Source organism: Thalassophryne amazonica, chromosome 13, assembly GCF_902500255.1.
Source record: "Thalassophryne amazonica chromosome 13, fThaAma1.1, whole genome shotgun sequence".
Classification (NCBI taxonomy): domain Eukaryota; kingdom Metazoa; phylum Chordata; class Actinopteri; order Batrachoidiformes; family Batrachoididae; genus Thalassophryne; species Thalassophryne amazonica.
Window position 1 is genome coordinate 43168908 of NC_047115.1, and position 222455 is coordinate 43391362.

General features: G+C 42.6%; 3 protein-coding genes and 1 long non-coding RNA gene across 7 annotated transcripts; 2 read left to right on the forward strand and 2 right to left on the reverse strand.

The window, feature by feature from the left end:
- Nucleotides 1–2322: 2322 nt before the first annotated feature.
- LOC117523880 (urokinase-type plasminogen activator-like) lies at nt 2323–13631 on the forward strand. The gene is made up of 11 exons (XM_034185500.1): nt 2323–2423; nt 2833–2933; nt 3037–3097; nt 3175–3325; nt 5900–5982; nt 6067–6114; nt 6203–6383; nt 7806–7951; nt 8046–8186; nt 8272–8420; nt 13393–13631. Exons 2-11 carry the CDS (start codon nt 2886–2888, stop codon nt 13585–13587), a joined length of 1203 nt encoding a protein of 400 aa, XP_034041391.1. The 5' UTR covers nt 2323–2423; nt 2833–2885; the 3' UTR covers nt 13588–13631.
- Nucleotides 13632–55424: 41793 nt separating this feature from the next.
- LOC117523261 (vinculin-like) lies at nt 55425–182780 on the forward strand. Of its 4 annotated transcripts, XM_034184724.1 has the most exons (24): nt 55425–55941; nt 127568–127638; nt 132673–132823; nt 136465–136573; nt 137186–137308; nt 141594–141754; nt 142040–142042; nt 148594–148684; nt 148775–148922; nt 149002–149155; nt 150316–150491; nt 154821–155011; nt 157519–157545; nt 157960–158159; nt 158267–158395; nt 160289–160438; nt 160555–160663; nt 163955–164257; nt 164383–164507; nt 168031–168216; nt 169141–169320; nt 180646–180849; nt 180932–181036; nt 181945–182780. In XM_034184724.1, the coding sequence occupies exons 1-24, from the start codon at nt 55774–55776 to the stop codon at nt 182089–182091; spliced, it is 3411 nt and encodes a 1136-aa protein (XP_034040615.1). In that variant the 5' UTR covers nt 55425–55773; the 3' UTR covers nt 182092–182780. The 4 variants fall into 4 exon arrangements, with proteins under 4 accessions (XP_034040615.1, XP_034040616.1, XP_034040617.1 ...); XM_034184725.1 differs by lacking the exon at nt 142040–142042 and having other exon boundaries at nt 55774–55941; XM_034184726.1 differs by lacking the exon at nt 157519–157545 and having other exon boundaries at nt 55774–55941; nt 181945–182091.
- Nucleotides 182781–183120: 340 nt separating this feature from the next.
- Nucleotides 183121–186557, reverse strand: LOC117523262. The gene is made up of 3 exons (XR_004564456.1): nt 186546–186557; nt 185678–185684; nt 183121–183369 (listed from the first exon to the last, which is right to left on the reverse strand). It is a non-coding gene; the product is annotated as an uncharacterized LOC117523262 (long non-coding RNA).
- A 905-nt stretch (nt 186558–187462) lies between these two features.
- LOC117523719 (AP-3 complex subunit mu-1-like) lies at nt 187463–199195 on the reverse strand. Its single transcript, XM_034185314.1, has 9 exons — nt 199139–199195; nt 198570–198847; nt 195558–195729; nt 195296–195433; nt 195026–195111; nt 194802–194935; nt 192021–192228; nt 190627–190771; nt 187463–189118 (listed from the first exon to the last, which is right to left on the reverse strand). Exons 2-9 carry the CDS (start codon nt 198840–198842, stop codon nt 189018–189020), a joined length of 1257 nt encoding a protein of 418 aa, XP_034041205.1. The 5' UTR covers nt 198843–198847; nt 199139–199195; the 3' UTR covers nt 187463–189017.
- Nucleotides 199196–222455: the final 23260 nt, after the last annotated feature.

The window sequence follows — 222455 nt, forward strand, 5'->3', positions numbered from 1 at the left end:
TGTTTTGGCGTTCAGTCAGTTCACAATCCTTCACATATTAATTCTGTTATGTGTCTTATGACTCCTTCCAGTTTGACATTTTCTTAGAACGCGCTGGGAAGGAGAAGCAGAGAAGAATCTTAAGAATTCATCGAGAAGCTGTAACCACTTGTGTTCCTCTCTGCTCGTTCTTTATAGTGTCATTTATATTTAAAGTTGCTCAAAATAATCTGTCAAGTTATCTGTCCATTACACTCCGAAGTCAGTTTTGCCCTTGAGAGCACAACCAGCAGCCAGGCAGATAGTGAGGAGGAGGGTTTGAATCTGGTATGTGATTAAAAGGAATTCAAGATCAGTGTAAAACATTTTACAAAACCATTCATTTGTTCATTCATTTTCTATACATGCTTACTCCAGTTAAGCATCACGGAGGGATTGGAGCCGTGAGAGGCAAGGTACACCCTGGACAGAACGCCAGTCTAGCGTAGGGCCATTTTACAAACCAGACTTAAAGTTTTGTATTTTTTCAATAGTTTTTACCGTCATTTCATTAAAAATTCTTGTTTTCAATTCAATTTCATTCTAGTTTAACACTGTAATGTGTGTGTGTGTGTTTGTGTGTGTGAGAGAGAGAGAGAGAGAGAGACACTTGGTTGTGTGTGCTGGACGCACGCACTTACTGGGGGTGTCATGGGGCACCCCCCCACCACCCATGTGATCGCCTTCACAGAGGCGATCACATGCCTGTATTTGGACGTGTTATTACTGACAGTTATTGTTGGAGAACCTTCAGTTGAGAAATTCCAGATTATTTCATGTGGTTTTGAACAATGCTTTGAGGAAGTTGTGTCACTCATCGCATTATTATTCAAAGATGTGCCACTTATGAAATGTGATGTTTGCTCAAACACACTCAACTGGTAACCATTTAGGCTCATATATGGATCTGATAATAATAATAATAATGAAACTGTGGGCAGGAGCAGGTCCAGCAGCACGTACAGTGTAAGTGGTGCACGTGGTTTCCTCACCGCAAACAAGTGTTTGTTTTCACAAATCGTGTTTTATTCTGTCCTGTTTTTACATGCATTTTTATTACTGAGACACTTATGTTGTCACGCGTAGCAGTGAACCTGAGGTTTTTACTTTAGTTTTTGGTTGTAAATGCAGCATTTGGATTCAAATTTGGCAGCACGGTGCCTTAGTGTTAGCACTGTTGTCTCACAGCAAGAAGGTCATGGGATCGTTTCTCACATGTGGCCCTTCTGTATGGAGTCTGCATGTTCTCCCTGTGTTTGTGTGGGTTCTCTCCAGGTGCTCCGGCTTTCTCCCACATCCAAACACATGCAGGTTAGAGGGACTGGAAGCTTAACAAAAAGATTCAAAAAATTGTCCGTAGGTGTGAATATAGTTGTTTGTCTCCATGTGGCCCTGTGACAGACTGGTGTCCTGTCCAGGGTGCAACCCGCCTCACACCCTATGACTGCTGGGATAGGCTCCAGCCCCCTGAAACCCTTAATTGGAGTAAGCAGGTATAACCAATGGATGGATGGATTCAGACTTTTTAAATGTAATTTGCTGTTGATAAAGAAAAAGAAAAGGTCTCTGAAACTTGACATTATTATGATGTTTTGTAAATTTACAAACCAGTTTTCCTAAGCTTTGGTAAAAGCCTCCTCATGTACCCGGTAAAAGGCAGTGAGTGACTGAATGAGTTCAACCCCTCCACTTTTTTTAACACAATAACTCAAAAGCCATAAATGCTATCATCTTGTAAATCTCCAGATTAAGAGCACATGTATAATAAAGATAAACTCTTTACACATTGGTTAATTTTGATGCACCAGATCAATATGAAAACAAGCTTTTTTCTTCTTTTTTTTTTTTTGCTCATGTAATAAAATATATCTGCCTCCTACTGGAGCTGTCTGTGGATGGAATAATCTCATCATCACATAAATGATGGAAATAAGTAGTAGGTGTGATTGAGGTTACGTGTTGCTTTGCTTATTTAAACAAAATAAACCAGCAAACACAAAAAAAACCTCAAGACACTAGTTATAAATATTATTTATTGATGGATGTATGGGTTCATCTACCCCCGCATGCTGTTGTCATCAACATACACATGACCAATTTTGGATATATATATATTTGAACTGCGGTTGAAGAGATCGGAAGTGTTTGTCATATGTGTGTCACACAGGACATGACAAATTCTTTTGTCAGTGTTGATTGGCTGCACAGAAACCTGTAATGCATTCATCTCCTCTCCTAAAGCCCTCCCACTCATTGCTTCTGTGTTTTATATAGGAAGCAATGCAGACAGACTGAGCGCTGCAACACCGGCACAGCTAAAAATTGAGATCAGAGGTCAGCAAGAGGAGATGAAAGATTAAAAACATCAACCATCTGCATCAGGATTCCAAGTGTTCACAACAAAGGTAAGGAACAAGATATCCCAAAGTGTGGCATTCATGATAAATACGTGTTTATGACTACAACTTATATGCAGGGTTAAAGAAAATATTGAGTATGAATACAACTGGTGATAAAAAAAAATCTGATACTCATATTAATTTGATGTCATTCTGTACTGAAAAATGAACATAATATTCATTAATGATCATTTTTATATTTACATGATGCAAATCAAAGGGAATATTAAGAAGTGCGCATGCTATGCAGTAATCAACAAGGCCAAGCTGATAGTGCACTCACTGTGCATAACACACAGTGACTGCTAAATCCACAACAAATCACAGATGTAATAAAGACAAAAGAAAGAATGTGTTTGCTCATTTGTCACCCAGTATTGTTATGTTCCATTTCTGCTTTGTTTTCCTATTTCAGTTCGTCTTTACATAAAAATATCCCAGTAAGAAGAAGTGAAACCAGAAGTGGAGATGGACCTGTATGTTGTTCTCATCATTGCAGGATTCTGTATTGATGCGGTAAGCAGCAATCAGATGAAGCACCTTTGGATTTTGTGGTCAGAACTTACAGCGTAGACAGAAATGATTATGTCTTGATCTGCTCTCTCTGTGCCCTTTTCAGGCTTTTCCTCTCAAATCATCCAAGAGAAGATTTTTATTAAAACACTGGGGAGATCACAGAGGTAATTCAACTCCATGTTCTGTATGTGAATGTCTACTGCTGGTCACCAAACCCATTGATGGGTTCTTGTCTTGACAGTACAACTGACACAGGAGTGTCTGTCTGGGGATGGGAGCAATTACAGGGGATCGGTTTCAGAGTCGGTGCGAGGCCGTAGGTGTCTCTACTGGAACAAGTTTACAAATCCCTGGGGAAATTCAGAGGGAATTGGCAAGCATAATAACTGCAGGTACAGTTTGTTGTTTTGTTAATTCAATTATTTATACAAGTACAAATCACACACCCCCACCCAAAAAACAAACAAACAAACAAAAAAAACATTACACGTGACTAGGTGGGTTTTTTTTTTAATAAAAAGAAACTTTAAGCAGACCAGACTCAGTGGGGTGACCATCAGTTTTGGTCATACAAAATAAAACAAAACAAAACAAAGAAAAACAAGAAAACCAAAAGAACTCAATAAAAAAACAGAAAATACTTTAATGTAGATATGAACATGGATACAAATTTATTTAAATGAATTAAAAGTCAAGCATAACTGCATATATCATAAGAAAACAGGGTTCTTAAAACATGGCAGTGTAAAAAGTAGATTGGTGAGGTGGAGTACCAAGCGACCCAGGCCAGTTCTGAAGGGCTTTCAAACTTCAGTGAGTCAGGTTGAAGACTCTGCACTTACAAAAGCTGTTATTCTCGATGTTTACCCGCACTCACATTTACCACTGAGTGGAAAACCCCTGTGATGGTGAGAAGAAGCCAGTATTGGTCATGAGGCTCACTGGTGCCAGTGATAAAACATGAAGTGGATGAGTCTCTACAACTCCCCTTGGATAGGATTTTGGTCTGGTGCAGGATACTTCCCCAGCCAAGCCCAGTGCCCATTTTACAGCTGGGTGAACTGGGACAAAGGGGATAAAATGTCTTAGTAGAAGAAGGTTTATTGGTCCAATTAGACTCAAACGGATGTATTATGTAATCAACTAAACACCCTGTTTAGAAAAAGCAAAAAAATCTGTACTATCACAACTGCACATCACCATCCTGACTGTGAGGTTTGGTGGTTGCAGTGTTATGCTGCAGGGATGCTTCTCTTAGTGCAGCAGATAAATGTATATATCATAAGAATATTTCCTTTTGTGATACAAGCACCAAATTTGACACAGTGGTACATCTTGGTCTATGTTTTGCAAAAAAAAAAGAAAAAAAAAAAAAGTCATGAGCCACTTCAGTTTTCAATATGGCAGCCATTTTTCAAGATGGTGCCCAGAAATTTGTATTCATACTCTCACAAGCACCACTAACTTAGCTTATGGCAAGCTAAAAGTGGACACTCTCATTTTGGCTGAACAACTATACAGTTTTTGTATATTCTGTGTTAGTACGCACCTGCGTGCTTGATGAATTGCGCAAAAAGTAGTTCCCAAACAATGCTGTTTTTGCGATGACAGTGCGTTTTCATGGGTAACAAAACATAAGGAGTATATTTGGCACAGTAACTTGTGTATCTCGTGTGTTTTTATGCCTAAATGATCGTAAGTCAATACTTACACTCATCCAGCAGCATCTTCTTATGTCGGCAAATTCAGCACTGGGTCAGGCGGAAGGAGTCCGGCGAGCGATCCCACAATGACAAAATAGCAGAGATGTCGCTGAGCAGGGTGATATGTTTTTTCATCATATATTTGCACAATCTTGGTTCATTTCAGTGTTGTACCTATTAAATATTGTACTGTGGACTAGGGGGGGACCTGAAATTAGGCATAAAGTTTCATGTTTTTTAGATGGATTGTATGTTTTTAATAAATGTGCATGCATGCACTGCAGAACACTTGATAGTGTTTGGGGTGTAAGGGTTTAGTAGTAGAGGTAGTATTTCTGCTTTTAAAGTCAGCCAAGTCCTTTGGATCAAGACGCGTCCCCACTGCTTACGTATGGGTTCAAGTAGTTGCTTGTGCGTGGCCGTGGCCACACCCCAGTAAACTGCATTGGCTTACGGGCTAAACTAGGTAAGGGTAGCGATGGAATTTGCTTTACTCCCATATCAGTGCATGAAGACTGGAAACGTCCAGAATGGACTGTTGAACAGATGAAACAGACGTCACCATTAGTAAGTCCCGTCAGCTCCTCCCTTGTTTTCACTGGGGGTCGCCACTTGATTTGGTAGAAGAGCCATTCTCGACGCAACTCCATATTACATGGAGAAACGAGCAGGGGTGGGGTTTGAACCGGGAACCTTTCGCACTGAAACCAAGCGCACTAACCACTTGGTCACCACCCCAAAATGAAAAATTAAAATTTCACATGCCTGTTTTTTTTTTTTTTTTTTTTTTTTTTTTTTAAAGAAAAGGCCTTCTCAGAAGTATTTATATCAATGTGGCGCTTGTATCATCAACTGAATGATTCTTACACCTATCTGTTGCATCATCTATACTGCAGCCCCTTGAAGGTTTTAAGGCTTAATGCATGCAGCAAAATACAGAGAAATCCAAAGAAAACAACTGACACACTAAACAAGAACAATGCAGTTTGTGAGATTTAAACTCATACTCGACTCTGCCCCAACCCCAGCTTGAAAGGTTTTGCAACAAAGTGACAGAATAGTTGCAGCTTCCAGTTGTCCAGCATGGATACAAACAGACTAAAAGCTGGAAATTCTACCAAATACACACATCATAAATAGTAAAGGGACAAACCCATATGCAGTTAACATTTTCAGTTTAGATCTGAATTTGCTTTTAAAAAGTCAACAGTGGTGGAGTATAAGTAACATTCTGTACTGATGATCGTTGTATGTGCATACTAGGAATCCTGACCAGAATTTAATGCCTTGGTGTCGTGTCCGAAGAGGAAGAAAGATTGTGAGAGAATTCTGTGATATCCCAAAATGTAAGTCTAACCAACACATTTTCCAGGCCTGCATAAAATTGCCAGTGGACAACCTTCTTACATGAATTCTGTTTTGCATTACAGGTCCAACATCGGCACCAAAACCTCCAGTATCTCCAGCTGTGGACACAGGTAAGTTGTGTTGTCAGATCTTTACCTAATACCTGCTTTGTGACTCCCCTCTTCAGCATTCAGTTCTTTGACTTGTGTGTCCCCGCAGAGCTGACATGTGGGGAGACATCTGAGAGAAAGATGAATAAAATCGTGGGTGGTTCTTTTGCACCTATACATTCACACCCATGGGTGGCAGCTATCTTTCATCGGCAGGATGGTTTTCTCTGTGGCGGCTCTCTCATTGCACCGTGTTGGGTTCTTACAGCGGCACACTGCTTTGCTTACAGGTGAGACCATCCAAAATCCCCACTTCGATTTTCATGATTTGTTTGTACACATTGAAAGCTGTAATTGAGGAGTTTTTACGAGTAGAAATTGAGTATACCGTAGCCCTTATAACCATGTATTCATTAGTATGTAATTACCTCCAACAATGAATCGATGTGTTTTCATGCACTTATAATGAATGAGTCCTTCATATCTACATAAGATTGGGCCCCCTCATGGAGGCCACCATGTTGCTATGTTGATACAGTAGCCCAAAAGGGACATACTTACCATATTTTCTGTAGAAAAAGTTGCATTTATGTGGAAGGTGTGACTTGTACTCCAGTGTGACTTATATCCAGTGAAATCACACATTTGTTATTAATAATAGTAATTATAATGGCTTTGGCAGGACTTTGCCAGGAATCAAAGTACTAAACAAAATAAAGTATAATAATAAAAGAATAAATGCCAAAACTAAGAAGTACACTACAACAATGCATAAAAACCCCAAAGTAAAGACTTGATTAAAAATAAAGAAAAAAGGTGCTAGTTGCACTGTGATTTATATTTGGGCATTTCCCTCTTCAAAGGCATTTTTTTAACAGGTGCAACTTTTTTCCGTTGCATCTTCTACTCCGGAAGATACAGGGTGTATAATGTTTTGCATTTTGAAGTGTGGCCAAAATACTCTGGCTAAAAAAAAAAGGAAATAGAGGAATCTGTGGTTGTTCCTCACTGGGTTCCTACACTGTTTGAAGTCCAAGACAAATTTTCCCCTTGGGGACAATAAAGCGTATCGTATCGTATTGTATCGTATTTATTGGCTGCTAGTGCAATTAAGTTCAGTTAAATTCAATTCAGGTTATTGCACCAAATCATAAAATAAGTCAACCCAAGGCACTTCACAAGGGTAAGGTCTGACCTTACCAAACCCCCCTAAGCAAGCACTTGGGCAACAGTGGTGAGGAAAAACTCCCTTGGACAATTCTGAGGAAGAGACTTCAATCAGACCAGACTCAGAGGGGTGTCCCACTGCTTTGGCCATACAAACAATAACAAAAATCAGGTGAGCAAAATACAATAGAGACTTGTCAAATAGGCAAACAAAAATAAACATCCACAAGAAAGTCCTCGAGATAGAGTCCAGCAAGCAGAGAGACCCACAGTTCAAACTCTCAGCATCCAGCAACCTCAGTACAGTTAGTGCAGGCCAACAAGTTTAAGAACCCTTATTTTTGTGAAATGTAGGATCATACTTATTGCTTATCGCAAGAGAAGGTAAGGTAGCATGAATTCCTATCACCAAAGATGCCAGATCATGTAAGGCAACAATATAGTGACCAGCAGCAGTTTAATGCAACCTACAATCTCACCACTAGATGACTCTAAATCCTACACACTGTAGCTTTAAGCATGTGCTTTTTTTCCTGTTCTTCCAGTGAGTTTTCAACCACAAAGGATTTGACTGTGTACCTGGGAAAGAAGGCCATCAACGAAACAGACATCAGCACAGAACAAAAGTTCACTGTAGAAAAACTGATCAACCATCAAACATTCAGCGAGGACAGTTTCAACAACGACATAGGTGTGTGCACACTCGTGATTGTGCATATGTGTGTGAGACAGATGGATACACGTCTTGACTACTACTTGACAGCTGTGTTGTTTCTGCATTTCAGCACTGCTGAAAATAAAAAGCAAACACGGTAGATGTGCCGTGAAGTCTCCATCTGTTCGGACAGTTTGTCTCCCTCCACTTCACACGAAGCTTCCTGCGGGATTGCAGTGCAGCATCGCAGGATTTGGCAAGGAGAGACTAGGTGCGTCCTGCAGGAACTCTAAGCAATACCCCCACAAGCTGTTCTAATCATCCCTTCTAATGATTTTTATGTGTGGTGTCTGCAGGAGCGCTACATTTCTCACAGTACTTGAAACAGGCAAAGGTGGTGCTCCTCTCCCAGACTGTCTGTCAGCGAGAGCAGCACTATGGAAACCGCATCACTGAGAACATGTTCTGTGCTGGTAGCCCTGACTACAGCACTGATGCTTGCAAGGTGAGGAAACAAGCCAGTCTGTATTAATATAATGTGTGCTTAGCTTTAGTTCTAGTTCAGCATAATTCTTTTTTGGGTTTTTTTTTGGTCAGTTTTTTTGCAGTGAAATTTTCATACAGTATTCACACCTGACTTCATGCACATTATATGGTGCAACATATCTGTACAAAGTGTAAATTTTCATATAAAGTAGGGGGTGTAATTTTTCGTACTTGTTATTTTTTGACCAATTCTACCAATGTACTGTTCATAATTACATCATGGTACCTCATGCAGAGTAGACGTTGCAACTTAAATGCTGCTATGACCTTTGTATAAAAATTCCAAATTAAAGAGGGGAGTTTAATTATACCCCATCATCATGGCAACACATGAACAACAAAACTCGATTTGGACCAAACTTGGTGGAATAATTGAGGGTTATCTGAGGAAAAAATGATTTGACTTTCAGTAAAAATGTTGTGAAAGTGTAGTGACACGGACCCACAACAGGGGGCGTAAATGAACGGACAATAGAAGGAGTTAAATTTGAACACTTTACTGTTGTGAATGCCACAACCACACACAGCAGATTATAGAATAAATACAAAGTCAATGGATAACAGTGTCGTGTGGGCAGGCTCGACGATAGAAGATGTCCGTCTAGAGAAGAACCGGAACCACACGATTTCCTCCGCCACCGAACCCGAAGGATACTGGAGCCGCCAGGTCCCGAGTCCCTCAGGTGGCCACCGTCTCCGCGTGTCGGATCTGGTACTGCTGGCGAAGAGCAAAGACAGTCAAGTGTGGGTGTGTGTACACCCAGTAACAACAACGGTGGGAATTCCACCTCTAACACACACTCGTGCAGCGTCTGTCTATTCACTTAACTGGCGGAAAGCAGAGCGAAGCAGTTGCGGTCCACGCCGGTCCTCTGGGGAGACAGCTGCAACAATGTATCTACTGGAATCAATATCGGAATATTCAGGCTGAGAGTATTACCTCCGTAGAAGAACGATATCTCGGCGACGTGGTGGAGGTGTCATCCTGCTTTTATCCGGGGTGAAGTGCAGATGATCGGTGACAGCTGTCACAGTTGATGAGTGACAGCTGTCACCTCGGCTGTTCCTGTGAGGCGGCAGCGCCCTCTCGTGCCTGAAGCCTGCACTTCAGGCAGGGCGCCCTCTGGTGGTGGGCCAGCAGTACCTCCTCTTCTGGCGGCCCACACAACAGGACCCCCCCCTCAACGGGCGCCTCCTGGCGCCCGACCAGGCTTGTCCGGGTGGCGACGGTAGAAATCGGCCAGGAGGGCCGGGTCCAGGATGAAGCTCCTCTTCACCCAGGAGCGTTCTTCGGGTCCATACCCCTCCCAGTCCACCAAATACTGGAAACCCTGGCCCATTCGACGGACGTCCAGGAGCCGGCGCACTGTCCAAGCTGGCTCCCTGTCGATGATACGGGCAGGAGGCGGCGCCGGACCGGGTGTACAGAGGGGTGAGGTGTGATGTGGTTTCAATCTTCAAACGTGGAATACTGGATGGATCCGCAGTGAGGCCGGGAGTTGGAGCCTCACTGCGGCGGGACTGAGGACCTTGAGGATCTTGAAGGGCCCTATGTACCGGTCCTTCAGTTTGGGGGAATCCATCTGGAGGGGAATGTCCCTTGTGGATAGCCACACCTCCTGCCCGGGCCGATATGCGGGGGCCGGGGACCGTCGACGGTCTGCATGGGTCTTTGCCCTCGTCCGGGCCCTCAACAAGGCCGAACGGGCGGTGCGCCACACCCGACGGCATCTCCGCAGGTGGGCCTGGACCGAGGGTACACCGACCTCTCCCTCCACCACAGGAAACAAAGGGGGCTGGTACCCCAGACACACCTCGAACAGGAAGAGGCCGGTGGCAGAGGACACTTGGCTGTTATGCGCATACTCGATCCAGGCCAGGTGTTCACTCCAAGCCGTCAGGTGTGCGGATGTGGTACATCGCAGGGCCTGCTCCAGCTCTTGGTTAGCCCGTTCAGCCTGTCCGTTGGTCTGAGGGTGATACCCAGACGAGAGGCTCACGGTGGCCCCCAGCTCCCGGCAGAAACTTCTCCAAACCTGCGAGGAAAACTGGGGACCACGATCTGAGACGATGTCTGTTGGTTTCCCATGCAGACGTACGACATGGTGGACCAGGAGATCCGCTGTCTCCTGGGCCGACGGGAGCTTCGGGAGGGCCACGAAGTGGGCCACCTTAGAGAACCGGTCCACTATCGTGAGGATGGTGGTGTGCCCCCGGGACGGCGGGAGGCCCGTGACGAAATCCAGACCGATGTGGGACCAGGGGCGATGAGGCACAGGAAGCGGTTGAAGGAGTCCCTGTGCCTTTTGGTGGTCCGCCTTGCCCCTGGCGCAGGTGGTGCAGGCCTGGATGTAAGCCCGGACGTCAGCCTCCAGGGACGCCCACCAGAAGCGCTGCCGGACCACTGCCACGGTCCTACGCACCCCTGGGTGGCAGGAGAGCTTGGACCCGTGACAGAAGTCCAGGACGGCAGCCCTGGCTTCTGGTGGGACGTATAGTCTGTTCTTTGGCCCTGTTCCGGGATCCGGGCTCCGTGCCAGGGCCTCCCGGACGGTCTTCTCCACGTCCCAGGTAAGGGTGGCCACGATAGTGGACTCCGGTACGATGGGTTCCGGTGGATCCGACAGCTCGGTTATCTGATCCAACCGAGCCGTAAAGGCGGTGAGGATGTGCTGCAACTCACCAATCACGCCTCCTGCAGACGCCTGTGCACCCTGCTCTCCCATTGGCCGTTCAATCGCTGGGTGACGCCCCTCGGAGTCCATGACGCTGGCCGAGATATCCTGTTGTGAAAGTGTAGTGACACGGACCCACAACAGGGGGCGTAAATGAACGGACAATAGAAGGAGTTATATTTGAACACTTTACTGTTGTGAATGCCACAACCACACACAGCAGATTATAGAATAAATACAAAGTCAATGGATAAAGGTGTCGTGTGGGCAGGCTCGACGATAGGAGACGTCCGTCTAGAGAAGAACCGGAACCACACGATTTCCTCCGCCACCGAACCCGAAGGATACTGGTGCCGCCAGGTCCCGAGTCCCTCAGGTGGCCATCATCTCCGTGTGTCGGATCTGGTACTGCTGGCGAAGAGCAAAGACAGTCAAGTGTGGGTGTGTGTGCACCCAGTAACAACAACGGTGGGAATTCCACCTCCACCTCTAACACACACTCGTGCAGCGTCTGTCTATTCATTTAACTGGCGGAAAGCAGAGCGAAGCAGTCGCGGTCCACGCCGGTCCTCCGGGGAGACAGCTGCAACAATGTATCTACTGGAATCAATATCGGAATATTCAGGCTGAGAGTATTACCTCCGTAGAAGAACGATATCTCGGCGACGTGGTGGAGGTGTCATCCTGCTTTTATCCGGGGTGAAGTGCAGATGATCGGTGACAGCTGTCACAGTTGATGAGTGACAGCTGTCACCTCGGCTGTTCCTGTGAGGCGGCAGCGCCCTCTCTTGCCTGAAGCCCGCACTTCAGGCAGGGCGCCCTCTGGTGGTGGGCCAGCAGTACCTCCTCTTCTGGCGGCCCACACAACAAAAAAATCGGTTCAATGTTAAGGTCACAGTCCAAGGTCAAACTGTCTTCCTGATAAAGAGCATTTTTAGAATATCTACTTTAAAGAACTGGCTCAAGATACATTTATGTTGACTGTTAAAGACTACACTCTAAAAAAATGAACTGCTTTCTCAAGAAAAAGTGATGTAACAATTTGCATATTTTTAAAGTTATTTCAATTTAACTAAAGTTATTTCAAGTTAACTAGAGATGCTTTGTGGCATTAACTCAGTTGAAAGTTGAAATAACTTTAAAAAAAATCATTGCAAATTAGTACATCATTTTTCTTGTTGAGACAGCAGTTCCTTTTTAGGGCATAATATTAAGTGTGTTTTTTAAGTATTTGGAGAAACACACCAGCAGCTGTGTGTGTTTCTCCAGGTGAAACTGGAGTTGCATCAGGAAGGGCATCCGGCATAAAACCTGTGCCAAATACCAATGTAGATCTGGCTGTATCCACTGTGGCGACCCCGAACAATACGGGAGCAGCCAGGACAGTTGTCCCGTGCAGCAGTTGTCCCTGTGTCAGGACAACAACAGGTGTCAAAAATGAAAGTTGCTCAAATAAAGACTTGTGAAATACAGGTGACAAAAACTCTACGCCCTCCAAAAAATACTATTGCTGGAGCACTGAACAGTTCACATGTCATGAATAGGGTTTGTATGAAGTGTCTTTTGGTTTTCTTTATTTTGTTTCTGACAATTTTCTGTCACTGTCATGTTTGCTTGGTGTTTGGTGGAGGGATCTTTCTTGTCTGCTGTCTTGTGTGATGGGTGTTTCCCTGTGATCCTCTCTCCTGCTTGCCACACCCCTTTCCAGATCCTTCCACATACACCTATCCTGCATTTACTGCTAATCACTCCCTCTATTTAAGTCACACCTTTCACCCTGTCTGGTAGTGAGATTGTTGAGCCTTGAGCCACTTTTGAGGACTTATTCTTCTGAGTATTTGCTTCGGATCCTGTTGCTTATCTTGGCCTGCCTACCTGTGTACTGAACCCTGCCCGAACTTTTATTAAACCCTCCTTTACTGACATCTGAATCCAGCATTTGTGTGTCCAGCCACGCTGTTCCAGTAAGCCTGACATCATATTACACAAAAGAAAACTCACATCTGACAATAAAAGACAAAAAGCTACACATTTCCTTACCACTGTGGCCTGTGTGTTTGCTCTAGGGGTTGGTAAGGTTAGAACTTACTTGTGTGAAGTAGTTTTGTTGTGATTTGGTGCTATATAAATTAAATAAATTGAAATTGAATTGAGTTACACATATAATGATGATGAATGGTGGTTGGAGGGGCCCCCTGTGAATTTTTGCGGTGGACCCCAACAGACTCTCCTGACAGCTGTGTCCTCTCCTCACAGGGCGACTCTGGTGGGCCTTTGGTGTGTGAATTTTCTGGAAAGATGTTTCTGTTTGGGGTGGTGAGCTGGGGTGAAGGCTGTGCAATGCAGAATAAACCAGGTGTTTACACACGCGTCACCAACTTCAACAGCTGGATTGCAGAGAAAGCGGGGCTTCATAACTACACAGCAGGAGTCATGTATCCAATAAAATGATGCCCTGGGGTGGTGGTGGTGGTGGGCGGGGATTGGGTCAGTAAGGAAGATTTGGCTGCAATTTTGTCAACTCAATGACAAAACAAACAAGCACATGTTGCCAAGTTTGTATAGAGCAGTAGCCAGTTGGCATTACTGTAAATATAAGTATATTGAAAATACTTTTGTATGACAAAGCCATGTGAATATTGTATTTAAGGTGCAGAATTTTAATCCTTGTCTCATGATTTTTTAAAAATATTTTGGTAATGTTCATACTATAACTGTGAACACAGTTAATCAGATAATTTATTTATTTTTTTCTTATTTTGTAAACATTTCTTCTTGTAGAAGGCTGCCCCTACTGTATATTACTCATCATATAAAATAAAATGTGTTAAATAAATGTACTTCTTTTAAAAAACTTCCAAACACCAAATATTTGTCTTTTTCCGCATGCACATACTTTTAAGCACAAGCATAAGCAACCGCTTGAAGTATTCTGTTCCTGTGTTTATGTCTACATTTCTGAGGTGCAGCATAATTACTGAGCAGCTGCAAAAGGATATGAAAAGGAAAAGAAGAAATTAATTCTACATTGGATTTATTAGCCAGTGAAATGTGTCCTAAACAAAAAAGAAAAGAAAAGAAACTAACAGTACTTGAGTTGTGTGCCTTCAGCTGCTGACCTTTGACCTAAACTCTAGAAGTAAAGCATAAACATTCAAATATGTAAATGTCTGCGTGTATCTTCCTGCCAAACACTAGAGGGCACTGCTGTGTAAAATGATCTGCAGAGAAAATACAAAAAAAAAAAAAAGACAAAAATATTGTCAGTGTTTCTAAATAATGGCAAATATATATTTAAATCACACCTGATATAGTGTTTGAAGACACAGACTCAATCAGGTTATTTTTTTTATTGATGCAAATTTACAGTCTAGAATGGAAACACATGCACAGATATCTATCTATCTACGAGGTCTGTCCATAAAGTATAGGTCCTTTTTATTTTTTTCAAAAACTATATGGATTTCATTCATATGTTTTTACGTCAGACATGCTTGAACCCTCGTGCGCATGCGTGAGTTTTTCCACGCCTGTCGGTGACGTCATTCGCCTGTGAGCACTCCTTGTGGGAGGAGTCGTCCAGCCCCTCGTCAGAATTCCTTTGTCTGAGAAGTTGCTGAGAGACTGGCGCTTTGTTTGATCAAAATTTTTTCTAAACCTGTGAGACACATCGAAGTGGACACGGTTCGAAAAATTAAGCTGGTTTTCAGTGAAAATTTTAACGGCTGATGAGAGATTTTGAGGTGATACTGTCGCTTTAAGGACTTCCCACGGTGCGAGACGTCGCTAAGCGCTCTCAGGCGCCGTCATCAGCCTGTTAAAAGCTGAAAACCTCCACATTTCAGGCTCTATTGATCCAGGACGTCGTGAGAGAACAGAGAAGTTTCAGAAGAAGTCGGTTTCAGCATTTTATCCGGATATTCCACTGTTAAAGGAGATTTTTTTAATGAAAGACGTGCGGACGGGTCCGCGCATCGGGACGCAGCCGACGCGGTGCGGCGGCACAGGAAAAACACCTCCGTGTTGATAACCATTTGTAAAATCCAGGCAGCTTTTGATGGCTTTCAGTGGAGTGAGTATATGAGAAATTGTTTAACAGCTGGACATGTTCCAACTTGTCCTTAAGGCTTCCAACAGAGGTGTTTTTTCCTGTGCCGCCGCACCGCGTCGGCTGCGTCCCGATGCGCGGACCCGTCCGCACGTCTTTCATTAAAAAAAAATCTCCTTTAACAGTGGAATATCCGGATAAAATGCTGAAACCGACTTCTTCTAAAACTTCTCTGTTCTCTCACGACGTCCTGGATCAATAGAGCCTGAAATGTGGAGGTTTTCAGTTTTTAACAGGCTGACGACGGTGCCTGAGAGCGCTGCACGACGTCTCGCTCCGTGGGAAGTCCTTAAAGCGACAGTATCACCTCAAAATCTCTCATCAGCCATTAAAATTTTCCACTGAAAACCAGCTTAATTTTTCGAACCGTGTCCACTTCGATGTGTCTCACAGGTTTAGAAAAAATTTTGATCAAACAAAGCGCCAGTCTCTCAGCAACTTCTCAGACAAAGGAATTCCGACGAGGGGCTGGATGACTCCTCCCACAAGGAGTGCTCACAGGCGAATGACGTCACCGACAGGCGTGGAAAAACTCACGCATGCGCACGAGGGTTCAAGCATGTCTGACGTAAAACATATGAATGAAATCCATATAGTTTTTGAAAAAAATAAAAAAGGACCTATACTTTATGGACAGCCCTCGTATCTATCTATCTGCGTCCATGTACTTAGATACCCAAAATTGTACACTTTTTGCCTCCCAGGACTCACAGCATGGTTCATAGTTATTGTGACATGATGAAGAGATATAAAATAATCTCCTCTTTAATGTTAGTGAAACAAAAAAACGATGAGATATGAAAGCTTGCATCATGTATTATTTCTTTAATCACTACTATGGCCACAGTTTTAATTGACATTTAGCTTTAAAACTGGAATTAGAACTGGAAACTCAGATGTCCACCAAAAGCCCTGTTTTATGATTATTATTATTACTATGATGAATTAGAATGGTAACCCTACAAAAAGCTTTTCCCCCATTGGATTCAAACCTTTATCCAAATTAACACTAAATCCCAGACATTCGTGGATATTATTACGACAGACGTGTTTGAATTTTCACTGTGATTATCAGGACAAACCTGGAACTGAAGATGCCAGTTGATTGAGTCTGCAAAATATCATCAGTACTCATAATTCCATAAACACCACAACATCATCACTCTGAAATTTTTGGTTGCAATAGATAAACATGAGTATGAGTGACCCTCCTATCTTGATGGCATCTTTTCACATGCAAAGAGACATAAAACAAAGGCAGACATCAAATAAAATAAAGGCTTGTGAAGCTTTGTCACTAATTGCAGGGTCTTGGTGGTGACTGAGGTCACTGTTGCTTGTCTTCTCAAAAAGCCATGTCATATTTTTTGAGAAATTAAATTCAATGTTCTAAAAATAAAAGCCACATGTTACAATTTTAAGGGGGGGGGGGGTGTCTTATTTCCACCCATTATTTAATATTCTTATTATAAGATTCTTTTTCTTGTTCCACATTCCATCTTTTCACCCATTAAATGGAAATCTGTCTGGCAGTTTTTGTGTAATCTGATTGGCTGGCTGACTGACAGACAGGCAGGCAGTCAGTAATAAAAACATAACCTCCTTGGCAGAAGTAAATATAAGTTAGATGATGACAGTCTCTCTAAACATGCTGTGAGTGATTCCACTAAACGTGCTGAGTAGACTCTACTGTAATCAGTGACTTGGAAATGTGCACGTGTATCCATCCTCTGACTTGCCTCAAGAAAACCCGGCTGTAGATGTATTGATTTAATTCTTGTATTTAGAATAAATTGGCTCTGTCCCAACTTTTTTTTAGAATGTGTTGCAGGGCTGAAATGCAGGAATGGATGTATACGAGGTCTGTGAGAAAAGAATCCGACCTTTTTATTTTATGCAAAAAATATTTTGATTTGATTCATATGTTTTTACGTCAGCCAAGCTTGAACCTTCGTGCGCATGCGTGAGTTTTTCCACGCCTGTCTGTTGTGTCATTCGCCTGTGGGCAGGCTTTGAGTGAGCACTGGTCCACCCCTCTCATCGTTGTTTCATTGGGCCTCATGTATCAATGTGTGTATGGCGATATTTGAGTGTATATGGGCTGTATGCCAAAACGGCTGCGCTACTTGGCATTTATCAATGTGGTCGTTGGCGTACGCCGCGCTGAAAATATACACCAGGTCGAGAGGTAGCATAAATTATACACCAAAATGAACCAGCGCTGGAATCCACATAAAAATGAAACTGATCAACATGATAAACAGTGCCATTATACAAATCAATGCATATGTTACATAAATAACACTTTCCTGATTATACTACATAATAATCAATACAAATCCGGCTTTTGCGGGATTGCTGGTCTATCGAGCACGATCCGTGGCCACAGCGCTGACTGCAAAGAAAGCGATGCTCGCCTTTTTCTCCAGAGCCTGGAGCCAGAGCAGCGCTGAGCTTAACTTTATGTGGTGTGATCGTTTTAGACTATGAAATTGATCATTACAACTGTAGTGTTGTCATTCCCTTCGCCCGTGCTGCAATCAGGTTTTGTCGTCTCCATTCGTTTGTCACAATAAAATAAATAAAGAAATACATCTTAAGAATAAAGAAATCTGAAAAATTAGGCATGTCTTATTAATTGAGCGAGCAAATATCCACGTCAAGAATTATTGACGTGAAAAGAGAATACAATGGTCCCTCGCTATAACGCGGTTCACCTTTCGCGGCCTCGCCGTTGCACGGAGTTTTTAGTCCAATTTTGCATGCTTTTTTTTTTTTTTTTTACAGTGTTCTGTGTTCTGCGTGTCTGTTTATAAGAATCTTCTCACCCAGAAGAAAAAAGAGCGCCAACAACTACTCATAACTGTGTTTGTCACTCGGAAACAGACACCTGCAGCGAGGTGTGAGTGGAAAAAGACGCGGTGCCAGGACAAAGAGGCGCGATCTGTGAAATACTGGTCAGTCACTATTAATAATTTCTTATGTGTCCAACCTCGTACGTTGATCATTAAAATTAAATTCGTTAGTTCTAAAAGCCATCATAATTATTTATAGGAAAACGTTCTATTTTTATTTCTCAAACAAATGTTTGGGCCTGAAAACAGGTTGGTCTTATTTTTCTAATAAGGTTTGAACTTTGAGAGTGTTTACACACGAGAGAAAAGTGAGAAAATGTTCATGCCTGATTGAGAAAGTGTATAAAGTGGTTTTACAGCTTTGAAACATCTATAATAATTGTAAAAAATAATGCTGACTACGTCGCAGTTTCGCGTATTACGGGCTATTTTTAGAACGAGGGACCACTGTAACACTTTTTTGATTATACTACAAAACGATACGACGGCCGCTTTTGATGCTCTATTGGCACGCGTCGTGATTGATGGAGTTCTTTTTCTTTGCCGTCTTCCTGGCTTCCATGTCGTAAAATGAGGGTGTGTCTGAAGCGGAGTCTGAATATTTATGGGCATGTTTATTATAATTACGATTGTTTTCATCCGCCGCATTTATTAAGGTCACGTCAGGCGTACGCTGGAAATGGGCAGGTGCGCACTGCTTGATACATGTCACAGCAACTTTGGTGTACTTCAAATTTACACCGTAAATTTACGCCACAAGTGCGCAACTTTGATACATGAGGCCCATTGCGAGGAAATGGCGGAATTATTTGGGCTTTTTTTCCCATCAGAATTTTTTCAGAAACTGTTAGAGACAGGCAGCTGGAAACCATTCGAAAAATTTATCTGGCTTTCGGTGAAAATTTTACGGGCTTCACAGAGAATAAGGAGTGTTAGTACAGCTTTAAGGACCCCTTTAAGGACGCTCAGCGCGCCGCGCTCCGAGCTGCAACGACGCGGCACAAGCCACCGGACCATTTCTAAATGGATGGCTCTGTGGATACGAGACCGTCGTGTGCTCTTTCTCTGGTTATCACAAGAGCTGGACATCAGCCATTTTCCGGCAGATTTCACTTTTAACAAGAGATTTTGTCATGGAAAGCCGCGCGGAGGCTTCGCGCATCACGACCGATTCGCTGATGAAGCGAGACAAAGGAACACCTCCGTTTCGGAGTGTTAAAGGACAAGTTGGGACATGCCTATCTCGGCTTTCAGTGCTTACCATTCGAGTGAGTATAAGAGAAATCGTGGAGAGCTGGGCATGTCCCAACTTGTCCTTTAACACTCCGAAACGGAGGTGTTCCTTTGTCTCGCTTCATCAGCGAATCGGTCGTGAGGCACGAAGCCTCCGCGTGGCTTTCCATGACAAAATCTCTTGTTAAAAGTGAAATCTGCCAGAAAATGGCTGATGTCCAGCTCTTGTGATAACCAGAGAAATTGCACACGACAGTCCCGGCTCCACACAGCGATCCATTTAGAAATTATGTGGTGGTTTCTGCCTCTCGATGGTGGCTCAGAGCGCGGTGCGCCGTGCACCATTATGGGCCATCCTTAAAGCTGTAGTAAGACTCCTTATTTTCTGTGAAGCCCGTAAAATTTTCACCGAAATCCAGATAAATTTTTCGAATGATTTGCAGCTGCCTGTCTCTAACAGTTTCTGAAAAAATTCTGATGGAAAAAAAGCCCAAATCATTCCGCCATTTCCTCGCAATGAAACAACGATGAGAGGGGTGGAGCAGTGCTCACTCATAGTCTGCCCACAGGCGAATGACGCAACCGACAGGCGTGGAAAAACTCATGCATGCGCACGAAGGTTCAAGCTTGGCTGACGTAAAAACATATGAATCAAATCCATATATTTTTTGCATAAAATAAAAGGTCGGATACTTTTCTCACAGACCTCGTATTATCAATTGAAATACATTTGACCACACAAAACATGAAATATGAAATATCTTGGGTTCATACTGTCTGCAATGAAACAGAGGTCAAAGTAAATGGGGTTATACATCATTGCAGGGTGCTGGTGTGTGTGCAGGCAAGCAGAGTGTACTTTCAATTATACCTACTGATGTAAGACATGTGAGTGTTGGGACCTTTAACTGTGTGAAAAATGGCCTCTGCTCGCTGTCACTCTCACTGACTCCCACTGGGGTTGCAGGCTGGTCACAATGGGGTCTCCATGGTTGGAAAAAAGATCCCTCTGGATCTCCATCACTCCCCATCAGTCTCCAACAGGTGTGCGAGTTTGAAACTGTTTAAAACACTTGCACAAATTGTGCGACTAGTTAATAAATAAATGGGTCTCTTAATTAGTCTTGATAAAGTCTCAAAGTGATGCTACGGGTCATAATAGACTCTCACTTGACTCTGCATGGGGTTGCATAATTGACTGCGGATGTCAGCATATTTTTCACTCGCACAATTCAGTCGCAATGTAAGTTTGGTGTAAACGCAAATAACAGATCACAATGGAGACCAACCAAGACTTGTGAGAGTTGACAAAATATCATGATCTTGTAGGTCTTATAGGTCTCAGTCTTTTATATTATTATTTTGTCAGTATTATAATTGTGTTAGGGGCCTCTCTGGGCCCCTGTCAATCATGGGCCCCAGAATACTTCTCCTTATTCTCCCCTTTTCAGCACCCCTGAATAAGGTACAAACACTTTTTTGGTGATAGATAACCAGGTCTGCACCCAACCACACCCCATTTTTAGACCAATGCATCCCTATGAGCGCAAGTGTATTGTGAATTGCACATCCTGCAAATGCAGTGTGTAATTATATATAGCCAAATTTAAATGTGAATGTCCATTAAGGTGCCAGGATTGCTTGTGTTGGGATGTGCGCCACTTTGCACCGTGTATAAAGCCTATTGACTGACAGGTCAGGTCATAAACCGCATTAGTGAAGCGTGACAAGATTTTAAATGGCAAACAATCACAGAATTATTACGGTGAATAAATTATCATGTCACAAGAGCGCTAAGCAACAGTTCTCCAATAATGGGAATCCATCAGCCCAAATAAAATCCATAAACAACAGTAAAACAGATGGTCAACGATATAAATTCCAGTCATAGCGTCATTGCTGAAAGCAAACTCAACAACCGCTCTAAGCAACCTGCTGTAATGTCTTTTATCAAAATGTGTTTGGACAAGTCCGCATATACACAGTTTGCAGCAGCAGCCAGTCATAGTTTGTGCTGTTAGTCCTCAATTACTCACACGGCCAGTTTATTTCACGGCTCCTCCACAGCGCCTCAGCCCATATATGGGTTTGAGACGCTCCGAGTGTGAGTCTTACTGCTCTTTTGAGGACAATTCCTAAAGAGGAGCTGTGTGATGAGGAGACCTGGATGTGCTCAATGCGTCTGCACCTTCAGACACACACACAGTGCACAATGTCTCTGAGCTACAGTCTCTTTGGTGGACACTGGGTGTCAAGGGTATAAATACCTTTTATTTGCTGCTGAGGTCTCTGGTTTCTCCAAGACACACATCTAGAACTCCCAAGCACAGACAACGCCACGAGCAGCCCCATACGCAAACTCAGAAAAAAGAAACAAGACAAGAGAAAGAGAAACCATACCGCCGCTGCCAACAAAAGTTATAATAAATCAGCGTTTATGACTATTTTCACCCTCATTGTAAACCCAAGCAGCCCGAATAAACCTGATTGATTCAAAATGAATGAGTAAGTTGAGTTACATCAGCTCATGTTATTTTACTTATTTTGAGGTTTGCTGAGGCTGAGTCAGACGTGTTGGAATCAAACAACAAAAAGAAAATCTCATGAGTTATGTGCATTGCGCAATAAAAATACACTGTTTTAACAATATACAGATGATCGAGCATACAGTTCACAAACTTGAAAGTTGCTGGCTCAAATCCCAAATACTTCTCTATGTCAAAATGTCGTTGAAAAAGATATTAACCTCAATGTCCACAGCCCCCAGCCCCATTGAGGGACAGTGTACTCCCTGAGAGAGCTGCAATTACACTTTAAATACAACTTTTGCACTTAAATTGATAAATTCTCTTAACTGCAATAAGATAATATAGCTGAAATAAAAAAGATATGTAAAGCTGAATTAATTAATTCAAGTTCTAATAATTTATTTAATGAACTTAATAAATTTGAGACAATCTGTTTCATCATTTTGAGTATTGCTATTTTTTCAGATTTATAGTGGTTAAATTGGTCTGTTTATACACCTCTCCAGAGAGATATGTTTTAGTCAAAGACTCCCCATATACGTTGAGGTAAATCATTCTTAAAAAAAAAAAAAAAAAAAAAGGAAATTTGAAACAAAGATGTCTTCACTTTTGAATTGGATGAGTGATGAAGACCAAGAAGTACATTTGCTACAGGATTTTGGATTACTGTCACCTAGTTTGGAGTCTGTGGGCCATATGTGGCACAGATTCCCCTTGTTTTGACCCACCATAGCAACTTATAGGTTCTCTGCATTAATTAAATGCAAAATAGATTATACAGTAGGCATTTATTATTATTATTTTGAAATTTTGCACAACATCACTTGTTTTTGCCCCGTGGTCCTCCATCCAAATTAATTTGTGCCCCCTCAAAGGAAAGTATTTGGGCACCTCTTTCATAGATATCATCTATACCTGCCTGGACAACTAAAAATTTTGATGTTTTTGCAGCAGGAAAATTTTCGAAATCCACAGTGATGGAACTGTGAGACGTTAAGGAAATTAAACATGGAGCCCTTAGCATATTTAACTGCAAAATATAAATCAAACATTTTTTAAATATGGTCTCTTTGGAGCATTTACAATTAAATTAACTTTCCCTCACTTTAATGTACATATACCGCCTGTCCTCTGGGGATCAAATCAGCTGATTGAAATAGATCAACAGTATAAAATTAGATAAAGTGGTGAAGTCAGAATCAGGCTGTCGGTGAGTAACTGGTTGTTTTGGTCTGCTGGAGACTCTCTTCTGCTACACAGATCAGCAAACTGAACCCTTGCTCTTAATTTAGATGTGGAGGCTGGAGACAGGAACTCCTAACGTTTAAGGAACACAGATCTTATGACAGGTGCAATTTTAAAGTTTACGTTGCATCCGGAAAGTATTCACAGCGATCCACTTTTTCTACATATTGCTATGTTACAGCCTTATTCCAAAATGGAGTACATTTTTTCCCCTCAAAATTCTACTCACAACACCCCATACTGACAACATGAAAAAAAAGTTTTGTTTTTGCAAATTTATTAAAAATAAAAAACTAATAAATCACACTCTTTGGTAAGTATTCACAGTCTTTGCTCAGTACTTTGTTGATGCACCTTTGGCAGCAATTACAGCCTCAAGTCTTCTTGAATATGATGCCACAAACTTGGCACACCTATCACTGGGCAGTTTTGTCCATTCCTCTTTGCAGCACCTCTCAAGCTCAATCGGGTTGGATGTGAGCGTTGGTGCCCAGCAATTTTCAGATCTCTCCAGAGATGCTCAATCAGATTCAGGTCTGGGCTCTGGCTGGGCCACTCAAGGACATTCACAGAGTTGTCCTGAAGCCACTCCTTTGATATCTTGGCTGGGTGCTTTGGGTCATTGTCGTGCTGAAAGATGAACTGTCGCCCCAGTCTGAGGTCAAGAGCACTCTGGAGCAGGTTTTCATCCAGGATGTCTCTGTACATTACTGAATTCATCTTTCCCTCAATCCTCACTAGTCTCCCAGTGTCATGGTTTGCACAGACATTGGGCACAGCAGGAGGTAGGAGGCTCAATGCAGACTCACAGACATGAGGTAGGATAAACGCCTTATCGTAATTCAAGCAGTGGGTCGGGTACACAAAAAGGCAGTCAGTGAGGTGAAGGTACAGGCAGGTTGAGGGTGAGATCAGCAGCATGGCAAACAGTTGTACGAAGGCTGAGACAAAAGGGGAGGTCGAGGCAAACAAGCATTGTCGGCAACAAGGAACAATGGCAAGGAACAAAGTACTATGGTGCACGAGCTGGAATGGAGATAGAAACATCAACAAACAAGCAAAGAACACAAAACTCAAAGGGCTTAAATGCACAGAGGATAATTAGGTAGTGATGTGAAACAGGTGTGGTGAGCTAGCAGATGGAGGGCGTGGACAAGCAAAGATGAGAGACACTTTGTGGGGCAAGAGAGTGCAGTGACAAGTGGGTGAGGAGATGACAGAGAAAACGGGGTGTGGCCAACAGAGATAAGGAAGTGCAGGTGCAGGACAAGAGAGTGCAGTGATCAGAGGGAGACTGATACAAATGAAACTGGGTGTGAATACGTGAGAACAGAGATGAGGAATGTAGACAAGGGAGTGCAGTGACAACATGGACATGTGTTATGTGTCGACGCGGGTTGAGGAGCGGACCTGCGTCTGACGGAACCCAGCGCTAAAATAACCAGAAAGCGGTTCCAATAACAAAACAATTTATTTCTTCCACCCTTTGGTGCATAACAATGTGTACAAACTAAAACAGCGTCAGTTTGGTGGAGTGAAGGCTGGCACGCTCTCCAGCGCCTAAAAGGATCGAAGCCCGGCGCTTCTGGACTCACTGTTACCGCCAAACACCCCCCAGGTGGACACGACAAACCGACTCTCTGCGAAGGATAGAAGAGGTGAGGTAAGTCAGCAGTTACAACCAATATCCTTCAAAAGGCACACACCATCAGCAACACATTCAGGTCTGTATTTAAGCTTTATGCAAATGAGCAGCTTCTCACAACAGGTGGAGGATTAGTTGTCCGCACGCCACGGCAGTGAGAAGCGAGCTGCACAATTCTCATCACAATTCAAATATACTGCGTAACAAAATACCAAGTTACTATCAACAAGTAGTCAAACAATTAATCATCTCTGATGTGTGCTGACAGCATGTGTCCCTCACCCTTCCTGCTTCACAGGCACGATGTGTCAAACCCAGGCGCGGTCCTCAGCGTCTCACAAACGAACATCACAAGGTTGAGTTCCTGACAATTCTGCTTGAATCACACATGGCTTAAATGCAGAACGCCATCTAATTATCTGCTTCAGCTGAAAGTCTTTAAGGTTGCATGTGAGCACCATCCACAGGTGCTGCACATAACGTTGATGAGGGTGAAGGACTCTTCAGCCAGCACCTTCTCCACAGACAAATCAGTTTTCATACCACCTGGAGAGCTAAGAAAAGAAAAGAACACCAAAATGTCCAGCCACACCCCCCCAACACACAACAGACATGACTAATAACCATAAACTAACAATATTAAAATATCAAGACTGAGAAGACTAAGGAACAAAGAATACATGGAATCTCAACACGAAGGATTAATGAATAAATAAAAAGACAGAGAGGAACTAATCAAACAAAAGGCTGCATGGAATCTCAACAAAAACAGTTTAATACTTGACCATAAACAGAAAAGAAAGCAACAAGAAAATCAAAAGGTGAAACTAGAATGGAACTGATATGTGGCGAGGATGTAAAACACATAATATAACCAACGGCTGCAATGAAAAACGTGACAAATAAAACTTGTGACAAAAAACAATAATAAACAAAAATCAGACTGTGGATCAAAGACTAAACTAAACCAGAATGTAACTCAATATGTGACAATATTGAGTGGAGAACAGAAACAATAAGTAATGACAAAACCAAAATAAACAGATGACCAAAAAGCAGACAAAAAGAAACCAGTAAAGACAGATTGACAGAAAAGCATAACGATCATGGACTGAGCAAGGGCAAATAGTTCCTGCCCCTGAAAACCATCCCCACAGCATGATGCTGCCACCACCATGCGTCACTGTACGGATGGTGCCCGGTTTCCTCCAAACATGTCACCTGGCTTTCATGCCAAAGAATGGTGGAGACTTTTAAATCAAGACTGAAGACCCACTTTTTTAGACTGTCTTAACATTAATCTAATTTGTTTTAATGTTTTTGCCTTGTCATTTCTTTTTATTCTACTGTGTTTTATCCTTTTATTGTGCCCTTCTTGATTTTAATTTTGATCTTAAATTACTTTGTGTTATGTGAAGCGCCTTGGGGCGACTCTGTCGTGAGATGGCGCTATATAAATTAATCAATTGAAATTGAAAGAATTCAATCTTTGTCTCATCAGACCAGAGAATTTTGTTTCTCATGGTCTGAGAGTCCTTCAGGTGCCTTTTGCAAACTCCAGGTGGGCTTCCATGTGCCTTTTACTAAGGAGTGACTTCCATCTGGCCACTCTACCATACAGGTCTGATTGGTGGATTGCTGCAGAGATGGTTGTCCTTCTAGAATAGGGGTGGGCAACTTGTTCCAAAAAGGGCCAAGAGGGTGCAGGTTTTCTTTGTAGCCACTAATTCAACCAGGTGATTTCACTGATTAATCTCACTTTGAGCAGATGGAATCAGTTAATTACCCACCCCTGTTCTGGAAGGTTCTCCTCTCTCCACAGAGGAATACTGGAGCTCTGACAGAGTGACCATCAGGTTCTTGGTCACCTCCCTGACTAAGGCCCTTCTCCCCCAATCACTCAGTTTAGATGGGCGGCCATCTCTAGGAAAAGTCCTGGTGGATCTGAACTTCTTCCATTTACAGTAGATTTAGGCCACTGTGCTCAATGGGACCTTCAAAGCAGCAGAAATGTTTCTGTACCCTTCCCCAGATTTGTGCCTCCAGACAATCCTGTCTCAGAGGTCTACAGACAATTCCTTTGACTTCATGCTTGGTTTGTGCTCTGACATGCACTATCAACTGTGAGACCTTATATGTGGGCAGGTGTGTGCCTTTCTAAATCATGTCTAGTCAACTGAATTTACCTCAGGAGGACTCCAATTAAGCTGTAGAAACATCTCAAGGATAGTCAGTGGAAACAGGATGCACTTGAGCTCAGTTTTGAGCTTTATGCCAAAGGCTGTGAATACTTTTGTACATTTTTTTAAATAAATTAGCAAAAATGTCAAGAAAGCTTTTTGAAAAGGATTAATAAATTGAATAGTTTTGACTGTGTTGAATGCTTGGTCTCCAAAGTAAAGGTCAAACAGTGCCGGCGTCCACTGGATTCTATTTGGTAGTGTGATAACTAAGTATGACACATGATGCAAACTATTAGTTTTTAAAACCCTGTTATCTCAGCCAATAATATGCACCACTTCTAAGCAACTTTAACTTTTGACCCCTGTACAAACTGAAACCAAATTGACCTTTGTCACCATTCTTGCTGTCTTTACCCCATAACTCCATAACATTTAGTCATATAAACTATACCTTTTTGTAATATTTATGTTCAGATAAATAAAGTGGAAAAGTTTTTAATATGATTGGAGCTTTTTTTTTTTTTTTGACCCCTGTGTAATTCTTCATTGACCCCTACCTGGCTGCCATATTGAAAATTCAAGTGGCCAGTCCATTTTTTTTTTCCCAAAAGAGTAATGTCTAAGGAGTATTTGTGTTGAATTTGGTGCTCGTATTAGTGCAGCAGATAACTGAAACAATTGTGCAAATGGTGATACAAGCACCAAAGTTGGCACAAATATTCCTTAGACATTACTCTTTTGAAGAAACCAACTGGCCACTTGAATTTTCCATAAGCGGCCAGGTAGGGGTCAATTGAAGAATTACACAGGGGTCAAAATTAAAAATGCTCAAATCATTTTGAAAACTACACCACATTATTTGTCTGATCATAAAGATTCCAAAAAGGTATAGTTTGTACTATCTATGACTGAATGATCAGGAGTTATGGGGTAAAAACAGCAAAAATGGTGAAAAAGGTCAGTTTCAGTTTGTACAGGGGTCAAAAGTTAAAGTTCCTTCAATTTTGGTAAAAAGTGATGCAAATTATTGGTTGAGCTAATGGGATTAATAAATGGAATAGTTTTGATTGTGTTGAATGTTTGGTCTCCAAAGTAAAGGTCAAACAAGGTCAACATCCATTGGATTCTATGACATGTGATTTATGGTACCCCGTAACATGATAACTAAGCATGATACATGGTCCAAACTATTCCTTTTTAAAACCCTGTTAACTCAACCAATAATTTCCATAATTTTTTACCAAAATTGGAGCAACTTGACCCCTGTACAACTGAAACTGACCTTGTCACCATTTTTGCTGTTTTTACCCCATAACTCCTGATCATTCAGTCATAGATCATCCAAACTACGGTATGCCTTTTGGACTCTTTACGATCAGACAAATAATGTGGTGTAGTTTTCAAAATGACTTGAGCATTTTTAATTTTGACCCCTGTGTAATTCTTCAATTAACCCCTACCTGGCCGCTTATTGAAAATTCAAGTAGCCAATCGTTTTTTTTTTTTCAAAGAGTAATCTCTAAGGAGTATTTGTTCCAACTTTGGTGCTTGTATCACCGTTTGCATGATTTTGCTCTAAATATTCTCTTAGCTGCTGCACTATATCATTATTGAAGGATTCCTTATCTGCTGCAGTGAATTAATTCTGGAATAATCAATGTGTGAAATAATAAACGATCACATGGGTCCATCTGTGCGCACCTGCTTGTTCTGTCTTGTAATGACAAACAACTCTGTCACTGTCCCTTTTTTCTTTTTTTTGGGGGGGGGGGGGGGGCGGCAATGGCATGCATGACGTCATTTGGGAAGCGCTCTCACTTGCAACGTGCGTGCATGTGCAGGGAAGCGTCAGCGCGCACCAGCACCCGCGCGCTTGGCAGCTGTGTTCCTTGGCTGTGATTGGGCGGGGGGCGGTGATTCCTTCTGTCACGATTTGGGTAGCTCCCACCGGGAGAACACCGCCACCGACCGTCGGTTAGTACCCGGTCCCACCGCGGCGGTCAGCAGCAGGAGAGGCGGCGCGCACCTGGACGGGAGACGCGTCGGGTGTTTGGTCTGCAGGGGCGGGACTGACAGCTCGGGATTCGTCCCTCAGTCCGTGCGGGTGAAGACAGAAGAGGAGATCCAGCAGAGGATCCTGTGCGCTGGAGCTGCCAGCCGCCTTTCTTCTGTCGGGGGCTGCGGTAAAAGTCGATCACAATGCCGGTGTTCCACACCAAGACCATCGAGAGTATCCTGGAGCCGGTGGCCCAGCAGATCTCCCACCTGGTCATCATGCACGAGGAGGGGGAGGTGGACGGCAAAGCCATCCCGGATCTGACGGTACCAGTGGCCGCGGTGCAGGCGGCGGTCAGCAACCTTGTACGGGTGAGTTTGGTGCACCGGTTCGCCATCCAAAAACTTCCAACCGTGGACACGATCGACGGGTTTTTTACCAAACATCAGATGCGAGTCTGCACGAGCAGCTTGATCTCAAGATCAAGATCCACTTCAGCCTGATCTTTGCTCTTATAGAAATATATAAACTGTCACGCACGCACCCACACGCCAGGCTGGCGCTCATGCGTGTTTCATGACCTCCTGCAGTGTTTTGTGCGCACGCAGCAGCGCAGCGGGTCCAACTTTGGTCCCAATGAAAATCAGATGAGCTGGACTCAAAGGAGTTTATGGGGCGGAAGAAACCAGTGTGGGTTGAATTAACATGAGGAGTTTCTTAGCTCCCCACCCCAACACACACACACACACACACAACACACACACACACACCCACACACACACACACCACACACACACACACACACACCACACACACACACACCCACACACACACACACACACAGAAGAAGGAAATGTCATTTTTGTCAAGGTGGTTTCCTTCAACTTTGCAGTGAGACAGTGAAGAACACAGCTGAACAGCTCATTTAAAACATTAATTTTGCAACAGTTTTCATATTGCATATTCATTTTATCATCTTTTCATTATATAGCATTTTTCAGGGTAAAAAACCCTTTCATTTCCTGTTATTCTGTTAATTCTATTCAATATTCATTAACAGTGTAGAAAATAGAGAATACATATTCTGAGACACTTCAAAATCAGTTTATTCAATTTAAAGCAGTTTCTGATTCTTTAAATCTGTTTTAAAATCAGTTCAAAACAACAACAAATACCTGATTTAACCTCCACTACATACTGCAAATATAAACTGTTGAGTTGTGAACAGCTGGGAAACTTTCCACAAAGTTAATTTGCCTAGAAGCATTTTCTATTAACTTGACTTTTCTATTTAAATTTACTTTGGAGTACGTGAGACAGCCCCCCACCCCCCTTTTTTTTTAAAAACCGAACATGTTATATGGTTTAAAGTGTAAAAACTCCAGGCAAACTGTTAGGTAACTACAACTGCTTGCTGGGTTTTCAGCATTATATTATAAAAAAAAAAGAAAAAAGAAAAGTAAGTTATCTGACACTCTTAAAATGAAATGTTTTATTTACTTAATCTAGTTAAATAAATTTGCTCCACAAAGCTTGGTTGTTTAAATGAGAAACATAAGAAACCCATTTTAACAGTTTGTAAAAATATGTTTTTCACATTTCAACAACCAAAAACTGGTTGATATAATTACATTAAGTAAATATAACATTTAAATTAAAGTGCATTTAACGACAGCATGGTGGATTAGTGGTTAGCACTGTTGCCTCACAGCAAAAAGGTCATGGGACTGATTCCCACCTGTGGCCTTTCTGTGTGAAGCTTGCATCTTCTCCCCGTGTGTTCTCTCCAGGTGCTCCGACTTCCTCCCACATCCAAAGACATGCAGGTTAGGTGGACTGGAAACTTTAAATTGTCTGTAGGTGTGCGTGCGCGTGTGAATGTGTTTGTCTGTCTATATGTGGACCTGCATCAGACTGGCGTCCTGTCCAGGGTGTACTCCATATCACGCCTCATGACTGCTGGGATAGGCTCCAGCCCCCTGTGACCCTTAATTGGAGTGAGTGAGTGAGTGAGTAAAGTGCATTTATATTTTGAGCTATTTATGCTGGAACTTATTTATTTGGAAACCTGAGCTGGCTGTACAGTAACACAAGTGCAGGCATTGCAGCCCGCAAGACCCTGCAAGTGTCCGGTGTCAAGGGCTGTGCAAGAACGAGTGGACGTCTGTGTTTACATGCACAGCATGAAGGCAGGAGGCAGTTACAAAATACATACTTTTTAAATTAAGCTCATATTCTTTGTAATATGAACAGAGTATTCACTTGAGTACTGCAGTTAACTTGGGGTGATTATTACAGTTGGGATATAAGTATTTGCACACCATTATTTTCATAATAATTCATTCATTCATTTTCTATACGACACATACTCTGATCAAGGCTCAGTTTAAGTATTTATATGTTACATTAAAGGTGAACCAAACAGTCATCTCTTTGTGTTTGATTCAATGATAAAATGTACAACATACAAAGGTTCCTTTTTTTTTGTAAAGATATTGACTGTGATACATTTGTGTAACTACATTTTGTTTTTAATTAATCGAAAAACAAGAAATGAGCAACAGGACGCCCAGTAAATAATTCTTAATTAGCAGATTTTTTTTCCTTCTGGTTTGTTTGTTTTAATTTTTATGAATTACTTCCTGTGGGGTCATGAGTGAAATACATTTTTGGACTACTACAAGCACAATCCATTATTCCCCCTGATAGCAGTGATATTGTGTTCCGTTCATCACACCATCTCATGAAAGTAATCTAAAAAAAAAAAACCAAACAATAATGATAACAAAATTGCTGCCAAAAATCAAACAAATGAATCATGCCTCAAACCAAATTTTGATCCTTGGTTCACTCTAGTGGACCCTAGTCTGAAGATACATTTCTCTACACAAAAGTCCACCTATTTTTAGACTACCATGGTGCTCTTAACAATCCACTTTGACTCTACCTTGATCCTAATCTCTCACCTTTGTTTCTGATTACTGATGTGATCTTTGTTCCTCATCACTAATGTTTTGAAATTAGGTCCTGATTGATGAACTTTTATCTTGATTGCTTAATTGTGATCTGAAATGCAGACCTTTGATTCTGATCACAGGGGAGGTGATGGTCTAGTGGTTAACCGTTGGGCTTGAGACCAGAGGATCCTTGGTTCAAATCCCAGCCTGACCAGAAAATCACTAAGGGCCTTTGGCAAGGCCGTAATTCCCTAGTTGCTCCTGGTGTGTAGTGAGCGGCCTTGTATGGCAGCAATCTGACATCGGGGAGAATGTGAGGCATTATTGTAAAGCGCTTTGAGCATCTGATGCAGATGGAAAAGTGCTATATAAATGCAGTCCATTTGTGATTACCATATCACAGAGCTTTGATCCCCATTGCTGGTCTTTGATAACGATCCCTCATCCTGATTTGGATCTTCAACTCTGATCTTTGATGCTGATCACTTAGCTTTGATCCGGACCTTTGTCCCTGATTGCACAATTTTGATTCTGCTTATCAATTTTTAACAATGTTCCTGATGTTTCAGCCTGGTCGCTCAACTCCTAATTACTGACCTTAATTGTAATTGTAAGCATTCATCCTCATCATCCTGATTCTTGTCCTTTGAGTGCTGGGATAGGCTCCAGCCTCCTGTGACCCTTGATTGGAGTAAGCAGGTATAGTAAATGAATGATCCTCATCAATTACCTCTGTTCCTGATTACTTATCCTTGTTCCTAAAATGTGATCTTGATTGATGAAATGATTTCCATGATTTCTGTTTACTGATGATTTTTTTAAAAATCCTGTATTCAGGATGAAAGCAATTCACTATGAAAGATCAGCATTAGGATCAAAGTCAGGAACTGGACCTTGATCAAGATCGGGTCAAGTCTAGGAGCGTGCAGTGGTGCTGTGCATCATTTTCTCAACTCTATGCACAGCTCTATGAAACCCCCTGCACCATGGATGGGAATCGCCTGTGTAGACAACTGGATCCAGATTTGCACCAGTGTTTTTTGTTTCTTCTTTGGCCCATGCTCTACCCCCCCCCCACAACACATTTTATTAAAACCAGCTGATTAGATTTGTGCAACAAATAACAAATGCTGGTGACTACATAACCTCCATGAGGGAGGTAATTATTACTTTGAGAAGAGCCGTGGTCATTAGACAGCAGTAAGACATTTTAACAGGATATACAGCAAAGTAGAAAACTAAACTACCACTGTGACATTCTGACTGACCAACAACATTCAGAGTCTGTCACAAAAACATGAAGCTGTGAATGTACACATCAATGGCGATATGGTAAATTTACTGCATATATAGCGCTTTTCCCATCTGAGTCAGAAGCTCAAAGCGCTTTACAATGATACCTCACATTCACCCATTCACACACATTGATGTCAGGGTGCTGCCATGCAAGGTGCTCGACTGCACATTAGGAGCAACTAGAGGATTAAGGACCTTGCCCAAAGGCCTTTATTGATTTGTCTGTTTGGTTAAGCAGTGGGCTTGAGACCAAGGGATCCTCGGTTCAAATCCCTGCCAGACCAGAAAATCACCAAGGGCTCTTGAGCGTAATTTTCCAATCTGGCAGGGATTTGAACAGAGGATCATTTGGTCTCAAGCCCACTACTTAACCACTGGACCATCATCTTCCCCATTTTCACTAAACTTTGTAAACATATACCCCCTTACCCACTTTAGTCCTATTATGCTAAATAATTAATGCACCCATTGTTGTTTTTAGACACTATGTGATTATATCTCCTTCAGTGCTGGTTCGATTTACACAAAATTGCTTGCAACTTTACATTGGTAAATATAAGCATGATACTATTACTACTCAGCAATGACATACCCTTCAAGGAGTATTTCACAATACCCTCAAATTCATATGTTTTTGGTACATGAATACAGGAAAACAGCAAGTATAGTTTTGCTAAATTAGTCATTTTCATGTATGTATGGGTGCCAAAGTGTGTACTCCTTCTGTTCCCTCATACTGCAGAGGCAACATGGTAGCAATACTCTAGTTACTATTACTATTGCATCTATGTCCTTTAACAAAACAGTATTATGAACAATAGCAAGTACTGCTAACACCTGCAGATGTACTGTAACTCTGATGTGCTAAAAGAAAGCCTGTGTTTGTCGACATGCTTTCATCTTATTAAACTGCTGATTTTGGTTTTCCTCTTCCATTGCACTTTCAACAAAAACAAATGTAAATATGGCCCCTTTTGGATGGATACAGTTCATCCAGAAAGTATTCACAGCACTTCACTTTTTCCACAATTTATTATGTTACAGCCTTATTCCAAAATAGAGTAAATTCATTTTTCCCCTCAAAATTCTACTCAGAACACCCCACAATGTGAAAAAAAAATGCAAATTAAAAAATAAATAAATAAATAAAAATAAGAAATCACATGTACAGTGGTATGTAAAAGTTTGGGCACCCCTGATGAGTTCCATGATTTTCCTTTATAAATCATTGGTTGTTTGGATCAGCAATTTCAGTTAAATATATCATATAGTGGACAAACACAGTGATATTTGAGAAGTGAAATTAAGTTTATAGTATTTACAGAAAGTGTGCAATAATTATTTAAACAAAATTAGGCAGGTGCATAAATCTGGGCACCCTTGTCACTTTATTTATTTGAATACATTTAGCACTAATTATTGAAACAGAAAATTGGTTTGGTAAGCTCATTGACCCTTGACCTCCTTACCCAGGTGAATCCAGTCACGAGAAAGGGTATTTAAGGTGGCCATTTACAAATGTTTCTCCTCTTGTATCTCTTCTAATGAGTGGCAACATGGGAGCCTCTAAACAACTCTCAAATGACCTGAAAACAAAGATTGTTTAACATCATGGTTTAGGGGAAGGATACAAAAAGTTATCTGAGATTTCTGCTGTCAGTTTCCACTGTGAGGAACATAGTGAGGAAATGGAAGACCACAGGCACAATACTAGTTAAGGCCCGAAGTGGCAGGCCAAGAAAAAAGCTGATAAGCTGAAGCAAAGGATGGTGAGAACAGTCATAGTCAACCCACAGGCCTGCTCCAAAGACCTACAACATGATCTTGCTGCAGATAGTGTCTCTGTGCATCGTTCATCTATACAGCGCACTTTGCACAAGGAGATGTTGGATGAGAGAGTAATGCAGAGGAAGCCTTTTCTGCATACACACAACAAACAGATTCGCTTGAGGTATGCTAAAGCACATTTGGACAAGCCAGCTTCATTTTGGAATAAGGTGCTGTGGACTGATGAAACTAAAATTGAGTTATTTGGACATAACAAGGGGCGGTATGCATGGCTGAAAAAGAACACAGCATTCCAAGAAAAACACTTGCTACCTACAGTAAAATTTTGACGTGGTTCCATCATGCTGTGTGGCTTTGTGGCCAGTGCAGGTACTGGGATCTTGTTAAAGTTGAGGGTCACATGGATTCCAGTCAATATCAGCAGATTCTTGAGAACAATGTTCATGAATCAGTGACAGAGTTGAAGTTGCACCAGGGCTGGATCTTTCAACAAGACAACGACCCTAAACACTGCTCAAAATCTACTAAGGCAAGAGGAACAAGTACAATGTTCTGGAATGGCCATCTCAGTCCCCAGACCTGAATATTATTGAAAATCTGTGGTGTGATTTTAAGTGGGCTGTTCATGCTCAGAAACCAACAAACCTGAGATGTTTTGTAAAGAAGAATGGTCCAAAATACCTTCAACCAGAATCCAGTCTCTCATTGGAAGCTATAGGAAGCATTTAGAGGCTGTTATTTCTGCAAAAGGAGGCTCTACTAAATACTGATGTATTTTTTTTCTGTTGGGGTGCCCAAATTTATGCACCTGCCTAATTTTGTTTAAAGAATTATTGCACACTTTCTGTAAATCCTATAAATTTTATTTCACTTCTCACATATCACTGTTTGTCTGCTATAGATATATTTAACTGAAATTGCTGATCCAAACAACCAATGATTTATAAAGGAAAATCATGGAAATCATCAGACGTGCCCAAACTTTTACATACCACTGTACATAAGTATTCACACCTTTGCTCAATACTTTGTTGATGTATCTTTGGCAGCAATTACAGCCTCAAGTCTTCTTGAATATGATGCCACAAGCTTGGTGCACCTATCTTTGGGCACTTTTGCCCATTCCTCTTTGCAGCATCTCTCAAGCTCCATCAGGTTGGATGGAGAGCATCAGTGCACAGCCATTTTCCAGATCTCTCAACAGAGATGTCAGTCGGATTCAGATCTGGGCTCTGGCTTGGCCACTCAAGGACATTCACAGAGTTGTCCTGAACACACTCCTTTGATATCTTGACTGCGATGGTACTGGCTAGGTGATGAACAGTGCCTTGTTTCCTCCAAACATAATGCCTGGCATTCACAAAAATGAGTTCAATCTTTTTCTCATCAGAGCAGAGAATTTTGTTTCTCATAGTCTGAATGTCCTTCAGGTTCCTTTGTGGCAAACTCCAGGTGGGCTGTCATGTCCCTTTTACTAAGGAGTGGCTTCCGTCTGGCCACTCTACCATACAGAGCTGATTGGTGGATTGCTGCAGAGATGGTTGTCGTTCTGGAAGGTTCTCCTCTCTCCACAGAGGAATGCTGGAGCTCTGACAGAGTGAATGTAGGGGATTTTCTTTCCCTGGCTGATCCCCTCCCAGTAACATGAACATCAGGTTCTTGGTCACCTCCCTGATTAAGGCCCTTCTCCCCCGATTGCTCAATTTAGATGGGCGACCAACTCTAGGAAGAGTCCTGGTGGATCCAAACTCTTCCATTTACAGATGATGGAGGCCACTCTGCTCATTGGGATCTTCAAAGCAGACGAAATGTTTCTAAAGTCTTCCCCAGATTTGTGTCTCGAGGCAATCCCATCTCGGAGGTCCACAGACATTCCTTTGACTTCATGCTTGGTTTGTGCTCTGACGTGCTGTGAACTGTGGGACCTTATATCTAGACAGGAGTGTGCCTTTCCAAATCATGTCCAGTCAAATGAATTTACCCCAGGTGGACTCCAATTAAGTTGTAGAAACATCTCAAGGATGATCAGTGTAAAGAGGATGCAGCTGAGCTGAATTTTGAGCTTCATGGAAAAGGCTGTGAATACTTATGACAGGGAGCAAAAACATAAAAAAAAAAAAAATAAAATAATAATAATCACATGGTCATTATGGGGTATTGTGTGTAGAATTCTGGGGAAAAATGAATTCCATTCATTTTGGATCAGGCTGTAACATAATACATGTGGAAAAGATGCAGCGCTGTGAATACTGTCTGGATGTACTGTAGTTTTAAAAACAAGATTGACAATAAAATACCTGGTATTCAGCTGAAACAGATTTTTGGTGTAATTTTGTGTATTATATGTTTAGTACAGTATATGAGACTATGACTACGTAGAAAAACAATATCAAAGCATGTGCAAAATTTAGAGTGGAGAAGAAAGCATGAATTTTTAAGTATGCTGAATGTGTACTGAAGCAAGTTTTTACGAAATGAACCACTGGTGTTTTGCCGGTTGTGTGAACTGTATGATTTCAGTGTTGACAGACGCTTGTTAGCAGTTGTTTTAAAAAAAAAGACGATTTAGGCTCAATAAATGTAGTCTAATTGAATGTGTGTTTCCCTGAGTATGCAGCTGTACATCGATAGAATGACACCAGATCAGCAGTAATGATGTGGCCTGCATTGATTTTCTCTCAGTGCTACAGAGGAGACAGCAGTCTGCTCAAATTCTCTCTATTCTTCACACAGTTATTTCGATTCGGATGTCAGGTAAAAAGAAAAAAAAAAAATACACTTAGATGATTTGCAGAAAACATAAATGTCAATCACTACTAGTCATTTCATGATTGAAGACATTTATCAGAAAAAAAAGTACATTTTACCACTTAAAGCCACGCACGAAGGGATACCTTGGTGCTTTGTTGTTTTAATTTGAGAAAAATGTGGTTTGGAATTGTTTTAAATGATTCGACAGCAAAAGACAATGGGACTTATTTACTTTCAGTAAGCTTCAACCTGTTTTAACAGAATCAGAACCGGATCAGAATCAAATTTATTGCCAAGTTAGTTCTGACATATAAGGAATTTCATCTGGCATCACTGGTACATAAACAACAATGAAAAGAAAAGGAAAAAATACTTATGTAAGAAGTAAAGGAGTCAAATAGACAAATAAGCAAAACTGTGTTCACTATCAAATAAATATAACATAGTGGACTGGGGCTGTGCAAAGGCATGCAGATGTACAGTATACCTTTCACTGCAGGGATGATTGATCAGTACTTTGTGGGAGTGGGGGGCGGGGAGGCAAGGTAGATAGGGTCTCTGGCATTATTTATAAGTCTAGCTGCGGACGGAAAGAAGCTGCTTAGTTCTGACTGACCTCAATAGTGCATCAGATAACTGAAACAGTCCTGCAATTGGTGATAGAAGCAACAAATTCGGGACAAATACTCCTTAGACATTACTCTTTTGAAAAAACTGACTGGCCATTTGAATTGTCAATAGGCAGCCAGGGAGGGGTCAATTGAATAATTACATAGGGGTCAAAATTAAAATATGCTCCAATCATATTGAAAACTACACCATATTATTTGTCTGAGCATAAAGATTCCAAAAAGGTATAGTTTGGACTGTTTGTGACTGAATGCTATAGAGTTATGAGATAAATACAACAAGAATGATGACAAAGGTCAATTTCAGTTTGTACAGGGGTCAAAAGTTAAAGTTGCTCCAATTTTGGTAAAACGTGGTGCAAATTATTGGTTGTGCTAATATGATTAATAAATGGAATAGTTTTGAGTTTTGAATGTTTGGTCTGCAAAGTAAAGGTCAAACAATGTCGACGACCATTGGATTCTGTGACTTGTGACATATGTTATCCCGTAACGTGATAACTAAGCATGATACATGGTCCAAACTATTAATTTTTAAAACCCCTATTAACTCAACTTTTACCAAAATTAGAGCAACTTTAACTTTTGACCCCTGTACAAACTGAAATTGACCTTTGTCACCATTCTTGCTATTTTTACCCCATAACTCCAAATCATTCGGTCACAGACAGTCCAAACTATACCTTTTTGGAATCTTTGTGATCAGACAAATAATACGAGGTCTGTCCAAAAAGTATCAGACCTTTTTATTTTTTTCAAAAACCTTATGGATTTGAATCATGTGTGCTTGCATGAGCCAACCTTGAACCTTCATGTGCATGCGTGAGTTTTTCACGCCTGTCGGTTGCGTCATTCGCCTGTGAGCAGGCTATGAGTGAGCACTGGTCCTCCCCCTTCGTTGGATTTTCATTTCGAGGAAAATGTCTGAACGATTGGAGCGGCGCTGAATCAATTTTTTCCAGAAACTGTGAGAGACAGGTGGAAACCATTCGGAAGATTCAAACGGTTTTCGGTGGCTTTTCAGTCGAGTGAGTATCCGAAGAATTGTGTAAGAGCTGGACATGTCACAACATGTCCTGTGAGACTTCCAACTTCCGCACGTCTTTCATTACAAAATCTCCTGTAACAATGGAATGTGCCAAAAAAGTGCTGATGTCCACCTGTTCTGCAATTTCTCTGGTAGTCAGACAACGTCCCAGATCAACACAGCGTTCACTTTGGAAATGATCTGGTCGTTTCAGCATGTCGATGGCCGATCGGAGCGCGGCACACCCTCCGCCATTGTGCGCCGTCTTTAAACCGGTTGTAACGCTCCTTAATCTGTGTGATGCCCATAGGATCGTCACCGAAAGCCGCCTGAATCTTCCGAATGGTTTCCACCTGGCTGTCTCTCACAGTTTCTAGAAAAAATTGATGCAGCAAAGCTCCAAATCGTTCCACCTCACAATGAAAATCCAACGAGAGGGGAGGACCAGTGCTCACACAAAGCCTGCTCACAGGCGAATGATGCAACCGACGGGCGTGAAAAAAATCACGCATGCGCATGAAGGTTCAAGGTTGGCTCATGCAAGCACACGATTCAAATCCATATGGTTTTTGAAAAAATAAAAGGTCTGATACTTTTTGGACAGACCTCGTATAGTACAATTTTCAATATGATTGGAGCATCTTTTCATTTTGACCCCTGTGTAATTCTTCAATTGATCCCTACCTGGCTGCCTACTGAAAATTCAAATGGCCAGTCATTTTTTCTAAGGTGTATTTGTGCTGAATTTGGTGCTTCTTTCACCATTTGCATGATTCCTCTGTAAATATTCTGTTATCTGCTGCACTGCAACTGTCTGCCAGAGGGAGGGTGCCAAAAAGTTTAAGTCTGCGGAGAGGGATTGGCCACTATTCCTTGCTCACCCCAGGGCCCTGGAGGTGTACAGGTCCTGTAGGGATGGCAGATTGCAAATGATCACCTTTTCTGCTGCGTGGATGATATGCTGCAGTCTGCTCCTGTCCTTAGCAGACATATTATATTGTGTTTCTACATCCTTAAACACTATAAACAGCAGGTACTGTGGTTAAATTTGAGATAATGTGGTTTGAAACAGACCTACACAGAGAAAAAGTACTTCTAAGATACATAAAATTGGATTTAAAATAGATAGTAGCAGTTCTGAACAAGATATTCTTAAACAATTATAAACTGGGTTGAACCCAGACATTTGACTTACAACTGTTTTGTCATATTTTAAATGGATCTACATTAAAGATGTTAGGCTTACTTTTATCTTACTTTAAACATATTATAAACAAGGTTAAATCACATCTTGTGTTTCACTCTCTTTAAACATTATACACAAATTAAAAAAATTCTCAAATTGAGTGTTTAAAAAGGATTGCTTTTCTGACCCTTACAAACCATATTGTGGCTTGTTTTGTCAAAATGGGCTCTAAAAAATTGATCAAGTGGCTTAATCTGGATGAGATGTATTTAATACAATATAGTTTTAGTTTATTTGAAAATCTTCTCCACCAAAATTGTCAGACAGGTTTTTTTTTCCAACAGATTGTTCCAAACATGGTTAAGTGACATTATCTCGAGTTTCATTGCCTTCAGACATTCTGAACAAAAACTGTCACAAACTGCACATTATGTGGTAAATCTGATCATCTTCTTTAAAGTGGTTTTTAGGTGTTCCACTTTAAGGCCAGACTGGATTAGTGTGCTTTTACAACACTTTAAATTGGCCTTGAAGGAAAACTAAGTGGAGTGGAATCAAACAGAAGCACCGAGGCTGCAGTCTGAAGGTGATCTTAGACAGATTGATGTTTTAAAAAAATAGGAAGTGTGCTTGAAACATTTGATAAGGCCAATAATCATGCCCACAGCACAAAATTTTAAGGGGGAAAATGGTTTTTGTTACTTTTCCAAAGGGTGTGTAGTTCTCCTTTGTCTTCCAGCTTCCTACTCCCATAATTTCCTTTAATCAATTTATGGTTTAATCTGCATGTGTTTGTAAGATGGATTACTCAATAATTAATGAATCTGTTTTCCATGTGATTATCAGTACATGCATTAAGCATAATGGCCTTAGTCAGTAAGTGAGTATATGAGCGAGTGGGTCTGCGAAATTTACTCCAGTAATAGTCTCTCAGGTCCTGCGAAGGTGCCAGGTGCACGGATAATGGACTTTTGCAGAGTCATAAGCACCACGCAAATGCCTCTAAGCTGTCGCAGTAACTCGAACACAAACTGCGCCACGCTGTTGTTGCTAAATTTTGAACATCTTGAAATTAGCGCCATGCTCAGAGAGGAGCCTCGTTAACTGAAGATAATGCCTCTAAGAGCCACTATAATGCCACGATAGCTCACGAAACAAAAAAAAAACAGGGTGCGTGGCTCCTTCTTCACTCGGTGGGACCGAGGCTTAACTCTATACAAGCTGCTGCATATTCAGCTTTGAAATCTTGGTTCAGATTAACAAACGCAAGGACTACTGAACCTCATTTTCAGGACCACATTGCCATCTTTTAAATATATTGCGCAGTTATTCTTTGCTTTCGCCAAGCAGATAATGTTTTATTTGGCATTTGTATATTTGTTTGTCTGTTGGCAGGATAACTCATAAAGTAATAAATGGATTTTGATGAAATTTGGTAAGCAGATAGATAATGTTCTGGGAAATAAGTGATTTAATTGTGGAGGTGATCCACAATATATTCTGGAACTGAAATCATGAAAAATGTTTGGCAGAGAGCAACATTTAGCTCAAAAAAGTTGTGTGATTATGATAATGAAATTTGGTGGATAAATGGATAATGTCCTAGAAAATGGGGAATTTTATTTTTAATTTGATTCAGAACATATTTTGGATCCAGAATAAGATTTAAGCAATATGTGGCCTTTATAATCTGTATACATTGGTTGGCAATTTTTAAAAAACAAATCAAGTGAAATTTCATTCTATTAAGTCAAGCATGGAGGAAAAACTCATCGTGGCAGCGTTGCATTTTTCCATCCTTTACACAGTAATATATATCATTAAATATTGTGCACATTAATACCAAGTAACCATGAGCTGGCCACACCCGGGAACACCCATCAAGCAACAAACGCCGTCTGCTTGTTGCCCTCATTTGTAGCTCATGTCAATGTCGCATTAGGCTACTGTTGCTTTGGTGAAAAGTTTGAGCCTGACCTAGAATACTAGTAAACTTGGTGAGACTAATTTTGGAGAAATGTCATATTGACTATGAAGCATTTTAAAAGTTTGTGCAGTCAGTGTGACAGCAATAACTGCAATATGTTCAGACTTTTCTTTGTTAAAATGCTTTAGTGGTAAAATCCCGTAAGTGCAAATAGAAGATCCAAGATGTATAGATTAGATTAGATTAGATAGAACTTTATTAATCCCTTGGGAAGACTTCCTCAGAGGAATTGAGGTTCCAGCAGCATTGTATAGCAGCACACAGGGTAAGAAGCACACAGAGTATCAAACGTGAAAGTAAAAAACAATTTACAAATATAAATACCAGAAATACTGTTCACTACTGGTTTACTGGCTACTACTGTTCCCTCCTTCCTGCCCTCTGTCTTCCTGTTACTCCTCTCCTTCTGAGTGAGGAGTTGTACAGTCTGATGGCCTGAGGGACAAAGGAGTTTTTCAGTCAGTTGGTCCTGCATTTGGTAAGGAGCAGTCTGTGGCTGAAGAGGCTCCTCTGGTTGCTGATGACGGTGTGCAGAGGGTGAGTGGCATTGTCCATAATGTCCAGCAGTTTGTCCAGTGTTCTCTTCTCTGCCACCGTCACCAGAGAGTCCAGCTTCATGCTGAAAACAGAGCCAGCCCGCCTGATCACCTTGGCGGAAATCCCAAATACACACAAATGTCAAATGTTAAAGACACACACACGTACACTCTCACACACACACACACACACCACACACACACACACACACACACACACACACACACACACACACACACACACACACACACACACACACACACACACTAAAAAAAAAAGTAGAATTAAATGACTTGTCATTAATGTTGTGACTCTATTTTTCTCCAGTCCTCATTATATTGGCGTTCTGAGTTGTTGATTTGAAGACGTGCCCTGCAAGAACACAGAAGATCACTGTGATAAATAACTCATAACTTGATAAGTCAAATGGTTATTCAGTTCTCATCAGTAATTCCCTTTTTCTGTAAAGTCCTGTGACTGCTTGGAACACAGAGCGCACTCTCCGCCTCTTTCTCTGTTTGCTTAGTCTGTTCAGTTGATTCCTGCAGATGGTGAACAGAAGGCTGGGGTAATGGGCTGCCTCAGGCTCCTTGCTGCTCCTCAGATGATGTGGATGTGCGGCCACAGGGAGGGAAGCACTGAGGACACTGTGACACTGTAAGCGGCCCAAGAAATTATTGCAAAGGATGGTGGGCTCATTACAGAGCCGGCCCAAGCCTTATGGGGCCTTAAGCAGAATTTCATTTGGGGGCCCCCCTACCATCACCTCAGCACCAGATGCCTCATTATTCCATAGGCTACACTGTTATGTGTGTAAAGTACCTACAATCATTAGCATTATTGTAATTATCTTACATCATACAGGTGTCATTCTTGACACCTGTATGTCATTCTTGACATACAGAGTGAGTGATGTATAAGTATGGCTCATTAATTTAACTATTTGAAAGTAACATCAGCAGCAGGAGACTGCATTTATAGTAAACACGTTAAATAGTTTAATTTCTTTCAGATGTGCAATGGTGTGCAAAATGTTCAATATCCAAATACAAAATAGAATCAAATGACAACATTATCTTACAGAAAATAAAGTTGTAATCAAAATTAAATACTTAAAAATAAATACAATACTTAAATCTCCAAAATGAACATAGAAATCCACAACATAACAGCAATGTGTGTGCATAGCAATGCACAACATTGCACTGGGGGCTATTGCTTTAACTTTGGCCTGCAAACGAGAGCTGAGCTACTTTTCCCCACCTTTTGCACCAAATTAATCTGAGGAGTTGATCTGCCCTGCTGTTTAACTCTAAGTTTTTCTTCGTAAGTAAGACTAAAATGGCTTCGCCAAAATCCGGTCCACAACATTCAAATTGTCTGCCATTATGTGCAGAGTGCTTTGTGACGGTGGAGGAGCTCAGCAGCACCCGCTGCTCGGTAGGGACAGAAACTGCGATAGAAGTCGGAGTGATAGAAGTCTGTCTCCAAACACGAGAAGCTACAAAAAAAAAAAAACACCAGAAATAGAAGCTCGATTTGTCGCTAGTCATTTTTAACAAAGAAAACTCAACTCAGAATGAAAATGCTCCCACGGATGTTTACACCAAAAGATCGCTGATTCGCTCATTTCGCTGTCAATCAAAAAGGGATTCAGCCTCAGACAGATCATCCAATCATCATGCAGAAGCTGAGCGTCCGGGCCAGCCGAGGCCAGCCCACTGCCCCATAGACACCCAGACACGCTGTGCGTCCGATGGGCGGGACAAAGTCCAGCATTTATCCAATGACTCGTCTCGTTTCGCTGCATGCTTTGTGTCGCTATTGAAGTCTGTGGACCGTTTAAAGCACTGTGAAGCTGCGGGTTTGAGTGAGAGGAAAGCCGCGTTGTTACCAGTGTTAAGAAGCTGATTCTGAACAAACGTTGAGCGCGTTGTAGCGCATATTTAGTCAATGACATGTACACACAACAGTATATTGATCACTTATTTTTTGACATTTTAGGGAAGCTGAGCTTCACTTGCAGTCTTAGAGCAATCGCCTCTGACTTTAAGACACCTAAAGCACTTTACACTAAACGAAGCATTTCGCAAATAATGACAACAAAAATTGTAATATTGCAAACCTACCTTTGTCTTTTTTTTCTCGTCTTCCAACTTCTTTTTCTTTTCTCCGCTCCAGAGGGATAATTTCTTTTCTGAGACATGACTTGAACTCACTTCATTCCTCACGATTAGTCATCGACCACCTGACCCAAGCGGTGCATCTAAATTTGCCCAACGGTGGCAGCAGCCAACAGGAGGCATCGATTAACCTAGTATAGGTATTTTGTCAAAATGAATTTTTTTTTCGGATGTAATACAATTTCGTTTAAACTATTCAATATATTTTAATTTCATGTATATTTACTTATTTATCACAACGTCTCGGTGCTCTCGGGGCCCCCTCGTGGCGTGGAGGACCTAAGCGACCGCGTAGTTGGCGTATGCGTTGGGCCCGCTCTGGCTCATTATTATAAGAGTCCTTGTTCTATGGTGGCCAAGAGAGGCGACAACATTTCCAAATGAAGACAACACTAGAAAATGCAGAAAACAGTTGCAAATATAAAAGATAAATGCATCAATTCACAAGTATTTGCATAAAAACAAACAAACAAACAAATAAAACAAAACATACAAATATTGTAAATTGAGAAAACGCAAACACCACCAAGGACGCTGGTGTTTGCCACCAAGGATGGAATAAAATCATCGTTTATTTGTCTGTCTGTCTGTATGCAGGATTATGTCAAAACTACTGCATGTATTTTGATGAAATTTGCACCACAGATACATATTAGGGCATGGCAGGGGTGGTGGCTGAGTGGTTAATGCGCTTGGTTTCAGTGCAGAAGGTTCCGGGTTCAAATCCCACCTCTGCCACATTTCTCCATGTAATGTGGAGTTGCGTCAGGAAGGGCATCCAGTGTAAAACCTGTGCCAATTCAACATGTGGATCCACCTTGGATTTGCTGTGGTGACCCCGAGTGCAAACAAGGGAGCAGCCAAAGGGACTTACGGAAGACGCCACTGAATTTTGGAGGTGATCCGAATCCGGATTGGCGGACGTCAGAAATATCAAATTTCTTTGGTTGTTGTGTTATTATATTATTATTATTACAGCAAATATTGCCATAATCCAACGCAGTCGGGATGAAAAGAGGGCGTGGTCTGCAGTGTCAGATTGCATCCAGAGCACATGTAGACGACACAGACTACTGTCAGATGGCCAAAAGGTGCTGCAGAGTGCCCGATCTCCAAATGTCTGGATGGCAAACATGGGACACGCACACGTGTGTGCATGTGTGCGTGGCGTATGTGCGCTCTGCACACACACGTGGGGCTGCAATTATCACTCAGCTGTGTGTGTGTATGCATAACACTGCATGGGCCACTAAGCGTGTGCGTGGGGCACACTGGACAGCTTCACTCCAAAGTTTGCTGGCATTGGGCCATGCAGTCCCTCAGATGGAGGGCCTTCCAGGGAACTTTCTTTTTTCTTGTTACCCACTTCAGGAGCACAACGCAACTATGGACAACACGATGGTTGGATTATCACGTGGAAGTAATGTTTTTCTTGTAACATTTATTTATTGAATATTACTGAATCGCCCACACACGGGGAACCATTAATATGTAGCAGTTTATAGTGAATGAGTAGTTAAACTCCCAAATTTAATTAGATTGGACGAGGCCCAATGTAACGGGTCACCAAAATAATTAATTTAGGGTTTATACCTATTATTTAATTATTACTCGGGGCACCACCTATTTTTTTTTATAACATAGGTACTATAATTTAAACATTACTTTATCAATCTCAAATGAATTAATCCATCTCGATTTAATTTAATCGATCTCTGACCTGAAGTCTGAATTCTCACGATACGGTTGACCAAGAGTTTCCTTCTGTACACAAAATAAACCACAGCAGAAAGTATTTACAATTTATTTACAATTTATACAAGAAATGAACATTTTACTGGCATTTTATGGACAGTGATGAAAAATACTACGGGTCATAATAGACTCTCACTTGACTCTGCATGGGGTTGCATAATTGACTGCGGATGTCAGCATATTTTTCACTCGCACAATTCAGTCGCAATGTAAGTTTGGTGTAAACGCAAATAACAGATCACAATGGAGACCAACCAAGACTTGTGAGAGTTGACAAAATATCATGATCTTGTAGGTCTTATAGGTCTCAGTCTTTTATATTATTATTTTGTCAGTATTATAATTGTGTTAGGGGCCTCTCTGGGCCCCTGTCAATCATGGGCCCCAGAATACTTCTCCTTATTCTCCCCTTTTCAGCACCCCTGAATAAGGTACAAACACTTTTTTGGTGATAGATAACCAGGTCTGCACCCAACCACACCCCATTTTTAGACCAATGCATCCCTATGAGCGCAAGTGTATTGTGAATTGCACATCCTGCAATGCAGTGTGTAATTATATATAGCCAAATTTAAATGTGAATGTCCATTAAGGTGCCAGGATTGCTTGTGTTGGGATGTGCGCCACTTTGCACCGTGTATAAAGCCTATTGACTGACAGGTCAGGTCATAAACCGCATTAGTGAAGCGTGACAAGATTTTAAATGGCAAACAATCACAGAATTATTACGGTGAATAAATTATCATGTCACAAGAGCGCTAAGCAACAGTTCTCCAATAATGGGAATCCATCAGCCCAAATAAAATCCATAAACAACAGTAAAACAGATGGTCAACGATATAAATTCCAGTCATAGCGTCATTGCTGAAAGCAAACTCAACAACCGCTCTAAGCAACCTGCTGTAATGTCTTTTATCAAAATGTGTTTGGACAAGTCCGCATATACACAGTTTGCAGCAGCAGCCAGTCATAGTTTGTGCTGTTAGTCCTCAATTACTCACACGGCCAGTTTATTTCACGGCTCCTCCACAGCGCCTCAGCCCATATATGGGTTTGAGACGCTCCGAGTGTGAGTCTTACTGCTCTTTTGAGGACAATTCCTAAAGAGGAGCTGTGTGATGAGGAGACCTGGATGTGCTCAATGCGTCTGCACCTTCAGACACACACACAGTGCACAATGTCTCTGAGCTACAGTCTCTTTGGTGGACACTGGGTGTCAAGGGTATAAATACCTTTTATTTGCTGCTGAGGTCTCTGGTTTCTCCAAGACACACATCTAGAACTCCCAAGCACAGACAACGCCACGAGCAGCCCCATACGCAAACTCAGAAAAAAGAAACAAGACAAGAGAAAGAGAAACCATACCGCCGCTGCCAACAAAAGTTATAATAATCAGCGTTTATGACTATTTTCACCCTCATTGTAAACCCAAGCAGCCCGAATAAACCTGATTGATTCAAAATGAATGAGTAAGTTGAGTTACATCAGCTCATGTTATTTTACTTATTTTGAGGTTTGCTGAGGCTGAGTCAGACGTGTTGGAATCAAACAACAAAAAGAAAATCTCATGAGTTATGTGCATTGCGCAATAAAAATACACTGTTTTAACAATATACAGATGATCGAGCATACAGTTCACAAACTTGAAAGTTGCTGGCTCAAATCCCAAATACTTCTCTATGTCAAAATGTCGTTGAAAAAGATATTAACCTCAATGTCCACAGCCCCCAGCCCCATTGAGGGACAGTGTACTCCCTGAGAGAGCTGCAATTACACTTTAAATACAACTTTTGCACTTAAATTGATAAATTCTCTTAACTGCAATAATATAGCTGAAATAAAAAAGATATGTAAAGCTGAATTAATTAATTCAAGTTCTAATAATTTATTTAATGAACTTAATAAATTTGAGATAATCTGTTTCATCATTTTGAGTATTGCTATTTTTTCAGATTTATAGTGGTTTAAATTGGTCTGTTTATACACCTCTCCAGAGAGATATGTTTTAGTCAAAGACTCCCCATATACGTTGAGGTAAATCATTCTTAAAAAAAAAAAAAAAAAAAAGGAAATTTGAAACAAAGATGTCTTCACTTTTGAATTGGATGAGTGATGAAGACCAAGAAGTACATTTGCTACAGGATTTTGGATTACTGTCACCTAGTTTGGAGTCTGTGGGCCATATGTGGCACAGATTCCCCTTGTTTTGACCCACCATAGCAACTTATAGGTTCTCTGCATTAATTAAATGCAAATAGATTATACAGTAGGCATTTATTTATTATATTTGAAATTTTGCACAACCATCACTTGTTTTTGCCCCGTGGTCCTCCATCCAAATTAATTTGTGCCCCCTCAAAGGAAGTATTTGGGCACCTCTTTCATAGATATATCTATACCTGCCTGGACAACTAAAAATTTTGATGTTTTTGCAGCAGGAAAATTTTCGAAATCCACAGTGAGGAAACTGTGAGACGTTAAGGAAATTAAACATGGAGCCCTTAGCATATTAACTGCAAAATATAAATCAAACATTTTTTAAATATGGTCTCTTTGGAGCATTTACAATTAATTAACTTTCCCTCACTTTAATGTACATATACCGCCTGTCCTCTGGGGATCAAATCAGCTGATGAAATAGATCAACAGTATAAAATTAGATAAAGTGGTTGAAGTCAGAATCAGGCTGGCGGTGAGGTAACTGGTTGTTTTGGTCTGCTGGAGACTCTCTTCTGCTACACAGATCAGCAAACTGAACCCTTGCTCTTAATTTAGATGTGGAGGCTGGAGACAGGAACTCTAACGTTTAAGGAACACAGATCTTATGACAGGTGCAATTTTAAAGTTTACGTTGCATCCGGAAAGTATCACAGCGATCCACTTTTTCTACATATTGCTATGTTACCAGCCTTATTCCAAAATGGAGTACTTTTTTCCCCTCAAAATTCTACTCACAACACCCCATACTGACAACATGAAAAAAAGTTTTGTTTTTGCAAATTTATTAAAAATAAAAAACTAATAAATCACACTCTTTGGTAAGTATCACAGTCTTTGCTCAGTACTTTGTTGATGCACCTTGGCAGCAATTACAGCCTCAAGTCTTCTGAATATGATGCCACAAACTTGGCCACACCTATCACTGGGCAGTTTTGTCCATTCCTCTTTGCAGCACCTCCTCAAGCTCAATCGGGTTGGATGTGAGCGTTGGTGCCCAGCATTTTCAGATCTCTCCAGAGATGCTCAATCAGATTCAGGTCTGGCTCTGGCTGGGCCACTCAAGGACATTCACAGAGTTGTCCTGAAGCACACTCCTTTGATATCTTGGCTGGGTGCTTGGGTCATTGTCGTGCTGAAAGATGAACTGTCGCCCCAGTCTGAGGTCAAGAGCACTCTGGAGCAGGTTTTTCATCCAGGATGTCTCTGTACATTACTGAATTCATCTTTCCCTCAATCCTCACTAGTCTCCCAGTGTCATGGTTGCACAGACCTTGGGCACAGCAGGAGGTAGGAGGCCTCAATGCAGACTCACAGACATGAGGTAGGAATAAACGCCTTATCGTAATTCAAGCAGTGGGTCGGGTACACAAAAAGGCAGTCAGTGAGGTGAAGGTACAGGCAGGGTTGAGGGTGAGATCAGCAGCATGGCAAACAGTTGTACGAAGGCTGAGACAAAAGGGGAGGTCGAGGCAAACAAGCATTGTCGGCAACAAGGAACAATGGCAAGGAACAAAGTACTATGGTGCACGAGCTGGAATGGAGATAGAAACATCAACAAACAAGCAAAGAACACAAAACTCAAAGGGCTTAAATGCACAGAGGATAATTAGGTAGTGATGTGAAACAGGTGTGGTGAGCTAGCAGATGGAGGGCGTGGACAAGCAAAGATGAGAGACACTTTGTGGGGCAAGAGAGTGCAGTGACAAGTGGGTGAGGAGATGACAGAGAAAACGGGGTGTGGCCAACAGAGATAAGGAAGTGCAGGTGCAGGACAAGAGAGTGCAGTGATCAGAGGGAGACTGATACAAATGAAACTGGGTGTGAATACGTGAGAACAGAGATGAGGAATGTAGACAAGGGAGTGCAGTGACAACATGGACATGTGTTATGTGTCGACGCGGGTTGAGGAGCGGACCTGCGTCTGACGGAACCCAGCGCTAAAATAACCAGAAAGCGGTTCCAATAACAAAACAATTTATTCTTCCACCCTTTGGTGCATAACAATGTGTACAAACTAAAACAGCGTCAGTTTGGTGGAGTGAAGCTGGCACGCTCTCCAGCGCCTAAAAGGATCGAAGCCCGGCGCTTCTGGACTCACTGTTACCGCCAAACACCCCCCAGGTGGACCACGACAAACCGACCTCTCTGCGAAGGATAGAAGAGGTGAGGTAAGTCAGCAGTTACAACCAATATCCTTCAAAAGGCACACACCATCAGCAACACATTCAGGTCTGTATTTAAGCTTTATGCAAATGAGCAGCTTCTCACAACAGGTGGAGGATTAGTTGTCCGCACGCCACGGCAGTGAGAAGCGAGCTGCACAATTCTCATCACAATTCAAATATACTGCGTAACAAAATACCAAGTACTATCAACAAGTAGTCAACAATTACTCATCTCTGATGTGTGCTGACAGCATGTGTCCCTCACCCTTCCTGCTTCACAGGCACGATGTGTCAACCCAGGCGCGGTCCTCAGCGTCTCACAAACGAACATCACAAGGTTGAGTTCCTGACAATTCTGCTTGAATCAACATGGCTTAAATGCAGAACGCCATCTAATTATCTGCTTCAGCTGAAAGTCTTTAAGGTTGCATGTGAGCACCATCCACAGGTGCTGCACAATAACGTTGATGAGGGTGAAGGACTCTTCAGCCAGCACCTTCTCCACAGGACAAATCAGTTTTCATACCACTGGAGAGCTAAGAAAAGAAAAGAACACCAAAATGTCCAGCCACACCCCCCCAACACACAACAGACATGACTAATAACCATAAACTAACAATATTAAATATCAAGACTGAGAAGACTAAGGAACAAGAATACATGGAATCTCAACACGAAGGATTAATGAATAAATAAAAGCAGAGAGGAACTAATCAAACAAAAGGCTGCATGGAATCTCAACAAAAACAGTTTAATACTTGACCATAAACAGAAAAGAAAGCAACAAGAAATCAAAGGTGAAACTAGAATGGAACTGATATGTGGCGAGGATGTAAAACACATAATATAACCAACGGCTGCAATGAAAAACGTGACAAATAAAACTTGTGACAAAAACAATAATAAACAAAAATCGACTGTGGATCAAGACTAAACTAAACCAGAATGTAACTCAATATGTGACAATATTGAGTGGAGAACAGAAACAATAAGTAATGACAAAACCAAAATAACAGATGACCAAAAGCAGACAAAAAGAAACCCGTAAAGACAGATTGACAGAAAAGCATAACGATCAGGACTGAGCCAGGGCAAATAGTTCCTGCCCCTGAAAACCATCCCCACAGCATGATGCTGCCACCACCATGCGTCACTGTACGGATGGTGCCCGGTTTCCTCCAAACATGCTCACCTGGCTTTCATGCCAAAGAATGGTGGAGACTTTTAAATCAAGACTGGAAGACCCACTTTGTTTAGACTGTCTTAACATTAATCTAATTGTTTTAATGTTTTGCTTGTCATTTCTTTTTATTCTACTTCGTGTTTTATCCTTTTATTGTGCCCTTCTTGATTTTAATTTGATCTTAAATTTACTTTGTGTTATGTGAAGCGCTTGGGGCGACTCTGTCGTGAGATTGGCGCTATATAAATTAATCAATTGAAATTGAAAGAATTCAATCTTTTGTCTCATCAGACCAGAGAATTTTGTTTCTCATGGTCTGGAGAGTCCTTCAGGTGCCTTTTGCAAACTCCAGGTGGGCTTCCATGTGCCTTTTACTAAGGAGTGACTTCCATCTGGCCACTCTACCATACAGGTTGATTGGTGGATTGGCTGCAGAGATGGTTGTCCTTCTAGAATAGGGGTGGGGCAACTTGTTCCAAAAAGGGCCAAGAGGGTGCAGGTTTTCTTTGTAGCCACTAATTCAACCAGGTGATTTCACTGATTAATCTCACTTTGAGCAGATGGAATCAGTTAATTACCCACCCCTGTTCTGGAAGGTTCTCCTCTCTCCACAGAGGAAATCTGGAGCTCTGACAGAGTGACCATCAGGTTCTTGGTCACCTCCCTTGACTAAGGCCCTTCTCCCCCAATCACTCAGTTTAGATGGGCGGCCATCTCTAGGAAAAGTCCTGGTGGATCTGAAACTTCTTCCATTTACAGTAGATTTAGGCCCACTGTGCTCAATGGGACCTTCAAAGCAGCAGAAATGTTTCTGTACCCTTCCCCAGATTTGTGCCTCCAGACAATCCTGTCTCAGAGGTCTACAGACAATTCCTTTGACTTCATGCTTGGTTTGTGCTCTGACATGCACTATCAACTGTGAGACTTATATGTGGGCAGGTGTGTGCCTTTCTAAATCATGTCTAGTCACTGAATTACCTCAGGAGGACTCCAATTAAGCTGTAGAAACATCTCAAGGATAGTCAGTGGAAACAGGATGCACTTGAGCTCAGTTTTGAGCTTTATGCCAAAGGCTGTGAATACTTTTGTACATTTTTTTAAATAAATTAGCAAAAATGTCAAGAAAGCTTTTTGAAAAGGATTAATAAATTGAATAGTTTTGACTGTGTTGAATGCTTGGTCTCCAAAGTAAAGGTCAAACAGTGCCGGCGTCCACTGGATTCTATTTGGTAGTGTGATAACTAAGTATGACACATGATGCAAACTATTAGTTTTTAAAACCCTGTTATCTCAGCCAATAATATGCACCACTTCTAAGCAACTTTAACTTTTGACCCCTGTACAAACTGAAACCAAATTGACCTTTGTCACCATTCTTGCTGTCTTTACCCCATAACTCCATAACATTTAGTCATATAAACTATACCTTTTTGTAATATTTATGTTCAGATAAATAAAGTGGAAAAGTTTTTAATATGATTGGAGCTTTTTTTTTTTTTTTGACCCCTGTGTAATTCTTCATTGACCCCTACCTGGCTGCCATATTGAAAATTCAAGTGGCCAGTCCATTTTTTTTTTCCCAAAAGAGTAATGTCTAAGGAGTATTTGTGTTGAATTTGGTGCTCGTATTAGTGCAGCAGATAACTGAAACAATTGTGCAAATGGTGATACAAGCACCAAAGTTGGCACAAATATTCCTTAGACATTACTCTTTTGAAGAAACCAACTGGCCACTTGAATTTTCCATAAGCGGCCAGGTAGGGGTCAATTGAAGAATTACACAGGGGTCAAATTAAAAATGCTCAAATCATTTTGAAAAACTACACCACATTATTTGTCTGATCATAAAGATTCCAAAAAGGTATAGTTTTGTACTATCTATGACTGAATGATCAGGAGTTATGGGTAAAAACAGCAAAAATGGTGAAAAAGGTCAGTTTCAGTTTGTACAGGGGTCAAAAGTTAAAGTTCCTTCAATTTTGGTAAAAAGTGATGCAAATTATTGGTTGAGCTAATGGGATTAATAAATGGAATAGTTTTGATTGTGTTGAATGTTTGGTCTCCAAAGTAAAGGTCAAACAAGGTCAACATCCATTGGATTCTATGACATGTGATTTATGGTACCCCGTAACATGATAACTAAGCATGATACATGGTCCAAACTATTCCTTTTTAAAACCCTGTTAACTCAACCAATAATTTCCATAATTTTTTACCAAAATTGGAGCAACTTGACCCCTGTACAAACTGAAACTGACCTTTGTCACCATTTTTGCTGTTTTTACCCCATAACTCCTGATCATTCAGTCATAGATCATCCAAACTACGGTATGCCTTTTTGGACTCTTTACGATCAGACAAATAATGTGGTGTAGTTTTCAAAATGACTTGAGCATTTTTAATTTTGACCCCTGTGTAATTCTTCAATTAACCCCTACCTGGCCGCTTATTGAAAATTCAAGTAGCCAATCGTTTTTTTTTTTTCAAAAGAGTAATCTCTAAGGAGTATTTGTTCCAACTTTGGTGCTTGTATCACCGTTTGCATGATTTTGCTCTAAATATTCTCTTAGCTGCTGCACTATATCATTATTTGAAGGATTCCTTATCTGCTGCAGTGAATTAATTCTGGAATAATCAAATGTGTGAAATAATAAACGATCACATGGGTCCATCTGTGCGCACCTGCTTGTTCTGTCTTGTAATGACAAACAACTCTGTCACTGTCCCTTTTTTCTTTTTTTTGGGGGGGGGGGGGGGGCGGCAATGGCATGCATGACGTCATTTGGGAAGCGCTCTCACTTGCAACGTGCGTGCATGTGCAGGGAAGCGTCAGCGCGCACCAGCACCCGCGCGCTTGGCAGCTGTGTTCCTTGGCTGTGATTGGGCGGGGGGCGGTGATTCCTTCTGTCACGATTTGGGTAGCTCCCACCGGGAGAACACCGCCACCGACCGTCGGTTAGTACCCGGTCCCACCGCGGCGGTCAGCAGCAGGAGAGGCGGCGCGCACCTGGACGGGAGACGCGTCGGGTGTTTGGTCTGCAGGGGCGGGACTGACAGCTCGGGATTCGTCCCTCAGTCCGTGCGGGTGAAGACAGAAGAGGAGATCCAGCAGAGGATCCTGTGCGCTGGAGCTGCCAGCCGCCTTTCTTCTGTCGGGGGCTGCGGTAAAAGTCGATCACAATGCCGGTGTTCCACACCAAGACCATCGAGAGTATCCTGGAGCCGGTGGCCCAGCAGATCTCCCACCTGGTCATCATGCACGAGGAGGGGGAGGTGGACGGCAAAGCCATCCCGGATCTGACGGTACCAGTGGCCGCGGTGCAGGCGGCGGTCAGCAACCTTGTACGGGTGAGTTTGGTGCCACCGGTTCGCCATCCAAAACTTCCAACCGTGGACACGATCGACGGGTTTTTTACCAAACATCAGATGCGAGTCTGCACGAGCAGCTTGATCTCAAGATCAAGATCCACTTCAGCCTGATCTTTGCTCTTATAGAAATATATAAACTGTCACGCACAGCACCACACGCCAGGCTGGCGCTCATGCGTGTTTCATGACCTCCTGCAGTGTTTTTGTGCGCACGCAGCAGCGCAGCGGTCCAACTTTGGTCCCAATGAAATACAGATGAGCTGGACTCAAAGGAGTTTATGGGCGGAAGAAACCAGTGTGGGTTGAATTAACATAGGAGTTCTTAGCTCCCCACCCCAACACAAACACACACACAACACACCACACACACACACACACACACACACAACACACACACACACACACACACACACACACACACACGACACACACACACACACACACACACACAGAAGAAGGAAATAGTCATTTTTGTCAAGGTGGTTTCCTTCAACTTTGCAGTGAGACAGTGAAGAACACAGCTGAACAGCTCATTTAAAACATTAATTTTTGCAACAGTTTTCATATTGCATATTCATTTTATCATCTTTTCATTATACAGCATTTTTCAGGGTAAAAAACCCTTTCATTTCCTGTTATTCTGTTAATTCTATTCAATATTCATTAACAGTGTAGAAAATAGAGAATACATATTCTGAGACACTTCAAAATCAGTTTATTCAATTAAAGCAGTTTCTGATTCTTTAAATCTGTTTACAATCAGTTTCAAAACAACAACAAATACCTGATTTAACCTCCACTACATACTGCAAATATAAACTGTTGAGTTGTGAACAGCTGGGAAACTTTCCACAAAGTTAATTTGCCTAGAAGCATTTTCTATTAACTTGACTTTTCTATTTAAATTTTACTTTGGAGTACGTGAGACAGCCCCCACCCCCCTTTTTTTTTAAAAAACCGAACATGTTATATGGTTTAAAGTGTAAAAACTCCAGGCAAACTGTTAGGTAACTACAACTGCTTGCTGGGTTTTCAGCATTATATTATAAAAAAAAAAGAAAAAAGAAAAGTAAGTTATCTGACACTCTTAAAATGGAAATGTTTTATTTACTTAATCTAGTTAAATAAATTTGCTCCACAAGCTTGGTTGTTTAAATTAGAAACATAAGAAATCCATTTTAACAGTTTGTAAAAATATTTTTTCACATTTCAACAACCAAAAACTGGTTTGATATAATTACATAAGTAAATATAACATTTAAATTAAGTGCATTTAACGACAGCAGGTGGATTAGTGGTTAGCACGTTGCCTCACAGCAAAAAGGTCATGGGACTGATTCCCACCTGTGCCTTTCTGTGTGAGGCTTGCATCTTCTCCCCGTGTGTTCTCTCCAGGTGCTCCGACTTCCTCCCACATCCAAAGACATGCAGGTTAGGTGGACTGGAAACTTTAAATTGTCTGTAGGTGTGCGTGCGCGTGTGAATGTGTTTGTCTGTCTATATGTGGACCTGCATCAGACTGGCGTCCTGTCCAGGGTGTACTCCATATCACGCCTCATGACTGCTGGATAGGCTCCAGCCCCTGTGACCCTTAATGGGAGTGAGTGAGTGAGTGAGTAAGTGCATTTATATTTTGAGCTATTTATGCTGGAACTTATTTATTTGGAAACCTGAGCTGGCGTGTACAGTACACAAGTGCAGGCATTGCAGCCCGCAAGACCCTGCAAGTGTCCGGTGTCAAGGCTGTGCAAGAACGAGTGGACGTCTGTGTTTACATGCACAGCAGTGAAGGCAGGAGGCAGTTACAAATACATACTTTTTAAATTAAGCTCATATTCTTTGTAATATGAACAGAGTATTCACTTGAGTACTGCAGTTAACTTGGGGTGATTATTACAGTTGGGATATAAGTATTTGCACACCATTATTTTCATAATAATTCATTCATTCATTTTCTATACGCACATACTCTGATCAAGGCTCAGTTTAAGTATTTATATGTTACATTAAAGTGAACCAAACAGTCATCTCTTTGTGTTTGATTCAATGATAAAATGTACAAATCTACAAAGGTTCCTTTTTTTTGTAAAGATATTGACTGTGATACATTTGTGTAATTACATTTTTGTTTTTAATTAATCGAAAAACAAGAAAATGAGCAACAGGACGCCCAGTAAATAATTCTTAATTAGCAGATTTTTTTTCCTTCTGGTTTGTTTGTTTTAATTTTTTATGAATTACTTCCTGTGGGGTCATGAGTGAAATACATTTTTGGACTACTACAGCACAATCCATTATTCCCCTGATAGCAGTGATATTGTGTTCCGTTCATCACACCATCTCATGAAAGTAATCTAAAAAAAAAAACCCAAAACAATAATGATGACAAAATTGCTGCCAAAAATCAAACAAATGAATCATGCCTCAAACCAAATTTTGATCCTTGGTTCACTCTAGTGGACCCTAGTCTGAAGATACATTTCTCTACACAAAAGTCCACCTATTTTAGACTACCATGGTGCTCTTAAACAATCCACTTTGACTCTACCTTGATCCTAATCTCTCACCTTTGTTTCTGATTACTGATGTGATCTTTGTTCCTCATCACTAATGTTTTGAAATTAGGTCCTGATTGATGAACTTTTATCTTGATTGCTTAATTGTGATCTGAAATGCAGACCTTTGATTCTGATCACAGGGGAGGTGATGGTCTAGTGGTTAACCGTTGGGCTTGAGACCAGAGGATCCTTGGTTCAAATCCCAGCCTGACCAGAAAATCACGAAGGGCCTTTGGGCAAGGCCGTAATTCCCTAGTTGCTCCTGGTGTGTAGTGAGCGCCTTGTATGGCAGCAATCTGACATCGGGGAGAATGTGAGGCATTATTGTAAAGCGCTTTGAGCATCTGATGCAGATGGAAAAGTGCTATATAAATGCAGTCCATTTGTGATTTACCATATCACAGAGCTTTGATCCCCATTGCTGGTCTTTGATAACGATCCCTCATCCTTGATTTGGATCTTCAACTCTGATCTTTGATGCTGATCACTTAGCTTTGATCCGGACCTTTGTCCCTGATTGCACAATTTTGATTCTGCTTATCAATTTTTAACAATGTTCCTGATGTTTCAGCCTGGTCGCTCAACTCCTAATTACTGACCTTAATTGTAATTGTAAGCATTCATCCTCATCATCCTGATTCTTGTCCTTTGAGTGCTGGATAGGCTCCAGCCTCCTGTGACCCTTGATTGGAGTAAGCAGGTATAGTAAATGAATGATCCTCATCAATTACCTCTGTTCCTGATTACTTATCCTTGTTCCTAAAATGTGATCTTGATTGATGAAATGATTTCCATGATTTCTGTTTACTGATGATTTTTTTAAAAATCCTGTATTCAGGATGAAAGCAATTCACTATGAAAGATCAGCATTAGGATCAAAGTCAGGAACTGGACCTTGATCAAGATCGGTCAAGTCCTAGGAGCGTGCAGTGGTGCTGTGCATCATTTTCTCAACTCTATGCACAGCTCTATGAAACCCCCTGCACCATGGATGGGAATCGCCTGTGTAGACAACTGGATCCAGATTTGCACCAGTGTTTTTTGTTTCTTCTTTGGCCCATGCTCTACCCCCCCCACAACACATTTTATTAAAACCAGCTGATTAGATTTGTGCAAACAAATAACAAATGCTGGTGACTACATAACCTCCATGAGGGAGGTAATTATTACTTTGAGAAGAGCCGTGGTCATTAGACAGCAGTAAGACATTTTAACAGGATATACAGCAAAGTAGAAAACTAAACTACCACTGTGACATTCTGACTGACCAACAACATTCAGAGTCTGTCACAAAAAAACATGAAGCTGTGAATGTACACATCAATGGCGATATGGTAAATTTACTGCATATATAGCGCTTTTCCCATCTGAGTCAGAAGCTCAAAGCGCTTTACAATGATACCTCACATTCACCCATTCACACACATTGATGTCAGGGTGCTGCCATGCAAGGTGCTCGACTGCACATTAGGAGCAACTAGAGGATAAGGACCTTGCCCAAAGGCCTTTATTGATTTGTCTGTTTGGTTAAGCAGTGGGCTTGAGACCAAGGGATCCTCGGTTCAAATCCCTGCCAGACCAGAAAATCACCAAGGGCTCTTGAGCGTAATTTTCCAATCTGGCAGGGATTTGAACAGAGGATCATTTGGTCTCAAGCCCACTACTTAACCACTGGACCATCATCTTCCCCATTTTCACTAAACTTTGTAAACATATACCCCCTTACCCACTTTAGTCCTATTATGCTAAATAATTAATGCACCCATTGTTGTTTTTAGACACTATGTGATTATATCTCCTTCAGTGCTGGTTCGATTTACACAAAATTGCTTGCAAACTTTACATTGGTAAATATAAGCATGATACTATTACTACTCAGCAATGACATACCCTTCAAGGAGTATTTCACAATACCCTCAAATTCATATGTTTTTGGTACATGAATACAGGAAAACAGCAAGTATAGTTTTGCTAAATTAGTCATTTTCATGTATGTATGGGTGCCAAAGTGTGTACTCCTTCTGTTCCCTCATACTGCAGAGGCAACATGGTAGCAATACTCTAGTTACTATTACTATTGCATCTATGTCCTTTAACAAAACAGTATTATGAACAATAGCAAGTACTGCTAACACCTGCAGATGTACTGTAACTCTGATGTGCTAAAAGAAAGCCTGTGTTTGTCGACATGCTTTCATCTTATTAAACTGCTGATTTTGGTTTTCCTCTTCCATTGCACTTTCAACAAAAACAAATGTAAATATGGCCCCTTTTGGATGGATACAGTTCATCCAGAAAGTATTCACAGCACTTCACTTTTCCACAATTTATTATGTTACAGCCTTATTCCAAAATAGAGTAATTCATTTTTCCCCTCAAAATTCTACTCAGAACACCCACAATGTGAAAAAAAAATGCAAATTAAAAATAAATAAATAAATAAAAATAAGAAATCACATGTACAGTGGTATGTAAAAGTTTGGGCACCCCTGATGAGTTCCATGATTTTCCTTTATAAATCATTGGTTGTTTGGATCAGCAATTTCAGTTAAATATATCATATAGTGGACAAACACAGTGATATTTGAGAAGTGAAATTAAGTTTATAGTATTTACAGAAAGTGTGCAATAATTATTTAAACAAAATTAGGCAGGTGCATAAATCTGGGCACCCTTGTCACTTTATTTATTTGAATACATTTAGCACTAATTATTGAAACAGAAAATTGGTTTGGTAAGCTCATTGACCCTTGACCTCCTTACCCAGGTGAATCCAGTCACGAGAAAGGGTATTTAAGGTGGCCATTTACAAATGTTTCTCCTCTTTGTATCTCTTCTAATGAGTGGCAACATGGGAGCCTCTAAACAACTCTCAAATGACCTGAAAACAAAGATTGTTTAACATCATGGTTTAGGGGAAGGATACAAAAAGTTATCTGAGATTTCTGCTGTCAGTTTCCACTGTGAGGAACATAGTGAGGAAATGGAAGACCACAGGCACAATACTAGTTAAGGCCCGAAGTGGCAGGCCAAGAAAAAAGCTGATAAGCTGAAGCAAAGGATGGTGAGAACAGTCATAGTCAACCCACAGGCCTGCTCCAAAGACCTACAACATGATCTTGCTGCAGATAGTGTCTCTGTGCATCGTTCATCTATACAGCGCACTTTGCACAAGGAGATGTTGGATGAGAGAGTAATGCAGAGGAAGCCTTTTCTGCATACACACAACAAACAGATTCGCTTGAGGTATGCTAAAGCACATTTGGACAAGCCAGCTTCATTTTGGAATAAGGTGCTGTGGACTGATGAAACTAAAATTGAGTTATTTGGACATAACAAGGGGCGGTATGCATGGCTGAAAAAGAACACAGCATTCCAAGAAAAACACTTGCTACCTACAGTAAAATTTTGACGTGGTTCCATCATGCTGTGTGGCTTTGTGGCCAGTGCAGGTACTGGGAATCTTGTTAAAGTTGAGGGTCACATGGATTCCAGTCAATATCAGCAGATTCTTGAGAACAATGTTCATGAATCAGTGACAGAGTTGAAGTTGCACCAGGGCTGGATCTTTCAACAAGACAACGACCCTAAACACTGCTCAAAATCTACTAAGGCAAGAGGAACAAGTACAATGTTCTGGAATGGCCATCTCAGTCCCCAGACCTGAATATTATTGAAAATCTGTGGTGTGATTTTAAGTGGGCTGTTCATGCTCAGAAACCAACAAACCTGAGATGTTTTGTAAAGAAGAATGGTCCAAAATACCTTCAACCAGAATCCAGTCTCTCATTGGAAGCTATAGGAAGCATTTAGAGGCTGTTATTTCTGCAAAAGGAGGCTCTACTAAATACTGATGTATTTTTTTTCTGTTGGGGTGCCCAAATTTATGCACCTGCCTAATTTTGTTTAAAGAATTATTGCACACTTTCTGTAAATCCTATAAATTTTATTTCACTTCTCACATATCACTGTTTGTCTGCTATATGATATATTTAACTGAAATTGCTGATCCAAACAACCAATGATTTATAAAGGAAAATCATGGAAATCATCAGACGTGCCCAAACTTTTACATACCACTGTACATAAGTATTCACACCTTTGCTCAATACTTTGTTGATGTATCTTTGGCAGCAATTACAGCCTCAAGTCTTCTTGAATATGATGCCACAAGCTTGGTGCACCTATCTTTGGGCACTTTTGCCCATTCCTCTTTGCAGCATCTCTCAAGCTCCATCAGGTTGGATGGAGAGCATCAGTGCACAGCCATTTTCAGATCTCTCAACAGAGATGTTCAGTCGGATTCAGATCTGGGCTCTGGCTTGGCCACTCAAGGACATTCACAGAGTTGTCCTGAACACACTCCTTTGATATCTTGACTGCGATGGTACTGGCTAGGTGATGAACAGTGCCTTGTTTCCTCCAAACATAATGCCTGGCATTCACAAAAATGAGTTCAATCTTTTTCTCATCAGAGCAGAGAATTTTGTTTCTCATAGTCTGAATGTCCTTCAGGTTCCTTTGTGGCAAACTCCAGGTGGGCTGTCATGTCCCTTTTACTAAGGAGTGGCTTCCGTCTGGCCACTCTACCATACAGAGCTGATTGGTGGATTGCTGCAGAGATGGTTGTCGTTCTGGAAGGTTCTCCTCTCTCCACAGAGGAATGCTGGAGCTCTGACAGAGTGAATGTAGGGGATTTTCTTTCCTGGCTGATCCCCTCCCAGTAACATGAACATCAGGTTCTTGGTCACCTCCCTGATTAAGGCCCTTCTCCCCCGATTGCTCAATTTAGATGGGCGACCAACTCTAGGAAGAGTCCTGGTGGATCCAAACTTCTTCCATTTACAGATGATGGAGGCCACTCTGCTCATTGGGATCTTCAAAGCAGACGAAATGTTTCTAAAGTCTTCCCCAGATTTGTGTCTCGAGGCAATCCCATCTCGGAGGTCCACAGACAATTCCTTTGACTTCATGCTTGGTTTGTGCTCTGACGTGCTGTGAACTGTGGGACCTTATATCTAGACAGGAGTGTGCCTTTCCAAATCATGTCCAGTCAAATGAATTTACCCCAGGTGGACTCCAATTAAGTTGTAGAAACATCTCAAGGATGATCAGTGTAAAGAGGATGCAGCTGAGCTGAATTTTGAGCTTCATGGAAAAGGCTGTGAATACTTATGACAGGGAGCAAAAACATAAAAAAAATAAAATAAAATAATAATAATCACATGGTCATTATGGGGTATTGTGTGTAGAATTCTGGGGAAAAATGAATTCCATTCATTTTGGAATCAGGCTGTAACATAAATAACATGTGGAAAAGATGCAGCGCTGTGAATACTGTCTGGATGTACTGTAGTTTTAAAAACAAGATTGACAATAAAATACCTGGTATTCAGCTGAAACAGATTTTTGGTGTAATTTTGTGTATTATATGTTTAGGTACAGTATATGAGACTATGACTACGTAGAAAAACAATATCAAAGCATGTGCAAAATTTAGAGTGGAGAAGAAAGCATGAATTTTTAAGTATGCTGAATGTGTACTGAAGCAAGTTTTTACGAAATGAACCACTGGTGTTTTGCCGGTTGTGTGAACTGTATGATTTCAGTGTTGACAGACGCTTGTTAGCAGTTGTTTTAAAAAAAAAGACGATTTAGGCTCAATAAATGTAGTCTAATTGAATGTGTGTTTCCTGAGTATGCAGCTGTACATCGATAAGAATGACCCCAGATCAGCAGTAATGATGTGGCCTGCATTGATTTTTCTCTCAGTGCTACAGAGGAGACAGCAGTCTGCCTCAAATTCTCTCTATTCTTCACACAGTTATTTCGATTCGGAATGTCAGGTAAAAAGAAAAAAAAAAATACACTTAGATGATTTGCAGAAACATAAATGTCAATCACTACTAGTCATTTCATGATTGAAGACATTTATCAAGAAAAAAAAGTACATTTTACCACTTAAAGCCCCTCAGAAGGGATACCTTGGTGCTTTGTTGTTTTATTTGAGAAAAAGTGGTTTGGAATTGTTTTAAATGATTCGACAGCAAAGACAATGGACTTATTTACTTTCAGTAAGCTTCAAACCTGTTTTAACAGAATCAGAACCAGGATCAGAATCAAATTTATTGCCAAGTTAGTTCTGACATATAAGGAATTTCATCTGGCATCACTGGTACATAAACAACAATGAAAAGAAAAGGAAAAAATACTTATGTAAGAAGTAAAGGAGTCAAATAGACAAATAAGCAAAACTGTGTTCACTATCAAATAAATATAACATAGTGGACTGGGGCTGTGCAAAGGCATGCAGATGTACAGTATACCTTTCACTGCAGGGATGATTGATCAGTACTTTGTGGGAGTGGGGGGCGGGGAGGCAAGGTAGATAGGGTCTCTGGCATTATTTATAAGTCTAGCTGCGGACGGAAAGAAGCTGCTTAGTTCTGACTGACCTCAATAGTGCATCAGATAACTGAAACAGTCCTGCAATTGGTGATAGAAGCAACAAATTCGGGACAAATACTCCTTAGACATTACTCTTTTGAAAAAACTGACTGGCCATTTGAATTGTCAATAGGCAGCCAGGGAGGGGTCAATTGAATAATTACATAGGGGTCAAAATTAAAATATGCTCCAATCATATTGAAAACTACACCATATTATTTGTCTGAGCATAAAGATTCCAAAAAGGTATAGTTTGGACTGTTTGTGACTGAATGCTATAGAGTTATGAGATAAATACAACAAGAATGATGACAAAGGTCAATTTCAGTTTGTACAGGGGTCAAAAGTTAAAGTTGCTCCAATTTTGGTAAAACGTGGTGCAAATTATTGGTTGTGCTAATATGATTAATAAATGGAATAGTTTTGAGTTTTGAATGTTTGGTCTGCAAAGTAAAGGTCAAACAATGTCGACGACCATTGGATTCTGTGACGTGTGACATATGTTATCCCGTAACGTGATAACTAAGCATGATACATGGTCCAAACTATTAATTTTTAAAACCCCTATTAACTCAACTTTTACCAAAATTAGAGCAACTTTAACTTTTGACCCCTGTACAAACTGAAATTGACCTTTGTCACCATTCTTGCTATTTTTACCCCATAACTCCAAATCATTCGGTCACAGACAGTCCAAACTATACCTTTTTGGAATCTTTGTGATCAGACAAATAATACGAGGTCTGTCCAAAAAGTATCAGACCTTTTTATTTTTTTCAAAAACCTTATGGATTTGAATCATGTGTGCTTGCATGAGCCAACCTTGAACCTTCATGTGCATGCGTGAGTTTTTCACGCCTGTCGGTTGCGTCATTCGCCTGTGAGCAGGCTATGAGTGAGCACTGGTCCTCCCCCTTCGTTGGATTTTCATTTCGAGGAAAATGTCTGAACGATTGGAGCGGCGCTGAATCAATTTTTTCCAGAAACTGTGAGAGACAGCCAGGTGGAAACCATTCGGAAGATTCAAACGGTTTTCGGTGGCTTTTCAGTCGAGTGAGTATCCGAAGAATTGTGTAAGAGCTGGACATGTCACAACATGTCCTGTGAGACTTCCAACTTCCACACGTCTTTCATTACAAAATCTCCTGTAACAATGGAATGTGCCAAAAAAGTGCTGATGTCCACCTCTTCTGCAATTTCTCTGGTAGTCAGACAACGTCCCGGATCAACACAGCGTTCACTTTGGAAATGATCTGGTCGTTTCAGCATGTCGATGGCCGATCGGAGCGCGGCACACCCTCCGCCATTGTGCGCCGTCTTTAAACCGGTTGTAACGCTCCTTAATCTGTGTGATGCCCATAGGATCGTCACCGAAAGCCGCCTGAATCTTCCGAATGGTTTCCACCTGGCTGTCTCTCACAGTTTCTAGAAAAATTTGATGCAGCAAAGCTCCAAATCGTTCCACCTCGCAATGAAAATCCAACGAGAGGGGAGGACCAGTGCTCACACAAAGCCTGCTCACAGGCGAATGATGCAACCGACGGGCGTGAAAAAAAATCACGCATGCGCATGAAGGTTCAAGGTTGGCTCATGCAAGCACACGATTCAAATCCATATGGTTTTTGAAAAAAATAAAAAGGTCTGATACTTTTTGGACAGACCTCGTATAGTACAATTTTCAATATGATTGGAGCATCTTTTCATTTTGACCCCTGTGTAATTCTTCAATTGATCCCTACCTGGCTGCCTACTGAAAATTCAAATGGCCAGTCATTTTTTCTAAGGTGTATTTGTGCTGAATTTGGTGCTTCTTTCACCATTTGCATGATTCCTCTGTAAATATTCTGTTATCTGCTGCACTGCAACTGTCTGCCAGAGGGGAGGGTGCCAAAAAGTTTCTGTCCTGCGGAGAGGGATTGGCCACTATCTTCCTTGCTCACCCCAGGGCCCTGGAGGTGTACAGGTCCTGTAGGGATGGCAGATTGCAAATGATCACCTTTTCTGCTGCGTGGATGATATGCTGCAGTCTGCTCCTGTCCTTAGCAGACATATTATATTGTGTTTCTACATCCTTAAACACTATAAACAGCAGGTACTGTGGTTAAATTTGAGATAATGTGGTTTGAAACAGACCTACACAGAGAAATAAAGTACTTCTAAGATACATAAAATTGGATTTAAAATAGATAGTAGCAGTTCTGAACAAGATATTCTTAAACAATTATAAACTGGGTTGAACCCAGACATATTTGACTTACAACTGTTTTGTCATATTTTAAATGGATCTACATTAAAGATGTTAGGCTTACTTTTATCTTACTTTAAACATATTATAAACAAGGTTAAATCACATCTTGTGTTTCACTCTCTTTAAACATTATACACAAATTAAAAAAAATTCTCAAATTGAGTGTTTAAAAAGGATTGCTTTTCTGACCCTTACAAACCATATTGTGGCTTGTTTTGTCAAAATGGGCTCTAAAAAAATTGATCAAGTGGCTTAATCTGGATGAGATGTATTTAATACAATATAGTTTTAGTTTATTTGAAAATCTTCTCCACCAAAATTGTCAGACAGGTTTTTTTTTTCCAACAGATTGTTCCAAACATGGTTAAGTGACATTATCTCGAGTTTCATTGCCTTCAGACATTCTGAACAAAAACTGTCACAAACTGCACATTATGTGGTAAATCTGAGATCATCTTCTTTAAAGTGGTTTTTAGGTGTTCCACTTTAAGGCCAGACTGGATTAGTGTGCTTTTACAACACTTTAAATTGGCCTTGAAGGAAAACTAAGTGGAGTGGAATCAAACAGAAGCACCGAGGCTGCAGTCTGAAGGTGATCTTAGACAGATTGATGTTTTAAAAAAATAGGAAGTGTGCTTGAAACATTTGATAAGGCCAATAATCATGCCCACAGCACAAAATTTTAAGGGGGAAAATGGTTTTTGTTACTTTTCCAAAGGGTGTGTAGTTGTCTCCTTTGTCTTCCAGCTTCCTACTCCCATAATTTCCTTTAATCAATTTATGGTTTAATCTGCATGTGTTTGTAAGATGGATTACTCAATAATTAATGAATCTGTTTTCCATGTGATTATCAGTACATGCATTAAGCATAATGGCCTTAGTCAGTAAGTGAGTATATGAGCGAGTGGGTCTGCGAAATTTACTCCAGTAATAGTCTCTCAGGTCCTGCGAAGGTGCCAGGTGCACGGATAATGGACTTTTTGCAGAGTCATAAGCACCACGCAAATGCCTCTAAGCTGTCGCAGTAACTCGAACACAAACTGCGCCACGCTGTTGTTGCTAAATTTTGAACATCTTGAAATTAGCGCCATGCTCAGAGAGGAGCCTCGTTAACTGAAGATAATGCCTCTAAGAGCCACTATAATGCCACGATAGCTCACGAAACAAAAAAAAAACAGGGTGCGTGGCTCCTTCTTCACTCGGTGGGACCGAGGCTTAACTCTATACAAGCTGCTGCATATTCAGCTTTGAAATCTTGGGTTCAGATTAACAAACGCAAGGACTACTGAACCTCATTTTCAGGACCACATTGCCATCTTTTAATATAATATTGCGCAGTTATTCTTTGCTTTCGCCAAGCAGATAATGTTTTATTTGGCATTTGTATATTTGTTTGTCTGTTGGCAGGATAACTCATAAAGTAATAAATGGATTTTGATGAAATTTGGTAAGCAGATAGATAATGTTCTGGGAAATAAGTGATTTAATTGTGGAGGTGATCCACAATATATTCTGGAACTGAAATCATGAAAAATGTTTGGCAGAGAGCAACATTTAGCTCAAAAAAAGTTGTGTGATTATGATAATGAAATTTGGTGGATAAATGGATAATGTCCTAGAAAATGGGGAATTTTATTTTTAATTTGATTCAGAACATATTTTGGATCCAGAATAAGATTTAAGCAATATGTGGCCTTTATAATCTGTATACATTGGTTGGCAATTTTTAAAAAACAAATCAAGTGAAATTTCATTCTATTAAGTCAAGCATGGAGGAAAAACTCATCGTGGCAGCGTTGCATTTTTCCATCCTTTACACAGTAATATATATCATTAAATATTGTGCACATTAATACCAAGTAACCATGAGCTGGCCACACCCGGGAACACCCATCAAGCAACAAACGCCGTCTGCTTGTTGCCCTCATTTGTAGCTCATGTCAATGTCGCATTAGGCTACTGTTGCTTTGGTGAAAAGTTTGAGCCTGACCTAGAATACTAGTAAACTTGGTGAGACTAATTTTGGAGAAATGTCATATTGACTATGAAGCATTTTAAAAGTTTGTGCAGTCAGTGTGACAGCAATAACTGCAATATGTTCAGACTTTTCTTTGTTAAAATGCTTTAGTGGTAAAATCCCGTAAGTGCAAATAGAAGATCCAAGATGTATAGATTAGATTAGATTAGATAGAACTTTATTAATCCCTTGGGAAGACTTCCTCAGAGGAATTGAGGTTCCAGCAGCATTGTATAGCAGCACACAGGGTAAGAAGCACACAGAGTATCAAACGTGAAAGTAAAAAACAATTTACAAATATAAATACCAGAAATACTGTTCACTACTGGTTTACTGGCTACTACTGTTCCTCTCCTTCCTGCCCTCTGTCTTCCTGTTACTCCTCCTCCTTCTGAGTGAGGAGTTGTACAGTCTGATGGCCTGAGGGACAAAGGAGTTTTTCAGTCAGTTGGTCCTGCATTTGGTAAGGAGCAGTCTGTGGCTGAAGAGGCTCCTCTGGTTGCTGATGACGGTGTGCAGAGGGTGAGTGGCATTGTCCATAATGTCCAGCAGTTTGTCCAGTGTTCTCTTCTCTGCCACCGTCACCAGAGAGTCCAGCTTCATGCTGAAAACAGAGCCAGCCCGCCTGATCACCTTGGCGGAAATCCCAAATACACTCACAAATGTCAAATGTTAAAGACACATACACGTACACTCTCACACACACACACACACACACACACACACACACACACACACACACACACACACACACACACACACACACACACACACACACACACACACACACTAAAAAAAAAAGTAGAATTAAAATGACTTGTCATTAATGAGTTGTGACTCTATTTTTCTCCAGTCCTCATTATATTGGCGTTCTGAGTTGTTGATTTGAAGACGTGCCCTGCAAGAACACAGAAGATCACTGTGATAAATAACTCATAACTTGATAAGTCAAATGGTTATTCAGTTCTCATCAGTAATTCCCTTTTTCTGTAAAGTCCTGTGACTGCTTGGAACACAGAGCGCACCTCTCCGCCTCTTTCTCTGTTTGCTTAGTCTGTTCAGTTGATTCCTGCAGATGGTGAACAGAAGGCTGGGGTAATGGGCTGCCTCAGGCTCCTTGCTGCTCCTCAGATGATGTGGATGTGCGGCCACAGGGAGGGAAGCACTGAGGACACTGTGACACTGTAAGCGGCCCAAGAAATTATTGCAAAGGATGGTGGGCTCATTACAGAGCCGGCCCAAGCCTTTATGGGGCCTTAAGCAGAATTTCATTTGGGGGCCCCCCTACCATCACCTCAGCACCAGATGCCTCATTATTCCATAGGCTACACTGTTATGTGTGTAAAGTACCTACAATCATTAGCATTATTTGTAATTATCTTACATCATACAGGTGTCATTCTTGACACCTGTATGTCATTCTTGACATACAGAGTGATGTATAAGTATGGCTCATTAATTTAACTATTTGAAAGTAACATCAGCAGGCAGGAGACTGCATTTATAGTAAACACGTTAAATAGTTTAATTTCTTTCAGATGTGCAATGGTGTGCAAAATGTTCAATATCCAAATACAAAATAGAATCAAATGACATTAACATTATCTTACAGAAAAATAAAGTTGTAATCAAAATTAAATACTTAAATAATAAATACAATACTTAAATCTCCAAAATGAACATAGAAATCCACAACATAACAGCAATGTGTGTGCATAGCAATGCACACACATTGCACTGGGGGCTATTGCTTTAACTTTGGCCTGCAAACGAGAGCTGAGCTACTTTTCCCCACCTTTTGCACCAAATTAATCTGAGGAGTTGATCTGCCCTGCTGTTTAACTCTAAGTTTTTCTTCGTAAGTAAGACTATAAAATGGCTTCGCCAAAATCCGGTCCACAACATTCAAATTGTCTGCCATTATGTGCAGAGTGCTTTGTGACGGTGGAGGAGCTCAGCAGCACCCGCTGCTCGGTAGGGACAGAAACTGCGATAGAAGTCGGAGTGATAGAAGTCTGTCTCCAAACACGAGAAGCTACAAAAAAAAAAAAAACACCAGAAATAGAAGCTCGATTTGTCGCTAGTCATTTTTAACAAAGAAAACTCAACTCAGAATGAAAATGCTCCCACGGATGTTTACACCAAAAGATCGCTGATTCGCTCATTTCGCTGTCAATCAAAAAGGGATTCAGCCTCAGACAGATCATCCAATCATCATGCAGAAGCTGAGCGTCCGGGCCAGCCGAGGCCAGCCCACTGCCCCATAGACACCCAGACACGCTGTGCGTCCGATGGGCGGGACAAAGTCCAGCATTTATCCAATGACTCGTCTCGTTTCGCTGCATGCTTTGTGTCGCTATTGAAGTCTGTGGACCGTTTAAAGCACTGTGAAGCTGCGGGTTTGAGTGAGAGGAAAGCCGCGTTGTTACCAGTGTTAAGAAGCTGATTCTGAACAAACGTTGAGCGCGTTGTAGCGCATATTTAGTCAATGACATGTACACACAACAGTATATATTTGATCACTTATTTTTTGACATTTTAGGGAAGCTGAGCTTCACTTGCAGTCTTAGAGCAATCGCCTCTGACTTTAAGACACCTAAAGTACTTTACACTAAACGAAGCATTTCGCAAATAATGACAACAAAAATTGTAATATTGCAAACCTACCTTTGTCTTGTTTTTTCTCGTCTTCCAACTTCTTTTTTCTTTTCTCCGCTCCAGAGGGATAATTTCTTTTCTGAGACATGACTTGAACTCACTTCATTCCTCACGATTAGTCATCGACCACCTGACCCAAGCGGTGCATCTAAATTTGCCCAACGGTGGCAGCAGCCAACAGGAGGCATCGATTAACCTAGTATAGGTATTTTGTCAAAATGAATTTATTTTTTTCGGATGTAATACAATTTCGTTTAAACTATTCAATATTATTTTAATTTCATGTATATATTTACTTATTTATCACAACGTCTCGGTGCTCTCGGGGCCCCCTCGTGGCGTGGAGGACCTAAGCGACCGCGTAGTTGGCGTATGCGTTGGGCCCGCTCTGGCTCATTATTATAAGAGTCCTTGTTCTATGGTGGCCAAGAGAGGCGACAACATTTCCAAATGAAGACAACACTAGAAAATGCAGAAAACAGTTGCAAATATAAAAGATAAATGCATCAATTCAACAAGTATTTGCATAAAAAACAAACAAACAAACAAATAAAACAAAACATACAAATATTGTAAATTGAGAAAACGCAAACACCACCAAGGACGCTGGTGTTTGCCACCAAGGATGGAATAAAATCATCGTTTATTTGTCTGTCTGTCTGTATGCAGGATTATGTCAAAACTACTGCATGTATTTTGATGAAATTTGCACCACAGATACATATTAGGGCATGGCAGGGGTGGTGGCTGAGTGGTTAATGCGCTTGGTTTCAGTGCAGAAGGTTCCGGGTTCAAATCCCACCTCTGCCACATTTCTCCATGTAATGTGGAGTTGCGTCAGGAAGGGCATCCAGTGTAAAACCTGTGCCAATTCAACATGTGGATCCACCTTGGATTTGCTGTGGTGACCCCGAGTGCAAACAAGGGAGCAGCCAAAGGGACTTACGGAAGACGCCACTGAATTTTGGAGGTGATCCGAATCCGGATTGGCGGACGTCAGAAATATCAAATTTCTTTGGTTGTTGTTGTTATTATTATTATTATTATTATTACAGCAAATATTGCCATAATCCAACGCAGTCGGGATGAAAAGAGGCGTGGTCTGCAGTGTCAGATTGCATCCAGAGCACATGTAGACGACACAGACTACTGTCAGATGGCCATAAAAGGTGCTGCAGAGTGCCCGATCTCCAAATGTCTGGATGGCAAACATGGGACACGCACACGTGTGTGCATGTGTGCGTGGCGTATGTGCGCTCTGCACACACACGTGGGGCTGCAATTATCACTCAGCTGTGTGTGTGTGTTTATGCATAACACTGCATGGGCCACTAAGCGTGTGCGTGGGGCACACTGGACAGCTTCACTCCAAAGTTTGCTGGCATTGGGCCATGCAGTCCCTCAGATGGAGGGCCTTCCAGGGAACTTTCTTTTTTCTTGTTTACCCACTTCAGGAGCACAACGCAACTATGGACAACACGATGGTTGGATTATCACGTGGAAGTAATGTTTTTTCTTGTAACATTTATTTATTGAATATTACTGAATCGCCCACACACGGGGAACCATTAATATGTAGCAGTTTATAGTGAATGAGTAGTTAAACTCCCAAATTTAATTAGATTGGACGAGGCCCAATGTAACGGGTCACCAAAATAATTAATTTAGGGTTTAATACCTATTATTTAATTATTACTCGGGGCACCACCTATTTTTTTTTTATAACATAGGTACTATAATTTAAACATTACTTTATCAATCTCAAATGAATTAATCCATCTCGATTTAATTTAATCGATCTCTGACCTGAAGTCTGAATTCTCACGATACGGTTGACCAAGAGTTTCCTTCTGTACACAAAATAAACCACAGCAGAAAGTATTTACAATTTATTTACAATTTATACAAGAAATGAACATTTTACTGGCATTTTATGGACAGTGATGAAAAATAAGTTCATTCATGGAAACAGTTTTCTTGCTCACTCATGAGATGTTGGAAGAAATAGAGATAAAGCTTAAAACTTTAAGTAAATAAATCTGATTGGAATTTAGGGATGAATTTTGAAGCCAATTATAAAGACAAATATTAAACAAGCATGAATATGTTTAAAAAGGAGCCAAAGGATTAAAATTAGCCACTTTGTATCCATAGACAACAAATCCTTTTCCTGGATCACTTAGCTGCTGTTGAAGAGTTGTTTCGTCTGTCGTGGATATTCATGCTCTGGCCAGCATGGTCAGTTTGATAGCCGCTGTTCACATTCACTGTACGTGATATTAATTCATAAGTATTATTATGATGAAGGGTGCCACGTACATTTTAACAGTTCCTTTGTGCTCCGGGTGGGGGGGTGGACATTATTATATGTGGCACTTCAGGTCATACCAGCAGGCATACCATTCCAGATCTATCTCGACGTTCCCTCGTATGCTCTCAAATTGTTTTGGATCCTGTTTTGCCCCCATCAGCGTATGTAAATTGTGGTCAGATGGTCGTCAGATTACACATGGATCGCCGTCGGACAGGTGTCTCATCTCGACTGCGCCCGGAGAGTTTTGAACATGTGCATCACACTCAGGGCCGCAGACCAATTTTGACCAACTGTGTTGACTTCTGCAGATGGCTGTCAGAACATTTTGAAACTGAAATCCGACACTTTTCGGATGTGCACCAGTTCATAAGTGTGATGTGATTCCAGCTATGTGTGAGGGGGAGTATAAATGTTTTAGGTTAAGGTTAGAATTGAGATTAGAACAAGTAGGTTTGAAACAGGGTTTTGGTTTTGTGAGATATGTAAAAAAAAAAAAAGAAAAATTGAAAAATTTGAACAATATTTGTGCTTCCAGGCCACGACTTTGTGCACTTCTATGAGCATTGTACAGTAGCACAATTCTGATATGGTTGAGGTCCATTTCCAGAATAGTTCAGATTCACAAATTGTGCAGAACAGAGATAAAGATAACGGAGTACTGCAGTGTACTGAATGTATCGCTAGTAAATTCCTCTGGTCAAAAACCTCTTTTTGTGCTGTTAGTACTTCTGATGTGCTGTGGAGCTTTGTAACGTGCCTGTGTTTTCTGTGAATGTGTTTGTAAGAGCTTTTTCACTTTGCAAGACATTTTTAATGCAACTACTTGTTGAATTGCTGCACGTTTTGTGTATTTGTGTTGTCTGCATTTACTCATGTTGTGGCCTCTCTCAGCCACCATACTTGTGCCTGTTTCATGCATGTGTAACTTCAAGCACATATTGTCAAGACAATCAATTCCTAAATGTTTACTGTACTTTATTCACACACACACACACACACACACACACACACACACACACACACACACACACACACACACACACACACACACACACACACACATACGAGGTCTGTCCATAAAGTATAGGTCCTTTTTATTTTTTTCAAAAACTATATGGATTTCATTCATATGTTTTTACGTCAGACATGCTTGAACCCTCGTGTGCATGCGTGAGTTTTTCCACGCCTGTCGGTGACGTCATTCGCCTGTGAGCACTCCTTGTGGGAGGAGTCGTCCAGCCCCTCGTCGGAATTCCTTTGTCTGAGAAGTTGCTGAGAGACTGGCGCTTTGTTTGATCAAAATTTTTTCTAAACCTGTGAGACACATCGAAGTGGACACGGTTCGAAAAATTAAGCTGGTTTTCAGTGAAAATTTTAACGGCTGATGCGCCGCGACGCTCCGTCACAGGAAAAACACCTCTGCTGGAAGCCTTAAGGACAAGTTGGAACATCTCCAGCTGATAAACAATTTCTCATATACTCACTCCACTGAAAGCCATCAAAAGCCAACTGGATTTTAACAAATGGTTATCAACACGGAGGTGTTTTTCCTGTGCGCACGTCTTTCATTAAAAAAATCTCCTTTAACAGTGGAATATCTGGATAAAATGCTGAAACCGACTTCTTCTGAAACTTCTCTGTTCTCTCACGACGTCCTGGATCAATAGAGCCTGAAATGTGGAGGTTTTAAGCTTGAAACAGGCTGATGACGCTGCCTGAGAGCGCTGCACGACGTCTCGCACCGTGGGAAGTCCTTAAAGCGACAGAATCACCTCAAAATCTCTCATCAGCTGTTAAAAAAGCCTGTTTCAAGCTGAAAACCTCCACATTTCAGGCTCTATTGATCCAGGACGTCGTGAGAGAACAGAGAAGTTTCAGAAGAAGTCGGTTTCAGCATTTTATCCAGATATTCCACTGTTAAAGGAGATTTTTTTAATGAAAGACGTGCGGACAGGTCCGCGCGTCGGGACGCAGCCGGCGCGGTGCGGCGGCACAGGAAAAACACCTCCGTGTTGATAACCATTTGTAAAATCCAGGCGGCTTTTAATGGCTTTCAGTGGAGTGAGTATATGAGAAATTGTTTAACAGCTGGACATGTTCCAACTTGTCCTTAAGGCTTCCAACAGAGGTGTTTTTCCTGTGGTGGAGCGTCGCGGCGGCTGCGAGCCGACGCTGCAATCCGCCCGCACGTCTTTCATTAAAAAAAATCTCCTTTAACAGTGGAATATCCGGATAAAATGCTGAAACCGACTTCTTCTGAAACTTCTCTGTTCTCTCACGACGTCCTGGATCAATAGAGCCTGAAATGTGGAGGTTTTCAGCTTGAACAGGCTGATGACGCTGCCTGAGAGCGCTGAGCGACGTCTCGCACCGTGAAAAGTCCTTAAAGCGACAGTATCACCTCAAAATCTCTCATCAGCCGTTAAAATTTTCACTGAAAACCAGCTTAATTTTTCGAACCGTGTCCACTTCGATGTGTCTCACAGGTTTAGAAAAAATTTTGATCAAACAAAGCGCCAGTCTCTCAGCAACTTCTCAGACAAAGGAATTCCGACGAGGGGCTGGACGACTCCTCCCACAAGGAGTGCTCACAGGCGAATGACGTCACCGACAGGCGTGGAAAAACTCACGCATGCGCACGAGGGTTCAAGCATGTCTGACGTTAAAACATATGAATGAAATCCATATAGTTTTTGAAAAAAATTAAAAGGACCTATACTTTATGGACAGACCTCGTATACAGTAGTGTTCAGAATAATAGTAGTTTATTTGTGAAATAGAACATCAGTGTTGTTAATTGTGCTGCCAAATAATACCGATATAAGTTGAGGCATTTAAGACCTCCTGTATCATAAGGTAAATACTGCAGCAACAGCTGCAGCCTGTGGCATCTACGAGGTCTGTCCATAAAGTATCGTACCTTTTTATTTTATTTTTTTTAAACTATATGGATTTGATTCATATGTTTTCACGTCAGACAAGCTTGAACCCTTGTGTGCATGCGTGAGTTTTTCCACACCTGTCTGTGACATCATTCGCCTGTGAGCACGCCTTGTGAAAGGAGTGGTCCCGCCCCGTCGTCGGATTTTCATTGTCTGGAAACGGCGGAATGATTTGGGGTTTTTTTCCATCAGAATTTTTTCAGAAGCTGTTAGAGACTGGCACCTGGAAACTATTCGAAAAATTTATCTGGCTTTTGGTGAAAATTTTATGGGCTTCACAGAGAATAAGGACTGTTAGTACAGCTTTAAGGACCCCTTTAAGGACGCTCAGCGCGCCGCGCTCCGAGCTGCAACGACACGGCACAAGCCACCGGACCATTTCTAAACAGATGGCTCTGTGGATACAAGACCGTCGTGTGCTCTTTCTCTGGTTATCACAAGAGCTGGACATCAGCCATTTTCCGGCAGATTTCACTTTTAACAAGAGATTTTGTCATGGAAAGCCGCACGGAGGTTTCGCGCGTCACGACCGATTCGCTTTGGAAACGAGACAAAGGAACACCTCAGTTTCGGCATGTCAGAGGACAAGTTTGGACATGTCTATCTTGGCTTTCAATGCTTACCAGTCCAGTAAGTATCAGTGAAATTGTGGAGAGCTGGACATGTCCAAACTTGTCCTCTGACACGCCGAAACGGAGGTGTTCCTTTGTCTCGCTTCCAAAGCAAATCGGTCCTGACGCGCGAAGCCTCCGTGTGGCTTTCCATGACAAAATCTCTTGTTAAAAGCTGCCGGAAAATGGCTGATGTCCAGCTCTTGTGATAACCAGAGAAAGAGCACACGACGGTCTCGTATCCACAGAGCCATCCGTTTAGAAATGGTCCGGTGGCTTGTGCCGCGTCGTCGCAGCTCGGAGCGCGGCGCGCTGAGCGTCCTTAAAGGGGTCCTTAAAGCTGTACTAACAGTCCTTATTCTCTGTGAAGCCCGTAAAATTTTCACTGAAAGCCAGATAAATTTTTCGAATAGTTTCCAGGTGCCAGTCTCTAACAGCTTCTGAAAAAATTCTGATGGAAAAAAACCCCAAATCATTCCGCCATTTCCAGACAATGAAAATCCGACAACGGGGCGGGACCACTCCTTCCACAAGGCGTGCTCACAGGCGAATGACGTCACCGACAGGCGTGGAAAAACTCACGCATGCGCACAAGGGTTCAAGCTTGTCTGACGTGAAAACATATGAATCAAATCCATATAGTTAAAAAAAAATAAAATAAAAAGGTACGACACTTTATGGACAGACCTCGTATTGTTCCATAAAAATCTAGTAAAAAGCTTATTTACACGATTAGGGTGCTTGGAAGTGGCAAAGGAATGTTTTTTTTTAAATAAATACAATTGTTTAGGGAGAATGTTCATTTTCAGAGTATTTATTTTGCCTATTAATGACACTGGTATAGATGATAGCGATTTACCGAATCTGAGACTATAACTGGGTTCAACAATATTTTCATGACCTGGTACACTATAATTCCCAAATAAGTAAAGCAGTCAACAACTTCAAACTGTGCAGCTTCCTCAGGTGCGTTTTTCCCTTTCATTATGGTTTAGAAACATAATGGAGGCTTTTGAGTTATTTATCTGATAACGTGAGATATTGCCAAATGTCTTTATTTGATCCAACAAGGCTGGGATAGATGTTTTAATATCTTAAGGAAGATAATGACATCATCTGCATACATAGCCAAACAGTGTTGTTGCTGTCCTATGGTTATTCCTAAAGTATTTTTACGATTCTTTATTATAAATGCTTGAGGTTCAAATCCCATGATAAATAGCATCAAAGACAGAGACTCACCGTGTCTACAACCTTGTTTAATCTTGACAATTTCTGAAATATTAGTCATTATTTCAGCAGTCTCTTCCATTTACAAAAACATTCCTCTAGGCCAAAGCGTGTAAGGATTTTGAACAGGCAGGGCCATTCCTCTCCATCGAAAGCCTTTTTGGCATCCAGTGACATCACAGCTGTATGAAGAGTATACAGTAGTGTTCAGAATAATAGTAGTGCTATGTGACTAAAAAGATTAATCCAGGTTTTGAGTATATTTCCTATTGTTACATGAGAAACAAGGTACCAGTAGATTCAGTAGATTCTCACAAATCCAACAAGACCAAGCATTCATGATATGCACACTCTTAAGACTATGAAATTGGGCTATTAGTAAAAAAAAAGTAGAAAAGGGGGTGTTCACAATAATAGTAGTGTGGCATTCAGTCAGTGAGTTTGTCAATTTTGTGGAACAAACAGGTGTGAATCAGGTGTCCCCTATTTAAGGATGAAGCCAGCACCTGTTGAACATGCTTTTCTCTTTGAAAGCCTGAGGAAAATGGGACGTTCAAGACATTGTTCAGAAGAACAGCATAGTTTGATTAAAAAGTTGATTGGAGAGGGGAAAACTTATACGCAGGTGCAAAAAATGATAGGCTGTTCATCTACAATGATCTCCAATGCTTTAAAATGGAAAAAAAAAAAAAAAAAAAAAAAAAAAACAGAGACACGTGGAAGAAAACGGAAAACAACCTTCAAAATGGATAGAAGAATAACCAGAATGGCAAAGGCTCACCCATTGATCAGCTCCAGGATGATCAAAGACAGTCTGGAGTTACCTGTACATGCTGTGACAGTTAGAAAACGCCTGTGTGAAGCTAATTTATTTGCAAGAATCCCCCGCAAAGTCCCTCTGTTAAATAAAAGACGTGCAGAAGAGGTTACAATTTGCCAAAGAACACATCAACTGGCCTAAAGAGAAATGGAGGAATATTTTGTGGACTGATGAGAGTAAAATTGTTATTTTTGGGTCCAAGGGCCGCAGACAGTTTGTGAGATGACTCCCAAACTCTGAATTCAAGCCACAGTTCACAGTGAAGACAGTGAAGCATGGTGGTGCAAGCATCATGATATGGGCATGTTTCTCCTACTATGGTGTTGGGCCTATATATCGCATACCAGGTATCATGGATCAGTTTGGATATGTCAAAATACTTGAAGAGGTCATGTTGCCTTATGCTGAAGAGGACATGCCCTTGAAATGGGTGTTTCAACAATACAATGACCCCAAGCACACTAGTAAACCAGCAAAATCTTGGTTCCAAACCAACAAAATGAATGCTTCGCAGATGTGAAGAAATCATGAAAAACTGTGGTTATACAACTAAATACTAGTTTAGTGATTCACAGGATTGCTAAAAAAAAAAGCAGTGTGAACATAATAGTTTTGAGTTCGTAGCATCAACAGTAGATGCTACTATTACTGTGAACATCTCCTTTTCTACTTTTTTTTTTTACTAATAGCCCAATTTCATAGCCTTAAGAGTGTGCATATCATGAATGCTTGGTCTTGTTGGATTTGTGAGAATCTACTGAATGTACTGGTACCTTGTTTCCCATGTAACATTAAGAAATATATTCAAAACCTGGATTAATCTTTGTAGTCACATAGCACTACCATTATTCTGAACACTACTATGTGTGCTCACTTCTTTTATTCATTGGACACTTACACAGTTTGAGCTGCAATGTAACTCAGCAGCACACCATAATTATGACAGGTATCGTTCTGCACGGTGATACATCTACACTGTTCGCCAGGGCGGGGGTCTTAAAATCTAGGCCACACAAAGATGCACTCATGGACAGTGTCGTCTCAATCTGTCAAAGGTGGCACGTGTGTTGGTGCTGAATAGGCTGCTGGCTGGAGATTTCACAGATGCTGTGAGCGGAGTGAAAGTGTGAGCGGGCTGCTGACAGAGTGTTTGTCTGTTTGATATACGCTCCTGAAGGAGTCAACGGAGATCCTGAGTATGTCTGGGGGAGGGGAGGTAAGGAATAAATAAATTTACTGTTGAGGGAAGTAACCACACACTTACAGAAAAGATGTGAGACAGCGAGGCGGAGCTGGAGGAAGAGACGACAGGAGGGCTGCAGATTGGTGACTGAAAGTGTTAAAAAAAAACAACGTGGTGCAAAATGATAAAGAAGAAGAGAAATGGATGCTTTCAGCAGGATGTCAGCATTTTGTAAAGGCAGGAAGAATGTCTTCAAATCATAGGTGTACAGCTGGGGCCAGATGTTTAACATCCCTTACCAAAAAGTAGTACATGCAAGTATGTTGCAAGTATACTTCCAGTTTACTTTTTATATACTTATCAGTACAATTTTTTGGTAAGGGATGCTACACTCATAGATTTGAATGTTGTAGTAATTTTGTGCTGTCACTGATTTCTGTCAAATGTTCTATTTTTTCTGGGGCAGAATTGTAAAAACAATCAACTGTAATAAGAAAAACAATTTGATGACAAAAGAATTTGCTGCACACATTTTCATTCATATTGGTCTTTCTAGAAGGTAGAAGGTCAAAAATATACATTCACTCACTTACATATCTTAGCTGTTCCTAGAACTGCCCTCTTCTGGACAGAGACCTCTGATGTTGTGTCTGGAATCGGCTGGAGGCACTCTTCCAGTTTGAGGTTTACATCTCCTAGTGCTCCTATTACCACTGGGACCACTTTGGTCTTTACCTTCCACATCTGCTCCAGTTGCTCCTTCAGCCTTTGATACTTACTGATTTTCTCGTGCTCCTTCTTTCTGATGTTGCTGTTAGTTGGGATTGCCACAGTGATCACAACTGTGGTTTTCTTTTCCAACCATCACTATGTCTGGTTGGTTGGTCAGCAGCTGCTTGCCTGTCTGAAGTCCTACAGGACCTTAGCCCTGTCATTCTCAACCACCTTTGGGTGGTGTCTCCCATCAGGACTTGAGGACCTCTGTACGCAGCACAGATGTTTCTGTACATGATTATTGGCACTTGGTTGTGCCTCTCAGCTTGAATTGTGCATTCTGCTTTTATATGTTGGACTGTCTCTGGGACACATTTCCACAGCCTGCAACTTGGGTCCTGTTGGCTGTGGTAGACTCCTGCCTCTATGGATCTGGTGCTTAGGACTTATTTTTGTGCTGGGGGGTGGTAACAGGAAGACAGAGGACGGGAAGGAGAGGAACAGCCAGTAAACCAGTAGTGAGCAGAATTTCTGGTATTTATATTTATATTTGCAATTGTTTTTTTACTTTCACTTTCAATACTCTGTGTGCTTCTGACCCTGTGTGCTGTTATACAATGCTGCTGGAACCTCAGTTTTCCTGATGGTGTCTTTCCAAGGGATTAATAAAGTTCTAACTAATCTATCTAATCTAAGACAAAACATTAATTTTTTCTAGCTACTGGTAGGACTTCTTGATGTCAGCCACCTCCTCTATCCATCGATGGTACATCCCATGGAGGTGCTTAGTCTTCCATATCCTGCGGGCTATGTTCTCGACTCCTGGGGGTCGTGCCGTGTTGCATGCTTTGCGCCTTTCTCTGTGGAGGACGTCGAGGATTTATTCATATTTGGTCTTATGGTAGCAGGGCTGGTACTTTCTGGCTTATGTGCTGCCCTGATCTACAGGAAAATTGGCAAGACGGCGGCATCAAGGACCACAGCCCCTCGCTTGTCCGTCATGATTAACGAGTTGGGCAAGGCAATGCATTCTCAGACTGCGATGACGCAAATTGGATGACATCTTGGAGCAGATGTGCGCCTTGCAGATAAAGATGAAGATTTCGAAGGCTGAGGAATATTCTGAATTCATAATGGGGAATATTCTTAACTCATAATTGGGATTTGGTTGTTCAAGTGATGTTGGGAAGGTGTCGTAGCACGGACCCACAACAGGGGGCGCAAATGAACGGACAATGAGTAAGCCAAAAGGTAACAATTTAATGTTGTGATATTACACAACGAAACGTGTCTTAATTTCACAGTCAATAAACACCAGGTGAAGTGTGGGCAGGCTCGAAGATAGAAGACGCCCGACGAGAGAGAAGCCGCGTCCCACATGGCTTCCACCACCAACGGCCTGAAGAACACCGGAGCCGCCAAGTCCCGAGTCCCCAGGTGGCCTCTGTCTTCGACTGTCGACCCTGGTACTGCTGGCAGAAAGCAGAAATATGATGTGTGAGTGTGAGTCCGCACACTCAGTAATCTATAGTCCAGATACCGTTAGGAGGGAGCACCTCCACCTCCAAATCACACACACTCGTGCAGCTCCTGTTTGTCCCTCTTCTGGGTCTTCACAGGAATGCGACTGCACACAGAACAAAGTTAGACAGCGTATTAGTCAGCAGAGAAATTACCTTGGTTCTGGTAGTCGATTTCTCGGCGGGGAGGTGGAGTTGCAGTCCGGCTTTTATGGTAGTGATGATAACGAGTGACAGCTGGTGCAGAGGATGAGTGACAGCTGTCACTTTTTCTGGGTCTGGCGCCCTCTCGTGCTTGGAGCCCGCACTCCAAGCAGGGCGCCCTCTGGTGGTGGTGGGCCAGCAGTCCATCCTCTTCAGCGGCCCACACAACAGGACCCCCCCCTCAACGTGCGCCTCCTGGCGTCCGACCAGGCTTGTCCGGATGTCTTGTGTAGAATTCGGCCAGGAGGGCCGGGTCCAGGATGAAGCTCCTCTTCACCCAGGAGCGTTCTTCAGGTCCATACCCCTCCCAGTCCACCAGATATTGGAAACCCCGGCCCTTACGACGGACGTCCAGGAGCCTGCGGACTGTCCAGGCAGGCTCCCCGTCAATGAGCCGGGCAGGAGGCGGCGTAGGTCCCGGAGTACAGAGGGGCGAGGTGTGGTGTGGTTTGAGACGGGAAACATGAAAGACAGGGTGAATCCGCAGTGAAGCCGGGAGTTGAAGCTTCACTGCGGCCGGGTTGATGATCTTGAGGATACGAAAGGGTCCGATGAATCTGTCCTTTAGTTTTGGGGAGTCGGCACACAAAGGGATGTCCTTGGTCGAGAGCCACACCTCCTGCCCGGGCTGGTATGTTGGGGCCGGGGAACGTCGGCGGTCCGCATGGGTCTTGGCCCTCGTCCGGGCTTTTAACAGGGCAGAGCGGGCGGTCCGCCACACCCGGCGGCACCTCCTGAGGTGGGCCTGGACCGAGGGCACACCGACCTCTCCCTCCACCAGCGGGAACAATGGGGGCTGGAACCCCAAACATGCCTCAAAAGGGGAGAGGCCGGTAGCAGACGAGACTTGGCTGTTATGGGCATACTCGATCCAGGCCAGATGGTGACTCCAGGCCGCCGGGTGCACGGAGGTGACGCAGCGAAGGGCCTGTTCCAACTCCTGGTTAGCCCGCTCTGCCTGGCCGTTGGTCTGGGGGTGGTACCCGGACGAGAGACTCACGGTGGCCCCCAGCTCCTTACAGAAACTCTTCCACACCTGCGAAGAGAACTGGGGACCACGATCTGATACAATGTCCGATGGTATCCCATGCAGCCGCATGACGTGGTGGACCAGAAGGTCTGCCGTCTCCTGGGCTGTCGGGAGCTTTGGGAGGGCCACGAAGTGGGCCGCCTTGGAGAACCGGTCCACTATCGTGAGAATAACGGTGTTGCCCTGGGACGGCGGGAGGCCCGTGATGAAGTCAAGGCCGATGTGAGACCAGGGGCGATGAGGCACCGGCAGGGGCTGGAGGAGTCCCGTCGTCCTCCGATGGTCTGCCTTGCCCCTGGCGCAGATGGTACAGGCCTGGACGTAGTCCCGGACGTCGGTTTCCAGGGACGCCCACCAGAAGCGCTGCTGGACTACTGCCACGGTCCTACGCACTCCGGGATGACAGGAGAGCTTGGATCCGTGACAGAAGTCCAATACGGCAGCTCTTGCCTCTGGTGGGACGTACAGTCTGTTCTTGGGGCCAGTCCCCGGGTCCGGGCTCCTTGTCAGGGCCTCCTGGACGGTCTTCTCCACGTCCCAGGTGAGGGTGGCCACGACAGTGGACTCGGGGATGATGGTCTCGGTGGGGTTCGACAGCCCCGCTTTGGCTTCTTCTTCGTGTACCCGGGACAATGCATCTGGTTTTTGGTTCTTGGTCCCGGGGTGATACGTGATCTGGAAGTCAAAGCGCCCGAAGAACAGAGACCAGCGGGCTTGCCTGGGGTTCAGCCGCTTGGCGGTCCGGATGTACTCCAGGTTCCGATGGTCAGTGAAAACCGTGAAGGGCAACGATGCCCCCTCCAGCAGGTGTCTCCACTCTTCAAGAGCCTCCTTCACCGCAAGAAGTTCCCGATTGCCGACGTCATAGTTCCGTTCAGCTGGGGTCAACCTGCGGGAATAAAAGGCACAAGGATGGAGGACTTTATCAGCCTCCACGCTCTGGGACAGCACGGCTCCTATCCCTGAGTCAGAGGCGTCCACCTCTACTATGTACTGGCGATCAGGATCAGGCTGCACCAGAACTGGTGCAGTCGAGAACCGGCGTTTCAACTCCTGGAACGCGGCTTCGCACCGATCCGACCAGGCGAAGGGGACCTTGGTGGAGGTCAGGGCAGTCAGGGGGCTAACTACCTGACTGTAACCTTTAATGAACCTCCTGTAGAAATTTGCAAAGCCTAGGAACTGCTGTAGTTTCCTGCGGCTTGTTGGTTGGGGCCAATCTCTCACCGCCGCAACCTTAGCCGGATCAGGGGCGACGGAGTTGGAGGAGATGATGAACCCCAGGAAGGACAAAGAAGTGCGGTGGAACTCGCACTTCTCGCCCTTCACAAACAGCCGGTTCTCCAACAACCGCTGTAGGACCTGACGTACATGCTGGACATGGGTCTCAGGGTCCGGGGAAAAGATGAGTATATCGTCCAGATATACGAAGACGAACCGATGCAGGAAGTCCCGCAAGACGTCATTTACCAAAGCTTGGAACGTCGCGGGGGCGTTAGTGAGGCCGAACGGCATGACCAGGTACTCAAAATGACCTAACGGGGTGTTGAATGCCGTCTTCCATTCGTCTCCCTTCCGGATCCGAACCAGGTGGTACGCGTTTCTAAGATCCAATTTTGTGAAAATTTGGGCTCCATGCAGGGGCGTGAACACTGAATCTAACAGAGGTAACGGGTATCGGTTGCGAACCGTGATCTCGTTCAGCCCTCTGTAATCAATGCATGGACGGAGTCCGCCGTCTTTCTTGCCCACAAAAAAGAAACCAGCACCCATCGGGGAGGTGGAGTTCCAGATCAGCCCGGCAGCTAAGGAGTCCCGGATGTAGGTCTCCATTGATTCGCGTTCCGGACGTGAGAGGTTGTACAGCCTGCTGGACGGGTACTCAGCGCCCGGGACCAAATCGATGGCACAATCATACGGTCGGTGCGGGGGAAGAGTGAGTGCCAGATCTTTGCTGAAAACGTCAGCAAGATCGTGGTACTCCTTTGGCACCGCCGATAGATTGGGGGGAACTTTGACCTCCTCATTAGCCGTAGTGCCGGGAGGAACCGAGGATCCTAAGCACTCCCGGTGGCAGGTTTCGCTCCACTGCGTCACAACCCCAGACGGCCAATCAATCCGGGGATTGTGCTTCACCATCCATGGAAAGCCCAAAATCACTCGGGAGGTAGAAGGTGTTACATGGAACACTATCTCCTCCCTGTGATTCCCAGACACAACCAAAGTCACTGGTTGTGTCTGATGTGTGATTAATGGAAGCAGGGTGCCATCTAGTGCTCGCACCTGCAATGGTGCCGGCAGAGCCACCAGAGGGAGCCCTACTTCCTTTACCCATCTGCTGTCCAGCAGATTCCCTTCAGACCCTGTGTCTATCAGTGCTGGGGCATGAAGGGTTAAATCCCCACAAAGGATTGTTACTGGGATTCGTGCAGATTTGCGGGGTTTTCCCGCGTGCGTGTTATGACCCACCCTTAGCCCAGTTTCTAAGGACGGGCGTTGTAGTTTGACCGTTTTAGGGCAGTCCTTCTGCATGTGCTCGCAAGAGCCGCAGACGAAACACTCCCCGTGGGCCAGCCTCCTTTGTCTGATGTTTGACTTTAATTTGGCCCTACTCGTGTCCCTAGCCTCCTCAGCAGGGGGAGCTGTAGCCACACGGAGCTCTCTGGCAGTGAAGCATGGGGACGACGTCACCTTGTCAGAACCGGAAGGGGGAGGGACGACTCGTGCCCGGTCATGCCTCCCGGCCTGCTCCCGACGATGCTCGCTTAAACGGTTGTCTAAACGTATAACCAAATCGATCAGCCCGTCAAATTCCCGCGGTTCCTCCTTGGCCAGTAGGTGCTCCTTGAGGACCGGGGACAGTCCATTTACAAAGGCGACGCGGAGCGCAACGTTATTCCAGCCGGACCTCGCTGCCGCGATGCGGAAGCCGACTGCATACTCGGCTGCGCTATGATGCCCCTGTCTCATCGACAGCAGCACGTTCGAAGCAGTCTCGCCTCTGTTGGGATGATCAAACACTTGTTTGAATTCCCGTACAAACCCAGTATAAGACGTTAGGAGCCGTGAATTCTGCTCCCAAAGCGCCGTAGCCCATGTGCGTGCCTCTCCTTGAAGCAAATTAATAACATAAGCCACCCGGCTAGCGTCTGATGCGTACATGACGGGGCGCTGTGAAAAGACGAGCGAACACTGCATGAGGAAGTCCGCGCACGTCTCGACACAGCCCCCGTACGGTTCCGGAGGGCTTATGTATGCTTCAGGGGACGGTGGGGGGGTTCGTTGAACGACCAGTGGAACGTCTAATACGGGCCCAGGACCAGCCAGAGGAGTGGCTGCAGCAGCGCCCTGATCGCGCGCTTCCACCCTGGCGGTGAGAGCCTCCACCCTCCGATTAAGGAGGACACTCTGCTCGGTCACAAATTCTAACCGGGCCTTGAAGGCGGTTAAGATCTGCTGCAGCTCACTCAACCCGCCTCCCGCTGACGCCTGCGCTCCTGGCTCTTCCATTGGCCGTTCAAGCTGGAGTTGACGCCCCTCGGAGTCCATGACGATGGCCGAGAAATCCTGTTGGGAAGGTGTCGTAGCACGGACCCACAACAGGGGGCGCAAATGAACGGACAATGAGTAAGCCAAAAGGTAACAATTTAATGTTGTGATATTACACAACGAAACGTGTCTTAATTTCACAGTCAATAAACACCAGGTGAAGTGTGGGCAGGCTCGAAGATAGAAGACGCCCGACGAGAGAGAAGCCGCGTCCCACACGGCTTCCACCACCAACGGCCTGAAGAACACCGGAGCCGCCAAGTCCCGAGTCCCCAGGTGGCCTCTGTCTTCGACTGTCGACCCTGGTACTGCTGGCAGAAAGCAGAAATATGATGTGTGAGTGTGAGTCCGCACACTCAGTAATCTATAGTCCAGATACCGTTAGGAGGGAGCACCTCCACCTCCAAATCACACACACTCGTGCAGCTCCTGTTTGTCCCTCTTCTGGGTCTTCACAGGAATGCGACTGCACACAGAACAAAGTTAGACAGCGTATTAGTCAGCAGAGAAATTACCTTGGTTCTGGTAGTCGATTTCTCGGCGGGGAGGTGGAGTTGCAGTCCGGCTTTTATGGTAGTGATGATAACGAGTGACAGCTGGTGCAGAGGATGAGTGACAGCTGTCACTTCTTCTGGGTCTGGCGCCCTCTCGTGCTTGGAGCCCGCACTCCAAGCAGGGCGCCCTCTGGTGGTGGTGGGCCAGCAGTACCTCCTTTTCAGCGGCCCACACAACAAGTGAAGCTGTAAAAAGTGTTTTTCACTGCTCAAATCACAACACGGCAGGCTTATCAGCCTGAAGGACAAATTGCCCGACTGTTTTCTTCCAGGGGAATGTCTTCGGCCTTGGTGAACATTTGGCTGTTTCTTATCTCAACTCATAAAGACAATAAACTATTTCACAGGACTGAAGCATGCTCCACTCCCTCTCCCCACCCCCCTCCTACCCTCCATCACACACACCCCACTCCGGCTTCTGCTCACGTCATCCCTTCCCTTCTGTGGGGGCGGTGCAGTTTTAGCTGCAGCAGGTCGCCGTCCCCCCCCCCCCCAAGCTGACGGTGGCGTGACTCGATTACTGTGAGACCTTCACCCACTTGCCTCAATTTGGATAACGGACTTCTTCAAATTTAGTGCACATAAACAATGTCAAATGTGTTTGTGCTGTCCTTAATTCTGATGTGTGCCATTATTACAGTAAACAAGTAATAATTGTGGACTAATTGCTGTCTGAGGTAAGTGGAGTGTAAACATAATTTCTCCACTGTGAGATCAATAAAGTATATCTCATATAATATCTCCACTTCCTGTTGCTAATATATAAATTTCAGTTTTCTACGCAGCTCCAATGTTCACGAATTTGGCAGTGGCTTCACAAAATGAAACAATTTCTTCAAAAAAGTAATTCACTGTTTGAAAATGCTTGAAGCAATAAGAAAGCAATATCAACTGTATCTGTTACCCCATAATGGTTTTTTGGTGCCGCCTGTGCTTCAGATTCTGACACTTCCAACCTCCTGTGCACACACTAGCTGTCCTCAGCCAGCCAGTAACCATCTCTTCTTATCTGTGGGCAGACTCAGGACGGTTCCTTCTGTTTCTGTCTATCTGTCCCTGGATGATGTCACTGGACATCCAGATTTGTTACAGGTGTTGGGGAAAGTGTAGTGACACAGACCCACAACAGGGGGCGCAAATGAACGGACAAAGAAAGAGTCAAATATGAACACTTTACTGTTGTGAATGAGCACAACACAGAGGAATGTGAAATTTAACAGACAGTCAATCACAAGGGTGACGTGTGGGCAGGCTCGAGGATAGAAGACGTCTGTCCTGAGATGAACCGGAACCACACGATTTCCTCCGCCACCGAACCCGGAGAATACTGGAGCCACCAAGTCCCGAGTCCCCAGGTGGCCACCGTCTTCGAAGGTCGGATCTGGTACTGCTGGCAGGGAGCAGAGACAATAAGATATGGGTGTGTGCACACCCAGTAGCAACAACGGTGGGAATGCCACCTCCACCTCTAACACACACTCGTGCAGCTCCTGTCTACCCACTTATCTGGTAGAGGTGTGCAGCGGAGCCGTTGCTGGACACACCGAACGCCGGTCATACAGACACGGAACACCACAGGAAAGCGGCTGCAAAAAAGAGTTCAGACTGATACACAGTTCCCTTTGAAGGCTGAGAATACTACCTGAACGGTTTGACGATATCTCGGCGATGAGGTGGAGATGACGTCCGGGTTTTATGGAGTGAGATGATGAAGCATGAATGAGTGACAGCTGTCAGGAGATAATGAGTGACAGCTGTCAGGAGATAATGAGTGACAGCTGTCACCCCCGGCTGTGTCCGTGGCGGCAGCGCCTTCTCGTGCCTGAAGCCTGCACTTCAGGCAGGGCGCCCTTTGGTGGTGGGCCAGCAGTACCTCCTCTTCTGGCGGCCCACACAACAACGGGATTAGAACAAGTGGAATAAATAGAAGCAGAATGACAGCAGTAGCTTTTTTTTTTTGTAATTGATAAAGTCCATAAACTGTGACAACATTAATTGTTCATTTAGTCATCAGATTTGCATCTCTGATAATTGATTTTTATTTATTTATTTATTTTGACTACTTCTTAACACTGACAAGGAGGTGATGCATTTGTTTGTGTTTGAAATACTCAGAAATAATGAGTTGTGCTCCTGAGGGGAATCCTGACTTTGATTGACAGCCGTCTGTTTCCTCTCAGAGCGCATACGCGTACAGGAAACCTCTTAGCTGTTCATTAATTATTGATTAGATATGAAAAGCTTCCAGGAAACACTCAGACGGCTCATTGATCGGCCGCCTGATGTGACAGCAGAGGAGAATTCATCATGTTTTTTGTTCTTCTCAACTTCAAAAGCTGCATTCCTCTCACTTAAATATCACCACAATTGCTTTATTAAATGTAAAATCACACAGATGCATTGAATCCTGAGTGTGAAAAACAGAGTCTCAAATGACTGTAAAGTTTTGACTAAAAGAGGTAACTGCTGGCCGTGCCGAGGAGAGTGGTGGAGTGTTTTGTTGGAAATAGTTTTTGTTGTGTGTGACGGCCGCCTCCTCCTGAACCTCTGGAGGCAGAAAGTTTGTTAACAGACCTTCATTCTTCAGCATCGGGAGACAGATTTCATCATATCTCTGTCATCACATCTCAAGTATGAGTGTTGTTTGTTTTTTGCTTCTTTTTTTTTCCAGCCGCACAGCTGCATCACTATGGTGATATGAACATCTGCAGTAGAAGTGAGCGGTGTCACCCTGCTGTGTGTGTGCACGTTGTGAGACTGTGTCTGTTACGTAATGTTAACAGGGGAAAATACATGGAAAATGAATGATTGTTCAGGAGGGAAATAAAACCACGTGCTTTGCAAAACTTTTTATTTTATTTGGTTTTTCTGTTTGTTTTTGCCATAGTGCACATTTCTTGGAGACACATAAATAACAGCTAGTGAACTGTTAGAATCAGACCACAAAAATTATAAAACACATTTTCAACAGATATGGAAAAATATAATCGAACATTTCAACGACACTCAATGTAGTTTGACATATTAAACATATACACAGATATGTCAGTCATATATATGATAAAATATAGAAATCAAATCAAGTTTGTTGGGAAAGTGTAGTGACACGGACCCACAACAGGGGGCGTAAATGAACGGACAATGGAAGAAGTCAAATTATAACACTTTACTGGTGTGAATGTCACAACCAAACACAGCAGAATCAGAATGTGCAACAGTCAATTAATAAAGGTGTCGTGTGGGCAGGCTCGACGATAGGAGACGCCCGTCAGGAAACGAACCGGAACCACACGATGTCCACCGCCACCTGAACCCGAGGAATACTGGAGCCGCCAAGTCCCGGAGTCCCCAGGTGGCCACCTCTCCGGCGTGTCGGATCTGGTACTGCTGGCAGAAAGCAAAAGACAGTCAAAGGGTGGGTGTGTGAACACCCAGTAACAATGGTGGGAATACCACCTCCACCTCTCACTCAACACGTGGCAGGGGTCTCAGAGGAAAAGGAGCGCCGTCATGCACAGCCTCCACCAAAACGACCGGTTCTCCTGCAAACACTCACAATCACAGATTTATAAATCTCAAAAAAAGGCTGAGAGTAGTACCTCCAAATGAAGATGATATCTCGGCAGTTTGGTGGAGGTGTCTTCCTGCTTTTATACCAGATGTATGGATTAGTGACAGCTGTCACAGATGATGGGTGACAGCTGTCACCACGGCTTGTTCCTGAGGCGGCAGCGCCCTCTCGTGCCTGAAGCCCGCACTTCAGGCAGGGCGCCTTCTGGTGGTGGGCCAGCAGTACCTCCTCTTCTGGCGGCCCACACAACAGGACCCCCCCCTCAACGGGCGCCTTCTGGTGCCCGACCAGGCTTGTCCGGGTGGCGACGATAGAAATCGGCCAGGAGGGCCGGGTCCAGGATGAAGCTCCTCTTCACCCAGGAGCGTTCTTCGGGCCCATACCCCTCCCAGTCCACCAAATACTGGAAACCCCGGCCCATGCGGCGGACGTCCAAGAGCCGGCGAACTGTCCAAGCCGGCTCCCCGTCGATAATACGGGCAGGAGGCGGCGCTGGACCGGGTGCACAGAGGGGCGAGGTGTGATGCGGTTTAATCCTGGAGACATGAAAGACCGGATGGATCCGCAGTGAGGCCGGGAGTTGGAGCCTCACTGCGGTAGGACTGAGGACCTTGAGGATGGGGAAGGGTCCAATGAAACGGTCCTTCAATTTGGGGGACTCGACCTGGAGAGGAATGTCCTTGGTGGAAAGTAGGGCTTGTAAGTAGGGGCCGGGGGCCGGGGACCGTCGACGGTCTGCATGGGCTTTAGCCCTCGTCCGGGCCCTCAACAAGGCCGAATGGGCGGTGCGCCACACCCGACGGCATCTCCGCAGGTGGGCCTGGACCGAGGGCACACCAACCTCTCCCTCCACCAAAGGAAACAAAGGGGGCTGGTACCCCAGACACACCTCGAACGGGGAGAGGCCGGTGGCAGAGGACACCTGGCTGTTATGAGCGTACTCGATCCAGGCCAGATGTTCACTCCAAGCCGTCGGGTGTGCGGAGGTCGTGCACCTGAGGGCCTGCTCCAACTCCTGGATGGCCCGTTCGACCTGTCCGTTAGTCTGCAGGTGATACCCAGACGAGAGGCTTACAGTGGCCCCCAGTTCCCGGCAGAAACTTCTCCACACCTGCGAGGAGAACTGGGGACCGCGATCCGAAACGATGTCTGTTGGTATCCCATGCAGCCGGACAACATGGTGGACGAGGAGATCCGCTGTCTCCTGGGCCGACGGGAGCTTCGGGAGGGCCACGAAGTGGGCCGCCTTGGAGAAACGGTCCACTATCGTGAGTATGGTGGTGTGTCCCCGGGACGGCGGGAGGCCTGTGACAAAATCCAGACCGATGTGAGACCAGGGGCGGTGAGGCACAGGAAGTGGCTGTAGAAGTCCCTGTGCCTTCTGGTAGTCAGCCTTGCCCCTGGCGCAGGTGGTGCAGGCCTGGATGTAAGCCCGGACATCAGTCTCCAGGGACGCCCACCAGAAGCGCTGCCGGACTACTGCCACGGTCCTACGCACCCCTGGGTGGCAGGAGAGTTTGGACCCGTGACAGAAGTCTAGGACGGCAGCCCTGGCCTCTGGTGGGACGTATAGTCTGTTCTTCGGTCCTGTTCCTGGATCCGGGCTCCGTGCCAGGGCCTCCCGGACGGTCTTCTCCACGTCCCAGGTCAGAGCAGCCACGATAGTGGACTCCGGGAGAATGGGTTCCGGTGGATCCGACAGCTCGGTCTTGACTTCCTGTTCATGCACCCGGGACAGGGCATCCGATCTTTGGTTTTTGGTCCCGGGGCGGTAGGTGATCCGGAAGTCAAAACGGCCGAAAAAACAGTGACCAGCGGGCTTGCCTGGGGTTCAGTCGCTTGGCGGTCCTGATATACTCCAGGTTCCGGTGGTCAGTGAAAACCGTGAAAGGCACAGACGCTCCCTCCAGCAGGTGTCTCCACTCCTCAAGGGCCTCTTTCACCGCAAGGAGCTCTCGATTGCCCACGTCATACTTCCGCTCTGCTGGGGTCGACCTGCTGGAAAAATAGGCACACGGGTGAAGAACCTTATCGGTTTCTCCGCTCTGGGATAGCACGGCTCCTATCCCTGAATCAGAGGTGTCCACTTCAACCACAAACTGGCGACCAGGATCGGGCTGCACCAAGACCGGTGCAGTCGAGAACCGGCGTTTCAACTCCCTAAACGCGGCTTCGCACCGATCCGACCAGGTGAAGGGAACTTTTGGTGAGGTCAGGGCCGTCAGGGGGCTAACAACCTGACTAAACCCCTTAATGAACCTCCTGTAGAAATTTGCGAAGCCGAGGAACTGTTGCAGCTTCCTACGGCTTGTAGGTTGGGGCCAGTCTCTCACCGCTGCGACCTTGGCCGGATCCGGGGCGACGGAGTCGGAGGAGATGATAAACCCCAGGAAGGACAAAGAAGTGCGGTGAAACTCACACTTCTCGCCCTTCACAAACAACCGGTTCTCCAACAACCGCTGCAGGACCTGACGTACATGCCGTACATGGGTCTCAGGGTCCGGAGAAAAGATGAGTATATCATCCAGATATACGAAGACGAATCGGTGCAGGAAGTCACGCAAGACGTCATTAACCAAAGCTTGGAACATCGCGGGGGCGTTAGTGAGGCCGAACGGCATGACCAGGTACTCAAAATGACCTAACGGGGTGTTAAATGCCGTCTTCCATTCGTCTCCCTTCCGGATCCGAACTAGGTGGTATGCGTTCCTAAGATCCAACTTTGTGAAGATTTTGGCTCCATGCAGGGGGGTGAACACTGAATCCAACAAAGGCAACGGGTATCGGTTGCGAACCGTGATCTCGTTCAGCCCCCGATAATCAATGCATGGACAAAGACCGCCATCTTTTTTTCCCACAAAAAAGAAACCCGCTCCCATCGGAGAGGTGGAGTTACAGATCAGCCCGGCAGCTAAGGAGTCCCGGATGTAGGTCTCCATCGATTCGCGCTCAGGTTGGGAGAGGTTGTACAGCCTGCTGGACGGGAACTCCACGCCTGGCAACAAATCGATGGCACAATCATATGGACGGTGCGGGGGAAGAGTGAGTGCCCGATCCTCGCTAAAAACGTCAGCAAGGTTGTGGTACTCAACCGGCACCGCCGACAGATTGGGGGGGTACTTGGACCTGCTCCTTAGCCTGGGAACCGGGAGGAACCGAGGATCCCAAACACCTCCGATGGCAGGTTTCGCTCCACTGTACCACCACCCCGGACGGCCAATCAATCCGGGGATTGTGTTTCAACATCCAGGGGAACCCCAGAATCACACGGGAGGTAGAAGGAGTCACAAAAAACTCAATCTCCTCCCTATGATTCCCTGACACTACCAGAGTTACTGGTGGTGTCTTGTGTGTGAGTAAAGGGAGTAGGGTGCCATCTAGTGCTCGCACCTGCAATGGTGTAGGTCGCGCCACCAGAGGGAGCCCTACCTCCCTGGCCCATCTGCTGTCTAACAGATTCCCTTCTGACCCTGTGTCTACCAGTGCTGGGGCCTGAAGGGTTAAATCCCCACTAAGGATTGTAACTGGGAGTCGTGCGGCAATATGTGTGTGTCCCACGTGAATTTTTTGGCCCACCCTAAGCCCAGTCTCTAGGGGCAGGCATTGGTGTTTAACCGTTCGGGGCAATCGCTCAATTGATGCTCCATTGAGCCACAAACAAAACACGCCCCGCGTGGAAACCTCCTCTGTCTATTAGGTGGTCTAAATGTGGCCCTGCTCGTGTCCATAGCTTCGTCAGCAGGGGGAGCTGTCGCCCCACGGGACGTAGATGCCAGGGAGCGTGGGAAGGGCGGACCTTTCTCGGACCCAGAAGGAAGAGGGACTGCGCGCACCCGGCCACGTCCTTCGTCTCGTTCCCGACGGCGTTCCTCCAACCGATTGTCTAACCGTATAACGAGATCAATAAGCCCATCTAATTCCCGCGGTTCATCCTTGGCCACTAGGTGCTCCTTTAGGACTGACGACAGTCCATTTACAAAGGCGGCGCGGAGCGCAGCGTTATTCCAGCTGGACCTCACAGCCGCGATGCGGATGTCGACTGCATAAGCAGCTGCGCTCCGGCGTCCTTGTCTCATCGACAGCAGCACGGTTGAAGCGGTCTCTCCCCTGTTAGGGTGATCAAACACAGTTCTAAACTCCCTCACAAACCCAGTGTATGTGTGAAGGAGCCATGAATTTTGCTCCCAAAGCGCCGTAGCCCAAGCATGTGCCTCTCCCCGAAGCAGAGTGATCACATAAGCTATTTTGCTTGCGTCTGACGCGTACATGACGGGACGTTGTGCGAAGACGAGCGAACACTGCATAAGAAAGTCCGCGCACGTCTCCACACAACCTCCGTACGGCTCAGGAGGGCTTATGTATGCTTCAGGGGATGGTGGGGAGGGGTTGTTGGACCACCACTGGAACGTTATATCTAGCACAGGATCGACAGGAGGAGGAGCTGCAGCAGCGCCCTGAGTGCTCGCCGCCACTTGCGCGGAGAGAGCCTCCACCCTGCGGTTCAGGAGGATGTTTTGCTCGGCTATTTTGATCCATTCGAGCCGTAAAGGCAGTGAGAATATGCTGTAGCTCACCAATCACGCCTCCTGCAGATGCCTGCGCTCCCTGCTCTCCCATTGGTTGTTCAACAAGCCTGGTGACGCCCCTCGGAGTCCATGACGCTGGCCGAGATATCCTGTTGGGAAAGTGTAGTGACACGGACCCACAACAGGGGGCGTAAATGAACGGACAATGGAAGAAGTCAAATTATAACACTTTACTGGTGTGAATGTCACAACCAAACACAGCAGAATCAGAATGTGCAACAGTCAATTAATAAAGGTGTCGTGTGGGCAGGCTCGACGATAGGAGACGCCCGTCAGGAAACGAACCGGAACCACACGATTTTCCACCGCCACCTGAACCCGAGGAATACTGGAGCCGCCAAGTCCCGGAGTCCCCAGGTGGCCACCTCTCCGGCATGTCGGATCTGGTACTGCTGGCAGAAAGCAAAAGACAGTCAAAGGGTGGGTGTGTGAACACCCAGTAAACAATGGTGGGAATGCCACCTCCACCTCTCACTCAACACGTTGCAGTGGTCTCAGAGGAAAAGGAGCGCCGTCATGCACAGCCTCCACCAAAACGACCGGTTCTCCTGCAAACACTCACAATCACAGATTTATAAATCTCAAAAAAAGGCTGAGAGTAGTACCTCCAAATGAAGATGATATCTCGGCAGTTTGGTGGAGGTGTCTTCCTGCTTTTATACCAGATGTATGGATTAGTGACAGCTGTCACAGATGATGGGTGACAGCTGTCACCACGGCTTGTTCCTGAGGCGGCAGCGCCCTCTCGTGCCTGAAGCCCGCACTTCAGGCAGGGCGCCTACTGATGGTGGGCCAGCAGTACCTCCTCTTCTGGCGGCCCACACAACACAGTTGTCAGGTTTGTATGTGTACATCGTCAATGTGTCATCAAAGGTGACGTAAACCTTTCAATGTTCAAACATTCTTTATACTACAAACTGTGTGTGTGGTGTGTGTGTGGTGTGTGTGTGTGTTGTGTGTGTGTGTGTGTGGTGTGTGTGTGTGTGTGTGTGAGATATTGGCAGAAGACAAATGTAGAGCATAAGACCAAAATTTTTTTACCCAAGGCATCAAATATGGCCATCGGGTATTGCAAAGACTTTGCATCCATCTGTCTGTCCAGTCTAGCCCTGCCAGAGTCTTCAAATTCACTGAAAACATTCTTGGAACACAGTCCTTGACAAGTTCAAAGATGGCTAACCTTGACCTATTTTAAGAGGTATTTTAATTTGTTTTTTATTTATTATTTATTTATTTTGAGTGGCGGAGGTGGTGACAGCCAATCACAGTAGAGCGGCACCATGACGTCAGTAGCAGGTCTCTCTATAGCACTGGTACCACAGTCTCTTATACTGGTAGCGTGTTTTGAAAGACATGGCTGTGATTGGTCCATCTGATACGTCGGCTGCTATGGCTATCACGCCATGCTCTGTGATTGGCTGTGGCGTAACCGCCGAAAATGTAAGTTGGTTCCACTCCTCCAGAGACTGTGGTACCAGTGCTACATTGTAAACAAAGGCTTGCAGCCAATCAGAGAGCGGCGTGTCTCAGCCAATCAGCAAAATGGTCAGAATCCCGACTAAAAGTCCCGTGACCAAATAACACGATACGATTCCTTTGCACTGGCTGGAGGAGTGGAACCAACTTAGTCTCTCTAAAAAGCTTCATTTATGTGTTTATGTATAACATGTTTGTCATATATTCTGTAAAAGCTAGTGAGAAATAAACACTTCTAATACTGAAAACACTGTTTTTGGAACCTAATAACACCTCTGAAGTGATTTACAAGACATTTAGCCGACATTAGCGAGGTGATGTCATAGGCTTGTAGCTAGCTGCAAACTCCTTTTTGTTTGTGTGTAAATATAACCTTTTTTCACATATTATGTAAAAGCTAGCAAGAAATAATAACTTCTAAAACTGAAAATGCTGTTTTGAAACCTGATAATACCTCTAGAGTGGTTTAAATGACATTTCGCGGACGTCAGTGTGCATGCTAACATCCGCTAACTCAAAGCTAACTTCTGCTCTTCTCAAAAGCTCATAAATGTAAATATTATTTATGATTGATTGATAGACTGATTAACTGATAGAGGGCCTATAATGAACATGTACAAATTGTAAGTAAAACAATCTTAATAATTAAGGTAAATAACATAAATGTTATTATATATATATCTATATATATATATATATATATATATATATATATATATATATTGCACTGGGATACCAACTAACAACAGCCGACAATATTTTAGCATTGCATTATACAACCCCTGGCAAAAAATTATGGAATCACCGGCCTCAGAGGATGTTCATTCAGTTGTTTAATTTTGTAGAAAAAAAGCAGATCACAGACATGACACAAAACTAAAATCATTTCAAATGGCAACTTTCTGGCTTTAAGAAACACTATAAGAAATCAGGAAAAAAAATTGTGGCAGTCAGTAATGGTTACTTTTTAGACCAAGCAGAGGGGAAAAAAAATATGGAATCACTCAATTCTGAGGAATAAATTATGGAATACATCCTGTAAATTTTCATCCCCAAAACTAACACCTGCATCAAATCAGATCTGCTTGTTAGTCTGCATCTAAAAGGAGTGATCACACCTTAGCTGTTGCACCAAGTGGACTGACATGAATCATGGCTCCAACATGAGAGATGTCAATTGAAACAAAGGAGAGGATTATCAAACTCTTAAAAGGGGGTAAATCATCACGCAATGTTGCAAAAGATGTTGGTTGTTCACAGTCAGCGTGTCTAAACTCTGGACCAAATACAAACAACATGGGAAGGTTGTTAAAGGCAAACATACTGGTAGACCAAGGAAGACATCAAAGCGTCAAGACAGAAAACTTAAAGCAATATGTCTCAAAATCGAAAATGCACATCAAAACAAATGAGGAACGAATGGAGGAAACTGAGTCAATGTCTATGATCGAACTGTAAGAAGCCACCTAAAGGAAATGGGATTTACATACAGAAAAGCTAAACGAAAGCCATCATTAACACCTAAACAGAAAAAAACAAGGTTACAATGGGCTAAGGAAAAGCAATCGGGACTGTGGATGACTGGATGAAAGTCATATTCAGTGATGAATCTCGAATCTGCATTGGGCAAGGTGGCTGATGCTGGAACTTTTGTTTGGTGCCGTTCAGTGAGATTTATAAAGATGAATGCCTGAAGAGAACATGTAAATTTCCACAGTCATTGATGATATGGGGCTGCATGTCAGGTAAAGGCACTGGGGAGATGGCTGTCATTACATCATCAATAAATGCACAAGTTTACATTGATATTTTGGACACTTTTTCTTATCCCATCAATTGAAAGGATGTTTGGGGATGATGAAATAATTTCTTCAAGATGATAATGCATCTTGCCCATAGAGCAAAACTGTGAAAACATTCCTTGCAAAAGAACATTAGGGTCAATGTCATGGCCTGCAAATAGTCCGGATCTTAATCCAATTGAAATCTTTGGTGGAAGTTGAAAGGAAAATGGTCCATGACAAGGCTCCAACCTGCAAAGCTGATCTGCAACAGCAATCAGAGAAAGTTGGAGCCAGATTGATGAGAGTACTGTTATCACTCATTAAAGTCCATGCCTCAGAGACTGCAAGCTGTTATAAAAGCCAGAGGTGATGCAACAAAATACTAGTGATGTGTTGGAGCGTTCTTTTGTTTTTCATGATTCCATAATTTTTCCTCAGAATGAGTGATTCAATATTTTTTTCCCTCTGCTTGGTCTAAAAAAAGTAACTGTTACTGACTGCCACATTTTTTTTTCCTGATTTCTTATAGTGTTTCTTAAAGCCAGAAAGTGCCATTTGAAATGACTTTAGTTTTGTGTCATGTCTGTGATCTGCTTTTTTTCTACAAATTAAACAACTGAATAAACATCCTCCAAGGCCGGTGATTCCATAATTTTTGCCAGGGGTTGTATTTTAGACTATTATAGACCATGTGTCCAACTTTCTGAATCATCATCATGCAACTTTTATAGAAATTCATTGATATATTATGCCATAATTAACTATCATGTTGACAAACCTAATGGGGGAAAAAGCTTAAGTTCTTTTGTTGGTGATGGCTATGAGAAGAGAAAGGTTTTACTATGTTTTTAAAATGCTGTAGAGGTGTGTGCTGGGGGCTTAGTTTATTAATTTCTTTATTTTATTTTGTAAAATAAAATATTTTGCCTGTACAAACCAAGCATATCATAATGTTAGTAAAATGTTGATAAATTGAGATTTTATTATTATTGTTGTTGTTGTTGTTAGTTTGAGCAGTCAGAGTCCTCAGTGATAAAAATGCATCTGACTGTATGAACACGTGTCATAACTGGATACATAAGGATAAGATTAAAGGCCTAAAATGCCACACTTTTTTGTAATATCAAAAATAATTATTTTAAAATGTGCTGGCCCCTATTTTCTTGTGTAGATCCACATAAAACGTATATAGTCTTTGCACCACATTTCATAAAAGTCTGCTTATCAGTGTCTTTCTTATCCTGCAATGTTATTTCACACAGCTGCAAAATGTCATGCTATTCTGAAAACCATTCATTAGAATTCTAAGGTCATCCTCCACGATAGAACCTCCTGCTCACCAGGTTCTACGGTGTTCTGAAGGAGGAATGCCTCACATTTACTCCCCTGGTCATCATGGCCAAACACCTTAATCTTTGTCTCTTCTGATGTCAAATGTTCCTCCTGAAGGTCTCTCTCTCTCTCTCTCTCTGTGTCTTTGTCCATTTCAATTTAGAACAGATCCTTCTCTCTTGAATAATAATCTCTCAGCCCGTGGTGATGTAAAACACATTTGACTATAACACTCGGTGGGTTTCCAACTTGTGCAGTTTGAAGCAACGTATTGAAAATATGCTTAATGGAAACACCTGAATTAAAAAAAAAACCCCAACCTCATAAATATCGCTAAAACATGTTTGCTTTCACCATGAGGTGTTTTTCAGGTGACTCTCGGAAAAAAATGGAATGGAAACAACTTTTCTGCTATTACAGTTCTCATAACGTACAGAAATGGACTGGTACATATGGAGAGAAGAGAGGAGATCTTATAAACCTTATAAGAGATGACGTTATGGAAATACTGGATTATAAAAACAACAAAACAACAAAATTACAATATTTAGTGGGACTTAGTCTTCCATCACTTTGATTACTGTTCTCTCAAGATCCTGTGTTGGATATGGCGGTTATCACCGAGAAGGTAAAACCCAGCAGTTACATTCTATCACTCAGTGGAAACGCTGTCATTCACTCTAGTGTTTGGTCGACATTCTGAAAATATGACTTACCCTTTGTGCAAATGTGTAATGGAAACCAGGCTAGTGCCGTGGTGTTCCAGCAACATCCCAGTTGATAGCCAGGCTTGTGGCTTGGGTTCTTGGACGTTCCTAGCCATCTGAGACTATTTCTTCTCAGCTGAGGATGACAGTTTTGCTTTTCTTCCAGACCTTGGCAGAGTGGCTACATCTCCTAACTACTTGTACTTCGGTACAGTTATTTGAACTGATGGTCTTAGAATCTGTGGTTGTTTATAAATGGCTTCAAGAGACACTCCTTGTTTCTGCGCTGATCTCCCTGGACTTTCCCATTGTGCTGTGTGTTGGTCAATCCAGTGAGCTACATTATGTTAGAGTTATGTTTATGTTCAAACACAGGAGGCACCAGCTGTAGTTAATCAGGCTCACTAACAAGAAATTAAGAAACCATGGCAACTTAAAAGATATTTTGGAACTTTCAGCATCACTGAAAGGGCAGATGTGTGTGAAAATACTCGAGTTTTTGTGTGTTATGGCAAAAGGACCAACTTTTGCACATAAATTGTATGATATTAAAGGATTATTAACCAAGCGCGAGGTTAATAATTAATTTATTATATGGCTGTTATACATATAAACTTTACAGTATCACACGAAGATGCTGCTGCCGGTGTTGAGCTCGTTCGCTTTCTCCACCTCTATGAAGACTTGCTAACAGATGGTCTGGCGTTAGCTGGTAAGCTTTACAACCTGTGTGTTTTTCGATGCTGTTGAGGGCATGTATGGCGTACGTTCATGTCCCACTTGCGTTTTGTAATCGTGTTTTTAGACTCCTGGCTTGTAAGAAAATACGTGTTGGGGACGACTGTCATGGAAACTGGTCTGATATGGGAAATAAGAGACCGGGTAATCAGCCAATCAGAGCGTGTTTAGCGTTGCAGCTATATATATATATATACAATATTCTCCTGGGGATCTGTCCGTCTGCAGGAGACGATGGTGTAGTGTCCAGTTGTTTTTTGCTTCGTTTTCTGTTTGTTTGTTGTTTTTTCAATTCAATTTTAGTTATTTCATTTATATAGATGCCAAATCACAACAAAGCTGCCACAAATAAGGTTTAACCTTACAACCCCTAGAGCAAGCACACACGCAACAGTGGTAAGGAGACAACTCCCTCTGATGATTTGAGGAAGAAACCTAGAGCAGACCAGACTCAAAAGGGCGGCCCTTTGATTGGGCCCATGCTATCAACACAGTTTGGCAATACAAATATACAGGAAATTTGTCACCTTCACCTGTGCGAATGACTTATCATTCCAATGCACAAGTAACAATCCTCTGCTGCATTTGTTGCACATGTACTGTGATGCCTGCTGAGGCTTCCCCACTGTCGCTCCTTCCTGCTAGCTCATTGCTTAGCAAGGCCTGCTCAGCCCTCTGTGCACCCTGTTCTGACAGTAAGAGCGCCAGGCTGCACGTTCCCCCATATATAGATCTATATACATAAAGAGCTACATCTGTCTGTCCGGGATAAATCCCAAACTATAATATGTAGCCCTAAAAATTATATATATTCTGAATCCGATGACATGGGGAACAAACTGGTACCATTTTTTTAAAAAGTTGAACTGAAATTATCCCCAAAATAGCCATTTATGTAAGACCATACAGTGTACCATGTGCTTTTCATGCTGCCACTTCTGTCTGTCTTTTTGGTGTGTCCGGGATAAACTCCCAAACTATAATATGTAGCCCTAAAAATTTTATATATTCTGAATCCGCATGACATGGGGAACAAACTGTACCATTTTTTTTAAAAGTTGAACTGAAACTTATCCCCAAAATAGCCAGCTGTGGGTATGACCAGGCAGATTCAAATTTCCAGCCCATGTATATGTGGTTGGCCATCTCTGTTTATTTAATCCCTTTCTTCAGCTACTTTATGTTCTCAACTGTTAAGCACCTGACTGTCCTGTACAACCCAGTTTGTCTTCCTGACCTGAATACATTCATTTTATGTTTGTAAAATTTGCAATTTAAAAACAGTGAAATACACCACTACCTCAGTTTTGATTCACTGATATTTACATTTACTGTTACCTACCTTTTGTGTGTAATATTTGTTATAAATTTGATTGCAAAACAAAGTCTGCATGAAGGACTTAAAATGTGTTGTTCTTTTAACCAAGCTATTTCCACTTAGTTTGGGGAGTCCACCTCTTATAGGTCTGCTGGACAAACTTTAGCCCGTTACCTATTACTGTATATTTATACAGCCATCAGCATTACAAAAACAAATGTTGGGCAATTGTTTTGATTAAATGATTGGCATTTGGTTTAGGTCTAAAACAGGTTAACCTGGGCAGCGCCGGGTACCCCAGCTAGTGTTTGTGTGTGATATATATATAAATTAGATATAATGCGAAGCTCAATTTCTATCTTTTTTAAAATCATGTTATTAAAGTTGAAATGGATTCAGTGTGTAAGAAAACATAGAAAACAACACTTCATTTATGTTTTTGTACATGCTAAATCCATTGCAAGCACAAATACATTGATTAAAAAGTAAGAAAGAAAAAGAAAAAATGAGCTTGGCATGACAATCAAAATCTGTTCTATTGCAGATGTCTTAGCAAAATTTGGTGCTTTTACCATAAACGTACAGTCCTTTCACATCTCTGCTCTGCTAATAGCCTAAGTAGCATTTTTTGATCCTGGGTTGATTTTAGAAAATCCCAATAAATTCAAGTTTGTGCATCAAATTCCTTGGATACTTTGTAATACGTATATGTTGTAAAATGATCTGCTCCAGTAAAAGAGCAGTTCAGAGAAGTAACTGAAAGAGCAATATTGCCATGACATTCATGTCCATGAGTGAATGCAAACTTCTGAGCACTCGTGTGTTGTACTCCAAGAACACACAACAACAACCACATCTTTGACAAACCAACGTTTTGGTCAATCACAATTGTCTGGTTTTCCTAAATGTATAACTGATATTGACACACATGCATAGATGAAATCGGTTTGAATTAGTCACCGACAGTTGAACTGTCATCAGTCTGGTACCATAAGTCGTATTGTTGCTGAAGCATAATAAACTGAACGTTGAAATGTGTCGCAGGTGGGAAGGACACTGTCCAAACCACAGAAGACCAGGTGATGAAGAGGGACATGCCTCCTGCCTTCATTAAGTAAGTCGCCAACAGCTTGCTCCAACTGATCAGTGTGAAGAAAAAGTGCTGCTTGTTTTTCCTCGCACAGCTCTGTCACTGACTGCATCGCATAATTAACCATGAGGAAAAACGATGGAAATACTCCACGCTATCTCCTCAGACAGAGCACTTGTTTAAAAGAGGTGATTCAGAGTTTGGAAATGTGGCTGTGATCACAACTTCAACAAAGAGCCACTTCTGAGGGCGAGCGTGGAGACGGTGCTGCTCCACCAGCATCCAGATGCTGTTTACTGTTTGCTGCCTTGCCCCTGATGAGCTGACATGGACTCGGGTGCCGGCTGAGAGCTGGTGCTCAGCAAATCCTGAAACTCAAACATCAAGACTGTGTTGTCTCGCCTGTATGCACTTTAACTCATAATACGTTTATTGTGCGTCATTTGCTTTTCTGATGTCCTTTCTTCAGTTTTCTACTGCAGAAGTAGTTTGACACAGGCTGAGACGCCGCTGTCTCAAGCTCGCGCACACACAGAGTAACACACCATGAATCTCACTCACCGACGGCTTAGGAGGAGGGGGGCATGTGGGAATGTGAACCGCCTAAATATAGATGCACCAGCAGCCATCGATACCCTGACCCGCGGTGGTCAGAAAGACGAGGAACTTGGCTTTATTCAAATTAAGTGACATGCTGCATTACAATTCCTTTATGAGATACTCAGGCTTGATCCTTGGGTGGAAATGACAGAAACACCACATATCTCTGTATATGTGCACAGCTGCACTGCAAAAATCATTTAAATTTTTGGCTCAGCACTGGCTGTCCTTATGCAGCCTTTCCTGACAGCTTGTAAGCCTATCATCTCTTGTTACCAGGAGAGCTGTGTAATTTATCTGTGTGCACTGGCGACTGCAGAAGGTGGGCAGGGAGGCCAAGCCACCCCTGTAAATGTGTCACCACATTTACAGTACAGTGGACCCTCCATGCTTCTGACTGTCCATCTACAGTGCAGACCTTCTATCCAACTCACACCTCTCTAAAGTAGGCTTCTGTCTACCTCTGCCAGGTGATACGTTGGCATCCCTTGGCCTTTTACAGTTGAGTGTAATGGTTTAGCAATGGTTCCCAACACAGAACTACTATAAGAGAAGGCCAAAGCAGGTTTACTGTCCACACACAATAACAGCCACAGTTCTGTAGCTGGTTACCAGCCTTGGCGTTAAACAGGCAATAAGTCAGGGAAATTGGTGATCAGGCTAACAGGCAACAGTCTTTCTCAGGGAGACATGAAGACAGTAATCAAAAATTCAGGTAAAAGCTCAATCACAAATGTTCTCATGAAAGCAATCAATACAAAAGACAGGCAAAAATCAGGAAGGCAGGATGTCAGCAAAGCAACAATAAGGAAATAAGCACTGGATGTTCAGCCAATACACCTGCTTTTGCCCCTGCAAAGTCAAGAACCTCTGAACCATTTTACCATTGATGCCACATCTGTGGCAAACGATGTGGGTCACCATAAGCCGCCCTAAATGTGCCTCTGGTCACACTGAATCACCCATGACCAGAGGAGTGTCACCTCTGAGGCAGTCAATCATCAACCCAGAGTGAAGCTGTGAGTAAAAAAAATCTCCCTCACCAAGAGTTCACTCACCCCTTTCTTTCAGATTGTACACTGTGGCAACAATCAGGATACCCAAGGAATGCCTACGTTTGAGTTTCATAATATGCGCATTGACGGTGAGATCTGACACTATCAGAAAGAGCCAGTCCACCACCACAACTCACACTCCCTCAGTAAGGTGACCACTGGAACAAACTCAACCAAATAGGTGTGCACCAAGATCTGTCCACGTCTAGGTCTGTTAACTCAGAGAGCACTGCCTGCCAGCAAGTTTGGACCCGGGTCTTGCTATACAGTATACAGCCACAGCATTGTACCAGTCACCATCCTCCAGAGACAGGAGTCCTGAGTGCCCTCCAGTAGTGTCTTCTCTTTCAGGGCTATCCTTTTGTGGAAACCAGCAAAAGAAATGCACAAACTGGTGTCTAGCTTTGTGAAATGTTTTGTGGCAGCACGAATGCCATTCCTGCCCCTCACTAGTTTAACACCGGTGCCCGGACAAGTGCCAGAAAGAAAGGATATGGAGTGTGGAATTGTATAAAACTGCACAGTTAGCACAACGTGTGAGGTTTCACACACATACTGGTTATGATCCACTAATGTATGTGTGGGTACGCTATATACGAGGGCTGTCAATAAAGTATAGGTCCTTTTTATTTTTTTCAAAAACTATATGGATTTCATTCATATGTTTTTACGTCAGACATGCTTGAACCCTCGTGCGCATGCGTGAGTTTTTCCACGCCTGTCGGTGACGTCATTCGCCTGTGAGCACTCCTTGTGGGAGGAGTCGTCCACCCCTCGTCGGAATTCCTTTGTCTGAGAAGTTGCTGAGAGACTGGTGCTTTGTTTGATCAAAATTTTTTCTAAACCTGTGAGACACATCGAAGTGGACACGGTTCGAAAAATTAAGATGGTTTTCCGTGAAAATTTTAACGGCTGATGAGAGATTTTGAGGTGATACTGTCGCTTTAAGGACTTCCCACGCAGTGGGACATCGTGCAGCGCTCCCAGGCGCCGTCGTCAGCCTGTTTCAAGCTGAAAACCTCCACATTTCAGGCTGTATTGATCCAGGACGTCGTGAGAGAACAGAGAAGTTTCAGAAGAAGTCAGTTTCAGCATTTTATCCGGATATTCCACTGTTAAAGGAGATTTTTTTAATGAAAGACGTGCGGACGTGCGGCACAGGAAAAACACCTCCGTGTTGATAACCATTTGTAAAATCCAGGCGGCTTTTGATGGCATTCAATGGAGTGAGTATCTGAGAAATTGTTTAACAGTTGGGCATGTTCCAACTTGTCCTTAAGGCTTCCAACAGAGGTGTTTTTCCTGTGGCGGAGCGTCGCGGCGGCTGTGAGCCGACGCTGCAATCCGTCCGCACGTTTTTCATTAAAAAAATCTCCTTTAACAGTGGAATATCCGGATAAAATGCTGAAACCGACTTCTTCTGAAACTTCTCTGTTCTCTCACGACGTCCTGGATCAATAGAGCCTGAAATGTGGAGGTTTTCAGCTTGAAACAGGCTGACGACGGCGCCTGGGAGCGCTGCGCGACGTCCCACTGCGTGGGAAGTCCTTAAAGCGACAGTATCACCTCAAAATCTCTCATCAGCCGTTAAAATTTTCACCGAAAACCAGCTTAATTTTTCGAACCGTGTCCACTTCGATGTGCCTCACAGGTTTAGAAAAAATTTTGATCAAACAAAGCGCCAGTCTCTCAGCAACTTCTCAGACAAAGGAATTCCGACGAGGGGCTGGACGACTCCTCCCACAAGGAGTGGTCACAGGCGAATGACGTAACCGACAGGCGTGAAAAAACTCTCGCTTGCCCACGAGGGTTCAAGCATGTCTGATGTAATCACGTGATTCAAATCCATATGGTTTTTGAAAAAAATAATAAGGTCGGATACTTTTCTAATAGACCTCGTACTCTATTGACAGACCTCGTATAGGCTAGTTCTGACCTATAGGGCCACCCCTTTGAGTCTGTTCTGCTTGAGGTTTCTTCCTCAGAGGGAGTTTTTCCTTACCATTGCTGCTCTGGGGGTTAGTAAGGTTAGATCTTACTTGTGTAAAGTGCCTTGAGGCAACTCTGTTGTGATTTGGTACTATATTAATGAAAATAAACTGAAATTGAAAATTGAAATTCTGGGTATTTTTGTCCAACTTAATCTAATTAAAAATAATTTTTCAATAGACTGATACTGTTTGCAACTGCAGTGCTGCTTGATGTTTTGTAGTAAAATTGAGGCTTACGTCCACTTTAAATACAGTATAATCTCAATTTCACCACAACACCAACTCTTAGAACTATTACCTTAAAACAAGACATTACTATGTTTTGTTTGTTTGCGTGTTTGATCCATCAGTGCCTGTGCATTTGCTTTTGTGATGCTGGTTGACAAACCTTCTATTTAATATTGCATTGTTTACTGCTCAATTAAAAAGTTCCAAGTACCAGATCAAGCTCAATTATTTCATCAGGTTTTGTGAAAATTGGTTTATTTGTTTCCAAGTAAAAGAAGAAACCAACCCTCTTTATTTATGTATGCCATCACACTCAGTGTTTCTCTGGCAAGGCAAGTCAAGTCTGGGAGCATGCGCTGGTGCTGCTCTTTGCTACATCCACAACACCACACAACGTCACCGGGTCCTGGATGGCAACCACCTAGGCAGCTGGGTGAAACATGAACGTCCCCCATGCATACCCCATATATATAGGGTGTCTCAAAAAATGTACCCAAAAGTACTCTGAAATATGAATACCAGGAAATTTTTTACTCTGAAATATTGGTGTTTTTCTCATTTCAGTAACGCTAACGTTTGTTCTGCAAGACATTAAAGTCCAGGAACAATGTTGCAGTTGACCCTAATTCAGAGAACAAAAATCATCGAGTTCTGTGCAATGTATCCTGACTTGCATCTCTTTCTGTACAAAATTCAGTCTCAGAGTGAATTAACTCCCCAGCAAAGGAGACTTGAATTTGCTAGGTGGTTTTCTGGAAAACTGGAAACGGATGATTTGTTTCTTAGGAAACCTCAGATGAGGAGGTTACATTGATCATGTTGTGTAAAAGATAAAGGCTTAAAACATCACAAAGGAAAGACTGGACTAAAAACTGTGCATTGGGGAGAAAAATTACATGCTTCGGCCACATGCTCATGCAGAAAATGCCTGATAATATTGATTCATTTTTCTGTGCTGCCAAAATATTTTGGGGTACATTTTTTTTGAGACACTCTTTATACTGCCACCCCATATATAAAATCCTGGAGCCGCCCCTGGCAGTGTGGCAGAGGATTTGATTTTCTTTTTACAGAGACCTGTCTTGTGTGATCAATGAGGTGAAAGTACATGGTTGTACTTAATTTTCTTGTGTCTACTGATCCTAAACCAGTTGTGTATTTCCAGGGTGGAGAACTCGTGCTCGAAGCTCGTTCAGGCGGCTCAGATGCTAAAGGCAGATCCGTACTCTGTTCCTGCACGAGATTACCTGATTGATGGATCCAGAGGGATATTGTCTGGAACATCTGACCTGCTCCTTACCTTTGATGAGGCTGAGGTGTGTATTTGCTTCTATACAGCACATCTGTGAGATGCCAATCCCTTTTACTGAAGAGCTGGGGTGTTTTTCGAGGAAATAATGCTTTATATAGTCATATGGAGGAAGGAGGAACTCAGCTTCAAGCAAGTCAGTAATGCAGTCTCAAATGCAGGCAGATCTAATCACAGAGATCAAATGACTTCCCTCTGTCATAACTCAGGGTGTGTGTGTGTGTGTGTGTGTGTGCGCGCTTATGGTATGTACCAGCTTGTGTTGGTGGGTGTGCTGAATGTGTGATTCCATAAGTGGAATCATACTGTGCACGTGATACCGCTCACCATCTCTTGTCACTATAGCCTCGATTCTGCAGCAGCATAGTCACAAGGCGTACGTCACAAGATCACAAGAAGAAAAGAAGCCACACACACACACACACACACCACACACACACACACACACACACACACACACACACACACACACACACACAAACAAGTGGTTGTTTAAAAATAAAAATTCATGCACACACTGAAATTTGTTCTCATAATAGGAAGTGCTACTCTGGAGTTTTATCATTTCTTTGACCCTGTGCTTGTGTCAGCAGGTACATTTGCACTGTAAATAGCGTTCACAAATGATTTAAAAGAATTTCACCAATTTTTCTTTTCATTGATTTTGTCATATTTTGAGTTTTATCAGAGGTACAAACAAAATCTGCAAATACTCCAGACCTGTGCTGTTAGTCTGCTGTCATCCAAACCAAAGTTTTCAGTAATTGATTGTAGATTTCATCATGTGGAAGCAGTTTTATTTTGAAAATCCCATATAATGTATATTATCATATACCTATAAATGATACGCCGATATGATTGGATAAAACACTAAAGAATAAATAGCAATACACCCTTTTCACGGACGGGTAACATTTTTCATACCACCCGAGTAATCAGCCAATCCGGACAGCGGAGCGGCGCCACGACGAAGAGGCGTGGTCAGAGGAACTGTGAAATACTGGTGAGTCACTAGTAATAATTTCTTACGTGTCCAACCTCGTAGGTTGATCATTAAAATTAAATTTGTTAGTTCTAAAAGCCATCATAATTATTTATAGGAAAACATTCTATTCTTTTTCTACTAAGGTTTGAACTTTGAGTGTTTACACTGGAGAGAAAAGTGAGAAAATGTTAATGCCTGTTTGAGAAAAGTGTATAAAGTGTGTAGTGAGGGGTTTTACAGCCTTAAACATCTATAATAATTGTAAAAAATAACGCTGACTACTTCGCGGATTTCGCCTATCGCGGGTTATTTTTACAACGTAACTCCCACAATAAACGAGGAACCACTGTATATGATAAAATCGTTATCAAGTTGTTCACCAATGAATATAGCTTTTTACACCCTTCAGAAAACCATACAACATTTATCATTATAGGTATATGATAAAACTGTTATCAAGTTGTTTGGCCTCAGGGTGTATAGTTTTCTGAAGGGTGTATAAAGCCATATTTATTGGTGAACAACTTGATAATTGATAACTACATAACACATAATTACATTGACAATATCTTGTTCAAATGTACAATGTATCATTCATTTAAGATACAGTAGACCTTCTCTTTGGAAGACAGTGATGGCCTTGATGTGACAAAACTTTTTTTTAATCCAGTTTCATTTTCAACAATTACTTTCTTCTTTAAGTGGCACAGTCATGATTTATACTCAACAAAAATATAAACGCAACACTTTGGTTTTGCTCCCATTTTGTATGAGATGAACTCAAAGATCTAAAACTTTTTCCACATACACAATATCACCATTTCCCTCAAATATTGTTCACAAACCAGTCGAAATCTGTGATAGTGAGCACTTCTCCTTTGCTGAGATAATCCATCCCACCTCACAGGTGTGCCATACCAAGATGCTGATTAGACACCATGATTAGTGCACAGGTGTGCCTTAGACTGCCCACAATAAAAGGCCACTCTGAAAGGTGCAGTTTTGTTTCATTGGGGGGGGTATCAGTCAGTATCTGGTGTGACCACCATTTGCCTCATACAGTGCAACACATCTCCTTCGCATCATCCGTGAAGAGAACATCTCCAACGTGCCAAACACCAGCAAATGTGAGCATTTGCCCACTCAAGTCGGTTACGATGACGAACTGGAGTCAGGTCGAGACCCCGATGAGGACGACGAGCATGCAGATGAGCTTCCCTGAGACTGTTTCTGACAGTTTGTGCAGAAATTCTTTGGTTATGCAAACCGATTGTTTCAGCAGCTGTCCGAGTGGCTGGTCTCAGACGATCTTGGAGGTGAACATGCTGGATGTGGAGGTCCTGGGCTGGTGTGGTTACACATGGTCTGCGGTTGTGAGGCTGGTTGGATGTACTGCCAAATTCTCTGAACGCCTTTGGAGACAGCTTATGGTAGAGACATGAACATTCAATATATGAGCAACAGCTCTGGTTGACATTCCTGCTGTCAGCATGCCAATTGTACGCTCCCTCAAATCTTGCGACATCTGTGGCATTGTACCTTTCAGAGTGGCCTTTTATTGTGGACAGTCTAAGGCACACCTGTGCACTAATCATGGTGTCTAATCAGCATCTTGATATGGCACATCTGTGAGGTGGGATGGATTATCTCAGCAAAGGAGAAGTGCTCACTATCACAGATTTAGACTGGTTTGTGAACATATTTGAGGGAAATGGTGATATTGTGTATGTGGAAAAAGTTTTAGATCTTTGAGTTCATCTCATACAAAATGGGAGCAAAACCAAAAGTGTTGCGTTTATATTTTTGTTGGCTGAAGGATCACTTGGGAACACCAGGAGCTGCACACATTTTTCCATGTACAACTGGAGTTGTGTCAGGAAGGGCATCTGGTTTAAATCCCAATGTGGAGCTCAACCAGATCTTCTGTGGGAATCCTGAATAACTGAGGGGAACTGAAAATGGGAGGAGAAAAAAATTCCCACATCTTCCTTCTTTCAGTGATGGAATCTAACCATCGATGGGATGAAACAGCCTTCATGCTGTCCTTCAGCCTAGGTCACAAATTGCTTCAAATTTGTTCTGGATCCAAAATAAGTTCCAGATCAAATTCAAAATAAAATCCCTAATTTCTTCTAGGACATTATCCATCTGATCACCAAAGTTCACCAGCATCTTCTCACGGCTTTGTGGGTTAAATGTTGCTATGTTCCAAACATTCTTCTGGATCTCAGTTCCAGGATATATTCCAGACCACCACCAAAATTCACATATTTTCCAGAACTTATCCGCTCACCAAATTTAATTGAAATTACATCATTATTTTTTTATTTATCCGGCTAAAAGTTGAACAAACTGACAAATGCTGCTGAAAACCAGTAGAAGTAACTTTTCCTTCTCTGGTGTCACCAATTCAGTGTCCTGATGAACACATCTGACATGTATGCTTAGGGCGTGTAGACTTGTGTGGTATTATTGGAGCATTATTTATGGTAGTACATCCTTCTCATGAACATGTGCTAATTTACATCGAGGCAGAATTCAAGACGTTATATACGTAAGAGAAGTTTATGAAAATGCTCTTACATGAAGATAATTATTTGTTTTTTCTGTGCTTTGTATGTGTTGTGTAGGTGCGTAAGATAATCCGCGTGTGTAAAGGTATCCTGGAGTACTTGACAGTAGCTGAAGTGGTGGAGACCATGGAGGACCTCACATACACGAAGAACCTGGGACCAGGTCAGCAGAGACCTTCACTGATCTGTATTACTGAACCAAGCAGCTCACAGTTGCTACTCCCTGAGGACGAGTCAATGTGGTTCTTAAAATAGAACTTTCACACTCAAGTGTCGAAGAAAAAATCAACCCAACATTGACAAAATGATGTTCAGTAAAGTAGTTTGAAGATGGTTTTTTTTTTTGCATTTGTAGATTTTTTTTTTTCCCAGTTAGTCTTTTGAAAAAGTCATAAAAAAAAGCCTTTTAAGTGAGAATGTCCACCGCCACCTGAACCCGAGGAATACTGGAGCCGCCAAGTCCCGGAGTCCCCAGGTGGCACCTCTCCGGCGTGTGTCGGATTGGTACTGCTGGCAGAAAGCAAAAGACAGTCAAAGGGTGGGGTGTGTGAAACACAGTAACAATGGTGGAATACCACCTCCACCTCTCACTCAACAGTGGCAGGGGTCTCAGAGGAAAAGGAGCGCCGTCATGCACAGCCTCCACCAAAACGACCGGTTCTCCTGCAAACACTCACAATCACAGATTTATAAATCTCAAAAAAAGGCTGAGAGTAGTACCTCCAAATGAAGATGATATCTCGGCAGTTTGGTGGAGGTGTCTTCCTGCTTTTATACCAGATGTATGGATTAGTGACAGCTGTCACAGATGATGGGTGACAGCTGTCACACGGCTTGTTCCTGAGGCGGCAGCGCCTCTCGTGCCTGAAGCCCGCACTTCAGGCAGGGCGCCTTCTGGTGGTGGGCCAGCAGTACCTCCTCTTCTGGCGGCCCACACAACAGGACCCCCCCTCAACGGGCGCCTTCTGGTGCCGACCAGGCTTGTCCGGGTGGCGACGATAGAAATCGGCCAGGAGGGCCGGGTCCAGGATGAAGCCTCTTCACCCAGGAGCGTTCTTCGGGCCCATACCCCTCCCAGTCCACCAAATACTGGAAACCCCGGCCATGCGGCGGACGTCCAAGAGCCGGCGAACTGTCCAAGCCGCTCCCGTCGATAATACGGGCAGGAGGCGGCGCTGGACCGGGTGCACAGAGGGGGAGGGTGTGATGCGGTTTAATCCTGGAGACATGAAAGACCGGATGGATCCGCAGTGAGGCCGGGAGTTGGAGCCTCACTGCGGTTAGGATGAGGACCTTGAGGATGGGGAAGGGTCCAATGAAACGGTCCTTCAATTTGGGGGACTCGACCTGGAGAGGAATGTCCTTGGTGGAAAGTAGGGCTTGTAAGTAGGGGCCGGGGGCCGGGGACCGTCGACGGTCTGCATGGGCTTTAGCCCTCGTCCGGGCCCTCAACAAGGCCGAACGGGCGGTGCGCCACACCGACGGCATCTCGCAGGTGGGCCTGGACCGAGGGCACACCGACCTCTCCCTCCACCAAAGGAAACAAAGGGGGCTGGTACCCCAGCACACTCGAACGGGGAGAGGCCGGTGGCAGAGGACACCTGGTGTTATGAGCGTACTCGATCCAGGCCAGATGTTCACTCCAAGCCGTCGGGTGTGCGGAGGTCGTGCACCTGAGGGCCTGCTCCAACTCCTGGATGGCCCGTTCGACCTGTCCGTTAGTCTGCAGGTGATACCCAGACGAGAGGCTTACAGTGGCCCCCAGTTCCGGCAGAAACTTCTCCACACCTGCGAGGAGAACTGGGGACCGCGATCCGAAACGATGTCTGTTGGTATCCATGCAGCCGGACAACATGGTGGCGAGGAGATCCGCTGTCTCCTGGGCCGACGGGAGCTTCGGGAGGGCCACGAAGTGGGCCGCCTTGGAGAAACGGTCCACTATCGTGAGTATGGTGGTGTGTCCCCGGGACGGCGGGAGGCCTGTGACAAAATCCAGACCGATGTGAGACCAGGGGCGGTGAGGCACAGGAAGTGGCTGTAGAAGTCCCTGTGCCTTCTGGTAGTCAGCCTTGCCCCTGGCGCAGGTGGTGCAGGCCTGGATGTAAGCCGGACATCAGTCTCCAGGGACGCCCACCAGAAGCGCTGCCGGACTACTGCCACGGTCCTACGCACCCCTGGGTGGCAGGAGAGTTTGGACCCGTGACAGAAGTCTAGGACGGCAGCCCTGGCTCTGGTGGGACGTATAGTCGTTCTTCGGTCCTGTTCCTGGATCCGGGCTCCGTGCCAGGGCCTCCCGGACGGTCTTCTCCACGTCCCAGGTCAGAGCAGCCACGATAGTGGACTCCGGGAGAATGGGTTCCGGTGGATCCGACAGCTCGGTCTTGACTTCCTGTTCATGCACCCGGGACAGGGCATCCGATCTTTGGTTTTTGGTCCCGGGGCGGTAGGTGATCCGGAAGTCAAAACGGCCGAAAAACAGTGACCAGCGGGCTTGCCTGGGGTTCAGTCGCTTGGCGGTCCTGATATACTCCAGGTTCCGGTGGTCAGTGAAAACCGTGAAAGGCACAGACGCTCCCTCCAGCAGGTGTCTCCACTCCTCAAGGGCCTCTTTCACCGCAAGGAGCTCTCGATTGCCCACGTCATACTTCCGCTCTGCTGGGGTCGACCTGCTGGAAAAATAGGCACACGGGTGAAGAACCTTATCGGTTTCTCCGCTCTGGGATAGCACGGCTCCTATCCTGAATCAGAGGTGTCCACTTCAACCACAAACTGGCGACCAGGATCGGGCTGCACCAAGACCGGTGCAGTCGAGAACCGGCGTTTCAACTCCCTAAACGCGGCTTCGCACCGATCCGACCAGGTGAAGGGAACTTTTGGTGAGGTCAGGGCCGTCAGGGGGCTAACAACCTGACTAAACCCCTTAATGAACCTCCTGTAGAAATTTGCGAAGCCGAGGAACTGTTGCAGCTTCCTACGGCTTGTAGGTTGGGGCCAGTCTCTCACCGCTGCGACCTTGGCCGGATCCGGGGAGACGGAGTCGGAGGAGATGATAAACCCCAGGAAGACAAAGAAGTGCGGTGAAACTCACACTTCTCGCCCTTCACAAACAACCGGTTCTCCAACAACCGCTGCAGACCGACGTACCATGCCGTACATGGGTCTCAGGGTCCGGAGAAAAGATGAGTATATCATCCAGATCTACGAAGACGAATCGGGCAGGAAGTCACGCAAGACGTCATTAACCAAAGCTTGGAACATCGCGGGGGGCGTTAGTGAGGCCGAAACGGCATGACCAGGTACTCAAAATGACCTAACGGGGTGTTTAAATGCCGTCTTCCATTCGTCTCCCTTCCGGATCCGAACTAGGTGGTATGCGTTCCTAAGATCCAACTTTGTGAAGATTTTGGCTCCATGCAGGGGGGTGAACACTGAATCCAACAAAGGCAACGGGTATCGGTTGCGAACCGTGATCTCGTTCAGCCCCCGATAATCAATGCATGGACAAAGACCGCCATCTTTTTTTCCCACAAAAAAGAAACCCGCTCCCATCGGAGAGGTGGAGTTACAGATCAGCCCGGCAGCTAAGGAGTCCCGGATGTAGGTCTCCATCGATTCGCGCTCAGGTTGGGAGAGGTTGTACAGCCTGCTGGACGGGAACTCCACGCCTGGCAACAAATCGATGGCACAATCATATGGACGGTGCGGGGGAAGAGTGAGTGCCCGATCCTCGCTAAAAACGTCAGCAAGGTTGTGGTACTCAACCGGCACCGCCGACAGATTGGGGGGTACTTGGACCTGCTCCTTAGCCTGGGAACCGGGAGGAACCGAGGATCCCAAACACCTCCGATGGCAGGTTTCGCTCCACTGTACCACCACCCCGGACGGCCAATCAATCCGGGGATTGTGTTTCAACATCCAGGGGAACCCCAGAATCACACGGGAGGTAGAAGGAGTCACAAAAACTCAATCTCCTCCCTATGATTCCCTGACACTACCAGAGTTACTGGTGGTGTCTTGTGTGTGAGTAAAGGGAGTAGGGTGCCATCTAGTGCTCGCACCTGCAATGGTGTAGGTCGCGCCACCAGAGGGAGCCCTACCTCCCTGGCCCATCTGCTGTCTAACAGATTCCCTTCTGACCCTGTGTCTACCAGTGCTGGGGCCTGAAGGGTTAAATCCCCACTAAGGATTGTAACTGGGAGTCGTGCGGCAATATGTGTGTGTCCCACGTGAATTTTTTGGCCCACCCTAAGCCCAGTCTCTAGGGGCAGGCATTGGTGTTTAACCGTTCGGGGCAATCGCTCAATTGATGCTCCATTGAGCCACAAACAAAACACGCCCCGCGTGGAAACCTCCTCTGTCTATTAGGTGGTCTAAATGTGGCCCTGCTCGTGTCCATAGCTTCGTCAGCAGGGGGAGCTGTCGCCCCACGGGACGTAGATGCCAGGGAGCGTGGGAAGGGCGGACCTTTCTCGGACCCAGAAGGAAGAGGGACTGCGCGCACCCGGCCACGTCCTTCGTCTCGTTCCCGACGGCGTTCCTCCAACCGATTGTCTAACCGTATAACGAGATCAATAAGCCCATCTAATTCCCGCGGTTCATCCTTGGCCACTAGGTGCTCCTTTAGGACTGACGACAGTCCATTTACAAAGGCGGCGCGGAGCGCAGCGTTATTCCAGCTGGACCTCACAGCCGCGATGCGGATGTCGACTGCATAAGCAGCTGCGCTCCGGCGTCCTTGTCTCATCGACAGCAGCACGGTTGAAGCGGTCTCTCCCCTGTTAGGGTGATCAAACACAGTTCTAAACTCCCTCACAAACCCAGTGTATGTGTGAAGGAGCCATGAATTTTGCTCCCAAAGCGCCGTAGCCCAAGCATGTGCCTCTCCCCGAAGCAGAGTGATCACATAAGCTATTTTGCTTGCGTCTGACGCGTACATGACGGGACGTTGTGCGAAGACGAGCGAACACTGCATAAGAAAGTCCGCGCACGTCTCCACACAACCTCCGTACGGCTCAGGAGGGCTTATGTATGCTTCAGGGGATGGTGGGAGGGGTTGTTGGACCACCACTGGAACGTTAATATCTAGCACAGGATCGACAGGAGGAGGAGCTGCAGCAGCGCCCTGAGTGCTCGCCGCCACTTGCGCGGAGAGAGCCTCCACCCTGCGGTTCAGGAGGATGTTTTGCTCGGCTATTTGATCCATTCGAGCCGTAAAGGCAGTGAGAATATGCTGTAGCTCACCAATCACGCCTCCTGCAGATGCCTGCGCTCCCTGCTCTCCCATTGGTTGTTCAACAGCCTGGTGACGCCCCTCGGAGTCCATGACGCTGGCCGAGATATCCTGTTGGGAAAGTGTAGTGACACGGACCCACAACAGGGGGCGTAAATGAACGGACAATGGAAGAAGTCAAATTATAACACTTTACTGGTGTGAATGTCACAACCAAACACAGCAGAATCAGAATGTGCAACAGTCAATTAATAAAGGTGTCGTGTGGGCAGGCTCGACGATAGGAGACGCCCGTCAGGAAACGAACCGGAACCACACGATTTCCACCGCCACCTGAACCCGAGGAATACTGGAGCCGCCAAGTCCCGGAGTCCCCAGGTGGCCACCTCTCCGGCATGTCGGATCTGGTACTGCTGGCAGAAAGCAAAAGACAGTCAAAGGGTGGGTGTGTGAACACCCAGTAACAATGGTGGGAATGCCACCTCCACCTCTCACTCAACACGTTGCAGTGGTCTCAGAGGAAAAGGAGCGCCGTCATGCACAGCCTCCACCAAAACGACCGGTTCTCCTGCAAACACTCACAATCACAGATTTATAAATCTCAAAAAAAGGCTGAGAGTAGTACCTCCAAATGAAGATGATATCTCGGCAGTTTGGTGGAGGTGTCTTCCTGCTTTTATACCAGATGTATGGATTAGTGACAGCTGTCACAGATGATGGGTGACAGCTGTCACCACGGCTTGTTCCTGAGGCGGCAGCGCCCTCTCGTGCCTGAAGCCCGCACTTCAGGCAGGGCGCCTACTGATGGTGGGCCAGCAGTACCTCCTCTTCTGGCGGCCCACACAACACAGTTGTCAGGTTTGTATGTGTACATCGTCAATGTGTCATCAAAGGTGACGTAAACCTTTCAATGTTCAAACATTCTTTATACTACAAACTGTGTGTGTGTGTGTGTGTGTGTGTGTGTGTGTGTGTGTGTGTGTGTGTGTGTGTGTGTGTGTGTGTGTGTGTGTGAGATATTGGCAGAAGACAAATGTAGAGCATAAGACCAAATTTTTTTACCCAAGGCCATCAAATATGGCCATCGGGTATTGCAAAGACTTTGCATCCATCTGTCTGTCCAGTCTAGCCCTGCCAGAGTCTTCAAATTCACTGAAAACATTCTTGGAACACAGTCCTTGGACAAGTTCAAAGATGGCTAACCTTGACCTATTTTAAGAGGTATTTTAATTTTGTTTTTTATTTATTTATTTATTTATTTTGAGTGGCGGAGGTGACAGCCAATCACAGTAGAGCGGCACCATGACGTCAGTAGCAGGTCTCTCTATAGCACTGGTACCACAGTCTCTTATACTGGTAGCGTGTTTTTGAAAACATGGCTGTGATTGGTCCATCTGATACGTCGGCTGCTATTGGCTATCACGCCATGCTCTGTGATTGGCTGTGGCGTAACCGCCGAAAATGTAAGTTGGTTCCACTCCTCCAGAGACTGTGGTACCAGTGCTACATTGTAAACAAAGGCTGCAGCCAATCAGAGAGCGGCGTGTCTCAGCCAATCAGCAAAATGTCAGAATCCCGACTAAAAGTCACGTGACCAAATAACACGATACGATTCCTTTGCACTGGCTGGAGGAGTGGAACCAACTTAGTCTCTCTAAAAAGCTTCATTTATGTGTTTATGTATAACATGTTTGTCATATATTCTGTAAAAGCTAGTGAGAAATAAACACTTCTAATACTGAAAACACTGTTTTTGGAACCTAATAACACCTCTGAAGTGATTTACAAGACATTTAGCCGACATTAGCGAGGTGATGTCATAGGCTTGTAGCTAGCTGCAAACTCCTTTTTGTTTGTGTGTAAATATAACCTTTTTTCACATATTATGTAAAAGCTAGCAAGAAATAATAACTTCTAAAACTGAAAATGCTGTTTTGAAACCTGATAATACCTCTAGAGTGGTTTAAATGACATTTCGCGGACGTCAGTGTGCATGCTAACATCCGCTAACTCAAAGCTAACTTCTGCTCTTCTCAAAAGCTCATAAATGTAAATATTATTTATGATTGATTGATAGACTGATTAACTGATAGAGGGCCTATAATGAACATGTACAAATTGTAAGTAAAACAATCTTAATAATTAATGTAAATAACAATAAATGTATTATATATATATATATATATATATATATATATATATATATATATATATATATATATATTGCACTGGGATACCAACTAAACAACAGCCGACAATATTTTAGCATTGCATTATACAACCCCTGGCAAAAATTATGGAATCACCGGCCTCAGAGGATGTTCATTCAGTTGTTTAATTTTGTAGAAAAAAAGCAGATCACAGACATGACACAAAACTAAAATCATTTCAAATGGCAACTTTCTGGCTTTAAGAAACACTATAAGAAATCAGGAAAAAAAATTGTGGCAGTCAGTAATGGTTACTTTTTTAGACCAAGCAGAGGGAAAAAAATATGGAATCACTCAATTCTGAGGAATAAATTATGGAATCATCCTGTAAATTTTCATCCCCAAAACTAACACCTGCATCAAATCAGATCTGCTTGTTAGTCTGCATCTAAAAGGAGTGATCACACCTTAGCTGTTGCACCAAGTGGACTGACATGAATCATGGCTCCAACATGAGAGATGTCAATTGAAACAAAGGAGAGGATTATCAAACTCTTAAAAGGGGGTAAATCATCACGCAATGTTGCAAAAGATGTTGGTTGTTCACAGTCAGCTGTGTCTAAACTCTGGACCAAATACAAACAACATGGGAAGGTTGTTAAAGGCAAACATACTGGTAGACCAAGGAAGACATCAAAGCGTCAAGACAGAAAACTTAAAGCAATATGTCTCAAAAATCGAAAATGCACATCAAAACAAATGAGGAACGAATGGGAGGAAACTGGAGTCAATGTCTATGATCGAACTGTAAGAAGCCACCTAAAGGAAATGGGATTTACATACAGAAAAGCTAAACGAAAGCCATCATTAACACCTAAACAGAAAAAAACAAGGTTACAATGGGCTAAGGAAAAGCAATCGTGGACTGTGGATGACTGGATGAAAGTCATATTCAGTGATGAATCTCGAATCTGCATTGGGCAAGGTGATGATGCTGGAACTTTTGTTTGGTGCCGTTCCAGTGAGATTTATAAAGATGACTGCCTGAAGAGAACATGTAAATTTCCACAGTCATTGATGATATGGGGCTGCATGTCAGGTAAAGGCACTGGGGAGATGGCTGTCATTACATCATCAATAAATGCACAAGTTTACATTGATATTTTGGACACTTTTCTTATCCCATCAATTGAAAGGATGTTTGGGGATGATGAAATAATTTTTCAAGATGATAATGCATCTTGCCATAGAGCAAAAACTGTGAAAACATTCCTTGCAAAAAGACACATAGGGTCAATGTCATGGCCTGCAAATAGTCCGGATCTTAATCCAATTGAAAATCTTTGGTGGAAGTTGAAGAAAATGGTCCATGACAAGGCTCCAACCTGCAAAGCTGATCTGGCAACAGCAATCAGAGAAAGTTGGAGCCAGATTGATGAAGAGTACTGTTTATCACTCATTAAGTCCATGCCTCAGAGACTGCAAGCTGTTATAAAAGCCAGAGGTGATGCAACAAAATACTAGTGATGTGTTGGAGCGTTCTTTTGTTTTTCATGATTCCATAATTTTTTCCTCAGAATTGAGTGATTCCATATTTTTTTCCCTCTGCTTGGTCTAAAAAAGTAACTGTTACTGACTGCCACATTTTTTTTTTCCTGATTTCTTATAGTGTTTCTTAAAGCCAGAAAGTTGCCATTTGAAATGACTTTAGTTTTGTGTCATGTCTGTGATCTGCTTTTTTTCTACAAAATTAAACAACTGAATAAACATCCTCCAAGGCCGGTGATTCCATAATTTTTGCCAGGGGTTGTATTTTAGACTATTATAGACAATGTGTCCAACTTTCTGAATCATCATCATGCAACTTTTATAGAAATTCATTGATATATTATGCCATAATTAACTATCATGTTGACAAACCTAATGGGGGAAAAAGCTTAAGTTCTTTTGTTGGTGATGGCTATGAGAAGAGAAAGGTTTTACTATGTTTTTAAAATGCTGTAGAGGTGTGTGCTGGGGGCTTAGTTTATTAATTTCTTTATTTTATTTTGTAAAATAAAATTATTTTGCCTGTACAAACCAAGCATATCATAATGTTTAGTAAAATGTTGATAAATTGAGATTTTATTATTATTGTTGTTGTTGTTGTTAGTTTGAGCAGTCAGAGTCCTCAGTGATAAAAATGCATCTGACTGTATGAACACGTGTCATAACTGGATACATAAGGATAAGATTAAAGGCCTAAAATGCCACACTTTTTTGTAATATCAAAAATAATTATTTTAAAATGTGCTGGCCCTATTTTCTTGTGTAGATCCACATAAAAACGTATATAGTCTTTGCACCACATTTCATAAAAGTCTGCTTATCAGTGTCTTTCTTATCCTGCAATGTTATTTCACACAGCTGCAAAATGTCATGCTATTCTGAAAACCATTCATTAGAATTCTAAGGTCATCCTCCACGATAGAACCTCCTGCTCACCAGGTTCTACGGTGTTCTGAAGGAGGAATGCCTCACATTTACTCCCCTGGTCATCATGGCCAAACAACTTAATCTTTGTCTCTTCTGATGTCAAATGTTCCTCCTGAAGGTCTCTCTCTCTCTCTCTCTCTGTGTCTTTGTCCATTTCAATTTAGAACAGATCCTTCTCTCTTGAATAATAATCTCTCAGCCCGTGGTGATGTAAAACACATTTGACTATAAACACTCGGTGGGTTTCCAAACTTGTGCAGTTTGAAGCAACGTATTGAAAATATGCTTAATGGAAACACCTGAATTAAAAAAAAAACCCCAACCTCATAAATATCGCTAAAACATGTTTGCTTTCACATGAGGTGGTTTTTCAGGTGACTCTGGAAAAAAATGGAATGGAAAAACTTTTCCTGCTATTACAGTTCTCATAACGTACAGAAATGGACTGGTACATATGGAGAGAAGAGATGGAGATCTTATAAACCTTATAAGAGATGACGTTATGGAAATACTGGATTATAAAAAACAAAACAACAAAATTACAATATTTAGTGGGACTTAGTCTTCCATCACTTTGATTACTGTTCTCTCAAGATCCTTGTTGGAATGGCGGTTATCACGAGAAGGTAAAACCCAGCAGTTACATTCTATCACTCAGTGGAAACGCTGTCATTTCACTCTAGTGTTTGGTCGACATTCTGAAAATATGACTTACCCTTTGTGCAAATGTGTAATGGAAACCAGGCTAGTGACAGTGGTGTTCCAGCAACTCCCAGTTTATGCCAGGCTTGTGGCTTGCTGGTTCTTGGACTGTTCCTAGCCATCTGAGACTATTTCTTCTCAGCTGAGGATGACAGTTTTGCTTTTCTTCCAGACCTTGGCAGAGTGGCTACATCTCCTAACTACTTGTACTTCGGTACAGTTATTTGAACTGATGGTCTTAGAATCTGTGGTTGTTTATAAATGGCTTCAAGAGACACTCCTTGTTTCTGCGCTGATCTCCCTGGACTTTCCCATTGTGCTGTGTGTTGGTCAATCCAGTGAGCTACATTATGTTAGAGTTATGTTTATGTTCAAACACAGGAGGCACCAGCTGTAGTTAATCAGGCTCACTAACAAGAAATTAAGAAACCATGGCAACTTAAAAGATATTTTGGAACTTTCAGCATCACTGAAAGGGCAGATGTGTGTGAAAATACTCGAGTTTTTGTGTGTTATGGCAAAAGGACCAACTTTTGCACATAAATTGTATGATATTAAAGGATTATTAACCAAGCGCGAGGTTAATAATTAATTTATTATATGGCTGTTATACATATAAACTTACAGTATCACCCGAATATGCTGCTGACGGTGTTGAGCTCGTTCGCTTTCTTCACCTCTATGAAGAACTTGCTAACAGATGGTCTGGTCGTTAGCTGGTAAGCTTTCAACCTGTGTGTTTTTTCGATGCTGTTGAGGCATGTATGGAGTACGTTCATGTCCCACTTGCGTTTTGTAATCGTGTTTTTAGCTTCCTGGCTTGTAAAGAAAATACGTGTTGGGGACGACTGTCATGGAAACTGGTCTGATATGGGAAAATAAGAGACCGGTAATCAGCCAATCAGAGCGTGTTTAGCGTTGCAGCTATATATATATATATACAATATTCTCCTGGCATCTGTCCGTCTGCAGGAGACGATGGTGTAGTGTCCAGTTTGTTTTTTGCTTCTTTTTCTGTTTGTTTGTTTGTTTTTCAATTCAATTTTAGTTAATTTCATTTATATAGTGCCAAATCACAACAAAGCTGCCACAAATAAGGTTTAACCTTACCAACCCCTAGAGCAAGCACACACGCAACAGTGGTAAGGAACAACTCCCTCTGATGATTTGAGGAAGAAACCTAGAGCAGACCAGACTCAAAAGGGCGGCCCTTTGATTGGGCCCATGCTATCAACACAGTTGGCAATACAAATATACAGGAAATTTGCACCTGCACCTGTGCGAATGACTTATCATTCCAATGCACAAGTAACAATCTCTGCTGCATTTGTTGCACATGTACTGTGATGCCTGCTGAGGCTTCCCCACTGTCGCTCCTTCCTGCTAGCTCATTGCTTAGCAAGGCCTGCTCAGCCCTCTGTGCACCTGTTCTGACAGTAAGGCGCCAGGCTGCACGTTCCCCCATATATATATCTATATACATAAAGAGCTACATCTGTCTGTCCGGGATAAATTCCCAAACTATAATATGTAGCCCTAAAAATTATATATATTCTGAATCCGCATGACATGGGGAACAAACTGGTACCATTTTTTTAAAAAGTTGAACTGAAAATTATCCCCAAAATAGCCATTTATGTAAGACCATACAGTGTACCATGTGCTTTTCATGCTGCCACTTCTGTCTGTCTTTTTGTGTGTCCGGGATAAACTCCCAAACTATAATATGTAGCCCTAAAAATTTTATATATTCTGAATCCGCATGACATGGGGAACAAACTGGTACCATTTTTTTTAAAAGTTGAACTGAAAATTATCCCCAAAATAGCCAGCTGTGGGTATGACCAGGCAGATTCAAATTTCCAGCCCTGTATATGTGTTGGCCATCTCTGTTTATTTAATCCCTTTCTTCAGCTACTTTATGTTCTCAACTGTTAAGCACCTGACTGTCCTGTACAACCCAGTTTGTCTTCCTGACTGAATACATTCATTTTATGTTTGTAAAATTGCAATTTAAAAACAGTGAAATACACCACTACCTCAGTTTTGATTCACTGATATTTACATTTACTGTTACCTACCTTTTGTGTGTAATTTTGTTATAAATTTGATTGCAAAACAAAGTCTGCATGAAGGACTTAAAATGTGTTTGTCTTTTAACCAAGTATTTCCACTTAGTTTGGGGAGTCCACCTCTTATAGTTCTGCTGGACAAACTTTAGCCCGTTACCTATTACTGTATATTTATAAGCCATCAGCATTACAAAAACAAATGTTGGGCAATTGTTTTGATTAAAATGATTGGCATTTGGTTTAGGTCTAAAACAGGTTAACCTGGGCAGCGCCGGGTACCCCAGCTAGTGTTTGTGTGTGATATATATATAAATTAGATATAATGCGAAGCTCAATTTCTATCTTTTTTAAAATCAATGTTATTAAAGTTGAAATGGATTCAGTGTGTAAGAAAACATAGAAAACAACACTTCATTTATTGTTTTTGTACATGCTAAATCCATTGCAAGCACAAATACATTGATTAAAAAAGTAAGAAAGAAAAAGAAAAAACTGAGCTTGGCATGACAATCAAAATCTGTTCTATTGCAATGTCTTAGCAAAATTTGGTGCTTTTACCATAAACGTACAGTCCTTTCACATCTCTGCTCTGCTAATAGCCTAAGTAGCATTTTTGATCCTGGGTTGATTTTAGAAAATCCCAAATAAATTCAAGTTTGTGCATCAAATTCCTTGGATACTTTGTAATACGTATATGTTGTAAAATGATTCTGCTCCAGTAAAAGAGCAGTTCAGAGAAGTAACTGAAAGAGCAATATTGCCATGACATTCATGTCCATGAGTGAATGCAAACTTCTGAGCACTCGTGTGTTGTACTCCAAGAAACACACAACAACAACCACATCTTTTGACAAACCAACGTTTTGGTCAATCACAATTGTCTGGTTTTCCTAAATGTATAACTGATATGACACACATGCATAGATGAAATCGGTTTGAATTAGTCACCGACAGTTGAACTGTCATCAGTCTGGTACCATAAGTCGTATTTGTTGCTGAAGGCATAATAAACTGAACGTTGAAATGTGTCGCAGGTGGGGAAGGACACTGTCCAAACCACAGAAGACCAGGTGATGAAGAGGGACATGCCTCCTGCCTTCATTAAGTAAGTCGCCAACAGCTGCTCCAACTGAATCAGTGTGAAGAAAAAGTGCTGCTTGTTTTTCCTCCGCACAGCTCTGTCACTGACTGCATCGCATAATTAACCAGTGAGGAAAAACGATGGAAATAATCCACGCTATCTCCTCAGACAGAGCACTTGTTTAAAAGATGTGATTCAGAGTTTGGAAATGTGGCTGTGATCCCAACTTCAACAAAGAGCCACTTCTGAGGCGAGCGTGGAGACGGTGCTGCTCCACCAGCATCCAGATGCTGTTTACTGTTTGCTGCCTTGCCCCTGATGAGCTGACATGGACTCGGGTGCCGGCTGAGAGCTGGTGCTCAGCAATCCTGAAACTCAAACATCAAGACTGTGTTGTCTCGCCTGTATGCACCTTTAACATCATAATACGTTTATTGTGCGTCATTTGCTTTTCTGATGTCCTTTTCTTCAGTTTCTACTGCAGAAGTAGTTTGACACAGGCTGAGACGCCGCTGTCTCAAGCTCGCGCACACACAGAGTAACACACCATGAATCTCACTCACGCGGCTTAGGAGGAGGGGGGCATGTGGGAATGTGAACCCGCCTAAATATAGATGCACCAGCAGCCATCGATACCCTGACCCGCGGTGGTCAGAAAGACGAGGAACTTGGCTTTATTCAAATTAAGTGACATGCTGCATTACAATTCCTTTATGAGATACTCAAGGCTTGATCCTTGGGTGGAAATGACAGAAACACCACATATCTCTGTATATGTGCACAGCTGCACTGCAAAAATCATTTAAATTTTTTGGCTCAGCACTGGCTGTCCTTATGCAGCCTTTCCTGACAGCTTGTAAGCCTAATCATCTCTTGTTACCAGGAGAGCTGTGTAATTTATCTGTGTGCACTGGCGACTGCAGAAGGTGGGCAGGGATGGCCAATGCCACCCCTGTAAATGTGTCACCACATTTACAGTACAGTGGACCCTCCATGGCTTCTGACTGTCCATCTACATTGCAGACCTTCTATCCAACTCACACCTCTCTAAAGTAGGCTTCTGTCTACCTCTGCCAGGTGATACGTTGGCATCCCTTTGGCCTTTTACAGTTGGTGTAATGGTTTAGCAATGGTTCCCAACACAGAACTACTATAAGAGAAGGCCAAAGCAGGTTTACTGTCCACACACAATAACAGCACAGTTCTGTAGCTGGTACCAGCCTTGGCGTTAAACAGGCAATAAGTCAGGGAAATTGGTGATCAGGCTAAACAGGCAACAGTCTTTCTCAGGGAGACATGAGACAGTAATCCAAAAATTCAGGTAAAAGCTCAATCACAAATGTTCTCATGAAAAGCAATCAATACAAAAGGACAGGCAAAAATCAGGAAGGCAGGATGTCAGCAAAGCAACAATAATGGAAATAAGCACTGGATGTTCAGCCAAATACACCTGCTTTGCCCTCTGCAAAGTCAAGAACCTCTGAACCATTTTACCATTGATGCCACATCTGTGGCAAACGATGTGGTCACCATAAGCCGCCCTAAATGTGCCTCTGGTCACACTGAAATCACCCATGACCAGAGGAGTGTCACCTCTGAGGCAGTCAATCATCAACCAGAGTGAAGCTGTGAGTAAAAAAATCTCCCTCACCAAGAGTTCACTCACCCCTTTCTTTCAGATTGTACACTGTGGCAACAATCAGGATACCCAAGGAATGCCTACGTTTGAGTTTCATAATATGCGCATTGACGGGTGAGATCTGACACTATCAGAAAGAGCCAGTCCACCACCACAACTCACACTCCCTCAGTAAGGTGACCACTGGAACAACTCAACCAAAATAGGTGTGCACCAAGATCTGTCCACGTCTAGGTCTGTTAACTCAGAGAGCACTGCCTGCCAGCAAGTTTGGACCCGGGTCTTGCTATACAGTATACAGCCACAGCATTGTACCAGTCACCATCCTCCAGAGACAGGAGTCTGAGTGCCCTCCAGTAGTGTCTTCTCTTTCAGGGCTATCCTTTTGTGGAAACCAGCAAAAGAATGCACAAACTGGTGTCTAGCTTTGTGAAATGTTTTGTGGCAGCACGAATGCCATTCCTGCCCCTCACTAGTTTAACACCGTGCCCGGGACAAGTGCCAGAAAGAAAGGATATGGAGTGTGGAATTGTATAAAACTGCACAGTTAGCACAACGTGTGAGGTTTCACACACATACTGGTTATGATCCACTAATGTATGTGTGGGTACGCTATATACGAGGGCTGTCAATAAAGTATAGGTCCTTTTTATTTTTTTCAAAAACTATATGGATTTCATTCATATGTTTTTACGTCAGACATGCTTGAACCCTCGTGCGCATGCGTGAGTTTTTCCACGCCTGTCGGTGACGTCATTCGCCTGTGAGCACTCCTTGTGGGAGGAGTCGTCCAGCCCCTCGTCGGAATTCCTTTGTCTGAGAAGTTGCTGAGAGACTGGTGCTTTGTTTGATCAAAATTTTTTCTAAACCTGTGAGACACATCGAAGTGGACACGGTTCGAAAAATTAAGATGGTTTTCCGTGAAAATTTTAACGGCTGATGAGAGATTTTGAGGTGATACTGTCGCTTTAAGGACTTCCCACGCAGTGGGACATCGCGCAGCGCTCCCAGGCGCCGTCGTCAGCCTGTTTCAAGCTGAAAACCTCCACATTTCAGGCTGTATTGATCCAGGACGTCGTGAGAGAACAGAGAAGTTTCAGAAGAAGTCAGTTTCAGCATTTTATCCGGATATTCCACTGTTAAAGGAGATTTTTTTAATGAAAGACGTGCGGACGGCCGTGGTGCGGCGGCACAGGAAAAACACCTCCGTGTTGATAACCATTTGTAAAATCCAGGCGGCTTTTGATGGCATTCAATGGAGTGAGTATCTGAGAAATTGTTTAACAGTTGGGCATGTTCCAACTTGTCCTTAAGGCTTCCAACAGAGGTGTTTTTCCTGTGGCGGAGCGTCGCGGCGGCTGTGAGCCGACGCTGCAATCCGTCCGCACGTTTTTCATTAAAAAAATCTCCTTTAACAGTGGAATATCCGGATAAAATGCTGAAACCGACTTCTTCTGAAACTTCTCTGTTCTCTCACGACGTCCTGGATCAATAGAGCCTGAAATGTGGAGGTTTTCAGCTTGAAACAGGCTGACGACGGCGCCTGGGAGCGCTGCGCGACGTCCCACTGCGTGGGAAGTCCTTAAAGCGACAGTATCACCTCAAAATCTCTCATCAGCCGTTAAAATTTTCACCGAAAACCAGCTTAATTTTTCGAACCGTGTCCACTTCGATGTGCCTCACAGGTTTAGAAAAAATTTTGATCAAACAAAGCGCCAGTCTCTCAGCAACTTCTCAGACAAAGGAATTCCGACGAGGGGCTGGACGACTCCTCCCACAAGGAGTGGTCACAGGCGAATGACGTAACCGACAGGCGTGAAAAAACTCTCGCTTGCCCACGAGGGTTCAAGCATGTCTGATGTAATCACGTGATTCAAATCCATATGGTTTTTGAAAAAAATAATAAGGTCGGATACTTTTCTAATAGACCTCGTACTCTATTGACAGACCTCGTATAGGCTAGTTCTGACCTATAGGGCCACCCCTTTGAGTCTGTTCTGCTTGAGGTTTCTTCCTCAGAGGGAGTTTTTCCTTACCATTGCTGCTCTGGGGGTTAGTAAGGTTAGATCTTACTTGTGTAAAGTGCCTTGAGGCAACTCTGTTGTGATTTGGTACTATATTAATGAAAATAAACTGAAATTGAAAATTGAAATTCTGGGTATTTTTGTCCAACTTAATCTAATTAAAAATAATTTTTCAATAGACTGATACTGTTTGCAACTGCAGTGCTGCTTGATGTTTTCTAGTAAAATTGAGGCTTACGTCCACTTTAAATACAGTATAATCTCAATTTCACCACAACACCAACTCTTAGAACTATTACCTTAAAACAAGACATTACTATGTTTTGTTTGTTTGCGTGTTTGATCCATCAGTGCCTGTGCATTTGCTTTTGTGATGCTGGTTGACAAACCTTCTATCTAATATTGCATTGTTTACTGCTCAATTAAAAAGTTCCAAGTACCAGATCAAGCTCAATTATTTCATCAGGTTTTGTGAAAATTGGTTTATTTGTTTCCAAGTAAAAGAAGAAACCAACCCTCTTTATTTATGTATGCCATCACACTCAGTGTTTCTCTGGCAAGGCAAGTCAAGTCTGGGAGCATGCGCTGGTGCTGCTCTTTGCTACATCCACAACACCACACAACCTCACCGGGTCCTGGATGGCAACCACCTAGGCAGCTGGGTGAAACATGAACGTCCCCCATGCATACCCCATATATATAGGGTGTCTCAAAAAATGTACCCAAAAGTACTCTGAAATATGAATACCAGGAAATTGTTTTACTCTGAAATATTGGTGTTTTTCTCATTTCAGTAACGCTAACGTTTGTTTTGCAAGACATTAAAGTCCAGGAACAATGTTGCAGTTGACCCTAATTCAGAGAACAAAAATCATCGAGTTCTGTGCAATGTATCCTGACTTGCATCTCTTTCTGTACAAAATTCAGTCTCAGAGTGAATTAACTCCCCAGCAAAGGAGACTTGAATTTGCTAGGTGGTTTTCTGGAAAACTGGAAACGGATGATTTGTTTCTTAGGAAACCTCAGATGAGGAGGTTACATTGATCATGTTGTGTAAAAGATAAAGGCTTAAAACATCACAAAGGAAAGACTGGACTAAAAACTGTGCATTGGGGAGAAAAATTACATGCTTCGGCCACATGCTCATGCAGAAAATGCCTGATAATATTGATTCATTTTTCTGTGCTGCCAAAATATTTTGGGGTACATTTTTTTTGAGACACTCTTTATACTGCCACCCCATATATAAAATCCTGGAGCCGCCCCTGGCAGTGTGGCAGAGGATTTGATTTTCTTTTTACAGAGACCTGTCTTGTGTGATCAATGAGGTGAAAGTACATGGTTGTACTTAATTTTCTTGTGTCTACTGATCCTAAACCAGTTGTGTATTTCCAGGGTGGAGAACTCGTGCTCGAAGCTCGTTCAGGCGGCTCAGATGCTAAAGGCAGATCCGTACTCTGTTCCTGCACGAGATTACCTGATTGATGGATCCAGAGGGATATTGTCTGGAACATCTGACCTGCTCCTTACCTTTGATGAGGCTGAGGTGTGTATTTGCTTCTATACAGCACATCTGTGAGATGCCAATCCCTTTTACTGAAGAGCTGGGGTGTTTTTCGAGGAAATAATGCTTTATATAGTCATATGGAGGAAGGAGGAACTCAGCTTCAAGCAAGTCAGTAATGCAGTCTCAAATGCAGGCAGATCTAATCACAGAGATCAAATGACTTCCCTCTGTCATAACTCAGGGTGTGTGTGTGTGTGTGTGTGTGTGTGTGTGCGCGCTTATGGTATGTACCAGCTTGTGTTGGTGGGTGTGCTGAATGTGTGATTCCATAAGTGGAATCATACTGTGCACGTGATACCGCTCACCATCTCTTGTCACTATAGCCTCGATTCTGCAGCAGCATAGTCACAAGGCGTACGTCACAAGATCACAAGAAGAAAAGAAGCCACACACACACACACACACACACACACACACACACACACACACACACACACACACACACACACACACACACACACACAAACAAGTGGTTGTTTAAAAATAAAAATTCATGCACACACTGAAATTTGTTCTCATAATAGGAAGTGCTACTCTGGAGTTTTATCATTTCTTTGACCCTGTGCTTGTGTCAGCAGGTACATTTGCACTGTAAATAGCGTTCACAAATGATTTAAAAGAATTTCACCAATTTTTCTTTTCATTGATTTTGTCATATTTTGAGTTTTATCAGAGGTACAAACAAAATCTGCAAATACTCCAGACCTGTGCTGTTAGTCTGCTGTCATCCAAACCAAAGTTTTCAGTAATTGATTGTAGATTTCATCATGTGGAAGCAGTTTTATTTTGAAAATCCCATATAATGTATATTATCATATACCTATAAATGATACGCCGATATGATTGGATAAAACACTAAAGAATAAATAGCAATACACCCTTTTCACGGACGGGTAACATTTTTCATACCACCCGAGTAATCAGCCAATCCGGACAGCGGAGCGGCGCCACGACGAAGAGGCGTGGTCAGAGGAACTGTGAAATACTGGTGAGTCACTAGTAATAATTTCTTACGTGTCCAACCTCGTAGGTTGATCATTAAAATTAAATTTGTTAGTTCTAAAAGCCATCATAATTATTTATAGGAAAACATTCTATTCTTTTTCTACTAAGGTTTGAACTTTGAGTGTTTACACTGGAGAGAAAAGTGAGAAAATGTTAATGCCTGTTTGAGAAAAGTGTATAAAGTGTGTAGTGAGGGGTTTTACAGCCTTAAAACATCTATAATAATTGTAAAAAATAACGCTGACTACTTCGCGGATTTCGCCTATCGCGGGTTATTTTTACAACGTAACTCCCACAATAAACGAGGAACCACTGTATATGATAAAATCGTTATCAAGTTGTTCACCAATGAATATAGCTTTTTACACCCTTCAGAAAACCATACAACATTTATCATTTATAGGTATATGATAAAACTGTTATCAAGTTGTTTGGCCTCAGGGTGTATAGTTTTCTGAAGGGTGTATAAAGCCATATTTATTGGTGAACAACTTGATAATTGATAATACATACATAACACATAATTACATTGACAATATCTTGTTCAAATGTACAATGTATCATTCATTTAAGATACAGTAGACCTTCTTCTTTGGAAGACAGTGATGGCCTTGATGTGACAAAACTTTTTTTTAATCCAGTTTCATTTTCAACAATTACTTTCTTCTTTAAGTGGCACAGTCATGATTTATACTCAACAAAAATATAAACGCAACACTTTTGGTTTTGCTCCCATTTTGTATGAGATGAACTCAAAGATCTAAAACTTTTTCCACATACACAATATCACCATTTCCCTCAAATATTGTTCACAAACCAGTCGAAATCTGTGATAGTGAGCACTTCTCCTTTGCTGAGATAATCCATCCCACCTCACAGGTGTGCCATACCAAGATGCTGATTAGACACCATGATTAGTGCACAGGTGTGCCTTAGACTGCCCACAATAAAAGGCCACTCTGAAAGGTGCAGTTTTGTTTCATTGGGGGGGGATATCAGTCAGTATCTGGTGTGACCACCATTTGCCTCATACAGTGCAACACATCTCCTTCGCATCATCCGTGAAGAGAACACCTCTCCAACGTGCCAAACACCAGCAAATGTGAGCATTTGCCCACTCAAGTCGGTTACGACGACGAACTGGAGTCAGGTCGAGACCCCGATGAGGACGACGAGCATGCAGATGAGCTTCCCTGAGACTGTTTCTGACAGTTTGTGCAGAAATTCTTTGGTTATGCAAACCGATTGTTTCAGCAGCTGTCCGAGTGGCTGGTCTCAGACGATCTTGGAGGTGAACATGCTGGATGTGGAGGTCCTGGGCTGGTGTGGTTACACGTGGTCTGCGGTTGTGAGGCTGGTTGGATGTACTGCCAAATTCTCTGAATGCCTTTGGAGACAGCTTATGGTAGAGACATGAACATTCAATATATGAGCAACAGCTCTGGTTGACATTCCTGCTGTCAGCATGCCAATTGTACGCTCCCTCAAATCTTGCGACATCTGTGGCATTGTACCTTTCAGAGTGGCCTTTTATTGTGGACAGTCTAAGGCACACCTGTGCACTAATCATGGTGTCTAATCAGCATCTTGATATGGCACATCTGTGAGGTGGGATGGATTATCTCAGCAAAGGAGAAGTGCTCACTATCACAGATTTAGACTGGTTTGTGAACAATATTTGAGGGAAATGGTGATATTGTGTATGTGGAAAAAGTTTTAGATCTTTGAGTTCATCTCATACAAAATGGGAGCAAAACCAAAAGTGTTGCGTTTATATTTTTGTTGGCTGAGGGATCACTTGGGAACACCAGGAGCTGCACACATTTTTCCATGTACAACTGGAGTTGTGTCAGGAAGGGCATCTGGTTTAAATCCCAATGTGGAGCTCAACCAGATCTTTTGTGGGAATCCTGAATAACTGAGGGGAACTGAAAATGGGAGGAGAAAAAAATTCCCACATCTTCCTTCTTTCAGTGATGGAATCTAACCATCGATGGGATGAAACAGCCTTCATGCTGTCCTTCAGCCTAGGTCACAAATTGCTTCAAATTTGTTCTGGATCCAAAATAAGTTCCAGATCAAATTCAAAATAAAATCCCTAATTTCTTCTAGGACATTATCCATCTGATCACCAAAGTTCACCAGCATCTTCTCACGGCTTTGTGGGTTAAATGTTGCTATGTTCCAAACATTCTTCTGGATCTCAGTTCCAGGATATATTCCAGACCACCACCAAAATTCACATATTTTCCAGAACATCATTTATCCGCTCACCAAATTTAATTGAAATTACATCATTATTTTTTTATTTATCCGGCTAAAAGTTGAACAAACTGACAAATGCTGCTGAAAACCAGTAGAAGTAACTTTTCCTTCTCTGGTGTCACCAATCTCAGTGTCCTGATGAACACATCTGACATGTATGCTTAGGGCGTGTAGACTTGTGTGGTATTATTGGAGCATTATTTATGGTAGTACATCCTTCTCATGAACATGTGCTAATTTACATCGAGGCAGAATTCAAGACGTTATATACGTAAGAGAAGTTTATGAAAATGCTCTTACATGAAGATAATTATTTGTTTTTTCTGTGCTTTGTATGTGTTGTGTTGTAGGTGCGTAAGATAATCCGCGTGTGTAAAGGTATCCTGGAGTACTTGACAGTAGCTGAAGTGGTGGAGACCATGGAGGACCTCATCACATACACGAAGAACCTGGGACCAGGTCAGCAGAGACCTTCACTGATCTGTATTACTGAACCAAGCAGCTCACAGTTGCTACTCCCTGAGGACGAGTCAATGTGGTTCTTAAAATAGAACTTTCACACTCAAGTGTCGAAGAAAAAAATCAACCCAACATTGACAAAAATGATGTTCAGTAAAGTAGTTTGAAGATGGTTTTTTTTTTTTGCATTTGTAGATTTTTTTTTTTTCCCAGTTAGTCTTTTTGAAAGTCATAAAAAAAAAAGCCTTTTATAGTGAGAAAGTTACTTGTAATAAAAATTAACAATCAGACAGTAGCACGGTGAGATTCAGGATCAGAGTCTTTGCATTGGGAGGAGAACAGAACGGGGTAAAAAGTGTCTTCAGAGGTAACAAGTCACTTGTACTGTAGCATAATGAGCTGGAAGAAATTTGAGGCCAAGAATTTTCACACATGGCCGATGTCGTCGTGAACCGTCGCTCGGTCGTGACGTGCCTGTCTGTTCTGGATTTAATCGATTGTTTACATTGCTGTCATCTCCCAAAAACAGCAGTCACTTCATTCATGTTTGATTTTTCTTAACTTCCACGGGATGCTGAATTCTGCAGGTTCTTTCTCTCTGTCTTTCCACAGGGATGACAAAAATGTCAAAGATGATTGAGGAGCGGCAGCAGGAGCTGACACACCAAGAACATAGACAGATGCTCATTAACTCCATGAACACCATCAAAGAGCTGCTGCCCGTGCTCATATCAGGTGCGTGTGCAGGGTGCAGCGGCGCACCAGAGCAGGTCACTGAGCATCCAACCGTTGTTATAGCAACTCTCATAATTACAGTCATTAGTTGATGGGGATGTCAGACTGTGCACGTACGCGCACCGCCCGCTGGCTGCTATATGTTGTGTGCTGCAGAACCAAACTAGAGAACAAAGCTGTGCAGTCTATCTTACAAATTTTTATTCATGTTGTCACACTAGTGTTGCTGTTAACCCCTTAACACCTGAATTTATATAGCTGTATATAAAAAAAATGTTTTGTGTGTGTTTTTGCCTTTAAGTAGATGGTAAATAATGTTGAGATTATTAATTTCACTTTTGCACAAAAATAAGTCGTAATTTTGGTATTTTGGTAATAATTTATGTTATAATGTTATAATAATAATACTGGTATGTTGCAAATATGCAACAACAGGCATACTGGTCAATTTGGTATGTTGCATATTTGAGTCAAATATTGTCGCATATATGATATATGCAACAATAGGCGTTAAGGGGTTAATGTTGTTAGGCCTTCAATCAAATTAGCAAGTCCACTTTGCCGCATCCACAATGCCAGAAATCCACCTTGGATCTTGGATGCCAACCATCCAGGCAGACAGCTGGCTCATTCCAACTGATCTTATATATGGGAAGTGGTGACAGGGCCATTTGAGCACAGGGATGTTTCAGCAATCTGCTGACTGGAGACATTAAAAATATTATCAGGGAACCCCAAAACACAGCACTTATCTGAGGATTATTACCACCATTAACATTCCCTTCAGCAAGGTGCTTAATTCCCAAATTGATGTTGCTGGAGTTGCCCTTTGTATAATATCTCCTGACATGGAAAAGTGCAATAGAAATGCAATCCAGGTAGTAAATATATTTGTAATGTATTATTTTATCATTAACTACAAAACTACTAATAAATAAATTCTTTAAAAAACCCGTGTTGCCACATTAAACAATTTGAGAGGGGAAAAAAGTCCATGTTCTTCCCCTCAGTTGGTATTGTCTTGAAAAATGATTTATCAACAACAATGTAATGTATACATTTCTGCATCAGTGTACATTTACACATATTCAAACATTAGATACGCAAAATGTTAAATGTCTACTCCCAAACATTCAACGAAGGGGGGGGGGGGGGGGGGGAGCAATAATATCACCTCTCAGCAACTGCAACAAAAAGTTTAAAGGAGACCTGCATTGAAAAAAATGCAGTCAGATTTTTTGAACAAAAAATGACTTACATTTACACATGAGATCCTTCTGAATGTAGTAAAGTAAATTTGCAAGCCCAGATCTGTCATTCAACTGAGAAATCTTCATTTGAAAATGACAAATTTACAGCTAACATTTAGCCCTCCGCAAATTGTCCCTCTCATCATGGACGCTGCCGAGACGTCACGGACAAGACCCTCTCCCAGTATGCATTGCGCCAATTGTAATTTGTGGATTTACGTCAGTTTGCATCTGCACCTTTTTCTTGTCTTATACGGAAGGATCTGCTTTTTTTAAAACTTCATATTGTCTTGCGGAACATTTGGTGAGTACACATTTCTTTTATTTGTGCTTGAAAATTATTTTGGGGGACTTTTTCATACGCCCGTTTGATTGAGTGGTGTCGCAATAAAAATCTACTGTCTTTCGCCTCCGGTACCATCGCGGGATATGGAGGTGAGACCCGCAAAGAATCCCAGTCATTAAAAATATATAAACCTCTCTCAGCATCCATGGAGCTCTGGGGTTCCGACTGCCGAGACGTGCAGTGCTGTGGATTTTGCCGCAAGAAGTCTGTCCTTGCAGCAACAGGTGTACCGGCCGCTTCGCATTAAAACAGCGAGCGTAATCTCAGGACTTGTGCCAAGACAGAGAGGTGATGCCGGTGTTGTGCGCTGAATCTGACACAACACCGGCTGCAAAGCAGACACGGGCTGTGTGAGCGGCCCGTGTCTGCGGTTAACGAGCTCATTAACGAGCCCGCAGACTTAATAAGCGCAGCGGAGGCAGAGAGCGGGAGAGGAAGAACGGCACCCGCTGTCGATGTCGTTGCTGATCTGAGCACACAGATCTGTATCTCACATTCATTGCAGCTTACTTTTGGATGTTGAAACCAGGACGTGTATAAGTAACATTACTAACAGATAAAATCAATTTCAATGCGGGATCGGACTGAAGGCGGGAGCGCGTCGTCTTGTCCCTGACGTCATGGAAATGATACGGCTGTACAAACTGTTTTCATAGAGGGCTAAATTTTAGCTGCAAATTTGTCATTTTTAAACGAAGATTTCTCCGCTGAATTACAAATTTGGGCTTACAGATTTACTTTACTGCATTCACAAGGGTCTTATAAATACATATCAGCTATTTCTTTCTGAAATCTGACCATATTTATTTCAATGCAGGTCTACTTTAAAGAAAAGAAAAGACCAAAAAAGTGCAGCATGTATCACAGTAAGGGTGATAATGTGGCATGTGTAGAGGGGGCAAAAGGTAAAGGTCAGATGGGGGACACACATTAACAAAGCCATAGCAGGGCTCCGTCGTCCAACAAAAATGTATTTTTGGAGCCTTAATGTGGATGTGATTTTCCCCATTTGATCCCATACTTTTTGGATCCATATTGACAGGTGCCGAGGCGGGGAGCCACAAAAAACGGCCGGCCACAGGATGCAGACTCACAGACATGATGTAGGAATAAAAAGATGACTTTATCGTTGAAGCAGACAAGGGTATGGTACACAGGTAGTCAGGCACTGATGCAAAAATGCAGACAAGGGTCAGGCAAAAATGCAGTCAAAACAAGCAGGTTACAAATACACTGACAGACTAATTACAAGGGCTGAGGCAGAGACAAAATCCGGGTCACAAAGCGAGGTCAAAACACGGCAGAGAGCAAAACAGGACTTGAATAAGAAGGCTGGAATGTAGATATGAGATACTAACAAACTGGCAGGGAAGTGACGGACTGTGAGAGCTTAAATAACAGGTGGTGTAATTAGTGGAACAAGAGGCAGGTGTTAGTGAAGGTTCTGGAAGGGGATGTGGTCCGGTGAAGCAAAGAAGGGAGAAGAGAGTTGAGCGAGTGCAGTGAGACAAAAGCCAAGTGAAGTGGGGCAAGATAACTACATAACAGAAAAACCAACGGTGCAAAACATGACATGCTTGACAAACAATAGTTAACGTGACTAATCTAAAAAGCGGGAAACCAGAAGATCTATGATAATAACTGAAACTAGAACAGAACAGAAACAGATTAAAGTGTAAAAGTAAAAGCATGACTACCAGAACACAACCAGATAATAAGACACAGAGGATAAATAAGAAACAAAACCAGAGTATTACATAACATGAATCAGTCAAAACAAATGGGCAAAAGGGGATATATATTCCTCCTTGTATACATATATTATAAGTCGGTACAAATGTGGGTGGAACACATTAGGATCACCCAGACAGCTGTCAGACTACAGTCAGAATATAACGAATGCACTTACATTACGGTCCGAGTGCGCTCCGAGTGCGGGTCGAGGAAAAATACTTGAGCAGCACTCGGGGTGCTCTACTGGTGCGTTCAGGAACATTTGGGACTTTCGGCCAGGATCCAAAATGGCGGATCATTTTGAACTGCCCCTCGAACGCTATCAGAATGCTTCAAATACTGTTTTCATGCCGTACGAATAGTTAGATTTCAGCCAGATTGCGGTCAGACTGCATTCCGACTGCCGTTCGCTATTTTTCCACCTCGACTGTTTAGCACATGTAAAAAACATTCGGGGCGGCAACAGGAATCTGCCAGACTATTTTGGCTGCTCTCAAAATGCTGTCCGACATCCTTGAATGCACCTCGACACTTCCGGAATGTGGGCTGAACTTTCATTCGTCCTCTACTGTGACGGAGGTATTACACATGCCTTCCACCAAGTTTCCTGAAAATGTATATACTTTTTGAGTGCTCTAGTGATAACTGGACATCACACTTTGAGCAAGAACAAAGAATGTGATTCAGACCATGAATTTAAAACATTAAATACTACCACAGAGTATCACTAATCCAGAAAGAATTGTTGAAATGGAAAAAAATGTGAAAGAGTGTGGCTTTATACAAAATCCACCCCAAAACTTAGATAATTATTGTTTTCCACAACACCCAACACTTAAAATAATTCCCAGTCTTCCAAAATCATGACCCATCTCCTACCTTGATGAATGGCTTTTTGTATTGTTTACAACCTTTATGACGGTAATCACAAAAGTACTTGGGTGTCCATCCACAGCCATCAAGATTTTTGTCACAACCAAGAGTAGTCGTGGTGCCGGCGTGGAGGAGGCAGAGAGGAACAGAAGGTTTATCTTTGAAAAGATGAGTGCTGAAATCAATGAGATCATAAGAGTCCTGCAGCTTACCACGTGGGATGAAGATGCGTGGGCTAATAAGGTACCAACTGCCATTATCACTGCGGAAAAAAGTCCCACCTTAAAACCAAAATCTCACCGAAATCTTACTTTTTGGTCTTAAGTTTCTGTTTGCACGCACACACGTTGCTGTTCTGAGCTAAACAAAGTGTGACCCACAAGTCCCCCTGTGCTGCACAATTTCATTCTTTATTTCACGTCTCCACTTTTTTTGCTCAGTTGCGTAACTCTTGATTTTTTTGTAGCATAACTCCTGGTTTTTCTTTTCTTTCTTTACCTTCCTCCTCCATTCTTTTCCTCCTTGTAGAAGGTAAGCGTGTTTCTCTCCCGCTCTGCAGTGCTGCAGCATGCAAACTGTATGTGTGACAGACAAAAACAATATATGTCTCTAGATGCTTATAAGCTGTTGAACAATGGCTGTGTTTATTTTATCACTTGCATCTGTTTGCCTCCGCACAGTAAATTTAGCAGTGTTAGATTAACACTGCGACAAGTACATGCAGCCTCATTCAAAACTGAGGCCTTTTTCTTTTTCTCTTTTTTCAAGGGGAAAAAAATGTACCCGCCCTCCCTTCCCCACCACCAATTATGTTGTTTCATCAGAAACAACCCACTAAAATCATCTCTTTTGTCACCTTTAAATTTGAGGACATTTCAAAACAATTATACACAAACCCGCACGCGCAACTCACTCTACACACACAGACACACACACACACAACCCCTCCCACACATGCAACTCACCCGACACACACACAAAACCCCTCCCACACACACAACTCACCCAACACACACATACACACAACTCCTCCGACACACGCAACTTCATTGTTAGTTGGGTTTTATCTTTTCTGTTGTGTTTTGTTTCATCGGATTCTTTTTCTCTTTCTCTAAAATTGTAGCATTATTAGTTATTATGAGTTATTATTACTATTATTGCTGTTGTTGCTATTATTATTAATATATGAATAAAAAAAAAAAAATACAATTTGACTCTTTTACGACAACAAACGCTGAGCCATTAATTATTATACAGGAAACATGCACGCAAACATGCTGAGATGCGAACAGCTTAATGCTAACTTTAACATTGAAAATGCCATAGACATGCTAACTCGTTAGCATCTGTCCCGTTTTTAAGTTATAAAATACATCTGTCAACTGTTTCAGAAGCAAAATAAAACAATCAATCAACGAAGCAGCAAATTGAAGCACTGCTTCAATCTGTGAATCACTGCTTTGATTGGTTCAAGGTTCAAAACAACGCCGTGCTGCAGAAAAGTTGATTACAGACCTGCTGCAGGGTCTGTATCAATGTAGAGAAATTATCATTTTTCTGACAAACACCCCAAAAACAATGACCACTCTGAAGAACCGATAAGGGAATCGTTAAGCAAAAAGGTTATTGATTTCGGTGGATCGAGTCATTTCTTAACGAAAACCGAAAAGAACCAGTTCTCGATACCCATCCCTACCTGACACACACACACACACACACACACACAAAACCCCTCCCACACATGCAACTCACCTGACACACACACACACACACACAATCCCTCCCACACACGCAACTCACCCAACACACACATACAGACACAACCCCTCCCGTACACGCAACTCATCCGACACACACACACACAAACCCCTCCCACACATGCAACTGACCTGACACACACACACACACACACACAATCCCTCCCACACACGCAACTCACCCAACACACACATACAGACACAACCCCTCCCGTACACGCAACTCATCTGACACACACGCAACTCACCCGATACACACACAACTCACCTGACACACACACACAACTCACCTGACACACACACACAACCCCTCCCACACACACAACTCACCTGAAACACACACACAACCCCTCCCACACACGCAATTCACCCGACACACACAACCCCTCCCACACACGCAACTCACCCGACACACACAACCCCTCCCACACACGCAACTCACCCGACACACACACAACCCCTCCCACACACGCAACTCACCCGACACACACACAACCCCTCCCACACACGCAACTCACCCGACACACACACACAACCCCTCCCACACACTCAACTCACCCGACACACACACACAACCCCTCCCACACACCAACTCACCCGACACACACACACAACCCCTCCCACACCGCAACTCACCCGACACACACACACAACCCCTCCCACACACGCAACTCACCCGACACACACACACAACCCCTCCCACACACGCAACTCACCCGACACACACACACAACCCCTCCCACACACTCAACTCACCCGACACACACACACAACCCCTCCCACACACGCAACTCACCCGACACACACACACAACCCCTCCCACACACGCAACTCACCCAACACACACACACAACCCCTCCCACACACGCAACTCACCCGACACACACACCAACCCCTCCCACACACGCAACTCACCCGACACACACACACAACCCCTCCCACACACGCAACTCACCCAACACACACACACAACCCCTCCCACACACGCAACTCACCCGACACACACACACAACCCCTCCCACACACGCAACTCACCCGACACACACACACAACCCCTCCCACACACGCAACTCACCCGACATACACACACACAACTCACCCGACACAGCCAACACACCCACCCCCCTCCATGCAGACAAAAAGTTTATTTCCTCAAATTGTATTCACAAATTTGTTAAAATCGGAGTTAGAGAGCCCGTCATGTTTGCCAAATCCATCTGAGTTGGTGTGTAACGTAAAGATGCTGGTTAAACAGTGTGACTGTTGCACTGTGCCAGTCACAGTAAATAAAAAGCCACTTTAAAGTGTGCAAATGATCCTGAAAAAAAGATCTTTATGGGGTGAAAGAGCCAAATGTGGTAGTTGTAGGCTGTCATTGTTAAACATAGTTTGCAGTTGACTGGCTGGATACACTGCCAAATTCTCAGGAATGACATTCAAGGAGCATTACGGTTGTAAAACAAATTAATGAGCAAAATGTGAGAGAAATAAGTCTTTTTGTGTGCTGAAATCTTTTACTTCAGTGCTTGAAAAGTGGGAATGAAAGCAAAAGTGTTGCATTTATATTTTTGTTTGAGTATAGATTTGGTTAAATCGCCTCTTGATCAAATGAGCTAATTTACACTACGATGTGAGGTGACTTAAGACTATTCTGAATGGGTCCAAATGCACTTGGTGCAGTGTTAATTTAACCCTGTATTTACTGTGTAGGTCCGTTTGAGTCAAATGGCTTCAAACAGATGACATTTGTCAAATTACATGTTTTCATACCACAAACAGCTTCAGCAGTTCACTGACAGTTTATCGTGTTGATCATATTTACAGTGCATCCAGGAAGTATTCACACCACTTCATTTTTTCCACATTTTGTTATGTTACAGCCTTATTCCAAAATGGATGAAATTAATTTTTTTCTGTCAAAATTCTACACACAATATTAACAACCTGAAATTTTTTTTTTGTTGTTTTTTTTGCAAATTTGTTAAAAATGTAAAAATGTACTTGAGCATTCATGGCCTTTGCTTAATACTTTACAGCAATTACAGCCTCAAGTCTTCTTGAATATGATGCCACAAGCTTGGTGCACTTATCTTTGGACAGTTTTGTCCATTCATCTTTGCAGCACCTCTCAAGCTCCATCAGGCTGGATGGGGAGCGTCGGTGCACAGTCATTTTCAGATCTCTCCAGAGATGTTCAATCAGATTCAGGTCTGGCCTCTGGCTGGGCCACTCAAAGACATTCACAGAGTTGCCCTGAATCCACTCCTTTGATATCTTGGCTGTGTGCTTAGAGTCATTGTCCTGCTGAAAGATGAACCGTCGCCTGAGTTTGAGGTCAAGAGCACTCTGGAGCAGGTTTTCATCCAGGATGTCTCTGAACATTGCTGCATTCATCTTTTCCTCAATCCTGACTAGTCTCCAAGTTCCTGCTGCTGAAAAACATCCCCACAGTATTTGGCTAACCTCCAAACATGATGCCTGGCATTCACATCACAGAGTTCAATGTTTGTCTCATCAGAGAATTTTGTTTCTCATGGTTTCATTGTCCTTCAGGTGCCTTTTGCCAAACTCCAGGTGGGCTGCCATGTGCCTTTCATTAAGGAGTGGCTTCTGTCTGGCCACTCTACCATACAGGCCTGATTGGTGGATTGCTGCAGAGGTGGTTGTCCTCCTGGAAGGTTCGCCTCTCTCCACAGAGGAATGCTGGAGCTCTGACAGAGTGAACATCAGGTTTTTGATTCCCTCCCTGACTAAGGCCCTTCTCCCCTGATTGCTCAGTTTATACAGGCGTCCAGCTCTAGGAAGAGTCCTGGCGGATCTGAGCTTCTTCCATTTACAGATGATGGAAGCCAGCAGAAATGTTTCTATACCCTTCCCCAGATTTGTGCCTCAAGATAATCCTGTCTTGGAGGTTAACAGACAATTCCTTTGACTTCATGCTTGGTTTGTGCTCTGACATGCACTGTCGACTGTGGGACCTTATAAGTAGACAGGTGCCTTTCTAAATCATGTCCAGTCAACTGAATTTACTCCAGGTGGACTCTAATTAAGCTGTAGAAACATCTCAAGGATGATCAGTGGAAACAGGATGCCCCTGAGGTCAATTTTGAGCTCTGAATACTTATGTACACGTGATTTCTTAATTTTTGTTGTTGTTGTTTTGTTTATTTTTTAACAAACTTGCAAAAATCTAAAAAAAATAACTTTTTTACATTGTCATTATGGGGTATTGTGTGTAGAATTTTGAGGAACAAAATTAATCAATTTTGGAATAAGGCTGCAACATCAAATGTGGAAAAAGTGAAGCACTGTGAATACTTTCCAGATGCACTGCTTTGTGACCGAGCAATAGTTGGACAAAAAATATGTTATACGTATTGTTTTATGCAAATCCACATGGTGGCTGGGTTCATTTGGGGGCACATGAGTTTGACCATGCCATGAGAATCTAAAACTGTGAAGTTAAGATCTGTTTTGCTGGTCAGACCTGTAACACTGCATGTCTCTCTGCAGACAGTCATCTGTTTGAGTGCTTGTGTTTGCTGTGAACGTACCCTGTGAGTGAACTGTGAAGCGCCTTCAGTCTGGCTGGTGTTCACAGACCAACAATCAGCAGCACTGAATGCCGCATTCTCCTTTTACAACTTCTTTAAAAAAATTAAAAAGTGGTTTGTTTCTTTAGATTTTAAACTCCAAAAATGTCTGTTTTTGTAAATCATTTGGGTTCAGTTGGATGACTCAAAACAAAAATTAAAATCAATAAAGTGGCTTGTTTGGGGAATATAAATGCATGTAAAATGATAAATTATACATAAAAATAAATTATAAAATAAAAATAATATATATTATGTGTAAAAAAAATGTAAATTTTATACGATAAATTAATGAGCTTAAATCTAAGCAGTGAAACTCCGAATTGACTTTAAGTTAAAACCCCCTACCACCTGCCTCATTTTGGCTTGTCAGTATCTCACAAATAAAAAGTGAAATTTCCCATCGATGGGATATACAGGCTTAGAAGGGGTTAATATATATATACAAGGAATACAAATTAAAACATGGATTTGCAATTTTTTCTTAGTTTGCTCTCTCGCGCTTGTTTTTTTTTTTTACTGTGTATTTGCCTTCTGTGGCATGGTGCCGACTTCCTTATTCTTCAAAAACAGGCTCATTGCTGCAACATGACTTTTGATTCCTCATATCAGCGCTACCGCTGCTTTCTTGGAAATGCAAATTTGTGCTTATTCTCACATTCTTGGGAGTGTTAAGTTTTGGTGGACTCTTGATGTGAGGAAATAAAAGTGATCATGGACTTTGGGTACATTGTCTATGAACCACAGTGAAAATGAAAACATTAAATTATCTCAGTAAATTGAATACACGTGTACTAGCTAGTTGTAGTCAACCAGTACAATTTGTCCCAACCCTAATTTTAATATTTTATTTTCATATTGTAATTTTATGTTTAACACTTTATATACAAGGTTGGGTAGGATTACTTTGAAAGAATACATGTGGATTACATGTATGTATGTACATACATTTGGATTACTTGTAATCTGATTACTTTAGGATTGCATTTCTAAGTAATCCTACCCAACCCTGTTTATATATATATATATATATATATATATATATATATATATATATATATATATATATATATATATATTAGCAGAAATAGCTTTTAAAGCAGCAGCAGCAGAGAGAGAGAGATTCTTTACAGCCTGTGTTGCTCTTGAGCACGTAATAAGAGTCATTTCTTTTGTTTAAACTAACAGAAAAAGCTCAAATTTCATGGAAATTACTTTGCTTCAAGTCTGGGCATTCTCAAGTTCAGAAATGATGATTAGAAACAATAAAATATGTGTCTGTTGCCACAGTTAAAAGCTAAAAGGGGCACAATCTCATAAACTAAACCAACTACAAGTCTCATGTCCAATTACAGAGGACTTTCAAATTTAACACATCCATGGATGACGGTCTGGTTTAACTCAAAGCGATCTGATATTTTATGTGCTTGTTCTCATTTTCCTCAGGAGAAACTTAACAGCATGCTTTCATTTTGCTGAGAAACAGTCATAATGGAACATCGTAGAAGCAACTTAGAGGGTGCTGGATGTGCTTTCAGGCCACTATTGTTTTTGAGGGTTAATATTTAAAAGTAAAGGTTTGATGATCTTTGCTGAGATTAATCTTTAGTGTGGAAGGCACTGATAAAGAATTTAAACACCAACCTTCTTTGAAATGCTGTAAGTAGGTTATGAATGTTCACTGCTGTTGTGACATCATATAGACAAAGCTGTGTTTTCTCTTTAACATCAGGATATGGAGGCTTTGAAGAGATCTTTGGCTTTAATTGAATTGAAAATGACACAAGCTAAAACCTGGCTCAAAGACCCTCATGCACCACCAGGTACCTGGAGTTGTAATTTCTACTAAAACCGTAAAACCAAGCCTTAAATGTTAATGGAATCTTATCTGGTGGGTTACCGACATTCCTAAGGAGACCCCGGTGAGGTGGCACTGCGCGTGATACTGGACGAGGCCGGTAAGGTGGGAGAGCTGTGTGCCGGGAAGGAGAGGAAAGACATACTGGCAACCACCAAGGCTCTGGGGCAAATGACCGATCAGGTGGTAGATCTTCGAGCCAGGTGATAAAAGCAGACACTTTATTTTACTGTGTTCTTGCATTATGTTTGTCACTGTATGTTGTCTTGTTGTTTCTGATAGAGGTCAAGGCCCATCTCCAGGGTGTATGCAGCGTGCAGGCCAGTGTTCGCAGGGCTTAGACCTGCTGTTTGGGAAGGTGGACGGTGCCGCCCGCAGACTGGAGGCTCTAATCAATGCTAAGCAGGCCATTGCCAGGAGGCTGGATGCTGCACAGGTCAAATACAACAAAACAAATGGTTGTAGTTTTATGTTAGCAGATGTGAAAATTACCGTGGAAAAAAAAGAAAATTATTATTGTAGGGGTAAAGCTCTCTTTTGGTGTCTTTTTCATCAATTTTACAACCTGTGCGATGACAAGAATAATTTACTGACCCACGTAACTGCAGAACAAATTCAAAACTTTGAGATAAATAAATGAATAAATTTCATATCACACATACACTTGATTTCGGTGCAAATTTTTTTGTAAGATGAGTACGTATAATATACTGTTGGCCATAAGGGAACACTTTGTCAAAAACGGAAGCATTACCATAATAACACCCCCTCCATAATAAATAAATAAGTAAATAAATAAAAATCACCAGCAACTCAGATCTCAGTAACCAGTACCTGAGGCTTGGATAGCTCTTGAGTTGAAATTATTCTTTTGCATCTAACAAAACATTTTTTCTTCAAATAGACTGGATACATACATCTGTTTTGAACTTTGTCTTTTGCAGACCCTTAAAACTTTATCCCCAATTAAATGATCCTGATGAAATGGACCCTCGCTGTATTTCACCTGTCACAGTTGAATGCCTTTCAGTTTATGATGTTGTAATGTAGAATATAATTGTTTGGTATTTTGGGTATAAGTTGACACCAAAATCAAGACTGCATATATCACAAGTGAAACTCCAGACATATTTTAAACCCTAAGGCAAAATCTAAGCCCAACTTTAACTCTAACACAATCCCTAACCCTAACCCTAGGGCTATCCTTAGCTATAACCCTAAACCTAACCTGAACCCAAACGCTAACCACAAAACTAATTCTCAGTATAACCCTAGAGGTTCCACAGGGATAATTGTTGATTTCCCAAGAGTGAAATTGTCCTACTGACACATACAACCACTCAAAAACATAGTAGTGCAGGTAGTTAAGGTAAGTAGTAGCCATAGGTAGAACACATAGTAGAAAATGCTGAGGCAGCTCAGAGGGATAGGATCACTACTAGGCACCAATAACCCTCAGGGCGTATATTGGACTCAACTTTTTCTTCTTCTTACAGTGTACTTAGTAGCAGGTTGAACACTATAGGAAAAATTTGCCTGTTTTGTTGCTGCCCGTGTCATCAAATGTGAACTAAACGATGTATGCTCTCTCCTTAGGCCTGGCTGGCTGATCCTAATGGTGGTCCTGAAGGGGAGGAGAACATCAGAGCATTACTAGCAGAGGCCAAACGGATTGCTGATTTGTGTGAAGACCCCAAAGAACGGGACGACATTCTTCGCTCAATCAGTGAGATTGTAGGCCTCACTGCCAGACTTGCGGAGCTACGCAAACAGTATGTTTTCCCTCGCCTCCCTCTTGATATGTACACCGATACGTGCGGTCGCTGATGTTCTTTTCAGTGCTGTGTTTAATTGTTAGACCCTCTTTTTTAGGCCAAAAACTGCAACATTCTACCACCAGTAGGTGAAGCATTTTATCTGCCTGTGAATTATGTTGTTGCCTGTCAAGCCTGGGCATCAGTCCTACCATACGTTTTCTGCAGTGCACCTGGAAAGTATTCACAGCTCTTCACTTTTCCCACATTTTTTATGTTACAGTCTTATTCCAAAATGGAGTAAATTTATTTTTTCCCTCAAAATTCTGATCACAACACCCCATAAGGATAACATGATAACACGCCCGGGTGGCGTGGTTCTGGGGCTCCCCCTATTGATGGGCCCATGCCAGCGACCTGTGTGCTTCCCTTGGGTTTGGGGCGGCTCCCTGTGACCCCGTAGGGGGGTGTTGTTGGGGGTGCGTTCCGGCGCTGTCGGGCCGCTCCCCTGTTGGTTTGCTGTGCTGCCCGGTGGCTGCGGGGGCTGCCTTAACTGGCCCCCGTTTCCTCGGTGTCTCACGTCACAGTTATTGTCTTCACCACTTGTCTCTCATTCTTGTCTGTCTTTGTGTTGTTTTGGTGGTTGGCGCTTCGTGATAGAAGCTGTCGGTTGGCTTTGAGTAGGATGTTGTAGGCTGAAGGGCGGATGGGGGTCTCACACACACACCACATTCACTCATGCACTATATACCTTCTGTCTTGCAAGAATAAATTGCATATATGCGTATTAATGTTCATAAATGGTTCTGCCAGTGTGGCATTTACCATTACTATATATGCGGACAGAGGAAAAAAAAAACTGTAAAAAAAACTTTTTTTGTAAATTTATTAAAATTGAAAACTAAGAAATCACTCGTACGTAAGTATTCACAGCCTTTGCTCAAAACTTTGTTGATGCACCTTTGGCAGTAATTACAGCCTCAAGTCTTCTTGAATATGATGCCACAAGCACCTACCTTTGGGAAGTTTTGTTCATTCTTCTTTACAGCACCTCTCAAGCTCCATCAGGTTGGATGGGGAGCGTCGGTGCACAACAATTTTCAGATCTCTCGATGTTCAGTCAGATTCAGGTTTGGGCTCTGGCTGGACCACTCAAGGACATTCACAGAGCTGTCCTGAAGCCACTTCTTTGATATCTTGGCTGGGTGCTTTGGGTCATTGTCCTGCTGAAAGATGAACCATCACCCCAGTCTGAGGTCAAGAGCGCTCTGGAGCAGGTTTTCATCCAGGCTGTCTCTGTACATTTCTGTATTAATTTTTCCCTTCAAATAGTCTCCCAGTTCCTGCTACAGAGCTGCCAACCGTCTTGCATTGAGCAGGATTTACCCCCGTGTCCCGCATCCCACATGAGTGTGTGTGGGATGCCCATTAGTCCCACAGTTGTGTGAGTCCCGGCATGCCCCCGGAATCCCCTAGTTATGATTTGCAGCATTGGCACTCACAGCCACGCGTGGGTGTCCTGCATTGGTAACGTCAAATGTTGGCAGGTACACTACCGCTGAAAAACATCCCTGCAGCATGATACTGCCACCACCATGTAGCAATGGTGCCTGGTTTCCTCCATACATGACACAATCCTGTCTCAGAGGTCTACAGATGATTCTTTGACTTCATGCTTGGTTTGTGCTCTGATATGCACTGTCAACTGTGGGACCTTATATGTAGACAGGTGTCTGCCTTTCCAAATCATATCCAATCAACTGAATTTACCCCAGGTGGACTCCAATAAGCTGTAGAAACATCTCCAGAATGATCAGTGGAAACAGGATGCACCTGAGCTCAGTTTTGAGCTTCATGGCAAAGGCTGTGAATACTTACATTGGTAAAGTTAGACCTTACTTGTGTGAAGTGCATTGAGGCAGCTCTGTTGTGATTTCGTGCTGTATAAATGAAATCAATTGAATAAGTTGAAATTATGCACACGTGATTTCTTGTGTTTTTATTTTTAATACATTTACAAAAATATATTTAAAAAATCACATTGTTATTATGGGGTGTTGTGTCTAGAATTTTGAGTAAAAAAATTAATTTCATCTATTTTGGAATATGGCTGTAACATAACAAAATGCATAAAAAGTGAAGCACTGTGAATACTGTCTGGATGCACTGTAACTGAATGTGGTGTGGACAGTACGGATCTTTGGTTGTGGTTCAGTAACAGTTTTTTAACTGGGTAAGCAAGAAATGCCACAGAATTTTACATGTGAAGTATTTTAAAGTCTTGCTTGTTGCAATAATTCTTTATAATCCAATTTGTCTCTTTTGTAGAGAGCATTTAAGTGGCTTTGGAACAGTTTATTTACAACATGCACAGCAACATGAGTCAGTAAATGTTTTTTGCACTGGGTGTGCATTTATTGTCCCTAAAAGGACACTAGACCTAAACAGCTGAAAACTAAATACCAAATGCAGTTTGGCTCCACATTAAAAAAAAAAAAAGTGGGACTGTGCAACTACACAGGATGGTTTTAGGGATTGTTATTCATTTTCTTATCTGGGACAGATAGTCTGACATATTTGGCTTTTTAGATATAGAAGTACAAACACTCTATGACTTATTATGAATGAATGTCCAAGGCCAGGAAATCCTGAGCAAAGAATAATAAGTACATCAATGAAATGTTCCAGAAGAGCCGATAAACTATTGTTGGAGATCACACATGGGTGTGGAAAAGTAATCTATTTCTATTTCTAGTACATTCCACCAACTAACGACTATATCCATTTGAGTACCATTCACGTGTTAAAATCTGAGATAAACCAATGAAAAAATGATGGCGTGCCCTGTGATGTGAGCCAGACAGAGTATTTCCCTTTATGGATGACAAATACCAGGGACATCAGTGTGACCTTGTTGCCCACATTTGGTTTCTGACCGTCTATACTGTGTATGTATTATATGTGTGTGTGTGTGTGTGTGTGTGTGTGTGTGTGTGTGTGTGTGTGTGTGTGTGTGTGTGTGTGTGTGTGTGTGTGTGTGTGTGTGTGTGTGTGTGTGTGTGTGTGTGTGTGTGTGTGTGTGTGTGTGTCACTATGGGGAGCCGTGCGCCACTACTGACAGGGTCTGGAAGTGCTCCCAAATATGCTAAACCAGTGCAAACCAGTCACCCGACAACAAAAGAGCACATTCATTTATTAATTTTTTTTAATTCAATTTTTTAACTATTTACATTTTATTTAAATTTGTATTATTTATCTTTGTGAAATCAAGAAAGTAAATTAATAGGGCTTACTACTTTTGATTTTTAAAAGAAGTATATCTTCTTACCTTGAAGTAATAAATTAGGGGCAGAATGTCTATGGACGGCTCTGAGCTTAACACCATTCAGTTAGTTACAGCAGTGTAATGGTAAATAAATGGTAAATGGACTGCATTTATATAGCGCTTTTCCATCTGCATCAGATGCTCAAAGCTCTCTCCAATGTCAGGGTGCTGCCATACAAGGTGCTCACTACACACCGGGAGCAATAGGGGATTAAAGGCCTTGCCCAAGGGCCCTTAGTGATTTTCCAGTCAGGGGGGGATTTGAACCCATGATCTTCTGGACTCAAGCCCAACACCTTAACCACTAGACCATCACCTCCCCCTTTTTACTTTTTTTTTTTATTTTTTTTTATTTTACTTTTAATGCTTAAAAGTATGTCTTTGCATGGAAAGATTTGGAAATTTGTGCATCAGTCTTGCATGTATGGAGCAGAAAGTATTCAAAATCAGTTATTTATATTCAGATCTCTGGCAAAAATTCATAAATAAACTGGAAAAAAAATGCCACATTTCTTATTTTTAGCTTCTTCTCATGGGTGTAACAGTTTGTCTTAATTTTCTTAAAAACGTAAAGACAAACAAAACTTCAAATAATCACTTTAGGAAAGATGTTTTTCACCAGATTCTTTTTTTAAAGAATACCCCATGCACAGCTAAAACATGTCTGTGGCGATTCAGTTAAACGGTATTTTCCAGGCAGCACAGAGGCTTATTTACACCACAGAACCAGATAAATAAAGTAGTACATGTATAAAACAGGTAAAGAACCTGTTTGAGTCCACTTTGACATAACAGGATGTTTGCTCACTCTTCGGCTGACTTGCTGTATGTTGCACCATTCGGTGATGGTGGTGCTGCCCCCTTAGTGCCACACAGTCACAAGATGAATCACATTTCTAGTTCTTCTATATTTGTCTATTGTCAAAATTCTATTTAATGGCTAATTTTTACACCAGTTGCCAGGGTTTGTTTTCTCTTTCTCTCTCTTTGACATAGAGTCTTGCAATTTGTGTTTGTCTCAGGGGTAAAGGCGACAGTCCGGAGGCACGGGCTTTGGCTAAACAGGTCGGGGCAGCGCTACTCAACCTGCAGTCCAAGACCAACCGTGCTGTGGCCAACATGAGACCCGCGAAGCCGGCTGTCACCCTGGAAGGCAAGATGGAACAAGCACTGCGATGGGTCAACAACCCCGGGGTGGACGATAGAGGGATTGGTGAGTCCAGTTAAATGATGACTAAGTAGCTTGGTAGTTAACTATATATTCTGATCATCCATGTTTGTTGTATGCCTTTGTGGCCCACAAGGAGGTTGGTCAGATCAGGTTCTGGGAGCATGCACTGGTACTGCGCGTTGCCACATCCACTAGACTAGAGATCCGCCTTGGGTCCATGATGGCAACCACTCAGGCAGACAACCAGTCTATCCCCAACTCTCCAACAGAGGTGGGACAAAGTCACTGTCAAGTCATCAATTTGCAAGTCCCAAGTGAAGTCTCAAGTCAGCTTGGAAACAATTGGTGGTCATTATGACTTGAAACTTGAATTTGGACTTGCTGATTCATGACTTGAGAGTGACTTGATGGTGACTTTGTCCCACCTCTGATCTCCAAAGTGCCCACCTGTTTGCCGCAGAAGGTTCGAACAGCCAAATATTTATCTTCTAATTGAACCCATTTCCTTCAAGACCCTTAGATTGTTCTCTGATGGACAAACTGACTTACTGATTAGGCTGACAGTCATTCAGCGTATGACCAGGTATTGGAAACCCCCTTAGAGGTATACATGCTTCTGATCACTGTGATCTACTATGGTTGTATGTACAGTCCCAATTCCAGTGAAGTTGGGACGTTGTGTAAAATGTAAATAAAAATAGAATACAATGATTTGCAAATCCTCTTCAACCTATATTCAGTTGAACACACCACAAAGACAAAATATTTAATGTTCAAACTGATAGACTTTTTTGTTTTTGTGAAAATATTTGCACATTTTGAAATGGATGCATGCAACACATTTCAAAAAAGTTGGGACAGGGCAACAAAAGACTGGGAAAGTTGATGAATACTCAAAGAATACCTAATTGGAAACAGGTGAGTGTCATGATTGGGTATAAAAGGAGCATCCCCAAAAGGCTCAGCCGTTCACAAGCAAAGATGGGGTGAGGATCACCACTTTGTGAACAACTGTATGAAAAAATAGTCCACCAATTGTTTAAGAACAATATTTCTCAATGTTCAACTGCAAGGAATTTAGGGATTCATCTACAGTCCATAATATAATCAGAAGATTCAGAGAAACTGGAGAACTTTCTACACATAAGTGGCAAGGCCGAAAACCAACATTGAATGCCTGTGACTTTCGATCCCTCAGGCAGCACTGCATTAAAAACCAACATCATTGTGTAAAGGTTCTTACCGTGTGGGCTCAGGAACACTTTCAGAAAACCATTGTCAGTTAACACAGTTTGTCGCTACATCTACAAGTGCAAGTTAAAACTCTGCCATGCAAAGTGAAAGCCATACATCAACATCCAGAAACCTTCTCTGGGCCTGAGCTCATTTGAAATGGACAGATGCAAAGTGGAAAAGTGTGCTGTGGTCTGATGAGTCCACATTTAAAATTGTTTTTGGAAATCATGGACGTCGTGTCCTCTGGACAAAAGAGAAAAAAGACCATCCAGATTGTTACCAGTGCAAAGCTCAAAGCCAGCATCTGTGATGGTATGGGGTGTGTTAGTGCCCATCGCATGGGCAACTTACATATCTGTGATGGCACCATCAACACTGAAAGGTACATCCAGGTTTTGGAGCAACGCATGCTGCCATCCAAGCAACGTCTTTTTCTGGGACGTCCCTGCTTATTTCAGCAAGACACTGCCAAACCACATTCTGCACGTGTTACAACAGCATGGCTTCTTAGTAAAAGAGTGCGGGTACTAGACTGGCCTGTCTGCAGTCCAGATCTGTTGCCCATTGAAAATGTGTGGCACATTATGAAGCGCAAAATACGACAATGGAGACCCCGGACTGTTGAAGAACTGAAGTCGTACATCAAGCAGGAATGGGAAAGAATTCCACCTACAAAGCTTCAACAATTAGTGTCCTCAGTTCCCAAACGCTTATTGAGTGTTGTTAGAAGGAAAGGTGATGTAACACAGTGGTAAACATACCACTGTCCCAGCTTTTTTGAAATGTGTTGCAGGCATCATTTCAAAAAGAGCAAATATTTGCACAAAAACAATAAAGTTTATCAATTTGAATATTAAATATTTTGTCTTTGTGGTGTATTCAATTGAATATAGGTTGAAGAGGATTTGCAAATCATTGTATTCTGTTTTTATTTACGTTTTACACAACGTCCCAACTTCACTGGAATTGGGGTTGTATCTTAGCAAGATATCTTCAGAATGATTTTGATCAAACTTTGCTGGTATGTTGGGTCTACGCATGGGAAGAAATGATCTGATTTTGGCTATAGGATCAGTCAACAACAAAGGTCCAACCCTGTGCTAATGCATAGAATCAAATGGCTAATTTATTGACATGACTTAAGATTTCTTATTAATAGTGAACTAGACCGTGACGTAACACTGTCTCGAGTATAGAGTGTCACTGTATTGTCTGAGCACTTTTGATCTTGTTTTGCATGGTGTCTGTTGCTGAATTTCTCTTTTACACTTTCATTGCTCCCTGTTTTCTCCCATGCTTTCTTGTGGGAGCAGAGTGTGAGATCCTACAGTTCTACGAAGGTACCTATCCACTGTGTCATCAACCAAACCAGGGACAGATTAATATACGGGCATTCCTGGGCTGAAGTTCAGTGCCCCCACATTATTATTATTATTTTTTTGTTTGTTTTGAAAAAGTGAAAAAGTCCTTTATTAAAATAGATATTTTATTTCTAAAATTTAAATAATATCTCAAGTATCACCATTTGCTATATTTTAATTTGGCTCTGTTCACCTACATTCTGTGATTCTATTGGGATGTTAAGGGCTGATGATAGTGTGTCCCACCACTTTAATCTGCTCCCTGAATCAAACTGTAAATATCACATAGAAACACTGGATGTCATGACAAAAAATAATTGCGCCATCATCCCTACGTTTTTACCGCCATGCAAGGAAATATAAGACTGACTTCTGGCCTACGTCTTTCTTCAGGTCAGGCAGCCATCAGAGGCATGGTGGGGGAAGGCAGGAGGCTGGCAGGAGGCCTGCTTGGTCCGTATCGTCAGGACATGTTGGGGCGCTGTGACCGAACGGAGGCTCTCACAGCGTCGTTGGCGGACATGGCTAGCAAGGGCGAGGCTGAGGCACCTCATGCACGAGCTACGGCCGCTCAGCTACAAGACAGCCTCAAGGTAGTTCAGTGACATCCATTTTTCTTAATGAGGAATCGCCATTCAATGAAAGTGTTGATTCAGAGCTCCACCTAGTGGATTAATAAGTGAAGCTCTGCTTCTGCCAGGACTTGAGGCAGCACATGCAAGAGGTGATGACCCAAGAAGTTTCTGATGTTTTCAGCGACACCACCACCCCCATCAAACTGCTGGCTGTTTCTGCGACTGCTCCTCCTGACGCCCCGAACAGAGAGGAGGTCAGTAATGTTTGAAATCCAGCAACACTGGCTGCTGCAATCAGCACTTTGTACAGCCAAAGGACGATACCTGCACAGTAACTAGTAACAATAATAATGATAATAATAATAGCTAGAGCACTGTGCTCGTAAAGCTCAAACATCTGCCAACACTAGTTTCCAATTCCACAAATTTTTACCTTGGAAAAGATTTTCAAGGTCAAAGTCCTGTTAGAAGTGAGGTTTCATAAGCTAAAATATAATACAAAATAGAGATCAAAAGGGCTTTTCAATGTTAAAATCAAATATCTGCGCAATCCGCAATATAGATCAGATGTGGATCAAACGTAGTCTATTCATGGAGAGTGCCCAGTTTGCACCTCATTGTGAGAGTGATTGAGGCACTTTTGACTGAGATATAATACAAAATGTGCACCAAATGCGCTTTTCAACATTAAATTCAAATATCCACAAAATCTACAATCCAGCTCAAACTTTGTCAGGCAATAGTGAGTGCCAGTCTGCACCTCACTTTCAAATATGAGAGTGACTGGGGCACGATTGAATAAGATATAATGTAAAATATACGTTAAATGGGGTTTTCAATGTAAAATTTTAAGGGCCACAAAATCTGTAACCTGGTTTAGATCAGGATCAAACTTTGTCAGGCGATAAAGGGTATATTGAAGACATTTGATCTTATGACTTTTTGAATATTTTTTTTAATGTTAAAGATAGGGATTTTTCCTGACTTTGACCTTCGACCTATTATCTTGAAAATTGAATCATGTCTTGTCTATCAAGATATGAATCTTCAGTAAAAATTTCATAACGACATATGAAAAATTGTGGGCTCCAGGCTGTTCACAAACAGACAAACAAACGGGCGAAAACTTAACCTCCTCCTTCTCTAAATACATCTTTTATATAATATTTTAAAATATTTTATTTTGAAATAATAATAATGAAAAATGTCCCTCTCTAGTGGGTGGTGTGAGGCAATGTGTACTTTTTAGTCATGATTTTTATATATATATATATATATATATATATATATATATATGTATATGTATATATATATATATATATATATATATATATATATATATATATATATATATATATATATGTATATGTATTTTTTTTTTTTTTTTTTTTTTTCATTTCTAGCCTTAAATTGTCCTCATTTCAACTTTTTTGGGGATAGGTTGCAGACCTTAAATGTAGGAATGAATAGAAATTAACAAATGAAATGAAGTTGACTGCATAAAACATGAAACATCTTGCATTTATACTGTCTGTAATAAAATAGAAGTCAAAGTAAATGTCAAAGTAAAACTGAATTTTAAATTTTTTTTTTTTTTTTTTTTTTTTTTTTTTTTTTTTTTACTAATTTCATTTTCCATGTGCCAACTTTTTCTCATTTGGGGCTGTATAATTATGTTGTTTGTGTTTCGGCTGCCCTCAATTTTGTTCAGGGTTGCCACAGCAGAGGCAGTATAGAGAAGTATAATTATGAATAAGGAGTTTTATATTTTAGTTTTTAAAAAATGTATTAAATGTTCAGATTAATAAAAATAAACTGCAGAATGTTTGTACATTTTGCAGGCCAATGCATGATTCCACAAAAACAGCAACCAGATAGTTAACCAGGTAGTAACCAATAAATAATGAATGAATCAACATGTTTTTGTAAAGCCCTGGTAGACATTACTCAGATTAATTCAGTTTAAATAATATTTATTTTGGCCTTTAATATTTTGCATTTTTTTATTGTAAATTCTGTGAAATTCAGAATTGATATTTTGATATTATTTTGCAGCAATTTTGCATTCCTTTTTCTCAGCTAAATTTTGCTACATTCTGTACGTTTACATGTGTCACGTACACTCGCTGTGTTGTAACTCATTGCAGGTATTTGAGGAGCGTGCAGGGAACTTTGAGGCTCACACAGGTCGTCTGGGTGCAACTGCTGAGAAGGCTGCTGCCGTGGGAACAGCCAATAAGTCAACAGTAGAGGGGATTCATGCTGCAGTGAAACATGCCAGGGAGCTCACGCCTCAGGTGTTTCTATTTGTGCTAGCTTCCATTATTTGCATAATTGCATCCATGGATAAGCTACGTATGTGGCTTTAGTCTGGTCTGCGCAGTCTGAGAGTCATGTGTTCCTTGGCATCCAGGTGACTTCTGCTGCTCGGATCTTGTTGAAGAATCCTGGAAACAAAGCGGCCTATGAGCACTTTGACACCATGAAGAATCAGTGGATCGACAATGTGGAGAGACTGACAGGTGAGTCTTTTCTCAGTGTTTAGTGGCGACACATTCATTTAAAGCCACAGTGTGTAAGAGTTAGGTGTGTTTATTAGCAGAAATGGAATCTAGCCATATGGAATATGTATAACTGTCTAATTATTAGTGTATAATTACCCTGCAACAACAGATTGCTGTGCTTTTATAAGCTTAGTATGAGCCCTTAGTTTAAATCTACATGGGCATGGCTCTCCTCAAGCAGGCTGCCATGTTGCACCACGATGTTAATACAGTAGCCCAAAAGGGACATCAGTCTTCTGCATTTTGTAGCGCAGCAAGGAAACTTTAAAAAAATAAGAAGAGGAATTGGTTGCTGTCCGCTACACTGTTTAGTAGTTGCTATCAAGTGGGAACCTTCGCCGATCCAAAATGATACACAGCGGGAAGAAGAAAAGTTGCATTTCCTTGACGGGCCGCATGAGGCTGGAGAAGGTTCCCAAAGACGTCCATGTTAAAATGTCCAACTTTCAAGCTGAATTAAACGTGTTTACAGTCTGATTTATTTATTTTTTTTAAATAACCGTTTTGGTCTGTGTAGCAACATTCCCTCTCCCTGTGCTGTACAGGATGTATTTTTGAATAGCTCCCTAGTTTAAGAGGTTTAAAGTAGACCTGCATTGAAATAAATGTGGTCAGATTTCAGATAGAAATAGCTGATATGTATTTATAAGACCCTTGTGAATGCAGTAAAGTAAATCTGTAAGCCCAAATTTGTAATTCAGCGGAGAAATCTTCGTTTAAAAATGACAAATTTGCAGCTAAAATTTAGCCCTCTGTGAAAACAGTTTGTACTGCCGTATCATTTCCATGACGTCAGGGACAAGACAACGCGCTCCCGCCTTCAGTCCGATCACGCATTGAAATTGATTTTATCTGTTAGTAATGTTACTTATACACGTCCTGGTTTCAACATCCAAAAGTAAGCTGCAATGAATGTGAGATACAGATCTGTGTGCTCAGATCAGCAACGACATCGACAGCGGGCGCCGTTCTTCCTCTCCCGCTCTCTGCCTCCGCTGCGCTTATTAAGTCTGCGGGCTCGTTAACGAGCTCGTTAACCGTCGACGCGGGCCACTCACACAGCCCGTGTCTGCTTTGCAGCCGGTGTTGTGTCAGATTCAGCGCACAACACCGGCATCACCTCTCTGTCTACTGAATGGAGCTGCAGCACACTTGGCACAAGTCCTGAGATTACGCTCGCTGTTTTAATGCGAAGCGGCCGGTACACCTGTTGCTGCAAGGACAGACTTCTTGCGGCAAAATCCACAGCACCGCACGTCTCGGCAATCGGAGCCCCAGAGCTCCATGGACGCTGAGAGAGGTTTATATATTTTTAATGACTGGGATTCTTTGCGGGTCTCACCTCCATATCCCGCGATGGTACCGGAGGTGAAAGACAGTAGATTTTCATTGCGACACCACTCAATCAAACAGGCGTATGAAAAAGTCCCCCAAAATAATTTTCAAGCACAAATAAAAGAAATGTGTACTCACCCAACGTGCCGCAAGACAATATGAAGTTTTAAAAAAAGTAGATCCTTCCGTATAAGACAAGAAAAAGGTGCAGATGCAAACTGACGTAAATCCACAAATTACAATTGGCGCAATGCATGCTGGGAGAGGGTCTTGTCCGTGACGTCTCGGCAGCGTCCATGATGAGAGGGACAATTTGCGGAGGGCTAAATGTTAGCTGTAAATTTGTCATTTTCAAATGAAGATTTCCCCGTTGAATGACAGATCTGGGCTTGCAAATTTACTTTACTACATTCAGAAGGATCTCATGTGTAAATGTAAGTCATTTTTTGTTCAAAAAATCTGACTGCATTTTTTTCAATGCAGGTCTCCTTTAAACTCATAAAGTTATGCATAATTAGGGGCATGGTCGCTTTGAGTGACAGCTAGTGCGTCACACAGAGGCTGCTAGGTTTAGAAGCTAACTGTTTGGAGGACATTGTCTGTCTTTTCTGAGCAGTTTATTACAAATATCTGTAAAAATATATTTTGTTGTGTGGTTAATTGTCGTAAGGGCTCATGTAGGACCTCTGTGTTCCAGTTTTGCAGTGAGAGAAATTATGGTGTGACTTAATTTTGGATGCTAATGGTGTTAGCACTTTTAGCTGCTAAAGGTAGCTTGATACCATTAGTGATTATTGAGAAAATAAATGGGTCATAATTTTTAATGCCCACATCAAAGCCACATGTTATAAAAACTATTGTCTCATCCCCAAAAATATGATTTACTAAATTTCCAAACTGAGATTAGCCTGTTAGCTTAGCTTGCTTGGTAACTCTTAAGATGGGGATGTGTTCAGGCTACATTCATCTCACCCAGGTTTTGTAGCGTCTCACCCACGATCCACAACTTTATATATTTATGGGTTGGCCATGACATACATCGAGTAAACGCTAACATGACCCAGAGCAGTGGTAGGCACAGCTAACCAAAAAGTTTTTTCGATAACCGTTAATCTGCTAACTGAAAAGTTAGCTTTTATAAAGCTAAGCTGACAAATCCCTAAAAGGTTTTGTGGAAGTTACAGATAAAAACTAAAGCGATAACTGTCAGTACTGACTTCAGTACACGGCAGCTACTGACACAGCAACGAGTCAGTGCTTTTGTCTCAATTTCAGTTCAATTTCAGTTTATTTTCATTTATATAGTGCCAAATCACAACAGAGTTGCCTCAAGGCGCTTCACACAAGTAAGGTCTAATGTTACTTGTGTGATGACTTTCATGCTGCCAAAGGCAGAGGGCTGCGGCACCGGTTTGCAGTTCTCCGTCTCAGATTGACCTTCTCTTAGCAAAAGAGACCTGGTCATTAGACAGAAAGGAGAGAAGAGAGGAAAAAAGATAATTTCTCTTCACACCATATAGACCTGCCGGTCATTTCACTGGAATCTTGCACAGACAGACAGTTTTGACTTATGGTTATAATTTTAAACAAACTAATTGCAGACAAGTTATTGAAATTAACATCATGTCTGTCGTTTTACAAAGTAAAAATATCAGCTGTATATTTTAGTTTTAAAGTAATGCACTAATTTTGAAGGTTTTAGCATTTAGACACACATGCCGCATTGCATTATGGGTACATTAGTTTCCTGACATCAGTGGTTGGCGGGTATGGGTATGAAAACATGAAAGGGGGGAAAAACAAATAGCAAAAGAGTAATGCAATCTGTAACTTCACCACTAGAAAGCACTAAATCCCACACATAGTAGCTTTAAGGTCAACCAAACTTGCACACTCCTTTCTCTCTGTCTCTAGGTTTGGTGGATGAGGCGATAGACACCAAATCCCTTTTAGATGCATCTGAGGAAGCCATAAAGAAAGACATCGACAAGTGCAGAGTTGCTATGGCAAACGTTCAGCCCCAAATGCTTGTTGCCGGGGCAACAAGTATAGCAAGACGCGCTAACCGTGTCCTATTGGTAGCTAAGAAGGAGGTGGAGAACTCTGAAGACCCACGATTCCGAGACATGGTGAAGCATGCTTCAGACGTCCTCTCACACACCATCTCACCCATGGTGATGGACGCCAAGGCAGTGGCCGGGAACATACAAGACAAAGGTGAAGACGTAAAGTATTCAAACACTTTCATGACACTGTCACACAGAATATATCGCTTTATTCACGGTGTTGTCTCTCTGTCTAGGCCGCCTGTTTGCTCACATGTCGTAATTCTGTCTCCACAGCTCTGCAGAAGGCTTATCTGGACTCCTGTCTGAGGATCCTGGCTGCAGTTGGGAAAGTTAGAGAAGCCTTCCAACCCCAGGAGGCCGAATTCCCCCCTCCACCCCCTGACCTCGACCAGCTGCATGTAAGCACACATGCTCACGTTTTATAGCATCCACAGAACACAGCTGACGACTCCACTGTTTATCTTGTGTGATAATAACCGTGAACGCTTATTTGCAACTTTAAGGTTTCCATTGCAAACTGATGATTTTAACAGATGTGATTCAAATTTGGCACGATGATGCTTCACAGACTACATGAGTCCAGACTTCAGTTTAATTTAAATTTTATAATATACTTTAATCTGTTAAGTATGTATCTGATAAGTAAGAAGTAAACACTTAAATTTAACCAGGTTAGTCCCATTGAAATCAAGACCTCTTTTGCAAAGGAGACCTGTGTTGGGTATTTTCTCCTCCAAACATTTCTTAAAACCTTTAACAAGACAAACAGAGTCAAGAAACACCAGTGAGACAGAAAATCAAATATTACGCGCGGAGTGCGGCCAGGCTGTACACCAAGGCTACACTAAAGTCTGGCCTGCTTTTCCGCTCTTTTTATTAAGAGACGCCCTCATCACATAAACAAGAAACTTGTCCTAAGGGTGGGGGTAATGACGCAAGACAAGTTTCTTCCCATAACATAAACGCATACGTCAAGTGCAGCTGTAAGGAAGAACACTTCAGGTCAGCACATCTCGTTCGTCTGTTGCAGGTATCAGCTGTTCTGCATCTGCCTGGAACACTAAGCATCACAATCAGTCAAAATTCAACCTTCAGTTCTTTTACTCCCAGTCGTTAGCGGCTACAAAAACAAAGTTATGTTATAACAATAAGTACATCCAGTCCTTCATTCCCAGTTCAGATTGACCCCAGAGTGCTAAAACAAAATTGAATTCTCAGGATTGCATTAAGACAGGTGCAAAACAGCACATCTCCGTTCTCATGAGAAAGAAGACAAAGCTAAAACAAGGTTGAATAACACGTACGTTCTCAGGGTGAAGTGCAAAACAGCACAACACCGTTCTCATGAGAAAGAAGACAAAGCTACAAATGTTTAACAGTGATAACATATATATATATATATATATAAAATCCTTAACAACCTGGACAATTATAAAGTTTCCAATTCACCTAACCTGCATGTCTTTAAATGTGGAAGGAAACCGGTGCACCTGGAGGAAACCCACGCAAACTCCAGACAGAAAGGCTACAGGTGGGACTTGAACCCCTGACGTTCTTGTTGTGAAGCAACAGTGCTAACCATTAATCCACTGTGCTACCAACTGAAAGCAGACTTACTAGGGCTGTTCATGTTATATAGTGGATGTGAGAGACTTCGGGCCACATGTTTTATAGGTGCAGACCAAATTTGAACTCAATCAGATAAGATTTAGAGGTGCCCCAAAGTGACACATTCTCCTCTCCCTCCACTTTCAAGGCAATGTCACCCTAACGGGAGAAGACTCTGATGCCATTATTTTTCTTTTACAGGTACATGTGATGGCTTCTAATTGCAAAAAGTGGTGGTTGATTGGTCACCCAGAGGAGAACATTACTGGAATTACTGGATTACTACATTGCTTGTTTGGGGAAAATTGTTGCTTTGTGGGGAACCCCTAAATAATGTCCGATTACAATAAAATTTGGCACAGATCTTTTATTTTATTAGTGGAACAAGAACAACATATGGCCCAAAAGATATTGTAACATTTGACATTTTGAACAGGTATTCAAGCGGTATTCTGCTAGTGAACTTGAATAAACGTGTTTAACTTTCAGTTTTCTTATGTACTTAACTTATACTTAGTTTATACTGACAAATTTTGTTGAGTAAAATTTACTCTGCTGGGATAGGATTGGATCCCAGTCTAAATACAGTAAATTACACTCTATCATAGAGTGAATCAGCTTGACAGTTGTCGCAGACTGAACGGTCCGCCCCCTAAACATTGGTCCACCCTGCCTCCACTGTGCATGTGTCATTCTGTAGCCCAGCCGCACCATGTAACACAGAGTCTCTCCACCCAACGCAATCAAATGGATTAATGGGATTATTAACCAACAGATGAACTCTTAAATCATTCTAAAGTCAGTTTTAAGCAGAAATGAGGCCGTTTTAAGCAGAAATGAGGCTTTAAACAGTGATGCATAGAAATGTCAGACGAGCTGTGAACGCATCAACTAACAGCTTGTGCAGCTGTGCTGCTCTGATCGCTTCCTCCATCTTTGTTATGGAATAATGCTGAATTTATGCGGACAGGATTGCTGTACAAAAGCTTCAGATATATGTCACTGAGATACATGATGACTGGAGTGCAGTTTTAAGCAAAAAACAAGGTGATCATCAGTGAACCGTGGCTGATGACGTAAGCGCAGTGAAGACAGGGCTGACGGAGCACCGTTCAGTCTGCGACACCATCTGTTCAATGCAACTGGGTTTACTCCAGTAAGAGTTGATTTTACACTGTTTTGAGTTGATTTAGCTCTGTGATAGAGTATAATTTACTCTATTTGGACTGGGCTCAAATGCTATCCCAGCAGAGAAAATTTTACTCAGCAAAATTTCCTGTGTACCAAACTTCAAAGTACACTTGGCATATACTGACAAATATACAGAAAAGTTTAAGTATAATTGGTGTGTACTGACTGGCAAGTATTCAGGATAAGAAGTGCCTTCAGGTAACACAAATTTGTGGTTGAAAAGCTGAAGTTTGTGCACTGGTGTTTCAGGACATGTACTTGTGACGAGAAGGTCTTTGGGTCACATTTCTACCAGACTGCAAGCTTATGTTTTTTCTTCTTCTTTTTCTTCTTCTTCATTTGGGAAGGGAATGTCAGTCACTGATGTTGCATCATGATGTCCATTCAGTGTTGTACGATGATGTCAATGGAAAGTTGAAAACATTTATTTTTTACGTTAGCTTGATGTCAACTGATGGTTGATGTTGATTTGAGGTTGCATTGACATCGTTTTTCCCACTGGGATAATGTATCTGTAATCATATTTGGTGTCAGCGTTAGACAAATAAATCATTTTCAGTGTTGTATTTTAAAGTGACAGTGTGATGGATTTAGGGGTGGTGGCCAAGTGGTTAGTGCACTTGGTTTTGGTGCGGAAGGTTCCTGGTTCAAATCCCACCCCTGCACATTTCTCTATGTAATGTGGAGTTGTGTCAGGAAGGGCATCCGGCGTAAAACTTGTGCCAATTCAACGTGCAGATCCTCCTTGGATTTGCTGTGGTGACCCCGAGTGCAAACAAGGGAGCAGCCGAAGAGACTTACTGTTGACAGGAACAAGGTGTATTTAAGTTTTAACAAGTTTAAACAAATCTGTCAGTCTAATCATGAAAATTCAACTCATCATGATCAGATATAGCACATGAAAAGATAACACAGCACAAATCTCCATCAGCAAAGATGCAAAACCATAAATCATGACCGGTGACGGCATAATGCAATCTGCAACCTTACCACTAGATGGCGCTACACCCTTCGGCCATGTAGTACTAATTAGTCTTTTATTCATTCATTTCTCCACCTGCTAATTCCAGTTAAGGATTGCTAAAATATTGTGGGTGATTTATTTATTTATTTTTGATTCAGGTTAGCGATGAGCAGGCGCCACCCAAACCTCCACTGCCGGAAGGAGAGGTGCCTCCTCCTCGCCCACCTCCTCCAGAAGAGAAGGATGAAGAGTTTCCAGAGCAGAAGGTTGGAGAGGTGCTGAGCGAGCCCATGATGGTGGCAGCCAGGCAGCTGCACGACGAGGCGCGCAAATGGTCCAGCAAGGTCGGTGTACACAAATAAAATAATATACTGTGGACGGAAAACTACATTCTGACATACTAATGATCCTGTAATGTGAAAGGCGGTGACTCAATTCCAATTTCAGAGGAGAAGCAGAAGCTGTCATCTGGTCTGCATATAAAACAGTGATTAGATTAATATGCACGCATGCACACGTACATACATGAAGAAAGATGCAGAGCACGGATCCTGCATACTTTCTGTAGTACAAATGAAGGAAAGGTGTCCTGGGTTTGTCGACTGTCTTTTTGTTTGTTTGTTTTTGCTGGGTTTTGATGCTCTTATGTGTAATTATGTCTACGTTTTGTATCTGTGTGGTGTTATGTGGAAGTGTGAGCGGTCTTCCTGTGTAAATGACCTTTTATCTTCGGGGTTCATGTGAAAGCTTCTCTTTTCCATTGACATCTGTAACTCTCCAGTTTTTCACACTTTTCTCACCATCGATGCAACACAGTTGAAACCAAGCAGAAAATGTATTCTTTACAATTTCAGGGGCATGCTCAGTTACCCAGCACACTCCAAAAAAACATGATAGATATGTTCGTGTGTGTATATTAGTGAGGCTGTGCGATCGTGCAGATTCTTGATAAAATACGAGCTCACCCACTGCATCCAATACCTGCCCAGGCCGACTCCGCTTTCCTCTCCCACCAAAACCATCTTTGCTTCCTACTCCCTGCTCCCTCACACTGCTTGTATTCGTTTCTCCTCCCTCTTATAAATTACTGCTCTTCCAACCCAGCGCTTCTTGTACTGTACTAAATGCCCCGTGCATTCCTGGCTTTCTCTTCTTGTTTTCTCTCCACATCCCATCCATTTTTTCCTCCTCCTACCTCTTTTGCCTTCTTTCCCATTCCTTCCTTCCCCTGTACCAACTGCACCTCCACCTCCCTGCACCCTGCCCAGCCCGAGGATGAGGAGGCAGTAGAGGAGAGGGAGGTACTAGATGAAGAAGATGACTTTACTGATGGTGAGGATGACTATGAGCCAGAACTGCTGATGATGCCCTCCAACCAGCCTGTCAATCAACCCATTCTGGCTGCTGCCCAGTCTCTCCACCAGGAGGCGCGCAAGTGGTCCAGCAAGGTCTGCGCACATACATTGAGAAGCGTGCAGACACACACACACAAACACCAGATGTGGGTCAGATAGTATCTGGACATCATGACACATGCACATCCATGCATGCACAGATGCATGAAACTGCGAAAGCCATGCAGGCCTCACAAACACCTGCTGGACTTGTGCCACACTTCCTGATCATCGCTGCACCTGTGGGGGAACCATGAGCTCTGCACCTGTTGCTACCATGGAAACCTTCAACCATCTGTGGCTGTCTTGTTGTTGCATTGCACACATAGTCTATGAGCCAGTCATCAATTTTGACCTAATTGGTACCACTTAAGGTGACGAAACAACACTTGGAATCCAGCCTCAGTGTGCCATGGCCTACACAAAAATATATGACAACCATTCCCAGGGCGGTAGTTATAGCCAGGTAGGGGTCAGTGAAGAATTACACAGAGGTCAAAATGTAAAAATGCTCCAGTCACGTTAAACATGATACCACATTATTTGTCTGATCATAACAATTCCAAAAAGGTACAGTTTGGACTATCTGTGACTGAATGTTCTGGAGTTATGGGGTAAAAACAGCAAAAATGGTGATAAAGGTCACCAAGAATAGAAAGTTTGTACAGGAGTCAAAAGTTAAAGTTGCTCCAATTTCAGTAACAAGTGATGCAAATTATTGGTTGAAATAAAAGGATTAATAAATGGAATAGTTTTGACTGTGTTGAATGTTTGGTCTCCAAAGTAAAGGTCAAACAAGGTTGATGTACATTGGATTCTAGGACATGTGACATATGCAGTGGTGGGCACAGATAACCAAAAAATTAATTTCGATAACAGATAATCAGATAACTGAAAAGTTATCTTTGATAAAGATAAACCGATGAACCACCCAAAAATGTATCGGAAGTTAAAGATAACCAATAAATTCCAGTTTTGTCTCTAGTACATTTGCAACTGCTAACAAGCTGAATTTGAGTTTTAACACCACGATCGCTTTTGGACAAAAGACCCAAACAATGAGCCAGCACTGCTATGTTTGAACATGCTGTCCCCTTCTGGAAGCTACACAGCTACAGTACTGCAGCACACTGAGAGCAGCCACAAAGCCATCTCTTTACCAATCACAATGCTCCGGTCAGGCGGAGGTCTTGAAAAATAAAGGCATCCTGACTTATGGTTTTGTGTGAATACTGATAGAATAACTCCATTACTGTCAATTCTGTCATTTGTACAAAGTTAAAATATAACATATATCTTTTAATGTTGAATAATGCACTAATTCTGAGGTTTTGTAACAAACAGACAGATCGCAAAGGATTCTGGATAAAAGTGCCTCTGCTAAACACTGATTGGTTCAGTCATTCATTATGTAAACCAACACGTTAATGTGACGTGTGTCGTGTGTTGGTGTTTACAGATAAATGTGCTTTTGTAAAATATTCCATTTTTTATTTGTAAAAACAGGCATTTTTATGGAGCCCTGGAAGTGTCATCGCAAAATGTTTTGCATGTGGAGAGAATGTGCGCACGTTTTATTAGTGCTGTGCGCACGTTTTATGATGTTGTAAAACATGCACTCAATATTGTGCTGACACATAAATGTTGGCTTTACACTGTGCGAGTTTTTGCCCTTTTTCAGATGATTTTTCATTCGTGTGAGAAATTTTTGGACAGAGTTTCAGGTTAATCGTGCGTCCTGCATCGTGTAGTGTACATGGAGTAACAACCTGCATTCAACATCTGACGACCACCTCCTGATCGCCGATCGTATGGTGGAATGAAAATCAAAGTTGTTTGATATTATTCTGTATCCTGCTCCTGAAGAGCTACAAGCATCCAACTGCTCGCACTGTGCATGTGCAAACACTGCAGAGCTGTCTTGTAATGTTTTTTGCTGTTGTTGCTGTTTTGTTTTTAAAATTAATTTGTAAAAAAAAAAAAAAAAAAGCCATTTGCAAAGCCAAAAAGTTGATTTGACAACCATCTGATATAACCGGGGTCCAAATAAATAGAACACTGCCATCTACTGGTGCCCAGACGCTTAGTATTTAGGGTGAATACTGCCATGAACACTACTGGCCAGTAGATGGCAGTAGAGGCCTTGAAAACTTGACAAAGCAAAATTCCAGATAATCCATGTCTGCTACATTGATTTAAGATGCGTGGAATTTAACAGATGCAAATACAATAACGTCTACAACCCCTGGCAATAATTATGGAATCACCGGCCTCGGAGGATGTTCATTCAGTTGTTTAATTTTGTAGAAAAAAAGCAGATCACAGACATGACACAAAACTAAAGTCATTTCAAATGGCAACTTTCTGGCTTTAAGAAACACTATAAGAAATCAAGAAAAAAAAAATTGTGGCAGTCAGTAACGGTTACTTTTTTAGACCAAGCAGAGGGAAAAAATATGGACTCACTCAATTCTGAGGAATAAATTATGGAATCACCCTGTAAATTTTCATCCCCAAAACTAACACCTGCATCAAATCAGATCTGCTCGTTAGTCTGCATCTAAAAAGGAGTGCTCACACCTTGGAGAGCTGTTGCATCAAGTGGACTGACATGAATCATGGCTCCAACAGGAGAGATGTCAATTGAAACAAAGGAGAGGATTATCAAACTCTTAAAAGAGGGTAAATCGTCATGCAATGTTGCAAAAGATGTTGGTTGTTCACAGTCAGCTGTGTCTAAACTCTGGACCAAATACAAACAACATGGGAAGGTTGTTAAAGGCAAACATACTGGTAGACCAAGGAAGACAGCAAAGCGTCAAGACAGAAAACTTAAAGTAATATGTCTCAAAAATCGAACATGCACAACAAAACAAATGAGGAACGAATGGGAGGAAACTGGAGTCAACATCTGTGACCGAACTGTAAGAAACCGCCTAAAGGAAATGGGATTTACATACAGAAAAGCTAAACGAAAGCCATCATTAACACCTAAACGGAAAAAAACAAGGTTACAATGGGCTAAGGAAAAGCAATCGTGGACTGTGGATGACTGGATGAAAGTCATATTCAGTGATGAATCTCAGATCTGCATTGGGCAAGGTGATGATGCTGGAACTTTTGTTTGGTGCCGTTCCAATGAGATTTATAAAGATGACCGCCTGAAGAGAACATGTAAATTTCCACAGTCATTGATGATATGGGGCTGCATGTCAGGTAAAGGCACTGGGGAGATGGCTGTCATTACATCATCAATAAATGCACAAGTTTATGTTGATATTTTGGACACTTTTCTTATCACATCAATTGAAAGGATGTTTGGGGATGATGAAAGCATTTTTCAAGATGATAATGCATCTTACCATAGAGCAAAAACTGTGAAAACATTCCTTGCAAAAAGACACATAGGGTCAATGTCATGGCCTGCAAATAGTCCAGATCTTAATCCAATTGAAAATCTTTGGTGGAAGTTGAAGAAAATGGTCCATGACAAGGCTTCCAACCTGCAAAGCTGATCTGGCAACAGCAATCAGAGAAAGTTGGAGCCAGATTGATGAAGAGTACTGTTTGTCACTCATTAAGTCCATGCCTCAGAGACTGCAAGCTGTTATAAAAGCCAGAGGTGGTGCAACAAAATACTAGTGATGTGTTGGAGCGTTCTTTTGTTTTTCATGATTCCATAATTTTTTCCTCAGAATTGAGTGATTCCATATTTTTTTCCCTCTGCTTGGTCTAAAAAAGTAACCGTTACTGACTGCCACAATTTTTTTTCCTGATTTCTTATAGTGTTTCTTAAAGCCAGAAAGTTGCCATTTGAAATAACTTTAGTTTTGTGTCATGTCTGTGATCTGCTTTTTTCTACAAAATTAAATAACTGAATGAACATCCTCCGAGGCCAGTGATTCCATAATTTTTGCCAGGGGTTGTATAAACCCAGAGAATATATTCACGAGAGTTTCAGGCACTAGAGTTTAATGCTGCTGTCCGTGGAGCCTGAACAGAGTGTCTGAAATGCATTTGTCCTGTCGTGAACATACTGAGATTACCCATAATGCACTGCTGGGCACAGCATGTGCTCACAAAACCTTAAAAAATAGCACATTACTTTAAAACTAAAACATATATCTGATGTTTTCACTTTATAAAACTTCAGGCATGACAGTAATTTTAAATAACTTGTCCAAAATTAGTTTGGTTAAAATTTGAACCATAAGTTAAAAATGTATGCCTCTGGATGACTTGGGTGATATTGCCAGCATGTCAGTATGGTGTTAAAGGAAATGATTTTTTTTGTAATCAGTTCTTCTTTGTTTGCAGAGGCTTCTGAAACTAGCATGCTTCTGTTTGGAGTGGGTAGAACTATACATCTCTTAGGGAACTTTCAACAGGTATGTCTCAACTGTTTTTAAATTTTAAAAATGTTTGCTGCTGTTAAGCTTGGTTTACTACGTTATCGGTCTAAAAGTTATCAGACGGCAATTCATCGGAAGATAATTAGTCAGATAATGTTTTTTAAAGTTATCTAAAAAGATAATCCTATAATGAAAACATTATCTTTGATAATTATCTGTTATCGGATTATCGGAAGTGTGCCCACCACTGGATTTATGTTACCCAGTAACATGATAGCTAAGCATGACAGATGGTGCAAATGATTCCTTTGTAGAACCCTATTAGCCCAAACAATAATTTGCATCATTTTTTTACTGAAACTGGAGCAACTTTAACTTTTGACCCCTGTACAAACTGAAACTGACCTTTGTCACCATTTTTACTGTTTTTACCCCAAAACTCCATAACATTCAGTCATAGATAGTCCAAACTATACCTTTTTGGAATTGTTATGATCAGACAAATAATGTGGTATAGTTTTTAACATGACTGGAGCATTTTTACATTTTGATCTCTGTGTAATTCTTCATTGACCCCTACCTGGCTATAACTACCAACCTGGGATGGTGATCATACATTTTTGTGTAGGCCATGGCACAATGAGGCTGGATTGTAAGTTTTGTTTCATCACCTTAAGTGGTACCGAGAACCTGCTTGGCCCATGGACTGACATGCAAACATGAGTGACACACAGTTACACTAATGCCATGCTGAGGTCCTACTAAAGTCAATGATTGTTGGAATGCCAAGTCTGTTTGTTGCACCAACTGGTTGAAGTGCTACTGGCTTCACAAGGCCCCTCCCTTAATTAGGTGAAGAGGTTTAATGGTTGAGTCAGACCCTCTGTCTGGCTGTCGTTGATGTCCAACCTGTGAAGCCAAGGAGGACAACTTCCTTAAAGAGTTCTGGACACTACACAGTTCTGGGTGCTTGCGCCGTATGAACACCTGCTTCTGCTTCGTGTCAGATCATGCACTGATTGCTTCATCACTGTGCACATCACCTCATGGTACTAACCTTCAGCTGTCCTGTGATATGAGGGACACTTGGGTCAGTCTCTACAAAGCATCCCTCCAAAATCCAGATGTGAATGTTACTTATTCTCCACTGCATGCAGTCAGCGGTTCAACGTGTCATGCCTGCTTTGCTTTTATAATGATAATGATTTTATTTTGAAATGGGGAACCTAAGGGGTGCATTATGAAGTGAGATCAGTGGGTTAGAGAGGTATAATGAGCCTAAAGCTATGATTTCAGGGACGCAATGCTCTCTTTTAATCTGGATGAACCACTGTTGCAACGTAGGCTACAAACCTAATCTGATCTGCAGCAGGTTGTCATATTTAACCCCTGTTTTGTTATGTAATGGTGTCAATGGTAGGCACAGCTAAGCTAAACTAAACCGATGTCAGCTACTAGGCACCAGCTGAGCCTTGACAACTGCCAATCTGCTAACTGAAAGGCTGTCATAATACTAAACCACTAAAACATTTAGCTGGACCACCCGCCAAGTGCTTACTTTTATGAAATTAATTTAGATTTATCTTGGTTTGTTGGCTCTCAAACCCTAAAAATGGATTTAATAAAAATGAAATTTTAATATGTTGGAGCATAAAGATGGAGGTTCCCAAAAAACCCATTTTGCATGCCAAGATCAGATTAATGATGATCAAGGTACATAAGTTTCCATTCAACATATAGTTTATTCACAGTACAGAAAGTATTAAATAAATAAGAAATAAGAAAAAGAAGACAAAGACAATAAGAAAACAAAATTCTGTATTTTCTAGAGTATAAGCTGTGTTTTTTTTGTTTTTTTTTTTACTAATTTGGGAGGTCCTGCAACTTGTATACCGAAAAATCACATATTCATTTTTAGTAATTATAATTATGACGACTATTTATATGGGACTTTCCCAGGAATCAAAGCACTAAACAAAATACATTCTAATAATAAAATAATAAATGCCAATAATAAAAAGTAGAGTACAGCAATCTGCAAAAATCCCCAAATTAAGAGTTGATAATGCAGAAAAAGGTGCAGCTTGTACTCCAGTGTGACTTATATATGTTTTTTTTTCCCCTTTCAAGAGGCATTTTATTAACAGGTGTGACTTATATGGAAAATACGGTATACACACACAGAAAATAATTTTAATAATGTAATTAATTTATTTATTCTGTCTTAATGTCCTGCCCCTCCATCTCCTCAAGGTGACACTTCTTTCCTTCCACCAGATATGTAGATTTTGCTTATTGGATTAGTGTATAAGAACCAACAGGAACATGTATGATTTCATGGTTTATACACTTTTTTGACTGTTAAATTTTATTCAAAAAAAGTTGGCAGGATTAAATTTAGAAGAAGCTAACTGGTCCCCTAATGGTTTCCAAAGTTAGCTGAGAAGCTAATCTGTGAATTGCATATTGTAAAATTGGTAATGGGATTTTGAAATGTATGAAGCTGTTTTTCAAATAGAACAAAATAAAAGTAAGTTAAAAAAGAAACAAATCAAGTCTGTTGGTGTTTATCACTGATAATAATTTTTTTTACGTAATTATTGTATGGCCTTGCCTTACAATATAAAGCGCCTTCGGGCAACTGTTTGTTGTGATTTGGCGCTATATAAATAAAATTGATTGATTGATTGATTGATAATACTGAATCAGTAAAAATAATTCCACTTAGATTTGGCCAAATTCTAAAATGACTTCCACTTATCCTTCATTGTGGGACAGATTTAGCACTTCCTGAGTATAACTGCTGGTACATTTTTGTGGAAGAAAAGAAATAATGTGTTACATACCCTCTTTTATGGGAACATGCACAACCTGAACCAGAAAACCAGAATAAACAAAACAAGCTGAAAGCTGCAGTTATGGTATCAGTTAGCTCCATATGATTGTGACTTTAAGCTTTGTCAAGCCAGCTCACACAAATTAAGCCTGGGTCTGCTGATCTCACTTCATAGTAGACCGATCTGAGGATACACTGTTCCAACACCAAAACAACTAGAGTGGCCAGAAAGAGACACCAGTTTATGCCAGTTCATTTTGTGTGAATCAGTGATAATTTTGTATGCATAGATCACACCTTTTTCATGCTTTATTACTACAGCTGCTACATAAATTTATAGGTGTTCCACTCTGCCTGTGAATTAATCGTAATGTAAGCAGATGACTTACATTATGGTACAGATGCTGAATGTTTATTAAGGTGCAAATTAAGCACAGGTCACCCAAAGTTGAAGGTTATTTGACTAATAAAAAGGCAATATGATTTCACATTTGTGTTGAATTTTAACACTATTCCTCAACGTAGTCACACTAAATATCCTCTTTATGTAAGCACTGGGGCAAAACATTGACCTTGGCCTGTAACTTTTGACTTTTAACCAATTTTTCTCCAAAACAAAACACTTTGTCCTTGGCTGATCCTCATTCGTTCCAAGTTAAGTTTTGATGGCACAGTTTTATACTTATTGTTGAAGAATATGTTCACTTTGTAGAAGCTCTAGTCATATTAAAATGTTCCAGATCAATTCTCTGTGTGCTCTAGTCACTTTTGATCCTTGCACCATTTGCAGAAAACAATTTTTAAAAGTGAGCAGGAAAGCCATATTGGAAGGTAAAAATCCACCATATGCTCAAAACAGCAATAAAATAACACTGACAATTTACAATGTAATTGTCACCAACACATTAGTAGTTTAAAAAAACTCTGAAATCTGAACAGCTGTAACAAGCTAGGTGTATTTTTCATGAAATAGTCCCTATAAACATTCAAAGAGGTCACCTATAGGTTGAAAATAATAATAATCCAAATCAAATGTGTTGTATGGCTGGGGGGGCCTGGCTGCTGGTTTGTTTGCCTTTTGTTTCCTCCCAGGTGGCGTGCATTTGGGACTGAGTGGCTGTGTTGCTGAGGCTGTTAGGACCTCACCCTGATCACCTGCGACTCGTCAGGACTCACAGCTGAGGTGCATCTGGAGGGATTGGAGTATGTTGGCATTTAAGACTGAAGTGCACAGTGTGCATTTGCCAGAGACTCGACCTTGTGACCAGACGGGTGAGATCGTCGTCTTGGGAGCCATCTCATCAGCAGCGGACGCTGAGAATGTCCAGGTTTGATGCACGGTCTGTGAAAGAGGAGAGGGTGAGGTCTCACGCTCGTCAGCACACTTCCTGAGGTACGTTGGATTTTGTGACTAACAGTTATACAGTCAGTAAATGTGGTGTCCCTCACACCTTATTGTATTGAGCTGTATGTTAGTCATGTATCAGCTTCCCCTGCGGTGGTGATTTGTGAACGAGATGTTCCATGCCTGCAGGTTGGAAGCTGATCAGTAATCAAGCCAGGAAGTGTTTGCTGTTTGTACACCTTTAAGTGTTCTGTGTGTAGAGTGTGGACTCACATAATGGTTCCTTCTTTCACAGACTCGGTTGTTGCGGCCACCTGGGGGGTGTCGGCGGGGTCCTTGGGTCCGAAACAGCTTCTGGCTCCGGACCATTAGCGCTGCTGGGAGCGCACCACGCCAGACCGCACCTTTTATTATCATTATGTATCACTGTTATGTATTAAATTCAGTTAGCCTTTGTACCGTGCTCTGCTTATTTCATACTGGGTCCTTCAAACGCTGGTCGGTTCTCCGAGCTGCGTCCGACACATAACACAAATGTGTGTTAATAAAACCGCACTACTAAATTTTAAGGTTCAGAAAAATGTAGTTCAAGTTCATTTGGAGCCTGATTGTTCTCCACACATTTTATTTGAAAATGGGATTTCTCTCATATGACACAATTGTTAAAGGTGAGTGTTTCACTCAGAGGCTTACAGTGAGGAAAATAAGTATTTAAACACCCTGTGATTTTGCAAGTTCTCCCACTTAGAAATCATGGAGGGGTCTGAAATTTTCATCTTAGGTGCATGTCCACTGTGAGAAACATAATCTAAAAAAAAAATAAAAATCCTATAATCACAATGTATGATTTTTTTTTAATAATTTATTTGTATGTAACTGCTGCAAATAAGTATTTGACCCCCTAACAACCAGCAAGAATTCTGGCTCACACAGACCTGTTAATTTTTCTTTAAGAAGCCATCTTATTCTGCACTCTTTACCTGTATTAATTGCACCTGTTTGAACTTGTTACCTGTATAAAAGACACCTTCTTCACACACTCAATCAATCACACTCCAACCTGTCCACCATAGCCAAGACCAAAGAGCTGTCTAAGGACACCAGGGACAAAACTCTAGACCTGCACAAGGCTGGGATGGACTACAGGACAACAGGCAAGCAGCTTGGTAGAAGACAACAACTGTTATGATTATTTATTAGAAAGTGGAAGAAACACAAGATGACTGTAAATTTCCCTCGGTCTGGGATTCCATGCAAGATCTCACTTTGTGGGGTAAGGATGATTCTGAGAAAGCTCAGAACTACACAGCAGGACCTGGTCAATGACCTGAAGAGAGCTGGGACCACAGTCACAAAGATTACATTAGTAACACATGATGCTGTCATTGTTTAAAATCCTGCAGGGCAGCAAGGTCCCCCTGCTCAAGCCAGCACATGTCCAGGCCCGTTTGAAGTTCACCAGTGACCATCTGGATGATCCAGAGGAGGCATGGGAGAAGGTCATGTGGTCAGATGAGACCAGAATAGAGCTTTTTGGAATCAACTCCACTTACCATTTAGAGGATGAGAACAACCCCAAAAAACCATCCCAACCGTGAAGCATGGGGGTGGAAACATCATTCTCTGGTGGTGCTCTTCTGCAAAGGGGACAGGACGACTGCACCGTATTGAAGGGAGGATGGATGGGGTCATGTATTGCAAGATTTTGGCAAACAACTTCCTTCCATCAGTAAAAGCATTGAAGATGGGTCATGGCTGGGTCTTCCAGCATGACAATGACCCCAAACACACAGCCAGGGCAACTAAGGAGGGGCTCCGTAAGAAGCATTTCAAGGTCCTGGAGTGGCCTGGTCAGTCTCCAGACCTGAACTCAATAGAAAATCTTTGGAGGGAGCTGAAACTCCAAACCTGAAAGATCTAGAGAAGATCTGTATGGAGGAGTGGACCAAAATCCCTGCTGCAGTGTGTGCAAACCTGGTGAAAAACTACAGGAAATGTTTGACCTCTGTAAATGCAAACAAAGGCTACTGTACCAAATATTAACATTGATTTTCACAGGTGTTGAAATACTTATTTGCAGCAGTAACATACAAATAAATTATTAAAAAATCATACATTGTGATTTTCTGATTTTTTTTTTAATTTTTTTTTTAAGATTATGTCTCTCACAGTGAACATGCACCTAAGATGAAAATTTCAGACCCCTCCATGATTTCTAAGTGGGAGAACTTGCAAAATCGCAGAGTGTTCAAATACTTCTTTTCCTCACTGTAACTGCTACTAATCTTATAATTAAAGCTGTAAAAAAAAGTTGTTACCCTTTAAGGAGAGGCCCTTTAAACTTGAATTTGTAAAGAACATTTTGGCTGATAAATTATTAAAAATGAACACTTCCAGGATATTTGTTTGTTGCAAAGACATTCATAAGAACACATATATCTGACAAACCCTAAAATGCTCCATATTGCATTGAGCTGAAATGTCCTGGACTCACAACTTTTCAGTAGGTTTTGTGAAAATCAGCTACTTAGTAAGATAAAATTTTGCTGTATATTTACATCCCCTAAGATGCTCAGCCCAACCTTTTTTCCCCCAGTGCCACTGACTAAAATGTAATAATTTCTCTTCCATGTCAGCTCTACTTTCGTGACCTGGTTTGGTGTACTGTAATCACTTTATTGTGCAATCCTGTTAATGATTCTTTAATTAGATAGAAAACATTACCTCCTCAGTGGAGGTAAACACGTCCTGTGCAGCATTTCCTCGTGGTTTTCATGTCTTATTGCCCAGCTTCCTGTTCACAGCTCTCAGTGCTTCCTCCTCTGTTCCGTCATTAACGTTCATAGGGTAACGACATCATAGCGGCGGCCAAGCGGATGGCTCTGCTTATGGCAGAAATGTCTCGGCTGGTGCGTGGAGGAAGCGGGAATAAACGAGCGCTGATTCAGTGTGCGAAGGACATCGCCAAGGCCTCAGATGAGGTGACGAGACTGGCTAAAGAAGTGGCCAAGCAGTGCACGGACAGGCGCATCAGGACTAACCTGCTGCAGGTGACGGTGTAGAACGGCACAATCACAGCAGTGACCCGCATCCTCATCTGATTAAAATTTTTGACGTGTTTCCTTCCCAAAGGTGTGTGAACGAATCCCGACCATCAGTACTCAGTTGAAGATCCTCTCAACTGTCAAAGCCACCATGCTGGGACGAACCAACATTAGTGAAGAGGAGTCAGAGCAGGTATGGTTTGTTACTTTGTCCCCTTGATGTTTGTATTTACTGCAGTTTGTCACCTTTACCTGTGACTTTAAAGAAGTGTTGTCACTGCGAAAGAAAATAAAAAAATGTATTGCAACACAGCAAAGAAATCTCTTGTGGCACTCCACAGGGTAGCTGTTTGAGCCCATTTATGTTTACTATCTTTCATAAAGCCCCACCTTATAGTGTTTTAAAAAGTCTCAATAGTACTAAAGTTTTAGTGCTTTATTAACACAAGGTAATAATAGTACCTGTGGGCTGAAGACAGTACAGCTATAATCTGACATTTGACCCCTGTGACCCTCATCTTCATCCAGATGACTGGCCTCTTGCTGACTTTCTTTAAGGATAATTTTGTGGTCAGACTTCATTGATTTGGTAGAAATGAGCAAAAGTACCTGGGAGGAGTTAGCCAGCAGACAGGCAGACATGACCTTGAACTCTGGCAAACTTGACCTTGGTGGACAATTTGAGGACCCACCTCCATATGTGTGACTGGGTTAGGTACACTTCAGAGTGAAAAACAAATACATTGACAGTTGACCTCAATGGCCTTGACCCAGTGATTTACTTTTTTAAAATGGACTTCACCTTAGCAATTGTATGTGTCAAGTTTGGTGCAAATCAAAATTTTGACCTTTAACCCATGCTGGAACTAATCCTTTAAGGGCCATTCCATGGATGACTTTCATCCACCTACCAAGTTGGGTACAAATCAAAGAACCTGGGAGCAGCAGGGGAACAGACAGATGTTGTTCAGATTATAGTATGATGACCAAATATTAGGAAGAACCTATCAGAAAGCAAGCATGAATATTGTCAGTGCATCTTTGCAGTTTATATAAAGTTTTCCCCCGACAAACATTCCCCTTCCCTGTCTTCCTGACCAGGCCACAGAGATGCTGGTCCATAATGCCCAAAATCTGATGCAATCAGTGAAGGAGACGGTCAGAGAAGCTGAAGCAGCATCTATCAAGATCCGCACAGATGCAGGATTCACCCTCCGCTGGGTGCGCAAGACCCCCTGGTACCAGTAAACAAGCCTGTACACTGGAATTAGCCACAGTTTGACACCGCAGTGCACCACTCCAGTCAAACTAGCAAAGAGCACTCTCAGTGCGAATGAACTTATGCACCTCTTTTGAGGAGGACAGCGGGTCATGGCTACCCATCCTGCACTGCAGCGTGGCCGTGAGTGTGAGGAATCCCACCGTGTGGAGTGAATTCAGCTTTGCTCTCTGGTATCCCTTTATCAGTAACTGTGGAATAGCTCCATAGGGATAGCTATATATTTACAGTAATATATATTTTGGTATGTTAAGAGTTTACCTAAATGGCAGGTATATATATATATATATATTTTTTTTTTTTTTTTTTTTTTTGAAGAATGTTTTTTCTATTTTCTATAGGCAGGAATATTTACTTCCAATTGAGCTTTTTCAGTGAGACTTTGTTATTGTCAGTATGTACAGTTAATTATTTGATTCATGGGTAACACTCGGCTATGAGCTTTGACACTAAAACGGGTGGAGCGCTGTTTGGGCTGACCACACGCTTAAGCTCTGTCCTCTTCATGTTTACTTTTAATAACAATAATGAAAATGTTCTTAAAGCTTGTCACGCCAGATTGATGACGTTTTTACTTGAAGAACTAAATTGTCTTCTACATAAAAAATGCTCTAGCTCTTAAGCAAATTATACTTTTTAAACTGGTATTATAATTTGATAATAATCTATCATTGTCAATTATGAATTGATAAAAGGTTTGTACTTTTAATGATATGGTTTTCACTTGAGGTAGTATGTGTGATGAAAGTAATACTCAAGGGGGTTTTGGCAGGGGCGGGGGGGGTACTCCGCTGTACTTTTTGAGGTTTTATATTTTAGCAAGAAGAAAAACTATTCAGATTTTTTTTATCTTTAACTAAAGTGCACATTTAACAGTATAACTGTCAAGGAGTCTTTCAGAAAACATCAAAGCTAACCGCTTAGATTCTGACACCCTGTTCTTAGACAGTTTCCACCAAGTATTCTGGTTTGCACACCAAATGTCGAATCGTTTGGAGCATTTGGTCTAAAAATCTGATTGTAAGTTGCTTCACAGCTACAACAAAACGTTTTGCCAGTTTTGCAAAGCCAACCGTGATCCTGCTTTCATGATGTCTTCAATGACAACGGCTCCACTTAAAACTGGTGGAAAGGAGCACTGGTACTCCAGATGGCACAAAGCTTCAAGAACCCGTTCCCTGTTGGTGGAAAAGGCCTGTAATAGCTCAGTGGTCTTCTCTGAAATATTTGCACTGCAAAAACTCCATCTGAATGAAATGAGGAGTATTTAATTTGAAGAAGTTATAAGAATCTGCCACTGTAGGATTTATTGGTGTTAATTAGAAGGATGCTAGGATTCATAGCCATCTCTCAATTTGTGTATAATTACCTGCAAAGACAAATCAACGCATTTTCATAATCTCAGAATGAGCATTCATAACTACTGTACATGAAAATTCAGTAAGGTATATCTTATATATTATATTCCAGTTCTAAGGTGGAACTATGCTAGTATACTAAGGTATATTTAAATATCTAAAAAGGAAGAGTAAAATAGAAGAGTAGAAAAGAGTAGGGTAGAGCCACTTAGGTGCCTGGTCTTGAGAACCAGGGATGGTAGGTTGAAAAGCTTTTTTATTCCATGGGAACTCTCCCTACCCACCTAAGCGGCTCAAGAAATGGGAGCACGACCCCTTTTGGAGGCTGCTATGTTGCACTACTATGTTGATATAGTAGCCCAAAAGGGACATAATTACTCCACCTTTTGCATTTTGCAGCACAGCCAGAAGAATGAAGAACAACAAAATGGGAGCAATCAGTAGTTGCTCCCATAAGCCCCTTTCACACCGGGCCTGCATAGAGTTGCATTGTGCTGCGTATCTAGGAAGCAGGAATGGCTGCGTAAGTTGCGCGCAGGGGGGGCAGCTTGGCTCCATGACAGTGTTTTTACAGACTGCCTGGACATGCAGATGGATTTGATAACAAAATGTTACAGCCTTATACCAAAATTGAGTAAATACATTTTTTTCCCCTCAGAAATTGCCAAGAAGGTGCAGGTTTTCTTTGTAACCAGCAACTCCACCAGGTGATTTTGCTGACTAACCTCACTTTGAGCAGATGGAGAGAATTAATCAATGAAACCACCTGGTGGAGTTGGTAGTTAAAAAACAAAACCTACACCTTGGCAGTTTCTCAAATCAGTTTGACACCTATGAATTACAGCCTCAAGTCTTCTTGAATATGATGCCACAAGCTTGGTGCACCTTTCTTTGGGCAGTTTCATCCATTCCTCTTTGCAGCACCTCTCAAGCTTCATCAGGTTGGATGGGGAGCGTCGGTGCACAGCCATTTTCAGCTCTCCCCAGAGATGTTCAATCAGATTCAGGTCTGGGCTCTGGCTGGGCCACTCAAGGACATTCACAGAGTTGTCCTGAAGCCACTCTTTTGATATCTTGGCTGTGTGCTTAGGGTCATTGTCCTGCCGAAAGACGAACCGTCACCCCAGTCTGAGGTCAGGAGCGCTCTGGAGCAGGTTTTCATCCAGGATGTCTCTGTACATTGCTGCATTCATCTTTTCCTCTATTCTAACTAGTCTCCCAGTTCCTGCCGGGAGACTAGTTAGTTCCACCCCCACAGCACGATGCTGCCAGCACCATGCTTCACTGTAGGGATGGTGCCTGGTTTCGCCCAAACACGACACCTGGCATTCACGCAAAAGAGTTATCTTTTTGTCATCAGACCAGAAAATTTTGTTTGTCATGGTCTGAGAGTCCTTCAGATGCCTTTTGGCAAACTCCAGGTCGGCTGCCATGTGCCTTTTACTAAGGAGTGGATTCCGTCTGGCCACTCTACCATATAGTCCTGACTGGTGGATTGCTGCTGAGATGGTTATCCTTCTGGAAGGTCCTCCTCTCTCCACAGAGGAATGCTGGAGCTCTGACAGAGTGACGATCAGGTTCTTGGTCACCTCCCTGACTAAGGCCCTTCTCCCTCGAATGCTCTGTTTAGACGGGCGGCCAGCTCTAGGAAGAGTCCTGGTGGATCTGAACTTCTTCCATTTATGGATTATGGAGGCCACTGTGCTCATTGGGACCTTCAAAGCAGCATAAATGTTTTTGTACTCTTCCCGAGATTTGTGCCTCAAGACAGTCCTGTCTCGGAGGTCTACAGACAATTCCTTTGACTTCATGCTTGATTTGTGCTCTGACGTGCACTGTCAACTGTGGGACTTTATATGTAGACAGGTGTGTGTGTCTTTCCAAATCATGTCCAATCAACTGAATTTACCCCAGGTGTACTCCAATTAAGTTGTAGAAACATCAAGGATGATCAGTAGAAACAGGATGTACCTGAGCTCAATTTTGCATGGCAAAGGCTGTGAATATTTTTATACATGTGATGCCTTAGCTTTTCATTTTTAATAAATTTGCAAAAATCTCAAAAATGTTTTTCACATTGACATTGTGGGATATTTTGAGGGATATTGCTTATGAAAGCAAAAGGCATGTGAGCATGAACCCCTGATGCCAAAGAAGCAAAACAACTGACCAGTGATGGCATAATGCAATCTGCAACCTCACTACTAGATGATGCTCAATCCTACACACTGTTGCTTTAAGATTTCTTTAAATAAGACCTTAAAATTAGCTGACAAAACATTTTGAGCTGTATTTTACTATATTAGGAAGTGTTTCATCTTTTGCAAACCAGCACTTTACAAATCTTATGGCATGACAAGAACAAAAAAATAGTTTTGTCTCATGACTTAAAACAAGACACTTTCAAAACTCTCTTAAGCTATACCAGATGTATTATCTAGTAAGTGCTCATATTTTACTGAAATATGCGATTGTATCTTCTAACTACCATATTTTCTGGGCTATAAGTTGCAACTGTCAAAAAATGCAATGGAGAGGAAAAACAAAAAGAAAACACACAGGAGTATAAGTTGCATATATTTTTGAAACATATGTCACATATATAAATAAAAAAAAATAAGCAGTGTAATGTGTTTCTCATTCCCAGTACACTGAAATATAGGGTCATTGTGTGTACTTTCACACCCCTTTTTTGGGGACATCTTTTGACAATAGATGATAGTGTATGTTTTTTTTTCTTCATATACAAGTCCCTTTGGAATACAAATTGCAGGACCTCCCAAACAAGTAAAATAAATAACTTGCAGTCCAGAAAATATGATGGATATTTTGTCTAGACAGATGAACCTGGCTAAAAATTTTGGCTAAAAGTTTTTGCAGTGTGATTTTCGAGATGACCCTGGTGGTTTGTGTGTGTGGGGTTTTCGGGCTGAATCAGGCAACTATTCAAGACTATTCTTATTAATGAATTAGGGACTTTGTGATTCAGGACTCTGCAAATGCAAGCAGATCACTGATCGCATAGTTTCTTTTGCTGCCGGCGCTTCCTTTCCGTAAATAGGAACAATTTATTATAATTTTTTTAATACAACATAGGCAAATATAACAGTTGAAGAATGTTTGTGTGTTGAAGCCTCGTCTCTAAACAGTGTTAAATGTTGGGATAGAGCTCTAAATAGCAGACGAGAATGTTAACCACGTTTTAATTTGGGCTTTCTGAGCATGTAGTGGTCGCCACGGAGATTGACAGGATGGAATTGTGTGTGTAGATGATGTGCTGCATCCTGAATGTACTACAATAGCTTCAAGCCCTGCCAACACATCTGCTGTGCCTTGGAAGAATAAAATTCTATAACGATGACAAGAGAGCTTCCCTTCATTTGCCTTTTGGTGCCACTATGTGAATTAAATTGAGTAGACAATCGTACCAGTGTGCATGAAAATAGGAAGGACTATGGCAGTCTGTCATTTGACCCCAGTGACCTCTACCTTCACCAAGTGATTGACCTCTGTGGGGTGGGTAAATCAATAATTAAACTTTGGCCTTCAACCCTAATGATCAGGAATGAACTTTAGAAAAATTTGACCTCATCTGGGCAATTCCAGAACCTACCTACATATGTGTGCCAATCAGATTTAATAACAATAATTTAAAAAATAATAATTTGACTTTAGACTCCAGTGACCTTGACTCAAAGCTTTTCAGGGCAGTTCTGGGGTTGACTGTGATCCACGTTTCAAGTTTGGTATTAAATGACCAAAAGATCTGGGGGGAGTATGAGAACAAACTGAGCAATAAACCAAAACTTTGACCTTTAACCTCAAAGACTGACATTTGCCAGGGGGAGAGAGCTCAAAGGTAATTCTGGGGTCAGCCTACATACACACGTCAAATTTGGTGGAAGTTAGCCCAAGAAGCATGGAGGAGTTGTGGAACAAAGAATTCTCAGATTATAGTATGATATAGTGGGGACCCAAAAACTACACATGTATCATTTTTAAAAGAGTTTTATATGAGATGTTACACACCAAATATATATTTTCAATTAAATACATTTGTAGCATTTCCCATGAGGACGACTGATTGTGTAAATGCTGTGCTGAGGAAAGAGGTTGTATTCAAAGACTGTAAGGATCTGTGGGAGCTTTTTATAGTTATTCCACCACAGACAATAGTTACAAATTAACCCCCCCCAGTTAATCATTTTTAAACAATTAATATTACACTTCTCTAATCATTTCAGTCTCAGTGTGCAGAAAGAGATGACATCATTGACACTCAAGACAGATCAGTTGCAAACATCTTAAAGTTCACGGTTCAAAAGGCAGATTGTAACATTTCAATACAAGTCACAGTCAACTTTCAAGTAATTCATAAAAGCCACAGCACAAGCTTCTGACAGTTAGCGAAGCTCCAATTTTAATATTGCAATTTCAAACTATCCCAAGACATTTTGGTTGTCTGAAATATTTCACATATTCTGCTCAGTCTCAGAATTGGCATTTATACTTGTACGTGTAGATCTCTCTCAAAGGAACCTTAAGTCACTTTGAGGGATATACATCCTGGAAGGTCACAGTTTGAATCCTCGGCCATAGCTTGGAACACCTTTTTAAGGTTGGGAGGGTGTACATGATGAACCATGATGTTCCATCACATGCCTGGCCTTTATTTTTATTTTGTGTTTCTGTTACAAACTGAACAAACTTTGGTAATGCTTTGCAGTTCCATGGAACTTATAATGTTGTGCATGCTACGACATCGCTTGGAGGACGACTGGAAATGCCAACACACAGTATAACATTGGCACCTTATGTTATACGTGGACATGCTAATTTGTAACTTACAGACCGTGACCTTCTGAGATGCATGTCTGTGAATGTGAGAAACAGCTTTAGACATTAAATGTCTTATCTGTCAGGCCTCCAAAATACACAGATTGTGTAGCTGTATGCTACAAATGGCACTTGAATATAAAAACCTTACAAGGCCACTTAAGAGTCAGTATGTGCAAAATTAGCTGCATTTAAGATGAGGGTAGTTAGTATATGACATTTTTTCTTTCCCTTCAAAAACACACCTGCATATAAGTATGGAGCAACATGTAAAAAATGTTTTCAAAAAGTGGCTGATTAGTGTCAGGCAGCATGCACAAAGATTATGGCAATGTGCGGAGAAAAGAGATTTCTGTGGCCCTTATGAATGCTGCAGTTACAAGCTGAATGTTTTGTTTTTAAAGACTGAAATATTCTCCTTTAGATAAGACAGTGTTCTAATAAAAAAAAAACTGTGGAACACACCATTACGATGCTGTATATTCAGCCTAGATTACATCACAAGGTCTTGCTGATTTTTAAGGCTTTCCCTTTACAGGCCACAAGCATCCACATATATAATCACACATATAATAAATATCTGTTAGAATTCAAACTCATTCACGAATAACCCACTGGGCCATACGTATGTAAAACTTGAGGTTACAGCATGGAAATATCCCCCCATGATGACACACACTGTATGGTTGATGACCTTGTACTCAGGTCCGTACTTGGAATTTCCCTGCTTTAGTCACATATTTGACTCCTTTAAATGGTTTGTATTTCTCACCATACATGTCAAGGCGGCTCACTTTAAGACCTGCAACATAAAGTCCAGAAATCAGTGAGTGAGAATTAAAAAAAGGAGCTGCATCAGTTCTGACAATTTCCAAACATATTCCACAGTGTTCATTGCTTATTCTTCCCCCCTCATGGTGGAAAAGCACAGAGAGAGCACCCTCAAATGCTTCATCAGAGCACTTTCAGTGTTTACAGTGGGGGGGAGAGCTGCACATGGGATTTGTTTCGATGACAACAATAAACTGTTAACGACTAGCTTATATTGTATGGCGATAAAAAGTACCCACCCTCAAAAAGAACCAAGTGTCCAATCTGCAATCACAGATGAGGGGTTTTTTTTGTGACAGATCTTGAGTACCTAAGCAACAAAAATAGACTTCTCCTCTCCATTGCCTGGCAGTGTTCTATGCATTTTGGGTCAAAATGCATAGAACACTGCGTCAAAATGCATAAAACACTGCCATTTACTGGATGGGAGTGTGAATACTTGTAGCAACCAATGATCACACAGTCGCTTTGTGCAGAATCGTACACGTAAACAGAATTTTCAGTTTTACAAATGCCCTTTTTTTTTTTACAAATAAAAAAATGACATATTTACAAATACACATTCATTTGTAAAAACCAACACACACATTACAGTAACTTGCATGTTGGTTTTTACAAATAAATAAACCAACCAACAAGTGATGAGCGGAGGCTTATTTTCCCATAATGACTTTTGGCATCTGTGTGTGTTAATGCTCAAACCTTCAGAATTAGCACATTACTTTAAAACTAAAAGATATGTGCGATATTTTCACTTTGTAAAAATGAAAGCGATGTTAATGTCGATAAACTGTCCGGCATTAGTTTTGTTTATAAATCGCACTGTAAGTGAAAACTGCCTTACTTTTGATGTCTTCTGCCACACGTCTGTGCTGTTCCATGTTGAAAGTAAATGACACTTCCTTATAGCAGTGGGAAGGGTGTACAAAGACAGAAGCTCTGACTCGTTGCTCGTGTTGGGTTTCTGATCGCCTTTGATTTTACTCAGAAGCATCAGCAGTGTTTAAACTCAAAATTGGCTTGTCAGTGGTGGCCAGTGTGCCGGAGTCAATCAATCAATCAATCAATTTTTTTATATAGCGCCAAATCACAACAAACAGTTGCCCCAAGGCGCTTTATATTGTAAGGCAAGGCCATACAATAATTATGTAAAACCCCAACGGTCAAAACGACCCCCTGTGAGCAAGCACTTGGCTACAGTGGGAAGGAAAAACTCCCTTTTAACGGGAAGAAACCTCCAGCAGAACCAGGCTCAGGGAGGGGCCGATACTTTTAGTCGATACTAAAAGTTAGCAGTTAGCTGTAACTTTTCAAAAAAATTTTAGTGGTTTTCGCTTTAGCATTATAAAAGTTAACTTTTCAGTTAGCGGATATCAATGCTAACTTTCTGGTTAGCTGTGCTCACCACTGGACGTAACGGAATAAAAGGTGGTATATGATAAATAAACTTGAATAGAGATGTCATGCAGTGAGGGGTACCTGATATGGCCAACTGGTGTATCTTCAGGTCAATGTTGAGTGAAGGGTTCTCCTCTGGTTTTGGGGCACCCGTCTGCATACTCAGACTGCCACGGAGTGTAGGAAGCTTTTGAGAGTTCAGTTTCCCAATGGTCCACACCAGAATCTACCAAAAACAAATGTTTCCAACATGAGTATAAAACAACATTGTCAGCCTATGGTTTTATTTCTCTCATAACTCAAGAAATTCTGATCAAACATTACATTAAAATGCTTCTACAAAACCTGGTCATCATTAAAGCTATAAGTGTGGAGGACTGAATGCCATCTAGTGGTGACTTTACAGATTACATTATGCACTTTTGTTTCCCATAAGGTTTTCGCTTCTTTAGAGACAGGGATTCATGCTCCCTTGTCTTCAAATATGATAAGCACTATTACAAAAATGGGGGCTCTCAAACTTGTTAGCCTGCATTAGTAACGAGCAACTAGTAGACAGTGTACAGGTGAAAAACCACTGATTTCGCTTCATTGTTTCCTACTGCCTAGCCACACTGTGAAATGTGGAAGGCGGGGTAAGAATATACTTTTTGAACTACTGAATGAACATGGTGGATCAACATAGTGGTCTCCATGAGGGGGTGCCAATGTCATTATGAAGGTCTCATTTAATCAGTGATGTGAGTGGCTCTTGAAGGAAAAAAGACAAAAACCTTAAGTTTTTTTCATGACATCAGGGCTGCCGCACACAGCGAGGGGTCTGTGGGAAATGCTACATGCAATCTGAAGATAAATGAAAGCTGTTTATTAGTCCCATTTTCTTGCTCATTTTAGTCATAAAAAGCATATTTTCCCATCCAGTGCAGCATTTTTGACAAGTTATGTGTCGTGCAAAACGACACAAAATCTTTTCATATCAATATCTTACGTCTACAAGCATGTTAAATGTTAATCATATTTTCCTCCACATGAATATTTCACACCCATATAACAGACAAAACCATAAAATGCAGATTTAGCAGGGTAGCTCAATAATATATCCAGTTTGCATGGAGACAGTTTGAAGTAAATTTATCCCAAAGACAGATTTTGGGACAAAAATAACAAACAGAAATAACCCAGAATGGTTCACAACGGAAGTAAATACCTGCATTTCCGAGACTTCCCATAAAACTCCCATCACTGTTCAATGAAAACGCATCAATCCATTGGTATACTCATGAACAAATGATTGTGAATGCTATATTGCATTCATGCTAATAAACACCCCTAAATCCCACACACTGTAGCTTTAATTATTGGTAAAAAACAAAAAACAAAACAAAAACAATCACCATGACAGAAAAAAGGTGCTTTTGCCATCTCTGTTTTGCACAAAAGAAACACTACCTTTGGGCAACCTTTTAGATGGTTACCTTGGTAGCAGGATCGCAGCTGTAGCTTCCTTGTGTGGCTGTGAGGTTTGCACTGAGTACAGATTTAGGCATGTGGATCGTGACCACCAAGCCTTCGACAGTCTTCCCCATGGTTTGCTTGGGTTCGACTGTAATGTCCAGCCGGCCACAGGATCCAGTGTCAAAGAAACAGATGCTGTGTTTCACATAAATAGGAATGGCCACGAGGCTGTGCAAGGAAACAAACACACACTTTTAAGAACAGTCCAGCTCATACAGCTTGACTGATATCATTGTAAAATCTGTGTAATAAAAATTTCAACTGTAATTAACAGGACTTCATTTTCCAGTATTTTTGACGATAAATGACACAGTCTTACAAAAAAAAAAAAAAGTACCTTTATGTCTGTGGTCTGTTGCAAAAACACAGCTAATTTTAATGCTGGTAATGTATGCATTTTGTAGGGATTCCATGGCAAATATATTGACTTCACTCCATGAGGTTTTACACACAACATGGAGGAGGAGCTTCATGTGGTATTCAGCGGGAACTCAGAATTTAGGACTTCAAACTAGGAAAATAAACTGCTCAAATCTACACCAGCTCATTTTGGCAAACCAAGTTAAAACATTCTAACATTTGTATTGACCACGGGCACAGCAAACCTGTGAGTGCTGTCTGACGTGTGTTTAGCAGATGTCCTGCAAAATGTTCATGTGAAATAGATCCAGATTTTATCTGGAGTTTTTCCCTCACTAAGAGCAGGTAGCTCAGTGGCATACGGAGATGGGTTACCAACATGTAGATCTGGGTTTGATTATCTGTCACACTGCCTCTGTCTTTGCATTGTCTCAGTCCAAAAGCTGGAAATGGGTACCGGCTGTTTCAGACTGGGGTCCTATCCAGGGAGAGTCATAGACTCATCTGCTTCATGCTGCAGAACTTGAGGAAAAGCACCAGTGGGCCTCGGGGCCTACACAGGACTTACTAATTCCCAACAGGACCTCTTGTGGACTGTGATTATTAGTTGTGTCCTTCTGTCTTTTTGTTTCTATTTGCCTTTTTTGGTGTTGGGGCAGCATCTTCAGTCACAAATGCAGGACAATCATGCATTTTCAGCCATGGTGCCATAACCCTAACACTACAATAAGGAAAACTGAGTAGCATCTTGCCACAATTTTTATCCACATGGGTCAAAATTCTGTAACTGACCATAGCTTTCATTAGTGGCACCACTGCCATCGGACCAGCCTGGTTCAAAATTTTAAAAACACATAGTGAATTTTGAGAATCTTGGCAATAAGATTGTGAATACTGAGGAATAAGTAATATTAATGCAAAATAAAACCCTTTTTGATTCAAGTTTTAAAAAAACAAGAGTGCTCTGCGAGCACAATATCCACTGCTGGCAAATGCTGCTTTGGTCCAAGTGCTTGCTACATTCTGATAACATTTCAAGGTATGTTATAGTTGATTTCAGCATACAGACACCCACTCATGAAACTGATTGAGTCTAGATATGTTAATTACGGGCCATAACTCTGGTAAAATGGGCCCCGACTTGAATCAAGTTTCACGAAATTCCTCCTAAAAATGTGAGAAGAGTTAATTTCAGAATGCTTATACCCTTTTGGGGACAGATGGACAGGCACACGGAAATCACCACGATATAATCCTCTATTCAGTTTTTTGCTCCTCAGACACATGAACTAAGGGCCCTGTCCCACTGGGGAGAGGATTAATTGCGCATGAATTGAGTACACAAAGTACGGGCATTCGTTGTCGTCCGCAACAAAAATGGCCAAAAATGACAAATGTCCCAGTATGAATTATGGATATATTAATAATATATAGCGAATATATGATGAACAATCACGGTTCTATAACGCATGTAGTCAGGAAATGGATCAGACGCATTGTGATTATCACGGCAGTATTATGGGTGTATTATGATGCATCACGCACGAAGTTAAATCTGTTATAAACACAGGAATAAATAGTTTAACAGCTGCAGACAAGAAGGAAAAACATGCAACCGTTTTATCCAGCTTTGACAATGTAAACAAGTCAAATAATTACCTTTTTAGATGGCTCAAAATGCTTTCTGCAGCTGGGCCGCTTCCTCTGTTATGCAGGAGGTGATTAGAGCCATTTTCAACAGCCAATTTGCAGAATAAAATGATTAATCCGCCACAAAATAATTATTTTATATAGGCAGCATCCAGCGCAGAGCGTGTGGCGGCTGGTAGAACAAAGAACGGCGTCCAGCTGTGAACACAGCGCATCTGATTTGCATCCGCCGCAAATCAGATGAAAAGCAGACATAATACAAACGCTTTATTCGTGGCCAGTCTGTATGCAGTCGCTACAACTTATTTTAGTTCGTGATGTGGACATGATGGGCACACAAAATATCCATTTTACACACTGTCCCAGTCCGCTGACAAGCCACAAATCCCTGTCAGTTGCGGATATCAGCAGATGACGGCGAATATACAGTGCATAGATTGAGTATGTATGGAGTATGTAAGGTGGATGTCATCCGCAGCCAAAATTTTGTGCAGCTCAAAAATCCTGTTAACGGATAAACGTGCCTCTGCGGATAATTGCGGATGTGTGCGGGTGTCGGCCAACTCATACAAGCATGCTTCACACATATTGCAGATGTTAAGCGAATGAGCCAATTTTGTGCGCAATCCATACGCAAATTCTCCTAAACGCCAGTGGGACAGGGCCCTAACAAATGGCTGTCATCATAAGGAAAAAGCGTTTTCATTTGATTGCATATGAGGCAAACATACTTTTGAGCCCCGACATGATACGTCATGAGGGTGAAATATCCATCTGGAGGGATGAAGGAGAGGACGCGCTCAGACTCCCAGCGTTTAAAACGCACACAAGGATGAAAACTTACATCGTCCAGAAGCTGTGGATCCTGCAGTCAGGGAAGGAAAAAGTAATAACTTGGGCACTGACAAAAAGCATAATAAAGACTTTGCACACAATACTGAAGACAACATCGTACCCTAAAGGACAGAGTCAGGTCGGGCATCCCTGTGAGCCGCACGCAGGCTTCAATTACACCCTGGATCTCTGCAAATACTGTTGCTCCTGAAGATAAAAAAGTAAAAAACAGACAACAACATATTTGCAGATATACTACAACATTTTTAGAATTATTCTGTCGTTAAGCCCTTTCCATCAACTCCATGAAAACCAACATAACAGGATACTTTCATACTAACAGTCAATGTAAATACCAACATGCAGTGATCAAACAAGTGCTTGTGTGTACCTGACTTGTCAATTATTGCATCTATTTCCTCGATCACATCAAAATATGCCTCATTATTGGAGTATTTAACACCTGCTCGCCTCCATGGGATATTGGACAATTGGCCTGTTGGCAATATGTCTCCAACGTTACTACCGCCTAAAAAGGCACGCAAAGAAAACATGTAAACACAAAACATATTCATGACCACATGACCTGTAATTAGGCTCAGAGTGCAGTAGTGACTTTTAATTTCAGAGTAACACTTTATGATGTCATTTACCTGTGAGTGAATTGACGACTGATCGCAGCATGGTGGGAGGCCTGATCATCTCTTTAAGGACGTTGGACTCTGTTGCCAGTGGAAAGCCATTGTCCAGCATTTCCTCCAACAGCTCGTACACAGTCACCACATTCTCCTTGATAATATTTTCTGAGCAGTCGCCAAAGTAGTCCTGAGAAAACAAAAGAAAGGAGAAAAAAAGCCCTGTTACTCTAAAAGTAAAGATCAGGCAGTCATGTGCAAGATGGTCTGTTAACAAAATGTCTGAGGGGATCTGACAGACAACTTCAAAAAGGCACCATTATTATACCAGTGGTTCTTAATTGTGGTTTTCTGGGACCACATCATCTAACTGCCGCTGTTAAGACATCAGACTTAGTCCACCTTGGGTAAAGCAGAAACAGATCGAAACATACACATTATAACCTAATGTGCACACAGGGTCCTCTCTTCATGAAGGTGATCCCCAGCAGACACTGTAGTATGGATGTCTAATGTTTTACAGTTTTATTAGAATACAGTTACAACATAACTGTGCATTTAAAGAACCGCTGCAATACATTCCCACACATTCAGATATTTTTCCCCTTAATATTGCACTTTCTTCTAATGTTTCTGTGTAGGCTCTCAGTTGTCCAGGTGGTTTCCATAGTAGAGAAGCTTGAATCTTCGACTGGACTGGGTTGCTTGACACGAGGACGTTTCGCTTCAAATCGCAGAAACTTCCTCAGCTAAAACTCTTGCTTTGGTGGTCTGATTTCTGTCTTGACTCTTGTAGAGAAGAATAAACAGAAGCCACAAAAGCTGGAGTTTTAAACCTAACCAGACCCCTCCTACCGAGAGGCCGACTGCTATAGGCTAGTGACTATAGCTCTAATTAGCAACTATTGTGCTCTATTTAGCACTCTGCTAATGACAGGGCAGCTGTCCCCCCTTTCTTCTAATCTTATATTATACAGAGACTTTCAATTGCACTATTTCATACTTTACTTTTGTTTCTTATTTAACTATCTGTATGCACTGAAAAAGGAGAAGCTCTCCAATCTCATTGTACATTTTATATAATGAAATAAAGAGCAGAGTTGTCATTACTATTCCAATATATATAATTTAAAATTTTTAGCTCTCGTTTTGCATTTTAAAAGTAGCACTCAGTATCAACCACTACCACAATGTATAATCACACAGTACATCATGAGAAGTTACAGTGGTTTTCGGTGTGCCCTGGGGATGAAAAATTCAGCACTTGCATGGTTCCATGAAGTATACACAATAGCAAAAATGTTGTGTCATGTTTGGTTCAAACACCAGGGTTATTCAAAAAGGTAAAAAGCAAGACAATCAAGATAGAGTGACATACACAGAAGCATAACTTGTCGTGGGCGTTTCCCCCGTTTTGGAAAAATAAGTAAAAATTTTTAAAACGTCAGAGGAAGTCCCTTAATTTTGTGATACAACAGTTTTCCAAAATCATTGCACCACATGCAAATCCTGATCCTATGAACAGTGGTCCAAATTACAAAAATAAAATTTTTTTTTTAAAAATTACTTGTTTATCAAAGCTTCTAAGGTGATTTAAACAACTGACAATCTGTCAGAGTTCCAGCACTCCTCTGTGGAGACGGGAAAACATTCCAGAAGGACAACCAGCTCTGCAGCAATTCACCAATCAGGCCTGTATGGCAGCGTGGCCAGACAGAAGCCACTCTTTACTAAAAGGCACATGGCAGCCCAACTGGAGTTTGCCAAAAGGCACCTGAAGGACTCTCGGACATTGAGAAATAAAATTCTTTGGTCTGATGAGACAAAGATTGAACTCTTTGGTGTGAATGCCAGGTGTCATGTTTGGAGGAAACCAGGCATCATCCCTACAGTGAAGCATGGTGGTGGCAGCATCATGCTGTGGGAATGTTTTTCAGCAGCAGAAACTGGGAGACTAGTCAGAATTGAAGGAAAGAGGAATGCAGCAATGTACAGAGACATCCTGGATGAAAACCTGCTCCAGAGCATTCTCAACCTCACGGTTCATCTTTCAGCAGGACAATGACCCTAAGCACACAGCCAAAATATCAAAGGAGTGTCTTCAGGACAACTCTGTGAATGTCCTTGAGTGGTCCAGCCAGAGCCCCGACCTGAATCTGATTAAACATCTCTGGAGAGATCTGAAAATGGCCGTGCACTCCCCATCCAACCTGATGGAGCCTGAGAGGTGCTGCAAAGAGAAATGGACAAACCTCCCCAAAGATAGGTGCACCAAGCTTGTGGCATCATATTCAAGATGACTTGAGACTGTAATTGCTGCTAAACGTGCATCAATAAAGTATTGAGGAAAGGGTGTGAATACTTATGTACATGCGATTTCTTACTTTTTTATTTTTGATAAATTTGCAAAAATTTCAAAAAAGCTTTTTTCATGTTGTCATTATGAGGTGTTGTGAGTAGAATTTTGAGGGAAAATGTATTTACTCCATTTGGAAATAAGGTTGTAACTTTTCAGATGCACTGTACAAAAAAATTCTGAGGTTGCTCCGATTCAGATAGTGCATGGAATACATATAATGAAATGCTTGACTGAGGTATGCACTCTACTGAGTGCGTTTCCACGTCAGTGTCATAGACGTTATAGGGTATCGCAGAAGGTTAGATAACCTGAACCTGGGGCATCAACCACAGCTCACCTCAGGTTCTATAAGCACAATAAATAGACTGCATTTATATAGTGCTTCTCCATCTGCCTCAGAACCTCAAAGCGCTTTACAATTATGCCTGATATTCACAGACACACACACACCAATGTCAGGGTGCTGTCATGCAAGGCGCTCACTACACAACGGGGGCAACTAGGGGATTAAGGACATTGGCCAAGGGCCCTTAGTGATTTTCCAGTCTGGCTGGGTTTTGAACAGAGGATCCTCTAGTCTGAAGCACAATGCTTAAACCACTAGGCCATCACCTCCACACAGATCTACACCAGTGTTGCTTTCAGATAAATAAGGCAGAGTTTGATCACACCTGAAATGTGTCAGCCACTCTGTGCAGGAACTCAATGACAAACAGTGGAGGCACTTCTGTTTGGACAACAGACAGGAAGAAGATCTTTCCCCGGTATATGCTGATGAGGTAGTGGTGTGGGGTCTGCAGCACAGGGGGCACATTCTCTGGATCCACCGCTTTCTCCTTCACCTCCAAGAAGTAATCGCACACACTCCGGCCGATGACACTCTTCCAGTGTTTCTCCAGGAAAATGTCTCCCGAAGGATTAATCAGGAACAGGCTGTGGATCATCTCAGCTGGAACAATAAAGTGTTTGTTAGTGTTCCTGTGAGAGTGAACACTTTGGAATAATCCCCACAGGCCATGTTCATCATTTAGCAATGCAGAAATCCACATTAAAGAGTACAGAAGCAGTTTAAATTCTTTATCCACAAATTAACTTTAAAGAGGCTGACACATTATTTCAACATTAACCTGCTGTCAAACCTCTGTCTCAACCAGCTGGTGGCAAACACGTTTATTATCTCCATCTTAATGTGGGGGAAAAGTGAAGTCACGTATATAAAATTGTATAATTTCAGTTTTACCTGCGAACGCCAGCTGACGGTGCCAAATGAAATGTTTTACTCTAAATAAACAAAAATTTTCTGAGTCGCCCAACACGCGCCTGCAGTCCTGTGAACACGTAAACGCCCCAAAGTCGGGACTAAACTTCAAAAAATCTATAACATAACGTCCAAATACCTTTATCAGAGCAGTGAAAGAAGTCAAAGATTAAGCAACCTTTCTGTACATGCTCATATTTTTTACTTTGAGAACTAAACTTTACGGCTTTGTGATCAGGCAAATTTGAAGACAGCAAAGCACATGATGCGGCATCCTGTTGGATTTTTCCCTGGGTGTTGTCTGTCAGGCACTATCATAAAACGACGTCTGTACAGGCTCAGAGTTCATTTACAAAAACAATAGAGGGTTTTCAATCACGTGACCGATTTGCTGCAGGACAGGTGCCGTCGCCATTCTGGATTACAAGGAGGCTGACGCATGATAGAAAAATGAAGAGAATGTACGGTTATTACGAGGCTTTAAATCCTTGAGATAAAGCTATTTATCGTGATAGATGTGTAGCAGTTGGTTTAGTGGATCCGTATCTTATACCAGATAGTGAGTTTAGTGTTAATGTAACGAAATGGCCGACCGTGTCACACTGCGATATTGTGTGAACTAGGAAGCTGCCGACCAGGTCAGCCTTGCCGGCCTCCTGCAGAGCATCACAGCGGAGCTCTGAAAGCGGAGGTCGTCTTGAAGTCCTGAGCGATTTCTCTCACCAGGCGCTGGAAGGGCAGCTTGTGGATCAGCAGCTCGGTGCTCGAGGACCACAATGTAAATAAGCATCCGTATTGGAAGTGTTCTTGTGTTATCCTCTGCAGTGTTTTTACGTATTGTTATATAATTTTATTGCCAAATAAAATAAAATTCTGGGAGCAGTGGATTTCTGTTAGCGGCGGATCTATCACAGCGCCACGGTGCCGTGAGGCTTCTTCACACCGACGTTGAAACTTCTGCAGTTGTTCGCCAAATGCACGAAGTGTAATCACAGCGGCCACCGCGTCGTAATCCAGAATGGCCACGGGACACAAAATGACGTGACCGATATGTCACATAAAAACCCTCTATTCAAAATTCCTGCTTGACTGTGTGGCCAAACTTACTCAAATGCAATCATCCGCAGGCTGTTTGCCATTTATAGCCCAAAAGTTCTTAATACTCTGCTGTAATGCTGCGTTCAGAACAACTCAGCCACATGGGGTGTGCAGCCAGTACATTCTGAGTGCCGGTCCCATGCCCGGATAAATGAGGAGGGTTGCGTCAGGAAGGGCATCCGGCGTAAAACAAGCCAACCCAACTATGCAGACTCAGAATCGAATTCCCATACCGGATCGGTCGCGGCCCGGGTTAACAACGTCCGCCACCGGTGCTATTGCCCAACAGGGTGCCGGTGGAAATTGGGCTACTGCTGGGCGAAGACGACGAAGAAGATGAGGAAAACGTTGCCACGAACAGCGGGAGAAGAAGAAAACTAGAAGGGTGGAAATGAGAGTGGGGACTTTGAATGTTGGTAGTATGACTGGTAAAGGGAGAGAGCTGGCTGATATGATGGAGAGGAGAAAGGTAGACATATTGTGTGTGCAAGAGACCAAGTGGAAGGGAAGTAAGAGCAGGAGCATCGGCGGTGGGTACAAGTTGTTGTACCATGGTGAGGACAGGAAGAGAAATGGTGTTGGGGTCATTTTAAAGGAAGAGTATGTTAAAAGTGTGTTGGAGGTTAAGCGAGTGTCTGACAGGGTGATGAGTGTGAAGTTGGAAATTGAAGGGGTGATGATGAATATCATCAGTGCATATGCCCCACAGGTAGGTTGTGAGATGAAGGAGAAAGAACATTTCTGGAGTGTGTTAGATGAGGTGGTGGAGAGTGTGCCCAAGCATGAAAGAGTGGTGATAGGAGCAGACTTCAATGGGCATGTTGGTGAAGGGAACAGAGGTGATGAGGAAGTAATGGGTAGATATGGTATCAAGGATAGGAATGGGGAAGGACAGATGGTAGTTGATTTTGCAAAAAGGATGGAAATGGCTATGGTGAATACCTACTTTAAGAAAAGGGAGGAGCACAGGGTAACATATAAGAGTGGAGGAAGGTGCACACAGGTGGACTACATTCTTTATAGGAGATGCAAGCTAAAAGAAATCACAGACTGTAAGGTGGTGGGAGGAGAGAGTGTCACTAGACAGCATAGGATGGTTGTAGGATGACTTTAGATTAAAGAAGAAGAAGAGAGTGAGAGTTCAACAAAGGATCAGATGGTGGAAGCTGAAGGAGGAAGACTGTTGTGTGAAATTTAGCGAGCAGGTGAGAGAAGCACTAGTTGGAGGGGAAGCAATTTTGGACAACTGGAAAAGTACTGCAGATGTGGTGAGGGAGACAGCTAGGGCGGTACTGGGTATGACATCTGGACAGTGGAAGGAAGACAAGGAGACTTGGTGGTGGAAAGAAGAGGTCCAGGAAAGCATAAGGAGAAAGAGGTTGGCGAAAACGTTTTGGGATAGTCAGAGAGATGAAGAAAGTAGACAGGAGTACAAGGAGATGTGGCGTAAGGCGAGAAGAGAAGTGGCAAAAGCAAAGGAAAAGGCATATTGCGAGCTGTACAAGAAGTTGAATAGTAAGGAAGGAGAAAAGGACTTGTACCGATTGGCCAGACAAAGGGACAGAGCTGGAAAGGATGTGCAGCAGGTTAGGGTGGTAAAAGATGCACATGGTAATGTGCTAACAAGTGAGGAGTGTGTGCTGAGAAGGTGGAGGGAATATTTTGAAGAGTTGATGAATAAAGAAAATGAGCGAGAGAAAAGGCTGGATGATGTGGTGAGAGTAAATCAGGAAGTAAAAGAGATTAGCAAGGAAGAAGTGAGGGCTGCTATGAAGAGGATGAAGAGTGGAAAGGCAGTTGGTCCAGATGACATTCCAGTGGAGGCATGGAAATGTCTAGGAGAGATGACAGTAGAGTTTCTAACCAGATTGTTTAATAAAATCTTGGAAAGTGAGAGGATGCCTGAGGAGTGGAGACGAAGTGTGCTGGTTCCTATTTTCAAGAACAAGGGTGATGTGCAGAGCTGCAGTGACTACAGAGGCATAAAGCTGATCAGCCACAGCATGAAGTTATGGGAAAGAGTAGTAGAAGCTAGGCTTAGAAAACAGGTGAAGATCTGTGAGCAGCAGTATGGTTTCATGCCGAGAAAGAGCACTACAGATGCAATGTTTGCTCTGAGAATACTGTTGGAAAAGTACAGAGAAGGACAGAAAGAGTTACATTGTGTGTTTGTGGACTTAGAAAAAGCTTATGATAGGGTGCCAAGAGAAGAGTTGTGGCATTGTATGAGGAAGTCTGGAGTGGCAGAGAAGTATATTAAGGTAGTGCAGGACATGTACAAGAATAGTGTGACAGCGGTGAGATGCGCAGTCGGAATGACAGACTCATTCAAGGTGGAGGTGGGATTACACCAAGGATCAGCTCTGAGTCCTTTCTTGTTTGCAGTGGTGATGGACAGGTTGACAGATGAGATCAGACAGGAGTTCCCATGGACTATGATGTTTGCAGATGACATTGTGATCTGTAGTGAGAGTAGAGAGCAAGTTGAGTCTAGTCTGGAGAAGTGGAGATATGCTTTGGAGAGAAGGGGAATGAAAGTCAGTAGAAGCAAGACTGAGTACATGTATGTGAATGAGAGGGAGCCCAGTGGAATAGTGCAGTTACAAGGAGTAGAAGTGAAAGTAGATGAGTTTAAATATTTGGGGTCAACTGTTCAAAATAATGGAGAGTGTGGTAGAGAGGTGAAGAAGAGAGTGCAGGCAGGGTGGAGTGGGTGGAGAAAGGTGGCAGGAGTGATTTGTGACCGAAGAATATCAGCAAGAGTGAAGGGGAAAGTTTACAAAACAGTAGTGAGACCAGCTATGTTGTATGGTTTAGAGACAGTGGCACTAACAAAAAGACAGGAGGCAGAGCTGGAGGTGGCAAAGCTGAAGATGTCAAGATTCTCTTTGGGAGTGACAAGAATGGACAAGATTAAGAATGAACATATCAGAGGGACAGCTCAGGTGGGACGGTTTGGAGACAAAGTCAGAGAGGCGAGATTGAGATGGTTTGGACGTGCAGAGGAGGGACTCAGGGTATATAGGGAGAAGGATGTTGAGGATGGAGCCACCAGGCAGGAGGAGAAGAGGGAGACCAAAGAGGAGGTTCATAGATGTGCTGAGAGAGGACATGCAGGTGGTTGGTGTGACAGAGGAAGATACAGAGGACAGGGTGAGATGGAAACGATTGATCTGCGGTGGCGACCCCTAACGGGAACAGCTGAAAGACAAAGAAGAAGAATGATGCGTTCAGAACCTTCGAATAGTCCTGAAAGAAATAACTACTTCCAAAAAAGTGAATTACCTCGGTCATCTTTTGGGCAAAATTGTCAAAGATGTTTTTTCTGACATGTGGTGCTGGTAACCTAATTAACTGTGCGTAGAATGTGAATGTAATACATATAGCAGTAATGCCTTGTTTGGGAAAAAAAAAACTTTAAAGATGCATTTTCAACATAATGTTATTTTCCCCCCGCTCTTTCTGTAATACTGCCCCTCACAAAGTACAAACTCGAACTATTCCGCACTTTTAAATTTATTCAAGGTCATGGTGAAAAAATCAGGCCTGGATTCTAAAGAACGTCTCTCACAGACAAGATCCGGCCTTTTGGAACCCTGAACAATTGACACACACAGTTTTTATAAAGCTCACCATAGGTGTGACAAAGGCGGATCTTATTTCGCAAAATTCGCACATTCCAACAAAGAACAAAGGAAAGTAGAATAAGAGTAAAAACTAAGAATACAATTAAGTAAAATAACTAACAAGTAAAGAAAACAAATAAAGAAAAAAATAATTAAACATACAAATATATCTAACAATAACATTGTCTCAGCAATGGCAAAGCAGGCCACCATGATCGTGATGTTAACGGGTATGAACAATTTCCTAACGAGCTTCCGAGCAGAAATTCCAGCCTAACAAAGTATTCTAGGCATTTTACTCCGAACTCGAGGTCGGGATCTCTGAACTTCTGAGGGTTATGAATGCAGCATATGGTCAAAAATATTCCACCAAACTCTAGTCAGATTGAGTGAGCCTATAATTAAAGTGCATTAATTTTGATAGAAAACCAACATTTACAGATTTTGACACTGTCTTACTTGGTATGCTGTTGCAAATTGTGGATAATGCTAAAACTACTACTTGTCTCTTTGATCAGAGACAACTAAATTGCTTAAGCACGTGTGGTCTTCACTTGGACCCAGTATGCTGAAAATTATTAACGGTTCACTTAATCGATTCTGGTCCTGGATGCTTTAAATCTGCAGTAATTAAACTTATTCTGAATAAATCCAACCTAGATCCAGGTTTGCCTGCAAGCAGACTACAGACTGATTTGGAATCACTTTCCTGCTGATAAATTTTGAAAAATAAGTTTCACAGCAGCATGTAGCTTATGTTGCTGAATTCTTTGAGCCCGTGCAGTCAGCTTTCAGCACTTACCACTCCACAGACACACGCATATATATGAAAGCTACACACTTCGCCCCATGCTATTTCGCCCCAATATAAACTGTAGTTTGTAGTTAAAGAAAACACACAGCATCTCGTTATTTTAAATCGCAGAAGAAATTTAAAAACAGATATTTCACAATGTTTTTTTAAATTTTTATTTTACCACATAAATGAAGAAACAGAAGCTTTAGGCGTTCCACATGGCACTTTCATTGGTATGCTTTCTATTTTTATACACTGGTTTTTGCAAGTTTGGATGGCTTTTGCTGGTTCAGTGTTTTTGTTGGGAGAGTGTAGTGACACGGACCCACAACAGGGGGCGTAAATGAATGGACAATGGATGAGCCAAAAGTATAACACTTTACTGTTGTGAATGTGCACAACGAAATACAGACAATCACAGAATTTGTATGCAATCAATATACAAAGGTGACGTGTGGGCAGGCTCGAGGATAGAAGACGTCTGTCCAGAGAAGAGCTGGGCCCCACAAGATTTCCCCTGCCAACGGGTCTGAAGCACACCGGAGCCGCCAAGTCCTGAGTCCCCAGGTGGCCACCGTCTCCAGCTGTCAGACCTGGTACTGCTGGGAGGAAGCAGAAACAGTTAATGGTGGGTGTGTGTACACACCCAGTAAACAGCAAACACGTTCTTTCTGTAGCCGGGTGGGAAAAACACGTCCACCTTTAATCCAGAAAACTTGGCACGTGCAGAAATCTGTGAGTACTTATCCCAGTTTGGCGTGGGGGGCGAAAACGTCAGCCCTCCACTAACCACAAACCCAGCCTCCAGCTGCAAGCACTCACCAACTGCAAAAGTACAGATGCAAAACGGTCAGCAATACGGCTGAGTAATTTATCTATTTGGTAGACGATATCTCGGCAGGGAGGTGGAGTTGCTGCCCGGCTTTTATGGAGATGGTGATGAGGTGGTGATGAGTGACAGCTGTCAGGTGGTGATGAGAGGCAGCTGTCATTCCCGGCTGCTCCCGTGAGGCGGCTGCGCCCTCTCGTGCCTGAAGCCCGCACTTCAGGCAGGGCGCCCTCTGGTGGTGGGCCAGCAGTACCTCCTCTTCAGCGGCCCACACAACAGTTTTGTTGTTTTCTTATATTTTGTACATAAGTAAGGAAATGTTACCCACCCTACTATTTTACTGTGGAAATTGTGACAGATACAGAGGTGTCAAATCCAGCTTCAGAAAGTAAAAGTCCAGCCACATATTTGTTCCATCTTCCCAATAAACCAGCTGATTGTAATTAGTTCAGCTCTTCAGGCAGGTGGATGAGCTAATTATTGAGATCACCTGTTTTAGGTGCACAGGTAGAAGCAACACATGGGGGGGGGGGTTACTTTCTGAAGCCAGATTTGACACCTCAGGACAGATGAAAAAAGGAGAAACTATTTCGACAAAGCAATAGCGTGTCCCTTTATTTCTCTGTCTTTTCACACAATTCACAGACTTTTTAGAACAGCTCAGCCCTGCCCAGTAACCTCACAGGAATCCTTACAGGAAAAGCACCTTAGGGGCCGAGACAGCTTGTCATATGCTTAGCAGGAAAAAACACTGCAGGGCCGAGACAGGAAACATCAATATCCGTAACAGGTCGTCATTTGCATAGCAGGACTAAACAATTGCCAACTACCCACGCAGGGGCTGAGACAGGAAACATCAATATGCACACCTCGGGGTGTCAACACATGCAGAACAAGGGGACACACTCTAACCACAAGTGGTGACATTTTGGTATTCGCTTCGCCCATCTCCCAAACAGGGAACACACTCAGTATGGTGAATTATGTCAGTTACATGTTGAATGTCCACCAAATACTCCCCCTCCCCCAACCACAATCCATCATAACAAAAATAATAAATGTTTCTGAGGGGGCGGGCGAATAATCCAGCCACAAAGGAGTCCTCCGCACTGGAGCATTGGAGACACCTTGGCATAAGGGGACCATAGGTCTCCCCCATGGGGATCCAGGCCAAGTAGGGGGAGCGCCCTCGAGGAGGCAGAAGGGCAAGCTCCATGGGTCTGTCTAGATCCAGGTGGGCTGACTTAAGGCGGTCCACTGAAATGTGCTCAGCTTTACCACCTATGTTGGCCACAAAGTTTTCGTCCCCCATTTTGAACAAGCAAAATGGGCCATCATAGGGAGGCTGCAGTGGTCTCCTGTGGGTGTCATGATGAATAAAGATGTAGTCCACTGAATGCAGGCGTGATGGAGTGTAGGAAGACGGAAGGTCATGCTGTGAAGTTGGCACAAGTGTGAAAAGCCTAAACTTGTCCTGAAGCTCACTCCATTGGGGGGCAGCCAACCAGGGGGTGTTGGTGTCAGTAATGAAGTCTCCTGGGACCCGCAGTTGTTGGCTGTAAACCAACTTCACCAATGAGGACTGGAGGTCCTCTTTGGGGGCCCTTTATAGGCCCAGCATGGCCCAGCGAAGTCTGTCTACCCAACCGCCATCTGTTAAGATGGCCCGCAGACAGGCTTTCATAGAGCGATAAAAGCACTTACACACAGTCCATTAGCCTGGGGGTGATACACCATGGTCCAGTGAAGGGTCACACCCAGGGTGTCTGCAATTGCATTCCAGAGCTCGGACATAAATTGTGAGCCCCTGTCGGAAGAGAGGTCAGATGGAGTGCTGAATCGGGTGACCCATGTGTCGATGAATGCTCGGGCCATCTCAGCCGTTGTTGTGGCCATCAACAGAACAGCCTCTGGCCACCAGGTGGTCGTATCATTGTAAGGAGGTTTGTGAAACCCAGGGAGGTGGGGTAGGGGGCCCACAAGGTCCACATTAATGTGATAGAACCTTAGGTACAGGGAAGTGAGCCAGGGGAGCTTTGGAGTGGTGATGGATCTTGAAGCGCTGACACTCACCACAAGAGTCTGCCCTGTCTTGAGCATGTTCCAGATGAACTTGGCTGCCACCAACTTTTGTGATGGTTTCCTTCCTGGGTGGGAAAGGCTGTGCACAGCATCAAAAACATGCCGCTTCCATGTGACGGGAATGACAGGCTGTGGCTGTCCTTTGGAGATGTCGCAAAGCAGCCTGGTGCTGCCCTCACCAAAAATGATGTCTGACAACTGTAGTCCAGTGGCTGCAGACCTGAGTGACTGCACCTCTGAGCTGGTGATCTGATCAGCCGCGGTGAGGGTGTAGTCCAGGACAAGGTGGACAGTGGCTGCAAAAGTTTGAGAGAGGCAGTCCACGATGAAGTTTGTCTTAACTGCAATATGTTTGTGGTGGAGTCTGAGATATAAGCAAGCTGTCGCTGTTGGTGGGTGGACCAGGGTTCAGACACTTTAGCCATGACAAAAGTCAGTGGTTTGTGGTTGACGAAAGCTGTAAACCGCTGGCCCTCCAGCAGTGTGTGGAAGTGCCGGACAGTGAGGTGAAGGGCAAGCAGCTCCCAGTCAAAAGTGCTATACTTGCACTCACTGGGACATAACTCCTGACTATAGAAAGCGAGCAGTTGCCAGGCACCGTCCACCCACTGCTTGTGCACTGCACAGTCCGATGCATCCATGGAGATGGTTATGGGGGTGTCTGGCAATGGATGAGTTAGCATTGTTAAGGCAGGTAAGGCAGCTTTGGCATCCATGGATGCTGTGTCTCTCTCAGTGGACCAATCCACCTGGTGCTTGTGCGCATTCCTCTTCAGGGCTTCATAAAGGTGGCGCATAACTGTGGAATGAAGCGGTGGTAAAAGTTCACCATTCCCAAAAACTCCTGTAGGGCCCATACCGTGACCGGCCGTGGAAAGATTAGGACCATGTCCACCTTAGACGGTAGTGGCACAGCCCCTTCCTTGGTGACTCTGTATCCCAGGAAGTCAATGGTGGTCAATGGTAAACCAAACTGGCACTTAGCTGGGTTGATGATCAGCACATGCAGGCTGAGGTGTTCAAACAGTATCGACAGGTGGGACAAGTCTTCCATTTGGGAGGAACTGGCCATGATGTCGTCCAGGTATACAAACAGGAAAGGCAGGTCAAATAGCACAGCACTGGAAGGACTGGGCGATGTTCTTAAGGCCAAATAGCATTCTCAGGAACTCAAACAGTTCAAAAGGGGTGATCACTACTGTTTTGGGGAAGTCCAGCAAGTGACAGCGACTTGGTAGTATCCACAGACAAGATCCACCTTCGAGAAGATGACCATACCTACCAGTTATGCTGAAAGATTCTGGATGCGAGGTACTTGGTAGTGATCTGGTGCCGTGGTGTTGTTAAATCTGCGTTAATCACCGCAATGGCACTACCCACTGCCAGGCTTGGGATCCATATGAAGGGGTGATGCCCATGGGCTGTTGGAGCAACAGATAATGCCAAAACATTCCATGTTGTCGAACTCAGCTTTGGCAATGCTAAGCTTGGCTGGGTCAAGACACTTCGTTCGAGAGTACACAGACAGGCCAGTGGTGATGATATGGTGCTCTACTCTGTGCTTGGTGGCAGAGGATGAAAAGGTCAGCTGTGTGAGTGCAGGAATTTCCTAAAGCAGGCAGTGAAACACATCAGCCTGCGACAGCACACTAGACACTCTGATGGTGTCCATGCCACTGAGGGTGCAGCCATATGAACAAAGATGGTGGCATCAATCAAGTGCCAGATTTTGAAATCCTCTAGTAGTCCATAAGTGCACAGAAAATCCACGCCCAGGAGAGGGACTGCGACTTTAGCCGCAATGAAGTCCCAGCTAAATCTCTGGCCCACAAAACACAAGTCCACATGTCAAGTGCCATACATGCGTATAAGGCTGCTGTTGGCGGTGCAAACCCATCTGCCAGGATGTCCAGTTTGGAAGTGGGCAGAATGCTCCTCTGTGCTCCAGTGTCACACAGGAACTGATGGCTGGAGAGAGTGTCTTGGATGAACAGTAGCAACAGCCGACGCTCAAGGCCACTACTGAGCGCCGGTCCCAATCTTTTCCCTTTCTGCTGAAAGTGCAGGGTGGGTGGCAATGCTTGGCTGTGGATTCAAATTTAGCATGATAGAAACAGAAGCTGGGTTCAGGACGCTGCCGAGGTGAAACAGGTGCCTTTGCCATGAGTGTTGCATCACCTGGGAGCAACGCAGGTGTATAAGCGGTGTAGGCTGGGGCAGTCATGGTGGTGTGGGCAGGGATGAGTGCTGCAGCAGCCAAGCTGTGGTATTGACCAGCCAGAAAAACTTGTCTGCTTCATTTGCCAGCACACGGCAGTTTGTGATGGTGGTGCACGTACCTGGGGGTGGAGGTGCTGCAAGAAGAGGTGGACAAACGTGGGCCTGAGGCCCCACCAGGAGCTGTAACATTGAGTCCATAAGCTCAAAGGGTTTGCTCTCTCTCTCTCTCTCTCTCTCTCTCTCTCTCTCTCTCTCTCTCTCTCTCTCTCTCTCTCTCTCTCTCTCTCTCTCTCTCTCTCTCTCTCTTTCTCTCTCTACATATATAGAGTTGTATGTAACAGTTTGGGCACCCCTGATAATTTTCATAATTTTATAAATCATTGGTTGTTTGGATCAACAATTTCTATTAAATATATCATATAGCAGATGAACACACTGATATTTAAGAAGTGAAATGAAGTTTATAGGATTTACAGAAAGTGTACACTAATTATTTTAATCAATCAATCAATCAATTTTTTTATATAGCGCCAAATCACAACAAACAGTTGCCCCAAGGCGCTTTATATTGTAAGGCAAGGCCATACAATAATTATGTAAAACCCCAACGGTCAAAACGACCCCCTGTGAGCAAGCACTTGGCTACAGTGGGAAGGAATTATTTTATTTCAACAAAATCAGGCAGGTGCATAAATTTGGGGACCCCAACAGAAAAAATACATCAATATTTAGTAGATCCTCTTTTTGCAGAAATAACAGCCTCTAAATGCTTCCTATAGCTTCCAGTGAGAGTCTGGATTCTGGTTGAAGGTATTTTGGACTATTCTTTACAAAACATATCCAGTTCAGTCAGGTTTGTTGGTTTCCGAGCATGGCCAGCCCACTTAAAATCACACCACAGAATTTTAATTCATATTCAGGTCTTTGGACTGAGATGGCCATTGCAGAACATTGTACTTGTTCCTCTGCATGAATGCCTTAGTAGATTCTGAAAAATGTTTAGGGTCATTGTCTTGTTGAAAGATCCAGCCCCGGTGCAACGTCAACTTTGTCATTGATTCTTGAACATTGTTCTCAAGAATCTGCTGATATTGACTGGAATCCATATTACCCTCAACTTTAACAAAATTCCCAGTACCTGCACTGGCCACACAGCCCCACAGCATGATGGAACCACCTCCAAATTTTACTGTAGGTAGCAAGTGTTTTTCTTGGAATCCTGTGTTCTTTTTGAGCCATGTATACTGCCCCTTGTTACATCCAAATTACTCAGTTTTAGTTTCCAAGCTGGCTTATCCAAATGTGGTTTAGCATACCTTAAGCGACTCTGTTTGTGGCGTGTACGCAGAAAAGGCTTCCTCTGCATTACTCTCTCATCCAACATCTCCTTGTGCAAAGTGCGCTGTATAGATGAACGATGCACAGAGACACTATCTGCAGCAAGATCATGTTGTAGGTCTTTGGGTTGACTATGACTGTTCTCACCATCCTTCACTTCAGCTTATCTGAGATTTTTTCTTGTCCTGCCACCTTGGGCCTTAACTAGTACTGTGCCTGTGGTGTTGTGTGTTGGGGGGGTTTGGCTGGACATTTTGGTGTTCTTTTCTTTTCTTGCTTTCCAGGTGGTATGCAAACTGATTTATTGTCTGTGGAGAAGGTGCTGGCAGAAGAGTCCTTCACCCTCATCAACGTGATATGCAGCACCTGTGGATGATGCTCACGTGCAACCTTAAAGACTTTCAGCTGAAGCAGATAATGAGATGGCGTTCTGCATTTAAGTAATGTGTGATTCAAGCAGAATTGCCGGGAACTCAACCTTGTGATGTTCGTTTGTGAGACGCTGAGGACCGCGCCTGGGTTTGACACATCATGCCTGTGAAGGAGGACGGGTGAGGGACACATGCTGTCAGCACACATCAGAGGTGATTTGATTGTCTGAATAATTGTTAACAGTAATTTGGTATTTTGTTATGCAGTATATGTGAATATTGATGAGAGTTGTGCAGCTTGCTTCTCACGGCTGTGGTGTGCGGACAGATGATCCTCCACCTGTTGTGAGAAGCTGCTCATTTACATAAAGCTTAAATTCAGACCTGAATGTGTTGCTGATAGTGTGTGCCTTGAAGGATATTAGTTGTAGCTGCTGACTTACCTCACCTTTTCTATCCTTCACAGAGTCGGTTTGTCGTGTCCACCTGGGGGGTGTTTGGCGGTGAACGTGGGTCCAGAGGCACCGGGCTTCAATCCCTTTGGGCGCTGGAGAGCGCGCCGTCCTTCACTCCGCCAGACAGACGCGTTTTATGTTTGTACACGAGTATTGCACAAAAGGGGGAAAATAAATTGTTTTGTTATTGGAACCGCTTTCTGGTTATTTTAGCGCTGGGTTCAGTCAGACGCAGGTCCGCTCCTCAACCCGCATCGACACATAACATGTGGTCTCCTATTTCCTCACTATGTTCCTCACAGTGGAAACTGACAACTGAAATCTCTGAGATAGCTTTTTGTATCCTAACCCCTAAACCATGTTGTTGAAAAATCTTTGTTTTCTGGTCATTTGAGAGTTGTTTAGAGGCTCCCACGTTGCCACTCATTAGAAGAGATGAGAAAGAGGAGAGGAGAAACATTTGCAAATGGCCACCTTAAATACCCTTTCTAACGACTGGATTCATCTGTGTCAAGGGTCAGTGAGCTTACCAAACCAGTTTTGTGTTTAGTGCTAAATGGATTCAAATCAATAAAATGACAAGGGTGCCCAAATTTATGCACCTGACCAATTTTGTTTGAATAATTATTGCACACTTTCTGTTGTTTTTGTTCATTCGGCTGCTCCCTTTTCTTTTTGGTCGGGGTCGCCACAGCGGATACAGCCAGATCTGCATTGGTAATTGACACAAGTTTTACACCGGATGCCCTTCCTGACGCAACTCCAGTATCACCTTGAGAAACACACACAGCTGCTGGTGTTCCAAAGAGGTCTCCCATCCAAGTACTAACCAGATCCTGCTCTGCTTAGCTTCTGAGATCTGACGGGATCAGGCTGACACAGGGCAGACCGGCTTCTTATTGCACACTTTCAGTAAATATGAGAAACTTCATTTCACTTCTCAAACATCAGTGTGTTCGTCTGCTATATGATATACTTAACTAAAATTTCTGATCCAGACAACCAATGATTTATGAAGGAAAATCAGGGGTGCCCAAATATTTGCATACAACTCTGTATGTACAGTGGTCCCTCATTTATCGTGGGAGTTACGCTCTAAAAATAACCCGCAATAGGCGAAATCTGCAAAGTAGTCAGCGTTATTTTTTACAATTATTTAGACGTTTTAAGGCTGTAAAACCCCTCACTACACACTTATTCAATTTTCTCAAACAGGCATTAGCATTTTCTCACTTTCCTCTTGTGTGTAAACACTCTCAAAGTTCAAACCTTAGTAGAAAATAAGACCAACCTGTTTTCAGGCCAACACATTTGTTTGAGAAATAAAAATACAACGTTTTCCCATAAATAATTATGATGGCTTTTAGAACTAACAAATTTAATTTTAACGATCAACCTACAAGGTTGGACACATAAGAAATTATTAATAGTGACTATTAATGTGACGCATTATTTCACAGTTCCTCTGATCGCGCCTCTTCGTCCTGGCGCCGCTCCGCTGTCGCGTCTTTTTCCATTGAGTGACACCTCGGTGCAGGTGTCTTTTTCCGAGTGAAGAACACAGTTATGGGTAGTTGTTGGCGCTCTTTTTTCTTCTGGGCGAGAAGATTCTTATAAACAGACACGCAGAACGGTGCCGCGACCGGCCTGCTTGATGAGGATACAGAACACAATGAGCTGTAAAAAAAAAAAAAAAAAACAGCATGCAAAATTGGACTAAAAAAATCAGCGAAACCACTGTATATATACACTCAACAAAATATAAACGCAACACTTTTGGTTTTGCTCCCATTTTGTATGAGATGAACTCAAAGATCTAAAACTTTTTCCACATACACAATATCACCATTTCCCTCAAATATTGTTCACAAACCAGTCGAAATCTGTGATAGTGAGCACTTCTCCTTTGCTGAGATAATCCATCCCACCTCACAGGTGTGCCATATCAAGATGCTGATTAGACACCATGATTAGTGCACAGGTGTGCCTTAGACTGTCCACAATAAAAGGCCACTTTGAAAGGTGCAGTTTTATCACACAGCACAATGCCACAGATGTCGCAAGATTTGAGGGAGCGTGCAATTGGCATGCTGACAGCAGGAATGTCAACCAGAGCTGTTGCTCGTGTATTGAATGTTCATGTCTCTACCATAAGTCGTCTCCAAAGGCGTTTCAGAGAATTTGGCAGTACATCCAACCAGCCTCACAACCGCAGACCACGTGTAACCACACCAGCCCAGGACCTCCACATCCAGCATGTTCACCTCCAAGATCGTCTGAGACCAGCCACTCGGACAGCTGCTGAAACAATCGGTTTGCATAACCAGAGAAATTCTGCACAAACTGTCAGAAACCGTCTCAGGGAAGCTCATCTGCATGCTCGTCGTCCTCATCAGGGTCTCGACCTGGCTCCAGTTCGTCGTCGTAACCGACTTGAGTGGGCAAATGCTCACATTCGCTGGTGTTTGGCACGTTGGAGAGGTGTTCTCTTCATGGATGATGCGAAGGAGATGTGTTGCACTGCATGAGGCAAATGGTGGTCACACCAGATACTGACTGGTATCCCCCCCCAATAAAACAAAACTGCACCTTTCAGAGTGGCCTTTTATTGTGGACAGTCTAAGGCACACCTGTGCACTAATCATGGTGTCTAATCAGCATCTTGGTATGGCACACCTGTGAGGTGGGATGGATTATCTCAGCAAAGGAGAAGTGCTCACTATCACAGATTTCGACTGGTTTGTGAACAATATTTGAGGGAAATGGTGATATTGTGTATGTGGAAAAAGTTTTAGATCTTTGAGTTCATCTCATACAAAATGGGAGCAAAACCAAAAGTGTTGCATTTATATTTTTGTTGAGTATATATATATGTGTGTATATATATATATATATATATATATATATATATATATATATATATATATATATATATATATATATATACGAGGTCTATTAGAAAAGTATCCGACCTTATTTTTTTTTTTTAAAAACCATATGGATTTGAATCACGTGTGATTGCGTCAGACAAGCTTGAACCCTCGTGCGCATGCGTGAGTTTTTCCACGCCTGTCGGTTGCGTCATTCGCCTGTGAGCAGGATGTGAGTGAGGAGTGGTCCCCCTCGGCGGATTTTCATTGTCAGGAAATGGCAGAATGATTTGGGCTTTTTTTCCATCAGAATTTTTTCAGAAACTGTTAGAGACTGGCAGCTGGAAACCATTCGAAAAATTTATCTGGCTATCGGTGAAAATTTTACGGGCTTCACAGAGAATAAGGACTGTTACTACAGCTTTAAGGACGGCTTTAAGGACGGCTTTGTTGTGTGGGCCGCTGAAGAGGAGGTACTGCTGGCCCACCACCACCAGAGGGCGCCCTGCTTGGAGTGCGGGCTCCAGGCACGAGAGGGCGCCAGACCTAGAAGAAGTGACAGCTGTCATTCATCCCCTGCACCAGCTGTCACTCGTTCATCATCATCACACCATAAAAGCCGGACTGCAACTCCACCTCCTCGCCGAGAAATCGACTACCAATACCAAGGTACTTTCTCTGCTGCCTGACACTGTGTGTGTTTAACCTGAACTTCTATTTGCAGCCGTTTTCCTGGAGTGTTTCCTTATCTGGAGGATTGGCGTTTGGTGTGACAGCGACGGCTTCGCCTCACACCCCAACTCAGATAAGTGGTTGACCAGGAGCTGCACGAGTGTGTGTGATTTGGAGGTGGAGGTGCTCCCTCCTAACTGTGTTTGGACTGTGAATTACTGAGTGTGCGGACTCACACTCACACATCATATCTCTGCTTTCTGCCAGCAGTACCAGGGTCGACAGCCGAAGACAGAGGCCACCTGGGGACTCGGGACTTGGCGGCTCCGGTGTTCTTCAGACCGTTGGTGGTGGAAGCCGTGTGGGACGCAGCTTCTCTCTCGTCAGGGGTCTTCTATCTTCGAGCCTGCCCACACGTCACCTGGTGTTTATTGACTGTGAAGATTACTGTACGTTTCGTTGTGTATTATCACAACATTAAATTGTTACCTTTTGGCTTACTCATTGTCCGTTCATTTGCGCCCCCCGTTGTGGGTCCGTGCTACGACACCTTCCCAACAGGCTTTAAGGACACTCGGCGCGCCGCGCTCCGTGCCGCCATCGAGAGCCACAAACCACCAACCATGGCCGTGTGGATCCGAGACCGTCGTGTGCACTTTCTCTGGTTATCACAAGAGCTGGACATCAACCATTTTCTGGCAAATTTCATTTTTAACAAGAGATTTTGTCATGGAAAGCCGCGCGGAGGCTTTGCGCGTCACGACCGATTTGCTGATGGAGCAAGACAAAGGAACGCCGTAATGAAGCCTCACGTGACATGTTCTGGCATGTCCAGGCACATCGACAATTTCTCGGATAATCACTCGATGGAAAAACCACCGACAGCTGTCTGAACACCATCTCAAAGCCGTCCTGTGAGACCAAAACGGAGGTGGTTTTGTCTTGCTCCAGTAGCGAATCCATCGTGACGCGCGAAGCCTCCGCTCGGCTTTCCATGACAAAATCTCTTGTTAAAAGTGAAATCTGCCGGAAAATGATTGATGTCCAGCTCTTGTGATAACCAGAGAAAGTGCACACGACGGTCCCAGCTCCACAGAGCCATCTGTTTAGAAATGATCCGGTGGTTTGTGGCTCTCGATGGCGGCACGGAGCGCGGCGCGCCGAGCGTCCTTTAAGTCGTCCTTAAAGCTGTAGTAACAGTCCTTATTCTCTGTGAAGCCCGTAAAATTTTCACCGAAAGCCAGATAAATTTTTCTAATGGTTTCCAGCTGCCATTCTCTAACAGTTTTCTTCGAAAAAATTCTGATGGAAAAAAAGCCCAAATCATTCCGCCATTTCCTGACAATGAAAATCCGCCGAGGGGGCTGGACCACTCCTCACTCAAAGCCTGCTCAATGATGCAACCGACAGGCGTGGAAAAACTCACGCATGCGCATGAGGGTTCAAGCTTGTCTGACGCAATCACACGTGATTCAAATCCATATGGTTTTCGAAAAAATAATAATGTCGGATACTTTTCTAATAGACCTTGTATATATATATATATAATCTTTCATCCAGATGATCTCAGGTCATAAGCCTTTTCAGCATCTCGGGTGCGCAGGGGCTGATGGGAAGGCATCAGAACAAACAAATGCACGTGCTTGACGGCAGACACGTAATCAATGTAATATCAGTCACTACTGTGTGCGGTAAACAGCATTTCTCATCAAAAGTCCATCACGGTGTGGTACGCCGGAGCCACAGCCAGGGACAGACACAGACTGCAGCGCATTGTGGCCTCTGCTGAGAAGGTGATCGGCTGTAGCCTTCCATCTCTCCACGACCTGCACGTCTCCAGGACTCTGGGCCGAGCAGGTCGGATCACAGCTGACCCTTCTCACCCTGCACACGGTCTGTTCAAACCACTCCCCTCGGGCAGGAGGCCTACGGTCCATCCGGACCAGAACCTCCCGCCATAAGAACAGTTCTTCCCCTCTGCCGTTAGACTCATGAACACCTCATAACTCAGTCACCTTAAGCTTAACTCTGTCACTTTATAATTTTATCACGGGTCACTTTAGACAATGTACTTTGGTTTTTAATTGCACTTCTCATATTTCTCCTTCATATTTCTTTTGTTTGTCTTATATTTTATCTTATTTTGACACATATGTTATATTTTATCTTAGCATTTTATCTCTTCTTAATGTTGCACCATTGTACCGAAGCAAATTCCTAGTCTGTGAATCCTCTTCACTGGCAATGGCAATAAACCTCTTCTGATTCTGATTCTGATTCTGAAAAGTAAGCACACTGTAAAAAATTCCAAGTTGACTCAACTTAAAATAATTTGTAACCTCGCTGCCTTAAAATTTTGATTAAGGCTCGCAAATTATTTTAGGTAATTTGAACTCACAACTTAGTGTCTCCAACTTTAAAGACCAAGTTCACATGACTTATTGCTTTGTTCTGGGAAGTCTCTTTTATTAGTCAAATAAACAAATATTTTTGTTCCATCAACAGCAATACTCAAGTAATCTCAACTCACTTTTAAATCAGGCCAACAAGTTATATCAAGTAATTTCATCTCACAACTAAGTGTCTCCAACTTTAAAGAACAAGTTCACATGACTTATTACTTTGTTCTGGGAACTTTCTTTTTTTAGTCAAATAAATAAATATTTATGTTCCATCAGCAGCGATACACAAGTAATCTCAACTCACTTTTAAATCAGGCTCACAAGGTATATCAAGTAATTTCAACTTAGTTGTGAGTTGAAATTACCTGAAATAATTTGCTAGCCTTAATCAAAATTTTAAGGCAGCGAAGTTACAAATTATTTTAAGTAAGGCCAACTTGGGATTTTTTCTTTTTTTTTTTACAACATGTATCAAAGGCTTACTCTTAACTGCAGCTGTCAGGGTTCGAATCTGACACAAATCCTGTGTTGAGAAAGGCCATCTTCAACTACTTTGTTTGAAAACAACAGGCTACCAAGTAGAGCATAAAGTCAAACCAATTAATTTCTGAAACAATTTATTCAGTAAACATTCATTTCAAGTTATTCTTAAAACATCTTTTTTAAATCATTAACATAACTAAAAACAGAACAAAACGACAGATTGTCTCTTAGCACGTGTCAGTGTGTGGGTTGGGGATACACAGAGAGGGACCATCACAAGCAGCAAGAGCACTTGACTGCCATTCATTCTAAATGAACACTGGCATTATAGAGCACCTTGGCGCCCAGCACCCTACGATGCCAGCGTCCATTGAGAATGAATGGCAGCCAACTGCTCTTGCTGCTCATTACGATCCCTGTCTGCATGTACAGTTACTGAGGCTGTGTGTGTGCCTGTAACTCCAGCATAAAACAAAACTTTGCACAAAACTAAAAGTTTTCTTTCACATTCCTTGTAATTCTTTGAAAATGTACTGGAAACAGGTATGGCTTAACTAATGTGGAAATAGGTGGCTACTTTGTTGTGCAGAACATCTGTGTTGGGAAGGTGTCGTGACACGGACCCATAACAGGGGGCATTAATGAACGGACAATGGATAAGCCAAAAGGTAACAATTTAATGCACAACGAGATACAGACAACGACAGAGAATGTGGATCGTCAATCATACACGAGGTGACGCGTGGGCAGGCTCGAAGATAGAAGACGTCTGGCAAGAGAAGAGCCGGATCCCACACAGCTTCCACCGCCAACGGATCTGAAGAACACCGGAGCCGCCAAGCCCTGCGCCCCAGGTGGCCACTGTCTTCAGCAGTCAGACCCGGTACTGCTGGCAGAAACAGAAACAGTTAATGGTGGGTGTGTGAATACACACCCAGCAATCTTACAGTGCTTAATTCCTCCAGGAGGGAGAACCTCCACCTCCAGATACAGAATCACCCGTGCAGCTCCTGTCAGTCACTTCCCTGGAAGGAGTGAGAGGCGAAGACGTCGCGCTCACACTATCCGCCAATACAGCTTCAGACTGTATCCACAGGAAAACGGCTGCACACAGAACAATATTCAGTCTCAGACAACCACAGCAGAGAAGGTTACCTGAATGGTAGCTGATTTCTCGGCGGGGAGGTGGAGTTGCAGTCCGGCTTTTATGGAGGATGTAGTTGATGAGTGACAGGTGGTGTTGATGATGTGTGACAGCTGTCACTCCAGTAGTTCCGACAACCCTCTCGTGCTTGAAGCCCGCACTCCAAGCATGGCGCCATCTGGTGGTGGTGGGCCAGCAGTACCTCTTCTTCAGCGGCCCACACAACAATCTGTGTATGTCATGTGTATACAGGACACTGAAAACATTCAACAAATAGTGTTAGAATACAAATGACAGGGCAGAACATCTCTACAGTGTGTGCTGAAGCAATTTGTTGCGCAGTCTATGAGCCCGAGCAGAGCAGGTGCTCCCCCCAGTGTCCATGATTACCTTCTGAATGACCTCGAAGGTGTACTTCAGTCCCTTAGGATAATCAATGTTGACGAAGTAAAGTAGTCCAATCAGCATCGCAAAGCCGTTTGGTACATCTCACAACTCCACAATGTTCTGGGCTGTCATCTCCGCATTTTGCTCTGTGATGATCAGTAGGCCAACATCCACTCCTTTTATCACTGCTGGTGCCTCCATGGAGTCAGTGGTCTGAAGTGTAGCAGAACACAATGTGTATGTTGTATGATGCGTTCAAAAGGATTCCATTTGTTGATGGTGTAGTTCTGCAGAGTGCAGAGATAAAATTCTCTCCTTTAATCCACCATGAGGCAAAGAAAATTTGCAATGCTGGATTACGGCAGTGGACGCATGGAGTGGATGCAGGCACGGGTTGACAAAGGGGACTGTGCAGGGGCGGTGTTCTGAGCATGTGCGAAACCTGCCAACTTATTGGACAAGTTGGCCAATCACATATTTCTGAGTGGACTGTACTATTTCACTCGTTGAATGGATCAAAACTTAACATTTCTAGTTGTCTCAACTTTTTGGCAAAATTTAGTTGACCTGAATCAAAAAAATAAGTTAAAGGAACTAAAAGCAAATTTTTTTTTTTACAGTGCATAATAAATGTAATAAAAATAATAAAAAGCACTGAAAGCTGTGCACATGGCTTTGTTTGTCCCGATAGCCGCCAACTGGAAGCGCGCGCCGCACATGCATACTGGTGTTGCTGAAAAGGCTTATTCTCAGAGTAGTCAGTACCAGCATTCAGTACATCTCAGGGCCATATATAGGAATGTGAAAGGGGGGGGTTCAAATCCTTGAGTTGGGGGTCCAGTGGGCAGCAGGGCCCCCAGTGGGGTTGAGGGGCAACGCCCTTGTGGGGGGCTCAGGGGGGCAAAGCCCCCCGAAGCCGAAGCTTTTTGAGGATTTCGAGGGGTAAAAAGCTACATAAATTTAATTTGAAACCCAAAATGTATCATTTTAGGAAATACATTTTTATATACAAATAGTCCTTGCTTGGGATTGGATCAGTTGCCATAAGAACCACCCAGGAAGAAGCAAGATAACATTAATGCAAACTTTATACCTGCCTGTCGGTTGCGAATGAGCGGCCATCGACAGGCTGGATCGACCAGATCATTTCTAAACTGAACGCTGTGTTGATCCAGGACATCATGTGACTACCACAGAAATGGCAACAGAGCTGGACATAGCACTTTTGCGGCACATTCCACTGTTACAGGAGATTTTGTAATGAAAGACGTGTGGAGGATTTCGCGCGTCGGCACGAAGCAGCTCAGGACGCGCAGCAAAAAAAAAACACCTCCGTGTTGGAAACCATTCAGAAGATTCAGACGGCTTTCGATGGCTTTCAGTCGAGTGAGTATCCGAGAAATTGTGTAACAGCTGGACATGCCCCAACATGTCCTGTGAGACTTCCAAGATGGAGGTGTTTTATATATATATATATATATATATATATATATATATATATATATATATATATATATATATATATATATATATATAGAGGCTCAGACTTGAGTCTGAGTCCCAGATTTCGAGTCCTGATTTTCAGGACTTGACTTGGACATGAGCACTAACGACTTGACTTGGACTTGAAGATCGCAGTCAGAATCCAGTCAATATTCAGGTATAGACAGGACTTGAGTCAGACTCAGGTCTGAGTCCTGAACTGAACTTCTGATTTTCAGGTCTTGACTTTGACGTGAGCACTGAGGATTTCAATCTCGTCTCAGATTTGAAGATTGACTGAATCTGGATTTGAATGTTGGCGATGAAACTCAGATTATAGTTTTTATACATCACAGTTAAGTCAGGTCAGGTCTGGGAGCAGTGGTGTCACACTTTCTCGCATCCACAATCTGCATTTTTCAACAGGCCATACTAACTGGCAAAAAGACATTGATGGCTGTATTAATTTTGTCCTATTGTGCTACTGATACAGAAGCATACACAAACCGTGAATTGTTATTCGTCCAGCACCCACTGTTATTTAAACATTTACCAATATCATAGTTCATGCACAACCCTAACCTTAACTCCCAATCCTTTGAGCATGAAATGCATGAGTTCCCTCATGTACAGCTGCAAGACTGTGATGTCCCTCTTTATCTGGCCACTTCCTTGAGTTCAATAGTGTTGTCAAGGCAATCCGTCAGTGGCGAGGAAGACCATCTCTTCAGTAATTCCCGGATGGGATGGTGGGCATTGAGAAAATCTACATCCAGGGTTGATCTGGTGACGCTTGTACATACATGGGTTCGTTTAACGTGGGAATGTTGTTGCACGCCAACAAACACACAGACCTTGACATGTCCTTAGCCTGGTCCGATGGCTGGGAAATCCCAGACGATCAGGGTCTGAGGACCTTCTCACAGCTGTTGGGTTACAAGCCATCACCTTATCCACTGTTGAGGACTTCTTGTTTCACCAGAGCCCAGTTAGCTGTCTCATGTTCAGGGTTCCTGTTGGACCTTCATGGTTACCATAGCAGCT

Bases quoted from the DNA above. Each gene is read 5' to 3' on its own strand.
- LOC117523880 (XM_034185500.1), top strand. From the start codon at position 2,886: ATGGACCTGTATGTTGTTCTCATCATTGCAGGATTCTGTATTGATGCG. The intron at 2,934-3,036 runs GTAAGCAGCAAT...TGCCCTTTTCAG, and splicing joins CAGGATTCTGTATTGATGCG to GCTTTTCCTCTCAAATCATC. The intron at 5,983-6,066 runs GTAAGTCTAACC...TTTGCATTACAG, and splicing joins ATTCTGTGATATCCCAAAAT to GTCCAACATCGGCACCAAAA.
- LOC117523261 (XM_034184724.1), top strand. From the start codon at position 55,774: ATGCCGGTGTTCCACACCAAGACCATCGAGAGTATCCTGGAGCCGGTG. The intron at 148,685-148,774 runs GTACCTGGAGTT...GACATTCCTAAG, and splicing joins AGACCCTCATGCACCACCAG to GAGACCCCGGTGAGGTGGCA. The intron at 164,258-164,382 runs GTGAAGACGTAA...CTGTCTCCACAG, and splicing joins CGGGAACATACAAGACAAAG to CTCTGCAGAAGGCTTATCTG.
- LOC117523719 (XM_034185314.1), bottom strand. From the start codon at position 198,842: ATGATCCACAGCCTGTTCCTGATTAATCCTTCGGGAGACATTTTCCTG. The intron at 195,434-195,557 runs GTAAATGACATC...GTGCCTTTTTAG, and splicing joins AGTCGTCAATTCACTCACAG to GCGGTAGTAACGTTGGAGAC. The intron at 190,772-192,020 runs GTAACCATCTAA...TGTTTTTGGTAG, and splicing joins GCTGCGATCCTGCTACCAAG to ATTCTGGTGTGGACCATTGG.